Raw genomic sequence first — 222,508 nt, forward strand, 5'->3', positions numbered from 1 at the left:
TTTATTGTGGCACTATTCACAATAGCAAAGACTTGGAACCAACCCAAATGTCCAACAATGATACACTGGATTAAGAAAATGTGGCACATATACACCACGGAATACTATGAAGCCATCAAAAATGATGAGTTCATATCCTTTGTAGGGACATAGATGAAACTGGAAATCATCATTCTCAGTAAACTATCGCAAGGACAAAAAACCAAACACCGCATGTTCTCACTCATAGATGGGAATTGAACAATGAGAACACATGGACACAGGAAGGGGAACATCACACTCTGGGGACTGTTGTGGGTGGGGGGAGGGGGGAGGGATAACATTGGGAGACATACCTAATGCTAAATGAGGAATTAATGGGTGCAGCACACCAGCATGGCACATGTATACATATGTAACTAACCTGCACATTGTGCACATGTACCCTAAAACTTGAAGTATAATATTAAAAAAAAGAAAATTCTTTTATTTAAGAATGCTGAATATAGTCCCTCAATCTCTTCTGGCTTGTAGGGTTTCTGCTGAAAGGTCTGCTGTTAGTCTAACAGGATTCTTTTGGTAGGTGACCTGCCCCTTCTCTCTAGCTGCCTTTAACATTTTTTCTATCATTTCAACCTTGGAGAATCTGATGATTATGTGTCTTGGGGATGGTCTTCTCATGTAGTAGTTCACAGGAGTTTTCTGAATTTCCTGAATTTGAATGTTGGCCCCTCTAACAAGGTTGGGATATCCTAGCTAGATGATATCCTGAAATATGTTTTCCAAGTTGTTTGCTTTCTCCCCATCTCTTTCAGGGATGCCAATGAGTCACAGGTTTGGTCTCTTTACATAATCTCATATTACTCAAAGGTTTTATTCATTCTTTTTTATTCTTTTTTCTTGTTTTTGTCTCACTGAGTTATTTCAGAGAGCTGGTCTTCAAGCACTGAGATTCTTTTCTCAGCTTGGTCTAGTCTTCTGTTAATAATTGTGATTGCATTATGAAATTCTTGTCATGTGTTTTCCAGCTCTATCTGATCAATTTGGGTTTTTTTTTATAATGGCCATTTCACCTATAAGTTCCTGTATCATTTTATTATAATCCTTATATTTCTTGGATTGGGTTTTTACTTTTTCCTGAATCTCAACGATCTTTCTTCCTATTCATATTCTGAATTCTATTTCCATCATTTCAGCCTAGTTAAGAATGCTTGCTGGAGAACTAGTGCATTCATTTGGAGGAAAAAAGACACTCTGGCTTTTTGAGTTGCCAGAGTTCTTACACTGGTTCTTTCTCAACTGTGTGCACTGGTGTTCCTTTAACTGCAATGTATATTGAGTACAGCCAATAGACTTCTTTTCTGGATGTTTTCAGAAGCCCAAGTTTTTGTGCAGGGTCTTTATTTGTAGCTGAATTCTTGTCACTGGTTTCACAAGAGGGTATGTTAGCTAAGTGTTATTGGTGTTGAAGTTTTGGACTGTGATCCAGTAGGTGGTGCTTAAGTGTAATGGCTGGTAGGTAGGCTCTTGCTTAGCCACATGATTTCTCTGTATTTCCTCAGGATTGCAGCTGGGCTCCGTCTCAGTGCTGTGAATGGGTGGTCTCCTCTCCCACTTGAGTGCTGGCTGCATATCTCGACTTGGCACTCCTGGGCTGCAAATTAAATTTTGGGGTGAGTTCAAACTTTCTGTTCCCTCTCAAGCTTGGAGGCAGCAGGTGAAGGGACCTTAGCAGTGGCTGTGGCAGAGGGTCTTTCACTTGTCTTTTGACAAGAGGCTCACACCTCTTTCTGAGTTGGAGCCACTATCAATCAGTGTGATCAGCCCAGGATAGGGCCACTGCACTTTGGACCCAAGGGCAAGGGGAGGCCGTGCTAGTGATGAGCAGGGAGAGCAGGTGGGTCCTGGAGGGATACAGATTGACCTCTTCTCCTTAGGGCAACTTCAGCTTACCAAAGGTGTGGTTGAAGCACTCGGGGTCTCTGCTCCTTCCTTAGTCTGAGGGAAGCAAGAGAAGTACCACAGCAGCGGCAGTGGCAAAGGGCCTTTCAGTTACCTCTGGGAATTCTACCTCAGAGAAACAGAACCACTGCCAATGGGAGTGTTCAGCCAGGGGGTGGGTTGGCTGCACTGCTGGCCTGAGTTGGGGGCCCCACCTGGTGAAGAGGAGGGGGTGAAGGTCTCACAGGGAGGAGAGACTGGGCTCTTCTTCTGATGGTGACTGTGGTTTGCTGAAAGTGCAGGTGAAGCCCTCAGGCTCTTTGTTTCTTCCCCAGATGGAGGGCAGCAGAGGCAGAACCATTGCTGTGGCAGAGGGGCTGTTGGTTCCCTCTGGGAGCCCCTCCTCTGAGAAACTCAGAGCCACTCCCAGTGGGCAACCTCAGCTGTGGTTGGGGTGACTGATCTGCAGTCCTGACCCAGGGGCCCTACCTGGTGAAGAGTTGAGGGTGGGGGTTCACACAGAAGAGAGATAGGACTCTGTGTGGGGGCTGCAGGGTGCAGGAGGTGCCAGCGCAGGAACTAAGCCCTTTGTTCCTTCCTTAGCCTGAGGGTGGTTAGGGTGGTACCACTACAGGTGCAATGATGGAGGGGTTGTGGGTTGACTCTGGGATTTCCTCCTTAGAGAAACACAGAGCTGCCTCTGACTGGAGTGCCCAGGCAGGGCAGAGTAGTTATGTGGGAGTCCCAGGTCAGGAGGCCCTGCCCAGTGAGGAGAAGCGGGGACAGGGACCCAATGAAGAACAGTCCAGATGAGAGGTGAAGCCAGCTGGACTTCCTAGGTCAAGTGGGGACTTGAAGAACTTTTCTGTCTTACAAGAGGATTGTAAAATGCACCAATCAGCACTCTGTAGCTAGGATTGTAAAACACACCAATCAGTGCTGTGTAGCTAGCTAGTGGTTTGTAAAATGCACCAATCGGTGCTCTGTAAAAATGCACCAATCAGTGCTCTGTAGCTAGCTAGAGGTTTGTAAAATAGACCAATCAGCACTCTGTAAAATGGACCAATCAGCAGGACAAGGGCGGGGACAAATAAGGGAATACAAGCTGGCCACCCCAGCCAGCAGCGGCAACTCACTCTGATCCCCTTCCATGCTGTGGAAGTTTTGTTCTTTCACTCTTCACAATAAGTCTTGCTGCTGCTCACTCTTTGGGTCCATGCCATCTTTAAGAGCTATAACACTCACTGCAAAGGTCCACGGCTCCATTCTTGAAGTCAGCGAGACCACAAATGAACCCATGGGAAGGAAACAACTCCGGACACACAGACACTCTTCTGTGAAGCAGTTGTGCTGCGCTGAGAATCCACACCAGTTCCTAATCACCGTGCACCCTCCAGCACCTGAGGGCAAAAGCGGCAAGGGCTGTGAGACAGCAAAAATGGTGGCCATCTTCTCCTTCTGGGAGCTCTGTCCCAGGGAAGTGCAGAGCTGGTACCAGCCCTAGAGCCCTGGTAGGGGGTGGCTGGAGTCCCAGGTCAGGAGGCCCCAACCAGTGACGAGAAGCGGTATTGGGGACCCATGTGGAAAACAGTCTGGCCATTTTCCATGTGGTGGCTGCACTGTGCTAGAGTCCATGCTAGTCCCTAATCACCAGGCACTTTCCAGAGCCTGAAGGCAAGAGCAGCAAGGGCTGTGAGACAGCCAAGATGGCAGCCTGCCTTGCCCCCTTGGAGCTTCCTCCCAGGAAGTGCAGAAGATTGTATTTCAAATGACTACACAATAGTGATACTGCAAGGTGGGGGAACTGGTTCATTTCAACAGTGTTATTCTCCTTAGAAGAAAAGCCTGTAAATATATGTATCAGAAAAAAATTCTAATTTTTAGAGTAGATTTTTAATCTCTTTTATATCTCTTGTCTCCTTCAAAATATTTTAACCACTTAGTAGTTCCAAGTGGAAAGTTATTAGGAGTTACGTAGTTCTTGCAAAGGAAGTCACAGATCGAAAATAAGGAGAATCCCGCCAGGTGCAGTGGCTCACGCCTGTAATCCCAGCGCTTTGAGAGGCCTAGGCGGATGGATCACTTGATGTCAGGAGTTTGAGACCAGCCTGAACAAGATGGTGAAACCCTGTCTCTACTAAAAATACAAAAAATTAGCAGGGCATGGTGGTGGGTGCCTGTAATCCCAGCTACTGGGGAGGCTGAGGCCAGAGAATGGCTTGAACCCCAGAGGCAGAGGTTGCAGTGAGCCGAGATCACGTCACTGCACTTCAGCCTGGGCGACAAAGTGAGACTCTGTTTCAATAAAAAATAATAATAATAATAATAGTAAATACATAAATAATAATCTAAAGACAGGCCAGGCGCAGTGGCTCACACCTGTAATCCCAGCACTTTGGGAGGCCAGGGCAGACAGATCATGAGGTCAGGAGTTCGAGACCAGCCTGGCCAATATAGTGAAACCCTGTCTCTACTAAAAATACAAAAATTAGCTGGGCATGGTGGCATGTGCCTCTAGTTTCAGATACTCGGCAGGCTGAGGCAGAAGAATTACTTGAACCCAGGAGGCAGAAGTTGCAGTGAGCCGAGATCGCATCACTGCACTCCAGCCTGGGCAACAGAGTGAGACTGTCTCAAAAATAACAATAATAATAATAATAATAATAATAATAATAAGCCTGGCACGGTGGCTCATACCTGTAATCCCAACACTTTGGGAGGCTGAGGTGGGTGGATCACGAGGTCAGGAGTTCAAGACTAGCCTGGCCAAGATGGTGAAATACCATCTCTACTAAAAATACAAAAATTAGCCAGGCGTGGTGGCGCACACCTGTAGTCCCAGCTACTCGGGAGGCTGAGGCAGGAGAATCGCTTGAACCCAGGAGGCAGAGGTTGTGGTGAGCCAAGATCGCACCATTGCACTCTAGCCTGGGCAACAAGAGTGAAACTCCTTCTTAAAATAATAACAATAATAATAAATAAACTAAGGAGAATCCCCCAAACTAAGGAACGGGATCAGAAATGTTTCTTTCTTGAAATTTATGATAAACATAATAAAAATAATGAGATGAGCCATCAATAAAATAAGTTCACCCCAAATGATAATTAGTTCATGTATTGTCAAAAAATTCAAGTGTTTCCCAAATTTTTTCCTGGAGTTCACATTATTTCACTAAAATTTCACCAGAAAAACATTAGTATAGAATATTGAGAGCAGTACTGTTCAATACGACTTTCTGTGATGATAGAAGTGCACTGTAATCTGTGCTGTTCAATATGGTACCTACTAGCTACATATGGGTATTGAGCATTTGAATGTAGCTAGTGACTAAAGAGCTAAATTTCTTTAAAATGTTAATTAATTTACATTTAAATTATAGCATGTGGCTAGTAGCTACCATTTTGAACAATTGTATTTAATAGCTGAATACTCACGGAGTTGGAGTCAAACTGCTGAGGTTCAAACTCTGGTTTCACATTTCACTACTTTGTTATTCTTCTCCTGTTGTTGGGTTGATGTAAAGATTCAGTGTGTTAAATTATATGTTACATAAATCTTAGCAATTGTTATTATTATACACCAGTTACACAATTTACCAGCCACATGCTCAAGTTACCTAACCTCACAAAACCAATTTGACCCACTAATAATACTATTTTATGGGATTTTTATAAGAATTAAATGAACTAATGTGTAAAATTGCTTAGTATATGCCAATCACATGGAAGCACTCAATACATGTTAAATGCTATTATTAAATTATTATCAAAACAATGTTGAAACAAATAAATTTTTGTAACTTGCAGGAAATACTGGGAAAATATACTGAAGTTATAATGATTTATAAGGTGAGCAAATAATTTTGAGTCAAGTCAAATTTGTTCAACAGCAAAATTTTAAAAATTTCAAACCTTGAGTGATTCCATCAAGATTTATAGAGCACGTGGGATTCATCTTACCACAGTCTGCCAACTTTTCTTTTTCTCAGCTGAAGCCTTAACAAAAAAAAATCTATATGAATATGTATTTACTTTGTCTTTCTTATTACGGTTTTACTCTCTTCTTATTTTCGGTACCTGGTAGCACAAGAAAGTTAGTTAGAACAAATATATCACTGCCGAGCGCGGTGGCTCACGCCTGTAATCCCAGTACTTTGGGAGGCCGAGGTGGGCGGATCACGAGGTCAGGAGATCGAGATCAGCCTGGCTAACATGGTGAGACCCCGTCTCTACTAAAAAATACAAAAAATTAGCTGGGCGTGGAGGCAGGTGCCTGTAATCCCAGCTACTCAGGAGGCTGAGGCAGGAAAATCGCTTGAACTCAGGAGGCGGAGGTAGCAGTGAGCCGAGATGGTGCCACTGCACTCCAGCCTGGCGACAGAGCAAGACACCATCTCAAAAAAAAAAAAAAACAACAAATATATCACTGCAGGAAATCCTGTTTCCAATTATTTCAAGATATGCTGAGCCCATCAATGGTATACCCAAGCTCTAAAAACAGCATATTTATAGCCACAATTTTACACATTTCAAATGATTTCTTAATGTGAAATTCAAATAAACTAGTAACTCCTACATACATATTAACTCCTTTTCTATTTATATCTTAAATGTGGTTCCAAATGAAAAACATGTAGAATCTAAGAGTTTGGAGAATTTGTTAACATGTTACAAAAATGTTTCTGCAAATTTACAGAAATTTATGAAGTCTGGAAAGTCTGAATTAGACTGCTGTTGGTGGTGGCTTAAAATGATTTTATTTTATAAATGGACTTACTGTGCTCTTTTCATCATTTTTCTGGCATCTTAACAGCAGACAAGCAAAGTTCTTGTTTTTCCAGCAGCGTCTGCTTGGTAAAGTCTAAGTAGGTCAGAGGAAGAAGCAAAATGTTTTTATTTCAGTGAGAAATTAAAAACTCAGAACCTACTTTATACTTAAAGCTGCTTTCACTAGTGTAGTTGCCTAAAAGCAAGCAAGTAGCAGGTCCTCGCTCCCAGATGCCTGCTCGCAGATCATGAAAAGAAAACAAACCTTCAAGGCTTGAAGTGTAAATTTTCTGGAATATTTTGTACTAAATTGCCAATGTGGTATCAAAGACATGGTGAAGTGTAGTTACCCCACCATGGCTGCCCCATCAGCAGGCTCCCTTTAATGAGCAGTTAGTTCTAATTAAGAGCTTACCTCTGGCAGAGAATGTAATTTCACTTTGGGTCATTTTCAAGCACAGATTAGAGTAAGAGTAAGGCAGTCAAAGAAAGAAGGAGGGAAATGGTATGAGGGTTGGAATTATATTTAGAGACAGCAGGAAGATGATCACTATCTGGTTTTCTCAAATCTTCACAAATTGGATTACAGTGTCTGGAGCTGTCTCTCAGAAAGGCATAGATTACAGTGTGCAGAATTATCTGCAAGGGATAATTCTTCTGTTGATTTGAACTTTCAGCTAACGCCAGTGTCTGATGGTAAAGGTTTCAATAGTGACATTTAAACACTTAGTATGCTAACATGTATAACCCAGCTGGTAACTGACGTCTCCCTATTCCTTGAGTTCTAGCTAAAATTGCCCTGATCTGTGCAAGTCCAAAGCCCATCCTAGGACTCAGATGATTTCCACATCTACAAGTGTGTCTTTAATTCACTAGGCATCAATTTTAACAAAAAATCCAAGCCTTTTATCAACTTTCCATTCCCCCGCAAATAAAAGTCCACTCCCAGAGAACACTCATGATTAATAGAACCGACTGAAATTTCAGTGATGGGGTACCTATATAAGGAAAGGTCACCTCTCACCTCATTCCACAAACAACTTTAAAAAATGTATCATTACCTTCTTGTGCTTTCAAGTCAACTGCAGCTCCTGCCACCAGGCAAGGTGGGCCTGTAGGCTCGAGTTGACTAGGGGACACTGACAAAAGAGGCCCTGCCACAGGGTGAGAAGCAAATGACAAGTGGCCCCAGGTGTGACTTATGACTTCCCAATAGCACACTAACCAGTGCTCAAGAGTCTTAAATCTCTGAAGCCTGTGCCTTGCCTTCAACATGGAATCTGGGCCCAAACTGTTGGTGGCAGATTACAGTGCACTTCTATTGCCACAGAAAGTTTTATTGAACAGTACTGCTGTAAAGATTCTATACTAATGTTTTCCTGATGAAATTTAGTGCAATAATGTGAACTCCAGGAAGAAATTTGCAGCATATGATAGGAAATGTAGGTATGCCAGCCCTTAGGAATGATAAGAAAATTAAACAGTATGTGTTTAGGTAAGCCAAAAGACACACTCCCCACTTCCCTGATTTGTTCTACACTGTCCCAGATAATCATGGCATAACAAAGAAAAGTCAGTCCCATGTAAGACTAAATGGTGTTCTGGGATAGAGTTGTTACTGAGAAGTAAGTACCAGCACATAAAAATATTAAGGACTACCTCTTTATCAAAAACATAAATAAGAAAAATTGGCCAGGTGCAGTGGCTCACACCTGTAATCCCAGCACTTGGGGAGGCTGAGGCTGGAGAATTTCTTGAGCGCAGAAGTTTGAGACCATCCTGAGACCCCATTTCCTCAAAAAATTTTTAAAAATTAGCCAGGCATAGTGGCACACACCTGTAGTCCCAGCTATTCAGGGAGCTGAGGCAAGAGGATTGCTTGAGCCTAGAGAAGGTCAAGGCTGCAGTGAGTCGTGATGGCACCACTGCATTCCAGCCTGGGCAACAGAGCAAAAAAAAAAAAAATAATAATAGGAAGAGGGAGGGAAGGAGGAAGGGAAGGAAGGAAGGAAGGAAGGCCGGCCAAGAGGGAGGTCAACTGTCTCTCTCTCTCTCTCACACACACACTCACACACACACATGCGCACACACACACACACACACACACACACACACACACACACAGAGCGTTACAAGGGGGACAATGGTAAGAAATGAACCAGAAAATTACCTGACCACAATCTTTATTTCACCACCAAAAACAAAATGAAAAACAAAACAAAAGAAACCTTTCAGTTATCACCATGGCCTAAGGCCAATTTCTTGATAACTGGAATAAATTTTGTTAATTTAAGATTTAGCTTCCTGCTTAAACATGTTGTGTGAACTACAAGATACTGGCTTGTTTTAAATTCTAAATTACTTTTATTTCTCCCTGTGGAAGGGATTTGAAATGAGTCCCATTTAGAAAGCAAGCCATCAGGGCAGGAAAATGATGATGAACACACTAACATCAGTATATATACTTAAGAGAGCCTTGTAACCTTGACTTAAGTGCTAAACTAAATATGGTATCTCATCACATTTCTGTACTTGTGAGCCAACACCCCAGAAAAGCAAACTGAAATGAATGAGATTCTTTGATTAATTTTCTAGTAAAAGTTTAAATATCACACTTCAAAGTAATTTAAATTATAGCAGATGGAAATGGCAGCATCCTTAAATAGATTCCTGCACACTCTTCCAGGATTCAGAAGTCTTCTATTTAGGTATCACAGCCTATCTTAATGTGATTTACATGTTGATGTCTGCTACTTCTATCAAGCTGCCAGGTTAGAGGGCAGGGACTGCCCTGTCTCCCTACTCTCACTGTCAAACTCCTGATCAGATGCATTTATAATGACTAAAGATAGAGCCTTTTTTTTTCACTTGAGCTTCTTTGCTGCCTAGGCTTACCTTCCTTGTGTTCATTATTCAAACCAGAAAGGCCTTTCTGGACTTGTTAGGCTGCTGAGAGGTTGCTCAGTCCTCTCAGCCTCTAGTGTACGGAATTACTCTGAAACTGAGGACCATAAACTCTACTGAATCCTTCCCAATTTCCTTTGGCTCCTGGGGACTATTTTTATTTCAGTTCCCACCTCCTTCCCTGTTCTTAGCCATGTCTTGGGAGATTTGTGGGATTCTGCGGTGGACAGAATAATGATCCCCCAAAGATTTTCACGCTCTAATCTCCAGAACCTGTGAATGTTTTATTACATGGCAAAAGAGACTTGGACTCTGTCAAAAAAAAAAAAATACTGATTCTGTTACCAGGAATGAGGTACTGCTATAACAAATACCTAACCATGTGGAAATAGCTTCATAATCAAGTGGTGGGTGGTGATACTAAAAATGTTTAGGAGCATGGTAGAAAAAGCCTAGATTACCTTGAATAGGTTATTAGTAGAAATGTGGACTTGAAGGATGCTCTGGTGATCTCTGAGAAGAAAATGAGAAACCCAATATTGGAGACTGCAGGAAGGAGAATCCTTGTTATATAGAAGCAGAAAGCTTATATATATTGTGTTCTGCAGTTATACTGAAGGCAAACTTTGTAAGTGACAAATCTGGTCATTTAGCTGAGGAAATTTTCAAGCAACATGGTGAAGGTGTGACCCGTTTTTTCTTGCTGCTTATAGTAAAATGAAAGAGGAGAGAGAGAAATTGAGGGTGGACCTATTAAAAAGAAACCAATACTTGGTGATTTTATAAATTCTACACCTATTTAAATGGAAACAGACTAAAATTAAGAGATTCACTGTCAGGAAGTCATGTTATAAAAAAAGAGCCCAGGATGTGTCCGTAAAACCTTTTGGTAATACCTCAGAAAACTCAAAAGGTTGTAATATTTAGTTACACAAAAAACTACTTGAAGAGATCAAAAGTGTGACAGATCAATCTCCTTGGCCATCTCAACAGAAGCCATAAATAAAGATGGGATTATCTAGGAAAGATCTGTGTACAAGGTGAATCCCATGACATACATGGGAGACTCACAAAGTTCCTAAGAATATTAGGACAAGAGAAATTCTGCCAGCTAGGACTGAAAGAGATAGACAGTACAAAATTTTCAAAAACTGTCAGTCCATAAAAATTCCACCTGCAGAAAACAGACTGCTATGGTCTGAACATTTGTGTCCCTTCAAAATTTATGTTAAAATCCTAATCCCCAAGGCAATAGTGTTAGGAGGTGGGACCTTTGGGGAGGGGATTAGGTCATGAAGGCAGAGCCTTAGTGAACGGGATTAGTGCACATATAAACGAGACCTCAGAGCCTGCCTTGCCCTTCCACCATGTGAGGATACAGCAAAAAGATGTCATCCATAAGCAATAGCCCCTCACCAGACACTAAACCTGCCTGTGTATTGATCTTGGACTTCCCAGCCTCCAGAATTATAAGAAATAGATTTCTATTGTTTGTAAGTCACCCAGGATATGGTCTTTTTATTACAGCATCTGAATGGACTAAGACACAGGCTGATAAAACTACTCTGTTGCGAACATGTGTTGCCTTTCCTAAATAAAAAAGTGTGACTCAGAGGGAAGAATCAAGAACTACAGAGGATTTTTTTCCCCAGGCCTTGAAATCCAATGGAGTTTGCCTGGCTGGGTTTTTTAATTGCTTAGAACCAGTGATTCCTTTTATTCTCCCATCTCTCTCCCTTTTTGAATGTGAATATCTGTAAGTGTTATCCTATGCCTATCCCACTGTTGTATGTTTGGAGCAGATAACTTTTTATTTTTTTTTTAGTTTTACAGGTCCAAAGATTGAGAGGAACTGTGCTTCAGGGAAGATTATACCCAGATTCTACCTACATATAATTTAGATTATTTGGGTGATTAGATTTGGGATTTTAGAGTTCATGGAATATAGATGAGATTTTGAACTTAAATTGATGCTGTAATGGGATGAGAACTTTGGTGATCTTGGGATGAAATAAATGTATTTTGTATATGAAATAGACATGAATCTTTAAGGGCCATAAGGTGGACTGTGGTAAGCAGAATAATTACCACCACCACCACCCTCTCCAAAGACTTCCATATCCTAATTTCCAGAAAAACAGTTACTTTAGATTGTAACAGGGAAGGGACTTCACCAATGTGATTACAGTTATGGACATTAAAATAGGGATATAAGGCCGGGCGTGGTGGCTCACACTTGTAATACCAGCACTTTGGGAGGCCAAGGTGGGCGGATCACCTGAGGTCAGGAGTTTGAGACCAGCCTGGCCAACATGGTGAAACCCCATCTCTAGTAAAAATACAAAAAAACAACAACAACAACAACAAAAAACAACTGGGAGTGGTGGCAGCTGCCTGTAATCCCAGCTATTGGGAGGCTGAGGCAGGAGAATCTCTTGAACTGGGAAAGCCGAAGTTGCAGTGAGCTCAGATTGTACCATTGGAGTTTCACTCTTGTCACCTAGGTTGGAGTGCAATGGTGCAAATGGTGCAATGGTGGTACCAAGAGCAGAAAAGCCAGCTGAGCCTACCAGACTTCTGACCTATGTAATAGTGAAATACATTTAGTTATTTTAACTTGCTGAGTTTGTGACAATTTGTTACGGCAGCAATAAGCATCTAATACATATTCACATCCAGAGATTAAAATCATTTAAAGGAGTTGATCCTCACTGTCTTTCTAATAGTATAATAATAATAATCCCATACTTTCATGTAAATTATAATCAAAAGATCATTTTAAATGGCTTTGTCTTTCACAGAAGGAATTTCAAAAATTTATTTTGTGCTTATGCTGAAAGCTGGCATTCCCTCTATTATTTGCTGCTCCTTTTTAGAATAATCAGTTCACAGATTTAAGATTTAAAATGTACTTCTCCTAGATTGGCCAAATCACAAGACAGCAGTACTCTTATGAGTTTCTCCCTTGAGTCATAAGTGGTGAGTTTGTGTCCCAGAAGATCAAAATGGCATGCTGAAAAAGAGCTATTGGCTAAATCAAGAGGCCTGAATTCTAGTCCTAACTCTGACATGAAAGAGCAAGGATGCCTCTTTGGAGGAAATTAATTAACTTCTATGGATCTCATTTTCTTCCTTTTTAGAATAAAGGAGTTGGAGATTCAGGGTGGCTTCCATGATGAAGTATTGTTTGTTTGAAATCTGAAGTCTTGGTAGCATTAATGAGACAATTAGGTGGAGAAGCAGTCCAGAAGACTCAGCAAATCCTGTTTTATATGCCACTTGCTACAACATTAGTCTCCCGATGAATTTAGTGACCAAAAACAGAGCAAAAATAAAGGCCTAGAAGAATGTACACCACTTGGCAGTGTTAACCTCTGAGGAGGGCTATAGGGAAGCTTTATGGAGTAGTGCTCGAGGGCATAGACTTTGTTACCAAACCTTCTAAATTTAAGTTTTGGCTCTGCCACTTCCCAGCTGTGTGTTTTCTCTACATCTCTCAGTTTCCTCATCTATAAAATGTATGTGTGCATGCATAATTGCTTAAGACAGATCTTGGCATAATATGCGCTCTATAAATTAGCATATACTATGTAAATATTTGTCAATGTTATAGCTACGGGCAGAATTATGTCCCCCAAAACTTCATATGCTGAAGCCATTAATGTGATGTTATTTGGAGATATGGCCTTTGGGAGGTGATTAGGTTTAAATGAGGTCATGAGTGTGGGACCCTCATGGTGCAATTAGTGTCCTTATGAGAAGAGAGATCTTGCCATCTCTGTCCACCATGTGAGAACACAGTGAGAAGGCAGCTGGCCATCTACAAGGGAGAAAGAGAGCCCTCGACAGAACCTGACTATGCTGGCACCCTAATCTCAGACTTTTAGCCCCTAGAATTGTGAAAAAAAAATGTATTTCTATTATTTAAGCCATTCAGTCTATGGTATTTTGTTATGGCCAAGTATAATTACTAATAAAATAATTAAGGACAAAATTAGTTTTTGTTCTGTAGCTGCTGTTCTATTTAACTTTTTACAATGAGACTATATTAATGAATTCTTTTACAATTTAAAATAAGAAAACCAACTGAAAAAAAACACAAAAAGTCCATAATTCATTTGGAGTGATACCTTCCTTCAATTATCTCTTAAAATTCAGAGTGGGACCAATTGCAGGTTGAATGAGCCATCAATGAAAGATATCAATAGACAGTTTTGTCAGACTCACTCCCAGTTTGTAAGGTGTCTCATTGATTCACTTGTCTACTTTAAAGTGATGCAATTGTTGCCATTGCTTTTGGTGTTTTAGACATGAAGTCCTTGCCCATGCCTATGTCCTGAATGGTAATGCCTAGGTTTTCTTGTAGGGTTTTTATGTTTTTTGGTCTAACATTTAAGTCTTTAATCAATCTTGAATTAATTTTTGGATAAGGTGTAAGGAAGGGATCCAGTTTCAGCTTTCTACATATGGCTAGCCAGTTTTCCCAGCACCATTTATTGAATAGGGAATCCTTTCCCCATTGCTTGTTTTTCTCAGGTTTGTCAAAGATCAGATAGTTGTAGACATGCGGCATTATTTCTGAAGTCTCTGTTCTGTTCCATTGGTCTATATCTCTGTTTTGGTACCAGTACCATGCTGTTTTGGTTACTGTAGCCTTGTAGTATAGTTTGAAGTCAGGTAGCATGATGCCTCCAGCTTTGTCCTTTTTGCTTAGGATTGTCTTGGCAATGAGGGCTCTTTTTTGGTTCCATATGAACTTGAAAGTAGTTTTTTCCAATTCTGTGAAGAAAGTCATTGGTAGCTTGATGGGGATAGCATTGAATCTATAAATCACCTTGGGCAGTATGGCCATTTTCACGATATTGATTCTTCCTATCCATGAGCATGGAATGTTCTTCCATTTGTTTGTGTCCTCTTTTATTTCATAGAGTAGTGGTTTGTAGTTCTCCTTGAAGAGGTCCTTCACATCCCTTGTAAGTTGGATTCCTAGGTATTTTATTCTCTTTGAAGCAGTTGTGAATGGGAGTTCACTCATGATTTGGCTCTCTGTTTGTCTGTTATTGGTGTATAAGAACGCTTGTGATTTTTGCACATTGATTTTGTATCCTGAGACTTTGCTGAAGTTGCTTATCAGCTTAAGGAGATTTTGGGCTGAGACAATGGGGTTTTCTAGATATACAATCATGTCATCTGCAAACAGGGACAATTTGACTTCCTCTGTTCCTAATTGAATACCCTTTATTTCTTTCTATTGTCTGATTGCCCTGGCCAGAACTTCCAACACTATGTTGAATAGGAGTGGTGAGAGAGGGCATCCCTGTCTTGTGCCAGTTTTCAAAGGGAATGCTTCCGGTTTTTGCCCATTCAGTATGATATTGGCTGTGGGTTTGTCATAAATAGCTCTTATTATTTTGAGATAAGTCCCATCAATACCTAATTTATTGAGAGTTTTTAGCATGAAGGGTTGTTGAATTTTGTCAAAGGCCTTTTCTGCATCTATTGAGATAATTATGTGGTTTTTATCTTTGGTTCTGTTTATATGCTGGATTACATTTATTGATTTGTGTATGTTGAACTAGCCTTGCATCCCAGGGATGAAGCCCACTTGATCATGGTGGATAAGCTTTTTGATGTGCTGCTGGATTTGGTTTGCCAGTATTTTATTGAGGATTTTTGCATCGATGTTCATCAGGGATATTGGCCTAAAATTCTCTTTTTTGGTTGTGTCTCTGCCAGGCTTTGGTATCAGGATGATGTTGGCCTCATAAAATGAGTTAGGGAGGATTCCTTCTGTTTCTATTGATTGGAATAGTTTCAGAAAGAATGGAACCAGTGCCTCCTTGTACCTCTAGTAAAAGCAATGGCAACAAAAGCCAAAATTGATAAATGGGATCTAATTAAACTAAAGAGTTTCTGCACAGCAAAAGAACCTGCCATCAGAGTGAACAGGTAACCTACAGAATGGGAGACAATTTTTGCAACCTGCTCATCTGACAAAGGGCTAATATCCAGAATCTACAAGAACTCAAACAAATTTACAAGAAAAAAACAAACAACCCCATCAAAAAGTGGGTGAAGGATATGAACAGACACTTCTCAAAAGAAGACATTGATGCAGCCAAAAGACATATGAAAAAATGCTCATTATCACTGGCCATCAAAGAAATGCAAATCAACACCACAATGAGATACCATCTCACACCAGTTAGAATGGCAATCATTAAAAAGTCAGGAATCAACAGATGCTGGAGAGGATGTGGAGAAATAGGAACACTTTGACACTGTTGGTGGGACTGTAAACGGGTTCAACCATTGAGGAAGACAGTGTGGTGATTCCTCAGGGATCTAGAACTAGAAATACCATTTGACCCAGCCATCCCTTTACTGGGTATATACCCAAAGGACTATAAATCATGCTGCTAGAAAGACACATGCACGTGTATGTTTATTGAGGTACTATTCACAATAGCAAAGACTTGGAACCAACCCAAATGTCCAACAATGATAGACTGGATTAAGAAAATGTGGCACATATACACCATGGAATACTATGCAGCCATCAAAAATGATGAGTTCGTGTCCTTTGTAGAGACCTGGATGAAGCTGGAAACCATCATTCTCAGCAAACTATTGCAAGGACAAAAAAACCAAACACTGCATGTTCTCACTCATAGGTGGGAATTGAACAATGAGAACATTTGGACACAGGAAGGGGAACATCACACACCAGGGCCTGCTGTGGGGTGGGGGGACGGGGGAGGGAACGCACTAGGAGGTATACTTAATGTAAATGAGTTAATGGGTGCAGCACACCAGCATGGCACATGTATACATATGTAACAAACCTGCAGGTTGTGCACATGTACCTTAGAACTTAAAGTATAATAAAAAAAAAAGAAAAAAGAAAAAAGAGGTTGGACAGAGGCACTATTCACAGTACTTAGGGATTTGTATGGAAACAGTTTACAGATTTTGTGACAACCTTGTCTTTCAATTCGGATGAATGAAGCACTATTGTTTGGTCATGAGGAACTTTAATAAAAAAGTTGTCACCAAAAATAAAAAATAAAAAAATAAAGTGATGTAATTAACAAGTATTACACTTAAAAGATCCTTTAGCACAGTATCAGAAATTCAAGAGAGTATTAAAAATGCTGCTCTTTTGATGACATTTAGAGATATATAAAGTTCAGTAATTACTTTAAAGGATGACTTTATGAAAAGAAGAGTTCACAAAATTCAGACCTTGGAAATAATCTATGAAATTGCCAATACATTGACACTCCTTAGAGAAAATATTTAAAGCTGGGTTATAAGTTGCTAAATTAAATGTCTCTTTTTAAAAGGACAGCTGTATGTATGCCTGTTATCACGATATAACTTAAAATGTAATTAATGCTTTCTTGGAGCTTACAAGTTAGTGGTTAAAACAGATATTAATCAAATAAACAAATTAGTGTATAATTATAAACAATAATTTGGATTTTACTTTGTCTTTATCCTCTAAGCCACCTGTCTATAATACTTTTTATCGCTACTAATCTTACTTTTTTAGACTCTACATTAGCCTTTCCATCAACTCGGTTCATAAAAAGGTGCACACACAATGGAGAAATTACAATATAAGGCACAAAGCACTGGCTTGAAAATCAGTTGATTCCTAGCTTTCCCACTAACCAAGTGAACTTTCTGAGTTCTTTAAGCTCTGTAAGATTAGTTGGTGTCATATATATCCTTGTAGGGTTCTCTTACATTTAAAATCATATAAATAGTTTTCCAAGCCAGACATTATTTTAGATCCCCAAAATTAGCTATTTCATAATAAATAAAGTCTGTGTCTTCCAGAGGGGAAAAGAGATTTTAAATGATTTATGTATAAAGAATTTATACAAATGGCTAGACACGGTGGCTCATGCCTGCAATCCCAGCACTTTGGGAGGCTGAGGCAGGTGGATCACTTGTGGCCAGAAGTTTGAGACCAGCCTTGTCAACATGGTAACATCCTATGTCTACTACAAATACAAAAAAAATTAGCCAAGCATGATGGTACACACCTGTAATCCTGGCTACTTGGGATACTGAGGCATGAGAATCACTTGAACCTGGGAGGCAGAGGCTGCAGTGAGCCAAGATCACAGCACTGCAGTCCAGCCTGGGTGACAGAGTGAGACCCTATCTCAAAAAAAAAAAAAGCAAACAAAAGAATTTACACAAATAAGTAATAAATAAGAAAGATTCTAAGAATGTAATAGGCTTAACTTTAAGAAATACATAATGAAGAATGTTCAGTATAATTAATAATGTACAATTTTAGTTGTAACAGGAAGGATGGTTAAACTGGGATGTTGAAATCCTTTTCTCCAGCAATCTTTAAAAACCAAGTCGTTTCCCAAGAGTAGTGAGATGACTTAAGAAAGGAGAGAGTTGATATGAAGTATCAGGCACGTTTCTGCCCTCTGAACATTATCTGAGACACTGCCTTCATACCTAAAGTGCTTTTTTCCTTAAAGGAAGAGTTCTTTTTAATTATCCACAGCCATACATTATTAATCAAACTCTGTCTTTGAATCATAATTCATGCTCAAGCCCCTAGAAGTTAAAAGCGTGATGAAAATTTATAAAAATTTGAAAACTTCACTCAGGAGGCCATTGAGAGTACATTAAAAGGCATTTAGTTTGTTTAGATGTAATGTACTTTATTATTAGGGCTGATTCACACTCACTGTAATACTCCAGGGGGATTAACCACATTAATCTGATTATGAGAGTTTCACAGCACTCTTAGCAGAAAGACATTCACCAAACTTCAATTATTTTTAGAAGCTCTATCTTTGAATGTAATTTAAAATGTGATTAAGTTCCCTTTTGTGTTATCTAAACTGAATAAAGGCATTGTTTAAGCTTATTCACAGACAAAAGAATAACTTTATTAATTTTTGTTTCCTCATACAGCTTAAACCTAACAATGAAAAATATATGCTTTTATTTCTATCTAATGATATTTTTCACTATTCTGTAAACTAAATGCAGGTTTCATATTGGATTGTCTTGAACCCAATAAGGTACAAACATAAAATGGTTTTATTTTCTTCCCATTCACTGCTTTTGGACTTACTCTGTCAAATCTCCCTTTCCTGACCCCTTACAACATCTCGGGTAGATCCCATAGCTTTCTGGTGACTTCGAATATCAAAAAATCCAGTTAAGTCTAGACTGGTTTAATATTTTAGATCTTATGCAGTATTCAATTTATATTCATATCCTTGCTTTCCAAACCTCTAGTCAGCTGCATCCTGAAGGATGTGGAGGTACCCAGGCCATTGTGTGTTATTTCACTCTTTCAAAGAGGTAGTGAAGCAGGATATTTCCCTGGCCCCTTCATGGGACTCACGAAGGGGGTGCCTTGTTTCCTCAGCCTGCAGTTCTCAACTCCTCGCAGGAGGGAGCATGCAAGCGAATAAGGTGGGAACTGGTGTGCCCGGGCGCTGGAACTAGCCAGCCACTTCAGTGCTGGCAGTGGCAAATTCCACTCACTTGGACCCACTGTACTCCACCCCTCGTGGGAGGGCGCATGCAGGTGAGCAGGTGCAGGAGCCGGGGCAAGCACTTTTGGGTGTCAGCAGGAGCAAAGTCTGTGCAGGCCCCAACAGCAACATCTGGAAGGGTACCTGTGACCCCTGAAGTCCCAGAGGGAGTGTTGCAGTGCTCTTTTAGCGCTGCTGTCCACGGACAGCTTAAGTGTTAACAGCTCAGTGGACCCTCTACCTTTTCGTGTGAGGCAGCTGCCTTCTGCCAGAGAGGGCAAAGGGTCAGTGTGACAGCCTTTTGTATCTGCACTTGTGGTTCCTGAGTTCTTCTGTGGCGTCCAGGAGGTATGAGGTCACACGAACGAATTGAAGGATTGTAAATGTGGGAAATTTTATTGCTGATGGGCATGGCTGTCAGTGGGAAGGGGAGCTGAAAAGGGGACAGAGCTGGAAGGTAATATCCTCCTGAAGTCCAGGAGTCTCCAATCAGATTCTTCTCCCAAGTTACATGGTCAAGCTGTCCCTCTGGAATCAAGCCGCTTCTCCCCAACATCCAGCTATAGTCTCTGACGTCCAGCTGCTTCTCCTCTCACTGTCAGCTGGGTATGAGGTTTTTTATAAGCCCAGGATGGAGGGCAGGGCAGGCAATGAGTGGTTTTGGAAAAGGCAACATTCAAGTGGGAAAACAGGGATGTAAGTTCTCACTTCGGGCTGCGGTTTCAGGCTTTTCAGCTGGAGGGTGGGGCTTTTGCCAGGCACCCGCCCTTTCTGACTAGAATGTCTCTGCCTCCTGCCTCTATTGTTGTATCCATAGGAGCAGAAATACGATATTGAACAAATGGAAATAGTGGCCAAGACCAAAACCAGTAGTGTTTATCAAATTTCCATGTTCTCATCAATGGAATATAGGGGAGATGAGGTGTCCCTTCTGGTATAGCAGTTAAAATCAAGTGTGACTTCTGCATGTTGACTCTCTCCTAAGGCTAGCTGGTTGAAAACAAAGCGCTCAACTCCAACATGGCAGTGTTAAGCTGGATGCAGCCTGGCCCCTGGGTTGCCGCTGGAAGGGAAGTGGTGTAGGAGAGTTACCAGGCCAGCCTGCAACAGACTGCAATGTAAAGGGAGATATGTCTCTGTTTCATTAAGCCATTGAGAGCTCAGCAGTTTTTTGTTATTATGGCATAATCTAGCCTATTGTGATTAATACAAAAATAGATCCGGAAGTGAGGCACAGGAGGCAAAGAATGGGCTACACTGGAGATATCTGAACACAGAAAGGAAGAAGAGAGAATGATTGTATGAGAGAGTAACAAGTTGTGTGAGCTTGCTTATAAATAGTTGAGAAGGAACCAGTAAAGAAAGAAACAGGCAATGCAAGAAACAGGGGAGCTAATAGACAGATCTGTTCTTATGAAGAGAAGTGAAAGGTTGAGATTAAGGACTCAAATGAAGAGATACATCTTAGAAGGTGTCTTTGCTCAGAGACAAGAGCAAAGGAAAGTGAAATGGGAGAAGAAACCAAAACACAGAAGGGGGAAATTATTGAAAGTTGCAGAAAATGTAATAAGCAGCAAAATGGACCATTTTTAGCCACCTTCTGATAGAAGTGTAATCAAAGGAATTTCCAAATGACTGAGCTTATATTAATCTTCTCTCACACACTTAAATTTATTTGGCTTTATCCCTACAGGCCACATGTAATACCTATTCTTAATTTATGCTAAGCCTGATATCTTCTAAATCTTACATGTTTTTAATGCAGTACTAGACAGAGTTATTCATGCTCCATGCACACTAGCAATATCATAAATTCAGATTGGGAATTACTGAGGTATGAGAGAGCTTACCAACCTGAACTCAATAGAAGTCCAACAGCATTATGCATAGGTTTTAGAGAAAGAGATTTTGTTTGAATTGAGCATCAAATAGAAGAAAAAGATATATACCATTTGAAAAAAAAAGGTTGTAAAAACATAATTTACAGAAAAATATGTTCTGCGTTATATTAAAGAGAGAGTAAGAAAAGGAGGGATAGAGGGAGGAAGGGAAAGTTACCAGTTTAAAATTTTTGTTAAGTTGTAAGTTACACTTTCCTTCTACTTCTGCTCCCTCCCACTAAATTCCCAAATGCACAGTGACCAGGTCAGTGGACATGTAGCCATGCAAACTTACTGTTCCCAATAAATCCCTCAACAGATTTGGAAATATTAATTTATTTTATATGTGACAATATCACTCTTTAAAAACAGGTGATGGGTTTTGTGTCAGTTATCTTATCAACAGATCAGACTTTAGCATCTTCAGGGATCTTATTTCAAGAGTACAGAATAATACTGTATGAAATATCTATTGATTTTCATACAGTTAATAGTCAAGCCCCTCTCTCCTTCCTTTCGAATATCTCATATCTGCCCACTTCTTTCACTCACACTGTCTCACACTCTATTCAAACCCCACATCACCTTACACCCAGAATTCCTAGCTCTTCAGAGTTCCCAGCCCCTGTCTATACTAAACACCTCCTTAAAGCATTATCTTCATCATGTCATTCCCAGATTTAAAAACTTTTAATGCCTCCTCAATGTGTATAACAGGGGATATTTACCTGGCATTCACAAAAAGGTTTCCAGAGGATTTCTGAAAGCACTGAAATTCTGTGCAATCATTTGTGTGCTGTGAATTATTTTGCTGGTAAAAATATTTAGTTTCTTCAAATCCTTCTTGAGGTCCTACAAAAGGCCGAAAATCATTCATCTTTAAGGCAAAATTTAAGCTCAATGACCAGCATTCAAGAGGTGAGATCAAGCTTGCATTTCACTCTCGTCCCCTAAGTCAAGTCCTTAGGTGAGTAAGTTCTCCTCATCCTATACATTTATTTATTCATTCAACAAATATTCATTGAACACTTCTATGTTCCAGACATGATTATAGGCACTCAGGACACATAGATGAAAGAATAGCCTCCTCCCTAAGGTATTTCCAAACTCTTGTCAGAACTCCGCTCTCAAGCAGGTAGGAAACTAGGTCTATGGCTGGGCTTGATATTTCAGGAATTGGAGAAAGGTATCAGACTGGGATGAGAGAAAGGGTCCTGAGAGCTCAGGAACAAAATGTAACAAAGGTAACATCCACAGAGATCCTCTAACACATCAAGTCCAAAGGAGAGTGAAGAGCAGAGAAGTGAAAAATCAAGCAGAAACAGAATCCAAAGCTCAGCCAAACTAGAAACAGCAAGTGGATTCAAGAGGATAAAGAAGAGATGTGGCCTGTGGGAATTCTCTGGAGTACCCATACATAGACCCAGATTCATTTCTACACAGTCTCCAATGGTGTCAGTTCAGTGGGAGAGAGCTGCCAGGACTCCAAGAAACAGCAGAGGGACAAGAGACACTAAAGTCTGCTGAGAGAGTCCTGGAAGGCTTTACGATGCTGGTCACATATAAGGTGACCCTTCAAAGAGGAGGAGGATTTTGTCAGATGGACAGAAGGGAGGGCAGGACATTCCATAAAAGGGAACACTCAATGCAAAGGCCCAGAGTCTTGACATAGCATGTTTGGGAGAACAAAAAGTGATTTAGTATAAATGGAGGCTTGGAGAAAATTATTTAGAGATGATGACTGATACTCTCCCTAAGTACATAGATACTTGACAGTCCAAAAGAAAATTAGATATGTAACTCAGAATTTTAGAGCAGAAATAATTGGAGTTTGCTAGACAAAGTCCCTTTAAGTAACTATGTCTTGGGGAAGATTTGTCTCACCCAAATTAACTGAGGGCAAAGCCAACGCTAGATTTCTTGTCTACTAATCTAATTTGTTTGAAGTTGCCTGTGTCCCACACAGCCAGCTCTGACACCAGATTCAAACCATTTGGCCTCATATTAGAAGTAGGGCATTCAGGAACACACATACACACACAACATCCAATGACTATAAAGTCGGAGGGTAGGTGGGAAAATGGTAATTTTTCACTTTAATAGTTTATAATACTGAACATCTTTGAATATTCTAATAAGAAAAAAATAAGAGAAGTCATAAAAAGAATGAGGTAATACTATTATCTCTGCCAATGACAGAATAGGGGCCCAGCATTGTACTTGTTGCATAGCCAGTGGTGTGCTGGCAAATGTTTAACAGCCAGTATGCAGGGAAGGAATGGAACGGGGAGCTCATCTGTAGGGTTTTCCAATTTCTATTGTGTAAATATGCTTCTGTGGCTGATTTCAAGCTACCACTGTGGTATAATGGAGATGCTAACAATTGGTTCTCAGAAGTTAGTACAAGCTGGTTCAAGTGCACCACTGCTAGTAGAACTCAATAAGCATCCAATAGATCCATCAACAACAAACCAACCACCACCTACAGGGCCTTCAACTTTCTCTGGCTTCAGTCAATGATTAAGCCACAGCTGCCCATTCCTGGCAGACAAAATGAAATAGTTAATCTATCTAGCTAAGAAGTGCTGCATTTCACAGAATATAAAGAGGCTAAATCCTCCATTCCTAGCACTACGGCCCTCCTCTCCCCTACCTTAGCTCACTAGCATGGACTTGATCTTGATCTAAATGATGCTGTTGTTCATCACACTTTCAGGAACAAGTATGACAAAAGCATTGGCCAGAACCAATGAAAAGATTCCTTTTGGAGTACTTAAATCATTTAGCCTTGCTTGTGAAATTATGTTGAAATGAGGCAGATGGAAGTTCAGCAGCAGTCATGCCAAAATCAATGTCAAGTTTGACATTCAGATATAATACTGAATAGGCTGGGCATGATGCCTCACACCTGTATTCTCAGCACTTTGGAAGGCCGAGGCAGACAGATCACTTGAGGTCAGGAGTGTGAGACCAGCCTGGACAACAAGGTAAAACCCCATCTCTATTAAAAATACAAAAATTTGCTGGGCATGGTGGCGGGTGCCTATAATCCCAGCTACTTGGGAGCCTAGGCAGGAGAATCACTCCACCGGAGGTGGAGGTTGCAGTGAGCTGAGATTGCACCACTGCACTCGAGCCTGGGCAACAGAGTGAGACTGATGAATGTGGATAAAAGTTCTGGAAAAAGTACTAGTCTGCTTGCTTTCTTAGGACCTGAGCCATTCATCCCCCAGCCATGCTAAAGTGAGTATTTGAATGGTCTTTTAAAGAAAGGCTTTCTAGGGCTAGAAAACTGTGCTGGTAGCTTCCTCTGCAGGCCTTAACCACTTAATCAGCCCATCTGGCACTTCTATAACACTCACTGGGAGGCTTTCTGACTCTTCTAGCTTCAACCTAGCATTCTGATCTGCTGAATTGACTTTTTGATTCAACCAGGCCACCCTTCCAGCTCTCTGCTGCCCCCTTCTGTCGCCAAGCAGTAACGACCACGTTGGCCCCATCTTTTGGACAGGAATCTTGTACTCAAAACCAGTGACTTCTCTGTTCTTTCCCTTTTGGCCTCTGCATGTTTCTCTGAACTGTTAACAACTCTTCCTGCTTTGTACTCTGGTTTGGCTTCAAAGAAAACTGTCTCTCCTGGACTTTTCACAACTTCTCAGTTAACACTTGTGAGTCCTTTCCTGAATTTCCTCTTTTTATCTCATTAATAAAGAACATATTCAAACAGACAATTCAAGGACATCTGCTTCTTTCCTTCTATACTCATTCTTAAGGGAAATTCTTCCCTTTACAGATTTTCAAACAACAGCCTCAATGGAAGTCATAGATTTCCATTACGAGACCTAACATTTCATTTTCTCTATAGTCCTACATTTTTCACTTTTTTTTTTTCACAGTCCTTATTTATACAGATTTCTGGGTTGGAGTTAGTTTAGCCAGCTGGTCTGGCCCTGGCATTCTAGCGACTAGATTATGATATCTAGATCTCAAAAGGGCAAATTGTGTAGGTCTTTCTGAGAAAATTAGAATATTACTTCCCGTGTGGATGTCCAGGAAACTTCCACTGGAAATTTATCAAAACTGGGGAGATGATGATTAATCACATCCAAAGAATAGGCTAATATGTACACAAATGAGACAGAAGTGAAAATAGGAACATTGTCTTGGTATGGACAAAGGGTTTGCTATGGCAGTCACCAGGCTGGTTCATGTAGCCGTGAGTTGAGGTTTGCTAACAAAACAAAGAGGTTCTTACCTCCAGAATGCTACTGGACCCACAAATATCAGGGACAGATTTGATGACTTCTTTAAGTTCCCTTCTTTACGTTCTCACCTAGCAGTCTATAATTTTAGGATTGTGGAGAATATTAGTAATAATTAAACATGGCAGCCCTTAATCAATGGCATTTAGACAAAAAGATGATGCATTAAACATGCTGTTTTCACTGTCCTCCCCATCTTCACCCCTGTGCAGCCCTGTTAAGAACGAACACATTAATAATTTACAAACACGCACATATGCTAATCTATTTTCTAAAGTGATGGAAAGATTCATAGTTTGCCAGTGTCCGTTCCAAGCAGCATGATTTATTGAGGATTAAGGTTTAAGCTTATCCTCTCTAAATTCATCCACAGTAATAAGATTTTGGTTCATTTGAATATAAATGCTGCAGCTGAGTATCCAGAAGCTGCGTTTATTTAAATCCCTATCCAAGATATTACTGAACATCTTGCCTACATGTCTGACATAACTTTTTTTTAAAGTAAGTTAACATTTACTCAGAAGTGAGCTGAGTCCACAATCAAATCACCTCATTTCTATTTTAAATAATTGTATTTTATTTCACTTTTAAATTTACCTTGGGTACGTTCCACTTATATTTTTTAAAATAGTATTTTTCTGTCGCTGAATAAAACCAGCTGACCCAAAGCAACTTTTATGCTGACAATTTGATCAAAGTAGATCACTCTGAAGTAAGCATGACATATTCTGAGTAACGCAATATGCTTATTACAAAACAGTATAAAAATGGCTTCATTACAATGTTGTCAGTAGATAAAGACATTACCAATATTGGATTTTACATATTCTAAGGAAGGAATGAGACAGACTTTTTTTGGCTTTGAATGTGACAGACACAATTTCATCAATCATACAAATAAACCCATGGTATGCAGATCTATCATTATATAAATGTGGAAAATTATATTCAATTAATTAAAGTTTAATTTAAAACAGTGAATATAACTAATATTTGGTATACATACATATCAGAATTTAAGATTGAATGTAGTTAATATTACTGGAAAAAAATAATAAATTATTCAATTATCTTCTGTTTACACTGCAAACAGAAATATTTTGTAAAATCTCGCCTGCTTCAATTGTAAGTGGTTAGAAACTAGCAATAAATTAGTATGTCTTGAATTCCTAGGTTTTAGATTTCAGGCAGCCAACTTGAAAAAAACACAAGATTGATAAAGTCATAAAAACTTTATGTAAATACATAGTTCACTGCTTTGAATTAAAGAGTAAACATAAAGATTAGTCACTAATTTGCTGATGGGGCTTAACATTTCTTGGACATCTGCCAACATTTGTACATTTAAAGCTAGGAAAGAAACCAGCATTTCTTCAATCTTGCCACTAGGTGGCATAGACTTGGAGACTCAGCCTTGGCTTAAAAGTAGTTTAAGCAAAACACAAAACACAGAATCTTTGTATGGTGGACATAGAGAAGAAAAGTTTATATTACCTTGGATCAAAGAGGATAAGAAGAAGAATAAATAAATAATATTTCCCTATACCATATTTAAGTTTTCCTTATGAAAGTTTAGAATACAAGAATTTTATAATTTGTCATACATGGGAACAGGGAAGAAAATAGGTGGTAAAAAATGAAATATTTTCCTTGAAATTTATCCATTTTTAGCTATGAAAAAATTACCACAGAATAGGGAAGGATTAAAACCAGTGATTCCCCCTTTCCCCACTTTTGGAATGAACACAGGTAAATATACGCATGCAACTATTAGGAACAGCTTAAAAATTAGTTGAATTTAAATTGAAAACATCTGGTGACCTACTGAGCAATTTAAATGCCTTAAATTTAGCTTTTTATTGATAAATATTCATGCTAATTTTCATTCCAAATAACATTTCTAACAGCTTTATTGAGATAAAATTTATATACCATAAAATCCAACCATTCAAAGTGCACAATTCAGTGCTTGCTAGTATAGTCACAGGATTGTACAACCATCACCATAATGTCAGGACCTTTTTGTCCCCCTTGAAAGAATCCCTGTGTCTATTGGCTGTCATATCCATCCCCCTCCCTGTCCCACCTCATCAGCAACCTCTCATCTATTTGGTGTCTCTATGGACTTGCCTATTCTGAATATTTCATATAAATAGAATCATACAATATATGGTCTTTTGTGACTGATTTTGTTCATTTAGCATAATGTTTTCAAGATTTATCCATGTTTCAGTATGTATCAGAACTTCATTCCTTCTTAGGGCTGAAAATATTCCATTGTATAGATATCCCACATTTTCCTTATTCATTAATCAGTTGAACATTTCGATTGTTTCCACTTTTTGGCTATTATGAGTCATACTACTATGAACATTGGTGTACAGATATCTGTTTGAATTTGTTTTCAAATTTTGGAGTACATACCTAGGTATGTACTCCATCTAGGCATTACTGGGTTACTGGTAATTCTGCTTAACTTTCACAACAGCTCCACCTTTTACATTCCCACCAGCAATGTACAAACATCTCAATTTATCTTTATTTCTCCTTGGCAACATTTACTATTTCTGGGGTTTTTGTGTTTGCTTGTTTGTTTGTTTGTTTTGTATTGCCATCCTAGAGGGTGTGAAATGGTATTTCATTGTGGCTTTGACTTGCCCTTCCCTAATGCCTGATGATATAAACCATCTTTTCATGTGCTTACTGGTCATTTGTATATTTTCTTTAAAGAAATATCTATTCAAATCCTTTGCCTATTTGTAACTGGGTCGTTCGTCTTTTTATTATTGAGCTCTATGAGTTCTTTGTGTATTCTGAATATAAATCTCTTATCAGACACATGGTTTCCAAATATTATTCCTGTGCTGTGGATTGTCTTTTCACTTTCTTAATGGCATCCTCTGTAGGACAAACTTTTTAAAAAATTGTACATAGTTTAATTCACCATTTTTTTGGTCACCTTTGCTTTTGGTGTCGTATCTACGAAACTATTGTCTAACCCAAAGTCACTAAGATTTACTTCTATGTTTTCTTATAAGAGTTTGATTGCTCTTACATGAGATTTATGATCCATTTTGAGTTAACTTTGTACCCCACATACAGTGTGAGGTAGAGCTCCAACTTCAATCTTTTGCATGTGGATATGGAGGCGTCCCACCATCATTTGTTGAAAAGACTATTCTTGCCCAATTACTGAATTGTCTTGGTCCAAGTAACATTTTGTATCTTAAATAATTTGCATCATTTGAAAGTAAAATTAAGAAGTATTATACCAGATGCTTTACTGAGGCTCAAACATTCAAAGGTTATACATTTCAAATAAGTTTGTGATTTCAACACAACTCTATGCCAAGCATCAGTAGATATGCAATAAAATGTTAATAAATGAATAAACACACAAACCTGTTTAATTTTTGTTTTCAAAAATCAAGTTATGTATCTCTACCTTCATTTTGCTTCATATATTTTATTTACAAACTACAAAATTCTGAGATTTCATAATACAGGACACTAGTAAATTTACTAAATGCTTCTTGATGTCTATTTGCTTCGTGATAAAAGTTGTTAATGTAAGAAAACTTGTTTAGAAGACTACATATATTGAAAAAGCATCTGGCTAAGTGGTCCAATTTACCTGGAACCTTTTTGTTTTTTTTTTTTTTTAACATTTCTCATCTGTGCTGTCTCTCAAACTAACCAATCTGCTGGTAGCAACCACACATGATATACAAAATGTGTCATCAACTTACCTAAGAAAAGTTAGTAATTACTTAAGAAAAGTACGATACAATGTAAGGATCATAACAATTAACACCAATTATTGAACACTGTACAGGTACTTTATGTCTGGTTAAGCTACTGGCCTAGAGGGCAAAATTAGTATGCTGTGGAACCTGTGCTGAAACCCAGACCTGACTCCAAAAACAATGTTGCTGGCCTCTTTATTGTGTCATCCAAAGACAGTATGGATTGTGTTAAATTCCCCTATGAAGACCTAACACAGGTGTCTCTAGATAAGTAGAAAGTATTTGTATTTATAATGGTAACACTGAGGAGGTTCAGGGGCACATAAGATCCCGCATTTCAAAATGTATTCCCCACCCAATATGTTACTACAAATGTACATACAACTGTAAACAGCATAACAGAATGTGAAGCATGACAGCATTCATCATTTGTTCTTTTATTCATTCATTCAGCAAATATTTAGAGTGCTGGTTATGAACTAGACATTATCCTAGGCATTGGAGATTCATCAATAAACAAGACAATGTTCTTGCAATCGTGGACCTTCTTGAGAGTGAATAGACTGAGATAAGAAATACAGGTATCTAAAAATAGAATAAGATCATTTTTGGTGGTGAAAAAGCTATGAAGAAAATTCAAAAGGATGATTAAATAAAGAGTTATGAGAAGGGAAGGGCTACTTTGGCTCAGAGAGTCAGCAAAGGTCTCTATGTGAAAGTAATATTTGGACCCATACCAAAAACATGAGAAGGAGTGAGCTATGTGAAGATCTGGGGAAAAGGAGTTCTAGGTAGAGGGAACAGCACGTGGAAACACATGGAGGTGAGAATGAGCCTAGCAGTTGGAGGAAGAGATAGAGATAGCTGATGGAACATAGTAGATGAGGGTGAGAGTGGTGGAGATGAAGTCTGGACAATAGGCTTCACATAAGCTCTTGTCCATCATAATAAGGAGTTTGGTTATTAACCTAATCATTTTGGGTAAACTTTAGAGAATTTTAAGCAAAAAATAATATTGCTAGTGAATATGGTGAGAAGTAATTCAAGATATATTTTACAGGTAGAACCAGGAGAGCTTGTTGAAGTATCATATATACAGGTGAGAAAGAAAAAGAGTTAGATTCATGAAGCCAGGTACTTACACTGTAAAACATAATTCATACTTCTATTTTTGCAAAATAGAAATTGCAAATTTCATAACATTATTGAAATTAAAAGAAAAACTCTGCTTCCTCTCTTCCTCTTCTTCTTCATCTCATCCCCACGGACAATTTTATCAACATCACATCAGTTTCTGCATTCCAATAATTTTAGTCACACCATGCCTGTGCTGTGAATGATACATAGTTTATTGTACCAATGTGCTATGCACAGGAGGAACGACAGAGTTATTCTTTCCAAGAAAACAAAAATCAACTATCTTGCCATATTCACCAAAGTGCTTTTTGCTTAAATAATTGAGTGTGTCCCTGGTGGTAAACGTGTCTGGGATTACTTGCCCCATCCATAGCCCCTTCTCTGAAAACTACTGATAAGGTTTGGCTCTGTGTCCCGTCCCCCACAATTCACTTTGAATTGTAATAATCCCCATGTGTCGTGGGAGAGACCCGGTGGGAGGTAATTGTATCTTGGGAGCGAGTTTTTCCCATGCTGTTCTCGTGATAGTGAATAAGTCTCATGAGATCTGATGGTTTTATAAAGGGGAGTTCCCCTACAGGAGCTCTCTTGCCTGCCAGCATGTAAGACGTCCCTTTGCTCTTCCTCTGTCTTCCACCATGATTGTGAGGCCTCCCCAGCCATGTGGAACTGAGTCCATTAAACCTCTTTCCTTTATAAATTACGGGGTCTCGGGTATGTCTTTATTAGCAACGTGAGAACAGACGAATACAACTACCTTTACCTATAATCTCACCCAAGGAACCAGCCCAGACATCCATGTTTGTACCATGTAATTTCATTCCCTACCCCCAACACATACGCGATTGGACCAGGATTGCCGGCTAGTTTATTAGTAGATAAAAGCGTTGATAAAGCAAAGGGGGAGCCTACTAGTGTTAGGTTCTGGAACTGACAGGTCATGGAGAGAGAACTTGAAACCATACCAAGGTGAGACAAAGCCAAGTACATGCTGCAGTTATGGGGAAAAGAAACTGTAGCAGGTCAGGAGATGGGAAAGACCAGACCAGTATAAAGACAGATAGTGGAAGACCAAAACATAGAAACAAGAGAGCATGCAGACTTAGAATTCAATAATCTAATGGTTTGGGTGGGTGTTTTGCAACCAGAAGTCCTGGCTGAAACAATCCCCTACTCCATTCAACATATAATGCCATTTACAAATACCTGACTTTAACTCAACTTTTATTAGGAAAAATTCTAAAGCCTGGCTATAGTGGGCCATTGGTGGATATTTTTGACCAACTGACCTATCTTCCATTCAATGAAACAAGATTCTGTCTCAGAGTATGAATCTTCCAAGATAGCTCGAGACCGTCAAGGTCATTAAACCCTCTGTGACTCATGGAAAGGGAAGGAGTTTAAAAATTATATCTCCTCTTTCCAAAAATCCCTAACTGGTATTCCATGACACTTAAAAAAACTCTCATGATTGAAACTACAAGAAAAGGCTTTTTTTTTCTGGCCAATATTGCTTGTACTATCACTAATTTTCTAGCTGAGATTAGAATATGTATAGTGATAAGATGAAGTATATGAAAGTTACGTTATCATGTTGTGCTATATTGTAGAACCAAAACAAAAAGAAATTGTGAAGGTCTGTCACTGGAAATGTGTAAGAACCTGATAAGAAAAAGGGAGTCTGGAATGTGACAAAATCCATGGATAAATATAACTAAGTGTAGCAAAACTCAAACAATAGATATTCTGGGCACTAAAAGATCTAAAATAGAAACAAGGACAAAACGATACATTTTTAACTGTATATCCACACACATACTGTATTCCTATGTAGGTATGCCCTATGCATATGTGTATACGAATACATGAAGAAAAGGCCAGGGGAAGACGCACCAGCTGATAATAACTGTGATTACCTCTGGAAAAGCTACATGAGTGGTCAACGGGGACTTGGGCTTCATCTATAATGTCTGACTTTTTTTTACATGAAATACTTATATCATTAAACATATCTTTTAATTATTTAGAAAAATATTGAACAAACACTTAAGAATGAAAAAAGAAAAAGCTGCATAAGAAACTGTGCTAATGTGAAAATAATTGCAAAATATAGGGATGTGATGTTACCCAGTTTGCCAACCTGTGAACCTGTGGAAGTCATGGCTAAAAGTTTGCAAATTCATGCTACCAAATTCTGACACAAAACTTTTAACAAGTCTTTACCATCAGCTGTTTTATTGAAATGAGAAGAAATAAGATTTAACTACATACTGCCTAATGGCATAATTAGATAATTCTAGATTCCCTTCGAGTTCAGTTCTCAACAAAAGATGAACAGTCTTGGGCTCTTTCTCACCCAACCTTGATAAAATCTGAAAAGCTGTCCCTGTCAGGAAAGCTGGTAAGAGATTAGCTGAAGCAGTAGTGCTGATAAGGAGCTTCAAACCCTTAAAGTCTGAGGTACCTCTATTGCAAAAAATTAGCTGTGGACAAATGGGAAACAACAAATGACAGGCAACCTGTTCTAAGAATTGCTGTTGAGGCACAACCTAAGATTGATATATCAAATAGTTGTCCCTCTCATCATTTCTTAATCACCCCATTCAATCCACCCTAAGTTATACAACACATAACTGAAATTTCTAACATTGAACCAAAAACTACCCCAACCATTTATCAGAATACTAATCACTTTTAAAACATTACTTTCAAAAAAGAAAAATTAAAGGAAAGAAAAAGAATGAGAAATTCACTTGCTTGTGTGCTAGATATTTTAAACCTTTTCAAAATCATGACCTAACCTAAAATGTTCTAGAAGCACAAGGTAAAATCATATTTATTTCCATGTGCCTTACAGACATCCTCCTTACCTCATTGAAGGTATTCCGAAGGAAAATTTGAGAGATCATTTTGGTACTAAAATGAAAGGTCCCTCTTTAAAAATGTATATAGAATGTTAGGAAAATCTTCAAAATGTCTAGGAGAAAGACTAGAAGAGAGATTTCCCTTGGAGTATTTTTCTTCTGTTTTTGAAAGGAAAAACACAAATAAATGAGTGAAGATATCAATTTAAAAGCACTCATATTCCTCATTTTTCTGTGCACATTACTGAATACTGTAAATAGGGTGTATGAACTTCCAATTGATTTTCCACAAATAACTACAGATTTGCACACATTTATTCATTCTTTTACAGTGCCCTGTGGGTCCAATACATTCATTTGCACAGTGGCTAGAGACAGTCTAGGAGAGATGCTGCAGGCCCCAAAGCAAGTGGGGCTAACTGGACTATGTGAGAATTGAACCCATGACCTTGGCCTCCACTAGACTATAATCAAAAGAGTTAATAACCAACCAACAACTGCTCAGATAACAGCAATTTCCAAACATAACAATAAGAAGAACAGTACTTCAGAAAATAAAATTTTAAGTATGCTATTGAAAACCTGGATAGCAAATAGTGGAGCGAAAAATAAATACCTGCTTTCTAGTCAAGTCCAAAATACTTTCTTATTATTGTTGTTGTTAAACCTCAGATAACTTTTGGCGAAATAATTTTGAATGTATATTTTATTTCTTCTTCTTTGTTTTTTTTTTTTGTTTGTTTGTTTGTTTGTCTTGAGACAGTTTCCCTCAGTTGCCCAGGCTGCAGTACAGTGGCGCGATCTCGGCTTATCACAACCTCCACCTCCAATGCTCAAGTGATTCTCCTACCTCAGCCTCCCAAGTAGCTGGGATTATGGGCATGCACCACTATACCCAGCTAATTTGTGTATTTTTGGTAGAGACAGGGTTTCATCATTTTGCCAAGACTAGACTCGAACTCCTGGCCTCAAGTCATTCTCCCACCTCAGCCTCTCAAAGTGCTGGGATTATAGGCATGAGCCATCACACCCGGCCTCAAATGTATATTTTTAACCTAAAGTGTTTCTTATGTGTAGTTAAACAAGTCTTTATCCACTAAAAAAGTATATGAGACTGTTAAGAGTTCATCGCTGTGGGAACAATAATAAGCTATTGATCAGAAAGGACTGAGTAATAAGCTAAAGTAGAAACAAGTTAGTAATCCATTAACTAGTAAGTTAGTTACTAGCTTCTGTATGTGTATCTGTTACAGAAAAAATAAAAGCAACCACAATGTTCAACACAAGCTACCAGCAACATTTGGCTCCATAAACAGCTCTCCATAGGTCCCAGATGAAGAGAAGGGCCAGAAAAACCAAAAGTGAGAAACTGTAATGGTTAATTTTATGGGCTGACTGGGCTAGGCCAAAGCACGCAGTACTTGGTCAAACATCAATCTAGAGTCTCCTGTGAAGGTATTTTATGGATGTTATTATTATGTAAACAGTAGATTTAGAATAAAGCAGATCATCCCTCGTAATGTATGTGGGCCTACTCCGCTTAAGTGAAGGCCTTAAAAGAAAACAGACTGAGTATCTACGGGGAAGAAAGGATTTTGCCTGTAGCCTACTTTCAGTCTCAAACTGCAGCATGAACTCTTCCCTGGGACTGTAGGAGGGCAGAGGTGGACTAAGGGAGACCTGTCAGATGCTGTACTTCAGGCAAGAAATGATAGTGACCCTAGTCATTAGGGGGTAGACATGCAATTCCATCAATACATGGGTGGGAGAATTCCAAATTGGAGCTGCATTTCTTTGGAAATACTGGGTCCTGAAGGCTGCAGCGATTATACCATAGAGCAATGACCAAGCCTTATGCATGGATCCAGCTAAGTATTCTTACAAGTTCCTGAGGTGGGCAGGCGGGAAAATCAACCAGCTACTTTGCAATTACAGTGACTATATTTATAATTATGGTCACGTGCCACATAACAATGTTACAGTCAATGGCCAACTGTATATATGACTGTGGCCCCATGAGATTATAATGGACCTGAAAAACTATCACTCAGTGATGTCATAGTGAAACTGCCTTTGCAAGATTGTAACTGAGGAGATTATGACAGTGAAAGAGATCAGACCTAATCGACTCTATCTTGCTTCTAACCCCTAAGCTGTCCTTGTTCATTCCTGAGCAAGGAACTCTGGGAAGGAATTCAGTTCATGGTTTGACTCTGAAACAAAATTGGTAACAGCCCTTTCCTGAAAAGACCCCCTTCTTGCCTGGGGTCCAGTCTGCCTTTGCAGGACTACCAAATTAGCTACAAGATTGGAAATTGCAGTTTGGGGGTCATGCAGCCTCTGGGTCCAAGAGGCTGAACCTCCCCAGGGGGTCACACAGCCTCTGGCTCCAAGAGTCTGAACCTCCCCAAATTGCTCCTGGGGATAACATCAATATTGTAAAACCTAAGATCAGGGCTTGAGATATGTTGCAGACCTTGCACTTGATGGATCAGCTGACACCACCCAGACCAGTAATCTGGGCCAACCAGTTCTGCCATCTCACCCAGGAACAGAAGACATTTAAAAAACCTAACTTCAACCCCCTATGATTCCATTTCCAACCTGACCACTCAGCACTCCCCATTTCCCAAGGCCCTACCCGTCAAATTAGCTTTAAAAACTCTGATCCCTGAATGTTTGGGGAGACTGATTTGAGTAATAATAAAACTCCAGTCCCCTGCACAGCAGCTCTGTGTGAATTACTCTTTCTCCATTGCAAATCCCTTGTCTCGATAAATCAGTTCTGTCTAGGCAGCAGGCAAGGCGAACCCACTGGGCGGTTACAATAGCCATTGTGAAATTGTAGTGCGTAACACATTACTTACAAGTTTGTGATGATGCTGGTATAAACAAATGTTGTGCTGCCAGTCTTATAAAAGCATAACATTATGGCCGGTTGTGGTGGCTCACACCTGTAATCCCAGAACTTTGGGAGGCTGAGGCAGGTGGATTGCCTGAAGTTAGGAGTTTGAGAACAGCCTGGCCAACATGGTGAAACCTGGTCTCCACTAAAAAAGAAAAAAATACAAAAAAATTAGCCAGACGTGGTGGCGTGCACTGTTGTCCTAGCTACTCAGGAGGCTGAGGCAAGAGAATTGTTTGAACCCAGGTGGTGGAGGTTGGCAGTGAGCTGAAATCGCGCCACCACACTCCAGCCTGGGCGACAGAGCCAGACTCCATCTCTAAAAAAAAAAAAAAAAAAAAAAGCATAACACATACAATTATGTGCAGTATAACTGTGTTACTAGTTTATGTATTTCCTACACTACGCTTTTTATTGTTATTTTAAAGTGTACTCCATTTACTTATATATATATATTTTTTTTTTAAAGTTTATGTACCACCAGGGATGAGGTTAAAACAAAATGTTAATTATAAAACAATGTCAGTGAGGTCCTTTAGGAGGTATCCCAGAAGGAGACATTGTTACCATAGGAGATGACAGCTCCATGCACACTATTGCCCCTGAAGACCTTATGGGACAGGATGTGGAGGTGAAAGACAGTGATATTGATGATCCTGACCTTGTGTAGGCCCCAGCTAATGTGTGTCTCTGTGTCTTCATTTTTAATTTTAAAAAGGTGTAAAAAGTAAAAAATCAAAAAAAGTTAAAATAGAAAAAAGTTTATAGGATAAGGATATAAAAAAAGTTTTTGTACAGCTATACAATGTGTTTGTGTTTAAGCTAAGGATTATTACAAAAGAGTCAAAAAGTTTAAAAATTAAAAAGTTTATAAAGCAATAAAATTACAGTAAGCTAAGGTGAACTTATTATTGAAGAAAGAAAAAATTTTAAATAAATTTGTGTAGCCTAAGTGTACAATGTTTATAAAGTCTACAGTAGTAAGCAGTAATGTCCTAGATCTTCACATTCATTCAGCATTCACCCACTCAATCCCCCACAGCAACTGCCAGTCCTACATGCTCCATTCATGGTAAGTGCCCTATATAGGTGTACTTTTTTTTATCTTTTTTTTTTTTTTTTCCTGGAGTCTCATTCTGTCATCCAGGTTGGAGTAGTGTGCAGTGGTGCAATCTTGGCTCACTGCAGCCTCCACCTCTTTGGCTCAAGTGATTCTCCTGCCTCAGTCTCCCAAGTGGCTGAGATTACAGGCACCTGCCACAACACCTGGCTAAGTTTTCTATTTTTAGTAGAGATGGGGTTTCACTACATTGTCCAGGCTGGTCTCAAACTCCTGACCTCAAGTGATCCTTCTGCCTTGGCCTCCCAAAGTGCTGGGATTACAGGTGTGAGCCATCACGCCTGGCCCATTTTTTATCTTTTATACCTTATTTGTATTGTACTTTTTCTATGTTTACATATGTTTATAATTACTTACCATTGTGTTACAATTGCTTACAGTATTCAGTAGAGTAACATAGTATACAGGTTTGTAGCCTACAAGCAATAGACTATACCTATAGCCTAGGCATATAGTAGGCTGTACCATCTAGGTTTGTGTAAGTACACTCTATAATGTTCACACAAGGAAGTCACCTAACAAATGCATTTCTCAGAATGTATTCCTGTCGTTAAGTGATGCATGACTGTACAGCTAAATAAACCTGGGAAGTTCTGGTTTCATGACTATAAGGAGAGAATGTGGGACCAGAGGGACACAGTTTGCTCTGCATTCTAGAAAAAGGGAGCAATGACTTTTCTAGTCTATCTCTAGAATTATCTCCAATAGACAAAATCCTAGCTATGTTTTCATAGTCTGCCTCCTTGACATATACCTTCTTACAACACTGATGAATGATGCGGCTTTCTTGGCTTGGTGGGCCATGAGGATCATCCAACTTAGTCCTCTTATGCTGATCTATGCCCAATTAATAACTTAAGTGTAATGTGACTTCCCATGGAGATTTTCCTGTAAGATGCAAGTTCCCATAGTTGCAACCATAAACATTTTTTCTTCTTTTTTAAAATTTTGAGGTATGGGCATGGTGGCTTATACCTGTAATCCTACCACTCTGGGGGCTGAACGAGGAGGATCACTTGAGCCCAAAAGTTTGAGACTGCCCAAGCTTGGGCAGTATAGGGAGATTTTTGTCTCTACAAAAAATTTAAAAATTAGCATGGTGACACAAGCCTGTAGTCCCATCTACTCAGGAGGCTGAAGCAGGGGGATCGCTTGAGCTCGGGAAGTCAAGGCTGCAGTGAGCCATGTTCACACCACCGCACTCCAGCCTGGGTGACAGAGCAAGACCTCATCTCAAAAAAATTTTTAGAATAAATTTTATTGTGCATATTTAAGGTATATAGCATGATGTTATGAGATACATATGTACAGTAAAATGGTTACCATAGTGAAACAAATTAACATGTCCATCATCTCACATAGTTACCCACCTTTCCCTCCTGTGGCAAGAGCAGCTATAATCTACTTATTTAGCAAAAATATTGAATACAATGCACCATTATTTAATATAGTCCTCATGCTGTATATTACACCTTTAGACTTGGTCAGCCTACATATCTGCTACTATCTATTGAGAACTTTAAACCTGCATCTCCCAATTTTCTCCCCTCCACCTGAGCCTAGTAGCCACTGTTTTAGTTTCAATCTCCATATATTTGACCTTTTTTTTTAAAGATTCCACATATAAGTGAAATCATGCAATATTTTTCTTTCGTTTTGTCTGGCTTGTTTCACTTACCAGGTCCATCCATGTTGTAGGAAATGGCATGATCTCCTCCTTTTTTAAGGCTGAATAATATTCTATTGTATAAACATATACCACAGTTTCTTTATCCATTCATCTGCTGACAGACACCTAGGTTGTTTTCATATCCTGGCTATTGTGAATAATGCTGCAATGAACATGGGAGTGTAGATACCTTTAAGAGGTAGTGCTTTCATTTTTGTTGGTATATACCCCAAAAAAGGGATTGCTGGGCCATATGGTAATTCTATTTTTTATTTATTTAGGAACATCCATATTGTTTTCCATAATGGTTGTACCAATTTACATTCCAACCAACAATGCAAAAGTTCCCTTTTCTTCACACCCTTGCCAACACTTGTTATCTCTTGGCTTTTTGTTAATAGCCATCCTACCAGGTGTGAGATGATATCTCATAGTGATTTTGATTTGAATTTCCTTGATGATTAGTGATGTTGAATACCTTTTCATAGACCTCTTGGCCATTTTTGTGTCTTCTTTAGAGAAATGTCTATTCAGGTACTTTGCCCATTTTTAAATCAGCTTATATGTTTTCTTGCTTTTGAGTTGCATAAGTTCTTTATACATTTTGGATATTAACCCTGTATCAAATATATGGCTTGCAAATATTTTTTCCCAATCTATAGATTGCCTTTTCATTTTGTTGACTGTTTCCTTTGCTGTACAGCTTTTTAGTTTAATGTAGTCTAATGTATTTATTTTTACTTTTATAGCCTGAGCTTTTGATGTGATATCCAAGAAATCAATGCCAAGGTCAATGTCAAGGAGATTTTTCCCTATGTTTTCTTCTAGGAGTTTTATGGTTTTAGGTCTTACATTTAGGTTATTTATTTCATTTTGAGTTAAAAGTATAAACTTTAAAATTTGCTTGACACTTTGGGAGGCCAAGACAAAAGGATCACTTGAGCCCAAGAGTTCAAGACCAGCCTGGACAACATAGTGAAACCTTGTCTCTACTAAAAATAAATAATAACTTTTAAAAAACTAGTCAGGTGTCGTGGTGAATGCCTATAGTCCCAGCTACTTGGGAGGCTGAAGTGGGAGGATCTCTTGAACCTGGGAGGTCACTGCTGCAGTGAGCTATGATCATGTGATTGTAGTCCAGCCTGGGCAACAGAGCAAGTCCCTGTCTCAAAAAAAAATTGCTAGAATTATACATTTTATTGTAAATTAATAAGTTGGTTCAAAGTTCATTTACAGTGATACTATGTGTGTAACATACAAATTAATCCTCTTGAATCTGAATGCTCAGAAAATTTCAGGTTTCCTGTGTCTTGCTAATTGACAAGAGAATAGATGTTTATTAGGAAGAATTCAGGGGAAAAACTGAAGGAATGAGATGTGCAAAGTCACAGAGCCAGGAAAGAGAATGACACAATCGTTTAACACAAATGAAGCAGAGACTGAGCATTTGAGCATTGTTGGGAGATAAGTCTGGAAAGTTCAAGTCAGATCATCCCATGAATGCCTTGAGGAGACATTTAGATTTTCCCCCAAGGCCAAGGAGATTGCAGTCTATTTGTAAGAAGAAGAGTAAAATCATCAGATTTATTTTAGAAAAATATCTCTGGTGATGATGTGGAAGATGGATTAGAGTGTACAGCAACTAGATGAACTGGGATGAGTTAGGAGGAGTCTCAGTGGGAAACTACATAGACCTGGAAAAAGGCAAGGGCAGTAGATACAGAGTATGGAGAGTCAAGAGGGTAACACAAAACAAACCATATAAGGTGTTTAATGGAGAAGCATGGACAGATTTAGCTTAGTCAAATAATTGGACAGCAATATCATTAACTGAGATAGGAAATGGAGAAGGAAAAGTGGGTTTTGTTGTTTTTTGTGTGGGTGGAGGATATATGAAATTTGGTTTTGAACATCATGATTTTCAAATGATTATGAGTCATCCAAGTAGAGACATTCAGAAGGCAATGGAAACTACAAGTCTATACTTCAGGAGAGCCATTTGAGCATAAGCTGTAATTTTGGGATTTGCTGTAAATCATAGGCAAAGTTATAGAAGTTGATGACTTAGAATTTGGCAGTGGTGTGGGGGAATCAGGGAATGAGGTGATAAGAAGAGTAAGAATAAAATTCTGGGCCAGGCACAGTGGCTCACGCCTGTAATCCCAGCATTTTGCAAGGCCGAGGCAGGCGGATCACTTGTGGTCAGAGGTTTGAGACCAGCCTGGCTAACATGGTGAAATCCCATCTCTACCAAAAAATACAAAAATTAGCTGGGTGTGGTGGCACGTGCCTGTAATCCCAGCTACTCGGGAGGCTGAAGCAGGAGAATCACTTGAACCTCGGAGGCAGAGGTTGCAGTGAGCCAAGATCACACCACTGCACTCCAGGTTGGGCGACAGAGAGAGACCTGGTCTCAGAAAAAAAAAAAAAAAAAAAAGAATAAAATTCCGAGGACCCACATATATAAGGTGTTAACAGAATGAGAAGAGCTGTTCAAAGATTTTAAAAAGTAATCAGAGGTGTGGGAGAAGAGACAAGTAGGTGCAACGTTATAAAAGCCCATGGAAGCAAATGTTTCAGGATGAAGAGAGAAGTCAATATTCCCAAATGCTCCATAGGGTGCTAAGAGAATGAGCCCTGAAAAGAGGCCACTCCATTTATAAGTTAAGTCATTTATGACCTGTTCCAGAACCATTTCATTAAAGTGGTGAGACAGAAGTAAGATTGTGAACACAGTAAGTGAGAACAACTCTTTCAAGAAGTTTGGCAGTTAGGAAGGGAGAGAAAATGGCAATATGTGAAGGAGGCAGGATAGAGGGAAGAGGCCCAGATTGAAGATCTTGAGTCTTTATCTTCTCCTTATTCTCGCAATCCAACAGCAAATATGTCCTATTGATATTTGATTCAAATTATTTTCAAAACTCACCCTTCCTCTTTTTTCTTCAGTTGCTCAAGTACTGTCAAGACTTCTTTGTTTGTCTCAGACCTGTTTCCATCTTCCAAACAACCCTCCCTGCTTCTTTTTGCTCTTCTCTCCAAGCCATCCTCCATCCTGCTGCCAGACTAATTTTCTAGAACACCAGTTACCTCATGTCATTAAGTCGCTCAAAAAACTTCTAGAGTTCATTTACTCTTATTCCCTCTTCAGCCTGACATCTGACCAAGCTGAGATTGGTTCTCCCTGGACATTCCATAACCATCTCCTTCCATGCTTTAGCCAAGATGGACTTCTCACCGTCCAAGTCATTGAGTATGCGCTCTCTTCTGACTGATAAACCATCTGACTTTTCTCAGGTAATCAACCTCACCTGGCCTTCAAGAATCAACTCACAAGCCTTTTATAGAAGAGGAGGAGGGGGAGGAATTAAGAATAATTACTAAACAATTTTATCTATCTTACCTTATCTCGGCTAGAAAGAAGGGAGAAAGGAAACAAGAAGGGGAAACTGGTTAAGAAAATAAATTATAAGGTCTATATTAATGTAGAAATTAATAAACATATAATATTGAATCTAGTATCACTCTTGACCAATCATTCACATACTTTTGATAGTGAAGTTTTCTGTTTACTTCAGATACTAACATCTAGTTTATACAGGATAAACGACTCCTGTATTAAGGTTTCTAATCTACTATTCAATATGAAAACGATGCTAATTGATGGGTTTTGGACTTTGCAATTGGAGCACTGTGGAAAAATACCTGGGGAGCTTTTTGAAATCACACACATTCCAGGAGATTCCGTTTTCATCTCCTTCAATGGCTATGCCCTCTAGCTAAGAATCCCTGCTGCTCTGTGAGTCTTCTCACTGGTGGGAGTGGACCACTTTCCTCAGGTACAGGTTTGAGAGTCACTGCAGAGTATGTTGGGTGGCAAAAAGCAGAACGGTTACAAATTTGAGGTCAGTTATTCCTGTGAAAAAGAAAATACAAAACATTATAGTAATTAATTGAGTGACTTCAGTTCCTCAGAATATAAAGAATAGATCCAGGAAAGTACTAAATGTTACACAAGGAGAATTTTTTCCTCCCTAAATAGTCACAAAAGAATTTTTTAAACATGCAAGAAATGTAATATCAAAGTAAAAATAAACCAGCCAACCAGACTGTCTCCAATCTGTTGGGTGATATATTTAGCATATTTTGTAATTAAATGAGCTGACTTTTAAAGTTGTTTTGAGACCACAACTACTTAATTTACCTAATAAGACTGCATGGCACTCTACATATTATCCATTGTTAGCAGTACTCTTACTGCTATGTCTTGTAGAGAGACTAAGCTGCTTTTTCTTGCAACATTGTATTAATAGTTTTAATGACGTGGACATAATTTCACAGGGGCAGTATTTTATTTTTACTCAGTTCATGAACATCAAACAATCCCAAGCTATTTTGATAACTAGCATCCTCAACCTGTGCTATTGCTGTTTGCTCATAGCAATGATAACCAGTGTTTATTTAGCATCATGAAGTTTAATGACTTTGTATTTCCTTCTATTAACAAAACCCACAGAACTCTGAAATAAGTAGGCCCGTAGCTCTCATGAAAAACCCTAAAGTTCCAGAACTTCAAATTTTATCTTAGAATTTTAAAACCAGTGGGGCTTGGGCCACTACCTACTCCATGGGTTCTCACTTATGGTGAGCATCAGAATCTCTTGGGGAGCTTGTTAAATACACAAATTCCCAGGCTGGGAGGTTTCAATGAGGCTCAGAAACCTGCATTTAAAACAAGAACTCAAGATAGTCTTTGAACTTCAGTTTGAAAATTACTGACCAACACCCTCACTTATACATGATGAAACTGAGCCCCAGACAGGGTAAGTGACTTACTCAAGGTCACTTAGCTAGATAATGACAATCAAGTGTAGAACTGCTGCAGCCTAATCCTTAGTTCTGTGCTCTTCCCACGCTTATACCCTTACTGTTTAGACTGCCCTTCTGGGTTCCTACAATATGGGAGGCCACCTGTCTATTACTCCCATGAAAAGAAGTTCACGGACAATATTCTATAGATGCCACAAACAGAAGGAAGTAAGCACTGTGGGAATAATAGAAGAAAGGCTGTTAAAGCTGTTACCTTCATCCTTCTGAATTTCAGTTTCTTATCTGTGTGCAAGCACCAATGGATCATTAGAGCAAAATACCAAGAGCTTGTGAGATGGAAAAAGATTACTATAAGATGGCAAGTTTACTCACTCCCTTAACATGACTAAAATAGTAAAAAAAAAAAAAAAAAAAAAAAAAGTGTTCCTAATAATGAAATATCAGAAAGACTACACTCTGAATTTACTTTTTCTTTCTGAATTTCAGTTTCTTGTCTATAAAAAGGTATGCTAAAACTACATACTAGGCAGCATGATCTTGAGTACAGCAATAGCACATGAACAGTGCTTCATAAAATCCTAGAACATGGTATATACTCAATACATTCTATAATTTTTTAAAGTATTATCATATGGTGGAAGGGCCAAGCTAATTACAATGGGCCAGGTTAATTACAATTACATACACACCAAAGTAGAATTATTGATACCTCCCATCCCTAGAGTGCTGCAGAAATTACAAAACATGGCAGCTAGATCATGTAGAAACATTTACAAGCTTAAGGAGAACACCTATGTAGGGTAACATGGATGAATCTAATGGAATATAATATTGGGCAAAAGAAGCAAGAAACAGTAACATAAATACTATGATTCCATTTATAAAAGTTAAATACAGGCAAAACTAAACTATATTGCTTGGGAATGCATAGTTAGGCAGCAAAACTATAAAGCAAAGCCAGGAATTCAGGAATTCTCTCTTTCTTCTCTCCCTTCCCCTTGTCTTCCTAGAAAACAAAAACACCAGGGTAGTGGTTCCCTCTGAAGGTACCGAGGGGTTTGCCCGGAGGAAAGTCACATGAGTGCCTAAAAGGGTGCTAGCCTTGTTTTACTTATTTACTTGGATGGTGGTTAAATGGGTGTTGCCTTTAGAATAATGTGCCAATTTTTTTTGTTGTTTTGTGCATTTCTATTACATATACTGTATTTCACAATAAAGTTTTAAAAAGATTTTTAAAAGACACATTTAGTAGATAAAGCTGAAAGGAGTTACTCAACATTTCTATTATAGATATTTGGTTGTCTCTCCACATGGACTACTAAGATAATAGAATTCAGCTGCACAGTGGGTCTATGTAAATATCCATTTGTGTACTGACACAGAGGACTCATGCCCTGGAGCTGTTGTGATGTTTAATTGAAAGGCATTTGATCAGAGGTTGCCAGGATCCATTAGACATTAAATATATCATCAACCTAATTACATATGACTTACTAGTTCAGTGCTGATTATAACCAAAATCATCAGAGTCTTAAAAATAGTCATGCTTGTTTGTCCCAACAATGTTTTCAACCATGGTTTCTATGGTTCCAACCACATATGGAGAAATAATATACATTCTCACGGGGAGAAGAGTGATTTCTGAGTTTTAAAAAGTCGAAGGTTGTCATTTTGCCACTTTGAGAATATCCCTTGATCTAGTTTGATCTATGTATGTTCTACCTAGAGACTAAATTAAAACTCTAGCCAAAATATTAAAGGATGGAAATATAGTCCATGACTGTGGTTTATCATTCCATTATTAGAATTGACTAGCAGTATTTTGACACCTAGATAGGACTGCTTTGCTGTTTCTAGGTGTATTGTATTATTTAAGTTATATAATATTAGAAACTTAAAATAAAAACAATTTGGCATCAGAGTTGGTGACTGAGTTCGAGTTTGGTATTCAGCTGTTTCCATGCAACTGAATTGTTAAAATGCTTACAATTTCCTGTGATTTATTTTCTGAAGCAAGAAAAGGGACCTAACATTAACATGCCTCTTTTAGATTAATTAGATTTACTTTAATGAAATATACAAACAAGAAAGTATAATTTATATGTATAGTTTAAAGAATAATAATAAAACAAACACCCATTTACCTACCATACGGCTTAAGAAATAGAACATAACCAAAAGCTTCATTTCCCTTTCTCCCCCATAAGAGGCAAATGCTACACTACGCTGAATTTTGTGAATATCATTCCATGCTTTTCTTTGCAGCTTTACCACGGGTATGATACATATAATTATGCATATTGTTTGGTTTACCTGTTTTTAGCTTTATATAGATGAAATCATGTGGTAGCATTCTTCAATAACTTTTCTTTATTCATTATTGTAGTTTTGAGATTTATCATAAGTGTATCTCTACTTCATTCATTTTAAATGCTATATATTCAGTATACCGTGACAGCAGTCAGACCATGTGTATCATATACTTTCAGGGCACTGCCAATATTTCTTCAACAATTGCCATTTCCATATACACCAGCCCTTCACCTGCCAATGCCTCAATTTTTTGCCTGAAGGCTTTCTCTGGCCGTGAGTGACTACTCAGTCTGAACACACAACGGACTTAAAATACCAGGGAATTAATGTTTCTCGGGAGCAGTTCTCAACCAATAACTGGGATAAACTGGAAGTAAGTGTTGTAAGCTGTCCCCCAGGGTTCCCCAGCAGGATCAAACTCCAACTGCCCACAGTGATAATGTGATAACACACTTTTATTGGTTTTCTTCCCTTCTGTTTAACTTCCCCATTATCTACTGGTGTTTCTTGGGAACATATCCCAAACAAAACCCTTTCCACTCATTGCCACAGGTCTGTCTCTGGAGGGACACAAACTAAGACAGCAGGGAAATTAAACTTAAGAACCTCCAAATACCTGATTCTGCTATGCCTCCAAGATAATGTAGCCATCCCTCCAGATTTCTTCAGGGATGTCTGAGAGTTAAGGTCCTCTCAAAATCCAAAATAGGAAACAGAAATAAAAGTCCTTGGCCTGTTCTGCCCTCACTTAATTAGCACATGTAGAACTGAAACACATCTTTCCTGAATCTCTTCCTTCTCTCTCTTTCTTCTCTCCCCTTCCCCTTTTATTCCTAGAAAAATAGACAAGCTTTTCTTTAATTTTCCCTACATCCTGTCTTCCTTCCCGGTTGGAAGCAAGCTTTCTGAGTTCACTACCATTGACTGAAGGGACATCCTTTCTATACTACAGTAGAACTCTATGTTCTAGGTCATCCAGGCTCAGCCCTGGGTATGTTAAGTAGGAAAGATTAAGGAATTTATAAAATTCTCTCTCAAAACTTGTATACATTTATTTTTTAATTTCAGAAACTATCACTCGTCTTTATCTTTAATTCTTTCTGAAACATCCATTTCCCTGGTAGAAGTTAGACAGTAAAGAAAAAATACATAGGAGAAAAAAAGAAACAAAAGGCAAATGAAGAACACAAAATTTCAGGACCTATTCATAGAAAAATAGGTCAATCTCAAACAAACAGTTCTCCCAAGACTCAAAGAAACTAAAGGCAAGTTGGCTTTCCCTAAAAAAAAAAAAAAAATTATCCTGAAAGAATAACAAGAGATCGATCAAAAGAGAGATGAAGCAAGAACAGGAGATAAAAAGTGGGTCTGTGGAGCTCAGAGATTAATAGAAACATAAGATGAAATTATTACAGAGGTGAAATTCTCATTAGAGTCAACAAATGGTAAGACATAGATATGGATAAAAATACAGTCTAGGACAAAAAGAATAGCCTTGAGGAAATAACATAAAAGAACAGAGATAAAATAAGAAAGGAGGTAGTATGGACATTAAACAAATAATCACTGTCATGGAAGAAAATAATATATGGAATGGGAAAAATTCAAATATATAATTGAATATAATTTTCTTGAAACAAAATCTCAAATCTATAGATTACAAATACATAGCTTAGCCAATATCCTGAAAATGTTGATGAAGGCTAATTAGTAAGATATCTTAAAAATGGATTTAGAGCAGCAGGTTGTAAGAAGTCACACAGCAGAAAAGAAGCACATGAACCAAGTCTACCAAAATGAGAAAGAATAGGAGGAAATGAGCTGAAGAGGTATTTAAGATCCTGGCATTTAGTAAGCCGACCATGTTATGGTTGTTAAAAGGCCAGCGTGTAAACTGCCTAGATTTGGATCCCATCCCTGCCCTTTATTACCTGTGTGACCAAAGCAAGTTATTTTGCCTCTCGATGCCTCAATTTTCTTAATTTTAAAATGGAGATGATATTAGCCACCCACATAATATAGTGACTGTGAAAATTGAGAAAATACATTTAGTCTTCTTTAAAAAATGCCTTTCCATATTCAGCATTGTTAATTAAGTTCAACAGAGCTTGGTGATTCTCTGAAGGTGAGAGAGTAAGAGACAGGGAAGACACGAGTTGATTCCTAGGTTTCAGGATGTGACAATCATAATGCCATTCACTATAGAGAGAATACAGGACAAGGGGAATACAGAAGAAATGATTTTTTTTTATTCTCATCCGATATAGTCCCCATCCAAACCTCATCTTGAACTGTAGTTCCCATAATTCCCATGTGTCGTGGGAAGGACCAGGTGGAGATAATTGAATCATAAGGATGGTTTCCCCATCCTACTCTCATGATAGTGAATTAGTTCTCACGAGATCTAGTGGTTTCATAAGGGGCTCTCCACCATCGCTCTGCACTTCTCCTTGCTGCCACCATGTGAAGAAGGACATGTTTGCTTCCCCTTCTGCCATGATTGTAAGTTTCCTGAGGCCTCCCAGCCATGCTGAACTGTGAGTCAATTAAACCTCTTTCCATTATAAATTATCCAGTCTTGGGTATGTCTTTATTAGCGATGTGAGAACAGATTAATACATCAATTATAATGGATTCATTTTGAACATGTTAAGATTGACTTATCTTTGAGAAGAAAGGTAGAGAGGTCCTGTGGGCACCTAGAGCTCACCTAGGGCTGAAGGCACGTGTACATGGCTTTAATGTGTGTGCAGAAGCCATGAATGTGGATAAGATCTCCTTTGTGATATACACAATGAAAGAAGAAAAAGGGTGAGAACTGAACCTGTGGAACATTCCCATTTATCAGCTGGCAGAAGACTAAGGCCTGTGACAACGGACCAGTGGAAAAATAAAGAAGAAGGAGAGGGTAAATGATGAATCAAAGGCACAAGGACAGGCTGGGCACAGTGGCTCATGCCTGTAATCTCAGCACTTTGGGAGCCCAAGGTGAGTGGATCACTTGAGCTCAGGAGTTCAAGACCAGCTTGGGCAAAATGGGAAGACCCCATGGTGGGGGGGAAATATATATATATGTATATACATAAATAGTGTGTGTATATATACACACATATACAGTTGCATATATGTATATATATATAGTTGTGTATATATACACACACACACACATATATATAACAAGTACATTGGAGAGGCTGTGTTCAGGAGCACAGATAAACAGGTTGGCCTTTGCCAAGGGAAGCACATATTTTCCACTGAGAAAGAGAACGATAAGGGTGTGCGTGGAAGCAGGTAAGTGTGTAGACTGTAGTCGGTAAAGCTGAAAGAGCTCCTGCTGAAAGATTCTCACCGGGGCCTGAAAGCTTAAGAGAATGAATAACTCCGCCCTCCTCAGGCCCAGTCCCAAGGTGCAAGGCCACTTGTGCTAGCAGCATGCATCAGCAAGATAGCAGAAGCAGGAAGAGAGCTGGCCGGAACATATATACCCTGTGAAGACAGAGAGAGGCCATCTAGGTACCACGTAGCAGTTACATCAGACTGAGACACTTCCTGTTTACAGGAGACTATAAAACCTCTGCCCCATCCTCATTTGGTGCTGATGCCATTTTAGGCCTCAGCACGCCTGCACCCAGGCGCTCATTAAAACAGCATGTTGCTCCACACTGCCTCGTGTTGTCTGTTGGCACGCTGTCAGGGTTCGAACCCATACAAGAACCTTTCACCTACCTGGTGCTTTGGCCTCATCTATAAGGTAAAAGCAAAGCCATCTGTTGCTAAATATTGGAAACTCTGTGTAGCAGTGAAGATTAGGAGTAGTTAATGATAGAAGGATGACCCCTCTCAAAAAAAAAAAAAAAAAGTTACATTGAGGGCCCAGCAGACATTGAATGAAAAATATGAACTCAAGTCAAAAAATTGTTTTTGCATTTTTTTCCAGCAGCTTTTCCACTGTCCTGAAACAAGGTAGAGAATCTGAGGTAAGATATGGTATGAAAAATGTTTGACATGGCTGCTTTTGCCATAAAAACAAAGTAGAAAATAATTAAATGTAGTCCATTTCTAGAGTTACCTGAAGTGTAGTGTTGGCTTATAAGACAGAATACCTGGACCCTGCCTCATGTGTGCCTATTGTTTGCTGAAAGGATTTTAATCCTATAATAAAATCTCTCACAACATGCCATGGAAAGTATTTCCTAGAATTCTTAAAAACTAATGAGAAGGAAGATTGAATATGCTCATTAACATGGAAGCTAGTTACTGGAAAAGAAAAGCAAAACTGAAAGATATTGTTTTAATATCCTTTCAGCTACTCTAAAAGATTGCATAACTGAATATAGAACAAGCTATATAAAGTACAAGGCTTAGTCAAAGAAACATCAGGCTAATACCTGAGTTTTCATACTTAGTACAAAAGTCTAAAATATTTCTTACCCCCGACCTGAATATGGCTTAAACTTCTCATACAATGTCCTACTAGCCTAATAGACATTTTAGAATTAATTATTGCAAGTAGTTCATGTAGATAAATGCATTTTTATTCAACTTGAAGTAGTTTGTTTCACTGTTTTGAGTATAAATAAGCAATCTCATCAATGATCACTTCAAAGATACAGTTTATTAAATATCTTAATCATTATTCACAAAGCATTATAGGATTATTAGTAAAGCTCCCTAATAGATAGTATTATTATTTTCACTCTTTCCAAGGAGTCAGTTGTCAATATAAAAAAATATGTTTAGAGAATGGGTCAGTAAAGCAGCGATTTGAATAATGAAGGATATTTGAATGATTGAAGGATAATGAATCAAACTGAGGCAAACAAAGGAAGTGAGAATGAAGAATAAAGTGATGTAAAGAATTAATATAAGAATAGTAAGGAGCATTTTATAAATAAACTGTAAAAAGCAAATTCTTCACAATAAACAAACTCTGAACAATGAGTCTATGAGGAGCTGCCACTGAACTTGAAGTTGCTCAAACACACTAACTGTGGAAGAGTAGTACAAATAACAACTAGGCTTCCCACCAAGCAAAACTAGAAAATCAAAATTTGTTCCCAGCAGTAGCACATCTTCAAGTCCCTCCTCCTCACTTCCTCCTTTCTTTTTTCTTTGCCAAAACAAAACAGATCTACTTAAAAGGCCAAAGGCCACTGGAGAAAGAGTTTATGATCAGACAACCCAGGTGTCCTATGTCTAAAAGGGAAATACAGGTCTTGAAATGAGATAGACTGTGAAAATAATGAATTAGTTAGAATTCATAGGGAAAGAACTTCATTCCTTAACACTTATCATCATGGTATTGTTTCTGTGGTGTATTATTACTTCAGTAACTTCTTCCTGTAATGATCTAGGTTATACGTAGGTATGTATTTATCACAATAATCTGATGGCTGTCTAATAACTAGTCACATACATGACATCTCTACTTCATAATAGTAGGAGAAACTTACTCCAATCTGACTAAATTAAAATATGATACATAAGCCTTTTTAATTCTGCAATAACCCATTCATCTTTATTATTAATAGATTTTTAAAATTACCAGTACATATTTTTCTGAAACGTATGCAATCAATCCTTTGTCAATTCTTTACTACTACGATCTGAAGAAAGTTGCAATCCAAAGACAATAAGGGTTACAATTATACTTGAAGATGAGAGTACTAAAAATCTGTGATATGTTTGAAAACCTAGAAAATGGGTGACTCATACTTTCATTACCTTACTTGCTGCCTAGTAAACTAAACTGAGTGCCTAAAATTCCCTTTGTTTGTTTTCAACTTCAATTACATATGCACAGTATTTTAATTACTTAGCCTCTATTGTTCTAGGTGCTTAGATTTTTCCACATCAAAATTCTCCAGTTTCCATTGTGTTATTTCCTGTTATAAGATTATTCAAAGTAGTTTTTTTCTTTATTGTTGTTTTTCAAAGGGAGGCAGACTGACCAGTCGTGTTTGGGGTTATTTCACAATACTAATTCCTTCCTGTATACAAATTCACACACGCACCCATATTCATACAAATGCTGGCCCTAGGTAAAAAAAATAAGGTTGCCAAGCATTTGAAGTCTTCAGACCATTCTTTCTTTGTTCCTCCTTTGGGGCGCACCACCTCCCCTTCAATTATTCTGCATCCTGCATTTTCTCCTCTTCCTTACAAAGAGCCTGGTATCAGTCACAGCTCCTGACACTCCTGAGTTACATGGCCTACTTCTGAGGCACGCATAGATTTGGTAGCAAAGCAAAGGGAAGGGAAGTGGCAGACCTGTCTCTCAGCTGCAGCTGCAATCTTTCTCACACACCAGTGCCTCTCCTTCTTACAAGTTACGTCCTGTCGGTAGACGGACTGGCTCAACAACAAGGTTGTATCTATTGAGGTTAAACTTGCCCCAAACAGTGTTTGTCGGAGCAGAGAGGCAGAAAGGGTCCAAAATAGGAAGGTGAGTTCTCAAAATAGTTAAAATCCAGCCTTAAAAATTCCACATATGCTCAGTCAAGTAAATCCTCATGAATTTTTTACTGATATTTTGTCCTAAAAGATAGTGATATTAACATATTCTAGAAAAGAAAAACCTTGATTCAGTAAAAACCTCATTAAGTGAGAGATACATGATTAAATGTTGATGACAAAATATATTTTGAGGTTATCTCAAAGTTTAATGAAGTTCTAAATATATAGAATGATTGAATATACACTTTAAGAAAACATGCAATAGGTGACTGGATAGAGCTGAAAAAGAGGCATCCATATATTTTAGATTGCTCATTTCTTTTATATTTGATTTTATGTATGAGAGTGTTTGTTATCCTGATTCAGAATGAAATGACTTTGAGTGGTATTTGTGGAATAAATTTTTTTCTAGCCTGAGGAATAATCTATTGTGGAAAAGTTGAAAAGTTGCTCTAATTCGCTAATATTTCCAAGTATCATTTATTTTCTCAGGGGAAGGACCAGAAAAATCAGATCCAAACTTAAAATAACAATACTCATAGTTTAGCATTTAAAAATGAATAACTACATGGAGTTACCAGTGATACTTTTAAAATTTATATTTTTGCTATGTGTACTGTTTCAACAAAGTCATGAGTATACCAAAGCGAGCTAACAGTCTTCATTCCAAAATGTTGCCCCAAAATAATTTCTGAACCATATGACAGATGTTTGATACAGATGACTAAATTTCCTGTCATGTTTGTTTATTGTTAATAGTAAAACCAACAGAGAGTGCTAGACTTTAGACACTAATGTCTTCAAAATATGGACTTACATGAAACTAGACAGCAATATCATCTTAAAGTACTTTTTTCTCTTAAACAAACAAATCGAAAAAAGCAAAGATCAGAGATGAAAGGAAGAAAAGTATATCGAGTGACACCATATGTCAGCCAGACACTGGGATAGGTGCTTCATATACCTTAGGTCATTTAACATTATAGTTAAGTAGAAAATGTTTTAAAGTTGTGGAGGTGTTTTAACTAGTTTTTCATTTTCTAAGCCAGCACAGCTTTTGATTCACCTGTTTATAATGCAGAGATTATTTGTTCTGCCCTACGTTTCTGTTGCACATTTTCTCTCTTTTAAAAGTCATTTATTGAATCATCATCTGTCTCAGGCTTGATACGGTATAGCCTCTGAAAGACTGGTTTAGTACTTCAACTCGCCTTTCAAAATATTTCCAGTGCAGGCCATTCAATGTTCCAGGTACCTAATGAGTCATTTTCCTCTTCCCAGTCTACCAAGCAGGATCTCAAAGCCTCCTTTATCTTTCTGGGTGTATACAGAGTCATTAAGCTCAAATATGTCCTTTGCCAATAGACTTCAGGGTTGGGTTTAGTTATTAACTTGGTGAGTCTCCACCCAGCTAACTATTCTAGGAAATCATTTGGTGAGTCAGGCATTCTTGTATTCACATTGCAGCAGCCAGTCATCTGCCCTAAGTGCTGCCGCCGAAGACTGAATGTCCTGGAAAGTTTGCTATCACATCTCCATTACGACAAAAGCATTGTGCCGAACAGATGAAAAAATGCATTGTCAATGGAATATTTTATGTTTGTTTGTTTTCCTTTAAGCAACATTGCCTTACTTGTTATAAAAGATAAATAAATATTTGTTCATTTCAATTCTGATGAGTCTGTGAGCTGTTACCATCAAGCTCAGAGCAGCATCCTACTTTGGGATTGAGAAAGTGGGAAATCTGAAGTGAAAGTCTATGGTGATTAAACAAAACTGAAAACTAAGCCACTCCTCTTCCATCTGGTAGAGAAATTGTGACCATATGCCCTTCTCTCCACTAAGAGAAAAGACCAGACTCACTGGTTCACTGGTATGTTTTCCTTATAGTAGACTGTGGTACGACAATGCCAAGTGATAAAACTTCTATGACAGCCCTTTCTCCAGTTGATCCAAAGAACTTGGAGGGGAGGAAGAGGGGGGAGATGTGAGGAGACACAGCAAGTTAGGCGCCTCTGCTTTTTCACAGGATCAAAAATAATAGGTTCTTATCTACTTGGAAGGTGAGCATACTACTAATTTATAAAACAACATGAACACAGTTAATTTTCTAAATGCCAAGACATAAAAAAAAACTTAATCTTCTTTAGGAAAAAAATTGTTTCTAAAATAAAAAAAAAATTTTTTTATTTATTTTTTATTTTTATTTTAGAAAAAATTGTTTCTAAAATAAAAAAATAAATTCTTACTATGTAATAGGTGCTAAACCAAGCACCTTACATGCTTTTGCTCACAACAACTCCATAATGTTGCTGTTATTTCACCATTTTACTGATTTATTAGTCCATTTTCATGCTGCTGATAAAGACATACCCGAGAGGGGGTAATTTATACAGGAAAAAGGGTTTAGTGGACTTACAGTTCCACATGGCTGGGGAGGCCTCACAATCATGGCAGAAGGCAAGGAGGAGCAAGTCACATCTTACATGAATGGCAGCAGGCAAAAAGAGAGAGCTGGCTGGGCACGGTGGCTCACACCTGTAATCCCAGCACTTTGGGAGCCTGAGGCAGGTGGATCATGAGGTCAGGAGTTTGAGACCAGCCTGACCAACATGGTGAAACCCTGTCTCTACTAAAAATACAAAAATTAGCTGGGCGTGGTGACAGGCTCCTATAATCCCAGCTACTCAGAAGGCTAAGGTAGGAGAATCACTTGAACCTGGGAGACGGAGGTTGCAGTGAGCTGAGATCACACCATTGCACTCCAGCCTGGGTGACAGAGCGAGACGCCGTCTCAAAAAAAAAAAAAAAAAAAAAAAAAAAGAGATAAAGAGCTTGTGCAAGGAAACTCCTGTTTTTAAAACCATCAGATCTCGTGAGACTTATTCACTATCATGAGAATAGCACGGGAAAGACCCATCCCCATGATTCATTTACCTCCCACTGGGTCCCTCCCACGAAATGTGGAAATAGTGGGAGTTACTATTCAAGATGAGATTTGGGTGGAGACACAGCCAAACCATATCAACAAATAAAGAAATTTAGAACAGTAACTTTCCCAGAGTTGCACAGCTGAGCCCAAATTTAGATGATTTCATTGCGTTTGTTTTTAAGCACCAGACTATTAAATTAGGTTTTGTTATTTTTGAAGAGCCAGAACTAATGGCAAGTATGTTGTATTGCCTATATGGTAAGGAATTAAAAGAAAAGTAATGTGACTAGCACGTAGCCTTACAATTAGTTTGTGTTTTATATGTATAATACATATATATAACATATATCATATATACAATAACTTGTTTTATATTAAATTTTACCATTTTTAAAAAAAAATCACATGATGAAACTTTCAAAGTAATTATTCCAAGACAATGAGAAATAACTGTATCAAAACATAGCTAAAATTCATAACATAAGCAGCATCAAGATTCAGTTCCAAAAGCAGATCCTACTGAAAGTTATAAAGTTAAAAAAAAAAAGACAGTGTTCACATTTGACAAAGATGGGTTGTGGTGGCTCAAGTGTTCATTATTCTTATCTTTTCACATATGTTTAGAATATTTTACATAGAAATATATTTATAAAAACATGGATCATTACCTATGCAGAACTTCTGGCCATTATCCTTACCTTGATTATACCCTAGGGAACCTTATTTTCCAACTTTGTATCTGAGCTCATAGGGAAAACCAGAAATAATAAAAAGAATATATGCTAGGTAGAAGCCTATCTGAAAACATAATCTTTTTCCAGGAAAATATAAAAGGACTATAGAGCAAGATGGTTTTTAACAACAAATTCTTTTAAAATACCATGTGATATAACTAAAAAGAAAAAAACTTCCAAATTGATTTGATCAGGTTTACAAATCTGATATCAACAGATGACAAATGCAAAACGAAACAAAAAAAAACAAGGGAGACTACTTGAGGAAGAAGAGAAAGAAGTAAAAAGAAAGGAAAGGAAATTAAACAAAATAGTATTTATGGATATAGATGAAGTAATGTTAAATATAATCTGCCAAATCAAATTCAAAAATATATTAAGGCTGGGAGTGGTGGCTCATGCCTATAATCCCAGCACTTTGGGAGGCTGAGGCAGGCAGATCCTTGAGTCCAGAAGTTCAAGACCAACCCAGGCAACAGGGTGAAACCCCATCTCTACAAAAAACACAAAAATTAGCCAGGCATGGTGGCACATGCCTGTAGTCCCTGCTACTTGGGAGGCTGAGGCAGGAGGATCAGTTTGAGCCCAGGATGCAATTAGCCAAAATCGTGTTATTGCACTCCAGCCTGGGCGACAGAGCGAGACCCTGTCTCAAAACAAAAAACAAACAAACAAACAAAATATATATTAAAAGAAAAATCTGTTCCCACCAAGGAAATTTTACTTTCATGAAATTATAGTTTAATCTAGAACACTAGACATAACCATGTGGCATTTATATGTCAAACGAGAAAATAAAAATAGATATCAAAAGGTACCTAATACATTTAATGCCAACTCCTCATTTTTAAAACACCCACAGTATACTAGAAGTAGATGGATATCTCCCAAACATAATAAAGAATATTATTTATTGTATTAGTCAAGGGAACATTAGCTGCTATAACTTATAATTCTGTGGTTTAATAAAATATGTTAACTTATTCCTCTGTTGTTCAACTAGTGGCACTGTCAAGGAGGTGAGGAGAGCATGATTTCAGAGTGCGACATGTGAGGTACTGTCTTCAAGATCAAGATATTCAGGCTGATGGAGCCTCTACCATCTTCAATACATAGTTTCTCAGGCTGCCCTAAGAATTAGCATCTAACCAGCAAACAGGGAACAAAAGGAGAATATACATGGGACATTTTAAGTGGCACTCATTACTTCCACTAACATCCCACTAATTAGAACTTCGTATATTGTTGCTTCTAACTGCAAAAAAGGCTGGGAAATGTAATCTCTCTGTGTACCAGATGAAAAACTGGGTTTGGTGAACAGTTAGCCAGTTTCTGCTGAACCTATTCTACTGGTTATCACATAGTCTTTTTTATTCTTCTTCCTACACAGAGCTAACCTCCTTCTCAAAGGAGACAATTCAACATCCCAGCCAGTCACTATGTCCAGCTCAAAATACAGGATCTCCAAGTGATAATGATGTACAGTTCTTTCTCTATCTGATAAAAATGTGGCCTTATAGTTCAGCAACATATCAATTAAAATGATAAATTATCTGCCCATTTCCCTCCCCCCCACCCCCCACACACACAGGAATGTAGCACTTATTACCTTTTAATTTACTATATACCTATCTCCTTTGTTTGGTGTCACCTTCCATTAGAACTTAAATTCCATGATAGCAGATTTTTGCCTCCCCACCCTTCCATTGCTGTATTCTCAGTGCCTACAAGTAAATAATTGTTCAATATTTATTTACATTGCCCAAAATAAGCATGTATTATTTTTACAGTAAAATTAATTTTAAACAGAAATGCAAATATCTTGGGAAGTGGTTAAGCATCATTCATACCTTGGTTTCAATTTCCCAAATCTCACTGATAGAACTGAATCACCACTTTTGGAGCTGGGGTTTGTATAGGCAGGGAAAGAGAGTAGGATGGTGAAAGACAGGATCAGAATGAAAGGTGAGAGAGTAACAAACTTTGGTTTGAGCCACAAGAGTAATTAATTAGTTAATTAACTGATTGGGAACTTGTAAACTCCTTCATTCAATAGTAACATATTGATTTTTATCTGCCAAAACTGTGATGAGTATTTGGGATTAAAACATGAACAAGAGACAGAGCATGACCTCGAGAAACTCATATCTGGTTTTGGGGGACAGAATATCGTGAGTGTATGAGTGTGATGAGGGAGATGTGAATGGAATGTTATGGCAACACAGAAAGAAAGCAATTAACCAGGCCATGGCCAAGTGGAGGACAGATCCAAGAAAAGTTTCAGGAAGAAAGAACCTGAGTCTTAGAAGAAAGGATACCATTTGTGAAGGTTTCAAGGCAAAGGAGAGAAAGGCATAATGCATTCAGAAGACTGGACTTTAGGGAGTGAGTAAGGGGGTTGGAGATGTTAGCAGGGGACAGATTGTGAAGGTTCATTCTTGTCCAGTTCTAATTCCTTTAAACCACCAAGCTGTCCCTACACACACACACACACATACACACACGCGCGCGCACACACACACACACACTACATGAAGGGGAGTTCTACTTCTTACATATAACTCCTTTTCATTTTTAATCTGTCTCATTGTTTTGGCACTTTGGAAATACTCTTATCTAAATATCAACCTTGATGCTCACTGGAAAGCAATTGTAGTCTTCATCTCTGGAAAAGCTTCCTCAAGCCATCCTATTCATACTCTCCTCCTGGTTCCATTTGCTCCAGAACCCTTTATTTCCCTCTGCCAAAGTTACTTCCATCCCAGATGCCGACATTATAAGCCTTTATAAGCTTTGCTAAGACATGTTCACTTGACCCTGGACAGCCACCAAAGAATTTTAATCCTAAGCATGATAACATAATAAAATTTACATTTTATAAAAATCACTCAGCAGTGTAGAGGATGGCTTGGAAGGGCATAAACTGGTAGCAGAAGACATTTAGAGTAAACTAAAAAAAAAAGAAAGGCTGACATTATGCCTTGTTATTGTCAGTAAAATAAAATATAGTTTTAGATAAATGACTGTTCATATCAGTCATAACAGAACATTCCAGTCCAGGTATGTTAAAGATCTGTTTGTTATTTGTCTTGTGGAGATAAAGGGAAAGGTGAGCAAATAATAGTATCTTCATTATAATTTAAAAATCATCTAACATTAAATTTTATGCTCTCTGCCTACATGTAAGAAAGGCAAACTATTAATTTGTTTAAAGGATTCATTAAACTGATTTCAGAAAGGACATAATTTTATTTCCCTTTATTTTACTTTATTTATCTTTATTTTACTGTGTCTAGCAAGACCAAAAATAATAAACTAACTCTTTAAAGATAAAAAGGTAAGTGGGTTATATCTGGATTTTTTTCCTAAAGGCTCAGAATTTTAATTAAGTATTATCTTAATATGCGTTCTTAATAAATTGTTTCATAAATGAGATAAGGTACATGAGAGTATAAAGTATATTTAATTGGAGCCTGCTTTGTGCAAAGCACTCTGGCAGATAGAAAGAAGAGTAAAAGATGTTCTCTGCCTCAAAGAAACTTTTATATAATATACATCCCAGAAACACTCAATTTAAGATTAATACCTTCTTAGCCAAGAGAGTATATGTGAAGCGTTTGTGACTATCTCAAAAACACTAGCACGATAGACAAAATATTCAGCTTCTAGACTGACAGCCTGTAAAGAATTGAGCAGACTCAAACTGGGCCCAAAATCTACTTCACTCATCCTCTCCTGCTTAATGAAATATCCTGAGAAAATATCAAAGGCATATTGAAAGAAATGAAAGCAATAAACTAATTAGAACTGACAAGGTTATCTTAAAACAGGAGAATCACAGATGATGGAGCCTATGACATTAACATCTTTTTCACAACACAGAAGAAACTGAGGACTCAGGTGATTAATATGTCTTGCCTAGATTCATACAGTTTAGGGACAGCACTAGAGTTTGAATCCAATTCTCCAAATTATTAGTAGTCCTTTCATTTTACCACATTGACAGGCAGAAGAATAGACCTCCCCAAACAATATGAAACAGCAATTATTTTCTGCATTTAGATATAGTCCAGCCCAAGTCTTCTCTAATTTATAAAAATATCTTTGAGAGAAAGGAGAGTTTTTGAAAAAATACATTTTAATCTTTAATCCCTTCTACTTTGCTATTCTAATACTATGGTAAGGACAATCTAAAGTAAAAATTCTTTTTTTTTTTCTTCTTTTTGGAGACAGAGTCTCACTCTCTCTGTCGCCCAGGCTGGAGTGAAGTGGCATGATCTTGGCTCACTTCAACCTCCATCTCCTAGGTTCAAGGGACTCTCATGCCTCAGCCTCCTGAGTAGCTGGGACTACAGTTGTGCATCACCACGCCTGGCTAACTTTTTGTATTTTTAGTAGAGATGGGGTTTCGCCATGTTGCCCAGGCTGGTCTCAAACTCCTGGGCTCAGGCAATCTGCCTGCCTCGGCCTCTCAAAGTGCTAGGATTACAGACATGAGGCACCACACCCTGCCTAAAGTAAAAATTCTCTAAGAAATTGGAAGATACCCCTATTTTGATTCTAAGAGACTGGAAATCTGTGTTATCTAAGTCCTGTAGCACTGTGCATGAGAAGGTAAACGGAATCTTAGGCAGGGGTAGAAAGTGAGCCAAAGTGCCAAGACTGAAATATGATCAGTTTAGCTAAGGCAAAGGTTAAGATGGAAAGGTAGGTAAGTGCTAAATTGTGAAGGGCCTTTAAAAAAATCAAATGAAAAATACATATATATGTATATGTAGATACATATATATGTATATGTAGATACATATATATGTAGATACATATATATGTATACGTAGATACATATATATGTATACGTAGATACATATATGTATATGTAGATATGTAGATACATATATGTATATGTATAGAAAATACATACATATATGTAGATACATACATATGTAGATATACAGATATATATATCTTGATACATACATATATGTAGGTATGTATACATATAATGTTTTTCTAGAAAAAGTCTATCAGGCAAGGAAAGACAATAATGCCTGAGAAAGAAAATAAGAGAAGTTCTATAATTGCTCTAATTTACTGCATGGAGAAAGTATCCATATTGTGCATCAGGGAGAGGAACGTAGACAAAGCCTGGTGATCTCTGAGTTGAGAAAAACCTGGAAGTCAGAGGAGGCCATGGTAGGTAATGTTTGCAGGGTGGAGTAGAGGAGTGGTAACAGCTACATAGAGAATTCCAAAAATCTGCAGATCTCCCATGAATCTTCAGCTGGGTAATGAAAAGTGCATTTATGTACAAATTCTATCTGAAGCTAGGGGAAACACTTGAAAAGAATTATTGCAAACAATTCCAAGTATTCATACAGGGTTGGATATAATGCCTCTTCCTACCAAAGAGAGTGGAAAATGTCATAATTCACAAGACATCATGGAATACTCACAGAGCTGTGCCTCATATTAGGGAAAAATCGACCCTAGACTAAATGCTGCTCTTGTCCCATGTACCAAAGCATAAAAGCAAGATCTGAAAGATTCAAACTGTTTACAAGTGACTTAACTGCACCCCATGACAAGCTTAAGAATATTTATAGGAATACAAAAATGTCAAAAACCAGCAAAGCAAAATTTATAATGTTGGCCATTGAATCAGAAATTATTTGGAATTCAAAGAAAGGGGAAAATATAACCCATCATAGGGGAAAAACCCAACCCATTGACATTGACCCAGAAATGATAAAGGTGACAAGATAAGGATTCATGTACAAGGACATTAACAGTCATAATTATATCATATATTCAAGAAACTAGAGGAAACATTGAACTTGTAAAATAGAAACATGGGTAATACAAAAAGGACATAAAATTCTAGAGTTAAGGTCAGCAAACGTTATTTATAAAGAGTCAGAAAGTAAATATTTCAGGCTTTGCAGGCCACTTAAAGTATTCTTTCTTACAAAAACTTTTTAAAATGTAAAATCATTCCTAGCTCATGGACTGTACAAAAAAAGGGCCAAGGGATAATTTCCCATGGGTCATATTTTGCTACCTCCTGTTCTAAAGGGTAAATCTACAATGTCTGAAATGGAAAATACATTGAATATGATTAATAGCAGAGTAGGCACGTAAAAGAAAAGTGAACTTGAAGACATAGCAATAGAAACTATCCAAAATGAAACACAGAGAAAACAAAACACTAAAGAAAAAAGAACAGAGCTTGAGTAAGTTATAGGACTACTATAAGCTGTCTAATATAGGCATTATTATAGTTCCCAAAGGAAACGAAAAATATTTGAAAATATAATGGCCAAAAATATTCCAAAATTTGGTGAAAAGTCTAAACCCACAGATCCATGAACCAACAAACCTGAAGCATAAAAAAAGTGAAGAAAATTATACCAGGGCACATTATGGTCAAACTGCTTTTTTAAATGAAGAAAAGATTTTAAAAGCAGACAGAAGGGAGAAAAAAAGCCACATTACACAACTAGGAATTAAAATAAAGATAACAGCAGATTTCTTGTTGGAAACAATGCAAGAACACAGTGGAGCAGTATCTTTAAAATACTGGGAAAAAAGTCACTCTAGAATTCTGTGCCCTATGAAGATATCTTTCAAAAAGAAAGGTACAGTAATGACATTTTAAGACATCCAGAAGCAGAAAGTATACATCACTAGCACACCTACATTCTAAGAAGTGTTAAAGGTCAAGAACAAAACAATACCAGGTGAGAGTCTAAGTCAACACTAAAACATAAAGAGCACTGGAAATAATAACTATGTGGGAAAATATGAAAGAATTTATCATATATTTAAATGTCTTTTAAAAATGATTGACCATTTAAAGCAAAAAAATGCATTGTGAGGTTTATAACACATGTAGAAATAAAATGTATGACAACAGCACAAAGCATGGGAATGGAAAATGGAAGTATAGTGTTGTAAGGTTTTTTAATACATGTAAGGTATGTAATACACTTGACATTGGATCATGATAAGCAAAAACTGTATATGATAAACCTTAAAATAACCTCCGAAATACCATAAAAAGAGCAATTGCTAATAAGCCAACAAAGGAGATAAAATTGAATCATTAAAAAAATTAATGCAAAATAAGTTTAAAAAAAGAGTAAAAGAGGGGAAAAGAACAGATAGTACAAATAGAAAAGAAGCAACGAGATGATACATTTAAACCAAAACATCCATAAATACATTAAATATAAGTCGTATAAACATATCAATTACAATCCAGATTGAGACCTCCAAGAAATCCACTTTAAACATAAAGACAAAAGTAAGTTAAAAGTAAAAAGATAGGAAATTCTATATCATAGTAACATAAAATAAAGTTGAAATGATTGTATTAATACAATACTAAGTAGATTTCAGAGCAAAAAATTTCACTCGGGAAAATGAAGGCCATTTCATAATGGTGAATTATTCATATAAATTCATTGAGAGGACCTAACTATCCTAAACAAATATGCACTTAATAAAAGCGTGTCAAAATACATGAAGTAAACATACATAAAACTACAAAGAGAAATGGATAATGCCTACTGCATTGAAACTTTGTTATAAGGAGCAGAAATAATGTATATTAAGACTAGCACTCAGCAGATGATAAAGGTTCAAGATGTTATCTACTGTTACTAGTATCAGAAAACTAAAAGATAGTAGTTTATGCAATGCTTAAAGTTTTACTCAACTTTTTTGGTCTTTGCTGTAAAATGTAGATCTAAAATCTACAAATTACATTAATTTCCATTCACATTGTACCTTAAATCCTTTTCTCCAGTCTCACCAGAAGAGATGTTCCTCTTTTTGTTCAAGTTTGACTTTTCCTTGGACTACAGAAGCATTTTGAAACAGAGAAAATATTTTGAAAGAAAGGTCAGACAAGACATGGAAATGGAATGGACAGGAAACTAAAAAAAGGGAAGCATCAAATATAGCTGTGTTAGACATAAACATGGGAACAGTAGACACTATGGACTACTAGAGGAGGAACGGAGGCAGTGGAGTGTGGGTTGAAAAACTACTTGCTGGGTACTGTGCTCACTACCTGGGTACAATATACCCCGGTAACAAATCTGAACATATACCTTCTATATGTAAAATAGAAGTTGAAATTAAAATATGTGTGTGTGTGTGTGTATATATATATGTGTATATATGTGCGTATATATGTATATATGTGTGTATATATATGTGTGTATATATATGTGTGTGTGTGTGTATATATATATAGTTGTGGAATAACTTTGACCATATCTCATTTTTAATTTTCAAATAATGACCATACTTACAACAGGAATATTTTAAAAATCATAAAGCCCAGTAAGGAAAAAGCCAGCTCATTTTTTTTTTTAGTAAATTAATGTTTAGCATCTGACAAATATGATACATCCTTCATGAGGCTGTTTTCTTTTTCTTTCTTTCTTTTTTTTTTTTTGAGATGCAGTCTTGCTCTGCCACCCAGGCTGGAGTGCAATGGTGCAATCTCAGCTCACTGCAACCTCTGCCTCCAGGATTCCAACGATTCTCCTTCCTCAGCCTCCCAAGTAGCTGCGATTACAGGCACCCACCACCACGCCTGGCTAATTTTTGTATTTTTGGTAGAGACAGGGTTTCACTATGTTGGCCAGGCTGGTCTCGAACTCCTGACCTCGTGATCCACCCTCCTAGGCCACCCAAAGTGCTGGGATTACAGGCATGAGCCACTGCGCCCGGCCTTCATGAGGCTGTTTTCAAATGTACAATATTCATTTCTTCTACTGTCTCAATCTTTAGCTGAATCAATGTTGTGCAACCGAGAAAGGGAGAGATAACCTGATCTTTGGATTAAGAGAATACTCCACAGTTAGAAGGGTTTAGCAAACATTAAAAACACTCCATGCCAAAGTTAAATCATGTAAACCAATTACAAGATAGAAAGGATTGCAAATCTTATATTCCTTGAGCACAACATAGATTGAAAAGGACACATACAACATAAAATGTTAATGTACATTAAATGTGACACAAAACTGTTTATTAGCATAATGGGTGACACCAAACTTGGGAAGATAAATATGGGAAGTAAATTTAGAATCAGGAAATTTCTAGACAAATTTCTAAAGGAATTCAAATTCTATATAATGTGATTATGTTCTTATATTTGAGAGAAAACAGACCTAGAGAAGGTAAGAGACTCTCAAGATAACACAGTATATTGTAGACTCTAGAATTAGAACCAGGTAATCTGACAATTAGATCAGTGTTCTATACTCTCTAGTAGTCTGTACCTCAGTAGATGCCATAAATTTTCTTATTTCTTATTGTTTTCGTTGTTGTTGTTGCTTTTTCTTTTGTTTTTTTTTTTTTTTGTGATGGAGTCTCACTCTGTCACCCAGGCTGGAATGCAGTGGTACGATCTCGGCTCACTGCAACCTCCACCTCCCAGGTTCGAGCGATTCCCATGCCTCAGCCTCTGGAGTAGCTGGGATTACAGGCGCCTGCCACCACGCCTGGTAATTTTTTTACTTTTAGTAGAGATGGGGTTTCTCTACTAAACCCAGGCTGGTCTCAAATTCCTGACCTCAAGTGATCTGTCTACCTCGGCTTCCCAAAGTGCCGCGATTACAGGAGTGAGCCACCGCACCCCCAGGTGAATTTCCTTATTTCTTTAAGAGATTATTTTACATTCTTCTATCAATAGATAATTACCAGGAAGTCTTGCTAAATCTCTAGGTTAGTTAAATGCTCCTCTTCTGGGTTCCCAGACAACCCCGTACCTACCCCAATTTTAACTCTGTAGCAGACTTGTTTTTTTTTTTGTTTTTGTTTTTACATGCCTGTCTACCCCTACTAGATTGCAAACTCTTGAGATTTTAGACTGACCCTTAACCTTCATTATATCCCTCAGTAACTAGCACAGTACTTGGCAAACATCTAATAAGCAATAAATATATATATACATAATGGTTGAACTGATGTGACTTTTTTTGAAGGCTCACCATGATCCTTGTCAACTTCTCCAGCCTCACATCCCTAAACAGTGACATAGAAGTCTTAGTTTTAGTTCAGAACAAAGACCAGTTTCTTACTGTACAGCTTCTGTTCAAGCAATCCTTTTCCCTTTACTCCTCCTAACCTTCACCACAAGACATCCCACTTCAACTCTCTGGAATCATTTTCTCCTGGAAGTGTCTCCTGACCCATGACCTCTTCCCAAAGTTGGATTAATGTTTTTTCTGAGCTTCAATAGCTCCCTATGCATTTATCTCTGCACTATACACATTACATCATAGGGTAATAATGCAAACACTCCACCCAAGTTCTTTTTCATTCATGTTGGTATCTTCCAAGATTAGCACACTGCCTGGCACATAGCAGATGACTTAACAATGCGATTTGAATGAAAAGAACGTGGAACAGGGAAAGAATCTTGGCACACTGTGTGTTTTAGGGATGCACGGACGTGGAAATGCAAATAATTGGTTGTTTAATATATTCTCCTAAGACATGGCTGGAACTAAAAAAACAGAAAAAGCCTTTCCAATTTTGAGGCTAAAGTTCAAGTCACAAAACAAGCAATAAAAGCCTGTTTAGCAAGGATAGTAAAATGGTATAGGGCTATAAAAGAAGGGACAAATTAGAAATCAGGAAAGCAGGCCATTCATACAAATGCAAATAGATTGGTTCGCAAGATAAGGGGACACCCAATCATGTAAAAACTGGTACAAGCCGGGCACGGTGTCTTAGACCTATAATCCCAGCACTTTGGAAGGCCAAGGCGGGTGGATCACCTAAGGTCAGGAGTTCGAAACCAGCCTGACCAATATGGTGAGACCACGTCTCTACTAACAATACAAAAAGTAGTCGGGCGTGGTGGCGTGCTCCTGTAGTCCCAGCTACTAGGGAGGCTGAGACAGGAGAATTGCTTGAACTCCGGAGGTGGAGGTTGCAGTGAGCCGAGATCACATTACTGCACTCCAGCCTGGGCGACGGAGCAATGCTCTGTCTCACACACACACACACGAAAAAAAAAAACTGGTACAAAGATATATTCAAAACCTGTCCCCTAAATGGCCTAGGTTACAAGACATCATCATTACTTTCAAATGAATACAAAGCTTTTCCCTTCTAATTCACTCTTATTGTGGTAAAATATACATAACAGAAAATTGACCATTTTAACCATTTTTAAGTGCACAGTTCAGTAGCATTACGTCCATTCATTGTTGTGCAACCAACACCACTATCCATCCTAGATTCATTTTTAACACACGAGTCGCAGCCGAAATTTTCCTTTCATTAACTCAGCTTTGGCAACATACTGAACTTTATGCACCACAAAAGTTTTTGCCAGATAAGGTTCAGAAACTGGGAAGAGTGAAATAAATCAATGATCCTTCGTGGGCTTCTGTTAATGGAATGTATTAGCGAAAGGCTTCACTTCATCAGCCCCCACCCGCCCTTCTTTGCGTCATAAACCAAGAAACAACCAGATCAGCACCCACATCTCCCAAGATGCAAGCACTGGGTCCCGAAAGGCAGCTGTCCTGCCCCAGCGCAGATCCCCTGCAGCCTCCTTTCCTACTGCACAAATCGACTAGCGCAGGAACCGGGCTCTCTACCCGGGACTGCACGGAGGAGCTAAAGAGAGAAAAGGAGAAACAACATTGTGAGAAAAACGGCTAAAGTTCTCAAACTCCGTGTTTTTGCCCTCTTCTTGCTCCCTACTCTTCAGCCACCTCCAAGCCCCATCCCTTAAACCCACAGGCGAGCCCCTTTTCTTGACGCGCGCCTTTTATTGACGCAAACCTCCCGTTCTCGCGGGAACTTGGAACGGGAGCCTGGTAGGGCGGACAAATCTCTCGAAATCTCAGTTGGCGCTGAAGCTGGAGGGGCAGCCGAAGCTCCTGAAGGGCGGGGCACGGAGCTTGAAGGGGCGGGGCCTAGCCTCAGAGAGGGGAGGGAAGAGGCGGGAGGAGGAGGTGAGAGAGGCCGGGGGCGGGGCCGTGCGGCCGGGGACCTGTTGATCGCAGGTACAGCCGGCTGGCCCGGGCTCCCTCGGGACTGAGGCGACTGCGCATGCTCGCCGGCCGAGCTGGGCCAGTAGCCGAGCCGCGGTGACGAACCGGCTCCGCGGTTGCGGTGTTTGCGGTTGCGGTGATGGCGATGTGAGGGGGCCCGGGGCGGGATGGTGCTGACCCGGGTAGGGCCATCTTCTTCTAGCTGGACAACGAACTCCTCCGTCCGACAGGCGGAGGAAGAGGCCGAGCCGGGCGAGAGGTAACCCCCTTACTGTCCCCTCTGGCTCCCCCGGCTCCCGACACCCACGACCCCTCCCTCCGTCCCTCTTTCCCAGGGGCCAGGAAGGAAGCGGCCTTCTCTTCGTCCGCCGTTCGCCCGCCGCGGCCCCTCACCCAACTGCTGGCGGTCGGAGCCTGGCCCCGGCCCCGCTGAAGGTCGGTGGGGACGGCGGTGCGGAGCGCTCTGAGGGAGGCGAGGGGCCGCGGCGCGCTGCTCTCCCGGTACCCGCGGCCGCCCCTGCCCCTGCGCGCGTCCCTCGACCCGTTCTTCCTGAACCTCGCGCCTAGCGTGTTTGCCCTTCACCCCTGCTCCATCTTCGTCGCTCTGTCCCTCCTTTACCCGCTTTCGTGGTTCTGCTTTTTCAGCCCGCGCCTCCCACGTGTCTTTTTGCCTGGGTGGTCCCTCCTGGTCCCTCCTTGGGAAAGAGCGTATCTCTGTGCTTCCATCCCTAGCCTGGCTCTTCCCTGTCCGGAGCTCCTTACCCTGGCCGACCAGGTTTCTCACTCTTGTTACCTCCATAATTTCTTCCTTGGTTTTATTTTCTCTCATCCACCTCCTTTCGGTACTTCCTCCTGGTTCCGTTTTTGTTAGTTGCCGATTGTATTTTGCTTTAGCATCGCTTTGCATTGGAGTTCATTCCATGCCCCATCTTAGCTTCGGAAACCCTCACTCCCTTCGCTTTCCTTTGGTACCCTGCTTCATCGCTTTCTGTCTAATGGCCCCTATCCTCACGTCCTTTTCTATTCTGCACCCAGTGAGTCTCTAATCTCAATTTTTTCCCCTCCAAAACTCTTCCACCCTCCCCCCCATTTGTATAAGTCAGGCCTCTTAACTTCATTCCATTTGTTTTACTTTTTATTAAATCTCTGAAGACTTCTTTGTGACATACCCTTCTAGTCCTTGCTGCTTTCTGCCTAAACTAGGTATCCACTCAGTGTTTCTAGTTCATCTTCCAGTTTAATAACATTTCTTCTTTCTTTACCTACCGGTTGGTGAAAGTATCATCAAAAGAGTGACAGTAGCAATAAATCGGTTACACTTACTGATTAAAGCATTAATTTTTAAGAATTATGTTTACCTGACATGCCTGGAAAAGCAACTTGAGTACAGACTTCATGAAACTATAATGGGTTAAGACTTGTTAAAGGTTGACCTACAAACATACACTTAAAATTTGGAAATTGTCTTGTCCTCCATTAGGTAGCTGTCCAAGAACTAATCTTAAATGAAATCTAACAGAATTTCTTTTATAAAATGTATTATTAATTTGTTTTATACATTTGCTATTGCAATTGATTGCATAATTTTCCTGAGAGTCTCTGTTCTCTAATAATTGCATACAATTTCTGCTACGTTTAGAATTAGTGTGCTTATGGGAGACATACGTGAGAAGTATTAAATTTTTTAATTGAGCAAAAGAACTTTCTAAACGGTTTTGTAATTTTTTTCCTCCATTGCATTTTGATCAAGATTTGGCTTAAATAAAGCTGCTCTTTCCATAGATAATGGTATAGTATCTTATTTTGAAGGCATCTGCTGAAGCAATTATGTTTAGTGAAGTTTGTCTTTATTGTAGGGTTGAAGATCAACTGGATTATGTATTTGGTTCTGGAATCTCAAAGCAGTCCACAAACAAATTCTTCCTTATGTTGTCTGTGTCAGGTAGGAATTAAGTTTTCTGTTTCTGTTTTAAGAAGGGAAATACCAAGGCAAAAAAAAAAGTGTAGTTCCTTATTCAAAGTGATTTAAAGTAAAACTAGGAGGCTCTAGTGTCATCAAACCACACTTCTTTGAGAAGAACTAGCAATTGTTGTGTATAGTAAGAGGTGATGCACTCATCAGCTTTTAAGATTTTTTAGAAATGATTTTTCGAATGCAAATAGAGAAAATGTTGCTTCTCAAGGAAGCTTGCACTTCCTTCAAAGCCAGGTCTTTTTATTTTTAGGTAAACATTCATTTAAAAAAAGTAAATGCCTACAAATTCTTGCTGGTATTTTTAGTGAGTTGGTTCCTGTGCTCTTATAAATTAAATAGGGATTTGTGGTGGACAGCAGGCAGAAGACTAGAATTTCTAGTCAGAATATATGAGCTCTTATGATGACTCGTGACATTAGTTTGTAGAACCCACTTAACCTGTGTATCTCAGTGTCTCCAGCTGTAAAGTATGGATAATAAAGGTGACCTCCCAGTAATCTCTCAATAGCAAAGCAAGCCCTAGTCATTTAAACATGCTTAGGGCCACCGCAGACAAAAATTGCTATATAAATACTTAGTTTTTATCTCTTTAATTTTAGACTGTGTAGTAAGAGTATAATTGACTGCTTAAATCCCAAATCAAACAGATTTCTTTTTTAAATTTCAGACTTCTGTGAAAAGTCTAGTAGAATGCTGGTGAACTGTGGACTAGCACTCTATTATAGACTTTTCTAATGTACTAGATAGATGTACCAAATAAAATGACTTGACTCTGAAAGAAGTGCAAGCTTCCTTGAGAAGCAGCAGTTCTAATGTACTTGAGTTTTCTAATTAGTACATTAACTAATGTGTGAACATTAGTCAATGTGCATACACAGTGAAACAGACACTGCAGCATTCAGTTTGTAAAACAGATATTCCTTTTGTTTGCCACGAGTTGACACTGAAAGGAAATGTAAGAGTTACACCTATATCTTTAGTTAATCCTTAATTTTGTTTTATATTTTTATCTTGTTTACATTAAATAAAATCTTTATTTTGTTTACATTAAATCGTTGTGAGGGCTGTTTAGGGGATAGAAAAGCCAAGGATTTCCTTTGCTTTGATTCTAGGTATTGAGGAAAAAGTGCTTAACATTGAGTTTTTTATATGTACATGTGTGCATTTAAATAAATGGATGGAGATGAGGGCATATAGATTTGAAGTGTTTTTTCATGAGTTGTTTGTCAGGAAGAAGGTTTAGAGATGACTAGGAATAAGGTGGGGTGTGGTGGCTCGTGCCTGTAATTCTAACACTTTGGGAGGCTGAGGCAGGAGGATCTCTTGAGGCCAGGAGTTCAAGACCAGCCTGGGCAACAGAGCGAAAGAAACCCTCTCTTAATTAAAAGAAAGAAAGAGGAATAAGAAGCAGGATGGTGATATAGACGAAATCATTCTTAATGGACTCAATGGTTTTTCAGAAAAGTTACAAAGCATAAGTGATTAGGCAGGTCTGGGTTTTTCAGAAGGAATAAAGTGAAACAACTCCACAGTAGGTTCACATTTTATTTTTAAAGATTGGCAGTTGTTAACAAGTACATACTTGGTTATTGATGATGTGCTAAATTTAAAATAAATATTAGCTTCTTTTTTCTTAATAGAAATGTAAAAGTATCAGGCGTATTATACCATTAAGAGACATCAACTTGAGTAACTAACCCTTCAGGTAGTTCTTATTTTGATGAAAAAGATTTGATAAACTATGTCTCAACCGAGAAACCATTCTGAGAAAATTATAGCATATTTCCTTTTATGGCATTAGGTCTCTATGAGATCATCCAGAATATAGAACATATTTCTAAATTATGTTATGAATATATTGATAATAGACTGGGACTTTTTTTGTTGTTTTTTTTTTTTTTTTGACAGAGCCCCACTGTATTGCCTCTACCTCCCGGATTCAAGCGATTCATGTGCCTCAGCACGTGAATCCAAGTAGCTGGGATTACATGCCCAGGCCACCACACCTGGCTAATTTTTGTATTTTTAGTAGAGATGGGGTTTCGCCATATTGGCCAGCTGGTCTCAAACTCCTGGCCTCAAGTGATTCACCCGCCTCAGCCACCCAAAGTGCTGGGATTACAGGCATGAACTACTATGCCTGGCTGTAGTCTGAGACATTTCTGTTAAGTGTTATGAAATGTTCTTTTGCTACCGGTCTTAATTTAACCTGAACTAGAATAAGTATTCCTTTATTGAAATGCCCTTGAAGTTGCCTATAGGATGCAGCTGTTTCATTCATTATTGTTTTTAGAGCAGTGTTAACTATGACACTTGCTCTTTGATGTCTTCAGATTGCCAGCAAGTCATAGGCTTACATTGAAAATACTGCTGTCCATAAATGTCTAAGCAGCAAGGTCAGGCCTTATTAGCAATAAAAAATGTAAGACTGTGGAAGCCTATATACCCTTTACCATCTCTTTTATCTTTTGGAATTGAGAATCCCAGATTTTTAGAACAGCCTCAGGTTTACCATATTTGGTATTATCAACAGAGAAACATATAGCTTTTTAAAACATAGTTTGTCTTATATTCTAAAAAGCTATTCTCATTGTCTTTCCTTTGGAAGATGTCCTTTCTCACTCTCTCCACCAAAGAGAAAAAATTAGTGTTCTATTTTTTTCTTAAGTATTTTTATAATTCGTGCAATATGGCATATGGCTGGCCCTCATGAGTTCATTTTGATGAGTGAGGAGTGGCTGCAAAAGTTTCTAGACAAGGGATTTTCCTTACTTTGTGCCCTTTAGTGTAATGATTCTAATAATCTCACCTTTGGTGCGAATCACTTTTAAGATGAGATAATGTTTGGGATAAAAGTTGTATATGTGAATGATTGTAGGGCAAAAGAAGGTCATGAGTGATGATGATCTACAGAGTGAGGCAAGTGACAGCTGGCTTGTCATTTTATTTAATTTATTTGTTTGTTTATTTATTTATTTATTTTTTGAGCTGGAGTGTGCTCTGTTACCCAGGCTGGAGTGCAGTGGTGTGATCTCAGCTCACTGCAACCTCCTCCGCAAGGGTTCAAGCGATTCTCCTGCCTCAGCTTCCTGAGTAGCTGGGATTACAGGCGCGTGCCATCAGGCCCAGCTAATTTTCGTATTTTTAGTAGAGACAGGGTTTCGCTATGTTGGCCAGGCTGGTCTCGAACTCCTGACCGCAGGTGATCCACCCAAAGTGCTGGGATTACAGGCATGAGCCGCCGTGCCCGGCCTGGCTTGGCCATTTTAGAGCAGGGATATAATCCAGTGACTGAGCATGTTTAGTCCCTGTAAGAGGGAGCTTACTTACAAAGATGGGCAGGAGGTCAGGGCCTCAGCCAATCAAGAAGGAAACTGAATATAAATCAAGAAATACGACTATAACTCAGATAGTCAGACTGAACCAAACCAATACAGACCTAACCAATTCAGGTGGCCAGAATTTACACCAGATAGCAGGTTTAGGGATGCAAGACTAATCCACATGTCACTGGCTGATTGTTTGCAGTTTACTGCTGTATGATCTGACTTGGTCAAGATTAGCTCAAAGACTGTAAGGGCCAGAGCTTATGTTGATTAGAGTTCTGTGCTATAGGTGACTGGGATTTAGAAAAGATGGCAGCTAGGTGTACCTTCTGCCAGGAAACTCATTTTCCTACTCCCCTGGGTCGGCTACAGAACATGACTTACAATAATACTTTGTTATTTACAACAGAACAGCATTCTCAAGATTTCTAAGAGTATTCCTGTTTTGGCTGGGCATGGTGGCTCACACCTGTAATCCCAGCACTTTGGGAGGCTGAGGCAGGCAGATCACGAGGTCAGGAGTTCAAGACCAGCCTGGCCAATATGGTGAAACCCAGTCTGTACTAAAAATATAAGAATTAGCTGGGCGTGGTGGCGCACACCTGTAGTCCCAGCTGCTTGGGAGGCTGAGGCAGGAGAGTCACTTGAACCTGGGAGGCAGAAGTTGTAGTGAGCCAAGATCGCGCCAGTGCACTCCAGCCTGGGTGACAGAGCGAGACTTCTTCTCAAAAAAAAAAAAAAAAAAAAAAAAAAGTATTCCTGTTTTGGGCTTCTTGCTTATTCCTTTAGAGAAGGCCCAAGAACATCAATGCAAAATTAGACTACCTAGTATTAAATGTACTGCATTAACCTCCTTCTAGATTTAGAACATCTCTCTGTTCCCATCATTCCCATCATATTTCTGTTTAGCAAACTTGAATTTAATTAAATAGTATACAGATTACATGTTTTTCCCTCGGTTGGTCTCAGATCTGGAATGTCAGTCTCAGTTCCCACATACTGTCATAGTGTAAGCCCCTCATCTAATTGTGTGTGAATCTGCTGTTCCTTCATTTGGTATCAGTTCTCATATGTCTCTCATAATGTGAGCCTCTCATTACATTGAATGAACATTTCAAAGTATGTATATTTTTTGTGCAATATGGCCCCTGAATCCACGTTTACTACATTCTCTGGCGTTTAGGTGAAGAAATCGAATTTTTTCTTAAAGCTAAAGGAAAAAGTGAATATATTGTGCTTAATGTGAGTGATATATTCGTTGCCAACATGAGGCCTAAGGGGTTTTTAAGGGTTTTTAATTCGGTCTGTAGGCGACTTTTGCCTTATGTGGTATCTTTTGGGCATCGTTATTCAGACTATCAGTATTTTGAGCTTTGAACCAATTTGTTTCATGGATGCTAACTTGGAAGTAGGATTAAGAAACGAGCTGTTGTCACCATAGTTTATGGAAGTAGTACTGTTTTTCCTTAGAGTGACAAAAGGGAGTGTCTGGAATCTCCAATTTGTTCAACTTCTTTACCCTCTAGCTTAGGAGAAAGAACATCCTCAGGGCATCTGTGGGTTCGTAATTCAGGAGTCAAGGCTGTTTCATGATTTCTGTGAGAGAATCTGATCAGTCCCTGTGGTCTCCAGTCCATCTTGAGGGACCTGTGACTCTTAGTTTTGGATGTGTCCATTTCCTCTTTTAGGTTCTGAAGCACTCATGAATTCTGACTATGTACAAGGTAGTTAGCTATTGTTTTAGGATCACTGGAGATGGTGCAAGAACATCTCCCACATTTTTCCAGATATGCATGCCTGGACTCTCCTTTGTGGATATTGGATGTAACTCAGCTGATCTGATGGGAGCGAAGATCCCTGTAGTCTTAGGAACTATGTATGATTTTATGTACTTAGTACCATATTTGACGGAGTTAACTATACACTCCAGCAGTTGAAGGGATGGCTTGGTATTCCTAGACTATGCTATCCAGTAGAAGTATGTGAGATGTATAATTTAAATTTTTCTAATAACCACATTTAAAAAATTAAAAATAAACAAGTAAAATTAATTTTAATAGTAATTTAATCCATATTTCCAAAACATCATTTCAAGATGTGATAAATATTTTAAAAACATATTAATGAGATATTTATGTTCTTTTTTGTACTAAGTCTTTGAAATTCTTTGTATACTTTATACTTACGGCATACCTCAGCACACACTACTTTTTTTTGTTTGTTTTTGGAGACAGAGTCTTACTGTGTCGCCCAGGCTGGAGTGTGTGGCGCGATCTCAGCTCACTGCAGCCTCAACCTCCTGGGCTGAAGCAGTCCTCCCACCTCAGCTTTCCGAGTAGCTAGGACCACAAGTGTGCACTACCACACCTAGCTAATTTTTGTATTTTATGTAGAGACAAGGTTTTGCCATGTTGCCCAGGCTGCTGTCGAACTCCTGAGCTCAAGCAGTCTGCCTGTCTCAGCCTCCCAAAGTGCTGGGATTATAGGTGTGAGCTACCACGCCTGGCCCACACTACTTTTTTTTAGTGTTCTACATTTTTAACTATTAAGGTAAAATGTAATCCCATCAAAATGATAAAGCTATGTTTAATGGAAAAATATTTTACACTGCTTCTGTGTTTGGATTTAAATTTAAGTTAATTTAAAATTAAATAAAATTAAAAATTCAGTTTTTCAGTCACAGTAGTCACATTTCACTCGTTCAGTGGACACATGTTACAATGGCCACCATGTTGGACAGAGCAGCTCTAGAGGACCAAGAATGTCTTTCAGATTAATCAGTAAGTTTGTTTCTTTGAGAGTAAGCTAACTTTCCCCAAGGTATTAATAAGATAGTTGTCAGATTGTTTACCCTATCAGGTTTGATTGGCAGAGAAATCAAATCCCTTCTTGTCTCTAAGGGCTTTTCACGTAAGTTTCTCACTTAGTTTCAGAGTCATTTCCTGTTTGGGATCCCCCTCTAGCTTTTTTGGATTGGTATTTGTAGTTTACTTGGCTGGATTCTCACTTACTGACCTGGGATATGACCCAGTAAGGAGCCCCATTTGAATAGACCTCCAGATGATTTCAGTTTTATGCCACTTTGCCAGGGCCAGTAGGACAGAATGAACAATTCAATCTCCAGTAAGTCAGCTGATTCCAGTCGTTTCAAAGGCATAGGTTTAAAGTAACAGGTTCCAAACCAGCCAGCAGACTGTGCAGGAGGGTCATGAAACTCTTGGCTTCTTGTAGGTACAGAGAGTTCCTTGCAATGGAGAATCTGCCATGCATCGTCTGGGTAAAAGGAAAAAAGCTCTTTCTGCAACTTCTTGAGAGGACAGACCTGAGTTTTTTTGGTTCATAGAATCTGTGTAAGCCAGAGATTTTGCACTGTTAGCCCACAGAATGAATTTGCTCTGTTGTTGAATTTTGTTTGAAATACACGGTTTGTTTTGTTTTTATAACTAGTTGGTAGCATCTAAAATTAAGGAGATTTCACCTTTAAGGACAAAAAAGACTTCCAACTACCTCTTGAAAATTTAGAAGACCCTGATAGTGTTATGCCAGCAAGAACTGACTGGAGCTAAGTAGCCATTGCTCCCTATAGCTGGAAAACAAGTAGTTTATAAGAAGAGGATCAGACAGATCCCCTTTGACTCCAACAGTCCTCTGAATTATTTTTCCCTTTCTCTCTTTTGCCTGCTCTCCTTTTCCTTTAGTCCTGTCTTTGTATTTTTTCTTCTACCACAAAAATAAAAATATTCCTTCTTTTAGGCAGAGGGGAGGTAGTGGAAAACAGATTTATCAGCATCATTATGTATATATCTGTACATGTATGTTTCTATTTAGGGGATAATCAATACAAAGGGGGTAGATTAAAGGAAATTAGGCAGCAACAATAGAACAAAAAGCACAACAGGATGCAAGAGTAAGAGTGGAAGAAACTGCAAACAGGCCTTGAACTTATACTGATAAAGGAATTTTATCACCAAAATTTGTTCATGCATATTTCTGCTTTCAGTATATCACTGTAATAATTCCTTTCTCCAAGTTGGTTGAGTTTCAATTGGAGACAAATAATAATAGTTACTATTTATGGAATCTTTAATGCTAATTTATTGTTCCTTAAAAAGTTGAGTACTGTGTGCCAGGCAATAGGAATATAGCAGTGAACAGAGTAGTCAGAATGTCCTGCCTTCATGGAACTTTCATTTTAGTGAAGGAGAAACATTAAAGACTAATAAGTAAAATATTTAGTATGTTAGGTGGGGATAAGTGCTGAGGAAAAAATAAAGGACTAAAGAGATATGGTATGCCAGGAATAAAGAATTAATATTTTTGATAGTGCAGCCAGAAAAGGCCTAATTGGGAAGCTGGTATTTGAGTCAAGGCCAGAGGGAAGTGAAGGAGTGAGTCATGTGGATGTCTGGAGAGAAGAATGTTCCAGGGAACAACAAGTGCAGAGGCCCTGAGGCAGGAATGTATTTCATGCGTTCAAAGAGTAAAAAGGAAATAAGTATGATGGGAGTGAGGAGAATCGTAGGAGATGAAGTCAGAGAAGATTCAGATTACATCATATAATTTTATAAGCCGTTTTAAGACAGTAAGATTGGAAGCCACAGAGGGTTTGGAACAGAGGAGAGAGGCAAAAGCTGGTTTTTTGAAAATAGCCTGAAGAGGGGGAATATATTAGTTAGGGTATAGAGTAGGCATAGCTGCTGTAACAAAGAGTTATGAGACATGAAAGTCTGAGCAGTCTAGGTAGGGAAGACATTCAGTAATCCAGAATTTGTCCATTTTTTTGCTTTACCGTTCTTGAGGACTTGGTCCTAATCTATGTGATCAAAACTAGGGACACTGTCAAGTTGGTATTCCAGCCTGTAAGAAAAAGGGAAGCAGATGAAGTCCAGAGCAAAGAATTTCCTTTTAAACAAGTGAAGCAGATATTACATGTTTCACTTCAGTTTACATTCCATGGATAGGATCACTTGACATCAAGGGAGGTTGGGAAATATAGTCTCAGGCTGGGTGACCATTTGGCTAAAAAGAAGGGAAAACAGACGTGACAAGCGGTCTACCACAGTCTGCCACTTTGGCCTTCATCTTACCTATTAATAATATTCCTATATTTCTTCCTCAAGGGAGACAACCCATAGTACCCTCCATTAGTTGCATTAATCCAAGCTCACTGAGAGGCACAGTACTTTCAGATCTGCAAGTCCAGTGACCTATAAACAAATCACAGTTATCTACTCCTCCTCCATCCCTCCCACACATACCCAACATATTATAGTGGATCAGAAACAGGAAAACAGTAATAAAATCTCCCATTTGGGAAAATAAACAATGAGAAAACTCTTTTCATGAGAATGATGAAGATCTCATGCCCTCGCAGTGGTTTAATATCCTTAGTTCTGCTTTCTGGTAAGAATGAATGCCAATATTCATTGCATTAAGATCCCTGTCTTTGCTGTCTTGGTGTTTCTTCCTTACATTAACCTCTATGGCCACATCTGAAGTTGATGTTGAAAGTTTGCCCACATTGAAGGCTATTCAGTTTTCATAGCCTGCTTCTTGCTACTGCAGGTTTGCCAGCTTGCAAGTTACACAGTCACAAGCTTTTGCACCCTAGCTTATAATTTATTTGATAAATACTATTCCGTCAGAAACATAATAGGATTCTTATACATTTCTCTCCATTCATTATAATTTATTTGATAAATACTATTCCGTCAGAAACATAATAGGATTCTTATACATTTCTCTCCATTCAGTTCTCTGTGCCAGTAACTACACCAAAGTTATTTTCTGGATGTGGTTCTTAAGCCTGCCTTATTTATTTCTGTCTATGCACCCAACATCTTTTGATGGCCTCATTTTAATGAAGCACATCCTCATCCCTCATTTTACTGGTCACTGTCTTAAAACTATTTGAAACAAGAAGTGTTGGTGGGATGGCAGCATCCTTAATCTAATCTTAACTGCAGAGCTGGATCCCCTTGTTTTGTCAAGAATTCCTTTGAGCAAGGCACTAAACCTGATATGGGGTATTGGCTGCAAGGCCCCACACTTAAGCGGCCTTATTTCTTTCCATCTTTGCTTACAAACTAGCCAATTCTTGCTTGAGTAAACATGGCAAAGAACCACCAACACCCAGTGTTGTGGCATTTTTCATCTACTTTTTCTGGGGCTATGGGCTTTTTATGGGCACTAGTTTTGCAGATTATTGTAGGCAACAGTTTCATCAATGGTTTTATTTCCACATAACAGTGGTTATTAGTACTGTAGTAGTATGTTTTCCTTTTGCCTGCTACCTAATTACTAAGCTAGTACCACGTTTTAGGATTTTGTTATAGCAGTATCTTAATTCTGATATTAATTTCTATATTAAGGAAAAGGCCAGCTTACTGAGTTAGGTGGTATGGGTGCTATCTGGACCCAAATCCCAAACTTATATTTTAAGCATTATGCTATTCATATATATATTCTGTATATCTAATATATATTAATATATATATAAAATATATATTACACACACACACAGAGTATACCTCTTCCTGATGGCTAGTTAACTTTTGAGATCAAGAACTTAGCTATACCTCATACTTACTATGATTCCTAGCCTATAGTAGGTGTTCAATAAATGTTTGAATGAACAAATACCCATTGTATAGCTGAGTAAGTTAAGGCATAGAGACTTGGCCAAAATTTACTCAGAATCAAAACCAGAACATAATCTAAACCCTGCACACAAGAACATATGTACAGGAGAAGGTATCTTTGACGTCATTTCCACAAAATGGGGAATATCTTATATAAAGATAGCATTGTTTGATCTTAGAAATAGTTACCATAAAATCTTTTGATGTGACTATTGAAGTTTAAAATAGCAGTTATGGGAGCTGGTAAAGTCTACAAATTTATAATGGAGAGAAGAAAAACTCTATCAAAGAGTGAACAGAACATGGTCTTTATTCCAACATTTTTAATACCTAAAATAATTATACCAAGGACAAAAGATAGATTTTTTTAAAATTTAAGCAGTATTTGAAATGTGAGGAAAACTATCCATAGCACATTGAAGCAATCATTGTGTCAAAATATTTTAAATAGTTCTTTATACACACATACATACATATATGCATACATACACACACATACATATATACCTACTCAGGGAGTTACTTTAAAATGGTGAGTTCCACCTCTTAAAAATTAATGAGCTTATAATGTTTTGGGTATTCATGAGGGTTCCTACTGAACTAAGAAGTACTCTATTTGTTATTGTACTTTGAATTATACGTAAGTGAATCCTTAATAGAGATATAATAGTTAATGTTGATATTGTGAAACTGTGAATGAAAAAAGTCTCTAAAACTTATTCATAAGCCTTTGAAGGACATATATCTTTTATATAAATTGAAAATAGTAAGTAACTAACAAAACATAGGTTTCCTTAAGATAGACTTTTTTATGTCTACTATTTGGTTTGAGATGTTACTTTTTTTTCTCATGGGGGAACGGTGTATTTTTAACAACAGGAATCAGTAACTGGAAGTACAAGATTGGTTATTTAATAATGTTAAAAATGAGGCTTTGAAAAGCAGAGGTAAGAATATAACTTTTTTTGCACTTAATTCTTAATAGATTCGAATATTTGCCAAATTTCTATGAAGAACTGATTCAAGAATTGGGAAGGGTCTGAGATTTTACCCCACTTGGAAGCTAACAAGTTAGTCTGCCACGGTGCCATCGATGTTGGCAGGACATGAGAGTCATGAATCAAGGTCAAGAATTGTTTATGCTCATAGCACTAGCTAGAGTACCAGGTGACACCTGTATGTGAGTAGGTTGTGTTACAGGAGAAGAACGCTGAATTAGGAGAACCTGAGTCTTTTAGAATGGACAGTAAACCTGCCTGACTTTTTTCCTGGAGGGAGGCTTTATCTGTATTATACAGAACAGTAGACAAATCTGCCCTTTGTTCTAGTATAAGACACTATCTCTGACTTCTAAGATTGTTCATTATACAAACATCCTTGAAGAGATAGTCTGTAACAGAGGCTGTCTATGCCTCTGCTTGTGAGACGTGCAGAAACATGAGAGGTTTGTGAAGAATTGTCTTCCAACACTTTCTTACTCTGAATTGCTTTCTACACTTATCTTACTTAACAGTCCAAGAAGTTATTTTTAAAATATGTACTGTTGATAAGAATGATTGTTATAATTTTTTTTAAATAGTGAAAAAATGGAAACTACTGAAGTCACCCAACAATAGGGGATTGTTTAATTATTACATGTTCCCAGTGTCATAGTTAACAATTAATGGCCGGGCACGGTGGCTCATGCCTGTAATCCCAGCACTTTGGGAGGCTGAGGTGAGCAGATCACTTGAGGCCAGGAGTTCAAGACCAGCCTGGCCAACATGGCGAAACCCCATCTCTACTAAAAATAAAAAAATTAGCTGAGCATGACGGCGCATGCCTATAGTCCCAGCTACTCAGAAGGCTGAGGCAGGAGAATGGCTTAAACCCCGGAGGCAGGGGTTGCAGTGAGCCGAGAGCATGCCACTTCACTCCAGCCTGGGTAACAGAGCGAGACTCTGTCTCACAAAAAAAAAAAAAAAAAAAAAAATTAATATTGTAAAACTACATTTATTGACATATATGTTCACTGAATAATTAAGTGAAATAAGCAGATGATAAAATGTACATGTGGTTTGATCCCACTATTAAAAAAATTTACAAATGCACACACATGAAGAACGTACCAAAGTATGTATTTCAGTGGATGGAATTGTGAATATTTTCTATTTGTGCTTGTCTATTTTCTTTTCTTCAACTTCTTTGCAATTGAATACTTTAGAATTTGTAATAAAGGAAAAAATCTCTTTCTCTTTTTAAATTTAAAAGTGAAAAGTGATTTAAGAATTTTTTCTTCACTTAAAGAAAAACCTTTCATCGGTTTAACTGGGGATTGAAGAGTTAATTTTTTTTTGACTCTGGATTTACTTATATGTGCAATGTAGCACAAGAAGAGAATAATGAGATATCTTCACTATTTAAAAAAGTTACTATCTATAAGAGATAAAGTTGAGTTTGTTTTAGCAATATGTTGTATTATTTATTATCACATAAATGTCATCAAGGGTAAAAATCTTAGAAAAAGCTTTCTGACAGGACAATCTTAAATTATAGAGAGTAGTGCAACTTAGTAAGTATACATTCTGGTCCTATTTAGTTGGGTTAGGTTCTTAAGTACACTAAAATAATTTGTTTTTATTTTCTGCCTGTGTATCATATTCTAAAATATGTATAAATAATAGTATTTTTATAAGTTGGCATTTTTATTATGCTTCTCATGATTTTTTCCCTTTCCTTAACAAAGGTGCTGTTATCAGAATAGTCTTCTGGGTGTAAATTAAAAATGACTGAAGTTCAAGCAATGGTAGAATTCTCTGTGGAGCTAAACAAGTTCTACAATGTGGATTTGTTTCAGAGAGGGTATGTATTTTATTGTGAAAATGATATATTTTGCATAAGATGTACAGTTTAAATTTAAATTTAATTACATATTTTTATTCCAGCATATATAAGGAAAACAATGAACTATATTCAAGTAATTATTTTCTCAGATAAATTTTATTTATTAAATAGATATTTTGGGATTATTCACATGAATTTAATGATAATGCTGGATATACTGAACCTGTGTTTATGAATTTGTAGTGAGCCTTGAGAGGACTTTACTGTAAATGTATAAGGTCTAATTTTTGCTCTTTAAAATCTTATAGTATAATGGGAAAAAATAAGACATGCATACAAGGCAACTAAACAGAAATACAGACATACATGATGAAGCTTATTTCACTTGATTTTTCTATATCAGTGAATGTAGTTTTATAATATCATTTTTAATTATTAACCATTACACTGTGATGTGTTATAATTTAACAGTCACCGACTGTTGGGTATTTCATTTGTTTTCATCTTTTCACTATTTCACGAAAACACTATAACAATCATCTTTATCTGTGGTACCTATAAAGCAATTTAATAACTTCTTGGCCTTTTGGCTAAGATCAATAAGTATATATAAGAGGTGCTCTAGGAATCAACAGAAAGACGTCTTTCTGGTTTAGTATGTTAGAAAAGGCATTATGGAGGGATCACATCAAAGTATGGCTAAGACTTGAATAGGCAAAGTGTAAAGTGAAAGATCATATTTGTAAAGAGAACAGCATGATTCAGTACAGCCACATGAATCAAGTGTTGGAAATAGAAACGAACATGTTATTTTTAAGAATAATTAGGGGCCAGGTGTGGTGGCTCACACCTGTAATCCCAGCACTTTGGGAGGCCGAGGCGGGCGGATCACCAGAGGTCAGGAGTTTGAGACCAGCCTGGCCAACATGGTGAAACCCTATCTCTACTAAAAATAGAAAAATTAGCCAGGCAAGGTGGTGCACGCCTGTAATCCCAGCTACTTAGGAGTCTGAGGCAGGAGAATCGCTTGAACCCAGGAGACGGAGGTTGCAGTGAGCCGAGATTACACTAGTACACTCCAGTCTGGGCAACAGAGCAAGACTCCATCTCAAGGAACATTAAAAAAAATAAAAATAAAAAAAAGAATATTTAGGAAATTGGATATTTTCTAGGAGAATTACAGAAGAAAGATAGTAAAGAATGGTAAGGTTATATTTGTGAAAGACTTTAATGTCTAGAGAAGAGTTGACACTAGGGATTTGGGTAACCATCAATAGTTTCTAAGTAAGGGTAAAATTTTATCACTATTATTACAATAAGCACTTACTAACATGATGGATATTATGATATATTAGACTGATGGTTGTGTAGAAGAAATAGAAACCTAGGAAACAGTTTAGAGGCACTTGATAGTAACTCAAGATATAAATCTGGAGATCTATACAAAGAGTGGTGGCAGTGGGACTAACAGAAGAAGTAGAGCTAGAGATTCTCTATTTTTTTTGCCTTGACCTTGCCATCTTGTTGAAAAAATAAAAACAGCTGTGCCTGTGCTGTGGTCTGCTCTATATGGTCTCTAATTCCTTAGCAGGCCAGCCCAGACTTGTTCTCATGGTGGAGACAAGAGTCTGAGATAGAGAGCAGAAGGCCGGGTGCGGTGGCTCACGCCTGTAATCCCAGCACTTTTGGGAGGCCAAGGCGGGCAGTTCAGGAGTTTGAGACCAGCCTGGCCGACATGGTGAAGCCCCATCTCTACTAAAAATATAAAAATTACCCAGGTGTGGTGGTGGACACCTGTAATCCCAGCTACTCAGGAGGCTGAGGCAGAAGAATCGCTTGAACCCAGGAGACGTAGGTTTCAGTGAGCTGACACGGTGTCACTGCACTCCAGCCTGGGCGACAAAGTGAGACTCTATCTAAAAAAACAAAAAAAGAAAGAGAGCAGAAGATGCAAGTCTCCTTAAATTGACACACTGTTACTTCCACTGCATTCCATTGGCCAAGTAAGTCACAGTGCGAGGTCACGAGTCAGGCTGGTGGGTTTTTGGCCAGTATAATTCACTTTAAAAACTTTGTGGACTTTCCATATGGCTGATAAGTTAATTCCATGCTTTAAAGCCGACAGCCACAGTTGTTTTTGAAACACGCTTGCTCTCTAGATAGCATATCTACCAATCACTGCTACTTGGGGATTAGAATTCTGTGGGATCATGCCCATCAACTTTCTAAAAATCCTTTTGTCATGCTGAGAATGTCTGCTTACATCTTAATTCTTTTAGTGATCTTAAGAAAGGAAGCTACAGCTACATCCTTGAGTTGATCTTTGTTCATGGGCTTTGTTTTATTTTCAGGAGACTGCAGATGAAATAGTTTTATTTTCCAACCCAGCAAGTTCTAGTTGCTCTAGATTTCTTCTAGATTCTGCTTGTAAAATAACTAGCTCTTTCTGTAGTTCATCTCTATCTTGCAGAACCTTATTATACTTAGCTAGGAGCAACCAGTTGGCGTTTTTAGTATTCTGCTTGGAAATTAATTTGCTAAGTCCAAAAGTTTCTTAGATACATTGTCTGAATTATTCCAGGTTAGTGTAAGATAGCATATTACATCACTCCATACATGGTTACCATTTTCCTCATCTCCTATAGTTTCCTCATTATTTTTCCACCGTTTGTAGCTGTAACTGTTAGTTTGGCCCCAGAATTAATGCCACTTATTTTAAGTTTTTGTTATGGCACACACCAATTCTAGGTGTCGATTTCTGTATTATTTATTGTCACAATAATGCAGCTAACCACAAACACAAAGCCTCAATGGCATTATGGCAATAAACATTTATTTTTGCTCCTAAGTCTGTGGATCATCTGAACGGTTCTACTGATCTGGGGTGGCTTGGCTCATCTTTGCTGGGCTCACTTCATGAATGCACAGTCAGATGGCAGATTGGCCAGGCACTAGCTGGATGCAGAGTGGCCTTAGCTGGGCAGTCTCAGTTCTGTTTCACAGTCTCTCATCCTGCAGCTTATTCTCCTGGACAAGGCATGGGTCCAAAGAAGAGAGAAGCCATGCAGGCAGACCTCGTTATCATCTAGGCTTGGAACTGATGCACTGTTACACCTCTACCACAAGATACTGGCCAAAGCAAGTCATAAGTAAGGCCAGCCCACATTTAAAAGGTGGGCAACTACACTCCACTTCTTAATGGGAGTCACATTGCAAGAGGTCTGAATATAAGGAAGAGCAAAATATTGGTGACATTTTTAAAATCAATCTACAGGTTACATTTTGTAGGTTTGTTTTTAACAGCATGATTTCGACAAGCTAAGTGTGTAAAAAGCAATTCAGTATTGGAGTTAGATTTGAAGACTAGCTAGAAAACAAATTGCTTGCTTAAGTTGTATTCATGAAAAAAATGATTATTTGGAAACCAATACTGTTTATAAAATATTTTTCAAATATATGTAGTGTCCTCTGACCTATATATAAAATATATCATTATAAAATTATAATATAAAATATTTTAATGTGTAATATAAACATAATATCAACATGTAAAATTGTTCTTTCCAAGTAAAACAACGTTACTCTTTAGACAAAGAAGTCATGATGTGAAATCACCTTGCTTAATAAAATCATGTTAAGTTTTACCTCATACAATTTTAACACAGTGTTGTGTATTAACAATCAATGCTATAAATGTGTTCTAAAGAATAGAGGATAGAAATGTAATAACTTAATATTCACAGGCACATTCTTTTAGCCACTAACCTCAGTTTTTTATTCTTCCTCTAGAAAAATAAATTCAAATTTTCTGACAATGGAAAAAATAGATGTATACTTAATCTCTACCTGCTGCACTTCTGTAAAGATACTAAAGAGCATCTCTTTCTCTTATGACTACTTATAAAAGATTTATTACTATTATAGTTCATTTTTATCTTTTATGTTAAAAACTAGATCTAAGCAGGAAAAGGATCTACATTATTATTACACTTGAAAAATAACTTATAGAAGAGCAAAATTAAATTTGTTAAGTAAAGCGCTTTTCCTGTTCATCTGTGAGAATATGTTTTTGTGGCCCTTTGCAACTTTCTTTCTTGAAGATCATTCTTTATAATGAGCTTAACAAAACATTGTTAATAAATAGACATCCTTACTTCTTTATAGCCCCATACCTAAGGTGATCCTTTAAAATTGTGTTTTACTTAACAGAGTATGGGAAATAAATAAGGTATGAAATAAGAACAGAAAAATAGATTGCTTTGCTTTAGTGTTTATCTCATTGCATTGGATTATTTATAGATAAATTGATTATATCTCTGTTTTTTCTGATTAAAATATTTTCTTCCCTTATATTTTCTCACTTTTTTTTAATATAAAGGAAGACATTGACTTTTTTTTCCTTATAATTCTCTTTAGGATCCTAAAATACACCTACAATTCAGAAGTACTTATACTGCCATATTTAAGATTATAACTTAATTAGCACAATAATTTTTCTTTTTAATTTGGCTGAATTGTAGGGACTGTTTTTAGAGTTAAAAGGACAATATAAAGCATCTAGTTTAAAAACTTACACAGTTTACAAATGGTATAAGTAATTTAAGTTACAAAAATAAGTTTTTAAACACCCTGTTATGCTAGGATGTCCGTATAATTTATTGACCAAATCAAGATACTTTTTTTTTTTTTTTTTTTGAGACAGAGTCTTTGCTCTGTCGCCCAGGCTGGAGTGCGGTGGCTTGATCTCGGCTCGCTGCAAGCTCCGCCTCCCGGGTTCATGCCATTCTCCTGCCTCAGCCTTCCGAGTAGCTGGGACTACAGGCGCCCGCCACCACTCCCAGCTAATTTTTCGTATTTTTAGTAAAGACGAGGTTTCACCGTGTTAGCCAGTATGGTCTCGATCTCCTGACCTCATGATCCGCCCGCCTCGGCCTCCCAAAGTGCTGGGATTACAGGCATGAGCCACCGCACCCGGCCTTCAAGATACTTTTTAACATGAAAGGAGGCACTGTTAATAATCGGCCCAGACAAATGAAAACCAGGATGGCTTCAGGCAAACCAGGACATATGGCCATCCTTGTAATAATCAAATATACCTTAAATAAGTCTTAATTTTTTTTTTTTTAAAGTAACTTAAAGCAGCAAACATTTGTTGTTTCTAATGAGTCTTTAGGTTGGAGCTTGGCTGATGTCATCGAAGCTTGTCCAAGCATTTATGGTCAGCTGTGGACTAATTGGTCTAAGATGGCCTTGGTTGGGACTCCTCAGCTCTCCTCCACATAATCTCTCATCCTCTAACAGGCTAGGCTGGGCTTAACGACTCTTAGCTTTAATTGAATTAGAAAATTGTATTTTTGCTTAGACTTATTGGGTGTAATAGATTAGTCAATGTTAAAAAAAAAGTTATTTTAAAAAATCTGTGCTTGCATTCAGAAAGGAATAAACAGATTACTAATGTATTTACATGATAATTAATTTTTACTATAATTACATTGTTTTGCCTTAATGGTAAACAGAAAGCTCAGATACTAACAATCTAAAGAAAAACTGGTTTTAATTTTGCTCTATTCTATCATTTGGTTTAATAGAGTTGATTTTTAAACTCTGAAAACGAAGTCAAAATTGTAAAGCATTGATCATAAATATGATGCTATTAAATGGAATGTGGATGTATGTCTTATAAATGAATTATCTTAAGATTTGTATTATATTAGGAGTGTCTAATTACAAGATAATAGACTTCCCAATGACTTCATTCAAAATACGTTTCTCAAGAGGACTCCAAAGGAGAAGGAAATATTGCCCTTTAAATAGATACAGAAACATTGCTATTTTTGAACACTTGTTCTCATTGGCATAAAGGGTAAGAGGGTGGAATTAAATTGTGGTTGTAGTAAATTTCAGTTAGGTTTTAAAGTGGGGGAAATTTTTCTTTGTTTAGAGATGATTGCAAAATTGTTAAAGTATCTTTTTCTAGAATGCTGTAGGTCAGTGCTATTCTCAGTAGCTTGTCTGCAGATGGTTTGTGACTGGTTCAGGATGAAGCACTGTTGCCAGAATGGAAATGAATGCTGCTTTCTTCATTAAATTTTGCTACCAAAAAAAAGTCAGTTAAAATAGTGTGCTTTGCAATACAGTTGATTTACTTTATTTTACTGCAGATTGGTAACAACCATTTCACAAAAATGCACCAGTCTGTGTACCACATTTGAAGTAGTACAGCTTTAGAATATTAGCAATGGCATCTTGAATGGAGTTGGGTTTCATTCATTTTGAAAAGTGGCAAATATTTAGAAGATATTTAGAAGAACTTTGACAAAGTGCTATGCTTTAATCTTTTATCAGACTTTGCAAGTGAAATGTTATCAGTTTGATTTGTTTCCACATATCGTTGAAACAGTCAATAATCCAGCATGCTACTACTAATAAATTAAGTAGTGAGGAAAATATTGTTGGAGACAGAAGTTGAAAGTAGTACTTTGTTCTTTATTTATCTGGATTACTATAGAACAGTTCATTGGATACCTGTAGCTACTATTACTTTTCTTAATCATATACTGCCACCATTTCCTTGTCATAAGATAAGCTACTACAAAGAACATATTATGATTTGGAAATGGAGGAAAGTAAGGATATGGATTTAGAAATTATATATATATACGTGTGTGTGTGTATATATATATATACATACATACATACATATATATATATTTTATATATATATATATTTTTTTTTTTTTTTAGATGAAGTCTCACTCTGTTGCCCAGGCTGGAGTGCAGTGGCGTGATCTTGGCTCACTGCAACCTCTGCCTTCTGGGTTCAAGCAGTTCTCCCTGTCTCAGCCTCCTGAATTGCTGGGATTACAGGTGCCTGCCACCACGCCCAGCTAATTGTTATGTTTTTACTAGAGGTGGCGTTTTGCCCTGTTGGCCAGGCTGGTCTCAAACTCCTGATCTTAGGGGGTTTACCCTCCTCGGCCTCCCAAAGTGCTGGGATTACAGGCGTGAGTGACCACGCCCGGCCTAGAAATTACATTCTTAAATTTTAGTAATATCACAAAACCATGGAACTTAAATCCTTTTGGAAAACCTCTGTAGAACCCTGTAAACCAGGTTTGATACAACACAGTTATTTTGTTTGTTTCTTTTTTTGTTTTTTTGAGATGGAGTTTTGCTCTTGTTGCCCAGGCTGGAGTGCGGTGATGCAATCTCGGCTCATCGCAACCTCCACCTCCCTGGATCAAGCCATTCTCCTGCCTCAGCCTCCTGAGTAGCTGGGATTACAGGCATGCGCCACCATGCCCTATAACAGTTTTTAACAAAATTATCTTAAATCCCTTTTGTTTATGATTCTGAGGTTGTTAAACTTATGGAAGATTTGTAGTTTGATTTAAAAGGACTATCAGCTAAGAGTCAGAAATTCAGCTGAATTTTGTTTTATTGAGATTGATTACAACTTTTGAAAAAAGTGATTCCTTGTCTATAATGTCATGTATGTGTTGTATTCTTAAAGTTCATGAATGGGCCAGGTGTGGTGGCTCATGCCTGTGATCCCAGCACTTTGGGAGGCCGAAGCAGGCTGATAACCTGAGGTCAGGAGTTCGAGACCAACCTGGCCAACATGGTGAAACCCTGTCTCTACTAAAAGTACAAAAATTAGCCAGGAATGGTGGTGGGTGCCTGTAGTCCCAACTACTTGGGAGGCTGAGGCAGGAGAATCACTCGAACCCAGGAGGCGGAGGTTGCAGTGAGCTGAGATCGTGCCACTGCATTCCAGCCTGGGTGACAAGAACAAGATTCTGTCTCCAAAAAAAAAAAAAAAAAAAAAAGTTCAGGAATTGAGGACTTCTGATTAAGCATTGGTGATTGGAGCGCACAAGAAACTACCTCAAATTTCTCATAAGGCCTTCAAAACTGTCTGAAATTGTCTTCAGTAAGATATAAGGACTGAGAATAATGGATAAGAACTTAATTGGTTTCTCAGATTTTTGTTTTTTTTTAAATTTAATTTTATTATTATTATACTTTAAGTTTTAGGGTACATGTGCACAGTGTGCAGGTTAGTTACATATGTATACATGTGCCATGCTGGTGTGCTGCACCCATTAACTCATCATTTAGCATTAGGTATATCTCCTAAAGCTATCCCTCCCACTTCCCCCCACCCCACAACAGTCCCCAGAGTGTGATGATCCCCTTCCTGTGTCCATGTGTTCTCATTGTTCATTTCCCACCTATGAGTGAGAGTATGCGGTGTTTGGTTTTTTGTCCTTGCAATAGTTTACTGAGAATGATGATTTCCAGTTTCATCCATGTCCCTACAAAGGACATGAATTATCATTTTTTATGGCTGCATAGTATTCCATGGTGTTTATGTGCCACATTTTCTTAATCCAGTCTATCATTGTTGGACATTTCGGTTGGTTCCAAGTCTTTGCTATTGTGAATAGTGCCACAATAAACATATGTGTGCATGTGTCTTTATAGCAGCATGATTTATAGTCCTTTGGGTATATACCCAGTAATGGGATGGCTGGGTCAAATGGTATTTCTAGTTCTAGATCCCTGAGGAATCGCCACACTGACTTCCACAAGGGTTGAACTAATTTACAGTCCCACCAACAGTGTAAAAGTGTTCCTATTTCTCCACATCCTCTCCAGCACCTGTTGTTTCCTGACTTTTTAATGATTGCCATTCTAACTGTTGTGAGATGGTATCTCATTGTGGTTTTGATTTGCATTTCTCTGATGACAAGTGATGGTGAGCATTTTTTCATGTTTTTTGGCTTCATAAATGTCTTCTTTTGAGAAGTGTCTATTCATCTCCTTCGCCCACTTTTTGATGGGGTTGTTTTTTTCTTGTAAATTTGTTTGAGTTCATTGTAGATTCTGGATATTAGCCATTTGTCGGATGAGTAGGTTGTGAAAATTTTCTCCCATTTTGTAGGTTGCCTGTTCACTCTGAAGGTAGTTTCTTTTGCTGTGCAGAAGCTGTTTAGTTTAATTAGATCCCATTTGTCAATTTTGACTTTTGTTGCCATTGCTTTTGGTGTTTTAGTCATGAAGTCCTTGCCCACGCCTATGTCCTGAATGGTAATGCCTAGGTTTTCTTCTAGGGTTTTTATGGTTTTAGGTCTAACATTTAAGTCTTTAATCCATCTTGAATTAATTTTTGTATAAGGTGTAAGGAAGGGATCCAGTTTCAGCTTTCTACATATGGCTAGCCAGTTTTCCCAGAACCATTTATTAAATAGGGAATCCTTTCCCCATTGCTTCTTTTTCTCAGATTTGTCAAACATCAGATAGTTGTAGATATGCGGCATTATTTCTGAGGGCTCTGTTCTGTTCCATTGGTCTATATCTCTGTTTTGGTACCAGTACCATGCTGTTTTGGTTACTGTAGCCTTGTAATATAATTTGAAGTCAGGTAGTGTGATGCCTCCAGCTTTGTTCTTTTGGCTTAGGATTGACTTGGCGATGCGGGCTCTGTTTTGGTGCCATATGAACTTTAAAGTAGTTTTTTCCAATTCTGTGAAGAAAGTCATTGGTAGCTTGATGGGGATGGCATTGAATCTATAAATTACCTTGGGCAGTATGGCCATTTTCACGATATTGATTCTTCCTACCCATGAGCATAGAATGTTCTTCCATTTGTTTGTGTCCTCTTTTATTTCATTGAGCAGTGGTTTGTAGTTCTCCTTGAAGAGGTCCTTCACATCCCTTGTAAGTTGGATTCCTAGGTATTTTATTCTCTTTGAAGCAGTTGTGAATGGGAGTTTACTCATGATTTGGCTCTCTGTTTGTCTGCTATTGGTGTATAAGAATGCTTGTGATTTTTGTACATTGATTTTGTATCCTGAGACTTTGCTGAAGTTGCTTATCAGCTTAAGGAGATTTTGGGCTGAGACAATTGGGTTTTCTAGATATACAATCATGTCATCTGCAAACAGGGACAATTTGACTTCCTCTTTTCCTAATTGAATACCCTTTATTTCCTTCTTCTGCCTAATTGCCCTGGCCAGAACTTCCAACACTATGTTGAATAGGAGTGGTGAGAGAGGGCATCCCTGTCTTGTGCCAGTTTTCAAAGGGAATGCTTCCAGTTTTTGCCCATTCAGTATGATATTGGCTGTGGGTTTGTCATAGATAGCTCTTATTATTTTGAGATACGTCCCATCAATACCTAATTTATTGAGAGTTTTTAGCATGAAGGGTTGTTGAATTTTGTCAAAGGCCTTTTCTGCATCTGTTGAAATAATCATGTGGTTTTTGTCTTTGGTTCTTTTTCTATGCTGGATTACATTTATTGATTTCCATGTATTGAACCAGCCTTCCATCCCAGTGATGAAGCCCACTTGATCATGGTGGATAAGCTTTTTGATGTGCTGCTGGATTCGGTTTGCCAGTATTTTATTGAGGATTTTTGCATCAATGTTCATCAAGGATATTGGTCTAAAATTCTCTTTTTTTGTTGTGTCTCTGCCTGGCTTTGGTATCACGATGATGCTGGCCTCGGAAAATGAGTTAGGGAGGATTCCCTCTTTTTCTATTGATTGGAATAGTTTCAGAAGGAATGGTACCAGTTCCTCCTTGTACCTCTGGTAGAATTCGGCTCTGAATCCATCTGGTCCTGGACTCTTTTTGGTTGGTAAGCTATTGATTATTGCCACAATTTTAGAGCCTGTTATTGGTCTATTCAGAGAGTCAACTTCTTCCTGGTTTAGTCTTGGGAGGGTGTATGTGTCGAGGAATTTATCCATTTCTTCTAGATTTTCTAGTTTATTTGCATAGAGGTGTTTTTAGTATTCTCTGATGGTAGTTTGTATTTCTGTGGGATCGGTGGTGATATCCCCTTTATCATTTTTTATTGCGTCTATTTGATTCTTCTCTCTTTTCTTCTTTATTAGTCTTGCTAGCGGTCTATCAATTTTGTTGATCCTTTCAAAAAACCAGCTCCTGGAGTCATTAATTTTTTGAAGGGTTTTTTGTGTCTCTATTTCCTTCAGTTCTGCTCTGATCTTAGTTATTTCTTGCCTTCTGCTAGCTTTTGAATGTGTTTGCTCTTGCTTCTCTAGTTCTTTTAATTGTGATGTTGGGGTGTCAATTTTAGATCTTTCCTGCTTTCTCTTGTGGGCATTTAGTGCTATAAATTTCCCTCTCCACACTGCTTTGAGTGCGTCCCAGAGATTCTGGTATGTTGTGTCTTTGTTCTCGTTGGTTTCAAAGAACATCTTTATTTCTGCCTTCATTTCGTTATGTACCCATTAGTCATTCAGGAACAGGTTGTTCAGTTTCCACGTAGTTGAGCTGTTTTGAGTGAGTTTCTTAATCCTGAGTTCTAGTTTCACTGCACTGTGGTCTGAGAGACAGTTTGTTATAATTTCTGTTCTTTTACATTTGCTGAGGAGGGCTTTACTTCCAACTGTGTGGTCAATTTTGGAATAGGTGTGGTGTGGTGCTGGAAAAAAATGTATATTCTGTTGATTTGGGGTGGAGAGTTCTGTAGATGTCTATTAGGTCCGCTTGGTGCAGAGCTGAGTTCAATTCCTGGGTATCCTTGTGAACTTTCGGTCTCGTTGATCTGTCTAATGTTGACAGTGGGGTGTTAAAGTCTCCCATTATTATTGTGTGGGAGTCTAAGTGTCTTTGTAGGTCACTCAGGACTTGCTTTATGAATCTGGGTGCTCCTGTATTGGGTGTATATATATTTAGGATAGTTAGCTCTTGTTGTTGAATTGATCCCTTTACCATTATGTAATGGCCTTCTTTGTCTCTTTTGATCTTTTTTGGTTTAAAGTCTGTTTGATCAGAGACTAGGATTGCAACCCCTGCCTTTTTTTGTTTTCCATTTGCTTGGTAGATCTTCCTCCATCCTTTTATTTTGAGCCTATGTGTGTCTCTGCATGTGAGATGGGTTTCCTGAATACAGCACACAGATGGGTCTTGACTCTTTATCCAATTTGCCAGTCTGTGTCTTTTAATTGGAGCATTTAGTCCATTAGCATTTAAAGTTAATATTGTTATGTGTGAATTTGATCCTGTCATTATGATGTTAGCTGGTTATTTTGCTCATTAGTTGATGCAGTTTCTTCCTAGCCTTGATGGTCTTTACAATTTGGCATGATTTTGCAGTGGCTGGTACCAGTTGTTCCTTTCCATGTTTAGTGCTTCCTTCAGGAGCTCTTTTAGGGCAGGCCTGGTGGTGACAAAATCGCTCAGCATTTGCTTGTCTGTAAAGTATTTTATTTCTCCTTCACTTATGAAACTTAGTTTGGCTGGATATGAAATTCTGGGTTGAAAATTCTTTTCTTTAAGAATGTTGAATATTGGCCCCCACTCTCTTCTGGCTTGTAGAGTTTCTGCCAAGAGATCCGCTGTTAGTCTGATGGGCTTCCCATTGTGGGTAACCCGACCTTTCTCTCTGGCCACCGTTAACATTTTTTCCTTCATTTCAACTTTGGTGAATCTGACAATGATGTGTCTTGGAGTTGCTCTTCTCGAGGAGTATCTTTGTGGCTTTCTCTGTATTTCCTGAATCTGAATGTTGGCCTGCCTTGCTAGATTGGGGAAGTTCTCCTGGATAATATCCTGCAGAGTGTTTTCCAGCTTGGTTCCATTCTCCTCGTCACTTTCAGGTACACCAATCAGACGTAGATTTGGTCTTTTCACATAGTCCCATATTTCTTGGAGGCTTTGTTTGTTTCTTTTTATTCTTTTTTCTCTAAACTTCCCTTCTCGCTTCATTTCATTCATTTCATCTTCCATCACTGATACCCTTTCTTCCAGTTGATTGCATCAGCTCCTGAGGCTTCTGCATTCTTCATGTAGTTCTTGAGCCTTGGCTTTCAGCTCCATCAGCTCCTTTAAGCACTTCTCTGTATTGGTTATTCTAGTTATACATTCGTCTAAATTTTTTTCAAAGTTTTTAACTTCTTTGCCTTTAGTTTGAATTTCGTCCTGTAGCTCGGAGTAGTTTGATCGTCTGAAGCCTTCTTCTCTCAACTCGTCAAAGTCATTCTCCGTCCAGCTTTGTTCCGTTGCTGGTGAGGAGCTGCATTCCTTTGGAGGAGGAGAGGCGCTCTACTTTTTAGAGTTTCTAGTTTTTCTGCTCTGTTTTTTCCCCATCTTTGTGGTTTTATCTACTTTTGGTCTTTGATGATGGTGATGTACAGATGGGTTTTTGGTAGGGATGTCCTTTCTGTTTGTTAGTTTTCCTTCTAACAGACAGGACCCTCAGCTGCAGTTCTGTTGGAGTTTGCTAGAGGTCCACTCCAGACCCTGTTTGCCTGGGTACCAGCAGCGGTGTCTGCAGAACAGCGGATTTTCGTGAACTGCGAATGCTGCTGCCTGATTGTTCCCCGGGAAGTTTTGTCTCAGAGGAGTACCCAGCCTTGTGAGGTGTCAGTCTGTGCCTACTGGGGAGTGCCTCCCAGTTAGGCTGCTCGGGGGTCGGGGGTCAGGGACCCACTTGAGGAGGCAGTCTGCCCGTTCTCAGATCTCCAGCTGCGTGCTGGGAGAACCACTGCTCTCTTCAAAGCTGTCAGACAGGGACATTTAAGTCTGCAGAGGTTCCTGCTGTCTTTTTGTTTGTCTGTGCCCTGCCCCCAGAGGTGGAGCCTACAGAGGCAGGCAGGCCTCCTTGAGCTGTGGTGGGCTCCACCCAGTTGGAGCTTCCCGGCTGCTTTGTTTACCTAAGCGAGCCTGGGCAATGGCCGGCGCCCCTCCCCCAGCCTGGCTGCTGCCTTGCAGTTTGATCTCAGACTGCTGTGCTAGCAACTAGTGAGACTCCGTGGGCGTAGGACCCTCTGAGCCAGGTGCGGGATAAAATCTCCTCGTGCGCCATTTTTTAAGCCCGTCGGAAAAGCACAGTATTGGGGTGGGAGTGACCCGATTTTCCAGGTGCCGTCTGTCACCCCTTTCTTTGACTAGGAAAGGGAACTCCCTGACCCCTTGCGCTTCCCGAGTGAGGCAATGCCTCGCCCTGCTTCGGCTCGTGCACGGTGCACTGCACCCACTGTCCTGCGCCCACTGTGTGGCACTCCCTAGTGGGATGAACCCGGTACCTCAGATGGAAATGCAGAAATCACCCGTCTTCTGCGTCGCTCATGCTGGGAGCTGTAGACTGGAGCTGTTCCTATTCGGCCATCTTGGCTCCAGCCTCCCCCTATTCCTTTTAGACAGGGCACTAAGACTGTGGAAGCAGGTGCAGTTTACAAGTCTGGTTGTCCCTGACTCGGTTTCTCAGTTTTAAGAATCAGCCCTTCTTTATACTCCGCAATTTGTTTTCTCACAACAATTTACGTCAACTATCGAAATATAAATATTTCTTTCATTGTTAATGTTATCTGTGACCTTTACTCATTTTTTAATCTGTGCTATGGTATAGGGGTACAGTTAGTCTGAATCAGCAGTTTACAGATGGAGTACAAGGGTATTGGATTTAAGAGGCTAGTGAGTTCTGCTTTTCTAGAAGCTTTTATAATTTGATGTTGGAGATATAAAAAAAAAAACAGTTGTGAAAATCATAATTGCCAATGTGTATTCTTCTGTTTGTTTTTAAAACTGGAAACTCATTTTGTTTTTAGTTTCACCATTCTTTAGGTGAGAAAGGATGTCTGCACTCTTTGAAGGATCATTATAATGGATCATAACAGTGAATGATGGGGCCAATAGTAATTGAATATCCCAACAATCTGCCATTACTGGCTTTGAACACATATGTTTTTAAAGTATAAGTAAATAGAGGAGATCAAATTAACTATGGAAAAAAAAAAACTACTACCGAAAACGAAAAAAGATTTCGTATTTACTTAATGCTGTTAATTATCTAGCTTTAAAGGACTAAGTGTTATTATGAGAAATGTCTATATGAAAATCAAAACATAAATGACATGACTTAAATGCAGGGCAAACCTCAATGGGAAAAGAAACATGAAACAAATTTGTGTATTTATTAACTATATATATATAATACTGTGTTTCTACATTAATGAAAAGTTTTCTGCATCTCTGTAACTTCAATATGTAACTTATGAAACAATTTGCATAAGGATAAACTTACTTATGGTTGAGTAGTACTTAACCCCGGGGCTATCCATATGGATCTTAGAGTTCCACCTGTAAATAACAATCTGTACTCAAAGAGGTAACCAGTAAATTGGCTAGATAATCAGACAGTAAGTATAGACCTTTCTTCATATTAATAAAGACCTTTTTTGGGGAAACAACAAGTGGGCTTGTTGTTTTCTTGGCAAAATTAAAGAATGGATTTTAAAAGAATATATTGGGATAAAAGTTTACATATAAAAAATTAAATACTTCTGTAAGTATTCAGTTTTAAAAGATTTTACCTACAAAGAAATAAGAGTCTGGTCTCAAAACTTTTTCTTAGTATTACTTAAGATCCTAAAATAATGAAACAACATCTTCAGAAGTTTGCAGGAAAGTTGTAGTGACCCAACTATTTTATCTTTTTATAACAATAGGGAGATACTATGAGAAAATACAGTCTCAGAAAGTGTACTTTCTATTTACTCATTCTGAATAGATTACTTGTGATATGTTCCAGAGCAAGATGGGAGAGAGTAAAAATTTAGAACTCGGAATTAGGGAAGTTGTAGAAAATAGGCTTTGAAACTTGCTAAAGTTATTGAAATAAGTCAAAAAACTAAATTTTACAAAAGTAAATGTTAGGCTCTTTGAAAAACAATTTCCATTTTGAAGAGATTAGTGAGTTGCTTTATTTCTCTATATTTATTAATAAAACATGGAACAGGAGAATGATGGAGGAGGAATTGTGAAATTTCTTTCATAAAAAGCAAGAAAAAATTGTTAATCATTCTTTCTGTAGATACTTATACCATATATTCGTTTTTTCAAGAAATTTTATTTACTGTCTGATAAAATGCGAGATTATATGTGGTTATTGAAAAAAAAGAAACAAATCAGCCAGAGTCAACATAGCAAAAGGAAGATTGGAAAAAGGAAGCAGTAGCAAAAACAGAAAATACAGAATACAATGACAAGTAGAAACATTCAAAACCATTCTGACTGTAAAACTCATAAATTTAAGTTGTCTTGTTCAAAGGCAGACTTGCAGGATTTAAGTCCAATAATTTTCTGTTCATAAAAGATATATCTCATATTTTGAAAATAAATGCCTACAAATTTAAAATACTTACAGTAATCCTCAAGTAGTTTTACTTTCTATGGTTTCAGTTACCTGCAATCCACCTCAGTCTGAAAACATTAAATGGAAAATTCTAGAAATAAACAATTCATAGTTTTTAAATTGCACACCATTCTGAATAGCAGGATGAAATCGTGCACATCCCTCTTCGTCCCTCTCAGGACAAAAATTCTTTTGTCCAGCATATCTATGTTGCATATACCACCAGCCAATTAGTCACTTAGTAGCTGGTGTTGGTTATGAGATCAACTGTCATAGTATCACAGTGCTTGTTTCAGGTAACCCTTACGTTATTTCATAGTGGCCCAAGAGTGCAAGAGTAGTGTTGCTGGCAATTTGGATTCACCAGAGAGAAGCTGTAAAGTGCTTCCCTTAAGGGAAAAGGCGAAAGTTCTCGACTTTAGGAAAGAAAAAATCTCTTAGGCAGAGGTTGCTAAAATCTGTGGTAAGAATGAGTTATCTGTGACATTGTGAAGAAGGAAAAAAAACTCATGCTAGTTTTGCTGCTGCACCTCAAACTGCAAGTTATAGCCACAGTGCATGATAAGTGCTTAAGATGGAAAAGACAGCAGGGCACGGTGGGCTTATGCCTATAATCCCAGTACTTTGGGAAGCTGAGGTGGGAGGATCTCTTGAACCCAGGAGCTTGATACCGGCCTGGGCAACAATACAGTGAGGCCCTATCTACCAAAAAAATTACAAAAACAAACAAACAGCTAGCTGGACATGGTGGTGCTTGCCTGTAGTCCCAGCCACTTAGGAGGCTGAGATGTGGGAGAGTCACTTGAGTCCAGGAGTTGAAGGCTGCGATGAGCTATGATTGCACCAGCCTAGCCTGGATGACTGAGCAAGATCTAAAAAAAAAATTGATGGAAAAGCTATTAAGTTTGTAGGTGGGAGACATGAACCCAGAAACATGTTCTGATTGATGGCAGTCAAGTTCAGTACTATCTGAGGTTTCAGTCTTCCGCTGGTGGTCTTGGAGTTTATCACCTGAGTGTAAGGGGAGACTATTGTATTTAGTGAATTGAACCTTTTATCATTATGAAAACAACCTGTTTATATCCTAGTAGCTTTTTGCTTTGAACTGTTTTGTCTAACATTAATATTATAACATCAGCTTTCTTTTAGTTAATATTTACAAGATATACCTTTTTCAATTATTTCACTTTCAACCTTTCTCTTTCCTTGTATTCTATATTAATTGCAAACAACATATAATGGGATTTATCTTTTTCATTTTCTAGGGCACTTTTTGTGTTTTAAGTGGAACATTTAATCCATTTATATTTAATGTAATGGCTGATTTATTTGTGATTATGTTCATTATTTCATATTTTGTATTTGCTATGTCCGCTCTTCATTTGCTCTCCTATACTCTTTTGTTTCATGTTCTGATCTCTGCCAATATTTCAGGCTTATTCTTCAAGAGGACATTCACTTTTGCCAGGCTCTTAGGGCATTACCAATCTAGGGCTAACTTTTGTTTCTTTAATGGAAAGTTTCAAACATAAAAGTATAGTAAGCACACACCTATCACCTAGCCTCAGTTATCAAGGTTTTTTCTTCCTATTTCACCTGTTGTTCCCCCCAACTGTTTTTTTAGTATGTATCTCCAACAGATAAGAACTTCTGTTTTTAACATATTTGTAAAATCATTATTGTACTTAAATGTTTAAAATAATTCCTTGATATCAAATAATCCAGTTAGTGTACACAGTCCCTCAGTCATCTCATAAATATGTTCTTAATTATTTGTTTGAATCAATATTCACCCCAAAATTCATAGCTTGTATTTGGTTAATATGTCTCTTACATTTTCCAAAATTTAAAATTGATGGTTTAATCTAAAGGATTGATTAAATTCCAGTTGTTTTTGAGACGAATTCTCAAGTGATGCTATGTACTTCCTATTGCATTGCATCAGAGGACATGTAATTTCTGGTTTTCTCTTTTTTGTGATATGATTGATTCAGATGTTATATCAACCTAATGGACCCATTAAACAGTTCCCTATCGCTTAATTGATGGTACCTATTGATGATCTTTACCCAGAGTCATTATTTTACTAGAGGTTATAAAATGGAGATATCCAGGGCTGGGCACGGTGGCTCACACTTGTAATCCCAGCACTTTGAGAGGCTGAAGCGGGCAGATCACCTGAGGTCAGGAGTTCAAGACCAGCCTGGCCAACATGGTGAAACCCTATCTCTACTAAAAAATACAAAAAAATTAGCTGGACATGGTGGTGAGCACCTGTAATCCCAGCTACTCAGGAGTCTGAAGCAGGAGAATTGCTTGAACCTGGGAGGCAGAGGTTGCAGTGAGCTGAGATTGCGCCATTGCACTCCAGCCTGGGCAATGAGAGCTTTTTTGTACATATAAAAAATTAAATAATTCTGTAAGTATTCAGTTTGAAAAGATTTTACCCACAAAGAAATAAGAGTCTGGTCTCAAACTTTTTCTTAGTATTACTTAAGATCCTGAAATAATGAAACAACATCTTCAGAAGTTTGCAGGAAAGCTGTCTCAAAAATAAATAGAGATATCCAAATTCTGTTATTCCTTGTGCATTTATTAGCTGGAATTCTGTGAAGAATTCTGCCTCATTAACTATTTGGTTATTCTGACATACAGTTTACACAGAAAAGACATAATAAATGTTTTATTATTTCTCCTTAGTTACTTGTATTCAGAATATTTTGTTGTTGCCGTAGCATATTACACATATGATCACTTTTTATTTTGTGCCACTATGAACTCATGGATTTTCAACATATTTGCTGATAATATTGTGTCACTATCAGCTGGGTGCGGTGGCTCACGTCTGTTATCCCAGCACTTTGGGAGGCCAAGGCAGGTAGATCACCTAAGGTCAGAAGTTTGAGACCAGCCTGGCCAACATTGTGAAAACCCGTCTCTACTAAAAATACAAAAATTAGCCGGTGGCACGCACCTATAATCCCAGCTACTCAGGAGGCTGAGATGGGAGAATCGCTTGAGACTCAGAGGTGGAGGTTGCTGTAAGCTGAGATTGTGCCGCTGCACTCCAGTCTGGGCAACAGAGTGAGACCCTGTCTCAAAAAAGAAAAAAAATATTGTGTCACTATCCTTTCTGATGCTTAGAGGGAGCCCTTCAGGTTGGTTTCTGTGAATTTCCCACAGGACAGTCTAAGCAGTGTTTGATAGTGTTCGTTTTCTATCATGATTAGGTGTTGCAGACTCTTGTACATTCTTTGATCCAGACCTGGAGTCAGCCAAGGAGCCCTGGTTCCTTTTATTAGGAAATAGTACTTAGAAATCATAATGTATATACTAAAGGTACACATTTTGGGGTCATTTCTTCTAAGTCCCTTCAGTCCTTCAGTTAACAGCATTAGCAAATACTTTTTTTTTTTTTTTTTTTTTTTTGAGATGGAGTCTCACTCTGTCGCTCAGGCCAGAGTGCATTGGTGCCATCCCAGCTCACTGCAACCTCTGCCTCCTGGGTTCAAGCGATTCTCCTGCCTCAGCCTCCCGAGTAGCTGGGATTACAGGCGCCCACCACCACGCCTGGCTAATTTTTGTATTTTTAGTAGAGATGGGGTGTCACCATGTTGGCCAGGCTGGTCTCGTACTCCTGACCTCGTGATCCACCTGCGTTGGCCTCCCAAAGTGCTGGGATTACAGGCATGAGTTACCATGCTCCACCACAAATACATTTTTATAAGAAAAATACATCATTAATGTATACTGATACTTCCAATTCCAGTTTAAGTTTACAAGGATTTTACTTTTTTAATTTTATGTTTGTGTCTCTTTTTACTTATAGCGAAAATCTTGGTTCCTAGTAATGTGGATCATTACTTACTTTATGTATGTGTGTGGACATTTCTATATAGAATAGTTTCAAAATAATACTAACAACATTATCACCAAGACCATAAATATTTAAAATTTCTTCATTTTTTTTTTTTTTTTGCCAAGATATATCCCATGAGGAATAGGCAGTCAAAATACTGTGTTTTAAAAATCACTTGAAGTAATTCTCTGTGGAACTGCAATCAAGTAGATAGACATAAAGTTTATTTGTTTTAGGGTTGTTTAGGGATTTACATTTTCTTTGTTTTGTAATTATATAAAAAATTTACATGGGTCCAAAATCAAAACTCTGTAAAGTCCACTATATTGAGATAGATCTTGTTTTGATCCCTGTCCCTTCTCTCTCCTCATCCCATAGGTAACCATTTTATTTTTATTAGTTTTTGGTATATCCTTTTATTTTTTTTCTTTTGAAAATAGAGGCAAATAAATATATAGTCATACCCTTCCATCTTACACAAAGGTAGCATAGGATACATACACTCTGTATCCTACTTTTGTTGTTTAAAAGTATATCTTAGAGGTAACTCCTCTAAGTGTGAGTGATTAACATTCGGGTGGTAACACCTGAATCCATCATATCACACAAAAAAAGAGACAGCCAGACATTATATGTCCTTTGATATAATGCTTTAGGAAGTACATAATCAAACCTTTAGATTAAACCACCAAATTTAAATTTACAAAAATCTAAGATATTTCACATTCCCTGTTACAACTGCGTTTTACACCATTGTATAGTTGTACCATAGTTTATTCAACCAGTCCCCTATTGGACATTTTGTTTTTATTTTACATTTTCCTGTTGCAGTTAATACTACAATATTGCAGTTGCTATTGCAATTAATACTACAATCTGCATATATCATTTAATATTTTTGCCAGATTATCTTTGGGATATCTTCTTCAAAGTGGGATGTTAAGGCAAAGGGTAAATGACACTTGTTTTTGCTCTTTTTTTGCCAAATTACATTCCATATGGGGTTGTGCCATATTTTGATCTCACTAGTGCTGTGGTAGAATTCCTGTTTGCCCACATGCTTGCCAACATATTACACCCATGTGCCATTTAACTACATTTTGGTCAGTGACAGACCGCAAATATGACAGTAGTCCAATAAGATTATAATGGAGCTGGAAAATTCCCATCACCTCGTGATGGTAGTAGCTTTGGTAACCTAGTGCAATACATTACTTTTTCTATGTTTAGATACACAGATACCTACTATTGTGTTATAATTGCCTGCAGTATGCAGTACAGTACAATATGGTGCAGATTTGTAGCTTAGCAGCAATGGGCTATATGGTATAGTCTATGTGTGTAGTATAACCAGCAGGTTTGTGTAAGTACACTACATTGTTCGCATAGTGGCGAAATCAATCTTAGGATGCCTTTCTCAGAATGTATTCCTGTTGTTGAATGAAGAGTGACTATATTTTGTTAGATTGTTGGATTTCTATCAGTCTGATAGTTGAGAATGGATATATTTTTGTAGTGAAAATTTATAGTTTTTAAAATTATAAGTGAAATTGAACTCTTTTTTCATATTTAGAGTCATTTGCATTTCTTTTTCTGTAAACTGTTTAATCATACCTTTTTTTTCATCTTTCTATTGGTTGATTGGTCTTTTTCATCTCAATTTTCTTCTCAATTAAGGTTTGCTGGAATATATCAACAGATGGCCTCAGAACAAAAGCAGCTTAATTGCTTTGCCTAATTCACTATGATTTTGTCTTCCTTTAAATTTTCCTTGGTAATTCCATACTATCTTGTCAGCTCTTCAGTAATTTTACAGATATACTTTTTATACTTTACCTGACATTGTCTTTTAGCAAGAGGTTGTTCTGAATGACCTAGCCCACCACAGCTCTTAAAATGGAAGTGTTTTATTCTTTGATTTTTGAATTTTTTTATCTCTTACTTTATATTTTGTTTTTAAAAATAGCTAACTTATCCACATTTTAAATTTTTGGGCTGGGTGCAGTGGCTCACACCTGTAATCCCAGCGCTTTGGGAGGGAGGCAGGCAGATCACTTCAGATCAGGAGTTTGAGACTAGCCTGGCCAATATGGTGAAACCCTGTCTCTGCTAAAAATACAAAAATTAGCCGGGCTTGGTGGCACACGCCTGTAATCCCAGCTACTCCAGGGGCTGAGGCATGAGAATTGCTTGAACCTGGGTGGTACAGGTTGCACTGAGCAGAGATCATGCCACTACACTCCAGCCTGGGTGACAGAGTGAGTCTGTGTCTCAAAAAAAAAAAAAAAGATAACCAGGCCTGCCTGTGGGTTCCAGCTACTTGGGAGGCTGAGATGGAAGGATTGCTTAAGCCCAGGAAGTCAAGGCTGCAATGAGCCATGGTTGCACCACTGTACTTCAGCCTGGGTGACACAGTGAGACCTGTCTCAATAAGAAAAAGAATAAAAGAAAAAAAGTTTATTTATCTAAAAAATTTTATACCTTTTAAAGTAGCAATAATTTTAATTAAAAATGTATTTACAGTGGTAGACTGCTTTCATAAATATCAGATGAACTTTATTTAAAATAATGGTGTATATTTGCTTTTAGTATTTCTTTCGCTTATTTCTAACACCTATCACATAGATCTTCAATAAGTGATGAACAAATGGTATTCAGGGAATATAAATTACTATATGACGTTCTAGTAGTATACATTAAATGTGGAGATTAAAAATTTTTTTAACACTTTATTGACATAGCATCTTCATTCTACAGAATAGATCAACATTCTACAGAATCAGTGATCACACATTTTATGATAGGCTGTTTTAAAAGTATTTTTTCTGTTTTTTATCCTTCCATTGATTTCTATTTTAAAATCATAATTATTAAAATCATAATTATTACCAGAAAATCTAATTAGGAAGCAAATCTAATGATTCATAGTGTGCATATTCTTTAACTAAAGACATATTTTTTCATCTAATGTTAGGTGAGATACTATCATGGTGCTAATTGTGGGAATACATAAACAAGGGTGGGAATACACAAACGGGTGGGAAAACTACAGCCTTTGGACCAAATCTGGCTTGTTACTGGGCCAAACCCAGCCACGCCCATTTACTTACTTTGTTTATGGCTACTTTTGCTCAGCAGCAGGAATGAGTAGTCACAACAGAGACTGTGGCCCACAGAGTAAAAATATATTTATTGTCAAGCCCTTTAAGGAAGCTGTTGACCATTGGTATGGAATATTTAGATATGGTTTCTGCCGAGACCAGCTCGATCAGAGAGACCCTAACCCAGCAGTGCTAGAGGAATTAAAGACACACACACAAAAATGTAGAGGTGTGGAGTGGGAAATCAGGGGTCTCACAGCCTTCAGAGCTGAGAGCCCTGAACAAAGATTTACCCACATATTTATTAACAGCAAGCCAGTCATTAGCATTGTTTCTATAGATATTAGATTAACTAAAAGTATCCCTTATGAGAAACAAAGGGATGGGCCAAAACAAAGGAATGGGTTTGGCTGGTTATCTGCAGCAGGAGCATGTCCTTAAGGCACAGGCCGTTCATGCTATTGTTTGTGGTTTAAGAACCCTTTTAAACAGTTTTCCACCCTGGGTGGGCCAGGTGTTCCTTGCCCTCATTCTGGTAAACCCACAACCTTCCAGCATGGACGTTACGGCCATCATGAACATGTGACAGTGCTGCAGAGATTTTGTTTATGGCCGATTTTGGGGCCAGTTTAATGGCCAGATTCTGGGGGGGAGGGGGCTGTTCCCAACATATCCCCCTTATTTGATTTGCAAAGCGATAAAAGCAAAGGCAGCTTTGTCACGGTGAGCTACTTCTTGCAGGAGTCAGGATCTGCATCTGCAGACTATACAAAGACAAACAACACAGATTAAAAGCACAATCATCATTGAAATCACAGAGCTTCCAACTGTTTTTATCCATTTTAATGGGTTACTAGCTGCTAATCTGTCTGCAGCTCCTTCAAGCACTCCAGTTCCTGGCATTAAGGTCAGGTGTACCTAGGATGCTTTAAATATTTGTTCTTTTAATTTTGCAATATCCAAAGACAAGTTTGTGGAGTGTCCTTCTAAATGCTTTTTTATTCTTTCCCAAATTTTGATCTTATTAAGAGCCATTAATAGTTTCCACAAATCCTTATGTTTAGCTTCTATAACAGGTCATATCATTTGAGGTTGAGGTGCCACTATACCGCCATGATTCCAGATAGTAGGAACTCTTGCCATACTTCTTATCATTTCTACCATCTGACCGTTTTGTTCAGACCATCTGAACATAGTGTGACCGTGGCACGCGGACTGAGAGGTGCAATTCAAGCTAAACATCCCCTTAGGGGATCAATCAATAATGATTCCATAGGAATCGTTGTGCAGCACCTCTGCCTGTTCTGCATGCAATCTTCCAAAACAAGTATGTCCATTTTTTTCTGGCTAGGTTCAATTTTGTTTACAAAAAGGTTTTTGAGGGTGGAATGCCTTGATTATAGGAGCATTTTTATTGTAAATACTGAGATCAGAAAGCATGTGTAACTGCGTCATAGAGTGATTACATCGAGGCATTATTACTGGCCAAGATTGATAAATATGCCCAATAAGGATAATTGTTCTCTGTGTCAGCCCTTGTTGAAAGAATACTCATGGCAGTGGTGATCACTGCTATCATAGCTACCATTAAATTACTCATTGTGACAGGTTTTCAAACCTTGCAAATTTTTTTCTAGTCCCATACCAGGGCCATACCCCATTTCATGCATCATATGTTGACTTTGAGGGCTATATAATTGTTCTGGAATTAGAATGTGTGCTCCCCATTGTTGTAATAAATCTCTCCTCCACAAATTTATAGGTACAGAAGTTATAATTGGTTGAATAGTCCCAGGTTGTCCATCGGGCCCTTCACAATGCAAAATATAACCACTTTGATATACTTCAGAGGCTTTACCAACTCCAACTATGTTAAATTGAGCGGGTTGAATTGGCCACGTGGACAGTCAGTGCTGTAGAGAAACGATTTAAATGTCCACTCCTGTGTCTACCAAACCTTTAAATTTCTTTCCCTGAATAGTTATTTCACAGGTATGACGTTTATCAGTAATTTGGTTTACCCAGTAAGCTGCTTTGCCTTGTTTATTTGTGCTTCCAAATCCTCCTGTTTGTTTAATTTCACTTTCTCCCATTCCCACTTATGGCACAATCAGGAGCTGTGCTGTTCACTTTCCTGGCTCTGCTTTCCAGGGACAGAAGTAGATATAACAATTTGAATTTCCCCATTGTAATCTGAATCAATGACTCCTGTATGTATTTGTACCCCTTTTAAATTTAAACAAAACCTGCCTAGAAGTAATCCTGTCATCCCCGCTGGCAAGGGTCCACAGACTCCTGTTGGGACCTTTTGCAGGGGTTCCCCAGGCAGAAGGCTCACAGCTTTTGTGCAGCATAAATCTACTGTGGCACTACCGGCTGTGGCAGGGGACAGACATTTCACAGGGATGAGGGAATGGTCTGAGCTGGAAATGCCCCGGTTTGGAACGGGGCCCAGGATGGGCCCCTCATGGCGTTTCCCGAAATCGGGTTCCCATCGTGACACTGATTAGCCCAGTGTTTTCCTTTTTTACATTTTGGACATATTTCAGACTCAGCAGTTTTCTTTTTTCCCCTATCTGGCAGCCTGACTTGCTGATTTTTTCTACATTCTTTTTTAGTATGTCCATGCTTCCCACAGTTAAAACAAGCTCCAGGAAATGGAGTATTTCCTTTATCCACTCAGTCCTGCTATTGCCTGTGCTAGCAGAGTAGCCTTATGCAGATTACCTCCGATACCATCACAGGCCTTGATATAATCAACTAAATGTGCTTTCCCGAATGTAAAAGGAAAAGGCTCAAATGTAGCTATAATATTTCCCTGTTGATCTGCGGGGTGTATTCTAACAGGGAACTGCCAAGCCTCTAAATCACCCTCTCATCTAGCTTGCTGAATTTCTGCCTAAATAAAACTAAGAGCGGTCATTCAAGGCGCTGCGCGAACAGTCACTGAGGCAACTACTTTTCGCCCAGTGTCCTCTGGAAAGGGAAGATCTGGAGGGTCAGGCCACTCTTTTTCTTTAACATAATAATGAGGGGATGCAGAAGGGTAGGCAGGAACCTCTCCCTCCTTTGCCACTTTAGCTGGCAAACAAACCTGCTCTGTAACCTCTTCTGTTACTTTGTTGTACTCTCCTTCCTCCTCATCATTAGTGTGAAAATGTTCCAAGGTGGAACGAACCGGAGCCCACACTTGTGCCATTGTTACCCTGATGCTTCTGAGCTCCCCTTCTTACTCACCATGGGGATGGCTTTAAGAGTACTCGAGTGTCCTCCAGCTTAGTTCCACGTTCTCCAACCGTCGCTCTGGCGACCCTTTGACCTGGATTCGAGCCCCCATGATGGACGCCACTTGCCAAGACCAGTTCGGTGCTAACCCAGAGGTGCTAGAGGAATTAAAGACACACACAAAGAAATATAGAGGTGTGGAGTGGGAAATCAGGGGTCTCACAGCCTTCAGAGCTGAGAGCCCCGAACAAAGATTTACCCATGTGTTTATTAACAGCAAGCCAGTCATTAGCATTGTTTCTATAGATATTAGATTAACTAAAAGTATCCCTTATGGGAAACAAAGGGATGGGCCGAAATAAAGGGATGGGTTGGGCTAGTTATCTGCAGCAGGAGCATGTCCTCGAGGCACAGATCGCTCATGCTATTGTTTGTGGTTTAAGAACGCCTTTAAGCGGTTTTCCACCCTGGGTGGGCCAGATGTTTCTTGCCCTCATTCTGGTAAACCCACAACCTTCCAGCGTGGGTGTCATGGCCATCACATGTCACATTGCTGCAGAGATTTTGTTAATGGCCAGTTTTGGAGCCAGTTTAATGGCCAGATTTTGGGAGGCCTGTTCCCAACAGGGTTCTTCCCTCAAAATGGTTAATATAGAATGGGCTTTCCCTGATACATTCTGACAGAGAGGTGGCTTTCTTTTCATATTTTAAATTTTTTTTTGACAATTTAAAAATTGTATATATGGAGTACAATGTAATGTTTGGACGTATGTATTAAATCAAGCTAATTAACGTATTTATCACCTCACCTACTTTTTTTGTGGTGAGAACATTTTAAATCTATTCTTTTGGGAATTTTGAGATATACAGTACATTATTATTAACTGTGGTCACCATGCAGTGCAATAGATCACTAAAACTTACTACTCCTGTCCAACTGCAACTTTGTACTCTTTGACTAACATCTCCTCTTTTCCCAATCCCCAACTCCCAGCCTCTGGTAAATACCATTCTACTCTCTGCTTCTATGAGTTCAAGATTTTTAGATTCTACACGTAAGTGACATTATACATTATTTGTCTTTCTGTGCCTGGCTTATTTCACTTCGCATAATGCCCTCCAGGTTCATTCATGTTGTTGCAAATGACAGAATTTTCTTATTTTTTAAGGCTATGTGTAGTATTCTGTTATATATATATATACTAGATTTGCTATTCATTATCTAGTCATCCATTGATAAACACTAAGGTTGCTTCCATTATCTTAGCTATTGTGAGTAATGCTGCAGTGAACATGGGAGGGCAGATATCTTTCTAATATACTGATTTCAGTTCTTTAAATATATACCCAGTAGTGGAATTGCTGGATCATATGGTAACTCTATTTTTAGTTTTTTGAGGAACCTCTATAATGTTTTCCATAATGGCTGTGCTAATTTACATTCTCACCAATAGTGTGCAATGGTTCCTTTTTCTCCACATCCTCACTGACACTATCTTTTCTGTTTTCTTTTTGATAATAGCCATTCTAACGGATGTGGGTGATTCTTATGGTATTGATTTGCATTTCCCTGATAAATGGAGATGTTGAGCATTTTTTACATATCTGTTAGCCATTCGTATGTCTTCTTTTGAGAAGTGTTTATTCATGCACTTTGCCCATTTTTTAATTTGGTTATTTGTTTTCTTGAAGTTGAGTTGTTTGAATTCCTTATGTATTTTGGATATTAGTTCCTTATCAGATGTATGGTTTGCAAATATTTAAACATTTTTTTCCCAATCTGTGGGTTGTTTCTTCACTCTGTTAATTGTTTCTTTTGCCCTGCAGAAGCTTTTTAATTTGGCATAATCTTATTTGTCTATGTTTGCTTTTGTTGCCTATGCTTTTGGGGTTATATCCAAGAAATCATAGCTCAGAACAATGTGATGGAGCTTTCCCCTTGTGTTTTCTCCTAGTAGTTTTACAGTTTCAGGTCTTATGTATAAATCTTTAATCCATTTGAGTTGATTTTGTATATGGTATGAGATAAGGATCTAATTTCACTCTTCTGCCTGAGGATATCCAGTTTTCCCCACACCATTTATTGAAGAAACTGTCCTTTCTTCATTGTGTGTTCTTGGCACCTTTGTCAAAAACCAACTGACCATAAATGGGTGGGTTTATTTCTGGAATTCTGTCCTGTTGCATTGGTTGATGCGTTTGTTTTTATGCCAGTACCATGCTGTTTTGATTACAATTGCTTGGAAATATATTATTTTGAACTCAGGGAGTGTGACCCTTTTAGTTTTTTTGTTTGTTTTTTTGGTTTTTTTTTTTTTGAGTCAGAGCCTCACTCTGTCTCTCAGGCTGTTAGTGCTGTGGTGTGATCTCAGCTCACTGCAAACTCTGCCTCCTGGATTCAAGCAATTCTCATGCCTCAGCCTCCCTAGTAGCTGGGACCACAGGCACATGCCACCTCGCCTGGCTAATTTTTTGTCTTTTTAGTAGAGATGGGGTTTCACCATGTTGGCCAGGCAGGTCTTTAACTCCTGACCTCAAGTGATCCTCCTGCCTTGGCCTCCCAAAGTGTTGGAATTACAGGTGTGAGCCACCATGTCTGGCCACTTTCTTCTTTTTGCTCAAGATTGCTTTGACTATTCAGAGTATTTTGTGGTCCCATACAAATTTTAGTATTGTGTTTTCTATTTCTGTGAAAAACGATGCCAGATAAATGCAGACTTTTGTTTAAATGTCTCCAAATTTTGGCAAACACATATTGAACACTTAACTGTGTGTAAACCAAGGATTGTGAATGTACGCTATGAATAAGACATGGTCTCTATGTGGAGGAAGTTTAAATTGAAGCATGTGCCACTGTTTAGTATTAATTTGCTTTTATATCGTATACCTGTATATTTTAAAATAGCAATATTTTGCTTGATCTTAGTCAAAACCCTCGACATGGGAAGTTGAAGAGTTCCTAGAAAACTTTGCTTTCCCCCTGGGTTTCAAGGTTCCCGCTGATTCCACTTCAATTTTTTTTCACAGTTTTCTCATGTTTTCAAGCACTCCTCATCTTAATCTTAACAAGTCATCTAACTTTATGGAGTTTTCTCATGCCCCTTTAAAGCCATATTGTGACTTTTAATGTTCCAAATTTGACTGACCTTTCATTTACTCTTTGTGATCTGATGATATATCTTTTCCAAGATGACACCTTCCTAGAATAATAGTAATTAATATATTTATATTTTTAATGTTTGCATTATTTGCAAATTTAATATCTGAAACCACTCTCTAGGATATTATTGAAGAAAAACAAACATTAAATATTCACCTCCTCAGTATATATCTAAACTTATCCCTAATTTATGTTGATTGAGCTTTTGGTAATTTTGTGTGTATAGGTGTAGTGTATCCTCCATTACATACACAGATTTGCAGTGTGATGATGTTATAAGACAGTCATATTATAGTTTTTACTTCATAATCATCTTTTTCTTAAAGTTATTACTAATGTTTGGTAGATTTTTAAATATATGTATGCTATTTCAAAAATCTTTTGGAATAAATAAGTAAAAGTACATAAACAAATAGCTCTGACCTGGAAAAACAAAAAACAATTCTTTAAACCAACTGATATCTTCATTTTGTCATTTATAGAATCCAGTTTTTAAAAACTATTTATAATGGATCTTATATTTTCTCAAAATTACATTATAAGTAATTATCTTTTTATTTTATAAAAGAAAAAAATGAGCCAAATGAAACAATGAAGTTCTTAGATGCTTTTCTATTTCCACAGGTTGCTATTACATATAAAGTAAGAAATATTATATGTATTGTATCTGTTTCTTTCATTTATCTTTATATATACTGGGTTTCTCTTTTGGTTTTATGCCATGCTTATATTTGATATGTAAGCCTGATTTTTTTTTCCCAACAACGGTAAATGTTATGGGAGACTGATATAATTAGGCCAACTTTATTATTTTCATATGGATACAAATGTGGAAGTTGGGGCATTGCATATTGTTAAATATGTTTTGAAATAACTTCCTTGTTTATTTTGCTTTAGTTTTTACCAGATTCGTTCTTCTATGAAAATTCCATCAAGAATTCCCCACAGAGTAGAAGCTAGTTTGTTGCATGCAACAGGTAAGCCAAGGAATACGTTCAAATTTAAAAAGTAATCTGAAACAACATTTTAATGGTCAATAACTTTTAATAAATTTTTTTTCATTACAGATATAAGATACCAAATAACATCATTATGATAACCATTGTAAGAAATATATTTGGGGCCTCAGTAAAACAGATTTGATTATAGATACTCTGTCTCCTTCTTAGATTTCTTACAATGAGCACATCAAAGAATGTATATTAAAGTTTCATGAAAACAAACGTAGGATTGGTATCCATTATATCATATAAGATGCAATCTAAAAAGATACGCAGTAAATGGGAACATATAATTTGACTTATGATTATAAAGGTGTTTTATGATAAAGTTTTATGGTATGCGTTTTGAGGACATTTTTTAAACCAATTTTTTTTTTCTGGATTAGGTTCTCTAATTATGAAACAGAGCCAAAAGACAATGTAGGAAGGTATGAAATAGACATGTTACAGCAGCTTTGTTAGTTACTCATATTCTAAGGAGAGACACCAGCATTAAAGGGGTTAAGTTAAAACTGGTGGCCCTGACATAATTAGTGGTCATTTTTCAGCTTTCCCAATGCAATATATGCTGTTTAGTTAGAAAATGAACCAGTTAATGAAACATTCTAAAGAGTTATTATGTAAGCCTAATATGAATTACTAGTTTTTAAAGCACCATAAAAATAATAAAATACACCTAACACTAGAGCTATGCTAAGCATAATTCAGTCCATTTTGAAATTTTAAAAAACTTGTTGGGTATTTGAAGTGTTTAGGATTATCTTTTTATCATACGATGAATACTAAAATGTTGTTTAATGTTAAATTTTTTATTTTTATTTTTTATTATTATACTTTAAGTTCTAGGATACATGTGCACAACATGCAGGTTTGTTTGCATATGTATACATGTGCCATGTTGGTTTGCTGCACCCATTAATTCGTCATTTACATTAGGTGTTTCTCCTAATGCTATTCCTCCCCCATCCCCCCACCCCACCACAGGGTCCAGTGTGTGATATTCCCCACCCTGTGTCCATGCGTTCTCATTGTTCAGTTCCCACCTATGAGTGAGAACATGCAGTGTTTGGTTTTCTGTCCTTGGCAATAGTTTGCTGAGAATGATGGTTTCCAACTTCATCCATGTCCCTACAAAGGGCATTAACTCATCCATTTTTATGGCTACATAGTATTCCATGGTGTATATGTGCCCCATTTGCTTAATCCAGTCTATATTGATGTTCATTTGGGTTGGTTCCAAGTCTTTGCTATTGTGAATAGTGCCGCAGTAAACATACGTGTGCATGTGTCTTTATAGTAGCATGATTTATAATCCTTTGGGTATATACCCAGTAATGAGATTGCTGGGTCAAACGATATTTCTAGTTCTAGATCCTTGAGGAATCACCACAGTGTCTTCCATAATGGTTGAACTAATTTACACTCCCACCAACAGTGTAAAAGTGTTCCTATTTCTCCACATCCTCTCTAGCACCTGTTGTTTCCTGACTTTTTAATGATCACCATTCTAACTGGTGTGACTCATTGTGGTTTTGATTTGCATTTTTCTGATGACCAGTGATGATGAGCATTTTTTCATGTGTCTGTTGACTGCATAAATGTCTTCTTTTGAAAAGTGTCTGTTCACATCCTTTGCCCACTTTTTGATGGGGTTGTTTGATTTTTTTCTTGTAAATTTGTTTAAGTTCTTTGTAGATTCTGGATATTAGCCCTTTGTCAGATGGGTAGATTGCAAGAATATTCTCCCATTCTGTAGGTTGCCTGTTCACTCTGATGGCAGTTTCTTTTGCTGTGCAGAAGCTCTTTAGTTTAGTTAGATACCATTTGTCAATTTTGGCTTTTGTTGCCATTGCTTTTGGTGTTTTAGTCATGAAGTCCTTGCCCATGCCCGTGTCTTGAATGGTATTCCCTAGGTTTTCTTCTAGAGTTTGTATGATTTTAGATCTAACATTTAAGTCTTTAATCCATCTTGAATTAATTTTCATATAAGGTGTAAGGAAGGGGTCCAGTTTCAGCTTTCTACGTATGGCTAGCCAGTTTTCCCATCACCATTTATTAAATAGGGAGTCCTTTCCCCATTTCTTGTTTTTGTCAGGTTTGTCAAAGATCAGATGGTTGTAGATGTGTAGTGTTACTTCTGAGACCTCTGTTCTGTTCCATTGGTCTGTCTCTCTGTTTTGGTACCAGTGCCATGCTGTTTTGGTACCAGTACCATGCTGTTTTGGTTACTGTAGCCTTGTAGTATAGTTTGAAGTCAGGTAGCATGATGTCTCCAGCTTTGTTCTTTTTGCTTAGGATTGTCTTGGCAATGCAGGCTCTTTTTTGGTTCCATATGAACTTTAAAGTAGTTTTTTCCAATTCTGTGAAGAAAGTCATTGTTAGCTTGATGGGGATGGCATTGAATCTATAAATTACCTTGGGCAGTATGGCCATTTTCACAATATTGATTCTTCCTATCCACGAGCATGGAATGTTCTTCCATTTGTTTCTGTCCTCTTTTATTTAGTTGAGCAGTGGTTTGTAGTTCTCCTTGAAGAGGTCCTTCACATCCCTTGTAAGTTGGATTCCTAGGTATTCTCTTGGAAGCAATTGTGAATGGGAGTTCACTCATGATTTGGCTCTCTATTTGTCTGTTATTGGTGTATAGGAATGCTTGTGATTTTTGCACATTGATTTTGTATCCTGAGACTAATGTTAAATTTTAATGAATTATACGTAGTGTAGAGTTTATCTTCCTAAAGACTGTTAAAATGCTCACAGAGGTCTGTTGCTTATGACAAATACACACACACACACACACGTATATATACATGTGTATGTGTGTGTATATATATTTTTTGTATATTCATTCATCTTAAAATGAAAAAGAATTTATTCTTGGCTTGGCATACGTGTCAATGTATATATTATTGCCATAATAGATCATCTTTTGTAAGTCTACTTTCACGAAACATAGAGGTAATAAAACAAGCTGACATGACATGACAGATTTGGTGTACTCTTTTGAACATCCTTGAATCTAGTAGACTAGATTTCTAGCTCAGTTTTATCTCCTAAAGTTGCCAGTTGAGGAAATCCTCAGATTTTAGTTTGTGAGATATCTTTCAAGATGGCAAGATACTTGACATATATTCCACAATGTTAAATAGTCTAACCACTTTTAAGTAATAAATTTTAAAGATATGTTTGTTCCTTATTATTAAAGTTTCAAGAGAAATAATGTCAAACCTATGAATATTAATTCATTTTTTTTGAAACGGAGTCTTGCCCTATCGCCAGGCTGGAGTGCAGTGGTGCGATCTCGGCTCACTGCAACCTCCGCCTCCCGGGTTCAAGCAATTCTCCTGTCTCAGCCTCCCAAGTAGCTGGGACTACAGGCGTGCACCACCACACCCAGCTAATTTTTGTATTTTAGTAGAGATGGGGTTTCACCATGTTGGCCAGGATGGTCGTGATCTCTTGACCTCGTGGTCCACCCGCCTCGGCCGCGCCCAGCCTGAATATTAATTCTTGACCACTAAAGTTGTCCTTGTATGAGAACCTGAGAGATTGTTTGAGATTGAGTTCATAATTTGTACGGAAGTTAAGATTTTTGTATTTTGTTTCATTTTAATATGGAATTAATGAGGTAACATTACTTTTTAAATGTTTGGATGTGAAATTAGTCAGTTTAACCCAGAAAAATCTAATCAATGGAGAAAAAAAGATAATTCTGGAAAGAGAAATGGGGAAATGGTAGAAAACAGACAAAATCAGATAAATTGTAAATTCTCAGTAAATGATTGATTCAAAGACCAAAAGGAAGTATGCTAGAAGAAAACATTTGCTGATTTCTAAATTTCAGTTACTATATAGTCTTACTTGTATCAAACTCAACTATCTCCTTGTTATGTCAGGCATGATTTCTCCATTCTTTCATTATTCCTTTTCTGAAAGAATAGATTTAGAAATTCTTTACATTTACAAATGAAACATTTTAAATCATTGAGTTAATCATTAATCATTTAGCATTTCTCTGTATCATACAGAGAATTGTTTCTACTTTGTTTTTCGCAGATTCCAAATAATTACCTCAGAGGACTGGAAATTTTAACTGTGCTTGGTTATTACAAATCAATTCCAAGAAAGATTTTGAATGTCAGAATTATTCTTTGGGAATAATGACTGGTGGACAAAAGTATCATTTGAAAATAAAATCTTGTTGGTTAGATTTTTAGGTTGGTGTAAAGGATATCATTAAGTGTCACAATATTTAATTTGGTTGATGTGTTTCATTAAAGACTATTTTCTTCATAATGTTAACTTACTCCTCAAGTAACTTCCTCTTTTAGTAGTAAGTTACCTTGCCCTAACTTCATGGAAACATTTCTCTACCTCTGCTTATTGACTTGTGAGCTGAGGATAAGGAAGGGCATCAGAAATAAATTGTGAAAAGATTTAACAGTAACCCCTGATTACTCTTCCTAGTCCAGTGGCCCTTGAGTGACTGTGCTTGCTGCTACTTGTATTACAGTTCAGTCAGGAGCACCCTTTTCAGGCGTGGTAGTGGCATTATCTTGGTTAACAATAGTTTAGAATTATGACTCTGGGCAGGAACCTCAGAATCTATTCATTGCAGTGATCTAAAGTCAGGTGTGTCATTCAGCAACTTCTGGACCTTTAAGAACACTTTTTATCCTGATAACTCAGAGTGGATGCTGTGTTTTAAAGAACACAGATGTACTTTATGGCAACAAGGAAATGTCCTTTCTTTGTTTTCATAGCATGTCACATCTTACAGATGTTTTTCCAAGGCTTTTTGAGTGTTTTGTCTTTAATAATTTATGAGCTAAATACATGACTGATACATTTTCTGTCAGTGACTATTTACTGCAGCAACGGAGCTTTCAGATCTAGTGAGCGTTCATTTATTATTATATTTGATAGTGACAGGGTGGTGCTACAGACTCAGTCAAGATTCTTTCCATACGTAGTTTCAGGGCACGAAATCATTCAGCCTTTATTAGGTTACACCTAATCTGTGCATTAACAATGTGAATATTGTGATATTTGTATTTAGACTCATCTTATACCAGAAATGTCTTCCATCTGACATTTTATTTTCCAAATGAGTATGTTTGTTCAACGTTGTCAGTTTTACCTTTACTCACCAGAAAAGTGGACATTTTATAGCTGCTCAGTCCCTTCTTTGTCTTTTGAGAGAAAAAAAATTCTAGAAAAGATAAAAATGAATTTATTTTATGGACAACCCTATTTGAACCAAGTTCCATGATCACTATTCTTCATCAACTAAATACTGGTTGGAAAGGATTTATCTTTTATAAAAATTAACAAATTATAATTCAATTTCTAGGTCATTGGTATGGCACAAATAATTACATATAATTAATGTTATTTACAAAGTAATGTTATTTTGACATGACAAACTGTGTCAGAAATGCCCAAATAGAGTACCTTCTCTTAGTCTTTTCCTGGGTACTTAATTTTTTTTTCTTAGTTATGTCTAGATTTAATCATTGCTGCTGCCAATTAAGTTTCTAGGTTCTGATACTATCGGTTGCATATAATAGACTATGAAATGTAGTGATCTGATAGTTTACTAGTATATTTAAAGGAAATATCTTTTAAAAATAAATAGTTTGTGGCAGACACCAGTCTATAAAAGGGAAGCCTGAGTTTGAAAATGATAGGCTTCCATATTAAATAACATGTGAAAATCTCACATATGTGAAAATATTATCTCTGTGTATTTTTTAATAGCATTATACCAGAAATTTTTAGAAGATTACATACTTTTAGTTAAATGATAGCAGCCAAAATAGCAAGCACAAAAACCAGATTTTGGACAGAAGAAGAAAGAAATACATAAAATCTCTTTCACCCTTTTTTCTCATTCTCTTTCAAAATAGCAAACTTTTACCTGTCATGTCTGAAATGTGCTAACAGATATGACTTCTCAAGATCTTTCATATTTCAAATATTATATCAATGTATTTTATTTTTAATTCTCTAATTTATGATAACTTGTTTTTCTTGTTTGTGGTTTGCAAAGATATGTGCAAAGCCTTTCCAATAAAGTGGCTCTGAACAAACTGTGAGACATGCTGTTTTTCTCCTGCCTGACACTATTCCCAACATGATTACCTTGTATGTGTAGGTCATTTTCCATAGCTTTTGAATGTTGTTTCATCCTCTGGGTACCTGTGATAAGGTAAATCTGGTAAAGTATCAAGTATTTCCTGCCAGTTTACCCCAGAATAGCCTCTATCTTGTTAAATGTTAAATTAATATGAATATTATAGAGGATAGTGATTGATGGGATGTGGTGACTTATGACATGCATCTCACAAGTGTTAGTTTGAACCAAAATAATGTTCTTCTGTCTAGATGCAATCTGAAAAAACAAGGCAAAGAAGGCTGCCAACTTATTACGATCTTTGAGATATTGTTTCTGCCTTCTATATCCTTCTTTCAAAATTTCATTTTACAGCAGTACTAACAAGTTCTTACAGTGTGTATCTTTTTACATAGTAAATTATTAAGGAAAGGTATCCTTTTCTGCCTCAAGAAATTGCTCCCATGTATTTAACTAACTTTTAATAAATACATATCATTGATTCCTAGTATTATCCTTGAACATAAATAGCTTTATATAGGATGATTTTCTTTTATCCTTTGTGTTAATTTTTTACCTCTGGTCCTTAAAAATTCATTTTTTCTTTTAAGGGCTTGGATTTTTCTCTGTGCTTTTTATTACCTGCTCTATTTTTCTTTTAACTTTGATTCGTACTTTCATCTTAATACCTTTTCCTTCCAGCGCTGCATGTTACCGTAATTCGTATACCTTCTGTATATTTTAAGAGAACTTTTAGGAAAAATAGTTTAAAATAATGATTTCTGTCTGTGGGTTACAGTGGAGCAGGTTGAATGGGATGGGAATTAGATGGTATTATACAGCTTATTGCCATACATTTAAATTATTTCCAGCACATGATTATGCTGACAGTGAGAGGTTTGAGTCAGGAAATATCTGTCATCTGCAATAACATCAGTCATGAAAGACAGTGAGTATTTATAGAACTGTTGAAAATTGATTGATAAGAAAAGCATTCATAGACTTTTACAACAGAGAAGTCATTGCTGGTTTTAGGAATCTGGCTCCAGTTTGAAATGTTATGCAGTTTTCATAAAAAGTTTAAATAATGACATCCTAGTAATTATAGTATTATTAAGATTAAATGTATTTTGTTTAATTTGCTTTTTAATATCCATCCATCTTCTTTTCTGGAAAAAAATTTTTTATCAAAATAATACACAGCATATGGTTAAAAGATCAATTAGTCACCAGGCGCGGAGGCTCACGCCTGTAATCACAGCACTTTGGGAGGCTGAGGCGGGCAGATCACGAGGTCAGGAGTTCGAGACAAGCCTGACCAACATCGTGAAACCCCGTCTCTACTAAAAATGCAAAAAAAATTAGCCAGGCATGGTGGCGGGTGCCTGTAATTCCCGCTACTTGGGAGGCTGAGGCGGGAGAATCGCTTGAACCTGGGAGGTGGAGGTTGCAGTGAGCCAAGATCGCATCACTGCACTCCAGCCTGGGCAACAGTGTGAGGACTCCGTCTCAACAACAACAACAAAGATCAATTAGTCCAGAAAGACTTGTAGTAAAAACTATAGCTTGTTTTCTAGATGTAACAACTTTTACCCGTGTCTCTAGTCCTTATAGTTACCTCCATATGGACATTGTCAATGGACTTCCTGTTATGATAAAAAGACTATTTATTTTATTTACACCATTTCCTCGTTCCCTCTCCCCCAACCTTTTAAAAGAGATACTGTTATTCTCATATGTGTTTCTGACCAGTCTCTATAGCTTCAAACAGTATATTTAAAGCTCCATTTTCTACTTCAGTGATCATGACAGACTCCTTATTTTGAAATAAGGATATAAACAGTCCCACCATTTTTTTCTTTTCAGATTTTCTCTCTTTCTACCTTCCAATCTCTGTTGGAATTATCAAGGTTGCTGACATTCATATCCTGTTTTGTAACTAGTTAAATCTTTTGTCCTTTGTCTATTGGTTGATTCTAAAGGTTGAAAACAAGTATTTGCACTTTGGTGGTAACACAAGAAGGAAAGGGTTTCTAGAATCAAAATGACTATCCAACATGAAGGAAGATCATAAGTGTCCAGTAAGACAATTAAGACAGGTCTAGTTACTTTGGTATTGATGTGGATCACTGTTAGATAGCTAGCTAAGAATATTTTTCTGAAAACCAATAAAACCATTTATGAGATGGGAAACATGAACTAGTTTGACCAAGAGCAAGAAGGAAGAATTTAAGAGAAGAGATAGATAGAAGATTTATCTATCTATTGATCTGTCTATCTATCTATCTAGATAGATAGATAGCTATCTTTTTTTTTTTTTTTAAAGTAGAGTCTCACAATGGTGGGATCTCGGCTCACTGCAACCTCCGCCTCCTGGACTCAAGAAATTCTCCTGCCTCAGCCTCCCGAGTAGCTGGGATTACAGGCGTGTACCACCATGCCTGACTGATTTTTGTATTTTTAGTAAAGACGGAGTTTCATCAGGTTGGCCAGGCTGGTCTCAAACTCCTCACCTCAAGTGATCCGCTGCCTCGGCCTCCCAAAGTGCTGGGATTACAGGCATAAGCCACCGTGCCAAGCCTATAGATAGATAAATCTTAATGTAGTTTAGAAACTGTTAATTCAGAGATGCAGATCTGATGTAGTTAACAAAATAGTGACTTGGAATCAGGAGTCTGTCTTCCTACTGTGCTACCTGGGAAAACTCACTTAACCTCCTTGAGCTTCAGTTTCTCCTCTGTGCAGTGTATTACCTGCTTCACAGGGTTGTTGTGCATTAAATAACTGAAAGTATTTAGACTGTAAAGGGCTGTATATCTTTTATGTTATATACCTCAATATGTTAAATATTGAGTTCTAGAGATATATGGAATAATGGAAAACAGTCATGTTTTGACTCATTATGCTATGAACCATTTTATGTAAAGAACTGAAACATAATTTTTCTGTGTTATGTATAATTTCTATTATATAGCAAGTAATGAAGTGCATAGGATAACATTTCATGTTAATAAGTATAATTTTAAAATTTCATATTTTTCTCAAAACCAATAAAACTATTTATGAGATAGGAAACATGAACTAGTATGACCAAGAGCAAGAAGGAAGAACTGAAGAGAAGAAGAGAACTCCCGAAAGATCCCTAAATTTATATAATATATCATGGAAATCTAGGTACCTGGGACTGCATTTCTATTCTTATAAAGCTAACTTCATCTGTGGAATGTGTTTTAATTTGGGCGTAACTAGTTTCAAATCTTGTTTTTCCACTCACTAGCTATTTGGTCTTAAGCAAATTATTCCATTTATTTGAGTCTTTCTTTCCTTATCAGTGTAATAGATATAATCCTTCTCACAGTGTGTAAATTAAGTTAGAAAATTGTGTAAAGAGATCTATTACCATGCTCAGTAAATATCTTTTCCCTGTGTCTTGCCCTCCCTTTCTGTCCTAAATTGCCCCAGTAGTTAAAATGCTGAAATAAGGTGGACTCTAGGATCTCAGAACCAGCTTGATATAAGGAAAAACAGTCTAAGAAAAAGCCATTTATATGTAATTTCCTTCTTAGTTTTCAAGAATTCACTCTACGTGTAGACAGGTTAGTTGAATGATATGGTTTAACTTTTTTTATAGCTCCTTTCCATCTTTTCTCTCCAATGAGATAGCTGTTCCGTACTAGTGTTGGAGTTCTATGGTGTATATGAGAGAACACATATGTTTGAAATAGTTTATCAGCGTGACATTGACGGCCAAGCACAGGCTGTGGCACAAACAGTTGTGGCATTTGATTTCTGGGCAGATTATCAGAACCTTGGTGTCTGTAAAATGTATGTATTAATCCCTACAATATAAGGTTGCCAAAATGATTAATAATGATTTCCATAAAGCACAGTGCCCAGCACACAGTATTTAGTAGCCAGTATTAGTACTGATAAGATTGAAATGGAGGAAAAAAGGGAAATTTCACAAAAATTCAAATGATAATGTGTGGGGAAGGTCTTAATAAAAAAAAGTTCTCCATTTTGATAGAAGCTTTACAACTAGATAAGCATTTAGACTTACAAGAAATCAACCCAGGTTGGTTAAAAAAAAAAAAATGCAGCTATTGGTATTTGATCAGGTTTTTTCTAAGGCCACTTCTCTGTCCTGGATAATATTCTTTGTGTGTGTATATATGTATTTCATTTTTCTTCCTATATGCTACCACCCAGCTTTTAGGTAGGTGATAGCAGTTTCAAAAAGTTAACATCAAGGAGAAAGGAAGGCTGGAAATAAGGGCTAGTTATAAAAGTAAGGAAAGATTGTCCCAGTTACTTTATTTTGGCAATGGTTAATTAGCTACTTGGAATAAAGCTTCAAATATTCTGAAGTGCTGTTAGCAGAACCATATCTTTCTCCTCTATTAGTTGTCTCCTTAAGCTTTGCTCAGCCACCAGCTTTTCAGGGCCTTCCTTTGAGAGCCACTGAAATGTTGGGATAGTTCTGCTGTGTTAAGATTTTTCATGATTTGGTCCTATCCTACATGTCGAATTTTGTTTCCCACCATTCTCCTTGTGGATTCCATGGAACCACTTTCAGTTTCTCAAGTTTGATGGGTTCTATTTGCTCATATTTTGTGCATGCTCTTCTCTCCTCTCCTTACTACCTCCTTCTTAAAACCGTAGGTAACTCCCCTAAGCAGTTAGATGCTTCCTTTGCCTTGCTGTCATACCCGTTTTTCTTTTTTTTGAGATAGGGTCTTGCTCTGTCACCTAGGCTGGAGTGCAGTGGTGTGATCATAGTTCACTATAGCCTTGAACAGCTGGGCTCAAGTGATAATCCCACATCAGCCTCTCAAAGTAGCTGGGACTACAGGCACATGCCACCACACTGGGCTAATTAAAAAAAAAAAATTTGTAGAGGCAGGCATCTTAACTATGTTGCCCAGGCTGGTCTTAAACTCTTGGCCTCAAGCAGTCTTCTCACCTCTGCCTCCCAAAGTGCTAGGATTACAGGTATGAGCCACCACTCCTGGCCCATAGCACTTTCTATGTACCTCTTTTAGCTTATGCTGTTAAAATTTTTTCTCAGAAATGGGATTCTACTAAAACAAACATCAATCACCATTAAAGAACAGTGCTTTAAAAAAAAATGAGGAAAAGTTAAACATATAGCTAGAGACATTTCATATTATGTCACTAATCCTTTACTGTTATCAGTAATTGAATAATCTCAACAGCCATAAATGGAAAACTCACCATAAAGTTAGGTCCTTCAATTAAACTGCATAGATTACAAAATGGAAGTCATTTGGCAAGCCTCCATTTTGCTTTCCTCAGATTCAACAGCTTCTATCATTGCCCTTTAATTGTCTTTTTACCTGGTTTAAGAGATAGTGTTAGATTGCCATTTGCTTTGGCCTGCTGAAATAGGCAGTTAAGAGATTATCACATTGTACTGCAATTATTTATTTGAATGTTTCTATCCAAACTAGACTGGGAGCTCTGAAAATGGGCAGAGTTCTTACTTATGTTCATGTCTCTTAGTTCCCAATATTTGAGAGACTTAATAGATTATGGTTGAATGAATAGTCACTTGGTCACAAAGTAAATGAAAGATACCAGTGCTAACTGTTTAACCAAAGGAAATGGAAATGCAGATAGTGATAGAAATAAAATGTAAATTATCATGATTGAATGTAAGCATTTAGAAGCCTCTAATTATCTCAAGTCTTTAAAACTATAGATCTGAATGTTTGTGTTAGCAGATAACTGATAGGCAAAATAAAAATCAAGTCATTTGAACAAGGAAATAGGATATTAAATTAAGAAGTTAGATGAACATTCATTTATTAAATAAATACTTTATGATTGCCTATTATGTGTGAGACCTAAGTGCTCAGTCTTAAATTAAAGCAGTGAAAAAGATTAATGTGGTTTCTGACTTAATGGAGTTGTTCTCATCTAGCAAATATTAGAAAACAAAGTTTCAGATTCAAGACAGTAATCTTAGCATACACGTTTAGGTGTTCTTGTTTCCCAGACCCTTCAGTTTGATAATAACATTAAAGTGTAAAAAGGAATAACAGAACAATATTTCAGTTATTTATTTATTTTTATTTTTTTAATTTATTTCTTTTTTTTTTTTTTTTTTTTTTTTTTTGAGACAGTCTCACTTTGTCACCCAGGCTGAAGTGCAGTGTTGTGATCTCATCTCACTGCAACCTCCGTCTTCCCAGTTCAAGCAATTCTCCCATCTCAGACTCCCGAGTAGCTGGGATTATAGGCATGCACCACCACGCCTGGCCAATTTTTTTTTTTTTTTTTTTTTAGTAGAGATGGGGTTTCACCATGTTGGCCAGGCTGGTCACAAACTCCTGACCTCAAGTGATCCACGTGCCTTGGCCTCCCAAAGTGCTGGGATTATAGGCATGAGCCACCACGCCTGACCTAAAATTTTGTTATCTTGAATAACTGAAATTCTATACCATTGAACAGCAACTCCTCATTTTCCTACCCCCTGTCAACCCACATTCTGCTTTCTGTTTCTATGAGTTTGACTGCTTTATATACCTCATATAAGTGGAGTCATAAGTATTTGCTTTTCTGTGACTGGCTTATTTCACTTAGCATAACGTCCTTAAGGTTTTTCCATGTTGTAGCTATGACAGGATTTTCTTTTCTAAGGCTGAATAATATTCTTTAATATGTACATACCACATTTTCTTTATCCATTAATTTGTAGATAGACATTTAGGTTGTTTCTACCTCTTGACTATTATGAATAATGCTTCGATGAATGTGAGTATGCAAACATCTCTTTGACCCTCTTTTATCAGTTCTTCTGGATAAATACCTAGAAGTGAGATGCTGGATTATATAGTAGTTCTATTTTTATTATTTTTATTTTTTGAGACAGGGTCTCACTCTGTCACCCAGGCTGGAGTGCAGGGGTGCGATCATGGCTCACTGCCCTCGACCTCTTGAGCTTAAGTAGTCCTCCTACCTCAGCCCATGAGTCACATATGTTTTGTACGTATGGAGCCTAACTTTGTTGCCCAGGCTGGTCTTGAACTCCTGGACTCAACTGTTCCTCCTGCCTCGGCCTCCTAAAGTGCTAAGATAACAGGCATGTGCCACACACTGTGTGTGGCCAGTTGTTCTATTTTTAATTTTTTGAGGAACCCCCATAGTATTTTCCACAGTAGCTATACTGTTTCACGTTTTTACCAACAGTACACAAGAGTTTCAGTTTCTCCACATCCGTAAGTGCTGATCATGTTCATAATACTAATATGAAGTAAGAAATAAATGAGACAAGGTCCTTGCCTTCAAGAAATCTCCATTTCTTCCTCCTGAAAGGCTCTTCCCTTTTATCTTCATTTGACTAACTCTTTTTCATGGTGTTTCAACTCAAATGCTATGTTGTCAACAAAGCCTTTCCTGGTTTCACAGCCTGAGTTCACCCCCATATTGTAAGATGTCATAGCACTCTGTCTTCTGTACACTTAGTGTAGATGTAATTTACAGAATTAGGTGAGGTCAAGGAAAATGGTTGGTTTTTTTGTTCAGTCCACTTAGCTGAGAACAATCCATGGCACAAAGCAGCTATATAATGAATGTGTAACTTTGCATTATGAAATGTATTGCACATTTTTTGATGATTACATAACACATTATTTTATTAAATAATAAAATGAACACCCAGGTACCCAACCTTTCATTTAAGAAATAGAACATTACTAGTACTGTAAAATCCTCCTGTATACCCCTCTTGACGTTTGTGTTATTCTTTTGCTTTCTTTGTAGTTTTATCATTTATGAGTGCATTTTGTCAGTATGAATATATTCCGAGGAAATATCTGGTTGAGTTTGAAAAAAATTGAGTGGCAGGCACAAACCCAGCTGTGTAAGATAGCCTAAATATCGCTATTATTAAAAGAAGTCTCCCAGAAGAAAAGTTGAACAGAGTCTCTGGGTTGTGGTATGCTTCTTTGTACCTGAAAGGTTTTAAGACTCCTTTTGGAGATATTCGTGGGCAAGGTCAAGGGTGAATTGTGTAAAACTGAGAGTTTACCACTTTCAGGGCTTCTGGCAAGATTGTAATGTGATAAAATATTGGATGTCTAACATATGGAACAGACTGATTTGCATCTAAACTTAACATTGCCCTCCTCCAACTCTCAGGAGCAGGCCAAAGCAGAAAACTTCAGTGAAGTGAAAATAGTATCGTCAGATGATCTAGGCAAGAAACTTCATTAGTATAAGCCAAGCACTGAAAAGAAATCTAGCCAAGCTTTTAATCTGTCCTCAGGTTAAAGTTGGTACCCTAGCAGCAGGGATGTTAACATATCTATCTTTTATGGCACACAAATCCAAACTACATTGGTCACTGTAGATTATCTAAGGAAGAGGATCTGTTTGGGATCTTCCTTCACCATCTTCCTAGGCATTCCCTTTGCATCTCTTCTATGTTGAATCTCTTATTTCCTAACATCTATTTTTTCTCTTTCTTGGTGTATTCTCTCAGTTTCGTAGAGCCTATAAATAGTTAACTTGTTGAGAAAAGTGGCATGGGAAATAAATATTTTGAAGCCTTCAGCATCTAAAAATCTTTTCATTTTACCCTTAACAGTTGTTTGGAAGTTTAGCTAAGTATAGAATTCTAGGTTGGAAATCTTTTTTCTTTGGAATCTTGAAAATATTACTCCATTATCTTTTGGTTTGCAGCATTGCTGTTAAGTGTTCCAAAGCCATTCTGATTACTAATCTTATTTTTTTCTCCAAAAAAAAATAAATGACTGATTTTTAATCTTCTATGTGACCTTTTTCCCCTTTCAAGAATCTGGTAGAATATCCATTTGGTAACTGGGGTTCTGATGGCACATAATGCTGTACCTTGGGTCTTTGAGTACTTCAGTTCTGAGAAATTTCTTAATTTGTTAATAATTATCTCCCATCTGTTTTCTTTGTTCTTTCTTTTTGGAACTTCTTTTGTTTACAAGGTGGATCATCTTTACTGGCTTTCTTAAGTTTTAGTTTTTTCTTCTCCTTTTTCCCGTTCTCTTCTTGGCTCTACTGTGATATTTCTTCACCTTTATTTTTAACCCTTTTTTGAGCTATTTGCTTTTGTGCTTTCTATCTTTTACCCTCTTATTCTGTCTCCCACTCCCTTTCTCCTTCTTTTCTCCTTTTCTTCTCTCCTTCCCTCTCTTTCATCGCTTCTCTCTTCATTTTAAAATCCAAGTGCTCTTTTGTCTGAGTGTTCCTTTGCTATATCAATGTTTTCCTGTTTCATGAATGTAATATCTTCTCTAAGAACAATATTCTTCTTTTTTAAAAAAATTTTTCGTATATTACTTTTTTTCTCTTTGTTTTAGTCTCTAACTTAAACATGTTAAAAGTTTCCTTCTGATATTTGATAGGCCTCAGTTGTCTAAACATGACTGAAAGGAAGGCTGATGGGAAATTCTGAGAGAATACAGGGGACTTGTCTGAGCTTCATTTTAGGGCGATGGTGAGCCATTTGTCTAAGGAATCTTTGAAGTCAGTATTGATAGTTATTTTTCATTCAATTCATTAGATTCCCCACGTCAAGAACTGTGAAGAATCTGAGATTATACTATATATATCATTGAGAATTCTTCTCTATGGTTTCACATGTTTCTGAGAAGAGAGAAACATTTTATGAGCAGAGGCACTGAAAGCCTTCTTTTTACAGACCATCTTTTTAAGGATATGTGTGCAATGAACAGCTTTGGAAGTTACAGACAGTGTCTCTGTCTAGAACATACAGTACATTTATTTACTTTCCAGTATAATGGACAGTGCAAAAGTTACATAGGTTTTCTTATAGCTACCCTTATAAAAGACAGAGGTTTCCTAAGCTTAGGGTTCCTCAATTGTGACCAAAAACCCACCACATACATGGTATCCACCTGGCCTGCCTCCATGTCACTCCCATGGGACTTGGAAGAATGAATACGAGGGAAGCTAACATGAACAAGAAGCTCATGCTGCTTGCTATGCTGTGCATAATCAAACCTTTTGTCTTTGACCCAAGAGTCTTGTGTCTTCTGCCAACATTTATGAAACTGTGGCAGGCTAGCTTGTTAGGTTGCAAGTTTGGTAAAATCTAAGATTTTACAGTTCTTGAAATGCCATAGAAGACTCTTGTCTGTCTCCTTCCTAGAGAGTAAGAATCTAGCTGACAGCCTTCTAGGAGCCCAGTAGAGAACAATTCTGGAATCTCTGCGCTTAGTATTCAATATGCCTACGCTCGTATATTCATGCTCTCTCAGTTTTGCCAGGTGATTTTTTAGTTCAGAGGACTTTTATTCTCTTCAGAGAATAAACTTCCAGACTTCTGCTAGGGTGAAGGAGGGGACAGCGACCTAGTGGCCTGTAGTAGGGGAAAGAACACAGGAATCAGTTTTCTTCTTTGCTGATAGGTTCCCTTCTCAAGAAAGCATTGCCTGGCTTTTCTGTTTAAAATTGCTGTCTTTCTCATCCCTCTTTCCTTTCTTTATTTTTCTCCATAGCATTTAATACTTTAACTTTCAAATGTATTCTATCATTTACTTACTATATTTATTCTCTATCACCCCACTCCATTAGGATGTAAGCTCTATGAGGTCGGAGATTTTCATCTCTTTCATTTTACTGTGTATCCCGAACACCTAGAGAATACCTGATACATAATAAGTATTCAGTAAATATTTGTTGATCAGATGAGTGAATGAATGACTAGGAAGTTGCACATCTGTTGCCTGTTGCTTCTGGTTTGAGAATAAAATTAAGACGAAGTTTATTATATGTAAGTCACTGGTATTTCTTTTTTAAAGCTTAAAATATTGATGTCAGTTGAGGATATAGGCAACTTTCACTGAAATCATTCACAGCAATTTAGAATTACTGATTTTGTATACAACTTCTTATCTGGCATGAGAATTCCTTTAGAGCATTCCTAAAGGCAGCCTTCTTTTTTCTGTCAGATCATTTTTAGTATTGTTGGTAGAACCAATGGGTTTACTGAAGAATTGGTTGTGAGGCATAGAAAAGAAGAATGAATAAAGTTCACAGATCTAGTAAGTGGCAGAACCAGGACTAAAACCTAGCCAGTCTGGCTTCACAATCTATGTTCCTAACCACTGCACTATGCTGCTTCTTGTTGAGAGAAAAACAGCACCCCCACCCCCCGCAAAAAAAAAGAGACGAAAAAGGAGTGGCCCATGAGGTAGGAGTAGAACTATAAGAGTGTGATGTCCAGAAAGCTACATTTAAGAAGTGTATCAAGAATGAGAGAATGGGCAACATAATGAGACCTCATCTCTACAAAAAATAAAAAATAAATTAGCTTGGCTGAGGTAAGAGGATTGCTTGAGCCCTGGAGGTCAAGACTGCACTGAGCCAAGATAAGTGCCACTGCACTATAGCCTGAGCACAGAGTAAGACTCTGTCTCAAAAAAAAGTAGAAAAAAAAAAAAAAAGAACAAGAGTGAAAAAATGCATATTATATGATGGATCATAGTATCTATATTAGATACTGACTATAAGTCAAGTAAGATGAAGTTTGAGAGTTGACCTTTGGATTTAGCAAAGCAGAAATCATTAGTGGTTTTGATAAGAACAGTTATATGGGCTAAAGTCTGATTGGAGTATGAATTATTGCTATGTAAAAGTTTATCCCACAACTTAGTTTAAAACAGCAAACACTATCTCACAGTTTCTGTGTGTCAGAAATTTAGCTGCGTGCCTCTGACTCAGAATCTCTCATTAGGTTATAGTCAATTACTTCTTCTGTATTCACACAAATCCTACTATTACTTCTTTTTTTGGAGATGGAGTTTCACCCTGTTGCCCAAGCTGGAGTGCAGTGGCACAATCTCGGCTCCCTCAGCAACCTCCGCCTCCCAGGTTCAAGCAGTTCTCCTGCCTCAGCCTCCTAAGTAGCTGGGATTACAGGTGGCCGCCACCACACCCACCTAATTTTTGTATTTTTACTAGAGACAGGATTTCGCCATGTTGGCCAGGCTGGTTTCAAACTCCTGACCTCAAGTGATCTGCCTGCCTCAGCCTCCCAAAGTGTTGGAATTACAGGCGTGAGCCACTGCGCCCAGTCCCTATCACTTCTATCACATAGATCAACCCTGGTCCTTTGTAGGAGATTGTGCAATAGTGTGAATACCAGGAAGAGAATCATTGGAGGCCATTTTAGAGGCTGGCTATCACACAGTGAGCTGAAAAGAGAATGGGAGATGAATCAAACACAATAAATAACAAAGACTTTTGAGTTTTGCCTGAAAGGGGAGCAGAGAAATAGGGAGTTTGTCTGGGTGCATCTGCAGGTAGATCCCATAGTAGAGCTTATAGAACTTCTGATTATTTTTATTTTCTTATGAAATAAGAAACAAATTTATCAGTGAGACTGAAGACTAGGTTTGAGGAGAGAAAATAATTTATGAAATAGTCATCTAAGAATATGGGGATAAAATGGATTTGGAAAATACAGTATGATTGCTAGGCAGCACTAAAGACCCACTTGAAATTAACGGTCATGAATTTAAAGTATAGCCAGTCAAGATAGCTGTTTATTTTTCTCCAGGCACATTCAGTTTGTGGGTACAAGTATGGATTGGGCAGAGAGCTGGAGTTGGGATTTATCCAGGTCAATATGACAAAGCAAGGGTAGCATATTATCCTTAATAGGTTATATGCAAGAGTGTATTATAATGATGGATCATAGGATTTAAGATGGGTAAGGAAAAAAGGAATTAAGAGAAAGTAAGGGGATAATGAAAAGGAGTAGGATTCATGGAATCTACTCCTAAATGTGGTCAAAGGATTATTGAACTTGTGGTCTTAGAGGGTATGAACTAGAAAGACAGGTGGAAGTATGGGAGGAGAGGTTGATTGAAATTCACATTACAATAAACATTACACGTGTTCTCACTTATGAGTGGTAGCTAAATAATGAGAACACATGAATACATCCGGGGTAACGACACACCCTGGGGCCTGTTGGAGGGTAGGGGATGGGAGGAGGGAGAGGATCAGGAAGAATACCTAGTGGATGCTGGGCCTGATAACTGGGGGATGGGATGATCTGTGCAGCAAACCACCATGCACACATTTGCCCGTGTAACAAACCTGCACATCCTGCACATGTACCCTTGAACTTAAAAGTTGGAAATTTAAAAAAAGAAATTCAAATTACAGATGGATTGCAGTCGTTGGTAATATAAAAGTCTGGAGATTGATCACAGGAGTGAGGAGCTGAGGAGGGTTAGAGAGCAAGAACATTTAAAAAGAGGAGAAAAGGAACCCAGGAGATCAAAGATTAGGTTTACCTACATAGCTATTGAGTTCACCAAGAGTTATGGCTAGACTAGTTTTTGAAAAAGTGACCTTAAATTAGAAAATAAAGCCTTCAAGAAATGAAGGCTTCCCAGGGTTTATAGAGTACAAAAATGAGCAAGATAGTGAGTGGTACTGTACTGTCTGATCACAGGAGACTCAAAGCCAGTGGTATAAGTGGTTTTAGGGAGGAGAGACAAAGAATGTCTCAAAGCATCAGTAAGCAACAAAGAAGCTCCAGACCCAGTGGTAGAAGTTATATGGAAGTATTGAGAGAGATGCAGCATCTTCAGGGAAGAGCAATAGAGAAACCTTTGTTTCTTTAGGCAGTGGATTCTCACCTCACATTACCTGGGTGCTTTCAACAAGATTTACTTTCATTGAGGAGAATTTCTTTCCCTTCTCAGCTCTTTAACATACTCAGAAGTTGAGTTTCTGGTCTGCTTGGTTTCCCTTTAAGTATATATTTCCCGAAGCATCTCAAACTTAAAGAAAAGTTGCAAGTACATTATAAAGAACTTTTTTTCCTGAACCATGTAAGAGTAATTTGCCAATATGATTGCTCCATCATCCCAAATATTTTAGTGCATTATTTTTTTCTAAAGAATATTCTCCTGTATAACCCCAATACACCCATCAAAATCAAGAAGCTAACACTGACACGTTACTGTCGTCTTATCCATAGCCCCATTCAAGTTTTGCTGGTTGTCCCAGTAAAGTCCTTTATAGCAAAATGATCCAGTTTCAAATCATATATTGTAATTAATTGTTATGTCTCTTTAGTCTCCTTCATCCTAGAACAGTTCCTCAGTCTCTTCTTGACTTTCATCACCCTGACACTTTTGTGGAGACTACAAACCTATTATTTTTTAGAATGGTCTTCAGTTTGCATGGGTTTACAATTTCCTCATGATTCGATTCATTTTATGTGTTTTTGACAGGAATATCTCAGAAGTGATGCTTGTTCTTCTTGTTACATCCTATTAGGTGATACGTGGTTTCTATTTGTCCAATTCCTAATAATGTTAACTTGGATCACTTAATTAAGGTGCTCTCTTCCCAGCTTCTCTACTGTAACATTACTCTTTTTCACTTTGCAACTAATGTCTCTTGTTTCTTAAACTTCAGATTTTTTCATTCACTTATTTATTTATATCAGTATGGACTTACAGATTTCTGTTTACTCAATGGATGTTAATCCATTACTGTCATAATTTATTTTGATGCTCACTTTGTCCCAGATATGGCCGGGGCATTCTTTTCCAACTAGCTTCTATGCCCTTTTGTTGTGTCCCCACATTCTCTAATCACTTCCTTACTTTCTGGTATAAAAAAGATGGTCCAGATTTATCTGTGCCCTAGCTTTGGAACCAACCATTTCTACAAAGCCGTGGATCCTTTTAGTGGAGAATAGTACTAAAGACTAATATTTGTGGTTGTGCTACTCCCAGGCCATTTGAGTGGACAAAGATAGTAAGTACATTGTATACACCTATACACTTACACATACATATGCAAATTTACATGTCTTTATCTAAATATCTGGTGAAAACCATAAGTTCATATCAGTACTCTCAGTTTCAATCCAGTACCATGGGACTCATTCTGTATTTGTATCTCCTTTCCATATGTGTACATCCTTTCCCTGATAGGTAAGAAAACTGGCTCCCCTTATCCTTTAATATATTTCCTTATTTGATCAGTGCCTTATATGTGCCAATCTCCTGTCACTGCTTCTTCTCCCACACAGATGGTCTCCTTGAACTAGTTGGGCTTCACCTTATGCAAGGTCACTCCCTTATGTGGACCCCCTCCTTACCCCACTTGACCTCAGTAAGGCCTTGTGCCAGGAGCTCCTTTTCCTCACTTGGATTCCAGTAGTGTGTCAAGCTGCTGCTGCTGTCCACCGCCTTCTTGACTCCCACCCCCATATGGAGTCTTTTTATCTCTTTCAGATTCCTACACACCCTGTACCAGGCTGCTCCTCAGTAAAGACACTCTTTCCATCTAACTTGGGTTCCAGTCCACCATCCTGAGGTGCCTTCCCTTGTGGTTGCCCTATTCATCCTGCTTGGGCTCCCAATACCTTACTCAAAGTCACTGCTGCACTTAGATTGCCTCCTCATCCTGCTCAGGTTCTGACACTTTACTCTTGGCTGCCCTCCTCACTCCACACAGACTCTGACATCAGGCCACCACCCCATGTGGATTTCATATGGGCATTTGGACCCTGTGCTCCCTGGCCTGCAGAGGCTCCCTGCCTTTGACTGACATCCACCAGCTTATGTGGACATCCTCATGACTCCAGTTGGAGTCTTATATCCCATTTTGAGCTCCAGACCCACCTTGGTCTCTAGTTCTTTTTCTTTTTCTTTTTTCTCTCTAGTTTCAATTGTTATTTCTGGAGCACAGGGTAATAAGATCATAACAGCAGGTGGGCTGTTGGAGTGACATCAATGACCCAGAGATAAAAACCAAACTTCAAATGGTAAGGACATAGTCCTCCACAAGACTCCCCTCATGTCAGCCATGAGTTTAGTGGTCTGCAAGCTACCCACAGCTGTGAACAGCTGGCTACAAATTTGGGGGTTCCCATTATTCTCTCATGTTTGATAATTCAGTAGAACAACTCACCAAACTCAGCATAGTGCTGTACTTATTATTACAGCTTTATTACAGCAAAAGGATTCAAATCAGAATCTGTATAGAGTTGATCTGAGAGGGTCCCAGATGTGAAGCTTCCATTGTTTTCTCCCCATTAAGTCAGGACGCATTAACTTCTCTCCTCTCGAACATCCAGTATGTGAGGATATGCAGAGTATTACCAACCAGGGAAGCTCACTCAAACTTCAGTGTTCAGAATTTTTATTGATATTTCCTTATGTAAGCATGACTGACTGAATCATCGCCCATGTCGCTCAGTCTTTAGCTATTCTCCCCTCTCTGGATATTAGAGGTTATATCACTAGGCTCAAAGCTCAACTCTAATCACATGGCTGGTCTTAGTGATGTGGCCAGCCCCCATCCTGAGTCATCTCTTTAGCATAAACTAGGGGCCACCAAGGATTTAGAGGCTACTTCTCAGAAACTGGAGACAAAGGCCAGCCAAATTCTTTATTCCAAGTGTTTAGAGCTGAACTCCTAGCAACCAGTACAAAGGCCAACCAAATTCTTTACTATTCAGCTATGGAAAACTAAATTGCTTTCCTAAATGTGATATACAGATCAGTTGTTCACTCTAAAATTTCTGCTTCAATATTTCCTCATTTACCCTTCAGATTAAGATGTCATGCAGTAATTTTACAATGCTCATAATGTACTTATTTATTTTCTAATCATAGAAATAAGTAAACTTTCAGAAATGTTCCAATACTGCAGTATAAATTGATAATGACACTATAATAATATAATCAAACATATAGTATTTTAAAGTTCAAGTGTTAATTTGCTTGTGTTATATTTTACTTTTATCTGTCAATTACATATCTTATCTGTTTTAGGTATGACTTTAGCCTTTCCAGCCTCAGTTCATGATTCTCTAATTTGCAGTAAAACATTTCAAATTTTGTACAAAAATGAAGAGGTTGTTTTAAATGATGTTATGATCTTCAAAGTAAAAATGCTATTGGATGAAAGAAAGGTAAACATCTCTTCATATTTATTTATGTAAATATTTTTTGTAATGCCTCAAGGTGTTATTTCTAACTTTCTATAAAATTTCAAAAAGTATCTCATAGTGTAATTTCTTTTCAGATTGAAGAAACCCTTGAGGAAATGAATTTTCTATTATCCTTGGATCTACACTTCACAGATGGAGATTATTCGTAAGTAGCTAATCAATTAAAAAACCTTTAGGCACTTATGACTGTTATTTGTTATTATTAGATTGCCCATTTTCTTCTTAAAATTCATCCTATCCCTATCTTGTCTTGAACTACTTGTGTTTTCTGGGGAAACTTCATGAGAATGATTAGGCCAGCTCTATTGTGCCCATGCCGAATCCATGAGCTCCAGATAACAAAACCAGACAAGTCAAAGAAATATGGAACAATTTTTCCTAGCTCCTAGAAATTGCACTGTTAATGTAATACCACTACCATGAGGCATTTAAATGTAAATGAGCTCTTTTCCACTGTATCACTGGCTAATCTTTCTTGATGGCATCAGTTATGCTTTCTTTAGGTAGGACTTTGTTGATATTCTGAGAGTTATCAAGACTGATGACATGCACTTGACAGTTGTTCTAGTTCATTAATTTCCAGAGCCCTTGAGGAAGTTTTAGGATTGGCTACCTCCAACTCACCCACACACCTGGACATGCAGTCATATGTTTTAGGAACAAATTTTGCTTGTGTTCATTGAAAACAAGAATCAGAGATTCACTTAACAATTTTATTTATGCAGGGTTTTTTCCCCCATCTCAAATGTAGTTTTAGCAATAATTCTCAAAAATGATATATAAATTCAGACTGCGTGTGGGATAAGTAACTAAAAAGTCACATTACTGGAAGGCCTACTTTAGATGTTCTCTTCACTATATGGTAGCTACTGTTCATCTGTAATACTTGTTCATTACAAGGAATTTTGTAAAGTCTTTTTTTTCCACCAAGTCAGAATTATTTAAGTGGAATAAGCTGAAATGAGTAGGTAGTTCATTACCTGTAGATAGTTATAATGTATGGATGGAATTTTTTTAAGTATAATTGGATATAATTTTCATGGCATTGTTTCACATTTTTAGTATGTATAAATCTAATGACACACTAAATATCTACAATAAGATATGTTTTACTTTTTAAAATAACAATGGCCTGCTTATTTTTGAGCAGCACTTAATAAAATTTTGTAGAGTAAAAATAATTTGAAATATCCTTTGGGATTTATTATAATAGTATTTGACCTATGTTATACTGCAGCCTTGTAATAAAGAGTATTCTCTGTGGGGTAAAATTTTAAGATGAGATTAATTCCTGAAGTATCAAAAAGGATTCATTTTATAGGAATATTAGTGAAAAAATAGTTCATATCATGGACTGATAGAAAACAATAGGTGGGATCTGATTATTTTCTCAATTGGTACGTTTCATATTGCTTTCTAATGCAACTTTGATGCTTTAAAAATTACTCTCATTCGAAATTTTTAAAAAGTAATTAAGTAAATAGTTTTTATAGTTTCAACTACTGTATAATATATTGGCCTTTACTAAATATTTCATACTTACATGCTAAGTGTTCCTTTTTACAGGGCAGATGATCTGAATGCCTTGCAACTAATAAGTAGCCGAACATTGAAGCTGCACTTTAGCCCCCATAGAGGCCTTCATCATCATGTTAATGTTATGTTTGATTACTTCCACCTTTCTGTTGTGTCTGTTACAGTTCATGCATCATTGGTTGCACTACACCAGCCACTAATAAGGTAAATTTGACTAATATTTTTGTATTAAGCCATTCTTACACTGCAATAAAGAAATACCTGAGACTGGGCAATTTATAAAGAAAAGAGGTTTAATTGGGTCATGGTTCTTCAGGCTGTACAGGAAGCATGATGCTGGCATCTGCTTAACTTCTGGGGAGGCCTCAGGAAACTTACAATCATGGCAGAAATCAAAGGGGGAGCAGGCATCTCACATGGCCGGAGCAGGAGCAAAAGAGTCAGGGGGAGTTGCTACACACTTTTAAATAACTAGATCTCATGAGAACTCACTCACTATCATGAGGACAGTACCAAGAGGAATAGTACTAAACCATTCATGAGAAATCTGTCCCCCTGATCTAATCACCTCCCACCAGGCCCCATTCCAACATTGAGGACTACAATTCAACATGAGAGCCTTATTAATGTAGCATTTTTTTATTTTTATGGTGAAAATGTGTACTTTGCTAAAGATAACTGAAATAATAAGGGCTTTTAAAATTTATAATAAAATTCAAGAGTATGGGAACATTGGCTTGATAACTTTTTTATTACAGAAATATGAAGCCATCTTTGTCAATCCCAAATAAGTTAACAAAGAAAAAATACAATCTGGAAATAACCACGCAACATTGTTTATTCTGTACCTATGTTTTGTGCAATGTTATACTATAATTACTCTGGAAAAGTATGTGAATTTTTTCTTTTTTTTTCTTTGCCTTTTATCCAGATAGGCTAATTTTATCTTCTTAACTGTACGTCATACAGTGATACTTGCTTTCCAAGTCATTACCAATTTTATGAATTTTTACTCAGCCTTTTAAAACTATATCATGTACCATTAGTTCAAAGGTATATAATATTCTGGATCATAATAAATGCATTGAGATAATTATTTTTTTCTGTTTACTTCTATGGGTAGACAGATTTCTTTCATTAAAGTAAAAATACAGTGCAAGGTCTTCAGTTTTTACAACATCATCCTTGTAGTATGGGCAGCAGATGGATGCTTCAAATCAGTAAATTATATGAAAGTCTCCAATTTTATTTGATTTCTAAACTATCTACAATTTCTGATGTACATCTGATTCTGACAAATGATATTAGGGATGATGCTTAAGGGATATGATGGTAAACTGATTTATCAGAAAACTAAGTAAATCATTTTGCAAAATTACCCTCAGAATTTATGGAAGCCCAACACAATTTAACATATTGACCACAGGTAATAACCTCCTATGGCATATCTTTACATTGTTTTAAAAACTAATTGAAAACGTCTTTCATTCTGTTGCTCTCTCATCTCTTACATGTAGATCACCTTGACCTAGTTCCTTTTAGAGCACCAGGCCAGGAAGACATATATTTCTCCTGATGACTTGTTTTGCCTTCTTTATTCTATAGAAAGATCTGTAACTGGTAGTTTTGCTGTCTTTTTCTTACCTCCTAGGCCTTTGAGAGGTTGTGCTAAGTTATTATAGCTTTTATAAACAGAAAGGTGTTTTTTTATTACATACATAATTTTATTATAAACTTAAAATTTTTTTGGAAGATTTTCTGAAATAGAATGTGTGAATGAAACTTTTCTAACAAAGTGTGTTTTTTGAAATATAACTTTTAAATAATATACAGTATTGCTTTTATATGATTTTGTGTTTGGTTTTAATGCTAAATGTTTATCTGTTTATAAAATGTATTACTCTAGTTTTCTAAATCTCTTTTTGTAGTTTTAAGAAGAACCCCTAATTAAACTGTTTTAACTATTTCTTTTTACGACTTACCAAGATTATCTTCATAAAACTAGCTGTGTTTCTCTCCTGAAAAATGCACGAACAATTCATAGGAGGTTAGCTCAGGTTATTAATGTTGCTTTTTAAGGCCCTAATTAAACAGAGTAGATATTCACATCACCCTCATAGTGAGTTAAATATGTGCTTCCTCTTGCAATGCAGCAATTTTTTGCCACAGACTAATAGGAGAAAGGGGCAGCTCATCTCCTAGAGACCATTTACTGGAAGAAGAAATTTTTGGCTCAGAATCAGAAGCCAAGAGGATTAACTGTTGACTCTGGTTAGTGACTAGAAAAGAACACAATATGCCTGTAACAGCTGAGGTTGCTGTTCTTTACCTAGCTGCCATGGGCCTTTATATCTAACACTCTCTTGCTGCTAGAACTTCGCTGTAAAAGCAGCAGCATCTTTACCAGCCTTTCTCTACCTATAAATGAAAGGTCGGAAAAGGAAAGCAAGGAAAGGGGAAGGCGAAGCTTTTTGCTGGTGGTGTGCTGATAAAGGGGTCATGTCTAAGGGTAACATTTCCTACTCTATATTCTTCAACAGGTTTTTCCTGAAGTTTTATTATTGGTGGGTTTTTTATCCTCCAATCATTGAAAATTTTTTAATTTATAACAGTATCTTTTAAATTTTCATTTTTATTTAAAACAATTTTTATGGTCAACCCAATCTACAGACGTTATATCAGTTACTTAAAGTAAGTGGCTTAGGATTTCTTTTTTTGCTTCTTTTTTATTTGAACTGTTTCTTATATTTGAATTTTTTAAGTACAACTTTTATGACAATTCTGAAAAACACATTGTAACAAGTGGAATTTACCACTTATTTGAGACTCCCTTCTTTGCTGGGATATAGACATTTTACTTTTGCAAAGCAAATGGATTTTGCAAACAAAACCTGCACTCTGCTTATGGCAACATTATTTTTCTTTTCTGTCTTTTCCCTTTTGCCAAACTATCAAACAGTTCAGATGCTTTGGCCTACTTTATCTCAAATATAATTGTGTATGATTTTTCAACAGTCTAACAGAAATATGCTTCTTCCTCTATGGAATATAAATGTTAATACTAACAGAAGTAATTCATATAGTATGTAATTGATGGTGCCTTGAAGCTGGAGGCTGGAGGATTGCTTGAGGCCAGGAGTTTGAGACCAGCCTGAGCAACATAGCAAGACCTCACCTCTACAAAAAATGAAAATTAGCCAAGCATGGTGGCACATGACTGTAGTTCTAGCTGCTAGGGACTTGAATAATAAAAAATTATTTTAATAGAGCTTATAGCCTTTTAGGAAAGAGAATTAAGGGAAAGAAACTTATTCTTGAGAAATAGAGGCATCAGGTAGATTTAGTAATTTTCGTTTTTCTACATTTACATGGGAGCTCTTTATTTCTGGGAATGGCATTCATATTTGATTAAGTGTTAATGTTGTAAATTTGGTAACCAGTTCTGACATCAGGATTTCCAAATTCAAGCTTGGCTTTCATTTGTTGTTTAGCTGCTCTAAATCTCACCATGTTTTATCTTTGATGTTCTTTGAGACTTCCAGAAGTCTAATTATAGCAAGCAATGTCGAACATCTAGCCCTAATTTTTTAATATTCATTTTATTTTTTCATGATTATTCAAATTATTTTTTAAAATTACTTTAGGAGTACTTTTGAACTTATAAACTTGCAAAACCCTTGCTGTTCTATTTCTATAAGATTTTCCTTTGTAAATATTTAACTTACATTCAAATAGACTCTTATGACAGTAATAATATAATACTTCTTCCTCCAGCTTTCCTCGCCCTGTGAAGACAACTTGGTTAAATAGAAATGCACCAGCACAAAACAAAGATTCCGTGATTCCTACTCTTGAAAGTGTGGTCTTTGGTATTAACTACACAAAACAGTTATCACCAGATGTAAGAACTGAATATGTTTATAAATCTTTTCCTTATTTTAAAAGAAGTGTTTTTAACTATTTTGTCTGTGAATGTTGTATTTCTTTTTTAAATTATTTCAGCTCAGCAACTTATAGATCTAATTAAATATGATCTTAAAAATTGTTTGGTTCTAATTGTCTATTATGAAAACTAACATGATACTTCAAAATGTTACCAGATTTAGTGGATAGACATCTTTGACAGCCTGTGCCCTTTAACTTGTTACTGTCACCCCTTGGTCCAACAACTGGTAGAATCATTCCAAAGGAGCCTTTAAAGAACAATTGCCAGAGCTGAGACCCAGCGTAGGGTAGCGCAGGCCAGGCGTGGTAGCTCACGCCTGTAATCCTAACACTTTGGGAGGCTTAGCCTGGAGGATTGCTTGAGGCCAAGAGTTTGATACCAGCCTGAGCAACATAGCAAGACCCCACCTCTACAAAAAATAATGGTGGCACGTGTCTGTAGTCCCAACTGCTAGGGAGCCTGAGGCAGGTGAATCGCTTGAGCACAGAAGGTTGAGGCTGCACTGAGCTGCAATCGTGTCACTTCACTCCAGCCTAGGTGACAAACAGACCCTATATCTAAAAAAAAGAAATTAAAAAAAAAAAGAGTGGTGCAAGTACAGCTATTATTATAAAAGAAAAGGGGACATACTATAAGAGCTGAATGTCTGTCCTTCAGTCTAAATGTTATATAAATACCATGCTATCAAAAATAATAATTTAATCTACTTGTAGTTATAAAAACCCACTGTAACAGAAACATTTCATGTTTAAATTTATTGTATAAACAACTCTCAAATATTACCACTTTTTTTATATGTATTAGAATAAATTTAATTGACAGATGGTTAAGTATTTCTTCTTTATTTTTCCAAGTTTCAAATGTAACATTTTGTATTACTGACACTCTGTATCCTACATCTGTTTTTTGTTTAGGGTTGTAGCTTCATCATTGCAGACTCCTTCCTACATCATGCCTATCGTTTTCATTATACACTTTGTGCCACTTTGCTGCTAGCCTTCAAGGGATTGCACAGCTACTTCATTACAGTAACAGAAGAGATTCCTTCTTGTCAGAAACTAGAACTGGGTATGTTAAAAGTAGCAAGACCTATCCTACAGTTCAAATCATTCTCTTCAGTCTTATATTGCTAGCTATCAGCTTTGCCATAGTTTTTCTATACTAAAACTGCAGTGTTTGTGTGCTTCACTTCTCTCTCAATTCCATCTTTTTCTACCTTGATAATCACTTTTTGCTATTTAAAAGTGTTTTTCAGAACACTAAAAAATAACTTCTTGGTGCTAAATGTGAAATGAGTCTTTTAAAAAAACATGTCAGTATACTGTTCCTCTTAAAGTATAACCCAAAAACATGCTAGAAAGCAAATGTAATTATCTGCAGAATCATAGGAAGGTAAATTAAAGCCACACTTCCAAATATTTTACAGTCTAATCAGATTGTAGGTACTTAGGGCATTTTTATTTACATTTGATTTTATAATAGTTATCTCAGATCTCAAATTCCTTTTATGTTGTTTTAGAGAATAATAACATTACTTAGTATTTTAATATTTTAAAAATCATTGAAATTGTTTTAAAAAATCAAACTTCAGGTTTCATTCAGAAGTAATACCTGTATGTATTTGTAGTGCATAATAAAAAATCATATTGCCTTGATTTCGTTTGCCATTTGTAGCTTGCAAAATGCTTTTACATACATTATTTCACAGAAGATAAATTATTGGGATTGGCAAAATAAGTTCTTATTCAGACTTTTTATGTCAGTTTTATTAGCTTTTATTTTCAAATATTGGCTAATAGCTTATAAAAATATATTTTAATTTCTTTAGAATATATTGTTTTATAATTATGTTTTTTAATAAATCATAAATTGCCTTTTAAAATTTATTGAATCAGTATTCTTACTTTATTCCTTTGTTCCTCAAGGATTTCAGTCTTTTAACAATATTAGTCCACTCCCTAAAGTAGTCACTGTTCCTGAACATAGTTCTTGGGTTTGAGACTAATCAGACTACTTAAAAAATTGTATCGGATTACAGAGGAATTGCAAGAAAGTGTAAGAATTTCTACCCCACTTAAATTTAGCTGTGAGAAAATGCTGGCTATTGTGCCACTATCAGCAACTACTCAAGTGCATTTAATTAATTAATTAAGTCCACTGTTCAGTCAGTTGAACTCACACTTTCTTGACTAGACATAGATACCACTAAACTGACTGTTTAGAATTCTTGATTCAGTAATCCTAATGGTTTCATAGATACACAAGCAATAGGAAAATGTGTTTATTCTTTTTTGACCATGTATTCATTCTCAAAACAAAAATGGTAGTGTGGAAAAGACAATCTTCTGATCATTATTCTCTGAAACAGTCTCTATTTTCCTTGCTACTTTATGTTCTTAGAATTCCTGTTTCCCTTAGGAAAATTCTATAGAAGGCTACTACCTCAAATCTTCTCTTTTGAAAATGAATCATTTACAGAATAGAGCTAATTTAGGCTATCACTTATCCTCAATTAATGGAAAGTTATGTTTCAAGTATCTTTATTGGTGGTTTGGAAATCAAAAACAAATTTTAGTTAGATTTAATGACCAGACCACAAAACTATTATACTACCATATTAATGAAGGACAATATCATGTGCCTGAAAAATAGTGTGATGAAAAGTAGTGATGTAAAGCTTAAAATCCATGTATAATGTTATTTCTACAAAAAAAACCAAAAACGTGTTAATAGCTTTGATGTGGAATACTGCAGTAGATTCAAGGAGGCATTATCTTATGTAAAGAGTGTACATTTGGAACCATTTCTGTCACTTACTTACTTTGAACCTACAAACACAAAGTGGTTTCCATTCACATGGTAAGGAGATTGAAGGGAATCAGATGTGGTACATGTGTCAGGAAGCAAAGGTGAGATTATCCAAAAGAAAAAGGGTGTAAAGGATCTCTAGGAACAATACTTCTTAACAGTGTACTTCCCTTGGGCTTTTAATGAGCACCTCCTGTGTCAGTTACTATGCTAGATGCTGAGGAAAGAATAGGTCCCTGCCTTTAAAGAACTTTGACTTCTCCTGTTCCCTCTCCTCTCACAGCAACGGTATTAAGAAATCAGCTCAGCATTGGGATGGGAAGGAGAAATTCACCCAGCAAAATGGGGCTTCTTGGGGTTTTAATATATGAGATGGGCTTATAAATACCTGTATAAGGAAGATGTCCATCTGCATATAATATTAAAGTAGATTTAACATGTAATATTTACAAAGAAAAACATATGAACCACATTTTAACTTAGAAAAAAATCCTCTCTAAAAGGAAGTATGTTTATTGGTAAAATTTATAATTAGTAATTAAATAAAAACATTTCTCCTTTTAAAGGCAAATATTTATTTCAAATAGCTTAGACCAGCAGTCCCCAACCTTTTTGGCACCAGGGACCAGTTTCTTGGAAGACAATTTTTCCACGGATTGGGGGAAGGGATTGTTTCGGGATGAAACTATTCCACCTCAGATCATGAGGCATTAGATTCTCGTAAGGAGCATGCAACCTAGATCCCTCACATGCACAGTTCGCAATAGCGTTCACGCTCCTATGAGAATCTAATGCCGCTGCTGATCCCACAGGAGGCAGAGCTCAGGAAGCAGTGCTTGCTCGCCTGCCACTCACCTCCTGCTGTGCAGCCCGGTTCCTAACAGGCCACAGACAAGTACCAGTCCACAGCCTGGGTGTTGGGGTTAGACAGTGTTAGCAATTATTATTAATTTATCAGTCTGGCTTCAGCATGATCATGTATTCATAAGATTTTCAACTTTTTCTCTGGTGAGGATGGCTTTTATGTCGTGTATATTACTTTGGGCTTATAGATGTAATATAGAAAGTATCGTAATAAAAGTGCCCTTATATTTAATTTCAGAAGTTAATTACAAGATGAATGTCAACTTTATTCCAAATTATTTGCTTAAAATATTTTATCAGAAAATAAAATTCTAAAGCAAACCCAGACTTCAGTTTTAAATAAGTATATGATAGAAATAAAATTACTAGTACCTTACACATAGATTTACTTAAAATATATTTCTCGAATGAATGAATGAAATAGCACAATACAGTTTTCATTGTTACTTGAAAAAGTATAGGCATCAACATAAAGCTTAACAGTTTCCTAGGGATTTTTAAAATCAAGATTCATCTTCAATAAATATTGCTAATATATTGTGGTGTTTTTAAACTTTACGGTTTTTATTTTCCTTTCTCTTTATTGTGAATTTTAGTTTATTCTTGAATGCATCTTGTAAGAAAACATCTAAAAATACTATTAACTATAAAAAAAAGTATTTGTTACATATTCTAAACTATCAATGTCTTTTATTTTTATTCTAGCAAAATAAAATTGTGAACACTAATATATTTCTATAATGTACTATTGACCAAACACCACTATATTCACCAGTTTTAATAAGTGGATACAGAGTAGTTCTTGATTAAAGAATATTTCCTTCTATTACTTACCACTTTCATTGAGTTTTCAAATAAGCATATATTTAAACTTCTTAAACTTGACTATGCTTTGAAAACTTTTCTAAAATATGTTCCCTCTTTTAAAATAACGCCTTGAGTTCCTTTCTGCTTTTTTGCCTTTCTCTTTTCTCCTAGATGAATGATGTACATTTTCTGATGACATATAATTAAATATTGATTTGGTGCAAGGAGCTCTTACTGAACATGAGAGTCAGGAGTTCTGGAATTAGGTTTGGGCAAGTCACATAGCCTATCTGAACCCCAATATCTACACTTGTAACAGCAGGGAGTTAACGCTGAGATCCCTGCCAACCTAAAATTCTGAGTCTAATTAATTAAAACATACTGGATTGTGAAATGTTGAGTGGCACATACATTTAAATTAAAAAACCAAAGAAATATATACTTGAATGTACATCATTTGTAATTTTTATAAGCTAATTAACTAACTGCACTATCAGATCAACACTAAGTCTATTATTAACAAGTTGGAAAATTCTAGTAAGTTTTGTTGTGAAAGGAGTATAGTAACTAGTGCTGTGTGCAATCCTTATGACTAGCCAAGGCCAACATGCAGCTCCTATATGAGCGTCTTCTCAGAAGAAAACAGCTACGAACACAGAAAGACAACCATCTAGGTACGTTTACAAATAGCTTAAGTAAATGATCCCTTTTAATTAATTAGTATGAAATTTTGCTTTAAATTAGCCTCAGATTTCATAAATATATATTTAATAATATAGTATGTTTCCACCATTCTGAAGAACTTACCTTTAAAATCAATTTGGTTTGTAGATAAATTTCGGTTAATTTCCTAATTAATTTGTAATATTGAAGTTTTTACTTAAATCTGGAAATGGTAGTTGCAAAACTCTCTGGCTTTTTTCATATGTTTTTTAAAGTTTCTATGAAGAGCACTTTTTCAAAACCATGATTATTACTACAATTTGTTGGTTTAGTGACATTGCCTTAAATTTGCTCAGTTATTTTATCTTTGGCTAGGCCTAGTGATAATGAAATGTAATTTTAAAACTAAACCAGGCCGGGTGCGGTGACTCACACCTGTAATACCCGCACTTTGGGAGGCCAAGGTGGGCAGATCACCTGAGGTCAGAAGTTGGAGACCAGCCTGACTAACATAATGAAACCCCCCCCATCTCTACTAAAAATACAAAATTAGCTGGGTGTGGTGGCGCATGTCCGTAATCCCAGCTACTCGGAGGCTGAGGCAGGAGAATTGCTTAAACTCGGACAGTGGAGATTGCAGTGAGCCGAGATCGCGCCATTACACTCCAGCCTAGGCAACAAAAGCTAAACTGCGCCTCAAAAAAAACTAAACCTAGTTTTCTGCACTGCAGAAATAGAGAAGAGATGGGAGGCTGAGGCAGAAGAATTGCTTGAACCCAGAAGGCGAAGGTTGCAGTGAGCCAAGATCATGCCACTGCATTCCAGCCTGGGCAACAGAGTCAGACTCCCATCTCAAAAAAAAAAAAAAAAAAAAGCTTTTAAAAAAGAAGTAGAGAAATATCCAATCAGGATCTGGGTTGTGTTGTTTGTTTGTTTGTTTTAGTCAATTTGCATCTATTTTTTGTTATTCTACATTTAAAAAGCAAAATAACATCAAATCACACTCTCTGGATATGTTATACATGGTAAAGGAAATGTTCTGATTTCATTATTTTATTATACATTTTCATATATATGTTAGACTTTTCTTGAATAGCAATAATTTATTATCTATGAGTATATTAAAAGTTTTCACTTTGCATTCAGTAAACCATCACAATTTTTTTAAAAATTGTGAAAAGCTGTAGGAATCAAAAAGTGAAATAAAGTAAGTATTTATTTCCCAATTTTCAGAGGTATGAAATGAAGGAAGTTAAAAAGCCAAAATCTATCTCAACATTTCTCAGGTGAAAACTAACTCAGAAATATTTGAGTTGTGTTAATTTTCACTAAGACTGTTAAGAGAAACTAATTTTCTTGTCAGGAAGGAAAAAGAAGAGTTGAAAATTTATTGTCATTCTTTCTGGAACATAGTATTATATTCTCATATAAAGTTACTGTAAAATTAAAGAATTCATAGTATGAAACTGTGGCCATTTATGACATTTTAGCATTTTTTAGCAATTAAAATATACTTCTAATTTAGACTATTTTATTGCCAGCCTATCAGTTTACATGTGAGCAGTCTAAATAATTTTACAGAATGCAGTTTAATGTAATAAGATCTATTTTTAAAAAATGAGCCCCATCTTGGTTGAGTAGAAAAATACTTAATTTTCAAAACTAAAACATAATGAAGTTAGTTAACACTTTTGTTGAGATATCTTTTATCCTTAAACCTAACATTGTATTGCCGTTGTCTGAGCTGTTATAAATATTTGTTGAATGAATGGATAGATTTAGAAAATAAATGTTAGATACATGTACCCTTTGACCTAGCATCCCCACTTCTGTTCACCTGTATCATAGAAATAACATACTAGGTAGTATGTAAAGATACAGGTACAAGCATGTTTATTGCATTATTGTTCTTAGTGGCAAAACAGTATAAACAAAGATCAATGCCCATTATTTGGGCAAAGAGTGGAATACAGAATATATCATGATGCACCCACATCAAGGAATACTGTATAGTCATCTTAAAAAATGCTTTAGTGCTAGGTACCAGAATACTGTGGGGTAATGCTGAGAGAAAAAAAGCAAGATGCAAAAAAATGTGCAAAATACAATCCTATTTTTGTAAAAGAGTGACTCCAAAACTCATATGTGTATATGTATATTATATTTGAAAAATATGGAAGGATATGCTCCAGACTGTAACCTTGGATTAGTAATAGGAGCCAAGCCCCCCCCCCCAGAAAATATATGATAATCATCCCATTTATACATTTCTATAAAATTGTATAAATGGATGTACAGTATACCCTTGAATAACACCGGAACTGGGACACTGACCCCTGTACAGTTAAAAATATACCTGTAACTTTTGACTCCTCCAGTACTTACCAACTAATGGCCTGCTATTCACTGAAAGCCTTACAGATAACATAAAAGTTGATTAATACATAAAAAGACTAGTATCTACACGTTTTTATGCAATCATGACATATTCATCTTTCTTAATTTTTTCAATATTTCTAGGCTACATAGTTTGCAAGTTTCATATTCTTTCCAAAATATTTATTGAAAAATACTTGTGTATAAGTGCATCTGCGTAGATCAAACCTATGTTGCTCAAGGGTCTGTTATATATGTCACTTTAAAAAGAAAAAATAATTAAAATAGGATTTTAAACTCCCTTAAAAATCTAAGTGATTTTGAAATTATTTTCAGTACTAAGATTTTAAAGTTAAATTATGCTTTTAAACATTGTTTAACATATTGTTTGCATTGAAGTAGCTCTCAGTAGCTATAATGCAAACATACCCATTTATGCAGTTAAGTTCTTCTATGTAAACATTAGAAAAATGTGTCACAACTCTCAAAACCTTATTTTCAAATTTTTAAAAATCAGAGGTAGAATATGTAATTTCTAAGACTAATTTTACTGATTTTTTTTCTGTCACAGGAAAAGATCATGAGTAATGTGAAAACAGATGTTGGCCTATGGGAGTGGTGGTTTTAATGCAGAGTCTGTTGCTGGTTTTTTAGTTTTGGAAAACCCAATATTAGAAGCCACTGGTTTATCTGACAGTGAAATGATTTGTGAAATCATTGCAAATTTCTTTAGTTACCAACAAGTTGGCCAAATTAGTGATCTATTTTTTGGTATATATCAATATCTAAATACAATTTTACTTGTATATTTTGTGTTATGAAATATATGTTTTCCATTGATTTTTAGTTAACAACAGAGTATTTGTTGTTTATGTTACCGGGAGGGGTACAGCATCCTTGATTCTTGTTGAAGGAAGAATTCAGCCAAGAGACACGCAGCAAGGGTTAAATAGCAGAATTTATTTAAAGAGACAGTAGTATACTCTGAAAGATAAAGTAGAGCAAGCTTCTGGAGAGAGTGAGCCAGCAGCAGCCAGTGCTGGGGGACTCTATGAAGAATACATGATTATTCATGAAAGGGCATGAGGAGGTGTCACTTGCAATCATGTTTTAGGCGATCCCCTTGGGCATATGTGCTCTGTAGTTGTACATGCTAGTACACATGTTGCTTGTCTCGTTAGCATTTAAAATCTCCACCTAGGGGTGTGTTTTTTACTATTATAATGAGCAAAAGACCACTCTAGGGTGAGTTATTGGAGGAGTGCACATGCTTCAGGGTCGCAGGAGCCCAACCACAAGGCCAGGTATAGCCAATATAGCCGTTGTCCTTTTTGCTGTCAGTGGGAAGCATCTCCAGGACTTCTTTGCCCAGAGGCTCCTTTGCCTGCTCATATCTGGCCGTCTGCCCACTCTAACAATTATACCATGGTTGTGTTTTTACCACATAATTGTGATTGCTTTTTTAAACAAATTTAAATGTTTATCATTTTTATCATGTAGTAAACATTCAGTCTGTCTTACAAATTAGTCAGCTGATGAGTGAATTCAGGGATGTTATAGAATGTGTTCTTGCCTTTGTGTGAGAGAGATCAATTAAACTCTTTCACAACAAGATTATGGGAATTTTGTGTGATTATAACTATGCTGTTACAGTTCTTTTAAAAGACCTGTTTGATTTCTACTTAAAAATTAAGTGTATGTAAAGATATTTCAGACCTTAGTGTAATTCCTCCTTGCCAAAAATAAATAATTTATAAATCTTTATATTTTGTTAGTTTCTGTTTTTCCTGGTAAATATTACCATTTTAATTGTAAATTTGTGCACCTCTTTATAGATGATTATAGCATACATTAAGTAAATCAGAATTGTATGCAAATATCTGCCTCAGTTTAGGAATATTTTATAGAAAAATAAATGTATTAGGAACTAACTCTCTATTAAAGGATCTCGACATTTATTTTTATTAAATAGCCTACACCCCAGGTATGTTTTAAATGTTTCAGTTATAAAAATTAATTTTACTTGAGCATTTTAGGAATAGCTTTTGTAAAACACAAGAAAGCAAGGCATATGTATATATAACACAAAATACTAAACTGTACTGGAAATTATAAAATATGAAATACAGTAAAATCTAATTATATAGTTGGTCTTTTCTGTGACACAGTTGTGCAAGTTACTTTATGTATATAGTTAATATTTCCTTGACAGTGTTAACTCTTGTGAAAACTAAAAAATGATATTTATCAGAATGTAGAATTTAATAATCACATTACCTATGTAATTAATGTTTATGAAAACACGTTACCTTGAAATTTAATTCATTGAATACAATCCAGATCATTCGTAATTTTCAGTTTTTTATGGGAATTTTATTTTTATAAATTAAATATCTAACATTGGAATATTTCCTCTACTCTTTACTCCTTCCAGAGGAAATGGATGTAGAAGCTCGACTTACTGAACTATGTGAAGAAGTTAAGGTACTTGGATTTTTTAAATTCACATCATCAAGTTATTTGAGTGGTTTCTGTTTCCTATTCTAAATATTTTGTCTATGAAAACTTAAAGTATTTATAGTTCCTAAAATGCAAAGATAAAATGGTTGATCATGGTAGAACCACAATTTAGTTGGTCAAAATTCATCTGGCTTCAGCATGAAGTTAACTTACCTTTTAAAAAGTATATTATTCTTCATATAAATGAAATAGCAAAGATAATTAACTGATCAAACTGTACATTTTCTTCTGTTCACTCAATTTCTGGACACATTTTTAAAACATCACTTAAACTTGTAGAATGATACTGTTTAAAAATGAAAATTTGTTTTATTTCAGCAGATCAATTTGCTTCTCAGATCATTTTTTCAGTTCACTCTTGCAATTAAATTGAATATATTTGCCTTTCTTTTTCTGAGAAACTAAATGCTTTAACTATTTAAATGCATGTTTCACTATGCATTCACTCTTGGTCAGCTACATTAATGGAAGAAATCAGAGGTGTGAATCAAACAAAAATATGTATTTGGTTTGGATATACTTTTGGATATAAATTTGAATGAGGACTAGACCTATTCAAAAAGGTATTCTCCGTAGAAAATTATACATATGCAGGATACATCAGTTTTGTATACTGTCCTAGAGGTTTTCTCTGCAGTTCAAGTAAGATATTTTCTTTTAAAAAGTCACTAGTGTTCTTATGATAATTGCTCAAAAGAACATTAAACATTTAAAAATAATCTTAAGATGTGTGCAGTTAATATGAAATCATCTGCAGTGTTTCACTGAGCTATTAAAGAAAATTTGAATAAATATACATATGATACTCCTGTAGATAATCACTAAACGATACCAATTTTACTCCAGTCAATCATTTTAATGAGTCCAAACCAAAATCCCACTGGAAATTTAAGCTTGTTTTTAAAATCATTTCAAGAAATGTAAAGATGACTAAGAAAAACTTTTTAAAAAATAATGTAATTTTTAAATAATACAAATGTAGAAAGACTTGCTCAACTGGATACTAAAATATATGTAAAATAATAAAAATGAAAGGAAATAAGGTAGGATTTCGCTAAAAGAATAAAAAGACAAGTCAGTGGAATTAAACAGCCCTAAAATAGTCACTATTATGTTTAATAACTAAGTATATGATAAAATATCAGTAACATCAGGGTCTATAAATATTGTGGTAAAGTTAACGTCATGCCATGCTATAGCAGCAGTTCTAAGTGGACTGAAGACTTAAGTGTCCAAAGAAATTAGGAAGAAAAAATTACATATATATGTAAATATAAACAATCTGATCTTGGGATATGAAATAACTCCCTCAGACAATTTTTAAAAAGATAAGTTTTTTGAAGACCAATAAAAACCTGAGGGACAAAATATGACATTGATGATTTGAAATTTCTTTGTAACAAAATATACTATAAATTTGAAAGCAAAGGATAGACTGGAAGAGAATATTTGCAATATTTAAAACAGGCTAATGGTCAGTGCTCACTATATATAACATGCTCTCATGTATCAATTTTAAAACAACATACAATGAGGCAGTATACAAATAACAAATTCTTAGCAGAATAATTTAGCTCCTGAAATGATACTCATTCTTACTGGAAACCAGGGGAATGCAGATTCTAATAGGTTATTTTTTTGCCTATGAAATTTGCAAGAATGAAAGTGACTACTGATCTTCATTTTTTGTAAGAGTGTAGTGAAACTAGTATCTGCATACCCTGTTGGTGATGGTGTAAATCGGCACAGTATTTTTTAACATTAGTGCATCGATGTATTTTTAAAACTCATATATTGCACAATTATCAATCTGCTCAGCAGTTTTTATTTGATAATCTGTTCCACAAAAATACTCATAAATGTGCACAAATATAAGGAATTACATTATTAATTATTATCAATTCCGATGTAGCCATTTAAAAGCATTAGGTGGATCTCTATGAAATTGTCATGAATTATTTAATTCAGAAAATATTTATTAATCCATGATGCTAGATACTGTTTGCATGCTGAAAACTCTTCAAGACATATTAATTGAAAAAAATAAAAATATGAATATTATGATTTCATATAGTATGTTAAAACTAAAAAGCTGTTTGTGTATTTTATTGTGTTTATGTGATTACATATGAAATATTTGAAAGGATATATATATTCCAAGCTTTTAACAGTAATACAGAAAAAAAGTGTCATGGAGAATAAGGTTTGTAAAGGGGAATTTTCTTTATATGCGTCTATATTAAATGTTTAAAAATAACACATATGTATCCATGTATTGCTAATAAATTTTTTAGGTATACATATTTAAATTCAATATGTAAATGGATGTCATAAACTTTAACATCAACAACCTATAACATATTTATAATACGTCTTGAGACATGGTGAGATACAAATTCTCATACCTTGTATGTCTTTTTCAGGTATTAGTTTGGCAGTATGTATCCACAGCCAGAAAAATATCTCTTCTTAGTGTATACCAAAAGCTAAACAGAGGTTCATGTGAAGATTCGTAATATTGTAAAAATGTTTAATAAATGCCCAATGGTAGAATAGTTAAACAAATTATGGGATACTTGTAATCTAAGTTATACAGCCGTAAAAGTGATGTTTTTGGCCGGGTGTGGTGGCTCACACCTGTAATCCCAGCACTTTGGGAAGCCGAGGCGGGCGGATCACCTGAGGTCAAGAGTTGGAGACCAGTCTGGCCAACATGGCGAAGCCACATCTCTACTAAAAATAGAAAAATTAGCCAGGCATGGTGGTGGGCACCTGCAATCCCAGCTACTTGGGAGGCTGAGGCAGGGAGAATCACTTGAACCCGGGAGGCAGAGATTGCAGTGAGCCAAGGTCACGCCATTGCACTCCAGCCTGGGCGACAGAGTGAGACTCTGTCTCAAAAAAAAAAAAAAAGATGTTTTAAACAAGCGTTTGATGAAGTAGGAAAATGTTCATACTGTATTATATTCAGTGAAAATTGTGTGAAACTATATATTATTTTAGCTTTTGCTTTATGTATATAATTGAAAAAAACTTGAAGCCGGTACACTAAAATGAACTTTTTTCATCTTTTTTTGTTTTCACATATTTTCTAAGTAAAGCAGCATTTTGCAATCAAACAAGATCAGTGAGTGTTATGGGAAAATATATGTATAAGATAATGTGATTTGAAAAAAACACAAATATAGCCAGACACAGTGGCACACACCTGTAGTCCCAGCTACTCAGGAGACTGAGGTGGGAGTACTGCCTGGGTCCAGGAGTTGAGACTGTATTCATACCTTTGAATAGCCGCTGCACTCCAGCCTGGGCCAAGTAATGAGACCTTGTCTCAAGTTTAAAAAAAGAAAAGAAAAATACACAAATGTAAAGTCTTATTCCTACATTTATATATATAAGAGATCTTGCCAAACTTAATTCTAATTTCCTTTTTTAATATAAAAAATTGTATTATTATTTATTTTGGTATTTATTACAAGAGATTTATGAAAACCAGAGAAATAATTTATCTGTGCTTGAAGGATGCTTTTCCAACAATGAGAGTACTAAAGTTTTCTCTTTCAGAACTGCGTTATCATTATCCCTAGGGAATAAAATTAATAAGTACTAGGAATCTGGATAAGCTTGCTCTCAGGAAGAATAAAAAGAGAGATGTGTACTTTATTTATTTATTTATTAGCCTTGGTTAAAGGCCAGAGCATTGTTTCTACTTTTGTATAGACTATGCTAAGTAAAGTCTTTCATATCTTATACAATGCTATTTAATTACTCTCAAATACTTATCCAACTCTTCTTTTTCTAAACTCCATTAAAACCCTCCTTGGGGACAATAATAATGCAAGTTTCAGCTTATGTCAGCTTGTATTTTAAAGTCCATATTCTTAAAAGAGACATGAAAAACTTGTTAGCTTCATTTCTGCTACAAAAATGTTATAAAACCATCTCTGGGGAAAAAAACACAGCAGGAAATTCATCATATGTTGATGAATCTTTATTCATTATATCTTGACTGTTAGCTTCCATTCCAGCTTCTGGTATTTATAAACCTTTTCCATAAATTATGAGAGCTCTTTTTCATAAAAATATAAACATTTTCCATAAATTCTGTAAACATGTAAATTTTTTTTATGAATTCTGGAAGGTTTTTTTCTTATCTGAAGACTGTAACTTCTCATTCACTCATTTATTCACTTAGTAACTATTTATTGAATTACTACTATGTACCAGTAACTAGAGTCACAGAAGTGAATAGGACATGATCATAATTCCTCCCCTTCTTACTAATTTTGTTTAATTTTTGTTTAGCGTCTTCTCTGAGTTAGGCAAGGTAAATGAAAGTGTGATTTGAGTTGGGGAAGAAAAGCCTGCTGAATTGCAGTATTTAAAAAGAAATAAAAATAAACTGAGAGTAACAGTATCATATGTGATAAGCAGCCTTTGGGGATACACACACACATACACATACACACAGAAATATATTTTATTTTATTTTTTATTTTTATTATACTTTAAGTTATGGGATACATGTTCAGAACATGCAGGTTTGTTACATAGGTATACACGTGCCATGGTGGTTTGCTGCACCCATCAACCCATCGTCTACATTAGGTATTTTTCGTAATGCTATCCTTCCCCTAGCCCCTCACCCCCCGACAGGCCCTGGTGTGTGATGTTCCCCGACCTGTGTCCATGTGTTCTCATTGTTCAACTCCCACTTATGAGTGAGAACATGTGGTGTTTGGTTTTCTGTTCCTCTGTTAGTTTGCTGAGAATGATGGTTTCCAGCTTCATCCATGTCCCTGCAAAGGACATGAACTTGTCCTTTTTTATGGCTGCATAGTATTCCATGGTGTATATGTGCCACATTTTCTTTACCCAGTCTATTGTTGATGGGCATTTGGGTTGGTTCCAGGTCTTTGCTGTTGTGAATAGTGCTGCAATAAACATACGTGTGCATGTATCTTTATAGTGGCATGATTTATAATCCTTTGGGTATAAACCCAGTAATGGAATTGCTGGGTCAAGTAGTATTTCTGGTTCTAGATCCTTGAGGAATTGCCACACTGTCTTCCACAATGGTTGAACTAATTTACACTCCCACCAGTAGTGTAAAAGTGTTTCTATTTCTCCACATCCTCTCCAGCATTGGTTGTTTCCTGACTTTTTAATGATTGCCATTCTAACTGGCATGAGGTGGTATCTCATTGTGGTTTTGATTTACATTTCTCTAGTGACCAGTGATGATAAGCTTTTTTTCATATGTTTGTTGGCCGCATAAATGTCTTCTTTTGAGATGTGTCTGTTCATATCCTTCATCCACTTTTCAGTGGGGTTGTTTTTTTCTGGTAAATTTGTTTAATTTCCTTGTAGATTCTGGATATTAGCCCTTTGTCAGATGGATAGATTGCAAAAATTTTCTCCCATTCTGTAGGTTGCCTGTTCACTCTGATGAGAGTTTCTTCTGCTGTGCAGAAGCTCTTTAGTTTAATTAGATCCCATTTGTCAATTTTGGCTTTTGTTCCTATTGCTTTTGGTGTTTTAGCCGTGAAGTCTTTGCCCATCATGCCTGTGTCCTGAATGGCATTGCCTAGGTTTTCTTGTAGAGTTTGTGTGGTTTTAGTTCTTACATTTAAGTCTTTAATCCATCCTGAGTTAATTTTGTATAAGGTGTAAGGAAGGGGTCCAGTTTCAGTTTTCTGCATATGGCTAGCCAGTTTTCCCAACACCATTTATTAAATAGGGAATCCTTTCCCCATTGTTTTTTTTTTTTTTTTTGTCAGATTTGTCAAAGATCAGATGGTTGTAGATGTGTGGTGATATTTCTGAGGCCTCTGTTCTGTTCCATTGGTCTATGTATCTGTTTTGATACCAGTACCATGCTGTTTTGGTTACTGTAGCCTTGTAGTGTAGTTTGAAGTCTGGTAGCGTTATGCCTCCAGCTTTGTTCTTTTTGCTTAGGATTGTCTTGGCTATACTGGCTCTTTTTTGGTTCCATATGACATTTAAAGTAGTTTTTTCTAATTCTGTGAAGAAAGTCAATAGTATCTTGATGGGGATAGCATTGAATCTATAAATTACTTTGGGCAGTATAGATATAATATTGATTCTTCCTATCCATGAGCATGGAATGTTTTTCCGTTTGTTTGTGTCCTCTCTTATTTCCTTGAGCAGTTGTTTGTATTTCTCCTTGAAGAGGTCCTTCACATCCCTTGCAATTTGGATTCCTAAGTTTTTTATTCTCTTAGTAGCAATTGTGAATGGGAATTCACTCATGATTTGGCTCTCTATTATTGGTGTATAGGAATGCTTGTGATATTTGCACATTGATTTTGTATCCTGAGACTTTGCTGAAGTTGCTTATCAGTTTAAGGAGATTTTGGGCTGAGACAATGGGGTTTTCTAAATAGACAATCATGTCATCTGTAAACAGAGACAATTTGACTTCCTCTCTTCCTATTTGAATACCTTTTATTTCTTTCTCTTGCCAGATTGCCCTGGCCAGTACTTCCAATACTATGTTGAATAGGAGGGGTGAGAGAGGGCATCCTTGTCTTGTGCCAGTTTTCAAAGGGAATGCTTCCAGCTTTTGCCCATTCAGTATGATATTGGCTGTGGGTTTGTCATAAATAGCTCTTATTATTTTGAGATACGTTCCATCAATACCTACTTTATTGAGAGTTCTTAACATGAAGAGAAGTTAAATTTTAGCAAAGGCCTTTTCTGCATCTATTGAGATAATCATGTGGTTTGTGGATTACATTTATTGATTTGCATATGTTGAACCAGCCTTGCATCCCAGGGATGAAGCCGACTTGATCGTGGTGGATAATCTTTTTGATGTGCTGCTGGATTCGGTTTGCCAGTATTTTATTGAGGATTTCCTCATTGATGTTCATCAGAGATACTGGAGTGAAATTTTGTTTTTTTATTATGTCTCTGCCAGGTTTTGGTATCAGGATGATGCTGGCCTCATAAAATGAGTTAGGCAGGAGTCTCTACTTTTCCATTGTTTGGAATAGTTTCAGAAGGAATAGTACTAGCCCCTCTTTATACCTCTGGTAGAATTTGTCTGTGAATCTGTCTGGTCCTGGGCTTTTTTTGGTTGGTAGGCTATAAATTACTGCCTCAATTTCAGACCTTGTTATTGGCCTATTCAGGGATTCGACATCTTCCTGGTTTACTCTTGGGAGGCTGTATGTGTCCAGGAATTTATCCATTTCTTCCAGATTTTCTAGTTTGTTTGTGTAGAGGTGTTTATAGTATTCTCTGATGGTAGTTTGTATTTCTGTGGGGTCAGTGGTAATAACCCCTTTATCATTTTTTATTGTGTCTGTTTGATTCTTCTCTCTTTTCTTCTTTATTAGTCTCGCTAGTAGTCTACCTATTTTGTTAATCTTTTCAAAAAAACCACCTCCTGGATTCATTTTCTTTAAAGGTTTTTTGTGTCTCTATCTCCTTTAGTTCTGGTCTGATTTTAGTTATTTCTTGTCTTCTGCTAGCTTTTGAATTTGTTTGCTCTTGCTTCTATAATTCTATTAATTGTGATGTTACAGTGTCGATTTTAGATCTTTTCAGCTTTCTGATGTGGGCATTTAGTGCTGTAAATTTCCCTGTTAACACTGCTTTAGCTGTGTCCCAGAGATTCTGGTACATTGTCTGTTTGTTCTCATTGGTTTCAAAGAACTTCTTTATTTCTGGCGTAATTTCGTTGTTTACCCAGTAGTCATTCAGGAGCAGGTTGTTCAGTTTCCACGTAGTTCTGTAGCTTTGAGTGAGTTTCTTAATCCTGAGTTCTAATTTGATTGCACTGTGGTCTGAGAGACTGTTTATTATGATTTCCATTCTTTTGCATTTGCTGAGGAGTGTTTACTTCCAATTATGTAATCGATTTTAGAATAAGTGCTATGTGGCACTGAGAAGAATGTATATTCTGTTGATTTGGGGTGAAGAGTTCTGTAGATGTCTATTAGGTCCACTTGGTCCAGAGCTGAATTCAAGTCCTGAATAGCCTTGTTAATTGCCTGTCTCGATCTGTCTAATATTGACAGTGGGATGTTAAAGACTCCTACTATTATTGTATGGGAGTCTAAGTCTCTTTGTACGTCTCTAATAACTTGCTTTATGAATCTGGGTTCTCCTGTATTGGTGCATATATATTTAGGATAGTTAGCTCTTCTTGTTGAATTGATCCCTTTACCATTATGTAATGCCCTTCTTTGTCTTTTTTTATGTTTGTTGGTTTACAGTCTGTTTTATCAGACTAGGATTGCATCCCCTGCTGTTTGTTTGTTTGTTTTCCACTTGCTTGGTAAATATTCCTCCATCCCTTTATTTTGAGCCTATATGTGTCTTTGCACATGAGATGGGTCTCTCGAATACAGCACACCAATGGGTCTTGACTCTTTATCCAATTTGCCAGTCTGTGTTTTTAATTGGGGCATTTAGTCTATTTACATTTAAGGTTAATATTGTCATCTATTAATTTGATCTTGTCATCATGATACTAGCTGGTTATTTTGCCCATTAGTCGATGCTGTTTCTTCATAGTGTCATTGGTCTTTATATTTTTGCAGTGGCTGGTACCGGTTTTCCTTTACATATTTATTGCTTCCTTCAGGAGCTGTTGTAAGGCAAGCCTGATGACAAAATCCCTCAGCATTTCCTTGTCTGTAAAGGATTTTATTTCTCCTTCACTTATGAAGCTTTTTGGTTGGATATGAAATTCTGGGTTGAAAATGCTTTTCTTTTGAGAATGTTGAATATTGGCCCCCACTCTCTTCTGGCTTGTAGGGTTTCTGCAGAGAGCTCTGCTATTATTCTGCTGGGCTTCCCTTTGTAGGTAACCTGACCTTTCTCTCTGGCTGCCCTTACCATTTTTTCCTTCATTTCAACCTTGGAGAATCTGAAGATTATGTGTTCTTGGGGTTGCTCTTCCCGAGGAGTATTTTAGTGCTATTCTCTGTATTTGCTGAGTTTGAATGTTGGCCTGTCATGCTAGGTTAGGGGATGTTCTCCTGGATAAAATCCTGAAGTGTGTTTTCCATTTTGGTTCCATTCTCCCCGTCACTTCCGGGTACACCAATCAGTCGTAGGTTTGGTCTTTTCACATAGTCCCACATTTTTTGGAGGCTTTGCTCATTCCTTTTTCATTCTTTTTTGTCTAATCTTGTCTTCATGCCTTGTTTCAGTAAGTTGATCTTCAGTCTCTGTTATCCTTTCTTCAACTTCATCGATTCGGCTATTGATATTTGTGTATGCTTCATGAAATTCTCGTGTTGTTTTTTCAACTCCATTGGGTCATTTATGTTCCTCTCTAAACTGGTTATTCTTGTTAGCAGTTCCTGTAACCTTTTATCAAGGTTCTTAGCTTCCTTGCATTGGGTTAGGACATGCTCCTTTAGCTCAGAGGAGTTCGTTATTACCCACCTTCTGAAGCCTACTTCTGTCAATTCGTCAGTCTCACTCTGTCCAGTTTTGTGTCTTTGCTGGAGAGGAGTTGGAATCATTTGGAGAAGAGGCATTTTGATTTTCAGAATTTTCAGCACTTTTGCACTGGTTTTTCCTCATCTTCATGGATTTATCTACCTTTGATCTTTGAGGCTGATGGCCTTTGGATGGCATTTTTGTGTGGGGGTCCTTTATGTTGATGTTGATGTTGATGTTTTTGTTTTCTGTTTGTTAGTTTTTCTTCTAACAGTAAGGCCCCTCTGCTGCAGGTCTGTTGCAGTTTATTGGAGGTCCACTCCAGGCCCTGTTTGCCTGGGTATCACCAGTGGAGGCTCCACAACAGCAAAGATGGCTGCCTGCTCCTTCCTCTGGAAGCTTCGTCCTAGAGGGGCACCATCCTGATACCACCCAGAGCTCTCTTGTATGAGGTGTCTGTCGACTCATGTTGGGAGTTCTCTCCCAGTCAGAAGGCACGGGGGTCAGTGACCCACTTGAGGAGGCAGTCTGTCCCTTAGCAGAGCTGGTGCACTGTGCTCAGAGAATCCCTTTTGTCAGGATCAGCTGCTCTCTTTAGAGCCAGCAGGCAGGAATGATTAAATCTGCTGAAGCTGCACCCACAGCTGCCCTTTCCCCCAGGGGCTCTGTCCCAGGGAGATGGGAGTTTATCTGTAAGCCCCTGACTGGGGCTGTTACCCTTCCTTCAGTGATGCCCTTCCCAGTGAGGAGGAATCTAGAGAAGCAGTCTGGCCACAGCTGCTTCGGTGCACTGTGGTGAGTTCTGCCCAGTCTAAACCTTCCAGCCTCCTTAGCACTGTCAGTGGAAAACGCCTACTAAAGCCTCAGTAATGGCAGATGCCCCGCCCCTACCAAGCTTGATCTTCCCCAGTCGGCTTCAGACTGCTGTGCTGGCAGCGAGAATTTCAAGCCAGTGATTCCTAGCTTGCTGGGCTCCGTGGGAGAGGGACCTGCTGAGAGAGACCACCTGACTCCCTGGCTTCAGCCTCCTTTGCAGGGGAGTGAACGGTTCTGTCTCACTGGGGTTCCGGGCACCACTGGGGTATGAAAAAAACTCCTGCAGCTAGCTCAGTGTCTGCCCAAACAGCTGCCCAGTTTTGTGCTTGTAACCCAGGGTCCTGGTGGTACAGGCACATGAGGGAACCTCCTGATTTGCAGATTGCAAAAACTGTGGGGAAAGCATAGTGATCTGGCCGGGTAGCATAGCCCTCATGGCTTTGCTTGGCTGGGGGAGGGAGGTCCCCTGGCTTCTCGTAATGCCCCACCCTGCTTCTACTCACCCTCTGTGGGTTGGACTCACTGCCTAACCAGTGCCAATGTGATGAACTGGGTACCTCAGTTGGAAATGCAGAAATCGCCCTCCTTCTGTGATGGTGTCACTGGGAGCTGCAGACCGGAGCTGTTCCTATTCGGCCGTCTTTGGATCATGTCCTAATAACAGTATTTTATAATAGTTTGTTTACCCGCTTTTCTCCCCTCACTAGACTGTGAACTTCTCATATTAATTTTTGTATCTCTAGAATCTAGGCCATTAGCATTTAAAATGTGTTCAATAAATAGCAAGTGAGTGAATTGTTAGAAATGAAAAAAATAAGTGTTTGACAATTCTGTAAAAGGATTACTCACAAGTGAAGTAGAACCTAAGAACATAGGAGTGAGAGAAAAGGACTACGTCGGAAAGTATCACAATTTTTTCTAAGGAGTCATAGATATTTTAAGTATTTTTTCTTAGCTAATTGGGGAAAAAAATCTTGAGAATTTATTATCTTTCAAAACAATTATAACTCTCATCATTATTTGAACACTGTGTTTAAAAATCCCAGTATTTTGGTGTTAGAAGCTGATCATTCTCTATAGCATCCTAATTTGTAATTTTAGTTTACAATTGACATTATTTCAGTTAACAAGACATCTTAGATATTGAAATATTGGTTAAGTTGTTGAAAATTCCTTCAGTAACTATCAGGTAAGTAAAAAACCATTGTCAGTTGGTCTTTGTTTCTACACATGTGCATGCACATACAAATGCACATTTCTTTTTTAAAACCACAAATTTGCCTTTGTATTAATATTCTCAATAACATTATATTTAAGCATGTTACATTAAATCTTGGGAAATAGTGAAATTTTTTTTCTTTTCATTTCAGAAAATAGAGAATCCTGATGAACTGGCAGAACTTATAAATATGAATCTTGCACAACTTTGCTCACTTTTGATGGCTTTGTGGGGACAGTTTCTGGAAGTTATAACGCTACACGAAGAACTAAGAATATTATTAGCACAAGAGCACCATACTTTGAGGGTAAGTTAAAGAGAAGGGATTTTAGAGCATTTTAATGAGTATTATTTACCTGTAGAAAATTTTTATGAAAACAAACCTGATTTTTACCTATATATTGATAAATCAGAAAAGAGACATTTATCATAATGTTATTGTTTGACTTCCAAAATTAATAATAGAATGGAACAATACAGTTACTCATATGACCTATTTCAATCACAATCCCCGCTGCTAAGAAAAACCACCTAAAAGTAAGTAAAATAGGAAAATATATGATACAGAATAGAATAGGAACCTAAGAATAGGAATTAATAGCCAAGCCTCATTAGGGACAGGAATCAGGAACTAGAGAGCTATCTCAAACTTGTATCTCCCTCTTCTCCTTTTCCTTCCCTTCTTCTATTACTGACCTAATATAGGAATGTGTATTATTAACTTAGCAGGATGGAGGGGGCAGTCCACACATTACACATATATGTTTACTATAGACCTAGTATGGACATTATGCAGGTATTTCTATGTAATTTTATTGTATAGCATCTCAAGAGGTTTTACATGTTAAATAACTGACTATCTTTCCATCTTGTTTCCTTATATACTCTGCATGCACCCTGATTTTACTTTACGTACTAGGAGTTCCTCCAAACATCATTAATATTTTTCCTTTTTTAAAAAAATTTTCTTAATTATAAAACATAACACATAAAGTCAGAAAATGCATAAAACAGGCACATTTTATCAAGTAATTAAAGCATACACCCTTTCAGTTATTATCCAGATCAAGAAGTAGAACACTTTCAACACTACAGATATTCTCTCTGTGTCTTTTCCAATTACCATATCCTTCCTAATACTTAGAAGTAATCACTATACTGTCTTTTGTGATGATGAGTTCCTTCTGTTTTAGTTTTATCACCTATGTATGCACACTAAATAGTAGAGGTTGTTTCCACCTGTTATTGAATTCTATATAGATGAAATTGTACAGTAGTATTCTTCTCTATCTTGCTTTTTCACTCAAGACATTAGGTTATTAATCCATCTTTTTTGACAGTACCTGTAGATTGTTCATTATCATTGCTGTAATATATCTCCATTTGAATATACCCACATTTATTTATCCATTCTACTGTTGGTAGATTCTTGGATTACTTCTAACTTGTGGCTATTACAAACCAAGCTGCTATGAACATTCTTATGTATATGTCCTGGCATACCAGTTTCTCTGAAATACTTACCTGTGAGGGAAATTGCTGAGTCATAGGTTATGCATAACTTCAATTTTACTAGCTAATGTGACAGTTTTCAGAGTTGTACCAATTTTTACTCCCACCAGCACAGTTTGTTACTCCACACACTCTCCAACTCTTGATACTGGCAAGCTTTTTAAACTTTGCCAAACTGATGGATGTGAAATGGTATATTATTGTGGCTTTAATTTGCATTTCTCTGATTACCCATGCAGTTGAGCACTGCTTTGTGTGATTATTGGTTATGTAGGTTTGCTCCGTATGAAGTGCCTATTCTAATGTTTTCCCATTTCTAATAAGATTACTTTTTTCTTCTTTGTTTCTGATACTTTTCTGTGTCCTTTGTTATGTGTTTTTACTAATAGGTCCTCTCTCATTTCATGGTTTGTTGTTTTCATTGACTTTATATTGTTTTTTAATGAACTGGAGGTCTTAAGTTTAGAATAGAAGGAAACTAAGAGAAAGGCCAGACATGGACATAGCCATTTTTGGACATAACATATGTGGATCAGTGTAAAAGATGGAGATTTTTCAATAAATGATGTTTGAGACAATTGGGTATCCATGTGGTAAATATTAAATAAAATTCAGTTCCAAGTGGATTGAAGATTTAAATGTGAAAGGCAAAACTGTAAAGCTTCTAAAGTATGATCAGAAACTTACAGAAGACTTTAAAAAGTTGGCCAGGAGCAGTGGCTCACACCTGTAATCCCAGCACTTTGGGAGGCCAAGGCAGGTGGATCACCTGAGGTCAGGAGTTCAAGACCAGCCTGGCCAATGTAGTGAAACCCCATCTCTACTAAAAATACAAAAATTATCCAGGTGTGGTGGCAAGTGCCTGTAATCCCAACTACTTGGAAGGCTGAGGCAGGTGGTCGAGTGGAGGTTGCAGTGAGCTGAGATCACACCACTGCACTCCAGCCTGGGCAACAAGAGTGAAACTCCATCTCAAAAAAAAAGGTGGTGCAGAGTACTTCTATATAATTTTCATCAGAATCACAAATTAGCATTTTGGCACATTTGCTTTATCATTGCCTGTTTTTTGTAGGTAGATACACGTATAAATATATGCATACATATATACTTACATACATTGTTTTTCCTGAACAATATGATAATTATAGACATAGTATTCTTTTATCATTAAATACTTCAGCATATATATCCTAAGAATAAGGACATTCTCTTAAGTTAACCAATACACTGATCTTTAGAAAATTTTATATTGATACAATATTGATATTTAATGTATGGCCCATATTTAAGTTTTACCAATCATCTTACTAATGTTTTGCTTAACAACTTTTTCCAAGATCAAATTCAGGAACACATTGAATTCAGTTTTCATGTTCCTTTACTCATTTAATCTGGACTAATTCCTTATCTTTGCATGACCTTGACTTTTTTGAAGAGTATTGGCCAGTAAGTTGTGAACTATTCTTCAGTTTGGGTTTGTATTATATTTCCCAGTGATTAGATTAAGATGATACAGTATTGGGGGGATACTACATTTTTTTTTCAATCAATTTTGGTAAATTATATTTTTGGAGGAGTTTACCCATTCTGAGTTTTTTAATTTATAATCAAGTAATTCATAGTATCCTTCAATTATCTTTTTAATATCTACAATATCTAATGTTTTCTAGTTTCATTCCTGATTTTATTCTAGTTTCTAGTTGTTTGTGCCTTCACTCTTTTTTTCTTGATTGTCTCACCAGAAGTTTGTTATTTTATTTGTCTTTTCGAAAAAACAATTTTTGGTGGTGTTAATTTTCTCCCTGTGTGTTTTGTTTTGTTTCATTATTTTTGCTATATTGTAGTAAACAGGATCCATGTATCAAATACTGTTGTTTTATAGGATTTTTTCTTAGAATTTCTTTATTAAAGGTCAATCCCCTTCTCTAAAGGGCTAAATAAAAAGGATTCTACAATGGATAAAATAGCGTAATCACTGTATTCGACTTACTAATGGTCTGTCATCATCTTAATGTAGCAATTTAGAATGAATAGCATAATGAATGGAATATATTTTTTTCCGCAATTTTCAGGAACATCATTTCTCACTACCAAGATTTTGAACAACAATGAATTATGGTAATAGTATCAGAAAGGTAGCCAATTTTCAGGGTAAATTAAAATGATGTTGATAAGCATTAAAGGATCTCACTGACATTCTTTTTTTGGAAATTTAGGACTCTGACAAGACTTGAAAGACAGTCCACCTCTATAGAGAGGTGAGGTGAATGCCTACCAATAACTCAGGCAAAGTTTTCTTGAAATCAGAATACACAACTAGTGACCCAATTTTCTATGCTGTAAAACAAGAATCAACTTTTTCTGTTAAGGACCAAATGGTAAACATTTTGGGCTTTGGGAGCCACACATCTTTGTCTAAACTACTCAACTCTGTTGTAACATGAAAGCAGCCATGGACGGTATATGAATAAGTGAATGTGGCTGTGTTGCAATAAAGTTTTATTTACAAAAACAAGTGTTGGGCCAGATTTGGTTGTCAGGCTGTAGTTTGCCAACGCCTACATTATAAAGCTAAGAGGAGAGTTGATACCTCTTCCACAAAATAAAAGTCTGTTTGAAGGTTATTTTTAGTGACCAGTAGAAGTAAAGGCCAGTAGGAAGAAATAGTTTTACATGGGAAAGGTAATCTTCAGGGTATTTTTTTCTCTTTTTTTATTTTGTTTTTTCTTTTTTTTTTTTTTTTAACTTTTATGTTTTTATTTAGTTCCTGCAAGGAGACAGGGTATTTTTTTAAAAACTATGTTTTACTAGAGAAAAATATTATAGTTCCATTAAATTGTTCTGTTTGTGTCACCCGAATGGAAGTTCTGGGAAGAGAATGGTTGCAAGGATTAGAGGCAACTTTTATAGCTTGATATTCAATGGGAAAGAAGCTATTCTGGGTGGAATAGCAACAAGAAGGTAAACTTAAAAGAGCAGCTGGTGAACACAACTTTGAGAAGAAGGGACAAAGAAAGGGGACTAAGACAAAAATCAGGTTTGTGGAAAACTAGAATACCAAAGATAAACTTTGGAATTTTACCTAGCGCTTCTCTTTTCTCACCCCATTCCAGATACCAAGATAGGGCCTATTTTGATTGCTAAATGAATCATGGAAGGATAATAAAGACAAAATAAGAAAATGTCCTAATGTTACTCAAGCAGGAATAAGCTTTGCCCTTCCCTGCAGTGTATCACAAAAACTGTGGACATGGTAGCATACTGTGTTACCTGTCTCCCATTTATGCAATTCAAGGGGAACCTTGCTAGTAAAATATCTTGTTCTTCTGAGAATACAGTGCTAAGCCTACAGGAACTGAAGTAGTCTAAAGGTCATTCAGTGTTTGTACAGGGACAGACTTAGCTACAATAAAGTATATAGGCTGTCTATCAAACGAATTCAGAAGCAGCACAATTGAGCGAAGTCACAGAAATAAACCTCTGATATGAAATCTCTCCTTATTGGTGTGAAAGCAAATTATGAAGCAAAGAGTTGGACTAAAAAGAGGAAATGTAAATCCATACTTGAACAATTTAATAAATTAATTATATACTGGTTCAACTATATTATTTAATATTAAGATCCAGTAAGTTCAGGTTTTCAAATTTTTGGCAAATTAAGGCATCCAAACTTGTTGAGCTTCTGTAGTCACATGCTGTACACATTCATGCTACATCATAGAGACTATCGTGTGTGAATAGTTACAGGTGACCCATACTAATTAAAAGATGAAATATATTTATGATAAGTGAATGATGTCTTTGTCATTTCAAACTAAAATGGAATGATCAAGTGGGACAACTTACATAAAAAGCAAAAAAAATCTGAAATCATCCTGAATTTTATGTGTCAAGAACTGTAAAGAATGTTGAGATTTTGCCCTCCTAATTACATGCTAACAAGTTAGCCTACCATAGATTGATTCACGTATAGCAGCAGAAAACATGAGACAAAGGACCTTATTAATGGTAGTATTATCATTTGTTCTCTTTCATTGAGCCCAGATTTCCACAGCTCAACATAAAAAAGGAGAGGTTCACACTAGTGGATTGCAATACAGGAGAAAAATTCTGAGCTTAGGGAGCCAAAATATTTTATAATGGACAGCAAGCTTTATCCACCAATGCTGTAAGTGAACCTGTTCTTTGCTCCAAAGGGAGACATCTCTCTGTTTCCCCAGGCTTTTCCCTAATACGAGCATCCTTGAAAAGATAATTTGTAACAAAGACAGTCAGGATTTCTGCTCACAAGCCTTTCAGAAATGCAAGAGACACATGAAGAATTGTCTCTCAACAGTATGTCTTATAGAGAACTTGCTTTCATTGCAGTTTATTTCCTCAATAATTTTACTGATCTTTATTGCTAGTGCTTCCAAAGATACCTCTTGTTGTGTTATAATGCTTCCCATTATAACATCAGAGATGCCATATTTAATATTGATTGTAACTTGTGTCTGGAATTATAAGTCCAATATTAGGGAGATAATATATTTAGTTTGCAGATCAGAGAGCCAGATTTTGTGCTTTGTGCTAGCATTGCTGCGCTAACCAAACTTTTGTTAGGGTTAGTGGAGTCAGACAAAGTAACTGTTGAGTTCACATTCTTTCAGAGACATGTTAACCATCAGCTTGTATAAATCTTTAGTTCTATCATGCCAAATGTTTATAAATAAAGATCCTGAAGCCAAATACATAGGGTTGCCAGATGAAATGCAGAATGCCCAGTTAAATTTGGATTTCAGGTAAACAGCAAATGATATTTCAATATAAGTATATCTGGCACAACCCTATCAAATAGCGTACTAAAGCATCAAAGGGTTTAACTGTGTTTTACATATTTCTGTATGTGAAGTATTAATATATCTTAGATACAGAAAGAATTCCTTGCTCAAGAAGAAAACAAATTTTAAGCTTATTCTTGTGTGGAAGCAGGGCCTTTTGGAAACATATGGCTTTACTTAAAATGCGTGCACTTTTATGGTTCTAACCTAGAGCAAAAAAAATCCAAGTTGATATGGTGACTCTGCTATTCAGTTACTTAGTATTCTGTAATATTGCTCATTTAAATTCATCACATTAACATGTCTTTCCTGGCTGGGCACAGTGGCTCACACTTGTAATCCCAGCACTTTGGAAGGTGGAGGTGGGAGGATCACTTGAGGCTGGGAGTTTACAACCAGCCTGGGCAACATAGTGAGATCTTGTCTCTATTAAAAAAAAAAATTATGTCTTTCCTTGAACTATAAAATGGAACTCTGCTTCTATGAGGTTAGCCTCTTTTATTCTTTGACTAACTTCTCTCCCACCTTGCAGTTGCCTGTTTATGTTTTTGATTTCATAGCAACATGTTTGTTACTAATGCTTTATTGAAATTACAGTGATTCTTCCAGGACCACTGCCTGTAAGCCCAAGGATTCATCTAAAAATTGAAAGGAGACCTTCATAGATGGATAGACTATATTGTGCTCTTGGTTTTGTTTGTTTTTCCCACAAAATGTTTATGGAAGGACCATAGTAATTTATTTATATTTTTACTTAATAAACATGTGTATAGCACTTATTATCTGTGTAAAGCACTAATTGCTTTATAAATGTTAACTCATTTAATCATCAGTCCAATCTCATGAAGTAAATATTTTGTCATTCCCATTTTATAAAAGAAATATTGAGGTTATAGAAAGGTGAAATAACTTAGCCAAAGTTGCATGACTTGTACATGGTAGTGACTGGATGGGAACCCAGGCAGTGGATGCAAACCTGATATTTCCACATTTCATCTCTTTGCCATGAATTTGCAAAGTATCAAAAATGAAGTAAATTAAGACTTCAAACAAAATAGTAGTATAAACTTATAACATTAGAGTACCGTTTATTATGATGCTGGTTTGCTATACTGTTTATATTTTACAAGCAAAAAAAAATACAATCTCAAACATAGTTTTCAGTGTCAACTTGGTGGTATAAAATATAGTTTTGCATTTTTTTCCAGTTGAATTTAAAGAGAACATGCCATTTGCTGCATTCACTGGAATTAATCATAAAAAAATACTGTAGAACACGATAAGTATGCTGCCGATGGTCTAATAGCTAGGAAATCAAAACGTTTATTGACCGCACCACCAAAGTAGAAGATTCAAAGGCATAGATGTTATGTAATATGATATATATAGGTAACTGTTTCCTAATATTTAATTTTGTTGGGGGGGGGCGGGTGGGGATAACAAATTTTGAGGGTAACAGATTTTACGTAACACAAATTAACCATTAACAATTTTAATGTATACAATTCAGTGGCATTTAATATAGTCACAGTGTTGTGTAACCATCACCTCTGTCTTATTCCAAGACATTTTCATCACTCCAAAAGGAAACCCTATACACATTAAGGAATCACTCCCATGTCCCCTTTCCCCATTCCCTGGCAACTGCTAGTCTCATTTACTGATCTTGGAAGTTTCATATAAATGTAATCATACAACATTTTGTATCTGGTTTATTTCCCTTAGAATAATGTACCAAGTTTCATCCATGTTTTACATGTATCCATATAGTGATTTATTTTTGTAGCAGAATTCCATTGTATGGATATACTACATTATTTTATCTGTTTGTCATTGATAGACATTTAAGTTCTTTCTACCTATTGACTACTATGAATAGTTGCGGATATGAAAGTTTGTATACAAATATTTGTTTGAATATCTGTTTTTAGTTATTTGGGGTATATACCTAGGAGTGGAATTGCTGAGTCATATGGTAATTCTATGTTTAACTTTTTGAGAAGCATCCAAACTGTTTTCCACAGCAGTTGCACCACCTTACATTCCCACCAGCAATGTACAAGAATTCTAATTTTTTCATATACTCACAAACACTTGTTATATTCTGCTTTTTGTTTTGGGGTTTTTATCATGGCCAACCTAGTAAGAGTGAGATGGTATTTTCATTGTAGCTTTGATTTGCAGTACCCTAATGACTAGTGACCTTGGACACCTTTTCATATGCTTATTGACCATTTGTGTATCTCCTTTGGAGAAATGTATATTCAGGTCCTTTCCCCATATTTTAATTGGGTTGTTTGTCTTTTTGTTGTTGAGTTTTAGTTATTTATATATTCTGGTAACTAGGCCCTTAACTGATACATAATTTGCAAATGTTTTCTTCTATTCTATGAGTTGCTTTTTAACTCTCTTGATAATGTTCTTTGGTGCACAGGACATCAGGGCAGCAGGAAAAATCTTAAATTTATTTTTCCCCCAGTAAAAGAAATCCTGTAAATTAAGATAAATATATTCAGCAGTTATCATCATGATAAAAAATTTTAAAGATATAATGTAATCCTTGAGAGAAAGTATTGTGCTTATATCTGCTACTAATACAGTTTTCTTGGAATAATTATTACATGCAATGGAAAAAATCCACATGGTAAGGGGGAGAGAAAAGTATTTCTAATCTCAATTTAATTAGTGTATATCTATGTTACCATAGATTCTCATGCCTGATATCAGGATATATTTGATTTTTTAAAAAATTGAGAGTCCTCAGAGAGGCTAAAGCCCAGAAACTTTATATTCAGGAGATCTAGGTTGTATAAACACTTATACAGTCTTGTGTTACTTAATGATTAGGATACTTTCTGGAAAATGCTTTGTTAGGTGATTTCATCATTGTATGAACATCATAGAATATACTATAGAACATCATAGAATATACTACCCAAAGCTAGATAGTATGGTCTGCTACACACCTAAACTAGATAATACAGCCTGTTACTCCTACGCTACAAACCTGTACGGCATGTGACTGTACTGAATACTGTGTTGTAACACAGTGATATTTGTGTATCTAAGCCTACCTAAACATAGAAAAAGTACAGTAAAAATATGGCATTGTAATTTTAGGGGAGACCTTCCTATATGCGATCCATCATTGTCTTAAACGTCATTTTGTGGAGCATGACTATATGAACTTATTGAATTATCATTATAACATATTTTGAAAACTCAATACTTCAAGAAAATTATTTCATTACTTCACAAAATGACTTTGTGCTGCTTTTCGGTCAATTCCTACACCCCATAAGCAACTACTGTCTTGATTAGAAATAGAATTTTCATTTGCTTCAGTCAACATAATTTCTTTTAGATTAGCCCATGTTGTATATATTTGTAGTTCATTTCTTTATTGTTGAGTAGTATTTCATGGTATCGTATACCAGAATTCATTTATCTGTTCCCCTTAACTCTTCTGAGTAAAGATGCTATGAACATTCTTCTACAGATCTTTTTTGTGAACATAAGTTTTTATTTCTATTGCTTACATACATAGGAGTAAAATTGCTTGGTCATTGGGTGGATTTATCTTTAACTTAATAAAAAATCATTTTTTTTTCCAAAATGGCTATACAGTTTTAAACTCCTAACATTAATGTATGAGAGTTTCAGTTGTTCCACATGCTTGTATTGTTTGGTGTCGTCAGTCTTTAACTACTATAGTAGGGGTAAAGTGGAATTTCATTATGGCTTTATTTTGCATTTCTCTGCTGACTCCTGATATTGAGGGTTTTTGTTATGACTTTAGTTTTGTAAAATGTTAAATTAGGTTGCCTTTTTATTACTGACTTAAGATTATTTATATATATTCTAGTTATGGATCCATTGTCAAATATATCTATTAAATTCTCCTAGCCTAAGGTTTATATTTTCGTTTTCTCAGTGATATATTTTGATGAGACTAAGTACAGTTTATCTTTTTTTCTTTTATGTTTAGTGCTTTTGTGTCCTAAGAAATCTTTGCCCAAGTCATGAAAAATATTATTCTGTATTTGCTTTAGAGAGCATTAGAATTATAGATCTTACATTTAGGACTATGGGTCATCTTGAATTAATTTTTTAATTTGGTGTGAGGTGTATGGGTCAAGATTCTTTCTTTCTTTTTTCTGTTCAGGTTTTTGACATCATTTATTGAAAACACTTTTCTTACTCTATTGAATTGCCTTAAAATCTTTGTTGAAAATCAGTTGACTAATAAGCATGAGTCTATTTCTTGACCTTTTTTCCTGTTGCATTGGCCTGTTATACATCTCTATGTTAATAAATACCACACTAACTTTATTGTTATAATATTATACTAAGTCTTGTAGCCAGGTAATGGCATAAGTCCTCCAAGGTTTTCTTCTTTTTTGAGATTGTTTTGGCTATTCTAGATCTCTTGCAATTCTATATAAATTTTAAATCAAGTGTTAACAGCTCTTTTAGAATTTGTCTAGCAGGTTTTCTGGTTTTTATTGGAAAACCTTTCCTCCACAGAAAATTTTAAATCATGTCAATTTCTTTTTTTTTTTAATCATCTTGGGATTTCAGTTTACATTAAGTAAAATCTATAGATCAATTTAGGGACAATTACCTCCTTAACCATATTGATTCGGACAATTTGTGGGCATGATATAGCTTCCTATCTAGCACCCCTTTTATTTAGACCTTCAATTTCTCTAAAACCTGCTTTTGTAGTTTTTATGCCTTAAGTTTACTCATAAGCATTTTATATTATCTGATACTATTATAAATGGTTTTTAAATTTTATTTTCCAAATGGTTGCTACTAGCATGTAGAAGTATAATTGATTTTTGCATATTGACCTTATACTTTATTGCTTTGCTAAATTTTTTAGGTAGAATATTCTATAAATCTCAATCAGCTCAAGTTGGTCAATAGCGTTATTTAACCTTGGACTGACAGTTTTCCCCCTCTGTTTGAGTACTTTAAAAAGTACCATTATCTTCTGGCCTCTGTAGTCTGATTAAAAAGTCAGTTATTTATACTATTTTTCCCCTCTGGCTGCCTTTAGGATTTTTCTCCTTGTCTTTATTTTCCAGCAGTTTGACTATGATATGCCTTGTTGCAGTTTTATTGTTTTTGTTGTTGTTTGGTTTTTTTTTTTTTGTCTTTATCTTGCTTAGGATTTGCTGATATTCTTGGGGCTCTAGGTTATTTTTATCAGTTTTAAAGAGATTTGCTATTATATCTTCAGATATATTTTCTGCCCCATTTCTTTCCCTCTCTTCTCCCTCTGGTACTCTATACGTATGTTATATCATTTGATACTCTTGTTTTTCAGCAGTTTATCCTCTATGTTCTTCAGACTGAATAATTTCTGTTATTCTATCTTCAGATTCATTAACTCTTTTCTGTAGCGACTAATCTGCTCTTAATCTCATCTAGTAAAATTTCACTTCAGATATTATATATTTTACTTCTTAAATTTCCATTTGGTTCTCTCATGTATAATAGTTCCATTTTTATGCTGAGAAGCCCTGTCTGTTTACTGTTTATGACCAGCTTCTTTCAGTCATTGGACAATTTATAATCATTGTTTAAAAGTGCTTGCTTAGAATTCTAGTTTCTGAGCCAGCATCGAAGAGCTTTGGAAGTTGTTACTCCCATCCTAACCAGAAAAAAGCTGAAGGAACTGAAAAATCAACAACTCTTCTTAGATTTATCAGAGAATTAAGGTCACAGGCAAACTCCGGTCCCCAAAATTGGTGAGTCAGATAGCCAGTTACAGAGAATCCCATCTTAATGGAACAAAAACCCATGAACAGAAATCACCACTGTAGCCAGTCCTGCAATAGGAAAACTTCTAATTGATGAATTCCTAGAGACTCGGTATGGACAGATGAGTTAAAAACTCCTGGCAGGGGTGAGGGGGGTCTTAGGGGATCCCATACTTTTCATGACTTTCACTTCCAAGAGCCCTCCCAGTTTCTTTCAGTGAAAATTGCAGAAAAGCCCTCATACTTCCACATGGTGGGGAGGGAATGTAGCCATTTTGAAATACATCCAGAACATTCTGTCCTTAACAAAATATGCCTCAGTAGAAACTATCTTACCAGAGCTTCACTGACCTGGGAGGAAGAGAAATATCCAACTCTAGCCTTCTGTATGGGGGAAATAAAATATCCGTTATCATATGTTATTAGAGAATTACAAATTAAAACAAGATAACCACTGTATACCTATAAGAATGGCTATAATCCAAAACACTGGCAACAGCAAATGTTGGTGAGATGTGGAGCAACAGGAACTCCCATTCATTCCTGGTAGGAACACAAAATAGGATGGCCACTTTGGAAGACACTTTGGTAGTTTCTTACAAAACTGAACATCTTCTCATCATATAATCCAGCTATCACACCCCTTGGTGTTTACCAAAATGAATTGAAAATTTATGTCCACACAAAAACCTCCACATATAGCAGCTTTATTCATAATCATCAAAACTTGGAAGCAACCAAGATGTCCTTCAGTAGGTAACTGGATAAACAAACAGTTGTCCATTCATATAGTGGAATGTTATTTAGCAATAGAAAGAAATGATCAGCGAAGCCATGAAAAGACATAGAGGAACCTTGAAAGCATATTGCAGGCTGAAAGAAGCCAGCCTGAAAAATCTACATATACTGTATGATTTCAACTATATGACATTCTGGAAAAAGAAAAACTATGGTGACAGTAAAAAAATCCGGGTTGTCAGGGGCTCTGGGGGACAGAGGGAGGGACAGGTAGGTAGAGCACAGGGGATTTGGGGGGCAGTAAAAATATTCTGTATGATACTGTAATGGTATATATATGTCATTATATATTTTTCAAGCCCCATGTACCACACCAAGAGTGAACCTTAATGTAAATAATGGACTTTAATATTGATATATTAATATTGGTTCATCAGTTGAAACAAATGTACCACAGTAACACAAGATGTAAATAACAGGGGAAGCTGGATGTGTAGGGGTGGGGAAGAAGGGCAATATGGAAACTCTTCGTACTTTCTTATCAGTTTTTCTGTAAACCTAAAACTGCTGTAAAAAAAAAGTAACTTTTTAAAAAATTGCCTACTTATTCAAACATCTCAATTATCTTGGTGTCTCTTTCTATTGGCTGATTTTATCTCGATTTACATTATATTTTCCTGATGCATTGCCTGTCTAGTGCTTGTTCCTCAGTGCTTGAAAAAGTCACTTCTGTATTTTAACCAGTTTTACAGTTGTTTGCAGAAGGAAGAGGATAAGTTCTACTCTCGTTGTCTCACTTGACATTAAAATAGAAGTTTTCAGCCCCAGCCGTACATTTGAATTACCTGGGGAACTTAAATCAGTGCTGAATGAGGTCCAGACCTAGGGAACTTTTTAAAAGTTCTGCAAGTGATTAACAGGGTTAGGGTATTCCCTGAATAACTGTGCTAGAAAGAGTGGGAACTGAAATTTGGCCTGTCCTCCTTGGAGTCTAGTTGCATCTGCCTGTAGAAGGAGCATGTTTTTGAAATTTATACTTTAAAGCTGCCATATGGATTAGCAGGATCCTAGATTCTAATGTGGACCCATTACCTTCCAGTAAGGAAACCAGAGTGTCAGTGAATTCTTACTAGCTTTTATTGAGATTTTAATATCATAAAATAGTATTTTCAACAGTATTGATGGAACTTATATTCTAGTAGAGGGAAAAAGTTAGGAATAGCTTGTATAGCCATTCTTTTCTACTTAAAGAACCTCTTTACAATGATGCATTATTTACTCAAAACATGAAGTTTGCATTTTTAAGAAGAGATACTTATTGCTTAAACTACTTGATATGATATTCTTTGAGTATAATTATGTGAATGTCTATTTTCTAAATAAAGTAGAAGTACTTCTTTCTGGGAACATATTGCTTATTTGTAGTATATAATTTGATACTTTTATATTTTGCAAGGTTTAGGCAGACTTCCAATTTGACTATAAGCATAAACAATATTTTATCACCTTTATGTGTATATATACAAACCATGTCTAGCACTTCCAGTAAATAAGTCTATCCAGGTGGGGGATGGTGGCTTACGCCAATAATGCTAACATTTTGGGAGGCTGAGGTGGGTGGATCACTTGAGCCCAGGAGTTCCAGACCAGCCTGGGCAAGATGGGGAAACCTCATCTCTACAAAAAATACAACTACTAGCCCAGGCATGGTGGCGTGCACGTCTTTCTTTTTTTTTTTTTAGATGGAGTTTCGCTCTTGTCATCCAGGCTGGAGTGCAATGGCACGATCTTGGCTCACTGCAACCTCTGCCTCTCCGGTTCAAGCAATTCTCCTGCCTCAGCCTCCTAATTAGTTGAGATTACAGGCGCCTGCCACCATGTCCAGCTAATTTTTGTATTTTTAGTAGCGACGGGGTTTCACCGTGTTGGTCAGGCTGGTCTCGAACTCCTCCCCTCAGGTGATCCGCCCACCTCGGCCTCCCAAAGTGGTGGGATTACAGGCATGAGCCCCATGCCTAGCCAGTAGTGTGATCTTTAATGGGTAATTTTTTTTCTTTAAATATTCTAACCATAATCTTTGATGTTACTATGGGAATTGTTTTGAAGCACCACTGTAGTGCTCATATATGACAGTGAACTTAATACATGTTGTGTTTGTTCTGACTGTTTCACCAACTAGCATTCCCTTCATCTCTCTTCTTCTACTTGGGTCTCCATATTCCCTGAGAAACAGCAATATTTAAATTAGGCCAGTTAATATGCAATGATCTCTGAGTATTCAAGTGAGAGGAAAAGTTGCAAGTTTCTCAATTTAAATCAGAAGCTCGAGATGATTAAGCTTAGGGAGGAAGGCATGTCGAAAGCCAAGACAGACTGCAAGGTAGGTCTCTTGCACCAAACAGCCAACTTGTGAATGTAAAGGAAAAGTTATTGAAGGAAATTGAAATGCTTCTCTAATGGAATGATAAGAAAGTGAAACAGCCTTAGTAGTGATGTGGGAAAAGGTTGAGTGGTCTGGATAGAAGATCAAACCAGCCACAACAGTGCCTTAAGTCAAAGCCTAATCCACAGCAGGGTCCTAACTCTTTTCAATTCTATGAAGGCTGAAAGGTAAGGAAGCTACAGAAGAAAAATTTGAAACTAGCAGAGATTGAGTGTTGAGGTTTAAGGCAGGAAGTCTCCATAACATAAAAGTGTGAGGTAAGGCAGCAAGTTCTGATGGAGAAGCTACAGCACATTATCCAGAAGATCTAGCAAAAATAATTGATGAAGGTGGCTGCACTAAACAACAGATTTTCAATGGAGATAAAACAGCCTTCTAGTAGAAGAAAATGCCATCTAGGACTTTCATAGCTAGAAAAGAGAAGTCAGTACATGACTTTAAAGGGTAGGCTGACTCTCCTGTTAGGAGCTAATGTAACTGGTGCCTTGAAGTTGAAGCCAGTACTCATTTACCATTCCTAAATTCTAGAGCTCTTGAGAATTATGCAGGATCTACTCTGCTGTATTAACAAAACAACAAAGCCTAGATTACAGCACATCTGTTTACAGCGTGGTTTACTAAATATTTTAAGCCCACTGTTGAGACCTACAGTTCAGGAATAAAAAGATTCCTTTCAAAATATTATTGCTCATTAATATTGCACCTACTCAGCCAAGACCTCTCATGGAGATATACAAGGAGATTAATGATGTTTCCATGTGGATTAACACAACGATCTATTCTTCAGCCCATGTGATCCATGAGTCATTTTGACTTTCAAACTTTATTACTTAAATACATTTTGTAAGGCGATGGCTGCCCCAGATGGTGATTCCTCTGGTAGATCTGGGCAAAAGGAAAACTTTTGGGAAAAAAATCACCATTGTAGATGCCATTAAGAACATTCATGATTCAAGGAAGGAGGTCAAAATATCAACATGAACAGAAGTTTGGAAGAGGTTGATTCTAACCCTCATAGGTAACTTTGAGGGGGTCAAGACGAGTGGAGAAAATAACTGCAAATGTGGTATAAATAGCAAGAGAACTAGAATTAGAAGTGGAGCCTGAAGATGTGACTGAATGGCTGCAATCTTATTATCAAACTTGAATAGATGAAGAGTTGCTTCTTATGGATGAACAGAGAAAGTGGTTTCTTGAGATAGACTCTACTCCTGGTGAAGATGCTGTGAACATTGTTTAAATGACAACAAAAGATTTGGAATATTACATAAACTTAGTTGAAAAAGCAGTGGCAGGGGTCAAGAGAATTGACTCAATTTTGAAGTTCTACTCTGGGTAAAATGCTGTTAAACTGCATCACATGCTAAAGAGAAATATTTTGTGAAAGGAAGAGTCAATTGATGCAGCAAACTTCATTGTTGTAATTTAAGAAATTGCCATAGCCACCGCAGCCACCCTGATCAGCAGCTATCAATACCAAGGCAAGACCTTCCAGCAGCAAAACTAGCCAAAGGCTCAGATGATCATTAGCGTTTTTAACAATAAAGTATTTTTAAAGTATACACATTGGCTTTTTTAAAAAAGGTATAATGCTATTGCACACTTAATAGACTACAGTATAGTGTAAACATAACTTTTATACACACTGGGAAACTGAAAAAATTCATGTGACTTGCTTTATTGCAATATTCACCTTATTGTGGTGGTCTGGACCCTAACCCATAATATTTCCAAGGCATGCCTATACTAAACATACTTTAGTATAGGTATGATATGATATATTATATATATGATAATGATTTAGTTGTAGTGAATTTTATTTAATGTGCTCAGCTTTAATGCACTGGTATTCCATGTTATTAAAAATGCCAGGATATTGGAATATCTATTAAAAGATCTCAAGTATTAATTTTTTATTTATTTTGTGTGATCTTTTATAGGAGAATTCTAGGCTTTTTTTTAAGGATGGATATTTCTTCATCACGTTCTCATCATTTCTTGTAACTGCCTGTGTACTTACCTCTGTAATTCATTTTTCTTTGTCTAATTTGCTCTTTTAATGTGGTGTGGATTGGGAAAGCAAATAACTGAAACCAAGTGCAATTGTATCAACTAGTAAGTATAAATCAGCTTTGTAATGAAACAATTTTATGGTATTTTGCTATGAGTTAGTGCAAGGACGTAAAAAACATTTGTTCAGTAAACATTTGCAAGGTGCTTATTTTTTTCAAGGTAGCATAGATATTAGATAATCTATCAGATATAGACCCTGCACTCAAGATTAGAATCTAATCTGAATGCACACATATAGAATTGTAATATAAATACTGTGTTAGCAATTTGAACAGCATTGTTAGAATGAACACAGATACAGGAGTATTTAACTCTGTGAAGCATTAACAAATACTTATTTTGAATGCTTGGCTGTCATCCTCCTAGCTTTTGAATAAGTGATGTTGCCAAATAAGTTTTTTTAAATTGGGCACACAAAATTCATTTTTTATAAACATCAAAAATGCATGCCAAAATACATACATATACAAAGCAGTGATATATATATTCCCCATATTTGAAATTTAAATTTGTAAATTAAAAATTTTTTTCTGTCAAACTTTTGCCTGAAAATTAGCTGTATTGCCATCAGGTGGCAGTCATACCTTAGTTATGGCCAACACTACAGTTAATACCCTTAGTTGTAATAGCTACAGCATGATAATTATGCTGAGAGTGAATTTAGAAAAAACTTCATTTGGGTGCATACAAGAAAGGAAAGATTTCTACAAGGAGTCTTAATGCAGAAAGGAAAAGGTAAGTGTTTGGAGCACAAGAATTGGAGTTTCTCAAATCTTCATTTGAATCACAGGTTTATCGCCTACTAGCTGTTATCTTGGCCAAATAATTAACCTCTTTGTGTCTTTGTTTCCTCACCTATTAAATGAAGATAATATATCCTAGAGTTTTTTTTTGTTTTTTCTTCATCATTCAATTTGACATTGAGTTTTTATGTGGTTTAAGTCAAAGAATTAGAATAAAGTTTTTAGTATGGAGACTATGAGGTAGAGTACTGTCAAGAAATGATCATTATTGTAGGACTTAGAGAAGGTAGAGAGAGAAGGAAAAGCAGCTAGCGCCAGTTTCGTAGGTCCAGCTGCAACCGCAGGAATCCAGATAACTTAAAGATGCGCTTTTTTATGCTTTATAGCCCCAAAGGAAACCATCTTAATAGCCAGACAGACAGGCTGTTATTTTTTTCTCACCTTTCCTTTCATGTTGGTGAGGGGAAAAAAAGCATTTGGACCACATATGAAAGTAAAGACACAGAATGCATCCTTCTCATTGATATCTTCTTTTCCCACTTCCCTCATTGACTTGTTTGTCTGAAGACCCAGGTTTATCTGCTTAGGGAAACAAGTTTAGTAAGTCAGAAATTCACCTGGCCAGATATTGATGACAAGTAAAATAGTTCTCTAATTTGTTGGACATTTAAAACCAAAGAATCCTAGATCTTACTTTGTTTAGAAAATAATTGTAGATGTAATATAATTTCTCCTCTCTGTACTGTCCAAATAAGACATCTTTTCCGGCTCCTGTTGCCTAATTTTGCTCCAGTAGCTGACAACGCCTTTCCTTTCATAATTAAAAATGAAAGGGTTAAAATACAAATATAATGGAAGAAGTATTCAGCTAGATTCAACATGTATTTATCAAGTACTTTATTCTGTAATATGCCAAGATACATGTTTTGTGGGGATGCAAAGGTCATCAAAACATAGCTTTGCTTTTTTTTGTTTGTTTGTTTGTTTGAGACAGGAGTTTCACTCTTGTCACCCAGGCTGGAGTGCAAGGGCACCATCTTGGCTCACTGCAACCCCTGCCTCCTGGGTTCAGGTGATTCTCCTGCCTCAGCCTCCTGAGTAGCTGGGATTACAAGCACCTGCCACCATGCCCCACTAATTTTTGTGTTTTTAGTGGAGACGGGGTTTCACCATGTTGGCCAGGCTGGTCTCGAACTCTTGACCTCAGGTAATCCACCCACCTCAGCCTCCCAGAGTGCTGGGATTACAGGTGTGAGGCACCACGCCTGGCCCATAGCTTCTCTTCTAAAGAACATTACACTTTAGGAGGGGGAGGTGATTTATTTTAAGACAAAAGGTGGTAAAGGCTATGGTGGTAGTCATAATAGTTTATATTTATATATGCTTTCCAGATTTATTTCATGCAGTACAAAAATACATTGGCAACACTGAAGAGGGAGAAGGGAAGTTTAATTCTGACGGGTGATTATGGAAGGCCTAATGGAGGCAGTTTCTCTCCTTACCATAAGATGCCAGATTGACTTTTTAAATACGTCATGTTATTAATACTCTCCTTTGGAATTTTTTAGGTACGCAGATTTTCTGAGGCATTCTTTTGTTTTGAGCATTCAAGAGAAGCTGCCATTGCATACCAGGAACTTCAGTGAGTAGTATAAATTCAAAATTAAAATGATATTATTTCCTTTTACATAAGATGCCTGTCTCAGAATTTATCAGTGACAGAATATACAGTGTTAACAATATAAGAAATTAGGAGAATTTGAATTTCAGAAATCCCATCTATAATCAAATTAGGTTTCATCTTATTAGTTACTTCATTAAAGTTCCATACTTTACATATAAAGAAGCATAATGCACTGTATTCCTCCCTCCCTTTTTATCAGATCTACCATAATCTTGGTAGTCTCATACAGCTTTGGCTGTAGCCTTCCATTAGCCATATTCTGTCTTTATTTTCACAGGTCAGAATTTCTTTTGTTCATCCTTTTTTATTACAGATTTTCATATATACTGTCTTCTGTAATTGTAAATGATTTACAATTAAAATATCCAGAACAAATGCCTTCTATCTTTCCTACTGAGTAGATTTAGTCCTGGTTTTCTTTGGCATTAAAGAATATTTTGAGGACATTATGCTGAGCAAAAAAAGCTAGACATTAAAAATTGAATACTGTATGATTCTACTTATATGAAATTACAGAACAGGCAAAAGTAAGATGAAAAAAAGACAGGACATGGTTTTCTTGGCATTGACTTGGGCTGGATTGGGAAGACATGAGGGAACCATCCGAGTAGATGGAAATGTTCTGTATCGTATATCCATTTGTCAAAATCATACAGCTAAGATTTATATTTTAATGCATATAAATTATACCACAAAAAAAATCCTGTAAATAATCATAGAGTACCAGGGTAGGTAGTGAGTGCTAATAGAAAGGGTATATGTTAACTGTTGAAGTTCGGAGGTATGTATATGGGGTATTTTATACTATTCTTTGATTTCTTTGAAATTTTCCATAAGACAGGGTTTTCTGTTTTAACTGTTTTGTATTAGAAAATTATACATCTTGTTTTAAAATAGCTGTTAATTTTATTTGTCAATATATGTTAAGTAGAAACAGTAGAAATGAAACACGTCTTTTTCCCAGCACTATCATCAAATAATTATTAAGCAGTTAAGCTTTTGGTATTTCTCTTATATGCGATTTGCAGCAGATTTAGAAGTTGAGACATTAAGCATAGAAATTCACTTTGAAATAACGTAAGAAAGTATGGAAGAATATAATGGGAATTACATAAATAATTAGCAGTCTGTAATTTAATAAGTCAATAATTTATTGCCAACAAACTATCATTTTCATTTTACCAATTTTTATCGCTGACCAAGCAGCTCTCTCATAAGAAGGTTATGTCTTGCAGATGAGGGATAGGAATTGAGGAGGGAAGGGGAAAGGGTAGATTCTACGAAGGGGAGTTGGGTATAATTTTTCTAAATTACAATCTGACTTAAGAAATATTTTTCAGTGCTCAGAGTCATCTACAGATGTGCACCGCTATCAAAAATACTTCCTTCTGCAGTTCTCTTCCACCCTTACCTATTGAATGTAGTGAATTAGATGGAGATCTCAATTCATTACCTATAATCTTTGAAGATAGGTATTTAGATTCAGTTACTGAAGGTAAGTGTAATCTAACTAAAATATACAAGCTATGTGTATAGTTTTCAGTATATTCTTCCTAATATACATAAAACCATTCCCTAATGTGGAATAGTTTTTTTCCGTCTCTAGTTTTATTTATGTTTGAGGATATTAGAAAGTTATAGTTAGAAAAAGAAGTCTTAATCATATGAGTTCTCACACTTTGTTTTAAACCTGAATCTTTTTTTCTTTGGATAAAAGACTTAGATGCACCCTGGATGGGAATTCAGAATCTTCAGAGATCAGAGTCCAGTAAAATGGATAAATATGAGACTGAAGAAAGCTCTGTAGCAGGACTTTCTAGCTCAGAGTTGAAAGTCAGACCTGCTGGTGCCTCCAGTATTTGGTATACAGAAGGTGAAAAGCAGCTAACAAAATCTCTGAAAGGAAAGAATGAAGAATCAAATAAATCCAAAGTTAAGGTTACTAAGCTTATGAAAACAATGAAATCTGAAAACACAAAAAAATTAATAAAACAGAACTCTAAGGATTCTGTGGTTTTAGTAGGCTACAAATGTTTGAAAAGTACGGCATCAAATGATCTCACTAAATGCTTTGAAGGCAATCCTTCACATAGTCAGAAGGAAGGTCTGGATCCCACAATATGTGGATATAATTTTGACCCAAAGACCTACATGAGACAGACAAGTCAAAAGGAAGCTAGCTGTTTGCCAACTAATACAGAGAGAACTGAACAAAAGTCTCCAGATATTGCAAATATGCAACCAGACCCGTTTGATCCTTTGAACTCTGGCAACCTAAATCTTTGTGCAAATTTGTCCATTTCAGGTAAACTTGATATCTCCCAGGATGATAGTGAAATTACACAAATGGAACACAATCTGGCATCCAGAAGGTCATCAGACGATTGCCGTGATCATCAAACAACCCCATCTTTGGGAGCTAGAACAATTGAAATAAAGCCCAGTAATAAAGATCCTTTCAGTGGAGAGAAAATAACTGTCAAACTAGGACCTTGGACAGAGCTTCGACAAGAAGAAATACTTGTGGATAATTTACTACCCAACTTTGAGTCCTTAGAATCTAATGGTAAATCTAAATCTATAGAAATAACATTTGAAAAGGAAGCTTTGCAAGAAGCAAAGTGTCTTTCTATTGGAGAATCATTAACTAAATTAAGAAGTAATCTACCTGCCCCTTCTACAAAAGAATATCATGTTGTAGTAAGTGGAGATACAATTAAGTTACCAGATATTAATGCCACATATGCCTCATCTAGATTTTCAGATTCAGGTGTTGAAAGTGAACCAAGTTCTTTTGCGACACATCCAAACACTGATTTAGTCTTTGAAACTGTGCAAGGGCAAGGTCCTTACAATAGTGAAAGATTATTTCCTCAGCTTTTGATGAAACCTGATTATAATGTAAAATTTTCATTAGGAAATCATTGTACTGAGAGTACAAGTGCTATAAGTGAAATACAGTCATCTTTGACATCCATAAACTCTTTACCTTCCGATGATGAACTGTCACCTGATGAAAATTCTAAGAAATCTGTTGTACCTGAATGCCATCTAAATGATAGCAAAACCGTATTAAATCTAGGAACGACTGATTTGCCAAAATGTGATGATACTAAAATGTCAAGTATCACTTTGCAACAGCAGAGTGTTGTATTTTCAGGGAACTTGGACAATGAAACTGTAGCAATACATTCCTTAAATTCAAGCATTAAAGACCCTTTACAATTTGTTTTTTCAGATGAAGATACTTCCAGTGATGTGAAAAGTAGTTGCAGCTCCAAACCTAACTTGGATACTATGTGTAAAGGCTTCCAGAGTCCTCATAAATCTAATAACTCTACAGGGACAGCAATTACATTAAATTCAAAACTGATTTGTTTAGGCACTCCTTGTGTCATTTCAGGTTCCATTTCTACTAATACAGATGTTAGTGAAGATAGAACTATGAAAAAAAATAGTGATGTATTAAATCTCAAACAGATGTATTCAGAAATCCCTACAGTTGAAAGTGAAACTCATCTGGGTACAAGTGATCCTTTTTCAGCCAGTACTGATATAGTAAAGCAAGGGCTTGTGGAAAATTATTTTGGTTCTCAAAGCAGTACGGATATTTCTGACACATGTGCTGTTAGCTACAGCAATGCACTTAGCCCTCAGAAGGATACTTCTGAAAAAGAAATTAGTAATCTTCAGCAGGAACAGGGTAAAGAGGATGAGGAGGAAGAGCAGGATCAACAAATGGTTCAAAATGGGTACTATGAAGAAACAGATTATTCAGCTTTGGATGGAACAATAAATGCTCACTATACAAGCAGAGATGAACTAATGGAAGAAAGACTTATAAAATCTGAAAAAATAAACAGTGACTATCTGAGAGATGGTATAAATATGCCTACTGTCTGTACTTCTGGTTGTTTGTCTTTCCCGTCTGCACCACGAGAGTCTCCTTGTAATGTTAAATATTCTTCCAAAAGTAAATTTGATGCCATTACAAAGCAGCCAAGCAGTACTTCTTACAACTTCACTTCTTCAATTTCCTGGTATATGAGTTCACCAAAACCTCAAATACAAGCGTAAGTATGGAATATAATAGTACCTGCTGCTAAATATATACATATATATACATATATATATATATAATCATAGATAGTGCTAAAGAATTGAGTGTCTATTTTGTTATCTGGTTTCTGTAATACTCTGTAATACAAAAGTGCTGCTTTGATGACTATCCGAAATGGAGAAATAAACATAATATACCCTTGGCCAGACAGACCTATGGTTCCTGAATGATCGTGCTGTTCTGCTGTTCTATAGGATAGACATTTCTGATACAGATTTTCCAATGGTAGTTTTGTGTTAGAAGTATGGAATAATTGAGCTTAAAACCCTTCTTTCATCAGTCCCTCATTTCTCCTCCATTAACTTCCAGACAAAAGCCAAGTTTTATGAGTTTATCTAGGAAATAAGGATAATATTAGTTAAATGAGTAACAGGGTAGTGGAAACTTCTTAAACTTACCAGATGCTGATTGCCTTCAGCTAAGTCAGTGGTTTCCAGAATTGAGATTTCATGTACCAGTAAAATATCCAGAAAAATATGGGTATGATACAGGTTTACCAGCGTGTACTGGTTCTTAAAATATTCTATTGCCTCAGCCAGACTGAGTCATAATATTTGGGGTAAGAGATCTTGGCATGTATATATAGAGAGAGATTTTTTAAGTTCCCAGATTATTCTGATTTATACACAGAAATTAAGATACATAGTGTCTAAAGCTAGTGAAACCACTGAGGTAACAATAGCCAATTAAAAAATTGTAATATGCAGGGAAAATAAAGTTTATATCACTGTCTGGTTACTTCAGACTGTCTGAGTCATCAGAAAGCAATGATCTCTAATATAGACTCTACATATTTTTGGCCAGCTTATCCTACTCAGTTTAGTGTTCATCAGGTTCCTCTTCCAGCTTCACTTTGTCAGTCCAAATGATGTATGTTAAATAGTTAATAATTTTTGATGTTTGCAATCCCCAAATTGGTTAGATTGTCAGTCATTGCAAACAAGTATATACCACTAATTGTATGTAGTCACATTCCCCTCTTCATTCTGCTCCTTCTTATTGGTATTTTTAGAGAAAAATACAAATAACCTAATCTGCTAAATACTGTAACTCCATTCTCACTGTTACATTTTGTAAATCACTCCTTCCCTTCCATTTATGCAAGATTAAAAAGGAGCAAAGGGGATAAGATTTCATTACAGGATAAACATCAGATTATCACTTCTCCAGTCCCTCTCCCAGCTTTTCTGTGCATACAGTATTAAATTTTGCAGAAAGTATAACTTCACTCAGAATGTTTTCTTAGAGTTGATTTCAAGTTTAAAAGAATATTTTCAAGTGATTTCAGGTTTAAAGTGTTCATTGTATTTGATAGACTATGTACTGCAAAAAATAAAGAAAATTACTCTCTGATTTCTAAATCACTTAGGTGATGCCACATATTTTCACGGTTTTAAAACCAAATATTGTTGGGTTTCCACTTCTACAATTCTCTAAATTCAGGAGGGTTCTAACAACTGAATATGATCCTTAATAAAGAGTGTCTTTTGTATTTTACTTCAGCTTCCTTCAGGCAAAAGAAGAACTGAAGCTACTAAAACTTCCTGGGTTCATGTACAGTGAAGTTCCTCTGCTGGCATCCTCAGTACCTTATTTTAGCGTAGAAGAAGAGGATGGTTCTGAAGATGGAGTACATCTGATTGTCTGTGTGCACGGTTTAGATGGTATGTGACATCTATGGATGTAACCTAGAGCAACTCAATATATTTTTTTCCTAATAGATCTCATTTAGTTTCATTTAGTCTTTGAACTAAAAAAAGACTTTTTAATTGCTTAAATTAATTGAATCTTAAATGCATTCTGAAACAGAAATATGCTTAATTTTACTTATCCTAAGTGTAATATTAGATTCCTTCGTAAGTAAATTTTCCATGGAACTGACACTTATGTGCCAACATTTTGTTTAATTTGGGATTTTTTTTTTCATTATACTTTAAGTTCTGGGATACATACGCAGAACATGCAGATTTGTTACATAGGTATACACGTGCCATGGCGGTTTGCTGTCATCTACATTAGGTATTTCTCCTAATGCTATCCCTCCCCTAGTCACCCCCCGACAGGCCCCAGTGTGTGATGTTCCCCTCCCTATGTCTATTTGTTCTCATTGTTCAACTCCTACTTAGAAGTGAGAACATGTAGTGTTTGGTTTTCTGTTCCTGTGTTAGTTTGCTGAGAATGATGATTTCCAGCTTCATCCATGTCCCTGCAAAGGACATGAACTCAGTGGATTTTTTTTTTATCTTCTCTCTTATTGTTGGTTTTGCCAGCTGTCACCTCATGGCAGTTATTTTGTCTCCCTTTGATAGTCTTTCTGGTTCCCTTTTACCTGGCTGCTTTAAACTTTGTGTGCTAGAAAAATCCGTATTTCTAGAAGTTAAAAATTTCATTAATTAAGTTATAAAAATTAAATTATAAATACAGGTACCTGGCTTTAGTGCTGGGGTTTTATGACAGCTGTTTTGGTTACTCAACAGTTTTTTTCTAGATGTAGGAACTGTTAGAAGATGCCAAATATCTCTAGAACAATGCAATATTACTGTATTATAATGAGATTCTATAGCAACAAACTAGATTTTTATGGATTATGAAAATATTAAACAAATGTCCCTGGTACTAAATTGTCATAAAATTGGAGATTTTTCTTTAAAAAAAAAATAACCAGACTCTCAAGAAATAAAATATTCTCAATGCTAACTTTTCTTCTCTCCCCCCAAACAATAAAGTTTTCAAAGAATTATCCCCCAAGAAAGACTTCTGGACCCAGTAGAATCTCTGGCAAATTCTTTTTTAAAAATTTTAAGAAGCAAATAATCCCTATGTTACATAAATTGTTCTAGAACAATGGAGAAAAAGATAGAAGGCAGCCCATTTTATTCCTTAAGGTTAACCTAACCTTGTTACCAAATCCAATAAAGATATCACACCAACACCTGCTACCAAAAAACAGTAGACCAATCTGACATAAATATACTTAATGGGCTGGGCGCAGTGGCTCACACCTGTAATCCCAGCACTTTGGGAGGCCGAGGCGGGCGGATCACAAGGTCAGGAGATCAAGACCATCCTGGCTAACACGGTGAAACCCCGTCTCTACTAAAAATACAAAAAAATTAGCTGGGCGTGGTGGCGGGCACCTGTAGTCCCAGCTACTCCGGAGGCTGAGGCAGGAGAATGGCATGAACCTGGGAGGCGGAGCTTGCAGTGAGCCGAGATCGCGCCACTGCACTTCAGCCTGGGCTACAGACTAAGACTACGTCTCAAAAAAAAAAAAAAAAAAAAAAAAAACTTAATGAACTCAAATATATTTAACAAAACTCTAGCACTTGGAATTAATATATTAGAGTAAGTTACTATAACAAATAAGGTTTATTTCCCAGAATGGAAGGATAAGTAAGTATAAGAAATTTCAGTAATAAAATACCCTACATCAGCAATTCAAGTCAGAAACTTTATAAAATTTAATATCCATTCCTAATTATTACAAGTAAGCACAAAACTTCGATCTCAATAGGATTAGTCTTTTCCTTAATGTGATTAAGCATATATATTTCGAGCCTATAGAAAACTTATAGTTTGTGGTGAATATTAGAGGTACGCCTTTTAAAATGAAGAATAAAACAATTATCTCTGTCAATGCATTAAATCATAAAATTCTAAAAGATAAATATCAGGTAAAATAAAAATTCAGCAGTTTATAACGACATGCTTATATTGTTAGTAAACCGAAGGAATCCACTAAACTATTTTTGAAGATAATTATTTATATATTTATATATGAGAGGAATTCAGAAAAAATGTGGAAAAATAAATTTGCCAGGCATGGTGCTGGCCAGCCTGTAATCCCAGCTGCTTGGGAGGATGAAGCAGGAGAATCACTTAAACCCAGGAGGCAGAGGTTGTAATGAGCCAAGACTGAGCCACTGCACTCTAGCCTGGGCAACAGAGTGAGACTCTGTCTCAAACAAATAAACAAACAAAAATTGTGGAAAAATGGAGTTAAAAGATAAAAATAGAAATATAAACTTCATTTCTCAGTGTAAACTCTGTCTAGTTCAAGACACTTTTGTAAGCAATTATACCAGCCATTCTAGTAAATTTCCAAGAACTGAGGGTCCTGGGAATTTAGTCATGTCAGTGCCTTCTTTTTTACACATTAAACCAAAGAAAAATGGTTCCCCTTTACAGAGTTTTTAAGATAAGAAAACAAAGTAGTCAGAGGAACCAAATCAGGACTGTAAGATGAATGCCTAATGATTTCTCATCAAAATTGCCCTCTTCATGAGAATAATGAGTAGGAATATTGTCATGATGGAGAAGGACTCTCTGGTGAAGCTTTTCCAGGCATTTTTCTGCTAAAGCTTTGGCTGATTTTCTCAAAACACTCTCATGATAAGCAGATATTATCATTCTTTGGTCCTCCAGAAAGTCAAGAAGCAAAATGCCTTGAGCATTCCAAAACACTGTTGCCTTGACCTTTGCTCTTAACTGGTCCACTTTTGCTTTGACTGGACCACTTCTACCTCTTGATAGCCATTGGTTTGATTGTGTTTTGTCTTCAAGATCATACTGGTAAAGCCATGTTTCATTTCCTGTTACAATTCTTTGAAGAAATGCTTTAGGATCTTGATACCATTTGTTTAATATTTCCATTGAAAGCTCTGCTCTTGTCTGCAGCTAATTTGAGCACAATGGTTTTGACACCCATTGAGTGGAAAGTTTGTTCAACTTTAATTTTTCGGTCAGAATTCTGTAGGCTGAACCAATTGAGATGTCTAAGATGTCAGCTATTGTTTGTGCTGTTAATTGTCGGTCCTTTTTAATTAGGGCGTGAACAAAATGAAGTTTTTCCTCACAGATTGATGTGGGTGGTCTACTGCTGTATGCTTCATCTTTAACATTGTTTTTTCCCTTCTTTAAACAAGTTACCCATTTGTAAACTGCTGATTTCTTTGGGGGCATTTCCCAATAAACTTTTTTGTAAAGCCTCCGTTATTTCACCATTCTTCCACTGAAGCTTCACCATAAGTTTGATGTTTGTTCTTGCTTCCATTTTAGTAGAATTCATGTTGTTTGATAAGGTTTCTTTTTAAACTGATTTTTTTTTTTTTTTTTTTTTTGAGACAGAATCTCACTCCGTCCGCAGTGGCACGCACGATCTCGGCTCACTGCAAGCTCCATCTCCCGGGTTCAGACCATTCTCCTGCCTCAGCCTCCCAAGTAGCTGGGACTACAGGCATCTGCCACCACGCCCGGCTAATTTTTTGTATTTTTAGTAGGGTTTCACTGTGTTAGCCAGGCTGGTCTTGATCTCCTGACCTCGTGAACCACCCGCCACAGCCTCCTAAAGTGCTGGGATTACAGGCGTGAGCCACCGTGGCCAGCCTCAAACTGATTTCTTATCCTTCTTAGTGCCTCAAGCCAGATTCTATTCAAACATGTTATAACAAATTAGTATGTGTTTATTTTGGTGTAAAAAATTTTTGAAACCCATACGTAGTTTTTTTTATGATGCATTTTCCATGAACTTTTTGAAGAACACTTGTGTCTTATATCTGTATTGCAAGTATATGTGTAGATGCCTTTTGAGTTAATAATTATTAAAATAAACTTTCTTAGATATTTAAATGGATTTTTATTTTTCTCAGTCTGTGCCAGTATCACCAAAGGAAGGTTAACAGATTAAATCTAAAATGCATTCACAGTTTGCTGTATGATTACCTAGAATGGTGATGGTAAGGCACCATTTATAGCTACTGTAGCCAGGAGTCACCAAAGTGATGTGCTAACAGTTTGATAAATAAATACACTGTTAGGTAGAAAAGTGAAAGCCACCAAAACCACCTAAGAAACAAACTATTGGCCAGGCACGGTGGCTCACGCCTATAATCCCAGCACTTTGGGAGGCCAAGGCCAGCGGATCACAAGGTCAGGAGATCAAGACCATCCTAGCTAACACGGTGAAACCCCATCTCTACTAAAAATACAAAATATTAGCTGGGCGTGGTGGGATGCACCTGTAGTCCCAGCTACTCGGGAGCTTGAGGCAGGAGAATCGCTCGAACCTGGGAGGCGGAGGTTGCAGTGAGTCGAGATCATGCCACTGCACTCCAGCTTGGGCGACAGAGCAAGACTCCATCTCAAAAAAAAAAAAAAGAAAGAAAAAAGAAAAAAAAAAACTGTTGAATTGACATTGCCTGGCTAATAGAAATCAGCTTTGACATAAAAATTGAGAACTCTATCTCATTGTATATTGTCTATTCACAAATGGCATAGGCCATAAGCTTGTCTCTAAAAACTGTAAAAATATGTGATAGTGTATTTTGTACCTTTTACTTTATCTCATCCTTTAAACATCATTTTTCATTTTTTAGGAAACAGTGCAGATCTCCGATTAGTAAAAACTTACATTGAACTTGGACTGCCTGGAGGAAGAATTGATTTTCTTATGTCTGAGAGAAATCAGGTACAATATGACAGTGTTTTCAGTGAAAACAAACATTTTTGTACCAGTTTCTACCTAAATTTTGCCTTACTACAAAATGCCTATAATAGTTGAAATAATTTTTCTGATTTATATGAAATTTAATATAAATGTATATCCAAAGGAAATATATATGATTTACATTTTGACTTATGATCGCTTCACATATGAAATATTTCTAGAATTTCACATTTCTATAGAAATATTTCATGAATTAAACCATTGTAAACATCTTATGTTTCATACTGGTAGTGAGCTAAACAAACAAATAATGCAAGTATTTTAAGAACACTGAACCTTTTTTTCCCCTGGAAATTTACTGTCTTTGCTCGTTTTAATATAAAAAATATTACACTCACTAACTTCTCTAAAAAACATTGGACTTAACCATATTTTCAGTGCCTAAATTAAAAATAATGTTTATATTGTTAGTTTTTCATGTGATTATACATATTCCCAAATACAATGTATGTGCTTTGCTTTCTTTTTAGAATGATACTTTTGCTGATTTTGATAGCATGACTGATCGTCTTTTGGATGAGATAATACAGTATATTCAGATATATAGTCTAACAGTCTCAAAAATAAGGTATCTTCTTTAATATTATGCAATTTATTTTTATATTTCTATGAATTATAGAAAAGTTAAACAGAATTTGCGGTAGGGTTGTCCTATTCTGAAATATAGGAGACTACAACTCAAATTAATTTATAGTGAAAAAAAGTAAAGATTTTAGGAAAAGATTTATATGAAATGTCCAAAAAAGCATATCTGTAGAGAAAAAAGTAGGTTAGTGTTTGCTTAGAGCTGGGAAAGATGGGGGATGGTGGGAATAACTAAAGGATATAGGATTTCTTTTTGAGGTGGAAAAAAGGTTCTAAAATTGATTATAGTGAGAGTTACAACTCTGTGAATATATTTTAAAACATTGAATTGTACACTTTAAGTGGAAGAAGTGTAGGCTCTGTGAGTTACACATATGTATATGGTATATGCATATGAAGCAACAAAAATACTTTCAAAGTTTGTATACTTTTTTTTTTTTTTTTTTTGAGGCAGGGTGTTGCTCAGTCACCCAGGCTAGAGAGCAGTGGCGCCATCTCGGCTCACTGCAGTCTCAACCCCCTGGGCTCAGGCTTTCCTCCCACCTCAGCCCCCGAAGTAGCTGGGACTACAGGCATGCACCACCATGTCCAGCTAATTTTTGTAGAGATGGGGGTTTCACCGTGTTACCCAGGCTGGTCTCGAACTCCTGAGCTCAAGTGATCCTCTCACCTTGGCCTCCCAAAGTGCTGGGATTACAGACGTGTGCCACATTGCCCAGCCAGATTTTATGACTACTGTATACTTTTGTGAGTCAGTTTTCCACAAGCAAGACATGATGATTACACCAATATGGGTTTCATTATTTAATTAGATCTTGTTAATAGATGTAGGAGAGAAGAGTCTTTGTTTCCAAAAGGGTAGAATAAACTGTGACTATATTCATATCCTAACTAGGTTAGAGGAAGAAGCTGGTTCTGCATACTGTAAGCTTTTGGACAGTTTGTTTCCAACTTGAAGTACAGGGAATAAGAAGAGAGATAAGCAGTTACCTAAAGTCATTTTTTAAAAAACAGAATTCTGTTAAAATATGGGAGAAGGTTCAGGTTTGTTGTTTGGAGGAAGAGATTATTTTCTTGTTGTAATTATTCATTTGTGGATCTTAAAATCTTGTTTAGCTTTTATTCATTTATTTTATGATGAGAAAAATAATATTTCAACTTATTTATTCCTCCTCAAAAGTATTGTCTTTCAGGTTAGATTGTCAGTTATAATCAATCATTTTCCAAAAGTGTAATCTGGTTGATTGTAGACTGTCAGCTACCATCAGAATTCCCACCCCCACTACTTTAGGAAGTTCAGTTCGGGAGGGAAGTTTGTCCTGAGCATCTCGCAAGATATACGTGTAAGCCAGTGTTTAGACAGCTCTCAAGCTCTCTTCTTTCACTGCTAATTGTCCCCAGGGAATCTTATACCATCTGTTGTAAAACAACAGTAAGTAAACAGGCTCTTTTGATTTAAACCAGGGGTCCCCAAACCCTGGGCCACAGACTGGTACCTGTCCGTGGCCTCTTAGGAACCAGACTTCACAGCAGGAGCACTGGGGCGGGTGAGCAAGCATTACCACCTGAGCTCAGCCTCCTGTCAGATCATCGGTGAGCATTAGATTTGTGAACCCTATTTTAAACTGCGCATGCGAGGGATCTAGGCTGTGTGTTCCTTATGAGAATCTAATGCCTGAGTTGGAATAGTTTCATCCCAAAAGCATCCCCACAACTCCTGTTTGTGGAAAGATTGTCTTTAGTGAAACCAGTCCCTGGTGCCGAAAAGGTTGGGGACCACTGATTTAAACCATTTCATAACAAAAGTGAAGTGCTAGCTACATAAATATTATTCTTTTTGTATAATTGAAGATTTATAGTAGGAAAATGCACATATTTTACCTATGCCTTGAAAATATTGTTAGTCAAAAACTGTCCATCTTTGAAGTATAGACTAGAGAATAAGAGAAACAGATATATAATTTCTCCAAGTTGTCCTTTATAAATACAAATTCATCATTTTGTTTGAAATGATGAATTAATAAGTAAATAATTTGTGTATGTACCTAAGAAGGCAAATATGTAATCTAGTCATTATATTATCTTTAGTACGTATTTATATCTAAGCAGTTATAAACTATGAGTAAAAGTTTTCAGATTAATATGTTGTTTCTATAAACATTTAAATTATGTAATAATGAGGATCTTCTATACATTCGTACATTTTTTCCTTCAAAATGTGGTATATCATTTCAAAGTATCACTATACTTTTACAACATTAGAAATTTTCAAATTGTTAGTATTCACATCCATTTTATAGTGGATCAGCTTTGATTTTTGTTTCTAAAACTAATGCTGTGAGAAAAATAATTTTTTTTTTCCTCTTAAAGCTTTATTGGACATTCGTTGGGCAATTTAATAATTCGTTCAGTGCTTACAAGGCCAAGGTTTAAATATTACCTCAACAAACTTCATACCTTTCTGTCTCTTTCTGGACCTCACCTTGGTACACTCTACAACAGCAGTGCTCTTGTTAATACAGGTAAAAAGTTTTATTGTTCTGTATTAAAAATATGGAATAGGGAGAAAAATATGAACTTAGTATTTTCTGATGTTTATTTTAGAACCAATTTGTCACATACTGGACATTTCGTGAAACAAAAAATGTAGCTAATTTTCTGTTTTGTTATGCACATGAAATAAGTTGATAAAAGTCATTTTGGAGAATGGCTTTTCTTATATTGAGATGGTATTTGTCAAAATTCACAAGAGCATTTTTTTCTTTTTTTCATTAAATCCAAAATATTTTTAGTAAAGTTTTATCTTATAAACAGTTTTGTCACCCCATTACTTGAACAGATAACAAACACCTACATTTAATACATTATAAAGTTATAACATTTGATATAGAATATTAGCTAATTTTGGTTCAAAAAGAGTAAAGAGATATGAGAATATAATTTTTAAGAAGGTGATTCAGAATTTCTAAAGAAGTTAATATGAATGTTAAGACCCTAAATTTGATTAGTATTTATATTCTCGTCAACAAATATTTGGTACTTTGATTTTTTTTTTTTTTTTTTAGGACAGAGTCTTACTCTGTTGCCAGGCTGGAGTGCAGTGGCACGATCTCGGCTCACTGCAACTTCTGACTCCCTGGTTCAGGCGATTCTCCTGCCTCAGCCTCCGGAGTAGCTGGGACTACAGGCATACGCCACCATACCCAGCTAATTTTTGTATTTTTAGTAGAGACGGGGTTTCACCATGTTGGCCAGGATGGTCTCGATCTCCTGACCTCGTGATCCGCCTGCCTCGGCCTCCCAAAGTGCTAGGATTACAGACGTGAGCCACTGCGCCCGGCCTTGATTTGCCTTTTGTTTGGCTTGGTTTTTCCCTTAGATGTTTGCAAAAATGATCTATAAGTTAGTCAATTGATTCCCATTGAGAAGAAATTATATTTAACTCTGTCTCTTTTCATTGATCCCTGAAAATCTTATTTCTATTTCCTTTACCACTTCCTTTTAATGACAAACCATACCATTTTTCCTGTATCCCATTTCAAGTTGGTGATTTAAAAATACAGCCAGTTTTAGACTTTTACAGTTTGAAAAAGAGGAAATGAGAAAAATGAAGTCCTTAAATAATGTATAATAGAACCCAACATGAATCAAATGTAGTACTTTGAATTTCATTCTTCACTAAACTTTTTCCCAGATATGTTTCCAGCTATCGGATTTAACCAATTAAAGGATTGTTTTCCCAGTCTTTTCTCCTGTTTCCCTAATATTAGAAGCAATGAAAATGGAAAGGAATATTTCATAGTCTTGAAAACCAGCTTGAGTGATTGAAATTTTGCTTAATTTCCTGAAGAGCAAGATGCATTTAAATATGGGTTACTGATAATATAAAAAAATAATTAATATAAAACAAATGATATTCAGCTGTTATTAGAAAACATTAAACAATTTTTCATTCTAAGATGTGGTCACTTTGCAATTAGTCTATTATGTCATAACTAAACTGTAATTATAGACTGATCATTCTGCATAGGCATTTGACCTACTACTGTATTTGAAGTTTTTCTTCATCTTCTTTATCATTTGAACAAATATATTGAAAGGTATAATTTTTCCAGTTTGTTCTTCATATGCTATTATCTATTTCATTACTGAATGAAATAGAAATAGCAAGCCGTCCATCAACCACCATTAATTCATAATTAACCTAAGCATGCATGTTTATTATAAATGTTATCAGAACATGGAAATATTTTCCAAATATATTTTTGATTAGCCAACAAAAATGCTAATTTAGGCAATGTCATCTTTTGAAGTGAAATATATATTAAAATTAATAATCTTGGCATATGTTTCTATATATTTCATTTCATACTTCTATATCATATATGATTCTCTAGGTCTCTGGTTTATGCAGAAATGGAAAAAATCAGGTTCGCTTTTGCAGCTGACATGTCGAGATCACTCAGACCCTCGCCAAACTTTTTTATATAAGCTTAGTAAGAAAGCAGGTAAGTATATAATAACAGTTTGGAAAATATACATGTGAAAACTTTTTAAAAAATAAACATTTAGCAAATAAATTATCAACATGTCTTTCTAGTGATTAAAAAAAAGTGTCATTCTACTGTAATTTCCTAATAATGAAATAGCAAACTCACAACTGAAACTAAGCAGTTGAAAGAGATTTCTTTAGTCTTTTTCACATGACTGTATTTCTCTTTGTGAGCTGCACAGCTACTTTGAAATTGCCCTAAGAATTTCAACATTTGTAATTCAGTGCCAGTTTTGTTAGTCTCTGTTTTTAGACCATGTTTCTGCATGTCCTGTCCCCACTGTTCTAGCTGTCTCCCACCCCAATCCTCACCTCTTTTTATAAACTGCCACGTTTTTCTACCTTCATATTATATTATATTATATTATATTATATTATATTATATTATATTATATGGCTAGCAGGCATTTCTGAAAGTGTCAGAAACTAAACTATTAATGATTATCCTTTCTACAATTCTCACTACTGGATGAATCTTATTATTTCTTATTAACTAATTATTAAACATATTCCCCATCTTTCATATATATTCCAGGCCTTTACAACCTAAAGTTCCCAACTGCTCCTTTGCCATTTTTACTCTCTATAAATAACCTTATTTCTGACCTTATGATCTGCCTCAATTCACCCTCATACATCTTCCCAGCATATTTTTTCCAGTGTCCTTTGAAATCCTTATTTGAGGGGAACAGACTGCCTTTATTTTCTTCAAAGAATGTTATTGCCACTTACTTCTGAAAGTGGAGGTGTAACTGAAACAGATTTTTTTTCCCCCTCCTCGCCCCCATGTCTTCACTCCCCCGGCTATAGAGTGGAGGTTGGCAAACTTTTTTTTAAAAAAGGCCGGATAGTAAGTATTTTGGCTTTGTAAGCCATACAATCTCTTTGCAGCTACTTAACAATACCATTGTAGTATGAAAACAACCACAGAAAATACAGAAACAAATGAGCATGACTGTGTTTCAGACAAACTTTATTAATTCAAAAACAGCAGTAGCCAAATCTCACAGGCCATGTCTTGGTAATACCTGCTATAGAAGCTCAGTTCGTCATTTACTAAGTACCACCTAAAGTAAGGAAAATAGCCCTCTTGCTTTCCATTTCTAATTGCAATCATTACTCCTCCACTGTCATATAAAACCACTTTATTTGAGGCTTGTATCATCCAAGCTGTGCTACCATCTATTCTTCTTTAATATAATGACGTCCTGGTTATCCCAGGGGAATAAAAGACATTGACACGGCCGGGCGTGGTGGCTCACGCCTGTAATCCCAGCACTTTGGGAGGCCGAGGCGGGCAGATCACGAGGTCAGGAGATCGAGACCATCCTGGCTAACACGGTGAAACCCCGTCTCTACTAAAAATACAAAAAAATTAGCTGGGCGTGGTGGTGGGCGCCTGTAGTCCCAGCTACTCGGGAGGCTGAGGCAGGAGAATGGCGTGAACCTGGGAGGCGGAGCTTGCAGTGAGCCGAGATCATGCCACTGCACTCCAGGTTGGGAGACAGAGCAAGACTCCGTCTCAAAAAAAAAAAAAAAAAAAAAAGACATTGACAAATGTTTGTAACATGATTATGTTTGGGAAAAGATTCTCCTCTTGGATCTTAACGTACTTAGATCTAGAATCATTTTTGGTAATTTGATGAGTCAACCCTTTAGATAATTCATTATGCATCAGCATGCCTTTCTCAACTCCAGTGTCCCTTCATTCCACTCCATGTTGAACTCATACCCATGGCTACACTGTAGTCCTGAAATTTCAGCCAACATTCCATTCTGTTACTGTTGATGTCTTATCCTTCTTTTTCTCTCACTCCCTTCTCATCTGCTTTTTAGACTCATTTATGATTCCTGCTACATTTTTTTTTTTTTGAGACAGAGTCTCGCTCTGTCACCCAGGCTGGAGTGCAGTGGCGAGATCTCGGCTCACTGCAAGCTCCGCCTCCCGAGTTCACGCCATTCTCCTGCCTTAGCCTCCTGAGTAGCTGGGACTACAGGCACCCGCCACCATGCCCAGCTAACTTTTTGTATTTTTTAGAGATGAGGTTTCACCGTGTTAGCCAGGATGGTCTCGATCTCCTGACCTTATGATCTGCCTGCCTCGGCCTCCCAAAGTGCTGGGATTACAGGCGTGAGCCGCCGCACCTGGCCGATTCCTGCTACATTTTCTTAAGTCTCCCTCCCCTTCACGGTTTTACTCCCTTCCTGACTCAAGTCTGAGACTTCATGGATTACTTTTGTCTTTCATGTATTACTCTGTTTTTCTATCCTAGTCATCTTGCAAATCTATATTACTGTTTTTATACCTAGCCTTTGAGCTCTTCCAAAAAAGATCACACAGACATGCAGAATCAGCAGCACTGTAGGTCCACGAGGTCCCTATCTAGTTATCTCTAGTTAGCTTCCTATCTATTCCCTTAGACACTCTCCCAAATTTTCACCTTTCCTCAAACATCAGGTTTTCACTGCTCCCTTCATTTCTCACAGTTAGCTGTGCTTTTGCTTTCTACTTTATCTTTGAAGTTCAAGACATTTCTTGCTACCTACCAACATTAATTAACCTATGTTTTCCTTTTAGTTCAGTGAAAGATTTATAATCTGTTCAAGAATAATTACCCTCTCCGTTTTGGAACTCATACCTTCTCATCAGTATCTTTAAACTCTTTCTCTTTTTAGTAATTAATCCTTTAATAGATAAAGTTATTCCCATTTCTTCCATCTTAATAATAATAATAATAAATATTTCCCTTGATCTTTTATTCTGTACTTGTCCCCCTTTCCCCTTTTTCTGAGAGTGTTGGGGGGTAGGGTTGAACCTTTTGAAAGAGAACAGTCACTTTATTACTCCCCGCTTTTTTTCACTTTTTTGGTTTCTGTCTGCACCACTCCACTGAAGCTTGCCAAATCCAGTGATCTCTTTTCTTTTATTTGAACATTAAGACATTTAAGACTACTGAAAACTCCTTCTTGAAATACTTTCCTTTCTCCATTTTTGTGGGATCCACCTCTCCTGGTTTTTTCCATCTTGGCTTTTTTTCTGCTTCCTATATGGGCTTCTTTTCTTTCGTTGCCCCTTTATGAAAGCTGTTCTTGTGTTTTAGCCTCTGTCTTCTGTTCTTCTCACTCTATACATTCTTCTTGGACAGCATCATTCCATATCCATCTTTACCATTGGTAGCTCTCAAATATTAATATATATCTCTAGCTTGTCCTCTGTGCTGTGCTCTAGACTTACACACCTAGAGGCCTACTTAGCATCTTCACGGAGATGTCTCATGGGTGCTTCAAATCTAGTGTTTTCAGACAGTGCATCTGTCCCCTGATTACTTCTCTGGATTCCACATCTACTGGAATGGCATCACCATCTGCCTAGTGAGAAACTTAGAAACTGTTCTTGACTCTGCTTTCTTATTTATACCCCATATCTATGGAATTGCCAAGTTTTAAAACATTTAACCTTCTTAGTGGCTGATGGATGCTTCTCTTCTTCTTTGCCACTGCCTTAGTTCAGCCTTCATCACTTTTACTTAAATTATTGTTCAAACTGGTTACCTGCCACATGTATACTCCCTTCTCCCCATTCTCACTTCCTCGTTAGATGAAATGATCATCCAATGAAGCCATAGATTATATTGGCCATCTAATATCAAACCATATTGGTCTCATTTGAAAATCTTTCATGATGCTTTGTGGTATTCACAGTGAAGTTTAGATTCCATGGATAAGAGCATCAAGTCCTCTATAATCTGGTCTCTGATTCTCTGTTTTCTTTTTATCCTACACACACACACACACACACCCCCACACCCTTTGCTGTGGTCATGCTATTCATGGTTTTTGATTGCTTGCATTTTCTCATGCTTTTTGTATCACCTCATGTGTTTTTGTATCATGTGTTTTTGTTTCACCTCGTGTGTTTTGTACCTCCTCATGTGTTTACCCATCCTTTCAGAACTAATTCTGTTTACCTTCTAAAATTAAACTCTAATGCCACCTGCCATCAAAAGCTTTTCTTGATGCCCTATCTGATTTAATGCTCTTCTACTCTCAGAATACTCCCTGTATACCTTTGGGGTTTTTTGAGACAGGGTCTCACGCTGTCACCCAGGCTGGAGTGCAATGGCACAATCATAGCTCACTGCAGCCTTGAACTCATGGATCAAGCAGTTCTCCATTCTGAGCCTCCTAAGTAGCTGTCCCATATATACTTTTATGTCCCCAATCTTATGTCTGCAGGACTGATTTCATTAATGAATTTCAATCCTCATTTGCCTGCTAGACATCTCAATTTACATGTCAAACTGAATATGTCTAAAACTGAACATACTGTCTTCTTTGGCCGCTTCTCCTGTTGTCCTTTTTTTAATGGTACTGTTCTCTCAGTTACTCCTTTGAAACACCTTAGGGTCATCTTTGATTGACCTCACTTCTTTGCCTACCATGTCTCAAAATTGTTAATATTATCTCTGAACTTCCATAGCATTATATATCAACCTTTTACCATACTCATTATAGTTTATCTCATGTCAGTTATTTTTATGTCTTAACTTCCTTTCCTTAAGTAGGATCTGTCAAGACTACTCATTCCCATTTCCCACATACACATTCAGTATGTACCATAGCTCTTCTAGTGTACACTGATTGAATTAACAAATGAATCAATGATGTTTTTAATATTATTTTCAATATTCATAAACAGTTTAAATATTATATAGTAAGATGTAAATCTAGCCCATATATTCAGCGACTGGTAGTTTCAAGTCTGAAGTTACTTGAATTTGTGAACTTAAGCCCTGGCCATTTAAATCTACATCTGTTTTTATCTTCATTCCTATCACCCGTGTCTTCCATTCTACTCTTGAAATATTTGATATTAATAGATTTCATTATTGAAAATACCACTGCTTTTGAATCCTGTTTTAGCTTTTTCAGGATTCTGCTTTAAATGTTGTTCTTAATATGAGAAAGAGATTTGGGAATGATTATTACATGTACTGTCTACTATTAGAATCAGTGAAAGGAAAATTCTCTTATAGATCGGGTTTTATGATTTTGTTTGTAATGATACAAAGCGTCAATGGTAAGTTTCTTACAGTATACAGAAATATATACTTGATTGATCAAATTACAAGATATTCCTACAAAATGAAACATGGCATATACTTCTCATGTGAGAAAAACAATATTAGCTAGAACCGTTGTGTGGAGCTATGGAATTCATACCCTTTGCTGACAGGTTAGGAAATGCGTGAAAGGCAAAGCTAAACGTAAGTGTTCCTGAGGTCTATGTCTTTATACAGCATTACACAAAGTAAAATTTAATTAGCAATAGTAATAGCAACATAAGAATATCTAAACTGTAAAGAAAATATAACTGTAAAGATTAGTTCAACTTTTTTCTTTTAAGTTATTAATTTATTATTTGCCTTATAATGCATGATCTTGTTGTACTAGTCTAAAACTGTTAAGAACCAAACTCTGACGTCACATATAGGTATTAGTTATAGTCCAAACACTGACTAGGCTACCTAATTTAAATAAACTCCAGTTTCCTTATTGGTAAAATGAGAATAGTAGTATCTCATAAGATTATTAAAAGGATTAAATGAGATAATATGTGTAAAGTGATTCTGTGGAGTTCAAAACTTAGTAAATGGTAAATGGTAAAAAAAAAAAATGAAGAAGTGACTTAAATAAAATAATACTACTATCATAAGCTAGGTGCGGTAGCTCACACCTGTAATCTCTCCACTTTGGGAGGCTGAGGCGGGTGAATTGCTTGGGCTTAGGAGTTTAAGACCAGCCTGGACACTGGGCATGGTGGCTCACGCCTGTAATCCCAGCACTTTGGGAGGCTGAGGCAGGCAGATCACCTGAGGTCGGGAGTTCGAGACCATCCTGACCAACCCCATCTCTACTAAAAATACAAAATTAGCCAGGCATGGTGGTGTATGCCTGTAATCCCAGCTACTCAGGAGGCTGAGGCAGGAGAATCGCTTGAACCTGGGAGGCAGAGGTTGCAGTGAACCGAGATCTCGCCATTGCACTCCAGCCTGGGCAACGAGAGCAAAACTCCATCCCAAAAAAAAGAAGACCAGCCTGGGCAACATGGTGAAACCCCATCTCTACAAAACATACAAAAATTAGCTAGGCATGGTCATGCACACCTGTAATCCCAGCCACTCCAGAGGCTGAGGCACAAGAATTGCTTGAACCAGGGATGTGGAGGCTGCAGTGACCTGAGGTTGTGCCACTACACTCCAGCAGGGGGATAGAGCCAGACTTTGTCTCAAAAACTTAAAAAAAAATAAAGCCCACTAGTACTAGACACAGTGGCTCACGCCTGTAATCCCCCTACTTTGGGAGGCTGAGGCAGGTGAATCACCTGAGGAAAGGAGTTCGAGACCAGCCTGGCCAACATGGTGAAACCCCATCTCTACTAAAAATATAAAAATTAGCCAGGCGTGGTGGCAGGTGCCTATAATCCTAGCTACTAGGGGGGCTGAGGCAGGAGAATCATTTGAACCCGGGATGCATAGGATGCAGTGAGCCAAGATCGCACCATTGCACTCCAGCCTGGGCAACAAGACTGAAACTCTGTCTCAAAAAAAAAAAAAAAAAAACCACTAGTATTATAGATTACAGAAATTGACTTTTACACAAACAATATATATATCTATTTTAGGAAAATTTTTTAACAGAACTTTTATCTAAATGCTGATATTACTAGCTATAAAAATTATTCGAATGACCTAAAATTGTTTTTATGTTTTAAGATTTCTCTTTGTACTCACGAGTTTATTAGTATATACCTGCATTGAATTAATACCCATTTTGGGGAAAAAACACTAAAGAGTACTGTTTTCTGGCTGGGCACGGTGGCTCATGCATGTAATCCCAGCACTTTGAGAGGCCGAGGTGAGTGGATCAGCTAAGGTCAGGAGTTTGAGACCAGTCTGGCCAACATGGTGAAACCCTGTCTCTACTAAAAATACAAAAAAATTAGTCCAGTGTGGTGGTGCACACCTGTAATCCCAGCTACTCAGAAGGTTGAGGCAGGAGAATTGCTTGAACCCAGAAGTTGGAGGCTGCAGTGAGCCGAGATCCTGCCACTATACTCCAGCCTGGGCAACAGAGCAAAACTCCGTCTCAAAAAGAAAAAGAGTACCATTTTCTAGTAATTGTGACTAATGCATTGGTTAATACTAAAATACTGGAAAAATAATAATAGCTAATACACATGTAACATTTACCACGTTCTAGGTATGATTTAAACACACATACATATTAGCTTATTTAACCCTCTAGGGTAGGAATATTGTCCCCACTTTGCAGATGAGGACACTGAAGCACAGAGAGATTGAATGACTTGCCTGAGGTCACTTAGCTTTATGAAAAGCCAGTAAGCATTCGTGCATGGTTCACACTGCATCATGTTAAGCCAATAATATACATTTTCAGGAACTTAAAAAGCTACTTCTAATAGCACTTTTAAATATCAACAAGTATTTCAATTGATTTTAAAATTATAATGTTGTAGAGATTGAAACAAGTCTCAAACTATTTCATGTGGGGTGTTGCGTTTTGGGGTTTTTTTTCGGGGGGGCATATCTAGTGAATTGTGAGAAATGAGTAGTCCATCCCTAGAGAGTTGCTATGCCTGTATATTTACATATAATTACTTTATTCACAAAATAGAATATATAGGTTCACAGCAAACAAATAAGTTAAATAAAACAGGAAAACATAGAACAAAGAAAAAGAGTACTTAACCAATATGCTATTCTCAGGTGTTTTAAAACAATCAAAAGTGATCATTTCTTTTTTATATTTTATTATTCTAAAGCTACAGTCTTGGATGCCCTGGTTTGATTATTGCTTCAGTTTCTTCTGAACAGCGAATTTTCCATTCTTTTGGAAAAGCCTAAAATTACTTGTCTAAATCAAAATCCAGCCATTTGCCCTTTTGCCTGTTTTGTTTAAGCAAAGCCTCTTCTGTGAGTCTTCCTTTTGAAACAGTCTTTTTCTGTGCAACATATCATTAGTTAATAGCTTTCCTTTTATTGAAAGCTGTTCATTATTTTAAAATGAAGAAAGCTTTTTAAAAGCCCAAAATAATTTGTGTGTTTTGTAAAACAATTGAGAAATACTGTATTTTTTATAAAAATCATAAATTTATTGGGTGAGAGATTTCCTTTTTTGTGAACACAATAGATCTGGTAAAGGGTTACAGAAATGTGACTTTTAAAGGGAAATTATCTATTTTGATTAAGGAATTACAATTATAAACATTCATTAAATTTTTATAGCAACTTTTGACAAAACCTATGGTATTATACAGATTGCTAATAGAATATGTAAATAATTTGCAGGTGGCATACAAGCATCTCAGCATTGAATAGCAGGGAAAAGAAAGATGAAGGAGGTAGAGCAATGTGGAAGTAAATGTATACTATATAGACATTAGATGACAGCAGTGTTGAAGTAGTCAAGATTATATTACTAAAGCAGAGAGAGGAATCATTGCCACTCTGACATTCCATAATGAGGGCTCAAAATAGCCAAAAAGAATCTATTCATTGTTGGAATTTCAAGAACAATATGTCGTTATTTTAAGATCTTCCTAAAAACACCTGCTTCGAGTCTTTTTACCAGCTGTTGAATTCTGACAAATAAAGTATAGAAATTAAATAAAGCTCCTGCTGTCCTACTGTGGCACAAAGTACTCTTTGTATCCAGGAGGTTACAAAGGGATTTAATCTTAGGTATCACTTTTGATATGTAAATAATATGTATATTTTGTTACTGAAAGTGCGGGAAAGAACCAGCATCAGCTAACATTATTTTAGGAAGAAAATTCGTTCAAATTTATTTAAAATGAATAAAAATAAGAATAGTTTAATATTGTTAAGAATATGTTAGTTTTAAAAGTACAGAGTTTTCTTAGCTTCAGCACTATTGATATTCTGGGCTGGAGAATTCTTTGTTTTCAGGAGTTGTCTTGAACATTGTAGCATGTTTAGCAGTATCTCTGGCCTCTGCCCACTAGATGCCAGTAGCACATACACTTTTCCACCTTCAGCAGTGACAACCAAAAATATCTTCAGATGCTGCAGAATATTCCTTGGAGCAGAAAATCACCAGTTTAGAACCACTGCTTTAGCCAGTTCCAGAAAGTAAACACAAAATGACTCAAAGTGAATTGCATTAAAACTCTGAAGTTTTAGAACAAATGAGTAGCCAGAAGAATTGGAAAGACTTTAGACTATGAAGATGAAAGTTTCAATTAAGGTGTTCATATAACAATCGTGTTATTATATAGTCCAGAGCAATATGGAAGATTTATTTTAATCTTTTTCTTGGTAAAAAGTAACAACATACTTACAGATTTTTCTGGTTAAACCATGTCTTCCTATAAATAGGGAAATCTTGTCACTTTCCCAAATTAAAGGTAACCGTTCAACAAATAATTAGCCACTTGAGGGGCTCAGTGAAGTATTCACCCACGGACTAGTTAACTACGTTGTCTTTGAGGAGCTAGAATCAAGGTAGGTGTAGAAAAGATAAACCTAGAATATTAGCTCCCAAAATAGACTTCAGACATTTTTGTTGGCTGTACTTCAACTCAGATAAGTACTGCTGTAATTCCTACCAGCACTGCACCTCTGGAGCTTGCTGTGCTTCACTTTGAGTTTCTGCCTTCTGTAGCCAACACTGCTAGACAAGAAATTGAAGCCAAAAGGTTCAAAAAGGGCCATAATAGATTTAACTAACTTGGTTCTTTGCTAATATAAAAAGCAAACCTTCTGTGCAAAAGCACAATATCAGTATTAATACACTTTTTTTGAATAACTAGAAAACTGGTTACCAAGTTTAAAATGCATTTTTAAAGTACAGTACTGTCGTAAGAATCACATTTAGAAGTATAACAACATAGTGTATTTAATCAGTATCAGAATTTTTAAATTTATTTTATTATCATGGAATCTGAGAGTGAAAGGGTATCTTTGAAATCCTCTGACTAATCTTTACTGATTTTGCCTGCTTCCATTGAGCTGCGTGAACATGAGGAGCCGTAGACACTTCTTGCAGGGATCTCAGTCTAAAGCAGTAATTCCAAACCTTAGTGTTGTTTCTCAAGAGAAGTACATCAGAATCTCTGCAAAGAGCTATTTTGAAAAATGTCTTTAATATAATTTTATGTAGAAATATATAATGCCTTTTCTTCTTACAAATATAGAAATCTTTTAAAAATCTTAATCAGTGGGAAATTTGTGAGGAAGTTTTAATGATCATGTAATCTGGCAAATACGTAATTAATTCACAGACCACACATCTGGAGGTGACAGGTAATATTGTTTATGCCTGAGTGGTATAATGTGTACTGCTGTTCCTAATACATAACAACCCAACAGAAAAAAATAGGCAAAAGAGAAAAGAGGCAGTTAGCTACCAAAAAATAAAATTAAAAATTAAAAAATATATATATATGGAAGGCCAATAAACAATAAGTTAATCATTTTTGCCATTAGGTTGGTAGAATTTAAAAGATGCTATACAGTATTGATGAGTGTGTGAAACAGAAACCTTCATATATTAATGGTGGAAGGAGAAATTTTATTATCTTTCTGGAGAGTACATTTATCAGAATTTTAAGAATGCACTCAACAATTCCACTTTTGGAATTTTTCCTACAGAAATCTCACACAATTAGGTAAAGGCTATTCATTGCAGTGTTATACTTTTTTTATGTCCCCTCCCTTCTGAGGTGGAATGGACATAAATGTCCTTTGCTAGGGAAATAGGAGACATACTAAAAGTTAATCCTGGTAATTCCATGTAGTAGTTAAAAGAATGAGATAAATTTATTTGTACAAACATGAAAAGCTGTCCCCAAAATATTAAGTGAAAAAAGACATAAAATAGTATAAATACTGTAATCTCAGTTATATTTTTAAAATGAAAAATAAATTGTATGTATACCAAGAAAGGAATTTGGAACAAAATACAGACATGCCTTGGAGATACTGTGGATGTGGTTCCAGATCACCATAAAAAAAGGTGAGTCACATGAATTTTTTTGGTTTCCCAGGGCATATAAAAGTTATATTTACACTATACTATAGTCAAGAGTGTGCAATAGCATTATGTCTAAAAAAAGTATGCATACTTTAATTTTAAAATACTTTATTGTTAAAAATGCTAATGATTATCTGAGCCTTCAGCTAATCATGTTTTTGCCAATCAGGGTGGTGATTGCTGAAGATAGAGGTGGCTATGGCAATTTCTTAAATTACAACAATGAGGTTTGCTGCATTAATTGACTCTTCCTTTCACAAAAGATACCTCTGTAGTATATGATGCTGTTTGATAGTATTTTACCTGTAGTAGAACTTCTTGCAAAATTAGAATCAATCCTCTCAAACCCTGCCACTGCTTTTTCAACTAAGTTTATGTAATATTCCAAATCTTTTGTTGTCATTTCAACAATGTTCACAGCATCTTTACCAGGCATAGATTCCATCTCAAGAAACCACTTTCTCTGTTCATCTATAAGAAGCAACTCTTCATCTATTCAAGTTTGATCATGAGATTGCAGCCATTCAGTCACATCTTCAGGCTCCACTTCTAATTCTAGTTGTCTTGCTATTTCCACCACATCTGCAGTTACTTTCTTCACTGAAGTCTTGACCCCCTCGAAGTTATCCATGAAGGTTGGAATCAGCCTCTTCCAAACTTCTGTTCTTGTGGATATTTGACCTCCTCCCGTGAATCATGAATGTTCTTAATGGCATCTGTAATGGTGAATTTTTTCCAAAAGGTTTTCATTTTACTTTGCTCAGATCCATCAGAGGAATCACTACCTATGGCAGCTATCACCTTACAAAATGTATTTCTTAAGTAATAGACTTGAAAGTCAAAATAACTAATGGATCACTTAGGCTGCAGAATAGATTTTGTGTTAGCCCGCATGGACACATCATTAACCTCCTTGTATATCTCCATGAGAGGTCTTGGTTGAGTAGGGGGATTGTTAATGAGCAGTAATATTTTGAAAGGAATCTTTTTTTCTGAGTTGTAGGTCTCAACTGTGGGCTTAAAATATTCAGTAACCCATGCTGTAAACAGATGTGCTATAATCCAGGCTTTGTTGTTCCATTAATAGAGCACAGAGTAGATTTCATATAATTCTTAAGGGCTCCAGGATTTTAGGAATGATGAGTATTGATTTCAAGGCCCCAACTGCATTAATCCGTAACAAGAGAGTCAGCTTGCCCTTTGAAGCTTTGAAGCCAGGCATTGATTCCTCTCTATCTATGAAGTCATGGATGGCATCTTCTTTCAATAGAAGGCAGTTTTTTCAACATTGAAAACCTGCTTTTTAGTGTAGTCTTGTCATCATATATCTTAGCTAGATCTTCCAGATAACTTGCCATAGCTTCTCCATCAGCACTTGCTGCCTCACCTTCCACTTTTATGTTATGGAGACAACATCTTTCCTTAAACTTCTGCTGGCTTCCAGCTGTTCTGTGCAGCTTCTTCACTTCTCTCAGCCTTGAGATAATTGAAAAGAGTTAGGGTCCTGCTCTGGATTAAGCTTTGGCTAAGGGAATGTTGCAGCAGGTTTGATCTTTCATCCACGCCATCCAAACCTTCTCCACATCAGCAATAAAACTGTTTTGGTGTCTCATCATTTGTGTTTTCACTGGAGTAGCCCTTTTAATTTCCTTCAAGAACTTTTCCTTTGCATTCACATCTTGACTAACTCTTTGGCACAAGAAGCCTGCTTTTCAGCCTGTCTTGGCTTTTGATATGCCTTCCTCACTAAGCTTAATCATTTCTAGCTTTTGATTTAAAGTAAGAAACAGAGCCAGGCATGGTGGCTCACGCCTGTAATCCCAGAACTTTGTAAGGCCGAGGCTGGGAATCACTGAATCCTAGGAGTTTGAGATCAGCCTTGGCAACAGAATGAGAACCTATTTCTACAAAAAATAACAAAAAAAATACCCAATGTGTTGACGCATACCTGTTGTTTCAGCTACTTGGGAGGTTGAAGTGGGAGGATCCCTTAAGCCCAGGAGGTAGAGGCCGCAATGAGTCATGATTGCACCACTGCACTGTAGCCTGGGTCAGAGTGAGACCCTGTCTCAAAAAATAAAAAGAATTAATGTAAGAGACATGTGACTTTTCCTTTCGCTTGAGCATTTAGAGGCCATTGTGGGGTTATTGATCGGCCCACTTCCCATATAGTTGTGTCTCAGGGACTAGAGACGCCCAAGGAGAGAGGGAGAGAGACTGGAAATGGCCAGTTGGTGGAGCAGTCAGAGCATAGTCCATAAGTTCACTGTCTTGTATGGGTATGGTTCATGGCATTGCAAAACAATTCCAATAGTAACATCAAAGATCACTGATCACAGATCACCATAACAGATATAAAAATAATGAAAAAGTTTGAATATTGTAAGAATTACCAAAATGTGACACAGAGACACAAAGTGAATATGTACTATTGGAAAAATGGTGCCAATGGACTTGCTCAGTGCAGGGTTACCACCTTCAATTTGTAAAAAACATAATATCTGCAGAGCACAGTAAAGCAAAGTACAGTTAAACAAGATATACCTGTATAAAACTGTGATTGCTTTAAAAATATTGAATTTGAAAAAGTTAAACCTTTTAAGTGTACAATCTTCTGGAGTTGTAAACAATACTAACAAACATCTGGCAAAATGTTATATTACTATGAATTTTCAGAAAGAACAGACATCACTGACATTAATTTATACATAATGTATTTTATATAAGTAATCCAAATACAATTGAGTCTGGTTTCTGCTTTTGATAAACCCTTTGTATAAACCTCAGTTAAGAAAAATGCAAAAAAATGAGGCATGCCTGTACACAACTGTTAGCTGTGTCCTTAGTGAATGGCAGCAGGGGCAGCGGGGTGAGGGGGAAGGCAAGAGGAGATAGTAAAGGGGGAATAGTTGAAGATTCTTTTTTTTTTTTTTTTTTTCTTGAGATGGAGTCTTGCTCTGTTGCTCAGTCTGGAGTACAGTGGCGTGATCTTGGCTCACTGCAACCTCCACCTTCTGGGTTCAAGCGATTTTCCTGCCTCAGCCTACCAAGTAACTGGGATTACAGGTGCCCGCCACCATGCCCAGCTAATTTTTTGTATCTTTGGTAGAGATGGGGTTTCACCATATTGGCCAGGCTGGTCTCAAATTACTGACCTTGTGATCCACCCGCCTCTGCCTCCCAAAGTGCTAGGATTACAGGCATGAGCCACTGCGCCCAGCCAAACTGCTTCAGTTCTAAAAATAAAAAAGGGTAGGGAGAGAGGGAACACAGTTATATGTCACCTATCCAGAACCCTTGAGAAATACGTATTTCAGGAGCCACTTACAGAATTATTAAAAATCAAATCTGTTGTTAGTCAACATATTTGAGAGCCTACTGTTAGTTCAGCACTAAGCACTAACATATTTTTAATTTTTTTTTAACTTGGAGAGAAATCAGTAAAATATTTTACATCTTTTTTCCAATATAGAGCACTAAAAATAGTTTAACCCAGCCTCCTCTTCCAACCTTTTTCACATCAGGTATCAATAGCAAATGATTATATTTTTAAAGCACAATTGGGTAAGCCATTATTAGATAAACCAGTGAACCAACCATGTTGCTCCCCCAGCAGAGGAGACCAGCCTGGGGACTTCAGCCATGCCCAGTCATCTCAGAAAGCTAACCAGATCAGTTTCTGGATCCACCTATAACTGCACACCATAGGAAGTTCTCCTTTAACCTGTTGATTTGTTTACATTCATTAGCAATAGTTCCATACTACGCTGAAATAAAATGGTATTCTCAGAGATACAGCATTTTAACCCTAAACTAATCAGTCTCCTGATCCCTAGTCCAATGTGTCCTTTCTTCTCAACTAGACTGCCTCAACTTGGTAAGTTCCTAGTTCCCACCAAAAGTTAGGGCCAGATTTTGATGTTATAGACTACTTAGCTAAAATGAGTGGACCTTAATATGTGGGAGCCAACATTGGTATTTTTTGAGGGAAGACATATACTTTATAATTTAAAAATTTAATCTGATACTTTAAACAGGGACAGATCAAAGATATGGTCACTTTTTTATCCCTCCCAGACATATTGCATAACTTAATTTTTATAATGGATGTGAAATTTTCTAAACGTTACAATGAAATCTTTTTTTTAAAAAAAGGAAGCAGATACAAATTTAAAATTCTTCCAAAAAATTAAAAATAAAATTTAATTTGAAAGAAACATATAAAATAAAACTCTCAGGAAAGAAATTTATAATGGAAGTCATGAGACCAGCAAGTAGAGAATAGCAGTGATACTGGAAAGAGGAGAAAGCAACATATACTACATATGAAGCAAGCCAAACTTGATGCTGTAGTATATATGAGGGAATTAATAATTAAAGGTGGCCAATATTTCTCATTGGACTAGAATAATAATAGGCTTATAGAATAAAGAATTTAAGATAGCAAGCAAAATTTTGGAAATAGAATTTGGTGTTAGGCATAGTGAGTATTAAAGTGACACAAAGCTTTGTGTCAAGTTATCTGGCAAGAAAAGCAGGCCAGAAATTTTGTTTTGAGGAGCAGATATAAAAATGATAATTAAAAGCAGAGAGATAGATGAGTAAAGAATAAAATGTCATATATGCCTGAAAACAAAGTAAGTTTTGTTTTCTCTCCTAAAATTACCCATCAGAAAAGAGAGTGCTGCCTTATATTCAAATCACTAACACAAGGTGATTTCTCAGTTACTTTATTTGGACTTACTTGGAGAAGACATACTGGCCTGAAATAACTATTGTATTTCGGATGCAAATTCAGGCTACCAGGTAGAATTAAAATTTGGTCAAATAAGATGAGGCCTGAGAATTGATCCTTAAATTTTTAGCATTGTATAGGTCATTGGTGATCTTGAAAAAGCAATTTACATGGAGTAATTAGGAAGAAAGACTTCTGGGAATAGGTTCAGTGAAGAACAGGAGGAAAGGAAGAGAAGGGAGACAACGTAGAAAACTCATGAAGAATTTTGCTACAACACTGTGCCAAGAAATGGGTAACAGCAGAGGAGTATAAGGTCCAGATACAGGTTCATTTATTTGGTTTTGGGGGGTTTTTTTGGTTTTTGTTTTTTGAGACGGAGTCTCTTTTGTCACCCAGGCTGGAGTGCAGTGGCGCAATATCGGCTCACTGCAACCTCCGCCTCCTGGGTTCAAGCGATTCTCCTGCCTCAGCCTCCTGAGTAGTTGGGGTTACAGGTGGCTGCCACCATGCCTGGCTAATTTTTGTATTTTTAGTAGAGATGGGTTTCGCCATGTTGGCCAGGCTGGTCTCGAACTCCTGACCTCGGGTGATCCACCCTCGGCCTCCCAAAGTGCTGGGATTATAGGAGTGAGCCACCATACCCAGCCATTAATTATATTTTCATAAAATATAACATCTCAACTCATTCTATTGGAATACAGATTTAGCTCATTCAATTTATAGGAAATGTGTGCCGTAAAATCCAATTGGCAAAGCCATTTCTCACTGTCATAAACAGTCAAGTCAAATTGACTTTTGTCAGAAAAAGTTAGACTTTATATTTTGCTTGGTTTTCCAGAGACTTTTATACCCTGGGACCATATACCTTAATAAGATCTGAAGTAGACTGGAGAGATAATATCTTTCTCTTGTAAAGTGGGAGAAAGTTGAGTCACTTTTAGAAAAAAACACATCTGGAGATTGGGATCTGGAAATCAATTTTTTTTTTCTTTTTTATTTTTAGAGACAAGCTCTTGCTCTGTCACCTGGGCTGGAGTGCAGTGCTACAGCCTTGGCTCACTGCAGCCTGCACCTCCTGGGCTCAAGGGGTCCTCCTACCTCAGCCTCCTGAGTGAGACTACAGTTATGCAGCACCACACCTGGCTAATTTTCGTAGAGACAGGATCTCACTTCGTTGCCCAGACTGGTCTCAAAACTCTTGGGCTCAGGCAATTTTCCCCCCTCAACCTCCCAAAGTTCTGAGATTACAGGCATGAGCCACCTCGCCCAGCCTGGAAATCAGTTTTCTTAAAGCTATACACACCTATCTACACCATAGAGAGTCTTAGATGACTCCAGGGGTAAATGTATGAATACCTGTGCTCTAGGACACATAGATGATTCCCAAAGTAGCACTGATAATGATGAAGATTTTAGTGTCAAATTGTGTCACGAGATGTGAGAATGAAGGGGGGGAGTCATTTTTTCTTAATATTTTATACAATATTATTTTAAATATATGTTCAATTAACTTCTATAATAGATACTTGATTATTTCATTTATCTCCTTAGGATTGTATACATTCAAAATGTCACCTCCCCCAAAAAAGTGGTATAATCTAAGGATGGCCTTATTTTTGGCATAGATAGTATCATACGGTCACACTTGGCTGTGTGTGAATCCATACTCTTCTCAAGATTAAGATCCTTAGGCCAGGCATGGTGGTTCATTCCTGTAATCCCAGCATTTTGAGAGGCCGAGGTGGGCAGATCACTTTGAGGCCAGGAGTTCAAGACCAGCCTGGCCAATATTGTGAAACCCCGTCTCTACTGAAAATGCAAAAATTAACCAGGTGTGGTGGCCCACACCTGTAATTCCAGCTACTCAAGAGGCTGAGGCATGAGAATCACTTGAACCCAGGAGGCAGAGGTTGCAGTGAGCCGAGATTGCGCCACTGCACTCCAGCCTGGGCAACAAAGCGAGACTCTATCTCAAAAAATAATAATAATAATTAAAGAAAAAATATAAATCATATTAAGCAAGTGTTATAAATGAAAAGAAAGTAAAAAGTCAGCTTTAAATTATTTCCTGTGAGGTGTTTTGTTTAATGGAAGAGTATAATTTTGTTTCTTTGGAAATAGTGCTAAATATTGATGAATACCTTTTGGAAGGTAATAATGTCATGGAATACCTTCTATAGAACATTAGTCCACATATTCTGTTTCCCACCTATCTCCACACCACTGAGCAACAGTGCTTGCTCCCAGTGCAAACACACATTCTCATATCAGCATCAAGACTACATAACAGTGAAGTGGGTTTTTTTGTAGAGAACATGTAGAAATTTGGAGAAAGGATCATCAAGTATTGACAAAGTCAGAAACTTAGTACTGCTAAGGAAATTTATTTTTTGGTCACTTAATATGATAGTAATAACTTGTTTTAAATCTAGTTAACTACTGCGTTATAATTTATTATATTCTATTCACAGGGCTTCATTATTTCAAAAATGTTGTGCTAGTGGGATCCCTACAGGATCGCTATGTTCCTTATCACTCTGCCCGTATTGAAATGTGTAAAACAGCTTTAAAGGACAAACAGTCAGGTAATGGAATAAAAGTATTTCAAAGAGTTATAGGTATTAATGAGTTCTTTCCAAAATTTTTCTTGTAGTCACTTTCTCTCGTATCTGTCACCCTTCTCTTTCCTGTTACTTCCTTTCCACCCACTGATATTAACAGCTGTCCTTCTTCCATTCTTCTCACCTGCCATGTGAACTGCCTTTACCAATGAAGTAGTTCTTTTATCTAATTACAAATGCCTCTCCATTTTACTGCCTCAGAAGTAGTTCATACTTTGATTTCCTCTGAATTATTGGGATTGACAATTGTGGTCATCCTTGTCATATGTTCTGCTGTACCTCACTTTTACGCAAAGGTGGCAGCAAGGATTTGCCCCTCTTTACTGATAGTAAATGATAAAGACTTTATTTGTTCTTTTGCTATTTGTCAATAACAAAATAAATTTAAAGTATAGCCATTTGGAGCCAGAAAGAAACTTGAGTCCTGTTTACTCATTTTATAACTAAAGCCCACAGATACTAAGTGGCTTAGCTGAAGTCAGTTAGTTAATTACAGACTTAGGTCAAGAACCTGGTCTCTAGGCATGGTGGCTCCTGCCTGTAATCCCAGCACTTTGGGAGGCCAAGGCAGGCAGATCACCTGAGGTCAGGAGTTCGAGACCAGCCTGGCCAACATGGTGAAACCCCGTCTCTACTAAAAATACAAAAATTAGCCGGGCATGGTGGCGGGTACCTGTAATCCCAGCTACTTGGGAGGCTGAGGCACGAGAATAGCTTGAACCCGGAAAGGGGAGGTTGCAGTGTGCCGAGATCGTGCTGTTGCACTGTAGCCTGGGAGACAAGAATGAAACTCTGTCTCAAAAAAAAAAAAAAAAAAAAAAAGAGAAAAACCCTGGTCTCCTACCTCTCAATATTGCCTCAGATCCGTTTTTGGAATGAGGCTGATTTTAACTCTTAATACTTTATTTTTCTACATTGTGACGGTGAACAGCTCCTTAAGGCAAGAACTCTCTTAAGTACATTTTTATTGACAATGCCTAACATGGTGCCTGGTACATGGTAAGTACTCCTTTATTGTACATTTGTGACATCAAAATAACCTTTTCTTAACTTCTGTTCTAGCAAAGGCTGGAGTCCACCTAAGGAAAAAATTCAGAAGAGTTTTAACCTTCAGATGAGTAGCTGAAACTAGATAAATGTCCCTTATTTTAACAGTGAGGTTCTGTGACATTGGGGGACAAGGGGAATCAAATGGTGAAGACATGTTTAGACTTCTTCCTGTATTAACATATTTTTAAAATAGCATGGAACCACAAATCCAACCTGACTCACAATGAAAACTAAGAGGAGAGGTGGGAGTAAAAAGTTTTTTGATGAGTATGTATTAAGTCAGTCTTTCTCTTAAACACCTCTCTTTTCTGTATCTGATTGTGCTTCTGTATACTTTTCCCTTCTTGTCATTCCTCAGGGAGCATCCTGCCTGTCTTCTGAAATTTAATATTTACCTCTCTAAAGCTCACACGTTCCATGGACACTGTTAGTACTCATTTATTAGTATATAGTAATGCATAAGCATTGTAAACAATGTTTTGCCCCTTAGAAGGCAGTTTATACATTTATGTGGATGTATTCTAATCATTATCTTTTATGTGCTTAGTATGACCTCAGTAAATCCATTGTAAGAATTAGCTAAACATAGTTTGGGCGCAGTGGCTCATGCCTGTAATCCCAGCACTTTGGGAGGCTGAGGCAGGAGGATCACCTGAGTCCAGGACTCTGAGACTAGCTTGGGCAACATAGCAAGACCCCATTCTACCAAAAATAAAAAAATTAGCGAGGCTAATTAAAATGGTGGTGCACGCCTGTGTGGGTCCCAGCTACTCTGGAGGGTTAAGATGGAAGGATCGCTTGAGCCTGTGATGTGGAGGCTGCAGTGAGTTGTGATCATGCCACTGCATTCCAGCCTGGGTAACAGAGTGACACCCTGTCTCCAAAAACAAAAAAAAAGAGCCAAAAATAAGGAGAGAGGAACACAAGTACTAAATAAACCTATAGACTGAACAAAAGATCATGTTATTTGAGCCAAGCTCACATTATTCATCTGACTATAGGAGGTTGCTGTTCTTTCTTAAAATAATTTGGAAATTTTGACTGCCACAGAAACATCTTTAAAGTATTTCCTGTAGGCCAAGTTTATAATTTTGCCTTATCAAAATGTCTCACTATGTCTAGCTTATTTTCATAATTGTTTACTGAGTTATAAGTGACTTAACGTTAAAGAAAACTATTTCTTTGTTATAGGCATTGCTTTGAGTTAAAAATACCAAATTTCGGCTGGGTGCGGGGGCTCACGCCTGTAATCCCAGCACTTTGGGAGGCTGAGGCGGGAGGATCGCCTGAGGTCAGGAGTTCGAGACCAGCCTGGCCAACATGGTGAAACCCCAACTCTATTAAAAATACAAAAATTAACTGGGTGTGGTGGTGCATGCGTGTAATCCCAGCTACTCAGGAGGCTGAGACAGGAGAATGGCTTGAACCCGGGAGGCAGAGGTTGCAGTGAGCCAAGACCACGCCATTGCACTCCAGCCTGGGCAACAAGAGTGAAACTCCATCTCAAAAAAAAAAAAAAAAAAAAAAATCAAATTTCAAGAATAATGTATAATAAATTTGTTATTTCCACTTGACTAATGTGATTACTTACATTTTCTATAAACAGAACCAAAAATGATAGTTGAAGGAAAATTAAATCTTTTTAAAAAGAGCCATTTTTCTGCTTTATATGGAAATAATGTAACTAAATTTTATAACTTATCTAAAAATTGGCATAGTTTTTTATTTTCAGTGACTAATGTGAACTAATTTTCCTTTTTTCTGTTGGTTCCACAGGACAGATCTATTCAGAAATGATCCACAACTTGCTTCAACCTGTTCTGCAAAGCAAGGACTGTAATTTGGTTCGCTACAATGTCATCAATGCATTGCCCAATACAGCTGATTCACTCATTGGGAGAGCTGCACATATAGCTGTTCTTGATTCGGAAATATTTTTAGAGAAATTCTTTCTGGTTGCTGCCCTCAAATATTTCCAATAGTATAAAAGCATTGTTAGCGACTGGACAATTACCTCATTCAACAATGTTTCAAATAATGTATTATATTAAAATGTAGATGCTGATAAGTTCTAAGAAATATTTATACTTTTTATATGGAAGATAATTTATATCATCCATGTTTAGTGCTTTTTAAACATCAACTTTACTTTCTAGGTAATGTGGCTGTGCAATATTTTTTTAATTTTATCTTTTTACTTTTCTATTACTTTTTCATATATTTTGCTACCTAAGTATTTCAGTGAAACTTTAAGCCCATACCTATGTCTGATTGTTTATTATTGGCTTTCCACAATTCTTACATCAGACTACCTTATATTAGAGACCATTATTGCTAGAATAGCATGGGATTTAAAATTTTCTAATACTGGGGGTATTATTTAGTTAATTATAAATTTTTCTTTTCACGTTTTACTGTGTTTTAACTGGAAATAAAATTATGGCTGCTACAATATATTTTTTGAAATCAACTTCTGTAGTTCTAAAATACACCTTTATCATACAATCAAACCAGGTAGTTCATATATGACAGTGTCATAAAAGTTTTCTATAAAGTCATTACTGTTGCTTAAACATATTTCATGCCTATTAAAATATATTTTCTACTGGTGATTTCAACATTATTTCTCATACTGACTTTTATTACTGGAAATGTTCCTGTTCATGTTGGCAGCAGATAAAGATTTTTGAATGTTTGAATGCCCTCTGCCTTGATTTGGTTGGAATTTTTGCTAAATTGGTAATGTTGCTTGAACTTTATGACTACATTTTCTTTTAACTTTTTTCATGGACTTCCTTATATGTACATAATAATTAAATGTTGAAATTTATGAAATACTTTTATGAATTTAGATAATTTTTAAATATTGTTAAAATTTATTGAACTAAAAAGTAATGTAAATAAAATAATTCATGTTAAAGATGGAACAAAATAATTAACTTTACATGTTTGGTGATACAGATGCAAATGTTTTTGATATATGGAGATGTTGAGTTTTTTGACTTTACTATAAAGGTGCTGAATAGCATTAAATTCACTATTTTCCTTTTCTGTTTTACTTGTGAAAATAAAAATGCACTAAGGTTGGGTAGAAGTTCTGTTTGCACTCACTAATTGTGACAGACAGAGGTTTTTGTAAGTATTTATTGTACCATTGATGCATGTTTATTTTTAGCGTTGTGTTATTGCCTCTGGTGTTAATAAATGAACAAATGGCTATCTGGAGGAACAGCTACAACACTTGTAATCCTTTGCTTATTCTCAGAATACTAGAGGTATGTATATTTTATTTATAAGATAGACCAGCCTAATTGTATAACTTGTAGCCTTTGTATTTTTATAATTAACATCTTTTGTATATATTATTATAGTTAAAATAATTTTGATTGCTATTGATAATTATTTACTTTTTAGAAAGTACTCAAAATTTTTATAAACTAATACCCCAAGTGCATTATAACTAGAAAAATGTAAATATATTAATTAGTCACCACATATTTTTGCCAAGCACATTTTTTATATTCCTGTATCTTGGCTCTGAGTTTGAAATGTGCATATTCAAAGTTTGGATAATTTTCACGTTTATCAAAGGACTCATTCTTAATCATATAAATAGTATTTGAGTGGAAATTGCTCTTATCATAGTTGATTGATTAGTTTTTGGTTATTTTAATACAGTTTTAAAAGCACATCTGTGTTCATGGTTTAAAATCTAACAAATTTAACTTACTTGATTTATCTGGGAAACCACCACACACTATTCACCTCCAAATTCAGATTGTGGGAGATGGGGTGCAGTTATGGGGGAGAGAGGAAATGATGATCTGAAATGGTATTATTGACTCTTACTTTAGAGAATGAATCTCATTGAAGTATATCAGTAAGAGTTATTGGTTGCAAACAACAAAAAAAATTATGATCAACCTAAACAGAAAAAGAATTTATTGGAAGAGGATCAGGTAGCTCACAGAATTGATGGAAAGGCTGGAGAGCCAGGTTTGGAAAACATAGAAGCCAAAGGAAAGTAGATGACCAAAAGCATAGCCAAGTTCTGATGACCTCAGAAAGAGCTAAACGACTGTATTCTTCTGTAGCCAGG

General features: G+C 36.8%; 1 protein-coding gene, 2 long non-coding RNA genes and 1 other non-coding gene across 36 annotated transcripts; 3 read left to right on the forward strand and 1 right to left on the reverse strand.

Moving 5' to 3' along the window:
* Positions 1–470: 470 nt before the first annotated feature.
* On the reverse strand, positions 471–69,076 carry LOC134761532 (uncharacterized). Of its 11 annotated transcripts, none has more exons than XR_010140238.1 (12): positions 68,383–68,541; positions 66,105–67,609; positions 65,968–66,001; positions 63,749–63,819; positions 42,401–42,552; positions 35,872–36,054; positions 21,724–21,847; positions 10,053–10,104; positions 6,698–6,781; positions 5,356–5,422; positions 3,057–3,320; positions 471–1,633 (listed from the first exon to the last, which is right to left on the reverse strand). It is a non-coding gene; the product is annotated as an uncharacterized LOC134761532 (long non-coding RNA). The 11 variants fall into 11 exon arrangements; XR_010140235.1 differs by lacking the exon at positions 10,053–10,104 and adding an exon at positions 25,251–25,336 and having other exon boundaries at positions 42,401–42,611; XR_010140242.1 differs by lacking the exon at positions 68,383–68,541 and adding an exon at positions 68,752–69,076 and having other exon boundaries at positions 42,401–42,611; positions 65,968–67,609.
* Positions 48,756–53,964, forward strand: LOC129059973 (uncharacterized). Its single transcript, XR_008526236.2, has 4 exons — positions 48,756–48,826; positions 49,233–49,589; positions 49,776–49,815; positions 53,762–53,964. It is a non-coding gene; the product is annotated as an uncharacterized LOC129059973 (long non-coding RNA).
* FAM135A (family with sequence similarity 135 member A) lies at positions 67,969–221,644 on the forward strand. Of its 23 annotated transcripts, none has more exons than XM_054556975.2 (23): positions 68,064–68,248; positions 69,846–69,931; positions 80,917–81,056; positions 82,657–82,772; positions 113,168–113,247; positions 136,219–136,358; positions 136,472–136,542; positions 137,964–138,137; positions 141,708–141,834; positions 142,794–142,947; positions 146,955–147,032; positions 151,832–151,881; positions 163,527–163,682; positions 183,044–183,117; positions 184,500–184,654; positions 184,877–187,232; positions 188,783–188,943; positions 193,654–193,745; positions 194,255–194,352; positions 196,740–196,891; positions 198,767–198,877; positions 217,210–217,323; positions 220,186–221,644. In XM_054556975.2, the coding sequence occupies exons 4-23, from the start codon at positions 82,696–82,698 to the stop codon at positions 220,389–220,391; spliced, it is 4,626 nt and encodes a 1,541-aa protein (XP_054412950.2). In that variant the 5' UTR covers positions 68,064–68,248; positions 69,846–69,931; positions 80,917–81,056; positions 82,657–82,695; the 3' UTR covers positions 220,392–221,644.
* On the forward strand, positions 174,163–174,225 carry LOC112134026 (U7 small nuclear RNA). Its single transcript, XR_002915611.1, has one exon. It is a non-coding gene; the product is annotated as a U7 small nuclear RNA (small nuclear RNA).
* Positions 221,645–222,508: the final 864 nt, after the last annotated feature.

The sequence above is a fragment of the Pongo abelii genome, chromosome 5 (assembly GCF_028885655.2).
Source record: "Pongo abelii isolate AG06213 chromosome 5, NHGRI_mPonAbe1-v2.0_pri, whole genome shotgun sequence".
Lineage (NCBI taxonomy): Eukaryota > Metazoa > Chordata > Mammalia > Primates > Hominidae > Pongo > Pongo abelii.

What these genes read in the sequence shown, in the direction of transcription:
- FAM135A (XM_054556974.2), top strand. Translation starts at nt 68,157, where the DNA reads ATGGTGCTGACCCGGGTAGGGCCATCTTCTTCTAGCTGGACAACGAAC. An exon ending in GAGGCCGAGCCGGGCGAGAG is followed by an intron (nt 68,249 to 113,167) that starts GTAACCCCCTTA and finishes ATTTTGCTTTAG; the next exon opens with TTTTTACCAGATTCGTTCTT. An exon ending in TAAGCTTAGTAAGAAAGCAG is followed by an intron (nt 198,878 to 217,209) that starts GTAAGTATATAA and finishes TTCTATTCACAG; the next exon opens with GGCTTCATTATTTCAAAAAT.